The sequence below is a fragment of the Bos javanicus genome, chromosome 22 (genome assembly GCF_032452875.1).
Source record: "Bos javanicus breed banteng chromosome 22, ARS-OSU_banteng_1.0, whole genome shotgun sequence".
NCBI classification, from domain to species: Eukaryota; Metazoa; Chordata; class Mammalia; order Artiodactyla; family Bovidae; genus Bos; species Bos javanicus.
Window position 1 is genome coordinate 58,973,773 of NC_083889.1, and position 226,337 is coordinate 59,200,109.

A 226,337-nucleotide genomic window follows, 5' to 3' on the forward strand; every position below is an offset into this window, starting at 1 on the left:
TTATCTGTTATACAATGTGGGGGTTAATCCACCCATGCTTTGTAGTTGGCCCTCCACACCCCAGATTCAACCAGCTTCAGATTGTGTTCTCCTATACTGGTGGGCTTCTTTTTTTTTTCCTCTGGTTTTAATTTTTTTATATTGGAGTTTGGCTTCCCCAGTGGCTCAGCAGATAAAGGATCCACTTGCAATGCAGGAGACGCAGATTCAGTCTCTGAGGTGGGAAGGTCCCCTGGAGGAGGAAATGGCAGCCCACTCCAGTATTCTTGCTGGAGAATCCCATGGACAGAGGAGCCTGGCGGCTACAGTCCACGGGGTCGCAGAGAGTGGACACGACTGAGCGCGCATGCATAGTTTCATGGCTGTGTTTGTTTTGAGTGTACAGCAACCTGATTCCGATTCTTTTCCCATATAGGTTATTACAGAAACGTGAATTCCCCGTGCTGTACAGTTGGTCCTTGTTGATTATCTACTTTATGTATAGTAGTGTGGCCAGTCGCTCAATCCAACTCTTTGTGACCCCATGGACTGCAGCACGCTGGGCTTCCTTTCACTATCTCCCTGAGTTTGCTCAAATTCATGTCCATTGAGTCGATGATGCCATCCAAGCATCTCATCCTCTGTCGCCCCCTTCTCTTACCCTCTTTCCCAGCATCAGGGTTTTTTCCAGTGAGTCAGCTCTTTGCATCAGGTGGACAAAGGATTGGAGCTTCAGTTTTAGCATCAGTCCTTCCAATGAATATTCAGGGTTGATTTCCTTTAGGATTGACTGGTTTGATCTCCTTGCTGTCTAAGGGACTCTCAGGAGTCTTCTCCAGCACCACAGTTCCAAAGCATCATTTCTATGGCGCTTGGCCTTCTTTATGGTCCAACTCTCACATCCATACATGACTGCTGGGAAAACCATAGCTTTGACTGTATGGACCTTTGTCGTCAAAGTGCTGTCTCTGCTTTTTAATATGCTGTCTGGGTTTGTCATAGCTTTCCTTCCAAGGAGCAAGTGTCTTAACTTAGTGGCTGCAGTCACTGTCTGCATTGATTTTGGGGCCCCAGAAAATAACATCTGTCAGTGTTTCCAATTTTTCCCCATCTATTTGCCATGAAGTGTTGGGACTGGATGCCATGATCTTAGTTTTTTGAATGTTTAAATATTGAGTTTTCACTCTCCTCTTTCACCTTCCTCAAGAGGCTCTTTAGTTCCTCTTCACTTTCTGTCTTTAGAGTGGTGTTATCTGCATATCTGAGGTTGCTGATATTTCTCCCAGCAATCTTGATTCCAGCTTATGCTTCATCCAGCCTGGCATTTCGCATGATGAACTCTGTATACAAGTTAAATAAGCAGGGTGACAGCATGCATCCTTAGTACTGAATCCTCTCTAAATAGTTTAAAAGTCTTCGTATTATACCTCCCCTGGTCAAATGACCCTGAGGTTTCTGTCCCCTGGAGTCTGACAGATGCGAAACGGCGCTGGGAGAGGTACCAGAACAGAGCCCACAGTGACGATGGGAATCGGGAGCTGGTGTGGGGAGCCCTGGAGTTGAGTGCTTCCCATGGGAAAAGGGTGCTGGAGGTCCAGGCACGCAGTGGCTGTCACCTCTAATGACTGGATGAAATGCCACTGAATGGGCACCTTTGGAGCCCCAGAAGGGCTTCCCCTTGAGGCTGAAATCAGTAATGATGATGACTCATTATAGGAAAATGCAGCATTTACTGCAGGTGCCAAGCAAGGATCCAGGTAGCCAGTGCCTAAAAGGCCTGAGCTCCCACAAGGCTTTGAGGAAAAGGTTTATAAAGACAGGGTGAGGGAGGGGGGTCGTGGCGTGTGCAGTCTGCTTGTGGACATTCTTCTGATTGGTCGGGGGTGAGGTCATCAGGATTTAGCATTATCAGCCTTCTGGTTCCAGCCAGTCCGAGGTCTATGTGCTTGTGGGCAGCAGGCAGTTAAATTCTGCCCCTTGGTGGGGATTTCAGGATCTGCAGAAAGGCTCAGAGAGCGCGGCTCAGAACATCCTCTATTGCCCTCGCCATGCGCTCAGCCGTGTCTGACTCTGCGACCCTGTGGACTGCAGCCGCCAGGCTCCTCTGTCCATGGGATTCTCCAGGCAAGAATAGTGGAGTGGGTTGCCATTCCCTCCTCCAGGGGATCTTCCTGATCCAGGAATCAAACCAGTGTCTCCTGCATCTCCTGCACTGCAGGCGAAGCCCTTCTATTGCTTTTGAAGAGGAACTAAAGGTCCTTGACTTTGTTTAATGGCTAAACTATTATTATTTTGTCTTGCTTGACTGTCTTCCTTCCTTGCTTCAATTTCTCACTTTCTGATTAAATGTATTCTTTGACTCAGGTTTTTCTACAGACAGAAGGCAGGCGGAGGACATGGGGGAGAGTCCTGTTCTAGAAAAACCCCAGAGGGTCCCTTTTGTGGTTGTTCAGTCACTCGGTCCTGTCTGACTCTCTGTGACAGCCCCCCACCCGCCATGGACCGCATGGACCCCACAGGGTCCTTCTCGGTCACAGCAGTATTCCTTTAGAGCCTGTAGGCTTACCTGGTGTCACAGCTGTAACCAGTGAAAGGTTTTAAAGGAGAAATACCTTGGCATCAGCTTTGGGTCTGAAAGCCGTCCTTTACCCCATGGTCTTCCCTCTCTCTTTGCTTTTTAAAACCCATCTTGCCTGTCTGGAAATCAAGCTAAGCTCATTGTCTTTAACACCCACAAGGAGCTAACGTAGGCTAACTAGAATGTATGGTGAGCATTTATTCCCTGAAACATTCTTCCATCCACAGAAGAAGTGTTTGTGACCAAAGGCTGCTTTATCTCACAAGCCAGATTCATACACTTAAGTGGACTTTGCGTCCAAGTCAGGGAAGTCCTTACTCATCCGCGTTTGGGGGCCATCCTTCATTTTAGGGCGTACATCTTAGTAAATGGCACCCCAAAGGATCCTTTTCTTGTAACCTAGAGTCCAGACCCAAATCTGGACTAGATGTCTTGAAAACCCACTGCGGTCAGCGCCCAGAAGGGGAGTGCTGGGCACTTACTACAGTCTGGCCAGTGAGAATATTGGGTCTTCAGGAGAAAAAGGAAAAACAAAAACTATGAATTACATTACATTACAGGGGGAAATGCTTCCCCGGTGGCTCAGTGGTAAATCTATGGTGCCAGTGCGGGAGACACTGGTTTGATCCCTGGGTGGGGAAGGTTCCCCTGGAGAAGGAAATGGCAACCCACTCCAATGTTCTTACCTGGAGAATTTCATGGACAGAGGAGCCTGGTGGGCTTCAGTCCACGGGGTTGCAAAGAGTTGGACACGACTGAGCCTGCACACACAGCGAAGAAGATAAAATGAGGTCCTTAGGTGAGTTTCATTTGGTTATTTCTCCTACAAATTACAACTGGGGGAAAAATGAATTCATGTGAATGCCAAGTTCTGTGAAGTAAATAAGAGGAGCAATTTTTCCTTGAAAGAGAACAGACACATCAATTAGCAGTAGTTTTTGACTTAGTGCCCACTCTCCATGGTCCCGTAATCGGCATTTACAACAGAGAGGATTTTGTTCACTTCATTCTCAGGACCGTGTGTGAATCTACAGGCCAGGCCCTTCTCGGAGGCAGGCGGGGTAGAAATACGGAAGGGATGCAGAGAACACAACTGATCACCTCTACCTGGGAGTCACAGTGTAGCATGCTGCTGCTGCTGCTGCTGCTAAGTAGCTTCAGTCGTGTCCGACTCTGTGCGACCCCATAGACGGCAGCCCACCAGGCTCGAGCTTTAATGGTGAGCCAAGTTTATTCTTTATCAGCTCCTGCTGAATGAGCATTGAAAGCTTTTTGAAATGCAGGGACTGACTTGGGGCCTGAGCTGCCTCTACCTCCCCAGCTCAGTGGGTGAACCATTAAGATGAATTTCCACACCCCCACCTACCCCCATCATGCTCCATTATCCGGTTTGCAGTCTCACAGTCTCTGACTTGAAGGATCACACAAAAAATGTTGTTGCTGATGTCAAAGAAATGGTAGCGCTGATGCCAGAAGCCTTTGCTAGAGCCCCCAGGGTTTTCTGGCCAGAGGCTGGATGCAGTGCTTCCTGACGATGACCCTGCCGGCCCTCGTGGTGGGCTAGGATTCCACTCCTGCACATGTTGGGATGACGGACTGTGCTTCCCTAAGTAGGTTTCCCGGGAGTTATTTGTTCAGGTTGCAAGAGGAATAGTCTGCGGTAAATCCCTTTTGCAAGAACCGGCATTGCATCTTCTTCTAGGGCATTTCCCACGCATTAAGATGGCCACCTGGCCGTCTTCAGATAAGATTTCAGGCTCTGCTGGCTTTTGTGCAAACAGGTAAGGCCCCGGTGAGTTAATAAAGTTATTCAGCTCTCACGTTACAGCAGTTGCTTTGCAAGTTCTGGTGGTTTCAACAGAGCGTTTGTGTTATTTTAACATGCTTTTCATAGCATAATAGTGGGGGAATACATGCCTGGTTGGATCTTAGGCTATTTGGACTTTTGAAACATAAGGAAAAATCAAAGGTGTGTTGTTTTTGTCATTGTTAATGCTGTTACTGTTTCAACTCTCCTGAGATTTTGAAAGACTGTTATCACTGTGACCAAGTTTAAACTGAAGAGCCTCTGTTTTTCCATTTTCTTATTGCTGTTCTTTAGTGGCTAAGTTGTGTCCAACTCTTTTGCGACCTCATGGACTGTAGCCCACCAGGCTCCTCTGTCCATGGGATTTCCCAGGCAAGAATACTGGAATGCCTTGCAGGTGGATTCTTTACCTACCGAGCCACCTGCGAAGTCTAGACTTTTTTTTTAACCCCCTCTCCCGGGATTGCTAGACCCTGAAATTTACAGTGTGTGGAGTGGGAGGAGCATTAAACATTAGCCACTAAATTTGCATAGGAATCCAGGTTTGTGTTGATTTTATCGTTTGATAGTGTTGAAACTGAGATTCTGAAATAGGTCGTGACTTGCCTGGTGGAGGAGGAAGGGAAGGATGAGGGCTGGTGAAGACGCATCACCAGGCAGAAGGATTTAGATGAGTCAATCCAAAATGCTCAGGCTGACGATCATGCATAGGAAGGAGGGAGCAGAACGCCTAAGAACTGGGCACCTGAACGCCAAGGGCTGTGCTTGGCCCTCAGTGCAACTTGGACTCAGGGTGTGTCCCTCCCACATTGCTGGCAGAGGCGGAGAGGGAGAGCAAGGCGTGATGGGGCTTCCAACCTCCAGCAGAATGATTTCATCCGATTTCGGATCAGCCAGTAACAGGAGTGAAAGAGGACAAAGCCAGAGATCTTTAAGTCGCACCAGTGTGTGCGTGAGTGCTTGGCTGTGTCCGACTCTTTTGCAACTCCATGGGCTGCAGCCCCACAGCCTCCTCTGTGGCTGGCCTTCCTCTTTTGGAGGAAAAGACCAATGTTGGGGAAGCTAGGCTCCTCCTGCCTTGTCCTGCCAACCGGGGGCAGAGTCCTCTGCTTCCAGCCGGTGGAAGAGGAGGCAGCAGAGGATGACCACTCATGCTTCAATTCCGGCCTCTTGAAACCGGGGGGACGTCATACAGATCCCAGACCACAGCCGGGGCTCGGGGTGTGTTGGCCCTGGGACTGCCCGGCCCTGGCATCACTTTTGGCCCTACTCAGTTCTGTGTGCCCAGAGCCACACGTCCTCCTGTCTGAGTCTGCCAGGCTCTAACAAAGAACCACAGACTGAGGAGCTTAGATGATCAATCGGCTCACACTTGCGGGCACTAAGAGTCCAAGGTCACGGTGTGGGCAGTATTGGTTCCTCATGAGGGCTGAGACGCCGATCCAGGCCTTGCTCTCAGCTTCTGGGGTTGGCTGGCCCTCTTAGCCTTCCTTTACTTGTAGAAGCATGATCTTGAGCTCCGTTTTCATCTCCACACACAACATCCCTCTGGGTGCATGTCTGTGTCCACATTTCTCCTGCTTACAAGGGCGCCGGTTGTGTTGGAGTAGGGATCCACCCCAGCCCACTGTGACCTCTTCCTCAGTTAGCTCCTTACACAGCTGCAGCAGAATGTACAGGAAACCCTCTTTTCAGGGAAGGTCACATTGTCAGGTCCTGGGGTTAGGATTTCGAGTACTGAATCTTGTGGGGTGGGGGGGACACAATTCAGCCAACAATACCTCGTCACCTTTGTGGCTTTCAACAAGCCAGTGACTTCCATGTTCCTGTGATAAAGGGGACAGATGCACATCTGAAAGGGAAGGAAGTACCAGGGACGACATAATCTGTGAGACAAAGTACCCTCTGAAGGACACCTCTCTTCGTGCAGACTTTTGACGTCAGGACAGTGTGGCGTCAGCCAGCTTCTCTCTCAGCAGGAGATGGCACTGGAGATACCTGTGCACGAGTCACCTGTGAGCCCATCACTAGGATGCTGAGGGCAGGAACTAGACTCTCTTTTTCCCATGACTGCCTATTGCCCTTGCAGCCTTGGGACAGGAGACAAGGCCACCTCTTTCTCTCCTGTTCTGTGTTAGTAAATTTCTCCACGACCTTCCCATTGTGTGGCTTTCGTGCCAAGGAGGGAGGGAATAGTTTCCTACTCAGACGATGTGCAGAGGTCCGGAGCCAAGCATCCTGATGTGCTAAGACCAACTCCACGGCCGCTCTGGGTTGTTTGGTGACACGCTGCGTACAGGAACCAGTCATGAGACGATCCAATGTCCATGGTGACTGCTTTAAATACGAACCATGGAAATTCTATGTGTAGAGCAAACCGTTTACAAATGACATCCTAATTCTCAAAGGCTAGTAGTCAAGTAGAAGATGGAATACTTGAGTGTGTGCCCAGTTTTTAATTTCTATATTATTACAAGAAAAACAATGATCACTTACTGTAATAGATGCCATCATATGGATTTAGCTAATCCTCATGAGAATCCTGTGAGGCCAGTGACATGATATTCATTTTTACAGATGGGGAAACTGAATTTAGACACTGTCAAAAATAGGAGTACTCCAGAACATTTCCCACCGTACGTGCTATTAGAGTATGTAGAAATTACGCCTTAATTTTTTTCTAATTTTTATTTTGGAAACTGAATTTCTCACTTGGTTAATTCAGGGAGGATCTGGCTGAATTACTGGATAACTTGATTGATTAGACTCCATCTTTTTTGGGGGGGTCCCCAATGTTCACTAGCTCAAAGTTAAAAGCCAGCAGCGTCCGTTTTTTGTTGTTTGCTCGTCTCACCTGCCGAGGTGGTTCACAGGCCGTCGTTACCAAGTGCCTCCTTGAGAAGCTGAGCGCTGACACTGGTGAATATTGACCGCCATGAAGAACCCAAGCGACAATGCTTCACAAGTTAAAGACAAAAATGGATGACATTGCAGAAGTCGCTGCAAGGACAGGCATTTTGCAACCAAGGATGTTTCTGAACTCTTTTTTTTTTTTTTCCCCTGATGGTATGTCACTGATAAGGGTAGAGTAGGATAATCAGTTTAGAAATCTCACTGGAGGATTAAAGACAGAGAATTTTAAGGGCGTTCGGGAGACTGTTACACGCTAATAACCACTCAAGAAAAGAACCCAGTAACCTAACAAAAATCTACATTCTACTTTGGAGGAAGATCCAGTGCATCCAAGTGCCAGGCACACTCAGGCCACACACCCTGAGAGTTAAAACACAAGACAAAAGATACGGGATCTGAATCCTGTTCCATGAAGAGTGAGAGTTAACGTTCCTTTAAGAGTAGCATTTTTGCATTCAGCTGAGACAGAAATACAGGTGAAAGAGGAAAGAAACTAGATGAAGGGGGGCATTCTGCTGAGACCTGAGATGAACTGCCACATTTTAGACTATGTTACCACACTTTTGCTAATATATATATGATTTATTTATAAAATAAATAAACAGCTTCAGTAGCTGTGGCTCAGCAGTTGTGCCTTAGTGGCCCCTAGGCATGTGTGTGTGGGGGGTCTTCCCCGAGCCATCGATCTATTAACCCACATCCTCTTCGTTGGCAGGAAGAGAACCTCGAGACCACCAGGGAAGCCAGGACAGTCCCGGTTAGACCATGTAGACTCTAAGGAGGAACTAATGATGCTAAGCCTTGATGGCTGCCCAAGAATGAGGAGGAAGGTTGTCCTCCCTCGCCACTTTTTCTTAGGTGATGAAGATGTAGCCCTCCTGTCTCTTGGGGCTGTGCTCCCTTGTGTCTCTCACACGTGTCCTTTGCTAACAGACTCACTCTTTGCCTATCACTTTGCCTCTCGTTGACTTCTTTCTGTGACCAGACTTCTTTCTGTGAACCCGAGCTTCAGTAAGTTCTGACACCAGTTGTGTGGTTTCATGACATGTGGTTTAAATGACAGTGAGTTCCAGTCCCTCCCGAAAAGGAGTATGGCTTCATCATGAAGTGTTTACCCAAACAAGTCCATCTTTTACTGGGCCTGGCACAGCACGTTCAGATGAAAGCACTTCTCCTTATTCTTTGAGTTCTGATGGAGGCAGAAAGCATTTCCAATATAAGGAAGGCCTTTAGGGCATTGCTGGGTGTGTGTGGGGCGCCCCTCCCCCGTCCTGTCCCTCGCCACCTTCAGGCTGGGGTTTTCCAGGGACATAGTAACTACAGGGTCTCGTCCAGGCTTCTTTCTGGTGCAACACCCCTTTCCTTTTCCTCCATCTCCCAAATGTGTGACATACACGTAAGCTATGAAGCAAAACCAAAGGAATCTTCGTGAACAGACCATTGACTTAAAACAAGAACTGTAACCCGTATGCGCACGCCCTTCAGAGAGATAACCAATATCGTGAATTTCCCCCACCTCCGCTTTTAAAACGGTTTTAAACTTATTTCTATTTAAAACATTGTTTCATATTTATTTTTATGTTATTTATTTTTTGGCTGTGCTGAGCCTCTGTTGTTTCTTGAAAACCTTCTCTAGCTGGGGAGAGCAGGCTACTCTTGCCTGCGTGCCGGGCCTTCTCAGTGCGGCGGCTTCCCTCGTGGCGGAGCACTGGGTGCCAGGCGCAGGGGCTTCAGGAGCTGTGGCTCAGGAGCTGTGCCTCAGTGGCCCCTAGGCTTGTGTGTGTGTGGGGGGGATCTTCCCCGAGCCAGCGATCTATTAACGCACGTCCTCTGCGTTGGCAGGAAGAGAACCGCGAGACCACCAGGGAAGCCCCCGTCCCCAACTCTGCAGCCTCACTAGGTCGCTGCAGCCCCAGCTTATGACCGCCTTTGGCAAAGGCCGCGGGTGTTTGACTGCGGTGCCCCGCCCCCCGCCGCCGCCGCCGCCGCCCAATCCGCGAGCTGCCCGGGGCCGAAGCCGGAGGCCGCGCAGGCGCATTGGCGGCCGAGGCGGGGGTTGGGGCGGCGCGGGCGGATGGCGTCATCGGCGGCGCGAGATTGAGGCGGCAGGGAGGCGGCAGCAGCAGCAGCAAGAGCGACTTCGCGGGCAGCATGAGCGGCTGTGGGCTCTTCTTGTGCTCGGTGGCGGCGCGCTTCTGCCGCGCCCCAGCGGCCTTCACCGTGATCCGGCGCCCGCTGCTCACCAGTCCGCCGAGCCGAGCTTTCGCCAAGGAGCTCTTCCTGGGCAAGATCCGGAAGGTGAGGCGGCGCCGGGGTCTCCCTGCCTTCTGCGGTTTTCGCGGAGGGGCGAGTGGACCCCGCTCCAGAGCTCCCACAGGCCGTCAGAAACGCACCTGAGGGCGGGCGTGCCGGCCCCCCGGCTCTGAGGAGCCGCGTGCTCCTGCTTCGGGAGACCCTGGCTGAGGTGGGCGCTCAGTGACCCTCCGCTCAGCGTCCCGGCCCCGAAGTGCCCGCCCGGCGGGAGTGGTAGCCACTTGGTTGCTGAGCACTCACCAGCCTCTTCCAGTCAGAAGACCTGGACTCGACCTCGGCTCTGTGACTTTGAGCCCCAGGTCTTTCAGCCTTAAAGCGGAGCACGCGGTGTGCTCTGCCTTGCACACCGAGACAGAGAGTGTGTGTGTGTGTGTGTGTGTTGGGAAGCCCCAGTGAGATTGTATGTGCGTGCAAATGCTTTATTCATCTGCCGCACGTGGGGCAGATGTAAGAGACCGCAGATTGAGGAGTCAGTGCTGGCTGCAACACTGCGCTGTGAGCTTGGGCTGACCAGTCCTGTGAAGTAGCTCCCTGCTCTCACAGGAAATAGTAAAAGCAGTCTTTGTCCCCTCCTACAGGTAGCCAGAAAACCAAAGAAATGTCTGAGCTTGGCTGCGATGTTGGCTGATTCCGTACTACTTTAGGAGTTATTCCTTGGTTTCTCTAGAGCGTTCTTTAAGGTTGTCAGGCATTACAGGCGCAGACACCCAGACTGGAATGGTTTGCCCTGCTAAAAAGTGCGAAGCTAGGCTGTTAAAAGTTAGGGAAGCCGTTTCCCCCGAACCTGGGGCTGTGTGGCGCTGTCCTGGGAACTCGTGTGTCCCAGCAGCGCAGGGAAGAAAGAACACGCGTGTTTTATGCTCCCTTTCTCCAAACCTTTAGCACCATCTCCCCCTTTGCTGTCACCTGCTGGCCTTGCTTCTTGTTTTTGGAGAAAATGCACCCATTTAGGTAAGAAGTTCCGCCTCCACATTTACCTCCTTCCCACATGTGGCTACATTCTCTGCATCACAATGGCAGAACCCTCCGCTCTTAGCAAAGGCCAGCTAGACCCCCAGGCCTTCTTAGCTGCTCAAGGGCATCGATCCCTCTTGGCTCTTTGACATCTAAACATTGGCCAGCGTTTCTGAGCAACTCGGCTGGAGTGGGAATTGTGCAGGCTCAGTCTGTGTGTAGTCTTCTCATCTCTAACCATTCGTCTCATGATCTAATTTAGTGCCATGCCATCCGTATCCTGAAGGTGCACATTTATTTCTCCAGGTGCGACTTCTCCCCTGAGCTCCAGTCTCTCTGTATATCTACCTTTCCAGTCAAAAGCTGCACTTGGGTGTTACTAGGCATCGCCTATCTAGCCCATCCAAATCTGAGTTCCTGGTCTCTCCACCCGATCCTGCTTTTCCCTCTGGTCATCTTATTGGAGATGGTGGTGACTCTACCGTTCCACTTGTTCAGGTTGTAACTGAAAGTGAGGTCCGGCTGCTCACCTCTCAGAAGTCAGTAAAGAGCCCAGATGGATGGGAAGGAAAGTTTGCTGTATTTTGGATGCTGACAGCCAGGGTTGGAGGTGCGGGGCCCTGTCCAAAAGCTGACTCTTCCCCTGCCCCAGCTGCAGGCAAGAGCTTTTATAGACTGAGGGAGGGGATTACGTACAGGAACAGCACGGGCCGCTCTGACAGTCATCTTGAAATTGGTCATAGTGAACTGACCAGCATCTTCTTGATTGTTTTAAGTACAGTTAGTCTTCAGTTCCAGGGTCAGTTCCCATTTCCATGAGGCCAGTTCTCGAAATTATAGCAGCTTATGTCATGGCTATAGTCTAGTCATCATGAAGTTAACTTCTTCCCCCAGGTGGAGGCTTCAATATCTATAAGACAGCCCACAGGATATGGCTCAGAATATTATCTGTAGCCGTTGAGAAGGAACTAAAGGTCTTTGAATATGCTTAGTGACTACTTTATTATTATTTGGTCTCCTTTGACTGTATTCCCTTCTTTCTGCACTTTCTCACTTCTCTGACTAAACTTATTCTTTGGCCTCAGCATTTCCACAGACAAAGGCAGCTGAGGATATGGTAGGGCAAGAGCAGAGGGTCCTGCTCCATTTCAGGGTCAGATCCCTGGGGGTGCCTCTTGTTCTCAGAATCCACTCAGAATCTAATCTGACAGCTTCTCTACTTGCAGGTTCCATTTAGAATCTGACAGCTTTTCAGCACTTGGGCTGGTACTGCCCTGGTTCGGGCCGACACGCTCTCTGTCAGCATTGTTGGGGTTTGAGCAGCAACATGGCAGCAGAGCTGCTTGGAATCTCAAACTGGAAGGAGACCTTCATGATCACGCCGTTGTCCCCCTGCCCTCAGAGTGTTCTGAGAATGCCCGCGGGTCTCCTGCGGGAACCCGTGGGAGGGATCTGGGTGACTCTTCTCCCCATTCACAGCTGCAGCCAGGAGCAGCTTGGCTTTCATCTGCGTTACATATGTGGTTTCTACACATGTAGAATAATTGGAAAAACCAGTTGCACTGGTTTCAAAAACTTGAAAATTGCAAATGGAATTGAACCCAGCACCCAGGAAGCAGCCCATTCAGACTCTGAATATTCCCATCAGAGATTCGTTCTCACATACTCTGAGACCTCTCTCCTGGCGGGTTCTCTTTTGTTTGGAGTTTAGGCCCAACTGGGCCCACTCTGTTCTCTTTTCTCACTTGGCTGCTGACTGATTCCAGAGTCTTCTTCCTCTAATGCAACCGTTGTAGCCAGCCCAGGTGAGCCCATGAGGCTGTGCAGGCCAGTGCAGTGGGCACAGCTTCTGTATTCAGCTAAAGAGCCAGCTTTGTTCTTAGTGGCTGCTGAGTGACGACAGCTCAGCCTGATTTCCTTCCAGACCCCCTGAGGGGTCAAAGGTGGCCTGGAGGCAGGGATTCCTTGTAAGTCAGCTCTCAGTTTTGGCGTGGAATCCACCCTTCACTTGTACAGGGGGCCCAAGAGGAGAAAACAGACTTGACAGCCTGTGGGCTGGAGGGAGGAGACAGGACTCCTCTCAAGAATTTTCTCCAGCCACCTGTTGAGAGGTGCTGTGAGGAGAGGCCGGGCTCCTGGGTGCGGCTTTGGGGCTGGGACGTCATTTTGCAGCAGGCGCTGGTCAAATCCAGAAAGTCAGGTCGTGCTGGCAGCTGAAGGGGAGGGCAGCGCCCAAAAGCCAGAGGGGCTGAGATCTCAGTGGGATAATTTCAGGCGACACAGAACGAAGGCCTCAGGAATCCAGGCTTGGGTGGAAGCCCTGGCCGCTCCCCGGTCAGTCACTGCATGTTTAGGACACACCATCTCGATTGAGCCCCACAGCTGCCTTCTGAGGCGTCACCTGTAACGGGAGAAGCTGATGCCGAGCTCCAAAGCGTCAGTCAGGGCTGCGTTCAGGCTGATGTGGCTCCTCAGCGGGGCCTCTGGTGGCCCTGCCCACTGGCACGCTCAGCCCAGGCAGCAGGGTCAGGGGTCATCGGACGGGAGGGGCAGGTCTTGGAGCAAGCAGCTGCGTGGCAGCCCGCCAAGAAGTCAGACCTTGCGACCACGGTACGTTTTTGTCAGCGGCAGCATTTTGAATCTCAGGAAGTAACTAAGGTGACATCTCGTCCATGACCTCCCATGGTCCTCACAGAGGCCACCCGCGTTTTCTGGGTGAGAAAATGGCCCTGGGGACGGGTGGAGGGGTCCAACTAAGAACGCCCAGTTAGTAAGCTGCACAGCAGGGGCCACGCGGGGCTGGAACGTTAGCCCAGGTTCCCTGTTCCATAGGACAGTCCTCGTCACTTCTTAGTAAGGAAAGCTGATCAGAATCGGGGGTAATCTGGGTCAGGGAGGAGGCTGGGCCGAGGTGGTGGAGTCTGACACAGGTCTTGTGTCCTGAGCTCCTGCTGAAGTTTGCTGTCCGGTCCCCTCGGCACGGAAAGCTCGGCCCGCCAATGGGGACGCTGGCGTGTCCTTTCCCTTCCCTGCTGACTGACATGACCGCTGTGGAAGGTCACCCACAGTTACATTTTTACTGTGTGTTCCTCGTTTTCAGAAAGAAGCTTTCCCGTTTCCAGAGGTTAGCCGAGATGAACTTAATGAGATTAATCAGTTTCTGGGACCTGTAGAAAAATTCTTCACCGAAGAAGGTACGTAGGGTTCTTTTTATCTGTACAGCTCTCCATTTTCAGGGTGGTGCTTCGGTGTCTGTGTTTTTAACAAATGTTTGTTTGTGTCCTTCTGGCTGCCTGGCTCTTTGTTGCCTCATGCAGGCCTTCCTGCAGTTGCGGAGCCCGGGACTCCTCCCTGATTGCAGCCTGCAGGCTTCTCACTGCCGCGGCTTCTCTGCATTGTGGAGCAAGGCTCAGTACTGTGATGGTCCCAGGCCAGGGATCGAACTGGTGTCCCCTGCATCGCAGGGCAGATTCTTACCCACCAGAACACCAGGGAAGCCCTGAGAATGCTTTGATATTTAGTAGGTCGCACAGAGTCGGACACGACTGAAGCGACTTAGCAGCAGCAGTAGAAGCAGTGTACGTTACTCAGAAAAACGCTGCTATTGGCGTGTTTTGCTTAAAAGATCGTCCCAACTGCTCTTTAATCATAAGCTGTCTAGTTCATTGCTTCTGAATGTGTCTGTGGTGAAGGACCACTTTAGCATTTCCACACTGTTGCAGACTGACTGTAAAATACAATAAAAATGAGCAATTAGAAAAATGAAATAAAAAGCAAAGCAAAACGTGTGACATCCCAGCCCGTCAGTCACACGCTGGGCTGTGGCAGTGTCAGATTGCTGTCGGTGTTTCTGAAGGCTTCCTCGCGATTCCTGTGACTTAGCTTGTTAGGCAGCAGGGAGGATCGGGGGGGCCAGACCTCAGATTGGAGGCACCCGTGTGGACCGCAGGGTCTCGGCCCTCGGCGGGGGCAGCGTCCTCTGCCTATGGGAGCCCCCAAGTGCTTGAGTGAGGACAGATTGACAGCAACATAATATACTTTTAAAGATCCTTTTCCCTCATAACTCGTTACAAAATACTGAGTATAGTCCCCGGGCTGTGTGGTAGGTCGTTGGTTATTTCGTATACAGTGTGTATATGTTAGTCTCAACCTCCTCATTTCTCTCTCCTCCCCGCTCTGGTAACCATAGGCTTGTTTCCTGTGTCTGTGAGTCGGCCTGCTCTGTCAGTGAGGTCTCTCTCTCTCTGTTTTTTAATTGAAATATACTTGATTTCAGTATTGTGCCGGTCTCTGCTATACAGCGAAGTGACTCAGCTGTACACATACAGACGTTCTTTGTAAATATTTTTCCCATCATGATTTACCACAGGATATCGACCGTCTCCCTGTGTTATGCGTGAGCACCTTGTGGTCTATGCGTCCTGCATTTCCAGCCTGCGTCCACTAGCCCAGCCTCCCCCCTCTGCCTCCCACCCTCCCCCTCGCAGCCATGCCTCTGTCTCTGTGTCCGATTCTGTTTCCCTCTCATAGGCAGGTTCCTGTGTGTCCTGTTCAGATTCCGCGTGTAAGTGATAGCATGGTGTTTGTCTTCCACTCTCTGGCTGACTTAGTATGATAACCTAGTTGCATTCATGTTGTAAATGGCATCGTTTCACTTTTTGTGGTTGAGTAGTATTCCATAGTGTGTGCGGGGGCCACACCTTCTTTATCCACTCATCTGTGGATGGACATTTAGGTTGTTCCCCCGTCTCAGCGGTTGTGAACAGTGCTGCTATGGAGATAGTGGTGCGTGTATCTTTTTGAATTATAGTTTTGTTGAGGTATATCCCCAAGTGTGGGATTGCTAGGTCCTATGGGAATTCTATCTTTAGTTTTCTGAGGAACCTCCATACCATTTCCCCTAGCGGCTGCACCAATTTACATTCCCACCAACAGTGTAGGAGAGTTCCCTTTTCTCCACACCTTCTCCAGGATTTATTATTAGTAGACTGTTCAATGAGGCCATTCTGCCCGGTGGGCTTCCCTGATGGCTCAGTGGGTAAAGAGTCTGCCTTCAACGCAAGAGACACATGTTCAATCCCTGGGTAGGAAAGATCCCCTGGAGAAGGAAATGGCAACCTGGTCCAGTGTTCTTGCTTGGAAAACCCCACGGACAGAGGAGCCTGGTGAGCTGCAGTCCAAAGAGTTGCAAAGACTCAGACATGATTGAGCGCAAGCACGCATACACATTCTGACCAGTGAGGTGGTACCTCGTTGTACTTTTGATTTGCATTTCTCTAGTAATTAGTGAGAAGGCAATGGCACCCCACTCCAGTACTCTTGCCTGGAAAACCCCATGGACGGAGGAGCCTGGTGGGCTGCAGTCCATGGGGTCGATAAGAGTCGGACACAGCTGAGCGACTTCATTTTCACTTTTCACTTTCATGCATTGGAGAAGGAAAGGGCAACCCACTCCAGTGTTCTTGCCTGGAGAATCCCAGGGACAGGGGAGCCTGGGGGGCTGCCGTCTGTGGGGTCGCACAGAGTCGGACACGACTGAAGTGACTCAGCAGCAGTAATTAGTGATGTTGAGCATCTTCTGATCTGCCTCTTGGCCATCGGATGTCTTCCCTGAAGAAATGTCTATTCAGGTCTTCTGCCCACTTTTCTTTTTTGGCAGTAGTAATAAAGTCACTGTTTATTGGGGTAAAACAAGATCATTTCCAAACTATGCATGAGAAATGTGGTGGTGGTTTAGTCGCCCAGTCGTGTCCGACTCTTGCAACACCATGGACTGCAGCCCGCCAGGCCCTTCTGTCCGTGGGATTCTCCAGGCAAGAATACTGGAGTGGGTTGCCATTTCCTTCTCCAGGGGATCTTCCTAACCCAGGGATCAAACCTGGGTCTTCTGCATTGCATTTACCGACTGAGCTATGAGAGAAGCCCAAAAGAAATGTAGCAACAGAGGAAACTATGGTGGTGGTTTAAAACAGAGTGATACAGCCTGAAAGTTGCTCAGCCGCGTCTGACTCTGTGCAACCCCATGGACTATACAGTCCACAGGATTCTCCAGGCCCGGATACTGGAGTGGGCAGCCTTTCCCTTCTCCAGGGGATCTTCCCGACCCAGGGATCGAACCCAGATCGCCCGCATTGCGGGCAGATTCTTTACCAACTGAGCTGTCAGGGAAGCCCTAAGAAATGTATCACTTGCCAAGTTTACAACCCTCCATATTTTATCTCTTCTGTTTTAAATGCTTTCTAATACCCAAGATACATATTCTGTTACTACAGTCTAAGTTTTCATAATGTTTTTAAGATAAGAGAATAAGTTGTTTGGGTTTCCCGCATTTCTTTTTAAACAGGAGTATAATGGCTTTACAGTGCTGCGTCAGTCTCTGCTGCACAACGCGATGGACAGCCACAGGTGTGCACACACCCCTCCCTCTTGGACCCCGCCCCGCCCCGCCCCACCCCTCCGGGTCATCAGAGCATCGGCCAGCTGAGCCTCCTGCGCTGGTCAGCAGCTCCCACCAGCTGTTTTCCATGCGGTGTGCGTGTCAATCCTGACGTCCCGGTTGGTCTCCCTGTCCTGTCCCCTCTTTGTCCACGCGCCCATTCTCCACGGCTTCATCTCTGCAGTGCTTGGGTGCAGTCTCAAAAACGACAGAATGATCTCTGTTCGTTTCCAAGGCAAACCGTTCAATATCACAGCAATCCAAGTCTATGCCCCAACCAGTAATGCTGAAGAAGCTGAAGCTGAACGGTTCTGTGAAGACCTACAAGACCTTTTAGAACTAACACCCAAAAAAGATGTCCTTTTCATTATAGGGGACTGGAATTCCAAAGTAGGAAGTCAAGAAACACCTGGAGTAAGAGGCAAATTTGGCCTTGGAATATGGAATGAAGCAGGGCAAAGGCTAATAGAGTTTTGCCAAGAAAATGCACTGGTCATAACAAACACCCTCTTCCAACAACACAAGAGAAGACTCTGTACATGGACATCACCAGATGGTCAACACCAAAATCAGATTGATTATATTCTTTGCAGCCAAAGATGGAGAAGCTCTATACAGTCAACAAAAACAAGACCAGGAGCTGACTGTGGCTCAGACCATGAACTCCTTATTGCCAAATTCAGACTTAAATTGAAGAAAGTAGGGAAAACTACTAGACCATTCAGGTATGACCTAAATCAAATCCCTTATGGTTATACAGTGGAAGTGAGAAATAGATTTAAGAGCCTAGATCTGATAGATAGAGTGCCTGATGAACTATGGAATGAGGTTCGTGACATTGTACAGGAGACAGGGATCAGGACCATCCCCATGGAAAAGAAATGCAAAAAAGCAAAATGGCTGTCTGGGGAGGCCTTACAAATAGCTGTGAAAAGAAGAGAAGCGAAAAGCAAAGGAGAAAAGGAAAGATATACACATCTGAATGCAGAGTTCCAAAGAATAGCAAGAAGAGATGAGAAAGCCTTCTTCAGTGATCAATGCAAAGAAATAGAGGAAAACAATAGAATAGGAATGACTAGAGATCTCTTCAAGAAAATCAGACATACCAAAGGAACATTTCATGCAAAGATGAGCTTGATAAAGGATAGAAATGGTATGGACCTAACAGAAGCAGAAGATATTAAGAAGAGATGGCAAGAATACACAGAAGAACTGTACAAAAAAGCTCTTCACGACCCAGATAATCACGATGGTGTGATCACTCACCTAGAGCCAGACATCCTGGAATGTGAAGTCAAGTGGGCCTTAGAAAACATCACTACGAACAAAGCTAGTGGAGGTGATAGAATTCCAGTTGAGCTATTCCAAATCCTGAAAGATGATGCTGTGAAAGTGCTGCACTCAATATGCCAGCAAATTTGGAAAACTCAGCAGTGGCCACAAGACTGGAAAAGGTCCGTTTTCTTTCCAATCCCAAAGAAAGGCAATGCCAAAGAATGCTCAAACTACCACACAATTGCACTCATCTCACATGCTAGTAAAGTAATGCTCAAAATTCTCCAAGCCAGGCTTCAGCAATATGCGAACTGTGAACTTTCTGATGTTCAAGCTGGTTTTAGAAAAGGCAGAGGAACCAGAGATCAAATTGCCAACATCCACTGGATAATGGGAAAAGCAAGAGAGTTCCAGAAAAACATCTATTTCTGCTTTATTGACTATGCCAAAGCCTTTGACTGTGTGGATCACAATCAACTGTGGAAAATCCTGAAAGAGATGGGAATACCAGACCACCTGATCTGCCTCTTGAGAAATTTGTATGCAGGTCAGGAAGCAACAGTGAGAACTGGACATGGAACAACAGACTGGTTCCAAATAGGAAAAGGAGTACGTCAGGGCTGTATATTGTCACCCTGTTTATTTAACTTACATGCAGAGTACATCATGAGAAACGCGGGACTGGAAGAATCACAAGCTGGAATCAAGATTGCTGGGAGAAATATCAATAACCTCAGATATGCAGATGACACCACCCTTATGGCAGAAAGTGAAGGGGAACTAAAAAGCCTCTTGATGAAAGTGAAAGTGGAGAGTGAAAAAGTTGGCTTAAAGCTCAACATTCAGAAAATGAAGATCATGGCATCCGGTCCCATCACTTCATGGGAAATAGATGGGGAAACAGTGGAAACAGTGTCAGACTTTATTTTTCTGGGATCCAAAATCACTGCAGGTGGTGACTGCAGCCATGAAATTAAAAGACGCTTACTCCTTGGAAGGAAAGTTATGACCAACCTAGATAGCATATTCAAAAGCAGAGACATTACTTTGCCAACAAAGGTCCGTCTAGTCAAGGCTATGGTTTTTCCTGTGGTCATGTATGGATGTGAGAGTTGGACTGTGAAGAAGGCTGAGCACTGAAGAATTGATGCTTTTGAACTGTGGTGTTGGAGAAGACTCTTGAGAGTCCCTTGGACTGCAAGGAGATCCAACCAGTCCATTCTGAAGGCGATCAGCCCTGGGATTTCTTTGGAAGGAATGATGCTAAAACTGAAACTCCAGTACTTTGGCCACCTCATGCGAAGAGTTGACTCATTCAAGAAGACTCTAATGCTGGGAGGGATTGGGGGGCAAGAGGAGAAGGGGACGACAGAGGATGAGATGGCTGGATGGCATCACTGACTCGATGGACGTGAGTCTGAGTGAACTCCGGGAGTTGGTGATGGACAGGCAGGCCTGGCGTGCTGCGATTCATGGGGTTGCAAAGAGTGGGACACAACTGAGCGACTGATCTGATCTGATCTGTACTGTTTTTCTAGATTCTGCATATTAATCTATGCATTAATCCCGATGTTTGTTTTCCTCTTTCTGATTCACTTCACGCTGTATCACAGCCTCTAGATCCCTCCACGTCACCACACATGACCCCGTTTCACTGCTTTCTGTGGCTGAGTAATATTCCGCTGCGTACATGTGCCACGCCTTCTTTCTCCATTGATCCGCTGATGGACATCCAGGTTGCTTCCATGTCCTGGCTGTTGTAAATAGTGCTGTAGTGAACGCTGGGGCACGTGTGTCGTTTTGAATTAAGATTTTCTCAGGGTTTATGCCCACGAGTGGGATTGCTGGATCATATGGTATTACTGTTTAGTTTCTAAGGGCCCGCCATGCTGTTCAGAGTGGCTCTATCTATCTGCATTCCTACCAACACTGTACGTGGCTTCCTTTTTCTCCACGTCCTCTCCAGCTTTTATTTTTTTGTAGAGTTTTTGGTGGTGGCCGTTCTGACTGCCGTGAAGGGGCACCTCGTTGTGGTCTTGCATCCTCCAGATTTCTGTAGATGTGCATCTCTCTAATAATTACTGATGTCGAGCATCTTTTCATGTGTTTCTTGGCTCTCTGTACGTCTTCTTTAGAGAAATGTCTACTTAGGTTTCCGCTCATTGTTTCATTGGGCTGTTTGATTTTTTGATACTGAGCTGTGTGAATAGCTTCTATATTTTGGAGATTGATCCGTCAGTTGCTTTATTTGCAAATATTTTCTTCCATTCTAAGGATTGTCTTTTCGTTTTCTTTATGGTTTCCTTTGCTCTGCAGACACTTTCAAGTTTAACTAGATCCCATTTCTTTATTTTTGTTTTTATTACTCTAAGGAGTAGGTCAGAAAAAATCTTGCTGTGATTTGTATATAAGAGTGTTTTTCCTGTATTTTCCTAAAAGAGTTTTATAGTATCAAGTCTTACATTTAGGTTTTTAGTCCATTTGGGTTTATCTTTGTGTGTGGTGTTAGGAAGTGTCCTGGTTTCATTCTTTCACATGTAGCTGTCCAGTTTTCCTAGCACCACTTATTGAAGAGGCCGTCTTTTCTCCATGGTATATATTCTTGCCTCCTTTGTCATAAATCAGGTGACCATAAGTGTGTGAGCTTTTCTCTGGACTTTCTGTCCTACATTAATATATATTTTTGTTTTTGTGCCAGTACCATATTGTCTTGATTACTGTAACTTTGTAGTATAATCTGAGGTCTAGAAGCCTGGTTCCTCCACCTCCATTTTTCTTTCTTAAGAGTCCTTTAGCCATTCGGGGTCTTTTGCGTTTCCTTACAAATTGCAAAATTTATTGCTCTAATTCCGTGAAAAAAGCCATTGGTAGTTTGACAGAGTTTACACCGAATTTGCAGGTTGCTTTGGGTAGTGCACTCATTTTTGTAATATTGATTCTTCCAGCTCCACAGCATGGTGTGTCTCTCCATCTGCTTGTGTCATCCTTGATTTCTTTCCTGAGTGTCTCAAAGTTTTCTGAGTATAGATGTTTTGTCTCTTTAGGTGGGTTTTTGCATCTATATTCGTCAAAGATACTGGCCTGTAATTTTCTTTTCTTGGTGGTGATTTGTTATCTGGGTGATGTGGCTTCGTAGAATGTCTTTGGAGTGGTCCCTCTTCAATCTTTAGAAGAGAGAGAAGAATTGGTACAAGTTCTTCTTTGCATGTTTGGCAGCAGAATTTACCTGTGAAGCCATCTGGTCCTGGACCTTTGTTTATAGGAAATTTTTGTTTGTTTTTATAGATTTTATTTCAGTTCTGGTCATTGGTCTGTTCGTATTATCTATTTTTTGATTTAGTTTTGATGTTTCTAGAAAGTTGTCCATTCTAGGTTGTCAGATTTGTGGGCGTGTAATTGTCCGTAGCATTCTCTTAGTTTTTTTCCCTCTTATTTCTGCAGCGTCAGTTGAAATTTCTCATTTTTCATTTCTTATTGTGTTTGTTTGGATTTTCTCTCTCTTCTTCTTGATGAGCCTGACCAGAGGTTTCTCTATTCTGTGTGCCCTTTCAGAGAACCGGGTCTTGGTTTTATTGACTTTTCCCCTATTGTTTCTTTAGATTCTGCTTTATTTCCTCCCTGGTCTTTATTATTTTCTATCTTCTGCTGACTTTAGGTTTTTTTGGTTCTTCTTTTTCTAATTCTTTTAGGTTAGATTGTTTTTGGTTACGTTGTTTACCTGAGGCTTTTCTTGTTTTGAGAGGAAGGCCTGTATTGCTGTGAACTTTGCTCTAAGCAGTGTTTTTGCTATGTCCCATAGATTTTGTGTGGTTTTATTTCCCTTGTCGTTTGTCTCAGCTGTTTTGTAATTTCCTTTATGATTTCCTCTTTGACCCATTTGGTTTCCAGTAGCGTGTTATTTGGTCTCCATGTAATTGTTTTTCTTCGTTTCTTTTCCTTTGGTTGATTTCTAGTTTCATGTCATTGTGGTCAGAAAAGATGCTTGAAATAGTCTGTATGCTTTTGAACTGAGGTTGTCGAGTTTGTGGGCATGTAATTGTCCTTCGCATTTGTTTTGTGCCCTAGGATGTGGCCAGTTCTAGAGTGTTCCGTGTGTTCTTGAATTCTGTTTTTTGGATGTGGTGTTTTTAAGTCTGACTCCCCTGTTGTGTTTAGGACCTCTGCTGCCTTATTGATTCTCTGTCTGGAAGACCTGTCCCTTGGTGTGAGTGAGGTGTTAAAATTTCCCGCTGTTATTATAGTCCTGTCGATGTCTCCCTTTCTGTCTGTTAGTGTTTGTTTTAGATACTTGGGTGTTCCAAAGCGTGTGTGCTAAGTTGCTTCAGTGGTGTCCGACTTTGCAACCCCGTGGACTGTAGCTTTCCAGGCTCCTATGTCCTTGGGATTCTCTAGGCAAAAGTAGCGGGGTGGGTTGCCATTTCCTCCTCCAGGGGACCGTCCTGATCTAGGCCTGAACCCGTGTCCTGCGTGTGCGGCGGCTTCTTCAGCACCGGTGCCCCTGGGGAGCCTGCTCTGTGGGGAGACGCGTGCGTTGATGGATGTGCTGGTCTCTTATCACTGTGTGCGGCCCTTCAACTGCCTTTACCCTGTGTTTCACAGCCCATTTTGTCTGAGCACTGCAGCTCCTGTCTTGGTCATTTCCATTCACGTGAAATACCTTTCCATACCTCATCTTCTTGCTTTGGGTTGTCATTTTTTGTTGGGTTTCCTCAGCAGACGCTGGCCGAGCGTCTTCCAGGGGAAGCCTCCGTCGCCCCAGCCTCCTGGAGCCGTGGCCGCCGCCGCCAGCGCCGTCCAGGAAGTGCCCGCTGCTGGGCTGTCTGTCGCAGCGCCTCTGTGTCCAGGCCAGCGGCTCGCTGACCGAGGACTGCAGCGGCCCCCCTCGCCCCTGTGCTGGCCCAGCCCCTCCCTTCCTTTGGGGCACTGAGTGCGGTGCAGAGGATCCAGCTCGCTCTTGCTGGTGACAGTGAGACCAGTGTCACTTCCAGACCCCAAGTCATGAGGGCGTCAGCTGCTGTGGCTTCACTCACCAGCCTCTCGGCTTGCTCCTCCTCCATATCTGTCGTGAATTCATCTTCAAACATGGCCATGGCTGTCAAGGAGCCGGAACCCAAGGTGACATAAGGCAGCTCGCCGGCTGACCATGAGAACAGACGCTGCAGAGGTGAGGTCCAGTACCTCTCGTCCCCAGAGCCAGGGCTGCCCCAGTGTAACCTTGCTGCCCGGAAAGCATCTGTCTGCGGCCGCCTCTGACCGGCCGCCACAGCTCTGGGAAGGCAGCCCGGGCGAAGGGAGTGGAGCTCCAGGTTGGAGGAAATGAGCTAGGTCGTCTTGTCTGTGCCCACAGCGGTCCCAGGACCACGGCAGTAGCTGTTAGGAGATATGAAGTGTGTTTTTGACAGTTCTTGTCAACAGCAATCATCCCTTTACTCGCCCTCGTATCTCTTGCGAAAACCACGCCATCCTCATAGACTGCCCCCGCAGTGGTTGTCCCGGTTTTCCGGGCTGTTGGAAGTTTGTCCTTTATCTTTGCAAAATTGACTTCTGAGATGGCCTTTCTGTGACACTTAGCGAAAGAGAGCCCCCGACCGACGGCTCACGCCCTCCAGCCTCTGCCTTTCAGTCTGGGTGTGTCCTTTGTCCTGTGGCGGGTCTCTTGTTGGCAGCATATTGCAGGCTTTTGTTTCTATGCGGTTTGCCACTCTGTGTGTTGAGAATGAAGCAGCCAGTCCAGTAAGGTAATTATTGATACATATGTATTTATTGCCCTTCAGACCTTATTTCGCAGTTGATTCTTTGTCTCTCTCTCCTCCTGGTGCGGTGATTCCCTTTTATCTTAGCTTGCGTCCCTCCTTTTGTGTTTGTGACTCTAGCGTGTTTTGCTCTGTGGTTGCCATTTGTCTCCTGTTAGTCCTTTCCTTCCTCTGCTTGTTTTAGACCAACAGCCATGTAGATTCAAACACGTTCTTAAAAAAAGTGCATTTTCTTACTTTCCGTCCTCACATTTTAAGATTTGGATGTCCGTTTGTACATCTCCGTGTTTCTCCTGTTGCTGTTCCTTGTGTTTATCGTTGCTTTCACCAAGAGGTGTTTTTTATCCGTATACTGGCTGACTTAAATGGCTTCTTTTCCTTCTGTGATCTCCGCCTTCCTGTTTCTTCCTGCTGCTTTTCTATCTAGAGAAGGCCTTTTAATACCTCTTGTAGGATGGTTTAGTATTGCTGTATTCATCTGGTATCTGCTTGTCTAAGAAAGTCTTTATTTCTCCTACTCCAGATGATAATCCTGCTGGATAGATGATTCTAGGCTGCAGGTTTTCCTCTTACGAGGCTTTGCGTCTGTCTTGCCACTCCCTGCCTGCCTGCAGCGCTTCTGTGGGGAAATCAGCTGCTAGCCCCACGGGGGTTCCCTTGTAAAGACCTATTTTTCTCTTTCTACCTTTAGGACCCTCCCGTATCTTTCACCTGGTCAGTTTTGTTACGTCTTGGTGCAGGTTTGTTTGGGTTTCTCTTCCTCTGCCTGGATACCTGTTTCCTTCTTCAGCTTTCGGAAATTTTCAGCCATAATTTCTTCAGATACATTTCAGTCCCCCCCTTTCTCTCCTCTTGGAGTCCCTGTCACGCATAGGTGGCCTGCTGTTTATTACACAGGAGGTCTCTTGCGTTGCTTCTTTCCGCATTTGACTTTCTGTCTGCTGTTTTGATTGGGTAGCTTCTACTAGTCTGTCTTCCGGGTCACTTACTGTTTATGATGCGTTATTCATTCTGCTGCTTATTGCCCTGACCTAAGTTTCTGTCTCAGTAAATGCATTTACTAATTTTTCTTGGCTCCTCCTTATAGATCCTAGCTCCTTTCTACACTAATCTGCTTATCTGTGGAGTCTTTTGTAATTCCGTCAGTAGCCCCCTTACCTCCTTCTCTGAAATCAGTGTCTGTTAGACTGAAGAGGTCTGTTCTCTTGTTCCTGCAGGGGGATTTTCTTGGTCTTCTACCTGAGAGTGGCTCCTTTCCTTCTTCGTTTTGCTCATATTTCTCCTGGTCTGTGAGTCCAGGAGGAACCGTTAACCTGCTGTAGTCCTGGAGGGAGTGTCCCTGGGTAGCATGTGGGTTTAATGTCTTTGGGTGTGAGGGCTGTTTTTGTGTGGATGCTGGCCGCCTTTTGCTTGGCATGTGCTGGCTGCTACCTCTTGGACGGGGTGTGCAGGTTCCCAGGAACACGGCTCCCGGCCGTGGGGCCCTGCCCCGCTGTGGCAGCGGGTCGCGCGCCCTCACTGTGCGCTCCTGGGCAGCGGGCGCAGGGGTTGGCACGGGGCTGGGGGGCCCTTGGGCGCAGCAGCGGGCCACGCACTTGCCTGGGGGTGTTGGCCCAGGACCCTGGGCAGTGGCAGGCCGTGCAGGCTCGCAGACGGTGGGGTGGTGACCTGCACCCACTCCCAGGACCCTCGGCGGGGGCAGCCCTGGAATCTACGATAGCAGCCTGCGCCTGCCCCTGGAGTCCAGGTGGGTGGCACCCTACCACCGGAGAATGTAGACAGCCGTGACAGCCCACCCCCGACCGGTGCCTCGCCTCTCTGGCGGGCCCAGGCTTCCTCCCAGAGCCCCTCGGTTGTGGCAAGCACACCCTAGCATCTCAGGCTGGCTTCCCACAGCAACCACAGTGCTGCCCCCAGGCCTGACCTCCCAAGCCTCAGTACCCAGCCCTAACCCACCCCAGCCGTGGTCTTTGAGACACTGTTAAGAAAATGAGAAGTCAAACCACAGACTAGAAGCAGAATTTTGTAAAACGTATGCCAGTTAAAGGTCTTAACTCTAGTACATAAATCTAGTACTTAAGTCTAGTTCCTAAAACTCAGTAAGAAAACCCAGTTCCCCAGAAAAGCATCAAACAGTTGAAAGAAACTTCACCAACAAAAGATGTACAATTGGCAAGATAAGCACACGAGAAAGTGCCCAGCGTGTCCTCAGCCGTCAAGGAAAGCGGGGCGTAGCCACAGTGAGACGTGGCAGCACTCTCACTGTTGTGCCTGGACTCGGAAGGGCCACCCGTACCCAGTGCTGGCGAAAACGTGGGGCGACTGGGGCACCAGCGGGCTGTGAGGTGGCGACCACTTTGGAAAACAGCCTGGCACTTCCTTAGTGTTTGGCATGAACCTGCCATGATTCAGGCACTGCCCTCCTAGATATTTCCCCAGGAGAAATGTAAACTCATGTCTGCACTAGACTTACAGAAAAATGTTCACAGCACCCTTTTTTGACAGCTAAGCTCTGGATACCTTGTTCAGCTGCTGGGTCATGTCTGACTCTTTGCGACCCCATGGACTGAAGCATCAGGCTCCTCTGCCCTCCACCATCTCCCAAAGTGTGCTTAAACTCATGTCCATTGAGTTGATGATGCCATCCAACCATCTCATCCTCTGTCACCCCCTTCTTCTCCTGCCCTCAATCTTTGCCAACATCAAGGTCTTTTCCAGGGAGTTGTCTCTTGGCATCAAAGTACTGGAGCCTCAGTTTGAGCATCAATCCTTCCAGTGAATATTCAGGGTTGATGTCCTTTAGGACAGACTGGTTGGATCTCCTTACAGTACAAGGGACTCTCAAGAGTCTTCTCCAGCACCACAATTTGTAAGTATCAGTTCTTTGGCACTCAGCTTTCTTTATGGCCCAGTTCTCACATCTGTACATGACTACTGGGAAAACTATAGCTTTGACCATATGGACCTTTGTTGACAAAGTAATGTCTCTGCTTTTTAATACGCCTCCTAGGTTTGTCATAGCTTTCTTTCCAAGAGGGACCATCTTTTAATTTTGTGGCTGTGGTCACCATCCACAGTGATTTTGGAGCCCAAGAAAATAAAATCTGTCACTGTTTCCACTTTTTCTCCTTTTATTAATGTTTGCCATGAAATAATGGGACCGGATGCCATGATCTTAGTTAGTTTTTTGAATGTTGAATTTTAAGCCAGCTTTTTCACGCTCCTCTTTCACCCTCGTTAAGCGGCTCTTTGGTTCTTCATTTTCTGCCATTTGAGTGGTACCCTCTGCATATCTGAGGTTGTTGGTATCTCTCCCAGCAATCTTGATTCCAGCTTGTGATTCATTCAGCCTGGCATTTCGTATGATGTACTCCGCATAAAAGTTAAATAAGCAGGGTGACAATATACAGACTTGTACTCCTTCCCAAACTTTGAATTGGTCCATTGTTCCGTGTCCGATTCTGTTAATAGCTGTTGCTTCTTCTTGTCGTTTAGTTGCTAAGTCGTGGCCGACTCTGTGACCCCTTGGACTACAGCACGCCGGCTTCCTTGTCCTTCACCATGTCCTAGAGTTTGCTCAAATTCATGTCCGTTGAGTTGGTGATGCCGTCCGACTGTCTCATCCTCTGTCACCCCGTTCTCCTCTTGCCCTCAGTCTTTCCTAGCTTCAGCGTCTTTTCCAATGAGTTGGATATTTGCATCAAGTGGCCAAAGTATTTGAGCTTCAGCATCAGTCCTTCCAATGAGTATTCAGAGTCGATTTCCCTTAGGATGGACTGGTTGGATCTCCTTGCAGCCCAAGGGACTCTCAAGAGTCTCCTCTAGCACCGCAATTCGAAAGCCTCAATTCTGCTTCCTGACCTGTATAAGGTTTCTCAGGAGACAGGGAAGGTGGTCTGGTATTCTCATCTCTTCAGGAATTTTCCACAGTGTTGTAATCCACATAGTCAAAGGCTTTAGCATAGTCAATGAAGCAGAAATAGATGTTTTTCTGGAATTCCTTTCCTTTTTCTGTGATCCGATGAATGTTGGCAGTTTGATCTCATTATAGGGGATTGGAATGCAAAAGTCTGGATACCTACCAAATGTCAATTAATAGGTGAATGGATAAAAAGATTTTGGTATATGCATATGAGGAAGTACTACTCAGCATTGAAAAGACATGAACAATTGATACATGCAACACGGGACGTCTCTGATGGTCGGGTGGTTGAGAATCCACCTTCCAGTGCAGGGATGCAGGCTCAGTTTCTGGCTGGGGAGCTAGGACCCCACTGGCCGTGGGTCAGCTGAGCCCGTGCGCCACCACTACTGAGCCCAGTGCTCTAGACCCAGTGCCACAACTAGAGAAGCCCACTCGCTGCAACTGAGACCCAACACAGCCAAAAAATAAATTTCTTTTGTTTAAAAAGCTGGTTAAGGTGGTAAATTATATGTATATTTTGCCACAGTATGAAAAGGTGGGAAAAATCAATTAAGCGTTTTCTGTGTGGGTCTGTTTTTGGATCCTCTGTCCTGCTCCTTGCTTTGCCTCTCTCCATGCATGTGTTAAGCTGCCGTCTTTCCTGAGCTTTGTCTGAGGCCTGAAGCCCCTCAGTGTTCGTCCCCCAGCTTGTTCTCTCCTGAGGCCGTTTGGCTCCTCTGGGTCCTTTGCATCGGCTCGTAAATTTTAGAATCAGCTTTTCAGTTTCAACAAAAGACCTGTGTGTGATTGGGGTTACGGTAAACCCGTAAATCAGTTTCAGGGAGAATTCTGTAACAGTACTGAATTTTCAGATCCCCAGCTGTGGAATCTCTCCCCATTTATTTGCTTCTTAATTCGCTGACCAGCGTTTTGTGTTGTCGTGATCAGTGCATAGAGTGTGGACAGATTTTACAAAAAGCTTCTGATGGTTTCTCAACTTATCGTTTTTTGGTGGTTTGTAAAGATATATCCATAAGTACTTAAAATTCTTTGATGTTATCGTAAGTGATATTTTTATAAATGTTGACTCCTGGTTATTTGCTGTTTGTGTATAGAAATACAGTTGACTGTTTTACACACTGTTTCTACAGTGTGTGAAGTTAGCGTTTTTCTCTGCACATGCTTCCTGTTTCTGGAATTTCTCTTTATAATCTATCACATGTAGAAGAAATTCACACTTGTGAAAGGAGATACGGGAACTATAAACAAGATGAAAATAAAATGTTCCCCATTGTGTCTTGGTTTTTTGCCTCTGAAATCAGCTTAGTTGAACTTCAGCGGATGCTGGTGTTTTGTGAGGATTTCTTAATTCCACCTCAGGGTCATCTGCTAAAATGTAATATGTGTGCAGTGTGACAGGTGTCATGATGACACTGATCGCTTTACGGAGACTGTCCCTTCGTTTACCCTTCGCCCCGTCCGTTTCTCCCGGTGCTTACCTTTACGGAAATGCCTTGTGCCAGACTGCTGCACTTCATCACGGCCGTAAACGACGTCAGCCTTGATGCAGATTGCACTCGTTTTGCGTCACTGATGGTGTGTGTGCTTTGTGGTCCTGTCCTGTGTACAGATCATGACGCAGCAGTTCCATCACGGGACTCGCTCACACGTTCTCTGATAGCCGTGGCCACCTCTTGCCCATTCCTCCCCCAGCTTCTGGAAACCACTCGTCTTTCCTCCCTTTGTACATTTCGCTATCTCAAAAACATTGTGCTAATGGAACCATTGTGGGTCTACAGCAGCAAGCAGTGCGTGTAAACTTGTGCGGGTTGGCTCCTTCTCTCTGCGTAACTCTTCTGTGAGTTGCTGTGTGTCAGTGGGCTGCGCTGTTCCACTGCTCAGCAGTTTTCCGTGTCGGAGAAGGCGATGGCACCCCACTCCAGTGCTCTTGCCTGGAGAATCCCAGGGACGGGGGAGCCTGGGGGGCTGCCGTCTATGGCGTCGCTGAGGGTCGGACACGACTGACGCGACTTCGCAGCAGCAGCAGTTTTCCATGTAGCTGTTGCCACAGCTTGTTGACTGTTCTGAAGCTTAAGAACACTTGCTTGTTTCCGGTTTGGGGGCTCTTATGAGTAAACCTTCTGTGTACATTTGTGTCCAAGCTTTGTGTGAACACGTGTTCGTCTCTCTGGGATAAACGGGCAGGAGTGAGGGCACTGGGTCTTGAGGTCATCTGTGTGTTTATTTCCAGAGTGCTGGCTGTACCATCTTACGTTCCCAGTAGCAATACGTTCTAGTTTCTGTGCCTTTTTGCCAGGATTTGGTGGTGTTGCTGGTTTTGTTTATTAAAAAAAAAAAAAGATGTAAAAACCATAGCCATTCTGATGGACGTGGCCTGTTGCCTGTGGTTTTAACTTGCCTTTGCCTGAGGTAGCGAATGTCCACGTTTAGTTCCCTTGACACACCCTCTCAGTGAGTACAGTTGGTTTTCGTGTATTGATCTCGTACCCTGCAGCCTTGCTAAACTCGTTTAGTAGCTCACAGAGCGTTTTTGGTTTAGTACTGGACAGTCACGTTGCTGGTGATGAGGGCAGTTTCATGTCTTCCTTTCTGATCTGGCTTTCTTTTCTTTGCTTGACTCACCAGCTAACATCTCCATTATGTCGAATAGGAGTGGTCAGAGCAAACTTCCCTGCCTTGTGCCTGATTTTAACGAGAAAGCCTGCAGTCTTCTACCTTAAGTATGATGTTAGCCGTATGTTTTTTGTAGGTGCCCTGAACCGGGCTAAGGAAGTTTGCTTCTGGTTTGTGGAAGGTTTTCAATGTAAATTGTGTTGGATTTTGTCCAGTGTCTTTTCTGCCTCTCTGAAGATGATTGGGTCTTTTCTGCTTATTCTTTGGACGTGCTGAAATCCTCCGCCTGGGCTCTGAGCCCTGAAGGCCTCCTGCGTTCTCGGGATAGCGCTCCCTGGTCGTCTTGTGGTGTCCTCTTTTGTGTCCTTGGGTGCGCTCTGGAGAATACTGAGGGGACGTAACAGCCAGATACAGTGTGGCTCCCGGACGGGGTCCCAGGCCAGAGACAGGGCGTCGGTGGAGAAGCCAGTGACATTCACCTTGATTCTGTAATTCAGGTAGTGATATTGTATGCCTGTCAATTTCTTAATTGTGGTGGTTTCCCCATGGTTCTGTAAGCTTCTCATAGGAAAAGCTGGATGAAAAGTATCCGGGAACTCTATATTATTTTTGTGACTTTTCTTTAAAATTATTTCAAACTAAAAATGATGAGGTGATTTCATATGGGCAGCATTCTAAAACACCGTTTGGCAGTCTTGCCTCTTTTAACGTGTATTTTGCTGAGGCAGCACTGGTTTCTAACGTCGTATGCCACGCGCACGACCTTGCAGTCCAGCTTCTGTGTGTACGCGCCACCACCAGGGCCGAAGCCTCCACCCCTCACTGGACGGCGGCCCCCTTGCCCATTCCACCCTCCCCGTCTCTGCCTTCTCACTGGCTGTGGATATATGCTTCTTTTAATGTGATTATATATATATAATCCCGTCCACGGCGGTCCATGGACTTCTCCAGGCCAGAACACTGGAGTGGGTCTTTCGCTTCTCCAGGGGCTCTTCCCAACCCCGGGATCAAGCCCAGGGCTCCCGCGTTGCAGGCAGTCTTCGCCAGCCGAGCCACAGGGACGCCTGCTCCCACTGTATCTTTTTTTTTTTCCCCACATGTTGTTTCTTTTGTCTCTGGCTGCTTTTACGTGGTTTTAGAGAAATTGATGTTTTCTTCATGTTTTTCTCGGGGCTCTTTGAGCTCCTTGGATCTCTGTGTTCATAGTGTTTATCAACGTCAGCATGTTTTTTGACCATTAGATTTCTCTAAACTTGTTTTATCACCAGCCATAGCACATCCCCCCGCTTGCTCCTCCCCTTTGGAGATTATACGTATAGAGAGTGATCTGCTCGAGGCTGTCCCACAATTCCCTGATGTTCAGTTATTTTTTTGTCTTTCATTTTGTATAGTTTTTATTATTATGTTTTCTGGTCACTAAATTTTTTCCCCCTAGTATTTGATCTACTGTTAATCCAATCCAGAGTTTTTCATCTTAAGCAGTCTTTCATCTCTGGGCAGTTTGTTTTGAAGTTTTTTTTTCTTTTATATCTCTGTTGACTATGCTCGTATTTCCTTCTACTTTTCTGAGAATTTAGAATCTAGTTATGACTGTGATACTCTTGTCTGCTGTCATCCCTGTTATTTCTGGGTCGCGGTCAGCTGACGGCTTTTTCCTCCTCATTTGCTCTCATGTCTCCCTGCTGCTTCTTGTGCCTGGTGGTTTTTCTGTTGGCTGTTGGCCCTTGTGGATTTCACTTTGACCCATTCAAGACTTGCTTCTAAGTGTTAGAAGGAGCAGAGCAGCCTGGAGGGCGGTGTTTCTCAACATTGTTATTTGTGATTACCGCTCTCTCCTTCCCCGTTACCCTGATCGCGCCCCTCTGTGGCGCTTTAAGACATTGCGTGTTCACTTATCGAGCTGTGGCTGTGCTGGGTCTTCGCTGCGAGGACAGGCTTCTGATTGTGGCGGCCTCTCTTGTTGTGGAGCATGGACTCCAGGCGCGGGCTCAGCTACTCCGAGGCCCGTGGGATCTTCCCAGACCGGGGACTGAACCCGCGTCCCCTGCGTTGGCAGCTGGATTCTTAACCACTGGGCCACCCGGGAAGTCTCCCTTTGTGAGATTGTAATGCCACGACTGTACTATACGCGTTTCTGTCCGTATTGTGGGTGTTTCTGTCCTTTATGCCTAAGTGGTTTTTTTTTTTGCTTCCCTTCCGCCAGAACCAGCTTTCACCCCCAGGGGGCGGTGTTGCTCTGTTGGGAATGCACACCCACAGGCTGGCTCTTCCGCTAGTGACACACGGCTCTTCTCCGTGTCCTCACTGCGCTGTAGCTAAGGCAGCCTGTGTTTGAACACTTTCTTAAAAGTTGAGCATACCCTAGCACACAGCACTGCACTCTAGAGTGCAGTACACGTCCCAGCCCCCAAACCTGAATACAGATGTTCCCTCTGAGAGCCCCAAACTGGGAGCGACCCAGATGTCCTTCGAGGGGTGAACAGGTAAACAATTTCATACCCACACAGTAGGCTGTTGAACAATTATGCAAATCAGAGAGGCCAGACCAACAAAGTGCTGTGTGAGCCCATGTATGTAAAACTCAAAAATGCAAACTAATCCATAGACGAAAAGATGACTGGCTGCCTGGGGATGGAGACAGAGGGAAGGTCCGATCACACGGACACCGGGAAGTCGGGATGGAAAGGTTTTCGTCGCATGGGGTTTCATGGGCAGACAGACCTCAGAACTCAAAACGGTGTTCTCTGTGCAATTTATTACGCGCCAAGTATATACACCAGTAAAGTTGTGGAAGTAAAAAGTGAAGGGTTTGCACTCCATTTGGGGAGCCCATATTTCTCATCAGTCACCCATGTGTATAAAAATTCATAAGCATGGTTATGTTTGTTTTATGGTTTATAATAGTGATGAAGTTTAATTTGTCGGCAGCTTATGGGAACACTTGAACTTGACTCATGAAAGTCTGCAGCTGCAGACCTGATGCAGTGATGGTTGAGTTTTCCTTTGCTGAACATGTGTTCATAGTCAACAATGGACTTGTTTTCAGGACCTGTGGACTCTGGGGAAAGAGGGTGGTTCTGAACATGGGCTGGGTCCAGAGGCCGCCTCGAGCCTGCTGTGTCGCCGAGCGTTTCAGGACAGTAATGCCAGTTGTGTGTTTGTTCTCTTACCTTCTAGAAGGTGCAGGTAGCAAATCAGAAAGTCAGGTTTAGTGAACACCTTCAGGAAAGTTTAGGTCTCACGAATGCTTAGTTGTAGCGGTTTTATGCAATGAATACATCCAGATCAAGAAACAGAACATTACCTGTTCTGCTAATTTGTCTTTAATGTTCGAAGGCATTTTTAAGGTTAACTTAATTTATCATGGCATCCGGTCCCATCACTTTATGCAAATAGATGGGGAAACAATGGTCCCTGGTCTGGAATGGAAACACTGAGAGACTTCCTTTTCTTGGGCTCCGAAATCACTGCAGATGGTGACTTACAGCCATGAAATTAAAAGACGCTTGCTCCTTGGAAGAAAAGCTATGACCACGCTAGGCAGCATATTAAAAATCAGAAACATTACCTTGCCAGCAAAGGTCCATCTAGTCAAGGCTATGGTTTTTCCAGTAGTCATGTACAGATGTGAGAGTTGGACTATAAAGAAGGCTGAGCACTGAAGAATGGATGCTTTTGAACTGTGGTGTTGGAGAAGACTCTTGAGAGTCCCCTGGACTGCAAGGACATCCAACCAGTCCATCCTAAAGGAAATCAGTCCTGAATATTCTTTGGAAGGACTGATGTTGAAGCTGAAACTCTAATGCTATGGCCACCTGATGCGAAGAACTGACTCACTGGAAAAGACCCCGATGCTGGGCAAGATTGAGGGCAGGAGGAGAAGGGGATGACAGAGGACGAGATGGTCAGATGGCATCGTTGACTTAATGGACATGAGTCTCAGTAAACTCCGGGAGTTGGTGATGGTCAGGGAGGCCTGGTGTGCTGCGGTCCATGGGATTGCAAAGAGTCGGACACAACTGAGCAACTGAACTGAACTGAAAAGCAACAAAATTAACAAGAAGGGTAAAGAAAAATGGCCCAAAGATGAATAGAAGTAGAAAGGTTGCCAAGGCTGTGTGTTTTTAGCTTAAAAAGCTTTAAATGGAATGACATTTTATTAAGGGGAAAGGAAGGAGGTCTGACTTACAGGTGGCTGTTTCAGAGCAGGCAAATAAAGGGATGAATATGGAAAGTGAAAAAGGCGTGTGGAAAGTGGACTCCAGGAAAAGTAGGGTGCATGGTACAAGTTATCTTGAGACATTGAACTGCCTTTGAAATCTTTTATTGCTACTTTGGCTAGTGAAACATAATTTTTAATTACCCCCGTTTTTGTTAAACACAGTCAAGACTAATTTATTTTGAAAATAAGGTTGGCCCATTGAACATGTAGCCTTTCTATATTAACTCTTATTCCTGAGAATAAGTTTCAAACTAAATTTCCCAAAGGCCTCTCGGCCAGGAAAGCCATGCCAAAGGTCTGCTGCCAGACTTTGGGGATTTTTCTCTTCTAGAGGTCTCCAAAATACTTTGAGATTTCTATAGACAGTCCTATATTTACCTCATAAGGCTGTTCAGAACCCAAGTGTGTCTAATTTCTGTAGAGACAAGGAAGAGAGAAAAATGTTTTATTTTTACCCACAGGTGTAAATTACCAAATTGTTTTAAACCATAAGTAACTTGAAACTGTGGTGTTGGAGAAGACTCTTGAGAGTCCCTTGGACTGCAAGGAGATCCAACCAGTCCATTCTGAAGGAGATCAGCCCTGGGATTTCTTTGGAAGGAATGATGCTAAAGCTGAAACTCCAGTACTTTGGCCACCTCATGCGAAGAGTTGACTCATTGGAAAAGACTGATACTGGGAGGGATTGGGGGCAGGAGGAGAAGGGGATGACAGAGGATGAGATGGCTGGATGGCATCACTGACTCGATGGACGTGAATCTGAGTGAACTCCAGGAGTTGGTGATGGACAGGGAGGCCTGGCGTGCTGCGATTCATGGGGTTGCAAAGAGTCGGACACAACTGAGCGACTGAACTGAACTTGAAGAGAAGAGCTTCTTTATATCTGAAAACAAAGATTAGAAGCCAGTAATATGTCAGACCCTGATGCTGGGAAAGATTGAAGGCGGGAGGACAACTCAATGGACATGAGTTTGAGCAAGCTCTGAGAGTTGGTGATGAACAGGGAAAGCGCAGCGTGCTGCAGTCCGCGGGGTCGCAAAGGGTCGGACGCAACTGAACAGCAACAATATGTCAGACAAAAATTCATGAAAACTATAATCATCCCATGTAATTAATCTGTTCTTTTGTCCTTGCCTGATGATTGAGGATGATAGTGACATTGATGGTTTTAAGAAACTTGTGAAGTTTCTGTTAAGGCTTGAATCATTTGTCCAGTTAAGTGCCTTGAGCCCTGGAGGTTGTAGACAGTATACTCCAAGCGGAAGACACATTTTTAACCTTTTTCTTTTTTCATTGTAAGGGCATTAACCCTGCAACTGAGGAAGGCTTTATCCCGTTTAAAAAAAAATGGGATAAAGCCTTTGCTAGTTCCCTGGTTTGTCAGGGAACTAGCAAAGGCCAAGTGGCTGCCTTGGATTTCCCATAGCCCTGACTGGTTTACAGTCATTGTTTATTCATTTTAAATTAGCTGGTTTAGGAGTAGACTATTGTGTTTTAAGGACATCAGGATAGCAACAGTCTGACAATATGGGGTTAATTTTCTTAAAAAGCAGAATGAGCTTTACCTACATGTACCATAATCTTCATAGATCATTGTGAAATAGTAGTTATTTTACCAAAGTAACAAAAGGTTTTAAAGGTAAATACAAATCACTTAAAGGCAAAGAAATTCACAATCTGTTATCAAAAGCTGCATTCCGAGAAAACTTTGTTCTCTTAATAGAGAAAGTTCCAGTCTGGTACAGGCTCATATTCATGGTGAAATAATCGCTATTCACTTAGTCAAAGTAGCAACAAAAGATTTCAAAGGCAGTTCAGTGTCTCAAGATAACTCGTACCACGCACCCTACTTTTCTTGGGGTCTACCTTCCACACACCTTTTTCACTTTCCATATTCATCAGTTTATTTGCCTGTTCTGAAACAGCCACCTGTAGGGAAAGATTGAAGGCAGGAGGAGAAGGGGACAACAGAGGATGAGATGGTCGGATGGCATCATCGACTCAATGGACATGAGTTTGAGCAAGCTCCGGGAGTTGGGGATGGACAGGGAGGCCTGGTGTGCTGCAGTCCATGGGGTTGCAAAGAGTCAGACACGACTGAGCGACTGAACTGAAGTCAGACTTACTTCCTTTTCTCTTAATAAAATGTCATTCCATTTCTTAAAGCCTTTTAAGTTAAAAAGACACATTCTGCTTTCCGTAAGTAACCATGAATCTTGGCAAACATAAATCACCCAAAGCTCTTAACTCATTTGCATTTTCTTTTCCTGAGACTCTTCTTCACATCAAGTGACTTGCCTTGTTGAAAAACTTATAACAGATATAATAAGATCTTATTTAGTTTATATTTAACCAAGGCACACTAAAAGTGTTACACCTAATGTTGGTAAGTGAGATACGTCTGAATTGTTTAGATAAACAGTAATACCAAGTATTAGTTTGAGTATTTCCCAGTTCACGTGAACCTGAACTTCATTTAGAATTGTTTGATTTGTAAGCACTTTCTTTTCCTTAGATCAGTTAAATCTGCGCTCATTTACAAGTTAACCTCAGCGATATTAACCAAAGACGCACTAATCCAGACAGAGACCTTGTCCCTTTGCCCCTGCACCACCTTTTTTCTTAACTTGAAGTTCTACTGGTTTGCCCAAGGCTGACTTCTTAGGCAGAGTGCGCTGTATATCTCGAGGATTGAGAAGAGTTAACTTCAGGCCTGTTTCTGTTTTCTCAGGTCAGAGCTTAAAGTATTTCAACATGCTGGCTTTTTTCTAATCGCATATGCACAAAGAACCGGTTTTGCGATTTCAACAAGATTTCTCCAGAGTCTAAAGACATCACAGCCATACTGTCTAAAACCCTCTCTGATCATGGTCTCATAGCTAAAATTTAAAGCGAGTGATCTAGAGAATGCTCACCTTGGCCCTAATAGCAGCGGCAGACTGACTGATAAGATGTTATCCCAGCACAGATTGTTGCTCTCGGGAGGTACAGGTCTTAGCTTGATCCAAAGGTTCTGAAGGACTGAAGGAACTTGAAGGAGTTGGGAAGCATTGATTCCCCCACCACCGCCCCACCACACTGATAGAAGTTAGAAGAGGATTCTTTAAAATATGCGAGTTTCTTTTAGAAGATCTGGTGGAGGGGATGTAGAGGGGCGGGGTTGAGGGGGTAACGTCGCAACGGAAAGGCGCCGGCGCCGTGAGTCCCTCAGACCCGCACTCTGACTGAGGGCTGTGAAGCTGTGAGTGTCAGGGGCTTCTGAGTCATTTTCTTGTTTCCGACAGTAGAGGTCAAGTTGGGGGACTGTGGTATCATTTAGTGTGCCAGCAAGAGGCTGTTTTTCTTGGTCCCTCAATTTGTACCGGGGCCAGGCTTCAATGCAAAAGAAAGGGAGCCTTTTCTTTTCCAGGTTTTCAGGTCCAGAGTTTTTCTAGTTCTTGAGAATATAGCCGAGGGGATGAGTCTGAGGGAGCTTCCTGAGCTATTTGTAGCCTATATGCCGGAGAATGGGGGTACTGAGTCACCAGCCACAGACAGGCATTGCTCTCGTCCCAGTGAGCCCTCTGTGTGACTGAGGCACCATGTGACTAGCGGCACACATGGCCGGATGTCCCGACAGTCACGTCTGAGAGCGAGAGGTGACCCTCGATCACGCGGCTGAGACACGAACCAGACGACAAAGCACCGTGCGACTCAGCCAGGAGAGACGGGAAAGCGGCTCCCAGGGCCAGCTGGGTGGCTCACGGTTTGGTGACAGCCTGAGATGTGGAAGGCCCTCTTTGGGACGCCTCAGAGGCAGCTCCTAGCCTCCAGGAAATGCATCCAGACCGAGGGGGAACAGTGAACGCAGCAGAGGAAGCAGGCTGAGGAACCCGCCTGCAGCCCTGCTGGTAAGGCGGCAGCCGTGAGGAGCGGGCTCGGTGTTCTGCGTGACCAATGTGTGCCTGGCCGTGCCGTCTTGCTGGGGGCCTGTGGTCTGAGAGCCTGGTCTGTTCGTGAGCCCCTTATCCGGTCATTCGAGTCTTCCAGCAACAGGCATCCTAACGGCTTCTAAGCGCTGGACTCATGCCCGCACACTCAGTGGGTAAAGAATCTGCCTGCAGTGGGGGAGACCTGGGTCCAGTCCCTGGGTCGGGAAGATCCCCTGTGAGGGGGATCTAAGTGTTCCAGATGCACTTAAGTTCTTGCCTGGAGACTCCCACGGACAGAGGACCCTGGCGGGCTGCAGCCCGTGGGGTTGCGCAGCACACAGCACGGTCCTCGCCCTCATTAAGTCAGGAAGAGGAGAGCGGAGCCTCCCTCCTTTCGGTGGCAGCTGCTGGGGCCCAGCAGAGTAACCCTGGCCTGAGTTTCTCAGCTGCTTCCACAGCCACTCGCCTGTTAGCAGAGGGTTTGAGGAAAAAGAAATGAAGCAAAGGAGAGTCAGAGGGAGAACCCCCAGGAGACAAATGGGCCCCAACTGTTGTGGTCTGTGCACAGGCTGGAAAAGCATTTCCAGACACGAGGCACAGTGAGAGGAGAGGAGAGTTTATTAGTGCAGGAGACGCCATTAGAACAGTGGGCTGGCTCAAGGGAGAGCCGATGCATTTCCTGGGTTAGTAGCCAGTTTTTATCGTCTCAGGACAAAGAAGATTCCTGCTGGAAGGGTGGCATTCGGTGACTGGTTTGTGTAGGTGTCCTTACCTACTATGGGGTCAGGGAACTGGCCAGTAAGGGTTGGGGGCTCATGGCAGCGGTTGCTGTGGGGCTCAGTCGGTTCCGGAGGTGGTCCAGGTTCTGGGTTACAGAAGCCTTGCTACAAGCCCCACACGTCTGACCATGGTATGGGGCTGCAGAAGATGTACTGTGGCTCGATCTGTGACTCAAGATGGGCTCCATCCTGGCCGGTATCCAGGCACTTAGAAGAACACGTGTCCCGCTGCTGTGGGGAGGACATTCCTCCAAAGCTCCTCCCGTTTTATCGACATTAAACATCAATTAAGTCTGTCTGGTCTGTTGTGCGTTTGCGGTTTGTGTTTGCTTATCCGTGTTCTGTCTGGGTGATCCGTTCATTGGTGGGAGTGGGGTGCAAAGGTCCCTCACCAGGGCCTCCCTGGCGGTCCAGTGCTTAGGAGCCCACCTTCCAGTGCAGGGGACGCGGGTTCCATCCCGCGTGCCACGGGGCAGCTGCGTGCGCCGCAGCTACTGAGCCTCTGCGCTGCAGCTGAGGCCCGACACGGCCAGTAAGTGCTAAGATATTCGTGGATGCCTGCAGTCCCCCAGCAACAGCGCCCTGCTGCTGATTTGCCCTTTGATGGCTGGTAGCGTTTGCCTTATGTATTGAGGTGCCCCTGTGTTGAGTGTATAAACATTTGCGATTGTTACATCTTCTTGGGGTGAGCCCTTGGTCATTATGTACTGCCCTTCCTTGTCTCCTGCCACGTCTTTATTTTAAAATCTATTTTATCTGGTATGAGTATTGCTACTGCAGCTTTCTTTTTTGATTTCTATTTGCATGGAATACCTTCTTCCAGCCCCTTACTTTCAAAGTCTGTATGTGTCCCTAGGTGTGAGGTTGAGTCTCTTGTAGACAGCATATATTGGGTCTTGTTTGTTAATCCGTTCAGCCCGTCTGTGTCCTTTGGTTAGAGCATTTAATTCATTTACATTCAATATAATCATCCATCTATATGTTCCTATTACCATTTTCTTACTTGTTTTGGATTTGTTTTTGTGGGTCTTTTTCTTGTTTCCTGCCTAGAGAAGTTCCTTTAGCATTTGTCGTAAGGCTGGTTTGGTGGTGCTGAATTCTCCTGCTGCTGCTGCTGCTAAGTCGCTTCAGTCGTGTCCGACTCTGTGCGACCCCATAGACGGCAGCCCACCAGGCTCCCCCGTCCCTGGGATTCTCCAGGCAAGAACACTGGAGTGGGGTGCCATTTCCTGCTCCAGTGCATGAAAGTGAAAAGGGAAAGTGAAGGCGCTCAGTCGTGTCCGACTCTTCGCGACCCCGTGGACTGCAGCCCAGCAGGCTCCTCCGTCCCTGGGATTGGGCAAGAGCACTGGAGTGGGTGCGCTGCCTTCTCCGGCTGAATTCTCTAGCTTTTGCTTTTGTAAAGCTTTTGATTTCTCTGTCAAATCTGAATGAGAGCCTTGCTGGGAACCATCATCTTGGTTGCAGGTTTCCCTTTTGCCACCTTTCCTGCCGCTCCCTTCTGGCCTGGCTCCCAGCCCGCCTGTTCATTCTTCTGCCTCACTTGTCCCGTTTGTTTATTCCTTGTGGCATCTTTTTCATTTCAGCGTTTGTTTTGTTCATCAGTGTTTATTTGTCCTTTAGATTTTCTAGGTCCTTAAACATTTCTTGTATTTTCTCAATCCATGCCTCCATTCTTTTTCTGAGTTTTTGGATCACCTTTACTAGCATTACTCTGAATTCTTTTTAGGTGGATGGCAGAAAAGTTTAGGTGTTATAAATTTTAGTTTGCTGCAGTTTTATGCAGGGAATCGCTGTGCACATTGGGAGTCCTTTGAGGTGCAGGTCTCTCTAGGCTGGTGAGGTGCAGTCACACAGAAGTGCCCTTGGTTACAGTTTCCAGTTGTGAAGTTTCTGTTGCTGGTGTTGTAATGTACAGTATTAACATACGTGAAATACAATTGTTCTGTTTACTTCTGTTTGTATAAGTGTAAGTTATGTGTTGTTTAATCAAAGTATTTCCTCTTGGCAGTGGACTCTCGAAAAATTGACCAGGAGGGGAAAATCCCAGATGAAACTTTAGAGAAACTGAAGTCCCTGGGGCTTTTTGGAATGCAAGTCCCAGAAGAATATGGTGAGTAAAGGGAACCACCACCCAACTGGTTCAGCTTTCAACAAAGCCTCTGTATTTGTCCATGAAACAGTTCTGTTCTGGAAAGGTGGCCTTTGAAAACGCATTAAGTCCAAGGTCGGGCTGCAAAAATGCTGAAATTAATCAAACTGCCCTTTGTGGGCTACATTTAGGGGGCTGGCTGGTGAGCGTGCGGCCTGGTGAAGGGGCTCTTTGGCAGGAAAAGCTAGTGAGCTCTGTGCCCCGCCGTGGGGTTGTGGGGGGCAGGGAAGGACCTGTAAGGTGTCTGCTGTCTGCGCTCTACGGGGCAGGAGGGGTGGGCTCACCCCTGGGCAGGCTGATGGCAGCGGGGTCTCTCTGGCGGAGGGGCGGCCCCAGGCCATCAGTGCTCTGCGTCTGAACGTTTCAGAGGGACAGAACATAGTCCCATGTGGGCACTGGTCCAGACACAGTCTAGTGTGCACTCTTGGGATCCTTTCCTACGAGCATGGCCCCCCGCCCCCAGCCTGCCCTCCCCAGAGCCCTCCCCCGAGCCCTGGCTGGGGCAGCCTCCAGCTTCGTCAGCTCGGGGTCAGGGGTTTGGGTTGGAGAGCTGCTGGTGCTGAGAGCCGGGCACATCTGTGGCTGTGAGCCCAGTGTCCACGCCGGGGGGTAGTTTGCACAGCAAGGCCCAGACGCTGGTTTAGCTCCAGGGCAAAAGTGCAGTCCGTTCCCCCCACCCACCCCCCACCTCGCAGCCCAGGGTGGGGACTCTCGTGCCGCCGGGACCCAGGCTGGAGCGGCTGCAGTCTGAGGCAGAGCCTGAGATTCTAGGGCAGAGGCTGTGACGCCACATCTGGAGGTGTGTTTCCTCGGGGGGTCTCCGTCTGTGTGTGTCTGTCGCCGTGTTGTAAGCTGTTAGAGGGTATCTCCTACTCGTCTCCCGTTGAGTGCCTCTTCCCACATCTCCAAATGACAGTAATAAAAGAAAGGACGGTCTGTGGAGGAAACACGGCGTCATCTCTGCAGCTGCTTCACTGCTGGCGGGACGCGGCGCGGGCCTCGGGTGCACCTGCAGCCTGCAGGGCAAGGCCCTGCGCTCTCCCCAGGCCTCCAGGCCCGGCGGGGTCCCAGACCCCGGGGAAGTGTGTGCGCAAGGCGGCAGCCACGTCCAGTATTAGAACAGAGCAGGAGGCTGAGCCTGTCGTCAGCTGCAGAAAGGAAGTGTGTGGAGGAGAGCTGCCAGACGCAGTCGGCTTGGTGACGGTGTCTGCTTCCGCCTGGGTCTTAAAGAAAGCACTTCCTGATTCAGGAGAAGTCGTTGTTTCCTCCACACTAGTTTGTGTGAAACTTGAATACGTCTTTTTGCGTCTCTGTGTTTTATGCCAGCACACGTGTGTGTATGTGTGTGTGTGACTGCATAGCCCCATCCCTAACTCTGCTTTGAGTTCCTGTTGAGTGTGAAAATGCTCTTTCATGAGATCATAAAATGGTCACATTTGGAACTATTTCATTTTCTTTCTTTTTTTTTTTTTAAACTCTTCCTTGGGAAATGAAGGCAACTACAACCTTATGTTCATGCCCAAATAGTTTTCAGAAACGTCCTGGGTCTGAAGCATTCTGAAGTCTGATTGGGAATCTCTGCGCCCAGTTCTCCTCCCTGACCTTCAGCTCCCCGCGGTCTCACCCGCCTGTCACCTATCCCCACTCTTCGTCCCCCCGCCCATGATTTCACGGATGCTTTCTTGAAGAAGGCTTCCCTCAGTGCTCAGCTGGCAAAGAATCCACCTGCAATGCGAGAGACCTGGGTTCGATTCTTCGGTCGGGAAGATCCGCTGGAGAAGGGATAGGCTATCTGCTCCAGTATTCTTGGGCTTCCCTTGTGGCTCAGCTGGTAAAGAATCTGCCCACAATGTGGGAGACCTGGAAGACCCCCTGGAGAAGAGAAAGGCTACCCACTCCAGTATTCTGGCCTGGGGAATTCCATGGACTGTATATAGTTCATGGGGTTGCAAAGAGTTGGACACAGCTGAGCAACTTTCACTTTCTTGAAGAAAAGTGTCACGATTTTTTTTTAAGAAGCAAAACGGACATCGGTGTATGAAACAAGTGGGAACACAGTGTCTTGACTGACAGGTGGTGTGGGGGCTGTGGCAGGGTGCTGGCCTCCCTGGCCCCTGGGCTGGGGACACTGTGTTAAAGTCCGCGTCTGCATGCGCTTGTTATGGAGCCAGAAAAGGTCTGAAGGGAGGTGGACGGAAGTGCGCTGAGTGCTGTTAACGAGTGATTTGTTTCTTTGTGGCTGTCTGTGTTGTGTTCCCTATAAAACGGTGAGCGGGCCGTACTTCACGGAGCCTTTTCTGGGAGGGTCTGGGGCTGGAGCGCGAGCGGGGCTGTTCTGTTCCCGCCCCAGGTGGCCTGGGCCTCTCCAACACCATGTACGCGCGGCTGGCAGAGGTCATCGGCCTGGACGCCTCCATCGCTGTGACTCTGGCGGCTCACCAGTCCATCGGCCTCAAGGTCAGGTGTGGGTTAGTGGGGCGCGTGGGGGGACTGGGCAGCTGGCTCCTCTGGAAACTGCCTCCTCCCCATCGCCCTGCCCCATCCCTCCAGGCCCTGGTCAGAGGCCGCCGCCTCCGTGGAGCCTGCCTGCACCGTGGGCGGGAAGTGATCCCTCCCGCGCTTGGTTTGCTCCCTCGGGGCCTGCGCGTGTCCGCCCTGCTGCTGGTGCCCACCCTCCACTGGACTTGGAGCATCTCAGGGCAGGCCCCCCGGCCCACAGCTCAGTCCTTGGGTGGTTTTGCTTGGCACAGGAACCGAAGGGGCGGAGCGCCCCCAGGCTCGGCCGTGGCTCCAGCCACCCAGCTGGGCAGTGGAGAAGCTGCCAGGGAGCCCGAGTCCCGACCCGAAGCTGTGGCGAGCCGCCCGGCCTGTCCCCATGTGGGGGCTCCCTGACCCCCCAGCAGCTCCCCATTTATTTTCTGGGGCTGCCAGCTCCGGGCGGCCCCCTTGCATGAAGGAAGCATTTCTGTGAGCCCGTGGCGCCCGCTCCTCTCACTGCCGCTGAATGAGCCGTGTGTGTCGCAGGGCATCATCTTGGCCGGCAGCAAGGAGCAGAAGGCCAGGTACCTGCCCAGGCTGGCGTCCGGGGAGCACGTGGCCGCCTTCTGTCTGACGGAGCCAGCCAGGTCAGCCCCACGCCCCTCGCAGCCTCTCTGCCTGTCCGCTTCCTTCTCTCGTCTTCACCTCCCTTCTCCTCCCTGGTGACCCTTACAGACAAGAACAGGCCCGTCAGCTCCTGTTCTGTAACTGTTTTATGCTTTGCAACCCTCCTTATCGGCTTTCCTGGAGGCTCAGTGCTAACTAAAGAACCCACTTGCCAATGCGGGAGCCCCAAGTTCGATCCCTAGGTCGGGAAGATCACCTGGAGAAGGAAATGGCAACCCACTCCAGTGTTCTTGCCTGGAAAATCCCATGGACAGAGGAGCTTGGGGGCTACAGTCCGCAGGGTCCCAACAGAGTCGGACATGACTTAGTGACTAAACCACCACCCTCCTTATATAAACGTCAGATGTCACAGCCACAGCGGCTTTCAGACTGTGCGGGGTGGGTGGTGTCATCCGCACTGTCCAGGCTGTGGACTGAGGTTCAGCAGTGTGGAGCCGGCAGCCCAGAGTCTCAGCTGCCGTGGGCTCAGGGCTTCCGACGGCAGGTCGATCTCAGAGCTTGGCACGTGCGAGCCCGCCTCTGTCTGTTTAGGCCCCCCAAATGTCCTCACGGACAGTTTCACCCGAGGTCATAAAGTGGGGTTGGCCAAACCCACCTTGCCACCTGTTTTTGTAAAGGAACTTTTATTGGAACGTACCTGCTGTGTACACGTTGCCTGAGCCTGTGAAGCTGAATGCATTTATTACCTTGCGCTTTAAGAGCTTGTCAGCTCCTCTGTTCCGCTCTGAAATTTCCTGTGGGGGCCCTGAGGACGCTTGTCTGTTCCCAGCCACCTGTGTCTGTCCCCGCAGTGGGAGCGATGCCGCCTCCATCCGGACCAGGGCCACGCTGAGTGCAGATAAGAGTCACTACGTCCTCAACGGCTCCAAGGTACGGCTCTGTGGCCTCTGTGGCCCGGACCTTCAGCGCACTCACTGGCCACTGTGCTCCAGGGGTCGTCGGGGCGGACACATCAGCCCTTGACCATCTTCCTTTGTTGGCAGAAGAACTGGGCTCAGAGAGGTTCCCTGACCCACCCCATCCTGTCCGCCTTGTGGCAGGATAGGTACCAAGGCGTCCCAGCCTCAGAGTCTGTGGGCTTCTGGAGCGCCACCCACCTCGTTGAGCTGCACTCATGTGTCTGTCTGTCTGTTTTTTCTATTACACGGAACTTGAAGCACACACATGTGCTGCTGGGAGCGTCCACAGCCGCCTCCTACCTTCATCGACCCCTCTGTTCTGCTGCAGCTCTGGGTAGTGGCCAGGGCGGGCTCAGTGCGACTCTGCAGGGTGGTCATAGCACCACTGGACACGGAACGCGTGGTGATGACTTCTGGGCTTCCCCGGTGGCTCAGCAGTGAAGAGTCTGCCTACAGCGCAGGGGCCACAGGAGACACGCGTTCGGTCCCTGGTGGGGAGGATCCCCTGGAGGAGGGCGAGGCACCCACCCCAGTGCTGTCACCTGGAGAATGCCCCGGACAGAGGAGCCTGGTGGGCTGCCCTCCATGGGGTCACAAAGAGCCAGGCAGGACCGAGGCAGCTGAGCGCGACGCCTGCTCACCGTCTCCTCAGCGCCCGTACTTTGCTGACTGTCTCGTGCCTGTTCCGTGGATTTTTTTTTTCCCCAAACAAGTTGCTTGAATCAAAATCCAAGTTAAGTTCTATGCAGAGCCGTTTGTCAGGGAGTCTCTCCACTTCCCCACCCTCTCCTACTTCCCTCCCACCCCAAGGTGTCCTGTGCTAGAGCCAGAACTGCCACACACACACACACACCCCCCAGACACACTCACATACACACCACACACCGCACACACTCACACAGAAACCCGGACACACACGGCCCTCCAGGGAAAGCCTCGCTCTGCTGTCCTGAGCTGTGGTGGGCAGCCGACGCCGACAGGCGGCTGGAGTCCTCCTGCTTTCTTTCCTCAGGTCTGGATCACCAATGGAGGACTGGCCAACGTCTTTACTGTGTTTGCAAAAACGGAGGTCGTTGATTCTGACGGCTCAGTGAAGGACAAGATCACAGCATTCATAGTAGAGAGAGACTTTGGTGGCATCACCAACGGGAAACCCGAGGATAAGATGGGCATCCGAGGCTCCAACAGTGAGTGGTGCTGTGTGCATGTGGGACAGATGAAGCGTGTGGCCCACGCATGTGTGTGTGCATGTGAGAGAATGTGTGTGAGATACTAAAATGTGTGTGCACGCATGCGTGTGTATGTGAGAGATGAGGGCGGCGATGACTCCTAGGTGAGGTTCCCACTGCCCCGTGGGACGCCCAGCCTCGGGGGCGGCCGGGCCGGAGGGGTCCTGTCACGGGGCTCAGTACCTCAGGCCCCCGTCTTCCCCCGGGGCCCCCTCCTCCTTCGCTCCCTCCTCCGCGCCCAGGCCCGCCTGCAGCCCAGTGCATGCTTGGTCCACTTGAGGCCAGCGTCCTGGACGTGGCCCTCGGCCCGGCCAGAGTGGCCACATGGTCCTCACGGGTCCCTCAGAGGCCGAGGGGCTCAGCCTCTCAGTGGCCTTGGCTCAGACCACGGGGGCTCTGAGCGAGCGGCGAGCTGCGTGGCCTGTGTGCAGGCCGGGGCCCGAGCACTGGGACCCCGGCTGAGCTCCTGGCCATCGTGTTCCAGCCTGCGAGGTCCACTTTGAGAACACCAGGGTGCCCGTGGAGAACGTCCTAGGAGAAGTCGGAGGTGGCTTTAAGGTGCGTTGCCCGTTGCCCGGGCCTGCGGAGCAGGGAGAACCGGGCCCCGGGTGTCCCCCGCCCGGCTGGAGGCCTCGTCTGCCTGGGGTGGGCCAGGTTCCTGCCTGCAGTTCTGGGAGGGCAGCCTGTGGAGCGCAGGGTGCACAGCGCGGGGTCCCGAGTGCCCGCCCTGAGTCTTTTTTTCTTGGAGTTAGATTGTGTTGTGTTTTCGTTGACAGGTAATTCACGTGGCAGAATTTGCCGTCTCCCGCACGCTCGCTGTGGTGGTTTTCAGGACAGTCACTGGGCTCAGCGCCCCACTCCGTGTCTGACTTCAGGACGTTGCCGTCACCCTAGAAAGCAGCGCCGTGCCTCCCCCTCCCCCGCCAGCCCCGGCCATCGCCGCTTAGTGTCTGCTTCTGTGGGCCTGCCTGGTGGGCTGTCTCCTTGCGATGTGATGCGCACAGGGCTTCTCTCACGCTCTGTAGCTGAGTCACAGAGGTGTCGGGTGAACGGGTCGCATCGTGCCCCCTGTCATCAGCTGAGGGTTGGTTGTTTCCAGGCCATTTGAGTCGCGCTGCCGTGAACGCTCGCGCGCATGTTCGTGTGGGAGCACTGCTTGCCGTCCCGCTGGGGGCATGGCTGGAGGAGCGCAGGGCCGCAGGCTGACGGCACGCCGAGTGCTCTGAGGGCCCACCAGGCTCCCCCACGGTGGCTGCCGTTTCACGTCCCCACCAGCAGCGCTTGGGCCTGAGGGGCCCAGGTTTCCACAGCTCGCCAGCTTGTGTGCTCGTCCTCTTTAAGTGCTCACTCTGGCCTGGGGTGCAGTGTCTTCACCCTGGGGGAAGCTGCCCCCACCGGGCCTGTGCAGAGGGGTCAGGACTCCCTGGCCTTACGGACGTTAAGAGACTCGCCTGAGGGCGCCAGCCAGGCCCCGGCCCCCGCCCCCGGGGAGTGGAGCAGAGCGCACGAAGGGTGGATGCAGGGGCGTCCTGTGCGGCTGTCACAAGGAGGGGGCCCAGGCTCCCTGCCGGCCGTCCCTGGAGACGCCGTCCACTGTTGACATTCCTGAGTTCACAGCGCTGAAATACTTGTGTGCGTCTAAGAGAGGATGGCGGCATCTCTCACTCACCAGCAGGCCCTCGCAGGCTTCACTTGCTAGGGAGTGTGGCTTCCCGAGGTTGCGAGCTGCAGTGTTGCCCCGCGTGCTGAGGTCAGTCGCCGTCTGGGCCCCGGGGTCGAGCGGTCCGTGGTTCCTCGCCCTCCCTGCTTGGCGCCGCCCTGTGTGGCCTGTGTCCCATCATCTCCTGAGTCTGATGCCGAGTCCCCAGGTCGGAGCCTGAGCATTTTAAGTTCTTGGGCTGTGTTGCCGCATTGCCTGCTGGACAGCTGAGCTGCACATGAGGTCTCTGTCCAGGCCTTCTCAGCGCAGCGTTTAAAGAATTTCTTTCCCACTGTGTTAGGTGAAAAGTGATGGTTTTAACATGCAAAAGGAAATAGATTTCTAAAGACCTGCTTTGTGATGAGTGGGGTTGTCCACCCGTCAGCCTCAACACTGAAAAGCACGAGATGCTGGGGGTGATTCCAGAGATGGAGGGTGGGATGACCGCAGGCCCAGGAAGCGGAGTCCGGCGTGCAGTCAAGGAGGGATCTGGAGGACAGCTGTAGGCAAGCCGGCCCGCGGGGGGAGGGTGGCAAGGGGGCAGGAGCCGGGTCGGGAGGGAGGGGTGCCGGGGCCCAGGAGCCCCTTCAGGTCGGGCGAGCCCTCCAGGCTTCCATCGCCCCCCAGGAGGTGAGCCTGGCGTCCAGCCCTCCCCTCCTGTTGTTGTAAGTGAAGTTCAGGGTAAACTGCGAAGAGGCCATGAGGGGGGCTTGTTCACGGCCGTGAGCTGGCCTCCGGGGGCCTGGTGGGAAGGTCCCAGGACCCCAGGTGGGCAGTCGCTTCCCCTCGTAGCCCCGCGTCCCGAGACACATGAGGGCTGACGTCAGGGCTCGGGGGCCCAGGGCCCGCGTGTCACTTTGCACTGGAGCTCGCCCGAGCTGCCCGCCCGCGGCCAGCTGCCGCACTCACCCGCCAGGACCCAGTCTGTCGCCCGGTGACTGGAGCACATGCTTCCAGTCTCCCCAGCCCCATAGGATCTGTGTTGAAAGAGTCTCCACTCAGCTTATTGAGCAACTCATCATACATTCAAACTCAGAGGCACGTTTGCTTAATCCAAGTCACCCCGGTGAGCAGTCTGCACGAAGCCGCGTCACGCGCTGCTGCCCCCACCTCCGGGCCTCCGCCCGGGGCTCCCGGCCTTGAGAGAGGCGGGCAGGCCCCAGGCCCTCTTGGGGCTTCGCACTGGCATCCACCGGATGTCTGGGCGCCCTCCTCCCCACCTCCTGACCCCCACACACTGGACTGCGCTCCCCTTCAGTCCCCGCCCAGCATGCGCCGCCTGCTGCCTGGGGACTGCAGTGTCTGTGCCCCGTGGGGTCTGCAGGGGGCGCCTCCCAGGACCCGGCATCTGGTGCTTGGGTAGCAGCGTGTCCACTCGCCCCCTCCCCCGCTGGAGGTCAGGGGTTGGGGTGAGAAGAGGACAGAGGTCACCGTGGGAACTGGAGGCAGGGAGCACGTCCGTGGTGGAAGGCTGGGCCCTATGCACGCCAGGCAGGGGCTGGCACTGCCAGGGGCTCACCGCTCAGAACCTCAGGCTCTTCACCCCTTCAAGGGGCCCTGACGCTGAGGCGCGCCAGGAAGGTGAGGCGCTGGAGGCGGACGCCCAGCTCGTCTCAGCCCTGGCTCCCTTGCCCCAAGGCACGGAGGGCGTCCCCTTCCCTTCTGGGCGGACTGCACGGATGCCTGTGAGCATCGCAGTGACGCCGGCCTGGTCTTGAGCGGTGGGGACTGTGCTCCCCGGCCCAGGGCGCTTAACTCCTCCGAGCACTCCTGTGGTCTTCAAGAAAGCCTCTGGCCCAAGTGGACGAGGCTCTCGCGTGCTGTGCCCCCAGGGCCCTCGGGTTCCCCAGCCGGGCCCCCGGGGAGACTCGCGCTGAGCCCCCTCTCCCTGCAGGTGGCCGTGAACATCCTCAACAGCGGGCGCTTCAGCATGGGCAGCATGGTGGCCGGGATGCTCAAGAAGCTGATCGGTGGGTGAGTGGGGGCACCTGGCCCAGCCCGGGCTCCCCGTGGCCCCGGGCGCAGGGCGGGCCGCTGCTGAGCCGCCCGACAGCCCGTCCCATTCAAGCCTGGGATCCGGGCTTGATCCAGAAGGAAGGGTGCATGGGGGCGGGTCTGTGGGGCCAAGGTTCAGGTCCCAGCTCACATGGGATGGGGTGGCACGTTCTGGGGGAGGTGAGGGCTGCTGAGCGAATGTGCAAATGCTAGCTGGACACCCGCAGGCCTGGCGATGGTGCCCCATGGGTGTCCGCACAGCGGGGGCGGGGGACGGTGAGGTCAGTTTGGGGACCCTGGTCTCCCAGTCTCTGGATGGTTCCTTTCTTCTAGTAGAGTCCCTGAAACCCAGATCTCCTTCCCTTTGCCAGTGAAGTTAAAACAGCCCTCTAGGGTCTGGGGGGCATGAAACGTCACTGCTGGCTTTGCTTTGCCAGAGGGATGTGGCTGAGGCTGAGGCATGGGCATGCCAGGGGCTGCTCGCTATAGGGTGCTCGGTGGGTGCCTTGGAGTTCAGGGAGGGGGTGGTTTACAGAAGAGGAGACCCAGGCTCCCAGGGGGCAGTGATTTGCGCGAGGCTTTGCCCCCATCAGCCTGCACGCTTGGGGCCCATCTCCCTGAGCTGAGCTGCCACCACGGCCCTGAGCCCATCTGGACTCTGCTGCCTTGTCTAGAAAGCTTCTCAGGGTGAGAGCTTCGCTCTCACGCTCAGAGGCCGTGGAGCCCCTGGGATCCGGGAGCGTGGGAGCCCGTCTGGGGAGCAGTGGGAGGAGAGGCTATGGGCACTCGGCACCTTCAGGGCTGGCCTGGGACCCTGAAGCGGCCACGGGCCACGGGCCACCCTCCCGGGTGTGAGCCCCTGTGCGCTGCCCCGGCCTGGCGCCCCTCCATCCCCCACCCCGGGCACCGCTCAGAGGGGACGGGCACCCCTCCCCGGAGACACCGGAAGGCAGGGCTGTGACATCCAGGGTGTTTGGTCTCAGGGGACCCGCCTCTCGTGGTTCCCGTCTGAGTGCGTGTGGGTGATGACTTAGGAAAGCATTTCAGGACAGCGGGAAATTGTTTTTGATAACTCCACTCTTGCTCAGAAATGACCGCCGAGTACGCCTGCACGAGGAAACAGTTCAACAGGAACCTCAGTGAGTTCGGCCTGATTCAGGTGCGGAGGGGCGAGGGCTGGGCGGGCAGTCCCCCGCGCAGGCACTGAGAGCCTGCCCTCCCGGCAGGGATTCGGGGCAAAGACGAGCTTGCCCCCGGCTTGGCGCTCCTGGCCCCAGGCTCACTCTGCGGCTTGGCGGGCCTGGGTGTCCGTGCAGCAGGTCTGTCTTGACTGTTCTGACACTCCAGGAGAAGTTTGCCCTGATGGCGCAGAAGGCCTACGTGATGGAAAGCATGGCCTACCTCACGGCGGCGATGCTGGACGCACCTGGCTTCCCCGACTGCTCCATCGAGGCCGCCATGGTGAAGGTAACCCGCACAGCACGCTGGCCATCCTCCCCGCAGTCAGTTGCTGCCTGGGCATTGACGAGGTACCCACGCCAGCCACCCCGGGACACCGCTGGGAGCAGAGTGGCAGAGGGACAGAGCCCTGCTGGTCTCCTGGTGGGCTTTGTGCCAGGCTGTCACCAGCTGACTGCTGATCACGGTGAAAGGAGAAAAGTATAACTCCACACCCACCAGAAAGAGCAGCAGGGCTGCCTTGGGAAGGCCTGCCTTGTTCTAGCTTACGGCCTTTCTATGTCTCAGTATCAAAATTGTCTTTCCTGAGTATTTGGCTAAGGCAGATACCAACGTTTCCTGTGTTTTTTGTCTTGGGCGGCAGGAGAAGTCAGTTTGGGGCCACCAGTGAGATGACCGGCAGGGCCCCTCCCCGGGCCGGGGTGGCCCCGTCCGGAAGCACAGCTCTGCGCCTAGGCCTCCCCGTGCGGCCCGCCAGCAGCCTGTGCTGACCTTGCCCCACATCCACGGCAGGTGTTCAGCTCCGAGGGCGCCTGGACATGCGTGAGCGAGGCACTGCAGATCCTTGGCGGCTCGGGCTACGTGAGGGGCTACCCGTACGAGCGCTTGCTGCGCGACAGCCGCATCCTGCTCATCTTCGAGGTGAGCATGCTCTGCCCACCAGCGCGAGCCCCTCCCACCTGCCTGCACGCCCCTCTGCAGGGGGTATGGGGGGTCTGCGCTTCCCCGGGTCCCCCCCGAGGGCGCGCCCAGAGAATCCGCTGCTGTGAGCTCACAGGCCGCCCAGGACTGCTCTCCCGAGGCCCCTCCCCTGCCAGGACGTGGCGGTCCTCCGTGGCTGGCGGGGTGGTCAGCAGGGGTGCAGGGCCCTCAGCGTGAAGCCCAGACTGCCCGGGACGGGCTCGGGACAGCCCAGCGCTGTGGCCTCAGTCCAGCCCCGCCCCTCTGACCCACGTGCCACCAAGCATGCCAGGCAAGCCGCCGCCCACACTGCCTTCCCGAGGACCCACGACTAAGGTGCTGGGGATTTAGGCGCCGTGGGCGTTGGCACCCGCTGCCGGGGAGCAGCCAGCTTCTTCCCAGAGGAGCTGGGCCTGGACCAGAGCGGCCTCCGAGCGCTTGCTGTGCCCTCGGTGAAGCGTCCCTTGCCACCCGGGGCAAGCTGCTTCTCCCTTAGAGACACAGAGTCAGGGGAAAGGTGTGACCCCTGCAGGGTGGTCGTGTGGGGGCAGGGCCCCCGGGGGGCTACAGTCACGGGATGGGGCAGGGCCCCCGGAGGCAGTAGCCTGCCTGTCACCCAGGCCCCTGTGATAGCCCTGCTTCCCGAGGGTTAGCAGGCAGCAGCACGGCCTAGCTCGCCACTGGGGGCGGCCTCTGACCTGGATAATGTCGGCCCCAGGGAACCAACGAGATCCTCCGCATGTACATCGCCCTGACGGGCCTGCAGCATGCTGGCCGCATTCTAACTGCAAGGGTCAAGTAAGTACCATGTCCACCGTCTCCCCCCGAGGTCCCCCTGCCCAGCAGATGCCTGTGCTGGAGCAGCCGGAGGAGGGGACTGCCCCTTCCCAGGACGGGGGTGCACCTTGGTGGGGCTCAGCTCACTCCTGGGCTGCGGGAGAGGCGGGGCGGGGGTTGGGGGACGGCTGCCCGGGAAGCTGCCAGGGTCCTGCCCTGAGGTCACCCTGCCATCCACCCCAATGGCTTTTACAACCAGACCAATGAGGTAACCCTCAGACAGTCACTCTGGCATCTCCTCTGGCTGCTCCCGACGAGCGGGCCAGGGGAGGGGCAGGGCCCAGACGTAATCTGGAGCCGCCATGGGTGTCCTGAAGCTGTGGGCTACAGGAGCTGGTCTTGGGGCCCCAGCTCATGGGGCCTGTGCTCTCTGCAGGGAGCTCAAACGGGGCAACGTGACCACCATCATGGAGACCGTTGGCCAGAGGCTTCGGGACTCCCTGGGCCGTACCGTGGACCTGGGACTGACTGGGAAGCTTGGAGTTGTGCACCCCAGCCTTGCGGTGAGTGGGCCCAGCAGGGAGCCAGCCCCCGTCGGTATGCCTGTCCCAGAAGGAGCGTGGCTGGGCACTGGGGAGATCAGTCGGTCCACGGGACCCCAGGTGGCCCTGTCTCCACCATCGCAGTGGCGGGAGGGCCTGGGCACACAGTGGGCAGTGCCGAGCTGAGCCCTCCGCTGGCCCGGCAGGATGGCGCCCACAAACTCGAGGAAAACGTGCACTACTTTGGCCGCTCTGTGGAGACCCTGCTGCTTCGCTTCGGCAAGGTACCTGGGGCAGGGGGGCCGGCAGGCTAGCATCTGAGCCAGCATCCAGCGAGTGTCCACCTTGGGCACCAGGCCTGGAAGGCAGGCCTGGTCACCTTGGAGGGCTGGGGTGCAGAGCAGGGCTGGCCGTGGCTGCCTGCCCTGTGGGCTATTCAGCTCGGCAGAGGCCGGGGTGGAGGAACCCTGCCAGGGGCACCTTCCAGTTGGTGAGAGGCCCCCTGAGGCCAGGAGGGGCAGCCCCGTGTGGCCCTGGGTCTTGAGAGCTGATCCGTGGCTGCTGTGGCTGAAGTGATGGAGCTCCGGCCTCTGGCCTCAGCCAGGCTGTGGGACGTGTCTCTGCCCACGTTTGGGGTGTAGAGTGAGGCGCAGAGGTGGGCCCCGGTGAGGACTGTGGGGCAGGGGTCCCAGGGGCCACATCTCCCCCACTGTGTTCCCAGACCATCGTGGAGGAGCAGCTGGTCTTGAAGCGAGTGGCCAACGTGCTCATCAACCTGTACGGGATGACGGCCGTGCTGTCTCGGGCCAGCCGCTCCATCCGCCTGGGGCTGCGGGCCCACGACCACGAGGTGAGCCCCCGCCTGGGCTCACGACAGCCTGCGGCCCCCTCACCATGCTTCACTGGGGCTCACAACAGTGCTGCGGCTCCCCTCACTGTGCTTTACTGGGGCCTGCGGGCTGGGGGGGTGTGGGCCCGTATCCTGGTGGAGTGAGCGTGCGGTGCCGTCCAGATGACCTGGGCTCACAACAGTGCTGCGGCTCCACCTCACTGTGCTTTACTGGGGCTCACAACAGCCTGCGGCTCCCCTCACCGTGCTTTACTGGGGCTCACAACAGTGCTGCAGCTCCCCCTCACTGTGCTTTACTGGGGCTCACAACAGTGCTGCGGCTCCACCTCACTGTGCTTTACTGGGGCCTGCGGGCTGGGGGGGTGTGGGCCCGTGTCCTGGTGGAGTGAGCGTGCGGTGCCGTCCAGATGACCTGGAGCCAGGGGAGGTTGGCGAGGTTGGCGGCGTTGCCGAGCTGTGGCCATGGCAGGGGCTGGTGCTCTCAGCTCCAGCGGGCGGTCTGTGCTGCTCAGGACACAAGGCTGCTGCCTTCCGCCTTCCTGCTGGAGAGAAGAGGGGGTGACGGCCGGGGTCCCGGGCCAGGCTTCCTCTCCCTCTGTGTCCCCGCGCATCTGGACGCGCTCTGGCCCACGGCTTCGGGGTCGGGACGCCCTCATGCCAAGGAGGTGTTGAATCACCCCCCCGGACACAGGGCTCGTTAGAACCTAAAGCCACGGCTTCCAAGCCCAGCCGCCTGACCCGTCAAGGTGCCAGCCTGGGCCGACAGACGGAGGTCTTGGGAGTGCAGAGGTCGGGCTCCAGGGTGGGGCTGTGCTAAGCGCAGACTGCAGGGCCCCCGGCAGTCATCCTCGGGGATGTTGGTTCTGGCAGGTTCTGTTGGCCAACATCTTCTGCTCAGAGGCTTATCACCAGAATCTCTTCACCCTGTCTCAGCTGGACAAGCGTGAGTGGGTGCTGGGCTTGAGGGGCGGGGGGACCAGGCGCCTGCTGAGCAGCAGAAGGGATGGCACGTGCTCCAGGTGCCGTGGGCACGGACGCCGAGGTCGCGTGTGCCCCGGGGAGATGCCTGCGCCACCAGGGCCCCTCCCCACGCTCCCTGAGCCCAGAGGCCCCTCCCCGCGGGGCGCTGCTGCCTCCAGGGCCCCTCCACAGGGTGAGCTGTCCTTGGAGAGAGCGCTCCAGCAGCGTCCCTGCTGTCACGGCCCTCTCCTGTTTCCCGCGTAGATTCTCCAGAAAACCTGGATGACATGGTCAAGAAGGTGTCCCAGCAGATCCTGGAGAAGCGGGCCTACATCTGCACCCACCCCCTAGACCGGACGTCCTGAAGAGGGCCCGCGTCCCCACGGCCGCCGCCCTGGATACGCCACAGCAGCCCGAAGGCGGAGAACGTGGTTTATTACAAATCGACTGTTTCTCCTCTTCACCCGACCTGTGGGCACTGCTGCTGGATGTGTTCTTGGCCTGTGAGTGGACGCGGGGTAAGCACGGAGCTGCAGAGACTCGCCGGCTCGGGGGGCACCCGGAGGAGGCTGGCGGGCACAGGTCCTGGCCTGGGGGCTGCGTCTGTGAGGCCGCACGTTCTCCAAGAAACAGCTCAGAACTGCATACGTGTCACTGGTTTTAATTTGGAGCAAAAGGCGCTTAACACGCACCAGGAAGCATTTAGCACGGCGTGTCTGCCCTTCGAGTGTGGGCAGTCTAGACACGCATCTCTTCTGAGCCAGCTGCGAGTGGACAGAGCTTGATCCTCAGGCCCACCATCTGGGGCTGGCTTCCAAGGCCCTTGGTCCTTGGCATGAGGGCTTTGCGCCTCGGCGCTGGGCCTGCTCCAGTGACGCTGCTGGGGCAGCAGGGCTGTCCTGGGGCTCCTCGGCCTCTCCTCGAGCACAGCTGTGTCTCCCCCTACATGAGCGGCGTCTCCCCCGGCTCGAGCAGGGCTGTGTCCGGGCCCCCGTCTGCTCCTCGCTGACATCCTGTTCTGCATGCTCACCTGGCAGGCTTCAGGCACTGGTCTGGTTCCTGGGTGGTTTGTCCAGAAAGCTCACCCTCTACATTGTCTTGAGGCGTCCAGGCTCTCCTGCTCCCCTGAGGGGGAGTCACTGCCCACGGGGGCGACGGGAGCCACACAGGAGCGGCGCTGGCTCGGGTGGGGCTGAGCGAGAGCCCAGAACCACGACAGCCTCTCCCCCAAAGGTCCGACCTGGGGTTTCGTGAGGAAGTTGTTTCCAAAGCTGTGAGTGATTTGCAGGCGAGGAGGCGCTCTGCTCAGGATGGAGAGCTTGTGTCTCCCGCGCGGCGCCGTCAGGAGGGGCCGGCCGCACGGGAGCCCCCCAGGCCCGCTCCATCCCTGCAGTGTCCGTGTCCACATCCCCTGCGGGGCTGTTCTCACCGCGTGGAGGTGGGGGAGCACGCGCCTGCCCATGCACTTGGGGACCGTCCCAGAGGGGACGGAGAGCCGAGCCGGGCCTTCCCAGGCTGGGCCACCCGTGTGACCCTGGGCCAGAGACCCCCGACAGGGAGCGGGGTGTACCGCCCAGAGCCCGGCCTGCAGTCTGCCAGCCCTGCCGGGGCCGAGGCCCCGCTCTCACCTGCCCTGGGCTTGGGCGCGGGCGGAAGCTCCAGGAACTCCGGCGGCCGTGTGTACAGGTTGAAGTCCTGGTGGCGCCGGTCCCAGCCCCACCTCTCCCGCCGCAGCACTGGCTCCAGCAAGTTGGTGAACAGGGCCTTCTCCCTCCACTCCTGTGTCGGGCAGCAGCAGGTCAGAGGAGGCCCCATGCACCCCTGCCCAAGTCCCGCTCTTGCCACCAACCTCCGTGGCAGCGCTGATGGGCGGCAGCCGCAGGGGCCAGGTTGTGCCCATGCTGTGGAGACCCGCCGTCTGGAAGCCATTGGGCGTGCGCCAGGCCTGGCGGGACTCCCTGCGGGCCCTCCTCTCCTCCTCCTCTGGGTCCAGAGGCCCCACCGTGGCTGACAGGTACTTCTGCGAGTATGTGAACCTCCTGCCCGGCTCCTGTGAACAAGCGCAGATGGGTGGGTATTGTGCCCAGGAGTGGGCCAGGCGCTAGGGCCCTGTTCCCTGGGTCAGAGGCTGCTCCTGAAGCAGCCAGTGCTAGAGGGAAGCCTTGGCCCAGGCGTAACGGTTCTGCGAGAGCCAGGGGCCCGCGGCTGTTCACAGCCACACGCCGCTGGGACGGCACGGGGCCCCAGCTCCCGCTGTAGGAGGAGGGTTCACGTTTAGTGGGAACATGGCCGCTCCCCCTGCGCCAAGATCCCCGCTGACAGTCGGCCACGGGGTCAGAGGAAGGAGCCCACAGGCTCTCCCACCGCCCCGCCCTGCCCACAGTGGGCACGCTGGGCTGCTCCGGGCCCTGCGCCGTCACTCACCTTGGCCATCTCCCGATACAGCTCCTTCTTGGCCAGCTCCACAGAGTTCAGGGTCTGGATACTGTAGTTATGCACGGTGTGCGTGTCTGGGGCTGAGACCCGTATCACCCTCGCTGCAGAGCTGGGAGGCTTCCTGCCGACCTGGGAGGCCGCCAAGATGTTCCTCTGGAGAAGGAGACGCCGGTCATCCCCCACACAGGGCGCCTCTGCAGCCAGCAGGTGTCGGTGAGGGGGCCTCTGGGAGGCGGCCACAGCCCCAGGTTCCCACCAGCAGTCTGGAGCCCACCCAAAGCAAGAGACACCGTCCCACCACCCACAGTGGAAATGAGCGGACTGCAGCGGGAGCCACGGGCTGGGCTCGCAGTCTAGTCTCGAGAGGCCTCAGCACATCTGTGAGCCACACAAGCGGGTGGGGGCCGGCGAGCGCCTCAGGGGGGGCGTCACGTCCAGCGTCCAGCTGTGCTCACAGTGGGGGGCCCGGGTGCACTGACCTGTCTGCACCGGGGAAAGGGCAAGCCCCCTGCTCGGCCTCACCCCAGGGCCGGCGGGTGGGTGACGACCAGACACCAGGGGTCCTGCCTATGCTCCTGACCCACGCTGGGAAGCGGACAGTCGCCTGTGGGGTGCAGACAGCGGCTGTGACTTCGTCTGGGGGCCTGGGGCTCTCTGCTGGCCTGGGGCTGATGGGAGCGGCGGAGTCCCGACTGCCAGCCAGAGTGAGCAGTGCATGTCATGCGAAAGGCCACACGTGGAGCCAGATGGCTCGAAGGGACAAGACAAGAAGGTAACGTCAGGATCACCGTCATTTAGCAACACCAGGTAAAGATGTGAGCGCTGTGAGGCAGAAGTTGAGACCAAAGCAAGAGCACTGGCTATGAAAGCCTCAGGGTCAAGAGGAGACAAGTGAATGAGACATACTGCCGCAGCGACACAGTTGCAGAATGAACTGGGGAGCTGGGAGATCAACCGGACAAGCTCCCTGAAAGGCAACCTCGGATAAGAGGGTGACAGTAAGGACCCAGAGCGCGGAAGGTGGAAACACGAGCAGTGGCACCGAGACAGGAGGGGCCGGGAGAGGAAAGGCCGCAGAAACGGCGTCGGAGTCCACACGGAGGGTGCGGGTCTGGACACAGGATTAAAGGCCCGAGGGGAGGAAGGGCAGGAGGGGCCGCGCGAGCGTGAGTCAGCGCCCCGGGGCGACGCGTGCCATCACACACAGGCTCCTGCACGACCGGGATGAGAGACGGTCTCCGGCTTCCAGCCTGCTGCTGTTTGACAATCCAGTCTCAAGATGAGCGTGTGTAAATGAAGGCTGCGAGGGGGCGGGGGTGTGAAATAAGTGACGGCCACGGAGGAGTATCCAGGGCTTTTCCAAAAGAGGGTTCATGATGGCTGCCTCAGGGCATCAGGGCGCGCCCAGGAGCTGCAGCGGATTCCAGAAACACAGGTGAGGCCACGGGCACCACAGAACCAAGCTGCCAGAAGCCAGGCCACCGCAGGAAATGCCCACAGTGTGGGGCGATCCTGACCTCAGCCCATCCTCTGGTGAACAGAGGACCTAAGGGGACCTTCCAGCCCTGAACTCGGCGATGTGCTGACCGCACAGACATGGCCAGTGGGTTCATCTCACACGAAGGGAAGGAAGTGAGGAAGACTGGTGTCCGACCCTCTCCAGGAAAGGCTAGGTTTGACTCCAAGGCAGGGGGCCTCAGTGTACGGAGTGTAAGGGCGGGGATAGGATGACACGGGGAGCCTGAGCCCTGAGCCCAGCTGCTCTGGCCCCGGTGTGGGGCTGGGGGCTGTGCAAGGCCGTCTCTCCGGAGCCCTCGGCTTCTCAGTCCCTGATACCTTTACTGCCCCAGGAGGAGGGGGGTGAAGTGCTGATCTGACCCTTGGCGGCTCTGCATCCCCTCTGCCCCACCCCCCCACCCAAGGGTTCGCGCGAGCCCCAGACCCCACAGGACTCTGAAAGGGATGAAATAAAAAAGTGAAAAAGTACATGTTGTCAGTGCCTTCCTTCCTTCCTTCGTCTAACCTAGACACAGAAATCTGTAACCATTACTGCACAAAAATGACCTCCTTCCTCCTACCTGATGGCTCGGCACGCTGCCCTGTCCCAAACCCATCCATAAAATAAACAGACTAGACAGCCTGCGTGCAGGTGCCCTCCCTGATCCAGCCACTGCACGCTGACCACAGGCACAACACTGCCGGTCACGCTGGCTCCAGGGGCACCGACATCACATTCGACGAGGGGGAGGGAAACCATGCCTCCTTTTGTCCCTCCGGCCTCCCCGACTCGGCCGCGAAGCCCATCCTCGGGTGGGGGTCCGCACCGCCCGACGGCCCGGGAGGGAGCCTCTGCCTGGCACCAGAGTCCCCGAGCGGCGTGTCAAGGCCTCGAGGACTCACGTGGCCTTCCGCGTCCGGGGGCTGGGGTTCCCCACTGCAGCTTCCCTCCTCAGCTGGGCTACTGCGGCCCCGCCTGGGGTGAGTCTGGAGTGCAGGGCTTGACAGGGAAGAAGCGGGGAGATGCACGCCCGGGGGTGTTGGCTCGGGCACACCCCTGTGGAAGGCACAGCTCTGGAAGCCCACCTGCCCTGAGGCATCGCTTTGCCCAGGGCACCCGAGGCGGGCAAGGGAAGGTGCTGCCATCCTGTGGACACTTCCTGGAGCTGCAGCTGGACAACCAGCGCTTCCTGGCACCCCGCATTCACAAGGCCGGTGGGGGGCAGGGAGCGGGGCCTGGCAGCCATCTGAACACAGCCCGCTTTCAGGAAGCCGCGGGCCACAGGGCCGGTTCCCTCACACCACTCTTGGAGGGAAGGAAAACGGGAAAAAAAGAAAAAAGTCTGCATACCTCCAGCACAGGAAAAGCAGCTGAGCATCCTTCATGCCGGCAGGCATGCCACTCAAAACAATGATGAGAAGCCAAATGCCAGCAGTCCCCATGGCCCAGCCTCACAGGTCCGCAAGAGCAATACACGCGGACGGGGCTGCAGGCACGGCCCCCACCCCCGAGGCCATCACGGGAATGCACACTGGCCAGGGACAGGCTCCCCAGACCCCTGCAAGGAAGAAAGGGGGGAAAAAAAACCAACCTATTGGGACGGGCTATACCTGGGATCTGACATGCCCACACCTGGCCTGGATCCCGAGAAAACTGTCCAGTTTGAACTCGACAGAGGCACCCCAGCATTCACCACGGCGCTGCTTACAACAGCCAAGACACAGGTACAAGTCTCCGCCGACCGATGAACGCATAAACCACACGTGGTCCCTCCAGAGGATGGACCGATTGATTACTCAGCCATAAAAACCCGCCTCTGAAAGTATTTGATTATGCCACTGGTAGCCATAGGGCTGGACCTTGAAGGATCATATGGTATGTCAAGTCAGCCAGGCGTAGCATATGATTTCCATTCTAGCAAAATGGAAAGAGAGATCAAAATGACTCATTCAGTAAGCAGAAACTCCCAGCTTTCTAACACAGAGTTTCAAAAGGGCACCTTGAGTGGCCAATGTGAATTCGGAGCTGAAGATTAACATATACAGAGAAATCTGCATTTCTAATAGATAATCCAGGATCAAGGAGCTGAAGTTCAGCACAGGGAACTATTCTTGTCCCGAAATAACCCCTATAGCTAAAGAGTCCCAGGAGAATAGCTGTACTGTACGTATACATCCTAACTAAAGCAGGTGGTTTCACACTGACAACAAGCATTATTTTTCAAATGGATCGGACTACCACATAGCAACAGCGTGAACTTAAAGGAAAGAAGGAAGAGTCGTGCTTAGTTTACTCCCTCTGACCTCTCTGGCCCCGGCTGGCAGTCCGTCCCTGGAACCTGTCCAGCCCGGACTCCCTTGGCAGGACTGGGGCGCTGCAGCGCTAACGGCGTCCGACCGCAGCAGACATGAGAAGGCTCCTGTGACAGCGGGAGATTCCTAACCTGATGCGGTGGCTCTGCACGCCCAGAAAACTGCTGAGAAACCTAGGATTTGATCTAAGTGCACTGACAATGAGTGGATTTTGTGGATTTTAATATTAGTTACCTCTTAGTATAAATAGGAAAAATTAATGGTTGGGCTTCAATTCGTGATCTTAATATGAATAGATATCTAAAAGTATTTTAAAGTAGCAATTCCTAAGACATTAAAAAACAAATAGGGAAAATGTTTTAAAACATAAAAAGTAAAAAATTGAACTAGCGAATTAGGTAAACAGTAAAAGTAGGTTGGTAAATAACCCAAGAAGTGTTTCTTTTGGGAAAAGCTAAGAGGTGAACATGAGTCTGAGTGAACTCCGGGAGTTGGTGATGGACAGGGAGGCCCGGCGTGCTGCGATTCATGGGGTCTCGAAGAGTCGGACACGACTGAGCAACTGAACTGAACTGAAGAAGGTGAACACCAGTGTAAAGAAACAACCTCCTTGTTGCTTTTCATAAAGAGCTCATGGATATAAAAGCTACAAACTTCTGAAAGATGTTTTTCACCAGAGGAGGGGCAGGGCCAGGGCAGTGGCTCTGCCCACACAGACCAGAGGCCCACGCGGAGCTGAAGGCATCACAGACGGTAGTGGGCTTTAAGCCCCTTTGGTTGGTACCGCTTACCAAGGGAGGCCTTGACCATCAGACCACACGCACCTGTCTCTCCATCTCCTCACCAGCGTCCCGATCTCCCGTTCTCTTCCTGTCTACTCGCGTTTTCTAACACAGATTACTTTATCTCCTGTGTTGCTTAGACATGACCTTGGCAGCTTAAGCGAGGTATTACACACACACACACACACACACACACACACAGTTCTTTCTCTATGGTGAACTCAGGAGCCAAAGGAAAAGAAACAGCTTAGAGTGTTTCTTTCCCCCTTTGAGGAAGGATGAGCTCTGCCAGGGCCAGAAGGAAGGAGGAAATGTGCAACCTGGCATGGCTGTGCCCTTCACCGAGCACTGCCTGGCCTGGGGTCGCTGGGCAGGAGAATCCACACAGGCCAGAGGCTGGCTGTCCCTCGCAGCCTGCCACGCGGCCCCGGCCCAGGAAGGCTCGCAGCCAGCGGGGGAGCGCCCACCTGAACCAGGCTCGCCTTCTGGTCCCTGCTCTTCAGGATCACATTGCTCCGCCACCGCAGGTACTTCTCCTGGTGGGAGTGGATCTCTGACGCCAGGGTGGACTTCCGGCTCCGCAAGTCCTCGAGACTTGGGGCAGGGGCCACGGCTAGCAGCTTCTGCTCTGTGAGGTCTCCCTGGGACATGGGCATCCCAAACTCCTGGCTCAGCTCCTTGATCATGGCCGAGGAGGGCAGCAGGTCTCCCATGATCACCTCCCTGAGCCTGGAGCTGTAACGGCAGATGCAGTAGATCCTGGAAAGCAGAAGTGCCCCTGCTCAGCCTCACTCACCTGGCACTGCAGATCTGAGCACCCCCATCTTAGCAGAGGAGGCCGGAGAGCTGACCCCAGGTCACACAGCGCACGCACGAGGTGTCAGATTCTGTCCACTGTGCCCTCCTTCCCAGGCCTCCCAGCTACCCGTCCACGTGCCGCTCCACTTCTCTCTTCGGTTCTGCTGCTGCTGCTAAGTCGCTTCAGCCGTGTCCGACTCTGTGTGACCCCATAGATGGGAGCCCACCAGGCTCCCCATCCCTGGGATTCTCCAGGCAAGCACACTGGAGTGGGTTGCCATTTCCTTCTCCAATGCATAAAAGTGAAAGTGAAGTGGCTCAGTCGTGTCCAACTCTTAGCGACTCCATGGACTGCAGCCTACGAGGCTCCTCCGTCCATGGGATTTTCCAGGCAAGAGTGCTGGAGTGGGGTGCCATTGCTCTTCGGTTTAGGTGGCCTTATTGCCTACTTTGCATCAACCCCCGCCCCACTGTGCGTGGAAGGTCCTCAGTAGGCTGGCCAAAGGGGTGTGGGGCTCAGGGCTCCTTCTTGCCAGGGGAAGGGCACTAGGTACAGAGCCCGTGTCAGCGCAGCTAGAAGGACGGCGCCCCAACAGGGGCACGGGGCCGCCCCCGTGTTGCCCGGCCCTCTCCCTCCTTTAGGGCCGGCTGACTCCCGAGCCCGGGGACGCTGGGGAAGCCCGGCCGCGCAGCCGCCCGCACCTGCTCAGCGCCTGGAACACCTGCGGCGGGACCGCTCTGCGCACGTAGAGCGCCGCTTGCTGCACCAGCTGCGCCAGCGGCCGGAACAGCCGCACGCGGTACAGGACCGTCTCCAGGTCGGCGTAGAGGCGCCGGCGGAAGCGCAGCTGCGAGTTGTAGAGCGCCTTGAAGGGACCCTGTTCCGCCCGCGGGACCCTGCAAGGCGAGAGCGCGCCAGCCGGCTCCTGCCTCTGCCAGGGATGCTGGCGCGGAAAACGCGGCGAACCCGACGGCTGGGTCCCAGCGCCCACCCCCGGCCCCTAGCCCTGCGTCCTCCCCGCCCCTCGCGCCCCCTGTCCCCGCCGTGTTGCTGCGTTCAAGGTCCTCCACCTCCTCGAACCCGGGGAGACTAGAGGCAGCCTGCGCCGCCGCCGCAAGGGTCTGTGTGCCGGGCTGTGGGGGGTGGTGCCCCTTTGCTGGTTGCCCATTCTTCCACTGGGACGTCTTATTGTTTGCTTATTCATTCACAGGCATTTCTACACACTCAAGAGCACCAGCTCCATACATTGCAAATACTTTTTCTCACTTTGTGGCTTCTTTTTATAGTGTCTTTGGATGAAGAGAAGTTACTCATTTTAATATAGCCAAAGATGTCATTGTTATCCTTTATTCTAATACCTCTGTCTTATTTAAGAAGTCTTTATTCAGAGATCATGAATACGTCTTCCTATCTTATCTGAAAGCTTTACAATTTAGCTTCTTAAAAATAGATTTTTCTTCTACAACAAAGGCAAGAATATATAATGAGGAAAAGACTATCTTCAATAAGTGGTGCTGGGAAAACTGTGCAGCTACATGTTAAAAAATAAAATGAGAACATTTTCTCACACCATATACAAAATAAACCCAAAATTGATCACAGATCTAAATACCAGACCTGAAACCATAAAACTATTAGGAGAACAGTAACCTCTTTGACACTGGTCCTAGAAATATTTTTTTTGGTCTATCTTCCCTGGTGGCTCAGAGAGTAAAGAATCTGCCTACAATGCAGGAGACCCGGGTTTCATCCCTGGGTCAGGAAGATTCCCCTGGAGAAGGGAATAGCAACCCACTCCAGTTTTCGTGCCTGGAGAATCCCATGGACAGAGGCGCCTGGTGGGGTACAGTCCATAGGGTCACAAAGAGTTGGACACGACTGAGGGATTAAACACAGACACACACTCAGGCAAGGGAAACAGAAGCAAAAGTAAAGCAAATGGGACCTAATCAAACTTCCAAGCTTTTGCACAGGAAGGGAAACCAGCAACGAAACATAAAGGCAACCTACTGATGGGGGAGAACACTTGCAAAGTATGTGTCTGATGAGGGGTTAATACCCAGTGTTATATCCGATATTAACATCCAATATATGAAGAACCACGCCACTGCATGTCAGAAAACCAGACAACCCAATTAAAACCTGGACACAGCACACGAAGAGGCATTTTTCCAAAGAAGATACACACGTGGCCACCAGGCACAGGAAAATACGTTCAATATTACTAGTTATTAGGAAGATGTAACTCAAAACCACAAGGTAGCCCCTCACGCCCATCAGAATGGCTATCATCACAAAGATGAAAAACAAAGCGTCGGCGAGGATGCGGAAAAGGGGAGCCTGGGTGTGCTGACCACTGAGGAAGACAGCATGGAGGCTCCAACTCCGAGATGATCCAGCAATTCCACTCCTGGATATTTAGCCAAAGAAAATGAAAACGATACTTTCAAAATATATATGCACCCCAATTCACAGCAGCCCAGGTGTGGCTGTTGTAAGTGCCCGTCAACAGATGAAAGGATAAAGGTGTGACCTATAGATACGCCAGAGTATTACGAAGCCACGAAAGAGGACAAGATTCGGCCATGAGCTCCCAGACGGATGGGCCCATCTTGTGCTTTGTGATGTGAGTCAGACAAAGACGCACACGCCATGCTTTCACGTACGTGAAATTTGAATCTGAAAACCGAAATGAACCACCAAAAGATTGTTGTGGTGAAATCTGAGTAAGAAGAGACTACTGCAGTCTAGTTCAATCGTAAAGGGTCCATCACTCCCCTGGTGGCTCAGTGGTAAAGAACCCACCTGCCAATGCAGGAGATTTGAGAGATGTGGGTTTGATCCCTGAGTGGGGAAGATCCCCCGGAGAAGGGAATGGCAACCCACTCCAGTATTCTTGCCTGCAGAATGCCACAGAGGAGCCTAGTGGGCTACAGTCCATGGGGTCACAAAGACTCAGATGCGACTGGGCCTCACACACACACACACACACACACACGACCCTGAATCCACGGACGCCTTCCACCAGCGGCAACACTGAACCTGAGCTTGACATCGAACGCGCCCTCCACCAGCCTGACAGGCGGCCCACGTACCGGCTCTGGTGACGGGCCCACAGCCGCTGGAGGCCGTGGTCGGCCAGGCCCTCCAGGATGAGGAAGTGGACCTTCCCGTCCAGCAGGTGGACGCCGGTGAGCACGTCCAGGTCGGGCTGCTCCTGGGTCTTCACCCGGATCTTGAAGGCGGACAGGATCTGTTGAATGTCCTCCAGCGGGTAGGAGTCCAGGGCCAGGGCCCTGGCGTTGATCATGGTGACGTCCTGCAGGAGGCTGTGCAGCAGGGAGAGCCGCCTGGACTCGAACACGAAGACCACGCGGCCGAACCGGGAAAGCGCGGGGTCGGCGCCGCCCAGCCCACCGCGCAGAGGCACCGCCACATCCACACGCAGCTTCAGCAGGCAGCTGGCCTCCAGGTAGTCCCCCGGCGGCATCAGCCCATGCGGCACGCCGTCCCTGGGGCCCCGGGGCCCTGCCGCGCGCCTGCTCCTGCGGCCGTGGCCCAGGGGGGCGGCCCAGGGCTCGCAGCTGTGCACAGGGGCGGCCAGGTTCAGGTACTTGTGGCCGAGGAGGAGGTCGGCAAAGCTGACCTGGGCCACGCCATGCGGGTCCCACATCTTCTCCTGGGTCTCAAAGGGGTTGCTCTCCGTGTCTCTGGGGGAGATGAGGGCCTGGAGGTTGAGGTGCGCGTCCAGGGGGTCCTCCCCAAACAGGGTGGGCTTGCGGGAACTGCCCTCGGACTTGCGGTCCCGGTCGTGCACTTCTACCACCATGGGGGGCCCCTCCAGGTACTCCCTCAGGTCGCTGGGGTGCATGGCCCCTAGGAAGATGACGTTGACGTCCTGGAAGTACACGTGGGTCCCGTGCGGCTGGCCCTCCGTGCGGTGCACCGGGGCCGTGTGGAACTGGTACCTGCAGTACACGGGGCTGCACAGCCGCTGCGGCGGCAGCGCCGGGGGTCACCCCCTGTCCCCATCCCCCTGCCCTCCAGGCAGCCCCCGCCCAGCGGCTCAGATCAGCACCGGGCTCATCGCCCCCCGCCCCCCACAACCGACAGCCCCTGTGGTCTTCGGTTCATCATCCACAAGCCCCAAGGACGGAGCCCGCTCTTCAGGCCACTGCGAGGACCCAGGGCCATGTGCAGGGCCCCAACCTGGCGGCTGGGAGGGCTCAGCAAGCCCCGAGGTCCCCCCACCATCCCCGGGATGGCCAGTGCCACGCGGACAGGCCCCGTGCCTCCTCACGTGCAGGGGCCAGGCACGGAGAAGGCGGACAGCAGAGGCCTTCAGGACAGGGAACCCGTGTGTCCCAGACAGGCAGGTCGGGGGGCTGGCACGGGTCACCCTGAGCATACAGAGCGCCCACACAGAACTGGGGGCTGGGTGTAAGAGGCCTGGCAGGTGCAGGCCTGTGTCCACACGGAGACAGGGAAGCTTGCGTGCGCTAAGACTCCAGCATCAGAAGCTGCCCGTTTGCACAGCGTGTGGTCCGAACACACACCGCTGCTACCAGGGCACTGTTTATTTTCCTGAAATAAAGCCGATGCTGAAAGTATTTGACAATAATCCTGGGTGGGTTGGTATGGCTTCGCTGGTACCCAGAAGAAATAATGAAGACTTTCTGGAGAAATCCACTTCCAACTTCCAACCCTGGCCTCAGAGAATTCGCACTGAGAGACCTCAGGCTGGGGGACTCCTGGCCCCAGGAACCTGACATCCTCCGGGCCTGGCTGAGTGACCCTAAGTGCTGAGACAGGGCCGACGAGGGTACTTGTCACCGGGGCCCCGGGGACGGGGGACGGCAGGTGAGGGGCGGAAGGCCGGGAAGGGCTGCTCCGACCCCAGCCAGCCCAGTTCGCGCTCACCTCTAGTTCCCTGATGGGCACGGGCTGCGACGGGAGGGAAGAAACGCACTTGATCTTTATGGTCATGGGGTTCAGATCCTGCTTCTGCTCTTCTGTCATGAGGGGAACCTCAGTTTTCAGCGTCAAGAAACAATCTAAGATGTTGGCCGACCTCCCGCTGCTGTGGCTCACGACAGACTGCCATCCTGAGGACAGACAGACAGGGCAAGCCAATTCCCAAAGACAGCCCTGAGACCAGGCCAGAGGGGCCGGGGAACCGGAGCTCCGAAGACAAAGTCAGACCTCGAGGAGGAAAACCCGAGATACCGGTCACAACTGGGGAACGCCCACAGGCACCATGTCTGCACCCCTTTCTCCACTGAGGCCTCACAGGTTCCCGAAGAGGATTTAAGTGTGTGCCTTGTTAAAAACGCTCTCGTTTCTTTATTTTTGGCTGGGCTGGGTGCTGGGTCTTCACGGCCGTGTGGGTTTTTTCCTGCTTGCAGCTGAGCGGGGGCTACTCCCTGGTCGCGGTGCCCCGGCTTCTCTCGTCACAGAGCAGGGGCTCTGGGTGCACGGCCGTCAGTAGTTGCGGCGTGTGGGCTCAGTCGTTGCGGTTTTGCAGCAGTGTGACTGCAGAAAGGACGCAGGACCTGGCCTGCTGCAGGGCACACTGGCTGGAGGACACTTTTCTCCTAAAAGGGGCCCATACATCTCAGCGGGAGGAGGCATACTGGGGAAGGCAAAAAAAAAAAAAAGCTAAGCCCCAGCTCTGCAAGCAGAGGGGCCTGCTTAGTTTCAAACCCTAGATCTGTTAGTCGCCGTGTGACCTACAAGCAGTCACACGCTCTTTGAGGCTCCATATCCTCGTGTGCAAGAGGGGCACAGATCCCGCCCGTCTCAGGGTGAAGAGGATGACGACGCCTTACGTGCAGGAAGGTGACGGACTCGTGGGCTCTGCTAGCATAGGGTCCGTGCACAAAAAGACCGATTTGCTTCTGTTCACGATGCTGGTAAGCATATGTTTAGGGCACTCGCACTCAAAGAGAGCAGCTGCTTCCAGAACAAGTCCTGGGCACAGACTGGGTATGTCTGCGGGGGCCACGGGCACCTCCTAGAGGACCCCTCCCTGCACCCTTGTGACTCTCTGCAACAGACCAACCACTTAAGGCCATCGCTGATTATGACCTGTGTTCTAGGACTTCGTCAGCCTTTTCATAGAAGACGGCCCAGTTTAGGACTCTCCAGTGCAAGTTCATGGCACCCCACTCCAGTCCTCTTGCCTGGAAAATCCCATGGATGGAGGAGCCTGGTGGGCTGCAGTCCATGGGGTTGCTAAGAGTCAGACATGACTGAGCAACTTCACTTTCACTTTTCACTTTCATGCGTTGGAGAAGGAAATGGCAACCCACTCCAGTGTTCTTGCCTGGAGAATCCCAGGGATGGGGGAGCCTGGTGGGCTGCCGTCTATGGGGTCACACAGAGTCGGACACGACTGACGCAACTTAGCAGCAGCAACAGCAATGCAAGTTCAGCTCAGTTCAGTCGCTCAGCCGTGTCCAACTCTTTGCAACTCCATGGACCGCAGCATGCCAGGCCTCCCTGTCCATCACCAACTCCCGGAGTTTGCTCAAACTCAGATGTGCATTGCATCAGTGATGCCATCCAACCACTGTCGTCCCCTTCTCCTCCTGCCTTCAATCTTGCCCAGCATCAGGGTCCTTTCCAATGAGTCAGTTGTTCGAATCAGGTGGCTAAAGTATTAGAGTTTCAGCTTCAGCATCAGTCCTTCCAATGAACATTCAGGACTGATTTCATTTAGGATGGACTGGTTGGATTTCCTTGCAGTCCAAGGGACTCTCAAGAGTTTCTCTAACACCACAGTTCAAAAGCATCAATTCTTTAGCGCTCAACTTTCTTAATAGTCCAACTCTCACATCCATACATGACAACTGGAAAAACCACAGCCTTGACTAGACGGACCTTTGTTGGCAAAGTAATGTCTCTGCTTTTGAATATGCTGCCTAGGTTTGTCACAGCTTTTCTTCCAAGGATCAAGCGTCTTTTAATTTCATGACTGCAGTCACCATCTGCAGTGATTTTGGAGCCCAAGGAAATAAAGTCTCTCACTGTTTCCATTGTTTCCCCATCTATTTGCCATGAAGTGATGGGACGAGATGCCATGATCTCCATTTTCTGACTGCTGAGTTTTAAGCCAACTTTTTCTCCCTCTCTTTCACTTTCATCAAGAGGCTCTTTAGTTCTTCATTTTTTGCCATAAGGGTGGTGCCATCTGCATATCTGAAGTTATTGATATTTCTCCTGGCAATCTTGATTCCAGCTTGTGCTTCATCCAGCCCAGCGTTTCTCATGATGTACTCTGCATATAAGTTAAATAAGCAGGATGACAATATACAGTCTTGATGTACTTCTTTGCCGATTTGGAACCAGTCTGTAGTTCCATGTCCATTTCCAACTGTTGCTTCTTGACCTGCATACAGATTTCTCAAGAGGCAGGTTGCGTGGTCTAGTGTTCCCATCTCTTGAAGAATTTTCCACAGTTTGTTGTGATCCACACAGTCAAAGGTTTTGGCGTGATCAAGAAAGCAAAAGTAGATGTTTTTCTGGAACTCTCTTGCTTTTTCAATGATCCAACGGATGTTGGCAATTTGATCTCTGGTTCCCCCACCTTTTCTAAAACCAGCTTGAACATCTCGAAGTTCACGGTTCACGTATTGCTGAAGCCTGGCTTGGAGAACTTTGAGCATTGCTCTACTAGCGTGTGAGATGAGTGCAATTGTGCCGTAGTTTGAGCATTCTTTGGCATTGCCTTTCTTTGGCGTTGCCTTTCTTTGGGATTGGAATGAAAACTGACCTTTTCCAGTCCTGTGGCCACTGCTGAGTTTTCCCAAATTTGCTGGCATATTGAGTGCAGCACTTTCACAGCATCATCTTTTAGGATTTGAAATTGCTCAACTGGAATTCCATCACCTCCACTATCTTTGTTCGTAGTGATGCTTCCTAAGGCCCACTTGACTTTTCACTCCAGGATGTCTGGCTCTAGGTGAGTGATCACAGCATCGTGGTTATCTGGGTCGTGAAGACCTTTTTTGTGCGGTTCTTCTGTGTATTCTCGCCACCTCTTCTTAGTATCTTCTGCTTCTGTTAGGTCCATACCATTTCTGTACTGTGCTCATCTTTGCATGAAATATTCCCTTAGTATCTCTAATTTTCTTGACAAATCTCTAGTCTTTCCCATTCCATTGTTTGCACTGAACGCTGAGGAAGGCTTTCTAATCTCTCCCTGCTTTTCATCTCCAATGCAAATACCTACTCAAAGCCGCATTCAGACGTTTCAGGCGGTGTCAGCCAGGATCCTGGGCAGCGGCTCAACCTCAGCACTACTGACGCTTGGGGACAAGTGGTTCTCTGTCGTGGGGACCATTCTGTGCATCGTGGCAAGTTCACAGCCTCCCACTCCCACCTGTGAGCCCCAAACATGCTTCACACAGCGCCACGTATCCCCGGGGCAGAAGCGCCGGAGGTGACAGCCGCCGTCTCACAGAGGGAACACGGCAAGAGCGAGTGGCCCCCAGCAGGCCAGTGCGCGGACAGCCACTGCACTTCAGCTTGACAGGGTCAGCCGTGTCGAGGGATCATCCGAGGACTCCAGCCGAAGAGCAGCGGGGCCAGTGTCCACACCACTCCTGCGTGGCGCGTGTGGTCGCTCCACTGTGGGTAAAAGGAAGAGCCCACTCCAGACACGGAAGCTTCGCTCACCACCAAGGTGCTCAATGCCTGTGGCCTAACCAGAAATTGAAGATGACCGAACATGATCGTGCTAGTTTGGGAATGTGTTGTTTTTCACTCGTTCAGTCACATCCAAATCTCTGCGACCCCGTGGACTGCAGCACACCAGGCCTCCCTGTCCATCACCAACTCCTGGAGCGTGCTCAAACTCATGTCCATCAAGTCAGTGACGCGATCCAACCATCTCATCCTCTGTCATCCCCTTCTCCTCCTGCCCTCAATCTTTCCCAGCATCAGGGTCTTTTCCAGTGAGCCAGTTCTTCGCATCAGGTGGCCAAAGTATTGGAGTTTCAGCTTCAGCATCAGTCCCTCCAGTGAATATTCAGGACTGATTTCCTTTAGGATGGACAGGTTGGATCTCCTTGCCATCTAAGGGACTCTTGAGAGTCTTCTCCACACCACAGATCAAAAGCATCAATCTCATGCTATTATATTTTATGGGAAAAGCAGCCTACAGTTAGCTTGATGAGCCACAGCCATCTGCAGTTTGTGGCCACAGACCGTGGTGTTAGTGCCGGGGGGCAGGGGTCTCTGCTTGCCTTGCTGGAGGCACCTTGTGTGCAGCTGCCCCATCAGCAGCCGTCCTGGCAAAGGAGCAGCCTCCTCACCAGCAGCCTGTCTGATCCCGCTGTGTGCAGGGCTCCCTGCAGAGCCGTTCACACACAGCATCTTTTATGATCCTTTCTAGACCCCTGGGGGGAAGGGAGTCACTGTCCCCATTTCACAGATGAGGACACTGAGGCTCAGAGAAAGCAGGCAGCCCGCAGGGAAGCAGCTGAGCCAGAACCACAGTCGGTGCGTCACTCCTGCAGTCACAGCCATCACGGCAGAGCTTACGGGGAGGGGAGCCCAGGCACCTCTCGGCTGGCCTGCCAGACACGCCCCTCCAGCAGGCGTGTCTTCAGTCGGGCGTCCCCCTCCCCTCACTGCAGTCAGGAGCCGGCCGGGCACGTCCCTGGGGCCCACCCACCTGGAGCAGCAGCGGTTCATGAAGCAGCGTGAACCCAGGACGCTGCCCCAGGCGGGGTCTCGGGGCGGCTGCATGGAGGCACAGTCCTTCTGGACAGGGCTCAGGCAGTGCACGAAGAGTCCCTGAAAACTCACTTTGGGTGGAACTGATCTTCAAAAATCTGTCTGAAAGTACAGACTGAAAAGTTAAGAGTGTTTCCTCAGAACATATCAACATCAACCCAAGTGCCTATGGGAACAAGAATTTTCCCAGCATTCCTGAACCTGGAGAGTGACCCTCTGAGTCTTCCTAAGCTTCCTCTTCAGATCACCCAGAAGACGGCTAGTTCACCCTGATGGTCAAAAAACGCAGAGTGAAGTAAGTCTAGGATTCCTTTCTCTGAAACAAGGATTCCCTCCACGTTACCTTTTTAAGACAAAGTCAGATAATTTTACTCAATCAGCTATTTTTTTCCATCATTTAAACACATGGACAGAATATCTATTTATTTTCAATCAAACCTAGTTTATAAATTGGGATGGATCTTGCAAAGCAAAAGACTCAAACCCTTGTTCTGCCCCTAAGCTGTGTGTCCTCAGGGAAGCTGTTTGACACCGAAAAAACAGAGATGATGAGAACCACGCCCTATTCCCCCAGCACCAGCACCACCAGTTCACTGGGTCAGAGTCGGTCCTGAGACGCCGGTGGCAGGACATCAACGCTGCTTACCTGTCCCCATTTCCTGTACTGGATGTCTTAGGAGCAGCATTCGTACAAAGCAGCGCTTCAGCAAACAAACCCGGGCCGTCTGTTACCCTCACGTTTGCTTGGACTTTGCGATCAGACCTGGGTTGGAATCCTGGGTTCGCTTGCTCGCTGTGGGATCCCAGATGACGCGTGTGGCCTCTCTGTGCCTCCGTGTCCCGCCCTCAACAGTGAGGCCGCTCACCCCCGGGGTGTGGAGGTGGCGCCAGGTGGGGGCGCGGTCCCCGCGGCGTCCCGTCATAGCCCGCCTGCCGGGACTCCGGGCGCCTACCTGCCAGGAGCGGCAGGACCTCCAGCTGGATGGAAAAGCTGCCATGCTTTGCAGGGCCCGCCAGCCGCATATCTGTGCCGTCCTCCCAGTGAGATGTCCTCCTCCTCCTCTGCGACTTTCTCCTGCCATCTGACTCTTTCCGCTTAGCTGTGAGATCAGAGGAAGGGAAGAGCGTCAGGGAGGGCTCCCTGGAGTCAGAGGCTCTTGCCCCACCCCAGCGGCGTCCACCTGTGGAGAGCAGGAGGAAATGAGGGGGTGTCCTGGTCCCCCCACCCACCGCTGCCCAGAGCCTGCCGTGCCGACACCAGCCACAGAAAACACCCAAGTTCTCCTCCACGTTGGCCCTTAACCATGGCGCAGGGCTGACAGCTGGGCCCTGGAGCTGAGCCATCACAGTTCCAGAACCAGTTCCTTGCCTCCTATGGGGCAAACGCCGTGACTAATCTGAGCCTCAATCCCCCTGTCTGTCGAAGAGAGAAGGGAAATGTCCATGAGAGGCTCAGCCAAGAACCCAGCTCAGACGACAGAACGCAGGCGCCGGGCGACTAAAACCGCAAGCTACTGGTTCCGTGGCGGAAAGACCAACGGGACCGACCGTGCTGGGCAAACGCCCAGGAACAGGCACACAAAGTGGGGCGCGCCAGGGGCCCAAGGGCGCGCTTCCCATCGGTGCGTGACTGAGGACACGGACTGTCCGTGTGGAGGCAAATTAAACCACCGGGCACCTCCTGCCATATGCACAATGAGCTGCAGACTGAAGGTGGAAAAACTTCACAATGATTAGAAGGATACTCGGGAGACTAGACTGCCGTCTGGATAAGCACAGGTTTCTAGACTGTTCCCCTGGGTAGGAACTGGGGAGGAACAGGTGAACGCCCGCTGCGCGTGACAAGACAGCCCCCGTGTGGGAAACAGGGAGACACAGCCCAGCCTGTGGCGCTTCCAGTGCGCAAACTATGCAGAATCATTCAAAAGACCCTAAAAAGTAAGGCCTGGGATCAATAGGAAAAATCATTTCAACGCAACAGAAGAGCATAAATGAAGACACACTGATAAGGCGAGGACTCCCAGATGCTCCCGACCCCGCGGATCAGGAACTGGGCCCTGACCTGCCAAGTGAGGGTGACGCAGAGGAGAAGTGGCAATTCTCGGTGCTGCCGTCAGGAGGGCAAGGAGGTACAACCAGGACTACGCCAGCAGCATCTCCCGACGGACCAGCGAGCATGTCCTACACCCAGGAACCCACAGGGCAGGCGCCCAGAGCCTCCTGCGTGTGCTGGAGCCCCAGCAAGGACGGTCACCGCCGCTGGCAGCAATACGAAAGTGGTGACCAACAGATGGCTCTCAGCGAGGCCAGGAGGGGGCGAAGAGGCCGGACTGGCATCAGTCAGTCAGTTTAGTTTCTCAGTCGTGTCTGACTCTTTGCAACCCCATGGACTGCAGCATGCCAGGCCTCCCTGTCCATCACCAACTCCCGGAGCCTACCAAAACTCACATCCATAGAGTCGGTGATGCCATCCAACCACCCCATCCTCTGCCGTCCCCTTTTTCTCCTGCCTTCAATCTTTCTGAGCATCAGGGTCTTTTCCAATGAGTCAGTTCTTTGTATCAGGTGGCCAAAGGACTGGAGTTTCAGCTTCACCATCAGTTCTTCCAATGAATATTTAGGACTGATTTTCTTTAGGACTGACTGGTTGGATCTCCTTGCTGTCCAAGGGACCCTCAAGAGTCTTCTCCAACACCACAGTTCAAAAGCATCAATTCTTAGGCGCTCAGCTTTCTTTATGATCCAACTCTCACATCCATACATGACTACTGGAAAAACCATAGCTTCGACTAGACGGACCTTTGTTGGCAAAGTAATATCTCTGATAAGCTGTCTAGGTTGGTCATAGCTTTTCTTCCAAGGAGCAAGCGTCTTTTAATTTTACAGCTGCAGTCACCATCTGCAGTGATTTTGGAGCCCAAGGAAATAAAGTCTCTCACTGTTTCCATTGTTTCCCCATCTACCCATGAAGTGATGGGACCAGATGCCATGATCTTAGTTTTGTGAATGTTGAGTTTTAAGCCAACTTTTTCACTCTCCTCTTTCACTTTCATCAAGAGGCTTTTTAGTTCTTCTTCGCTTTCTGCCATAAGGGTGGTGTCATCTACATATCTGAGGTTATTGATATTTCTCCCAGCAATCTTGATTCCAGCTTGTGCTTCATTCAGCCCGGCATTTCACATGATGTACTCTACACAGAAGTTAAATAAGCAGGGTGACAGTATACAGCCTTGACGAACTCCTTTCCCAATTTGGAACCAGTCTGTTGTTCCATGTCCAGTTCTAACTGTTGCTTCTTGACCTGCATACAGATTTCTCAGAAGGCAGGAAAGGTGGTCTGGTATTCCCATCTCTTGAAGAATTTTCTACAGTTTGTTGTGATCCATACAGTCAAAGGCTTTGGTGAAGTCAATAAAGCAGATGTTTTTCTGGAACTCTCTTGCTTTTTTGATGATCCAATGGATGTTGGCAATTTGATCTCTGGTTCCTTTGCCTTTTCTAAATCCAGTTTGACCATCTGAAAGTTCACGGTTCATATACTGTTGAAGCCTGGCTTGGAGAATTTTGAGCATTACTTTACTAGCGTGTGAGATGAGTACAATTGTGCGGTAGTACAATTGTGTGGTAGTTTGAGCATTCTTTGGCATTGCCTTTCTTTGGGATTGGAATGAAAACTGACCTTTTCCAGTCCTGTGGTCACTGCTGAGTTTTCCAAATTTGCTGGCATATTGAGTGCAGCAGTTTAACAGCATCATCTTTTAGGATTTGAAATAGCATGTATTGACACAAATACATCACAGGAAAAGAGGCAGGTTCAGGGCTGCCCTGGCATGTCTGACTCTTTGTGACCCCATGGACTGTAGCCCCCAGGCTCCTCTGTCCGTGGGGATTCTCCAGGCAAGAACAGTGGAGTGAGTTGTCATTCCCTCCACCAGGGATGTTCCCGACCCAGGGATGGGTTAAGGAGATGCTCTGCTGCAGTTACAGCCGAGCGGATGGGAACAGGGGGCAAGTGTCCTGTGTGCTCGCTGTAGGACCCTGGAGACTCAACAGTTTGCTGAAAACCTGGTGAGGAAATGTAAGCCAAGGAGGAGGAGGTGGACTCAGGGATCCAAGGATCCTCGCTGGGAGCCTGACTCTCAGATACACGCTTCCAAGAGCGGCTCCTGGGACCTGGGATGCAGTTTCCCTGGTTCCACCCTAAGAAGCCCGCACCTTCTCAGCTTCCAAAGGGTGTCTCCACACACGCCGCAGCCCACATACCTACCCTACACAGCACTGATCACACGGAGGTGTAATTAACTTTCTGGACGTCTCTGGTCAGTATTACAGATTTTCATGTCCCCCATTCCCTGGTGACTGAGATGGTTAAGAATCTGCTTGCAATGTGGAAGAGCTGGGCTTCATCGCTGGGTTGGGAAGATCCCCTGGAGGAGGGCATGGCCACCCACTCCAGTATTCTCGCCTGGAGGATCCCGTGGACAGAGGAGCCTGGCGGCTGCAGTCCCTGGGGCCGCAGAACCAGACACGACCAAGCCACTAAGCACATACACAGAACACCATGGACAGGAGCCCAGAAACGCCGGCGGCAAAGGATGGTGGACGGCCCAGCGGCGAGACAGGCTGGGCCAGTCAAAAGCTGCACCGAGTATTTTTCACTTTTGATTAACATGGGAACCTTATCGAAGAATTCTGAATCTGAAACATTTCATAATTCTCTTTCAGGCCCAGTCACACTACAAAGTCCCAAAATCCCACCCTGACTTACTCTGAAATTTCTGCTTCTCTAACAAGTTTGTCAAGCTGCTAAGTGATGGCTTCTCAATTAGCTCCTTCGCCTCCGTCGTGGTTGCCCCTCCCAAAGAAGAAACCGGTTTGGAATCACCCCATCTAGAAAATGCACAAAGAGAAAAATATAGGGAAGTGAGACAAACTAGGGATCGGAGCTGAGAATCTATCTACTGGATTGAACGTGAGTAGATTCTCAAAAAGATGACACTGCCTTCCTTTAAAGCACTGCCTCTTCAAATTTCAACGTGCATTTGAGTCACCAGGGAATGTCACTGAAAAAATGCAGATTGTAGGTCAGCAAGCCTTGGGTGGCCCTGAGACTCCCACCCCTAACAAAGTCCCACTAATGATGAGGCTGCTACTCTGCAGACAACCTTGCACTATCAATTATAATGATTAAAAATATATTATTGATTAAAATAAAATCAACTGAAAACTCTAAAATATCTAGGAATTCACTTACAGGAATTACCCACAACATCTACAGGAAAAAAAAAAAAAAGGTAACCCTATTAAAAGCCATAAAGGAGGAACAGAATTAGGTGAAAAGATATACCATGATCATGGATGGGGGAACTTCATAATGTAAAAATGTCAATTCTCTCCAAATAAATCTATAAATTCCTGCAAAAAACACTTTTAACCAACATTTTCAAATGATGTGTTCTGAGTCACTGTGCTGAACAGAAGAAACTGATGCCGTGTTGTGACTCTCCGGGCTTCAATACAACCTTTTGTTTAATGACAGTTCTCTGGGTCCTTCCCATGCCATCCCCCCAAGTCTCGAGGCGGATCTCCCTTCGCCCCCTGGTCCCCACAGCGTCTGAGAAGTCCCCTTCTCTGGTTTCCCCCTTAGGCTTCAGCAGGTCCGAGAGCAACTGCCCTCCGAAAGGAGACACAGTGGACTCAGCTGTCCAGTGGTATGGGCTGGGATCCTGGCTTTACCAACGCCCCAAGCCTCCCAAGGATTCTAGTTTTATAACTTTGTGCCAACCACTTAGCCGCGAAGTCCCTTTATGGAGAAAACGGAGATGGTGATGCCGAATGGAGATGGAGAGTGACGAAGCTGAGGGTAATATGAAATGCACTGCTTCACACAGAAGCAGGGGCTTGACACATAACACAGGCTCAGAGGACTCAGAGTACCTTTCTCGGTTCTGTGCCCCCACCTGGACTGCGTGAGCTCCTGGTTAAGTGAAACTACCAAAACTCCACGCGACTCTGGGAGGGGGGCTTGCGGGGCAAGAAGAAGAGGAGACCCCTTCCCCACACCCCAAAACAGCACGGGGCCCTCCTTACTGGACTGTGGCAAGCTCTTCCGACCTGAGTAGCTTTTCGTGGTCCTCGGGGTTCCCGGGAAGAGTTTCCGCATCTGCTGGGAGGGAACCCGACCACATGAGCCAGCGTCTCCAAGCCTCCCACTCTGTACGAGCTCACCAAGAATGAGGGCCCTGAACACGTTTGCAGCGCCAGCCCCCGAGCCGCAGTCCCCAAGCGTTCAGCAAAATGTCTGCGGATGACACACGACTGAATGAATGAATATACAGATAACTATGATTATTTGGAAAAACGGAGGCAAGACTAGGCCTCTAGATCCTTATGTAATACTCCTCAGAGAACAAAACAGAAGTCTGTTATCTATGCAGCCAGCCGCTTCAGCGCTGTTCACACTAGAGACTCCTGAAAACACTCCCAAGTTTCCTTTATTCCCACCAACAGCAAACAGTTAAGCAAATCACAGTGGTGCTAGCGGATGAAACACTCTGAAGCCACCACACGAGAAGTTTATGGAAAGTTGTTAAGGAAATAGACGGTGAGGATGCAATGATCTCACACTAGAAGATTATGGACCCAGAATAACCTCATCTGTATTAAAAAAAAAAAAAAATCTCAGCACAAAAACAAAAGAATCCGCCATAACGAGATAACCAAGACATTGCAGTGTTTGTTGCTGGTGACGGAACAATCCATTATGTTCCCTGCGTGTTTTATGCTTTTCTGTATTTACTGACTGTTCTAAAAAACAAACGAAAGCTATGTAATGTCTCCACTGAGAGACGGGTTTTTTGTAAGTGACCAAAATGAAAGAATCAACTGCAGTGATTCGGTGCGGAGCACGAGGCCCCCGGCGGACGCCAGTGCGCACGCGTCACCCGGGACCCTGCCTTCCCGCCGGTCCGCGCTCGGCGCGCCCACGAAGGCCGCCTCCACTCACCGTGCGCTGGCTTCAAGGATCTCCTCGGTTTTTCGAGCTTCTCTGGTGCGTGGTCCTGGCACTGCTCCTCTTTGACGTGAACGCCCTGTTCAGACAATCTTCTCTGACTTAAAACCAAATTTTTCACTTCCTCTAGAACACAGGAGGAGACTGCATGGCTGACTCGGCTCATCAGAAACACTGCTTATCCCCTAGGCGAGTGTCCCCCTCAGTTAGTGCTGGAGCAGTAAGACGGGGAGCCGCCGGGGGGGCCGCCTCGCAACACCAGGACCCGCCCAGCCCGCCGCACCGGCTTCTCCCAGGCAGGGTCCCTAGGCAGGTGCCTGTGCTGCGTTAGACGCTCACCCTGCACTGGAAGGAAGGCACCACCACCTGCCCATCTTAGAGACGCTTCTGTCACCCTTGTGTGGTCAGGGGACCCACCCTTTACCAAGGGCGACGCCCCTCGGGGTCGCCCCACCTGTCAGTGGGGGGCGGACCAGCGGGGCAGAGGGGGAGAGGGAAGGCTAAAGAAGACGGCAGAGAGAGGTGAGACCGGCCGCGGTACTGGAGGATGGATGGCACTCTGGGAACAAGAAATTAGGCCAAGAGCCCCTGGTGCCTCGAGGCTGGCCCTGCAATGTGGAGAAGCCTCGCGTCTTCAGGGGTCAGGGCTGGACCTGGGGTGCAGGTGATGGTGATGATGAGAAAGAAGGCTCGGGGCGCCGGGGGCACGATGCCTTCGAGACTGGACTCGGACATCAGACTTGGTTCCCGAAGACGCGCGGCAGCCGTGAAAAGCCGCAGAGCTGCCAAGCGCCAGGGTCTTAGGGGTGATACAGGAAGGTCAGGGAGCGGGGCGGCAGAGAGGAGACAGGGGAAAACGTGCGTGCAGACGGAGGAGGCAGGTGAGGGTAGAGAGCCCTGGGAGAGCCACACCGGGCAGGGTCACCAAGCAGGCGCTGGGCTGGGGGCAGCGGTGGCCGAGAGTGGTGGGCACGGCAGGAGCCAGCCACGACCTGGGGCTTCAAAGGGTCATTGGCCAACGCTGAGAGCGGACAGAGGTGTCACTGTGCTGACGGACGCCAGCACGGGCCCCCGAAAACCAGACGCGCCCAACTAAGGGACGCTGGCTTTCTGCTGTCAACTGGTGAGAAGCCACCACGTCCTGGGAACGTTTCAAGTCAAACCCAGACACCTGACTTACCGGAAGATCCCATGTCTTCCATAAACCCGGAAGGCTTTAGCCGATAATACTTGACTCTTTTCGAAACCTTTTCCTTGGTGTCCCAGACCTTCAAGGTGATTTTGTGAAAATTTATTTTCTTCAGTAACTCCTTGGTCACGTTGATGTTGAAAGCTTGGGTCCATGACACCCAGACCCTGTCCCCTTCTTGCCACGGCCTGATGGTCTGTGTTAAAGGACAAGAGACTCTCAGGGGCCAAGATCTGACCGTTGGCGCGGCGAGCCGGGCCCGGCCCTCCGCCTGTCTGTCTGTGTGTCCCGACCTCTCCTGGCTCCCAGCTCTCGTTGGGAGTCAGGAAATGGGTGCCGGGAACAGGGGCCTGCGCACCTCTAGGTTCCTCGGAAAAATAAAAGTAAAAGCAATTCCTGCAGAGATGTCCTTCCCAGGGGCTCTCCATCCTGCCCCGAGCCCGCCCTAGCGCAGCGTGCCCACGTGCAGGAGCAGACGCCCATACTCACGCACACACACACGAAGAAACAGCAAGAGCTGCCAGAACTCTGCAAACACCAAAGAAATTCTTAGGTTGAAGATACCTGCACAGACAACCCTTGGGTCGCCATTATTAGGTTCTTGCACATTGGCATTCAGTAGATCTCGGGTGGGGCCCAAGGTCTTGAATTTCCAGCAAGTTCTAGGGGAACCCAGCATTCTTTGTGGCTCCTGCTGTTTCTTATGGTTATCAGACTACATGCAAGGCCAGACACACACACACAGACACACACACGGGGACACACACACAGAGACACACACGGAGAAACACATACGGAGACACACACAGAGACACACACGGAGACACACACACAGAGACAGACGGAGACACACAGACACATGGAGACACACATACGGAGACACACACAGAGACACACACACAGAGAAACACAAACACAGACACACACACGGAGACACACAAATACACACACGGAGACAGAAAGAGACACAAACAGACACACACACACACACGGAGACAGAGACACAGAGACAGACACACACACAGAGACAGACGGAGACACACACACAGAGACAGACACACACAGACACAGACACACACGCACGCTCACCTTTACTCCCGAGTCCAGGAACACTTTGGCCACGGTGGGAAGCAGCAGCACGTCGACTTTCTTGGGCTCCGCACCGTCCGGCAGGAGGGAGTACTCGGCGTGGTAGTAGCGGTGAACCTTTGCCACGGGCTTGTCCGTTTTAGGCGGTCGCCTGTATTTTTCAACCAAACTCGAAAATTTCCCTTTATGACCTGGAGGACACAGATGGAGTGAGTCCCGCCCTAACCTCACGTGGGAAGGCAGAGCCGTCTCCACGACTCCCTGCTCCCACGAAGAGCCGGAGGCGGGGGCCTGTGCAGCCACCCGCTCGGCGTGAGGGTGTGTGTCGCGCCCTCCGCTCACGACTCTGAGGCCAGCATCCCCGTAAAGGTGTTAAAACCAAACATCACAGCACGACGGGATCCGTGCAACATCAGCGGCGCAAACACGACCAGAGTAGGGGTTTGCGGGCCGGGGGGTGAGTATCCTGGGGGGGCACCCTGGGGGGTATCCTGGGGGTTACCCTGGGGGCACATCCTGAAGGGTATCCTGGGGGGGTACCCTGGGCGGGTACCCTGGGGGATGGGGGATATCCTGTGGGGATATCCTGGGGGGGTATCCTGCAGGGGGTATCCTGGGGGGTACCCTGGGGAATGGGGGATATCCTGGGGGGGTATCCTGCAGGGGGTATCCTGGGGGGATATCCTGGGGAGGTATCCTGGGGGATATCCTGGGGGGTATCCTGGAAGGGTACCCTGGGGGGTATCCTGCAGGGGTATCCTGTGGGGGTATCCTGGAGGGTACCAGCATATCCCAGGGGCTGTCAGCAAGTCGTGCAGGGACAAAGCTGGCAGACACCCCAGCCTGAGCCCACCAAAACCCCACCAAGGAAGCTGTGAGACGTGGGGTGGCGGGGCGGGCAGACACAAAGGGAGTCTGGGCTTCCCCAAGAGGCGCAGCCTCCCAGGCCTGGCCTTGACCGTCAGCTGGGACCTCCAGGCTGAGTGTTAACACCGCGAGATGATTCAGGAACCCCACACGGCTTCCTCTGAGCCGCCTTCTATAAGACTGACAGTTTTAAAGGTCTCACTGTAAAGTGTCGATGGTGTGTCCCCCAGGAGGCTGCTGAACGTGGGAGGTGCCCCCAAGGTCTCCAGGAATGAGCTTCTCACAGCCGTCCTCAGGGGCAGGAGGAGTCCTGGTGAGGGGAGGTGACGAGGAAGCTGGCAGCTTTGCAGACCTGCCTCCAGACTCAAGCCGCCGCGGGCCAGCAGGTCACACACTCTCTCACTGCCTATCCACAGGTTTGCAAATGCTACAGCACGGCAGCGAGCAATGCAACAATATGGATCCCAAAAAAGGCGGGCAATGCAGCAATAGCTATCCAGAAAGTTAAGGCGCTTACTCCTTGGAAGAAAAGCAATGACAAATCTAGACAGCATATTAAAAAGCAGAGATGATACTTTGCCTATAAAGGTCCATCTAGTCAGAGCTATGGTTTTTCCAGTAGTCACACGTAGTTATGAGAGTTGGACTAAAAAAAGACTGACAGCGAAGAATTGATGCCTTCAAACTGCGGTGCTGGATAAGACTCTTGAGAGTCCCATGGACAGCAAGAAAATCAAACCAGTCAATCCTAAAGGAAGTCAACCCCAAATATTCATCGGAAGGACTGAAGCTGAAGCTCCAATACTTGGGCCGCTGACTCGCTGGAAAAGACCTTTATGCTGGGAAAGACTGAGGACAGGAGGAGAAGGGGACGACAGAGGATGAGGTGCTGGGACGGTATCACGGACTCAAAGGACATAAGTTTGAGCAAACTCCAGGAGATAGTCAAGGACAGGGAAGCCTGGCATGATGCAGTCTGTGGGGTCGCAAAGAGTCAGACACAACTGAGCGACTGAACAACAATCCAAAAAACATAAACACACATCTTAAACCCAGCAATTCCACTTCTTGAAATTCATGCTACACAAGGATCCACACATAAGCCCAGAAATGTCCACACAACAATGTCTGCTGAATAATTGGAGACAACTTACATGTTCACCAACATGGGGCAGGGTAAATTAGACACACGGGATGGACCGCTACAGCACACAGGTGTTTAAAACCAACACCGACAAAGCAAACCAAGTCTGCGACTATCCGATAAGACATCTGAGATACACCATCAAAGTTTTAAGAAGCAAGTTGTAAAATAGGATACGTAGGGTCTCATTTTTCTAAAACAAACAACTTGAATAAACATTCATGGATAAGTTCATAAATATTCAGGTATTTAAGGAAAAAACATTGAAGCTGGAATTTTATACCTAACCAAAGAGATAGGTTCTTCAAAGATACTGATGCTGTAAAAATACTTTCAGGTAAGGTCTCTTTAAGTGGAGCTGCACAGCGATCTATTTTATAAACGCCTTTGGAGAAAGGGCCAAAATAAGAAAAACAAGTCTAAGAGAGCCTGCAAGAGATGTGAGGTTGAAGGTGATCAAATAACCACCAGTATTCTTTGGGGCGGTGTTTGCAGGTACCTTTTGCATGTTTGCATGGTATCAACAGACCATTATACACACACATACCATTATACATAAAGGAGGTCACACCCAGTGACAAACAGTTCAATTTCCAAGAAAAGGTAGGTCAGTTTTGAACATGATGTACATCTAAGCAAACAGTTTACAGAATATCTGAAGCAGTCGTCAGCAGAACTACAAGGCGATGCTGAATTAATCACCACGGGCGGAGATTTCAAGCAGGACAACAAAAAAGACATGTCAGAAAATGGAGAACCGTGTGATGTGCTGAGGAATGAACCTGCCTCAGTGGCAAGAGGCCATGCTCCACACACTTCAGATGCGACGGAAGAGGCTGAAGACCACGCAGATAGAGGGACGGACCACGTGCGACTGGATGGGGGAGCCACCACCCAAAGCAAACTACAGACTCCACACGCTCCCTTTCACATCGTCAGTGGCACCCTTCACATACCCAGAACAAAAAAAAGGTTAAATTTGAACAGAAACGCAAAAGACCCTGAATACCCAAAGTATTACTGAGAAAGAGGAACGGAGCTGGAGGACTCTGGCTTCCTGACTCCAGGCTACACTACAGAGCTATAGTGATCAAAGCACTATGGTACAAATACAGATCAATGGAACAAAATAGAGTATCCAGAGATGAACCTCACGCACCTGTGGTCACCTAATAAACAACAGAGGAGGAGAGAATATAACAATAGAGAAAAGACCGCCTCTTCAATAAGTGGTGCCAGGAGATTGCACAGCTGCACAAAAGGATGAAATGAAAACATCTTCTGACACCATACACGAAACACACTCAGAGGGGTTAAAGATCTACATTTAAGACCGGATAAAATTCCTAGAGAAAAACATAGGCAGAACACTCTCTGACATAAATTGCAGTAATATTTTTGGGGCTCCGTCTCCTAGATTGATGGAAATAAAAAGAAAACTAAACAAATGGAATCTAATTCAACTTAAAGGCTTTTGCACAGCAAAGGAAACCACAGACAGAATGAAAAGACAACCTTTTCTGGGAGAAAATATTTGCAAACGATTCTACTAACACGGAATTAATTTCAAAAACATACCAACAGCTCATACAGCTTAATATCAAAAAAAGAAAAACCCAATCAAAACATGGGCAGAAGACACAGACATTTCTCCAAGACACAGAGATGGCCAAGAGGCCCGTGGGAAGTGCTCCATGTGTCACAACCACCAGTGAAATGGAAAAGCAAAGTACAAAGCGGTGTCACCTCACACTTGAGAGGGTAACAGGCAGGGAGGCCAGGGGTCTCCAAGGGAGGAAACAGCCTGCAAGCGTCAGACGTTGTTATCTCTCGCAAGCGGCAGAAGGAAACAAACTAGCGATATTTTTTCCTTCTCTATACAAATTTAAAAGGAGGTTTCTCTTAAAATACTGTGTTGCCATGATGACACCTGGTTTCACCCGAAGTTAACTATTCTCAAACCTAGAGATAACCAGTGCATTTGTCTTATGGAAATGTTTGTCTTAAGCTATGCTAATGTATTATGCATTTACCCCAAACTCTGTCTTCAAGTCGGTTCCACCTCTTGGCTCAGAACCTACTTGACAAACCAGTATATTATACTCAGATATTGTTCCCCTAATCTAGGTAAACGAAACTATTTGTATGGTGATCTGCCCTTCTTCAAGATTCAAATTAATCATTTTATGGCCCAGAATGAACCATTTGGTGCCAAGATTATCCCAAAATGCATCTTATGGGTGAGGGGCCTGGTGCCATTCTGAGTTTTAAGACATTCCTTTCTTTTATAAACACACTGCTAGTGACTATATAACATCCAGCTGAAGACTAGCAGGGGGGTACTCTTTCTGCCCCCTTCTGATGCCTATGTTAGGAGCTTTCTCTATCTCTTTGGTACTTTAATAAAACTTTATTACACAAAAGCTCTGAGTGATCAAGCCTTGTCTCTGGCCCTGGATTGAATTCTTCTCCTCTGGGGGCCAAGAATCCTGGCGTCTTTGTGTGATTCGACAAAAACCTTTCACACTGATCAGAATGGCCATCATTAAAAATCTACAAGTAGATTTTGATCCAATACATCTGAGAATCTGCATTTAAACCCAGAATTAGGGGATTCACAATCAGCTTATGGGGGTGGGGAGTGCCTTAATCTCTTCTTTATCTGCAGAAAGCATAAATAACATCACCAGCCACTACAACAAAGCTGGTGGGGGTGATGGAATTCCAGCTGATATTTCACATCCTAAAAGATGACGCTGTGAAAGTGCTGCACTCACTATGCCAGCAAATTTGGAAAACTCAGCAGTGGCCACAGGACTGGAAAAGTTCAGTTTTCACTCCAATCCCAAAGAAAGGCAATGCCAAAGAATGCTCAAACTACCGCACAACTGCACTCATCTCACACGCTAGCAAAGTAATGCTCAAAATTCTCCAAGCCAGGCTTCAACAGTACGTGAACCGTGAACTTACAGATGTGAGGGCTGAATTTAGAAAAGGCAGAGGAACCAGAGATCAAATTGCCAACATCCGCTGGATCATGGGAAAAGCAAGAGTGTTCCAGAAAAACATCTACTTCTGCTTTCTTAATGTCACCAAATCCTTTGACTGTGTGGATCACCACAAACTGTAGAAAATTCTTCAAGAGATGGGAATACCAGACCACTTTACCTGCTTCCTGAGAAATCTGTGTGCAGGTCAAGAAGCAACAGTTAGAACGGGACATGGAACAACAGACTGGTTCCAAATAGGAAAAGGAGTACGTCAAGGCCGTATGTTGTCACCCTGCTTATTTAACTTCTATGCAGAGTACATCATGTGAAATGCTGGGCTGGATGAAGCACAAGCTGGAATCAAGATTGCCAGGAGAAATATCAATAACCTCAGATATGCAGATGACATCACCCTTATGGCAGAAAGTGAAGAGGAACTAAAAAGCCTCTTGATGAAAGTGAAAGAGGAGAGTGAAAAAGTTGGCTTAAAACTCAACATTCAGAAAACGAAGATCACGGCATCTGGTCCCATCACCTCATGGGAGATAGATGGAAAAACAAAGGAAACAGTTAAACAGACTTTATTTTTGGCTCCAAAATCACTGCAGATGGTGACTGGAGCCATGAAATTAAAAGACGCTTGCTCTTTGGAAGGAAAGACCAACCTAGACAGCATATTAAAAAGCAGAGACATTACTTTGCCAACAAAGGTCCATCTGGTCAAAGTTATGGTTTTTCCAGTAGTCATGTATGGATGTGAGAGTTGGACCCTAAAGAAAACTGAGCACCGAAGAATTGATACTTTTGAACTGTGGTGTTGGAGAAGACTCTTGAGAGTCCCTTGGACTGCAAGGAGATCCAACCAGTCCATCCTAAAGGAGATCGGTCCTGAATATTCACTGGAAGGACTGATGGTGAAGCTGAAACTCCAATCCTTTGGCCACCTGATGCGAAGAACTGACTCACTGGAAAAGACCCTGATGCTGGGAAAGACTGAAGGCAGGAGGAGAAGGGGACGACAGAGGATGAGACGGTTGGATGGCATCACCGACTCAATGGACATAAGTTTGAGTGAACTCCGGGGATGGTGATGGACGGGGAGGCCTGGCGTGCTGCAGTCCCTGGGGTCACAAAGAGTCGGACACAACTGAGCGACTGAACTGAGTGACCGCACTGAGCCTCCTGGGACTTTGAGAGGATTGAGTCTGTGACACCACTCCCTGCCTGGCCCACAGTGGGCCCTAACAGGACGGTTTCTCTCTGGACCTCTGGTCCTGGCATCGGCCACCCCACTTAGGGGAGCCTCAAACTCGTGGCAAAGGTCAGTGGTGCACCGCTCCCCGCAGAGCGTGTTGGAATTCGGCCCTATGGCTCACCTGAAGTCAGCGGGAAGGCCAGAGAGATGATGAACGTGCAGGGGACCACGTGGGGCATGTGGGAGGTGAAGGCGCTGGCGGGCCTTTCTGGGGACTCGCTGCTGCACCGGTGGTCTGAGTCCGACTCCTGGGCCCAGGCCCTGTCCTTCAGGTACTCGTCGGCTTCACACTCGCTCCCCGACTGGTGAAAGCTGCCCATGGAGGACGCAGGGCCCATGCTGGCCTGGTCCTCGTCCTCCCACTCCCAGGCCTGCAGCGACATGCTGCAGGGAGGCCCAGGCGGCTGCAAGGAAAGGGAGGCGCTGCGGCCACCCCAGGGCTCCTGAAGGGAAGCTGAGATCCCGCAGGGGACCCACCCTCCTCCTCGAGTGCCCTGCTCCGTCCCCAGCGACCAGCCAAGGCCTCGGACACTGTCGGCCACGCAGAGAGAACCCAGTCAAGACTGGAGGAAACACAGAAAATGGTGCCGTCAGTAATCACGATACACAGCCGGTTCCTCCAACTGGCGGCCCCCCTTCCCACTCCTAGGTGTGGCTCCTTTCACCAGCGTCCATCGGGGGCCTGAGTCCCATTCCCCAGGAAGCGCAAGGAGGGGTAGGAAGGAAGCCCCCTCTGCTCCCGCAGAGCCGGTCTCGGGTTAGCTGTACCCAAGCCCAGTGTGAGCTTGTCATCCGGGGACAGCACGCTGACACCAAGGGGGGCCAGGACCGTCCAGGCCAGATCCGCCCGGGACCACCGGAAAACGCTGAGGGGCTTGCCCAGATGCACTGGGGGCCGGGTGGGTGGGGTGTGTAGGGGGTACCTGCGGCACCTGCTTGGAGACACGCTGGGCAGTCACGTGGGCTCGGACCACGACGTCGGTCAGCTTCCACAGCCGACTCGGCTAGAAGGCTACTAGGACGCAGTCTGTGCGCCCCGCCGGTAGGGAGGCCCCAGGACCCGCCTCCTAACTAAGTTTGACGGTTGCTAGGAGACGCACGTGGCCCCGGGGCGGTGCTCCCCTCTTGGGGGCGGGGCTATCCTGGGGGCGGGGCTCCCCGCTTCAGCGGCTGCACAGCCGCCTGGCCGAGATTCCTCAGCTCAGTTCAGTGCAGTTCAGTCGCTCAGTCGTGTCCGACTCTTTGCAACCCTATGGACTGCAGCAAGCCAGGCCTCCCTGTCCATCACCAACTCCCGGAGCTTACTCAAACTCATGTCCACTGAGTCGGTGATGCCATCCAACCATCTCATCCTCTGTCGTCCCCTTCTCCTCCTGCCTCCAATCTTTCCCACCATCAGGGTCTTTTCCAATGAGTCGGTTCTTCGCATTGGGTGGCCAAAGTATCGGAGTTTCAGCTTCAGCATCAGTCCTTCCAGTGAATATTCAGGACTGATTTCCTTTAGGATGGACTGGCTGGATCTCCTTGCAGTCCAAGGGACTCTCAAGAGTCTTCAACACCACAGTTCAAAAGTACCAATTCTTTGGTGCCCAGCTTTCTTTATAGTCCAACTCACATCCATACATGACTACTGGAAAAACCATGGCTTTGACTAGATGGACCTTTGTCGGCAAAGTAACGTCTCTGCTTTTTCATATGCTGTCTAGGTTGGTCACACGGTTTGTGGGACCTTATTTCCCTGACCACGGATTGAAGCTGGGCCCCTGGCAGTGGAAGCACCGAGTCTTAGCCACTCACTGGACGACGGGGGAATTGCCTCGGGCCCATTTCTTTTCGTTTATTTATTTGGGGTTGTGCTATTTCTCTGTTGCTGCGCGAGCTTTCTGCAGTTGTGGTGAGTGGGGCTGTAGTGCACCAGCTGCTCACTGCGGTGGCTTCTGTTGTGGAGCACAGGCTTCAGAGCGCAGACTTCAGTGGCCGCAGCGCTCAGGAGTTGTGGCATGGAGGCTTAGTTGCTCTGAGACACGTGGGATCCTCCCAGATCAGGGTTCCAACCTGTGTCTCCTGCATCGGCAGGGGGAAACTTAACCACTGGGCCACCAGGAAAGTCCAGGGCCCATTTTTAATAGACAGAAGTAAAACGATGTCTAAACACTCAGCTAATCCCCCCAACCAAGACTCTTAAAAATGTAAAAGCTTCAACACCAGAAACGACAGCTCTCAGACAATCCCAGATGCTCCAGGGGACTGGGCAGGATGACGCACACTTTCTGACAAACAGCTTGACGACATCAAGGGCTTGTAAAGTGTCCACGCCCCTCGGCTGGGCAATAAGTCGCCCCGGAGACAGAGCCAACTGTTGACAGTGTTGCTGGAATGGAGAGAGACCACCGCAATGTCCACCTCCTGGGTCAGTCCTAAGCGGGCGCGTGGACCAGCCTTCGAGAAGAATGCTGCCCGGGAATGCTAATGATGGCAGAGCCACTTAGCAAGATGGCTGATGTGCAAAGAAAGAGCCCGACAGCAGCATCCCAACTCATTTCTTTATGTCAAGTTTAAGGAGGTACAACTGAAACGTCCCGTAAAATTCACCCTTGTAAGTGCTTTGATTGACGTATAACAGTCATGTATTAATAACTTCCACGCCAATGAAGACAGAACATCCCGTCACTCCCACAGCTCTTTCATGCCCAAATGCGTGGAAAACATCTGAAAACAAGGCATCAGAAGAGCTCTGTTCTTCTCTTGCTGGCGCCATGGGGGATGTTTTTGCTTTTGAGCATTTTTCTGGGCTGTTTGAAGACCCTGTGAACAACATACTATTTGGAACGGCTCAAACAATACTGAGCTGACTTCAGAAACATCGCTCCTCTCCGAGGGCCTCTCCCGCCCACAGACGCTCGCCCATCCCCCAGCCCAGACAAAAGCGCAGAAGACTTCCGAGTTTGCTCACTTGGAATCTGAAACAAAAACCGGAATGATTTCAGAGGCGCCTGGTAACACAGCCCCACAGACAGACAGGCCTGACAGCCCCCCATTATCACCCCACACTCCCCTGCCCCCGCGGAGCTGCGGGGGGCGGAGGCCAGGCGCCGGCTCCAGGCAAGATATTTAAAGGCTTTGAATACTGACCGCTGAAAGGATTCCCTCCCCAAAAGCAGTCGCCAGCTGCAGCGACAGGGTCATCGGCCCTCAGCATTAACATGAGACTGAGTCAGATTCGTCTTCAAGATGCAGCTCAGAAGTTCAAGCCAGGTTCCAGACTCAGCGTTCTAAAGGCACACAGCAACCCCTTGGGCAGTGGGACTCCCAGCCTAGAAGTTTCTACGGTCCAGATAGGGGGTCCAACCAACCACCAACATTTGGAATCTCGCAGACTCCATCATCCCTGGGCAGAAGGATGCTCCAATTCCAGACATGCCCGTGATTTCCTTCTGAAGCAGCGTGTTCACGTCTACAAAAGTGTGTTCCAGCAAAAGAACGTAACTAGTGCCTACTTAACGCCAGGCCCTGTGTGGGCCCGGGGGCCATACCGGATCTCTGGCCTGTGAGCCTCAGCCCTCGAGGCAGGCCTGCAAATAAATGGCAACGGTTGCTTTTAAAACACAAATTAAAGGGACTTCCTTGGCGGTCCCCTGGTTAAGACACTGCACTTCCACTGCAGGAAGCATGGCTTCGATCCCTGTTTGGGAAACTAAGGTCCTAAATACCTCTCGGTGTGGCCAAAAAAAAAAAAGAGAAAAATCAAAATTAAACATTTTAAATCCTCTGTAGGCAAAGAAAGCATGTGGAGGGCCACTCACCACACCGTGCCCAGAGGCAGCCATGGGGAGGCAGCTGAGATGGGAGCTGGAGGTCATCACTCAGTGTCCCCAACACCAAACCCAGTGGACAGATAGGCACACGTCCCTACCCTCGTGGCTGACAGCGTCTGTCATACAGGCAGACAGACACGCCAGGCTAGAGAGTCTGTTAGGGGTGCAGAGGGCTCGTCACCGAAGGCCTGGCAGAGGAGATGACTTTGGCACAAGGGACTTGGAGGTGAGGGGGCAGGCTCTAAGCACCTGGGAGAGGCAGATGCAAAAGCCCCGAGGTGAGTCAGAAGGACCGCAAGGAGGTCAGTGAGGGAGGCGGTGCAGGAGGCGAGGCCGGGAGGGCACAGGGGGCGCAGAGGTGCAGCCAAATACGCGCAAAGGTAAAACGCTGTGATGACAGTTCTGTGCTCTATAAATATGCCAGAAGCCATTTGTTTATATACCTTAAATGGGTGAACTCTGTGGGCTGTAAATGGTAAAGAAAGTCTTTCCCCCTAAAAAAGAAAAGAAAAGAAGCAAATACACTGCCCTGTGAAAAAGGAAGATGTTACAGTGAAAGCCAAATGCCTCCAACCCCTGGAGACAACCACGGAATCTGCTTGCCACCCCTCCGTAGTTTTCTACGCGCTCACACGCACGTCCACGCTGAAAAGACTTGGCACCTCTTGGTGCGGGTTCGTTGTGACGTCGGGCTTACGTTGTACGCAACGTGCTACAGCTCGCTTCTCCCCTCATCCTCGATTGGTTGTTCACCCTGGGTAGGGCGGTGTCTCCAGTCTCTCACTATCATGAACAACAGAGCAATGAACACCCTGCGTGTGTGTTTTTCTAAGGTAGAGACCAAGACGTGGAGCTGATGTAAAACTTTTTGTTGTCGTTTAACAACAAAACTAAAAACTGTTGTTGTTTAGTTGCTAAGTCGTGTCCATCTCTCTGCGACCCCATGGACTGTGGCCCGCCAGGCTCCTCTGTCCGTGGGATTCTCCAGGCAGGGATACTGGAGTGGGCTGCCATTTCCTCCTCCAGGGCATCTTCCTGACCCAGGGATCGAACCCACGCTGCCTGCATTGGCAGGTGGATTCTTTACCACTGCGCCACCAGGGAACTGCTACTACTTTAATCATTTCTTTTAATGCACATACAAAACATTTTAGGTTGAGAAGGAGCACCTAACTCTTCCTGGCAGAGACACATGGTGGGCAAAGTCGTCAAGAATGGATAGAAATTTGCCCAACTGACAAAGTGCGCATTCTGGGGTACTGCACAGAGGAGACAGACGCTGGTGCTTTTTCAAACTCCAGGATTTGACGTCTGAATTCCTAGAGCTGTACATGAGGCCAGATGCTGCCCATCTTAGCCTCGGACAGCTGAAGAAATCTGCTTCTTGTTCCCTCGAGGCTGGAAGACGCTTCCCATGGCAGATATCAGACTAGGACATGTCTCCACCTCTCCTGAGCGAAAAAAGAAAAGAAAAGAAAAACAGGAAAGCAGCCTTACTTTACCTGGGAGGCTGACTTTTATCCTCCAGAAAGGTGTTCTAGTGCATCAGAGAAAATGTCTGGCCAGACAGCTACCTGATTGGCTAACCCCCCAGCTCCTTGGTCAACGGTTCTGGTTACAGGGCCAGCTCACCATTATTTGGCACAACGGGCTGGGAAGAAAGAAGACCTCAGCTTTCCTACCCCGCCTCCCGCCCCAACACACCCAGAGCTTAGAGAGCAAGGTTCTGGTTCCGATGGGTTTCTATCCACCGGGACCGCCCTAGGGCATCCCCTTCTCCAGGTTGGTTTTCCTCGGCTCATTACCACGCGAGGGCCGTGCCCCCGCCCTGGTGGAGCTAGAAGGCGGTTTGGGGACCCAGTAGGTGACTTGAAGGTGCTTCCCTGCACTTTCGGGGGTATGGTGGTCCAGGCGAGCTCGCCGGACTCTCCTGGATTTCCAACTAGAAGGGTTGGAGGGGCGCGTGGGCGTGGGGACACGCCCCCAGCAAGAGAACCAGGCCGCCACCCTCCAGCGCCCCCCAGCTTCCATCCCGCACCCACGCCCACCCCTACCTGGGGCACACTCTGAACAAGGAGGGAGTTGAAAGACGACAGACCCCGGAGTGGGAAGAGAAGAGGAGGCGCCAGGAACGCCCCGGGAGCGATAAGGGGTCGCCGAGATCGGGAGAGAGGCCATGCGGTGGCAGCCCCACGGGGACCTCGGGGCCGCTGGGTCCCCTTCCCCAGCCCCCGCGAAGCCCACCCGGGTAAACACAGCGCCGCCGCTAGACGCCGCCGGCTCCGCTCCAGCCGCCGCTAAGCCCCTCCTTTCGAGAAAGCCGGAGGCCGCCCCTGGAAGTGGTGGGCGGAGGGACCGGAGGAGGGGCGCTCAGCAGCGCTGGAGCCCAGCGGCCCGGGCGCGGAAGCCGGCATGGAAGGCGCGGCGAGTGACCCGTACCGGCGGCCGGCGCGGCGCACGCAGTGGCTCCTGAGCGCCCTGGCGCACCACTACGGGCTGGACCGCGGCGTGGAGAACGAGATCGTGGTGCTGGCCACCGGCCTGGACCAGTATCTGCAGGAGGTCTTCCACCACCTGGACAGCCGAGGGGCCGGCCGCTTGCCCCGCGCCGACTTCCGCGCGCTCTGCGCGGTGCTGGGACTGCGCTTCGAGGGGGCTGCAGCCCCCGGGGAGGCCTCCGGAGATACGGCCGCCGGAGACACGAACTCTGGGGACGTGATCTCGGGGGACGCGGCCGCTGGGGAGGCCGCCGAATGGGACGAGGATGCCGAGGAGGAGGCGCGCCTGGCGCTGCGCGCGGAGCCGCCCGAGCTCACCTTCCGCCAGTTCCACGCGCGCCTCTGCGGCTACTTCGGCACCCGCGCCGGGCCCCGTCTGCCCCGCGGCGCTCTGAGCGAGCACATCGAGACGCAGATCCGCCTGCGCCGCCCGCGCCGTCGCCGCCGCCGAGCTGCCCGCCCGCCCGGCCCCGACGGCGGCCCTGACGGCGAGCGCTTGGCGCGGCTGGAGGAGGAAAACAGCAGCCTGCGCGAGCTGGTGGAGGACCTGCGGGCCGCGCTGCAGAGCAGTGACGCGCGCTGCCTGGCGCTGCAGGTGCGCCCGCAGCCGGGGCGGAAGGGGGTGGGCGGGTAAGGACGGGACCCCTGCGACTGCGGCGGACAGAGAGCCCCTCCTGGGCAGGAGGGGACGAGCAGGGGGCAGCCCGCCTGGCTTGAGCCTACTTGCCGTCCAGCCGCTCCACCCGCTCGGGGCCTCTCTCCTACTCACATTGCCCATTCCATCCCCAAACCCCAGTCCCACTGAGGAAACCATCCCCAGCCGCACTCGTCTCCTCTTGCGCTCTGATCCAGGCCCGGACGCTTCCTGGAAACCCGGACGGGCTCACATAGGCCTCTAGAGGCCTCGGGGAGGCCTAGGAGATAAGGTGTGAGGAAGACTCTGTCCCGCCCTTTAGGAGCTCCCTGCCTAAAGGGGCCTACCGGCAGCTCTGTGCAGTCGCTCAACAGACATTGCAGGGCCTGCCTCGGGGCCTGGCCTCCGTCCCCGGTGCTAAATAGTGTCACACCGTGTCACACCCCACAGCGCTGTGGGGGCCAGGTGCCGAGAGAGGCACAGACCCAGGGCAGCGTCTGCGATTCAGTCAGCAAGCACTTGAGCACCAGCCTTGTGCCAAAGGGCACGACAAGAGGTGCGGGATCAGACGAGGCCCAGAACAGCCTCTGAGGGAGCTGCCTGCTCCCCACGTGCCCGGGCACAGCCCCGAGGGGTAGGGAGAGGCCCAGAAGCGCCCAGGGGTCCAGGGGCAGATTTTAGTGGCCAAGGCAAGGGCCGCGCCCGCGGGCATCCCAGAAGCAAACCCTGGGGCGGGAAGTTACTCTAAGCTCGATGGTCCAGGATCATTCGTTCTTTAAGGCTTTGCTGCTGCTGCTGCTAAGTCGCTTCAGTCGTGTCCGACTCTGTGCGACTCTATGGACAGCAGCCCTCCAGGCTCCACTGTCCACAGGATTCTCCAGGCAAGAATATCGGAGTAGGTTGCCATTTTCCTTCTCCCTTCTTTAAGTCTTTACTGAACGCCTACTGTGTGCCAGGCCTATTTTAGGCGCCTGAAGGCACAGCCATAAACAGCAGAAGGAAACCTCGCCCTTAAGGAACCGCTGCCTAGCAGCTAGGAGTGGGCAGGGCCGGGAAGATGCACCTGAGGCCAGGCAGAGAGGACCACCTCTGTGGGCTGGAGGCGGAGTGCCCCAGGGGCAGGAGGTGGGTGGAGAAGAGTCTGGGGACTCCCTGGAACCGCGCCAAGAACAGAGCGCGAGCTTCGAGCCTCGCTCGCCCACGTCCATTACCGGGGGGCAGCCGTTACCACGGGACGCGAGCTCCCGTCTTAGCAGAGTTAGGGCGAGCTCACATGGCCCCGGTGGGTTTGCTCTCGCGCTCTGGGCCGGGTCGGGGTCCTGCGCGAGGCGCTTACCACCCGCCCTGCCGCCCTGTCCCGGCAGGTCGGCCTCTGGAAGAGCCAGGCGGGCGCCCAGGAGGCGGCGCGCGGCGAGCCCGAGGCGGCGGCGCGGGAGCTGCGGCAGGCGCGGGGCGCGCTGGCGGCGGCCGAGGCCCAAGCGGGGCGGCTGCGCCGGGGCCAGGCCGAGGTGCGGCGGCGCGCGGAGGAGGCCCGGGCGGCGGTGCTCCGCAGCCTGGGGCGCGTCCGCGAGCTCGAGGCGCTGGCGCGCCAGATGCCCGGCCTGCAGCGCGGGCTGCGGCTGCTGGAGGGCGAGCTGCGGCGCTACAGGTGAGCGGGGGGCTGGGGTCGGGGATCCCCTCCCGTTCTCCGGGCTTTCCTCTTCCCCACTCGTTCTCATGGTTCCCTGTTGTTCACGTGTTCATGGATCCACTCATCCATGATCCATGGTCAGGTTCACCCATCAAGTCCCTGTATTTGCCTAGTCATGGGATGGGCAGGTAATAGGACATGTTTATTCATGTTTGTTTTGACTGATCAGTGCGGTACTATGATGGTAACAGCTGAGAGTTCCTGAGCACCTAAGACGGGCCGGCCTCTGAGCACTCAGGTGATTTAACTCACTGAGTCCTCCCAGCCACCAGCCCTGGGAGGCAGGTACCATGATGTCCCCCTTCTCCAGGTGAGGAAACAGACGGGCCGGACTCCTTGTGCTGGGCCCACCAAGGTGGGACACTGGGCTTGGAACCAAGGTTCAAATCCTGGCAGGACCTCTGACGACGTGACACCTTGGGAAAGTCACTGGCCCCCTCCGAGTCCCTGTTTCCTCTTGGGTGGAATGGAGACTGCGGTTCCTGCCTACCCGCGTGGCTGTGAAGATGCCGTGAGGCCCTGCCTGGTTCATTTAGGTGCTCAGTGAACAGAGCTCCCACCGTTTCAAATTCCAAGGCGCCCGGGTTGCCTCCCCCATGTACTGAGCAGCGGCTCTGTGCAGCAGCTGTGTGAGGCTGCGGGGGTGGCGTGGGGGGCAGGCGGGCACTGTGAACCGACGTTCTGGAATCCGTGCCCTGCGCGGCACCGGAAGACCTGAGAGAGAAGGAGGGCGCTGGGGGCGGGGTTACCTGGCGAGATGCGAGATGGGCCAGGGACGGGAGGAGGGGACAGTGCTCCAGAAAACGGAAAGCGCACAGGCAGGAGGGACCTGGGCCCCGGCCAGAAACGAAGAGCAGCTGGAGGCGTGGAGCGGGAGAGGCGGGCAGGGACCGGGCCAACCAAGGTCACGGCGAGGACGTCAGCCTTTCCCTCGGGACAGCATGAAGCCGTGGAGGCTTCACTGGGGCTGCTGTCCGCCTCCAGTGCGAAAGGAAGCTGGTCTGGCCCGGACTGGCGGGCGGGGCAGCCAGAAGGGGTGGCTTTGAACCTAGTTCCTCACCGGGCGGACCGTGTCCTTGAGTTCTGAGGTGCTCTCAGTGGGGACACGAAAAAGCATAATGCTGGAGGGAAGAGGCCCACTCTGGGCTAGCCTCCTGCAGCTCCAAATGTTTGGACGGTCACTTCCTGTTTGCAGAACTGATCAGCTGGGGAGCAGGGCCAGTTGGCTTAAGGCCCGTGTCCAGCCTTGGATCTTTCTCCAAGAAGAGAAGTAAAGGGTCTCTTCTTTCTTTTGACCAAAAGTAACTGTCCTTTACAGCATGGTTGTAAAAGTAACTCCAAACATTCATATAGCTCTTTACAGGGCAAAACGTGGATCCACAGCCAATGCGTAAGTTAATCATCTCAAGACTGTGCAAGGGAGCGGTTCTGCCCCATCTTATAAACTGTGGGAAGTGAGGTTCTGAGAAGTTAAGTGACATACCCAGGGCCACACGGCCGGAAAGCGGAGAAGGAAGGTCTGTCTGCCCCACAGCCCGTGTTCTTTCTTTATTTCCACTCACCTTCTCTGCTGTTGGCTCATGGTTACAAGATGGCTGCTACAGCTCCAGACCCCATGTCTGCTATCCAGGCACGAGACGGGCCAGTGACATTGAGGGCAAGAAGGGTTTCTGCTAGTGAGCTTTGCCTTGATATTCAGGGAGAGCCCTCCCAACCCCGCTTCTCCCTCTGGAACTTGTACCTCCTTCCACTTGGCCAGAACTGCATCATGTGGCTGCCTCTACCTGCAAGAGAGTCAGGTAATACTGATATCTGAAACAAAACTGGGACTCCTGGTTCTATCCCTGGGTCAGGAAGATCCCCTGGAGAAGGAAGTGGCAACCCACTCCCATATTCTTGCCTGGAGAATTCCACTGACAGAGGAACCTGGTGGGCTACAGTCCATGGGGTCGCAAGAGTTGGACATGACTTAGCAACCAAACCACCACCTTAGGAAGGGAAAAGAGAGCAGATACTGCAGAGGCTCCAAAGGCTATGCCCAGTGAATGAGGAAACCAGGGCAGACAGTGGCCCTCCTGTGGTGGTGAGGTGGTGGCTGCCACTTACTTCCCGGCCCTAAGCCTGGCCCAGCCCCGGAGCAGGCCTCCTCTGTCTGTCTTCTCTAGTCAGAGTTTGCAGATTTGCAGGCTGACGTGCCCCCAACGCTCTCTGTCTTTGAAGAAAGGAAAGGGAAGGGGACAGAACAGCCAAGAACACTAGTCACAAAACCAAGCTCGAGGGACCCAGGACTCAGCTGAGCTTCCCGACTCCATACCAGACTCCTTCCCCTGCAAAGCCCCTCCTCAGGAGGAACTGCTCTGAGTTCTTTCTCGAAGTCAGGCCTTCACCTCCCTTCCCAGGCCTTGCCCTGTCTCTCAGGGAAGCCGCCCCCTCTCATCTCTCTGGCGTTGCTGTAACCCCAGCCCGTCCAGTTCTCCCCGTCATGATGGGGATGGCTGCCCTGAGCCCAGCTTCGATAGAAGTCAGGACCCTGGAGGGTCCCCTGATCGCAGTGGGAAGGTGTCCCCTCTCTGCCCTCACCAGGGCCTGACTCTGGGCTGCTTTCTAGACGCGTTTCTTAGCTCAGGGCTTCTCACTGCACAGCTGGTGAGAAACTGGGCCCCACACCTTGGGCAGCATCCCGAAGCAGTTGGTGGGGTTTTCTCACCTCTGACCGTGGATGAGACGGCCCCTGTGCCACCTGGGCCTCAGACCCCCAGTCCTGACCCCTCGGGGGCATTTCAGCGCCACCTCCCGCTCTGCACACAAGCGGGGCATCTTACCTTCTAATCTGTGACCTTGGCTCTGCATTCTCCAGCACTCTGTGTTTTTGAAGATAGACAGGGCACTTCCCAGAGCACCTCCGTCCACCGTCTTGACTAGGAACCCAGGAGAACAGACAGGAGGTATTTGAGCCATTGGAGACACTCATGTATTCGTCCCACATTTCCTAACCACCTTTCACGGACAAAGCCCTGTGCGGATACGTTGGGCACACAGAACGGACACGGGCATGCCCACTGCCCTCTGAGGGTCCCTGGGGCCGAGCAGAGCAGGCCATGAACTTGCAGACGGGGACACACTTGTGCTTTGTGCACAGGGTCCCAAGGGAGTGACCGCTGCTTGCGGAACCATGAGGGTCCTGGATCTCACACAGGAATCCGGCACATCAACGCAGTCCACAGCCTCCTGGAGCTCAGCCGGCCGGCCCACCCGCAGAGAAGGACTTCGGGGCCCATCACGGCCCCGTCAGCCTCGGGGCTCCTGCTGCCCACAGCTGCCCTCCTCAGGCTCACTTGTCCCAGACAGCAGACTCGGCTCCTCCAAATCCCACAAGAGAGTCCCTCCCCACGGCACTCGTGTGAGCAGAGCAAGCACGACTGATGATCCTGGGGGGAAGACGTGGGTTACGACGCAGTGATGCAGTTTCACACGGAATGTTTAACACCATGATTTATACGATGCCGTTTAGCCCTCCATCTGGATACAGCATTTCCCTCTCACTCCTCCCAAGCTATCCCCAAACGTTCTCCAGCTTTCTCTCCTCGTCTCTTTCCATCAGCCAGGTCTCTTAATGAGTGCCAGAAAGCCTGACTCCCTTAAAAAAGAAGCTAGCTTTTACTAAAGTTTAGGCGATGCCAGCTTCAGGCATGGCTGGATCCAGGTACTCAATGTCACCAGGATACGGAAGCTCTGGGCTTCACTCCCAGGCGTTTGAGGCATTGACATCTACAAAGCTCCAAGTCCAGTAGAAAGAGCATCTTTTGTCTGAGTTAGCCTGCTGAAGTGCCAGGCTGAGCCTCAATGGACCAACCTGGAAGCATGTTCATCCCTGAACCCACCAGGAGTCAGGATCATGTGATGCTCTGACTGGCCAAACCATGGTGACTGACCTACCGAACGTACATGTACCCACAGTGAACCCTGCCGAACTCTGGGTCTGAGCTCCTCCCAGGAGAATCACAGAAGTGCACGTCCCAGAAATGTTGAATAACACACACCCCAGAGTCGCTCTTCCAGGCCGCTGAACGCTTCGCGGTGTTTGGGGCACTCTGCATCCTCCCCGACCTCCCTGTCCTGTGCCTCAAAAGTTGCAGGGAGGACAGGCCAATCAGCCCAATAAGGATGGGCTTATAACCGGTCTCCGGGCCCAGCCCGTGAACCCTGCGAGGAAGCAGGACGGCTTGAGGTTCTTAGGCCAGCACCCAGCCCAGGGCCCCGAGGAAGACGATGAATGAGCAAGTGTCGGGACCAACGGGCGTGTGGACGGAAGCAGCCTCGGGAACGTCTCAGCAGCAAGGGCGTGGGCGTCCAGTGCCGGGCGGGCGCCGAGCCATCCCGGGGCCTGACCCTGCTTCCAGCGGAGCCGCCCACCACTCGGTGACCGCAGATTCTCTCGAAGCCTCGAGTCTCAGCCACCTGTCTGCCCGCTGCCCCTGCCCTGCGCTGTCGAGGAGAAGCTGGCCCTTTAAGACACCTGGCCAGGCAGCCTGGGGCTGGCACTGCTGGGCAGGGGGAGCGGGGTGCGCTCCGCCTTCAGAAAGAGACCAAAAAGCCAGCTCAGCTGGAGCTGAAGAAAGGGCCACCCGGCCTCCTCTGTGGCTTTGTTGTGTTTGCCGGGAAGGATGAAAAGACCAGGGTGTGGGGTGGAGACGGAGGGAGGCAGGGGCCGCCCACTGGGCCGCCCTCCACAAAGATGAGGGCTTTGCGGGCCACTGCCTTTCTCCCTCCCGCCCAACCAGGGCAGCTGGGCCTGGGGGGCTTGGGGGCAACGTCAGGGGGTCAGGAGGGAGGCAGACGGGTGGGGGGCCTGCAGCAGGGCAGGGGGCCATCTGGGGCAGAGGGGGGATGCAGCTCCCAGTATCCTGAGAAACCAGCGTGTGGGTGGCTGCTCGTGGGAACCAAGGCCTTTCCCGGGGACAATACCCCAGCTCACAAAGGGCCAGTGCTGGCCTGGCGCCTGCCCCACCGGACCACCCCGGGCTGAGCCGCAGAGGGGTTTCAGGGCGGGGGGGCAGGCTTGGGAGGCCCAGCTGGGCCTAGACTTGAATCCCAGCTTTCCCAGACGCTTACATGGGCCCGTGAGCTGGTCCCTGCCCTCTGTGAGCCTCCCTTTCCTCGCTGTGAAGTGGGGGTGGGACCCCGCGCCCTCAGTGAGGTGGGGGCAGGGCGGTGCAGACTGGGGGTGCAGCTCTGGGGCGCTGACCTGTGTGCATCATTCTTGCCGCTGCGAGCCTCCGTATCGTCATCAGTAAAACAGGGCAAGAAGAGTAACTATTCTGACACCTGCTTCACAGGGAATTTGAAGATAAGGTGCCGATACATAGGAAGCACCTGGAGTGCTGCTGAGGGCTGAGAAGATCCTTGATAAAGTCGAAGATGACTTTTGTATCTGTCCCTTCTCACAGCATCCCCCATAAACAGTAATGGTAATGGGAGTCGGTGTTGTTGACAGGAACCGGAGGCCGGGCCCGGACAGAGTCTGGCCCCGGAGAGCCCGCTGTGCTGGGGACCTCCACGGGCAATGGGCAATGTCCACTGAGTGTCAGGGGCCTGCCGGAGTTGCCGAGTGTGGGCAAGCACAGAGGAGGCATGCGTGATGCCGGCCGGGGCATCTCTGGGGGAAAGCCGTCACTCGAGCTGGGTGCTGAAGGATGAACAGGAGTTTTCTCAGGCACGGCAGATTCAGGTCACTGTGAGTGCAAACAAAGGCTCGGTGCCTCGAGGGAGCAGAGACAGACTGGCTGGCGGGTGTGAGGTGGGAAGTGGCAGAGAGGGTGCTGGGAGCGCGGGTGGGGGTGGTGAAAGGCCCTGAGCGCCGGGCTGAGGCACGAGGCCTTCGCCCCAGAGAACGAGCAAGACAAACAGGGAGCGAAGTGGCTGCTCTGAGCTGCACGGCGCCCCTTCAGGCTGTGGAGAGAGACGGGCAGACGGGGGACACGAGGCGAGGCCGGTGAGGGCGCTGGAGAGAGACGGGCAGACGGGGCACACGAGGCGAGGCCGGTGAGGGTGCTGTTTCTGGGTGCAGCGCCCGAGAAGGGACGGGCCACCAGCCCACATCCCGAGGGCTCACCCGGAGCTGGGTGGAGCCTCTCCGGCCTGAGACGCTTCCTCTGCAGGGTAAAACAGACAGGAGAGCGGGAGGCGGCGGAAGCCTGGACAAGGGGAACCTTCCTCTGGGTGGAGGAGCTGGCAAGGGGTCACCCAGAGTGAGTCTTGGTGTCTTCCCGTCACGCTGGGTCGGAGAGCGGGTGTCACCCCGGTGCCAGCAGAGCGCTCCGATGACCCGTGGGTGTCAGGGCAACACGGGCCGGATGCTGAGCCGGGGCCTCGGGGGTCAGGGGAGTGCACACCATGCCTCGGGACTCACACACGGTCACGTTCACAGTCACAGACCCTGGGAGCCGAGCTCAGCAAAGGGTCCCACTGGGCACAGGCTGAGGAGGCGGCGGTCAGGCGACCGGCTCCTCCTGACTCCGGGGGTCCTGCTGGAGCACAGGAAGCCCTCAGTGGGCAGTTAAGTGAAAGTGTGGAAGTGTCAGTTGCTCACTCCAGTCCAACTCATGGCGACCCCACGGACTGTAGCCCGCCAGGCTCCTCTGTCCACGGGATTCTCCAGGCAAGAATCCTGGAGTGGGTTGCCATTTTCTCCTCCAGGGGATCTTCCTGACCCAGGGATCAAAGCCAGGTCTCTGCATTGCAAGCAGATTCTTTACAGTCTGAGCCACTAGGGAGGCCCCAAGTTGGGGGTTATCAGACTGCTTATTTAACTTCTATGCAGAGTACATCATGCGAAATGCTGGGCTGGGTAAAGCACAAGCTGGAATCAAGAATGCCAGGAGAAATATCAATAACCTCAGATACGCAGATGACACCACCCTTATGGCAGAAAGTGAAGAAGAACAGTGAAGAAGAACTGAAGAGCCTCTTAATGAAAGTGAAAGAGGAGAGTGAAAAGTTGGCTTAAAGCTCAACATTCAGAAAACTAAGATCATGGCACCCGGTCCCAACACTTCACGGGAAATAGATGAGGAAACAATGGAAACAGTGAGAGACTTTATTTCCTTGGGCTCCAAAATCACTGCGGATGGTGACTGCAGCCATGAAGTCAAAAGACACTTGCTCCTTGGAAGAAAAGCATGACCAACCTAGACAGCATATTAAAAAGCTGAGACGTTACTTTGCCAACAAAGGTCCGTCTGGTCAAAGCTTTTTGGTTTTTCCAGTGGTCGTGTGATGCATCTGCAGAGATGTCCCTCAGACATGTGGCCGTCACCACACTATTAAAGGCAGAAGGCAGGCGGACATCTGTCCTCTTCTACCCAGAAGAGCAAGGCCTGCCCCCAAAGCCACACGTGCTCGGCCAAGTGAGAGCAGCAGCCCGGGCACGGCCCACGGGCAGGGAGCGGGGACGAGCAGAGACAGCGAGGGGGAGGAGCCGGCGACAGCCTGCTGAGCTGTTTGATGGACAGTGTCCCCCAGAGACGTCTACCCCCAGGCAAATGCGTGTCCCCAGCTAGATTTCCTCAGGGCACAGCCTGGGCCCACACTTCCACTGACAGCCTAGGGTCTGGGTGGTGGGCTCCTGCCAGGAGAAGGGTCTTGATTAAAGCCAATGTATGCAGTAGTCACATACAGATGTGAGAGCTGAACCATAAAGAAGGCTGAGCACCGAAGAATGGATGCTTTTGAACTGTGGTGTTGGAGAAGACTCTTGAGAGTCCCTTGGACTGCAAGGAGATCCAACCAGTCCATCCTAAAGGAAATCAGTCCTGAATATTCACTGGAAGGACTGTTGCTGAAGCTGAAACTCTAATACTTTGGCCACCTGATGTGAAGAACTGATTCATTGGAAAAGACCCTGATGCTGGGAAAGATTGAGGGTAGGTGGAGAAGGGGACGACAGAGGAGGAGATGATCGGATGGCATCACCAACTCAATGGACATGAGTTTGGGCAAGCTCCGGGAGTTGGTGATGGACAGGGAGGCCTGGCGCGCTGCAGTCCATGGGGTTGCAGAGCCTGACACGCTTAGCGACAGAACAACAACAATCTGGGCAGTAAATGTGTCCTTCGGAAAAGGATGGCGATCTGGCCAAGGTCACGCAGGCAGTCAGGGCACAGCCCAGGCGGGACTCAGTCCTCAGGGGCCCAGGAGTCCCAGGCTCTCCTGCTTCCGTCGGGGTGGGGCCCGGGAACAGCCTCAGCTCTGTGCCTCTGGGGTTATGTTGGGGTGCTTTGTGACCCCATGTTCGGGAATCCTGCTTTTCCAGTTGCAGGCCAGGTGGGTGGCCTCAGGCATGCAGATGGGTGACAAGCCTTCCATGTCATTGGTTCCCCAGGCCAGGGGCAGCCTCCCAGGCCCCGGGTGGCCTGACTGCCAGACCAGTCAGTTGCCTCTGGCCGTGACGGTGGTCACGGTGGTGCGGCCCCCACTCCGGCCCCAGTGTCCTCCACTCTGCCCATATGCACAGCTGCAGCTGCGCCAGCCTCTCTGTTCCTCACACCCCAAACCTCTCCCTGCCTACTTCAGGCACCCTGACCACGCTGGGGCACTCCTGACAAATTCACATCCATCCAGCCGTCTTAGCTACATCCCATGACATCTTCAGAGGCCCTGGCCTCTGCTCCGTCATCTCTCATAGCCCCTGGCCTTCCCATCTTTCATTTATTTCTTCCCATCTTCCATTTATTTCCAGACTTCGCTGGTTCCGGGTGGCCCCGAGGGAGGCAGGCTCCCACAGGTGGGGCCTCTCCACTGTGTGCACCGTTTCCAGCACACACGGTGGCTGCCACACTGCATCTGTCGGATGCATTACAGAGCAGAATTAACAGCCTGGACTGGAGGGGGGTTCCTCGGACACCCCCTTGCACCTGGCCCCCAGTAAACACAGCACCCCGCGTTCAGCAGGGGAGCAGAAACAAGGGCCAGTTGAGAAGGGCGCCCCGGCCCCAGCGCTGTCTGCACACTCCACTCTGCGGGCTTTATTTTTAGCTCTCCCTCCTCGGTCCCCCGCTGAGCCCATCTTCCTCCTGTTGTTCTGGTGTTTGCACACGCGAGTCTCTGCTTCCTCTGAGCCTTTGCTCAGGAAAGGCAGCCGGCCTGCGAGCCTCTGGGACCTCCGGCCGCCTGGCGCCCCCACTCCTAGCCAGGCCTCGAGTGTCCACTCTGCCCGGGAGCTTCCTGAAGCTTAGGGGCCGCTGGGGTCAGAGGGACGAACACAGGGAGGGAAGCAAACACAAGTGACATTTTCCATCCAGCTCAGAAAAAAGCTGAATCCGGGGGTGTTCGATGGTCTCTGACTGGACCACCTTGCTGAGCCATTTGGGTACTGCGCAAGTCATTCAAACACTAACCCACGGTTGCCGTGGGTGTTTTGCAGATGTAATTCAAGTTCATAACCAGTTGCACTGGAGTAAGAGAGACAGATGATCCTGGATAATCTGGGTGAAGCCGATCTAATCACTCGACAGGCCTTTAAGTGAGGCTGAAGGTGTCCCCGAAACAGAGGGGTTCCACTGCATCCAGGGCTCCAGACGCCTGTGAGCCCCTCCTCTGGATTTCAGACTTGCTGGGCTGGTCTCCCAGTCACAGGGGCACGTCCTGGTGGTAAAGCTCTTGAGACAGCTCTGCAGGTACAGACGTGAACATAGGTGGGCATCCCGTCCTGGCCCGCCTTCTCTGGTTGAGGCCTGACTCGTGCAGGGGCTGAGGCAGGAGGGGACAGAGCCCCGTGTCGGTGCGCTGGTGGCACGAGGCAGCGCGCTGACAGCCTCACATACACAACCTCGTGTAACCCCCAAGCAACGCTGTTATCACTGACCATACTTTAGGCTGCAAGTAGAAAACTCCACTCAGAGCGGCTGAAACCGCAGGAACACTGACGCTCCTGCATGAGAAGCCCAAGGGAGAGCAGCTCAGTGATGTTTGCAGGTACCCACTTCTCCAGCTTCCCACCCTGTCTGCCTCAGCTTGTCATCTTGGTCTATCAGCAAAGGCCCCTCATGGTCACAGGATGGCTGCCATGGCCGCAGGCATCGCTGCCACATCCAGAGACAGAAAAATAACTTCCTCCTTCAACTCCTCTGTCCCCAGAGATTCTCCTGGAAGACATCGTCTTACTTCTCACCGGCAAGGATCACATCATATGCCTGTTTCTAAACAAACCTTTGGCAAAAAGAAGGAATCGCCATGATCAGCTTAAACCAGTCAGGTCTCCTGTCTGGAGGCACTTGGCCACGTAGTGTCTGACGGAATAACTGAGGTTGTGCCAACGAGGCAGATGGGTGTGCCTGTTTGGTTCGTTGTATTTAGTTTCTATGCAACCGTAACAGATTACCACCAACTTAGGCACTCAAAACAACATCCATTTATGATCTCACATTCTGCAGGCCAGAAGTCCAGGCAGGCTTGCCTAGTCTCTCTGCCTGGGCTCCCACAAGGCTGAAATCAAGGTGCTGCTGACCTGGGACTCAAGAGAAGAATCTGTTTCCAAGCTCACCCAAGGGGAGTTGAATTCAGGTCCTTATGGTTTTACGACTATAATCCCCGTCCGTTGCTGGCTGTTGGCAGGGGTCCCTTTCCACATACCGCCTCCCATGGCCCTTCTCATCCTCCAGCCAGCAATGACCCAAGTCCTCACACTTCACGTCTCCCTGACTTCCTCTTCTGCACCAGCCAAGACAGTTTTTTGTTTTTTAACTGTGATGAGGTGGAGATAATACCCAGGCTTAAGGTCAGCTATCCCATATAACGTAACACCATCCCAGGAGTGACATCTCGCTACATTCACAGGTTGCAGGAGTTAGGGTGTGGGGTCTTGGAGGGTCGTTCCTAGAGGACAAGGTGTCTCCATGGGAGCAGCATCCCCACCAGAGACATCCTGGACATTCACTCGGAGGGCCTGTTCGTCTCCATGACCAGGTGGGCGGTGTTCCTGGCACTTGATGGGGGTGGGTGGTTCCCAGGGACACAGGCCTTTGGGTAGGTCCCACACCACCCACCAGGGTTACCTTGTACCCCAAATAGCTTCCAAATGCCCAGCTGGGTGTTCATCCCACGAAAAACATGCTTTTCACTGTAATTATCTGAGACTACAATCTAACTCTGCTTTACATATAAACACAACTTTTTTTTGTACAATTTTAATACACAGAGTCTTAGAATGCAATGCTGTGTCAATTGAGGAAAGGTTATGTTATGGTTTGTTTGGAATTTTCCAAGGGTTGCTCATCATTTTATAAACACATCACAGATGATAACACTTGTGAAGCTTAACCAGCTGGTACAGAGCTCCTGTGTCCACTTGCATTCGTCACTCCATGTCCCAGGGAGTCTGCATATCTATCTGTCTCTGTGTCCATCTGTCCATCCATCCATCTGAATCCCTTTCCCTAGCCCTTATATCGATGCCAAACTTAGGGAAAGAGCGTCACGAACATCCGATTGAGTATTACCTTACCTCGCCGAAATTCAAACTAAGCCGTTATTAGTAGGTTTAATAATCTAAAAGTTTTCTATACCTTGACTATTTACATATTGAAATGTGTACTGTAAAATTCGTTTCTCTCTCTTCTAAATCACAAAGCATCAGTTCAGTTGCTCAGTCACGTCCAGCTCTTTGCGACCCCATGGACTGGTACTGCCAGGCCTCCCTATCCATCACCAACTCCCGGAATTTACTCAAACTCATGTCCATCAAGTTGGTGATGCCATCCAACCATCTCATCCTGTCGTCCCCTTCTCCTCCTGCCTTCAATCTTTTCCAGCATCAGGGTCTTTCCAAATGAGTCAGCTCTTCGCATCAGGTGGCCAAAGGATTGGAGTTTCAGCTTCACCATCAGTCCTTCCGATGAACACCCAGGACTGATCTCCTTTAGGATGGACTGGTTGGATCTCCTTGCAGTCCAAGGGATTCTCAAGAGTCTTCTCCAACACCACAGTTCAAAAGCATCACCCAAAGGTTTTTCAAAGTATATGTAAAGACAGGGTCTATCCCTTATTCAGCTCGCTTTGGGATCTTCCAAAATAACCATTATAAAAAGAGGGTGGCAGTTTGTTGAAGGTGGGGTCCTCTGCTGTGAGGGGACAGAATGAGTGGCTGAGGGGCACGGCAAGGGTCTGGCTCCACCAGTGCCCAGATCTCATGATGTGCTGCTCTCCAGGCGTTTGCCAAAGTTCAGACACTCTCTAAGGATCTGTGTCAATTTTTGCCATCTCTGCATTAAACCTGTATTATTCTTCTTTAGTTACTATTTTCCTTTAAATCATCTCACTCTTTTTACTTAATGGATTTGAAGAGATAGCCCCTGGTGGCTCGGGTGGTAAAGAATCTGCCTGCGATGCAGGAGACCCAGTTCAATAACTGGGTCAGGAAGATCCCCTGGAGGAGGAAATGGCAACCCACTCCAATGTTCTTGCCTGGAGAATCCCAGGGACGGCAGAGCCTGGTGGGCTGCCGTCTATGGGATCGCACAGAGTCGGACATGACTGAAGTGACTTAGCAGCAGCAGCAGCAGCAGCAGACTAAATAATTCAGGTTAAAACCACACACACACACACACACACACACACACACCCCTCCTGTTCACCTGAGTCCTGCCTAAGGTCCCCCAGATCACTGACCAGAGGCAGGACCCTCTGTGTTCAGAAGCGCCGTATTTCATTTCAGGGCCATCAGTGTTTCCTGGCGGATGAACAGGGGATTGAGCTGGGGGCTGGGGGCAGGGGCAGTCGTGGAGGGTCCCACGGTCACGCCAGGGTCCTGGGGCAGGAGACAGATTTGGCAGCTCTGCAGAACCCAGGGAGGGTCCATCCACTGGCAGCCTGGAGCCGGGAGCTGCCAGGACCGGGGGACGAACTCAGGAACATCTGGCCCTTGTCAGGCCGTGTCGGAGGCCGGGCCTGGGGCCAGAGCTGGCCGCCGCCTCCAGCAGGAGGAAGATGTCCGGGGGGGCTCCGGGTGGTGCGCAGATGTGTGCAGCTGGAGGGGACACTCCGGCAGGACGAGGACTGGGGTCTGCTGGGCGTGAGGGCCCGCCGCCCCTCACAAGGGCCTGCGCGGGAGGCGTTCGGCGACTCCTGTGGGCGACCGGCCTCCCTGCAGGAGCGCCCCCAGCCCCTCTGTGTCTCCCAGGGAGAGCGGCCCGCGTGGGCAGGGGGCGTCGCTGGCCAGGGAGGGCCTCCACCAGCCTTTTCAGCCCTGTTGGCTCAGGTCCTGGGCCGGATCTGGTGCGTCTCCAGCTGTCCTTAACAGCGCCAACCTCTCTTTTCAACCAAGTAGCAACGGCCTGGCTCAGAGGTGGACGGAAAACAAGACGGAGCTGCGCTGGCGGCTGTGCGGTCACTCCCTGTGTTTTCCCAGTTACCTCCTATCTTTGCAAGAGACGCCGGCTTTTCGCTCTGGGTGATAACGTTTCCCGTGAACGGAAATCTGCCTTAGTCAACAGTTCAGCCAGGGACCCCAAGTGCCCGTGGTTAGGGGAGGTCCTGCTCACTCTCGCCTGGAGGGTCCAGTCCTCCGAGGGCTGGGCAGGGGGTCAGCCGCACCCGCAGGCCTGGGACGGCCCCGGGGTCTGAACGCTGATGCCCTTCGCACTGTCTTTCTGGAACAATCCAAGAGCAGAGGGACGGGAGGAGCTGGAATCCTGTCAGGCGCGGGGCCTGTGCCCACCTGACCCGCTCTTCCTCTCATCGCCTGACCTGCTGCCAACGTTGTCATTCATCCATGCCTCATTCGTTCATTCGTTCATCCGACAAGCCTCAGCTGGCTGCTCCGTCCTGTGCTGGGCCCCTCCAGGGAACACCAACAGTCGCTGAAGACCACGGGAGCTCAGGGCGTCCAGGCGGGGAGGCGAGACGAGAGAGGGGGCGCTGGAGACCAGCCTGGTGGGCTGCACCCAGCGGGCTAAGGGAGCCGCGGGGTCTCCGCAAGCTCCTCCTGCTCTGCACCTCAGTTTGCTCATCTGTGAAATGGCAGGAATGAGCGTAAGTCTTTCTTAGGGGGCTACTCAGAAGAGTAGATGCTGCTGCTGCTGTTAAGTCGCTTCAGCAGTGTCCGACTCTGTGTGACCCCATAGACAGCAGCCCACCAGGCTCCCCGTCCGTGGGATTCTCCAGGCAAGAACGCTGGAGTGGGTTGCCATGTCCTTTCCCCAGTGCATAAAAGTGAAAAGTGAAAGTGAAGTTGCTCAGTCATGTCCGACTCTTAGCGACCCCATGAACTGCAGCCCAACAGGCTCCTCCGTCCATGGGATTTTCCAGGCAAGAGTACTGGAGTGGGGTGCCACTGCCTTCTCCAGAAGAGTAGATGAGTTTTTCCGTTAACACACACAGAGCACACTCACTGCAGTCTGTAAAACAGGTAAACAGCAAGGGCCAACTGTACAGCCCAGGGAGCTGCACTCATAGCCTGTGATGACCTATGATGGAAAAGAGGCTGAGAAAGAACGCATGTGTGTGTGTACACACGCATATTCCTCTCCAGGCTTTTCATATTCCTTTCCATATATATATTTACACACACACACACACACACACCTGAGCCACTTTGCTACACACCTGGAACTAGCATAATACTGTACATTCACTAGACTTCAATTTAAAGTTAAATGTGCATGTCTAAGGGGGAAGAACAGAGCAGGATCCGGTACCCAGTAAGGTGTTGGCAATGCTTATCAAGGATCCAGAGGGCGACCAACCAGAGGGTCAGTGAGTCTGGCCGTCCGTGCCCCGAGGCCACCACCAGCAGTGAGCCGGAGACCAGCCTGGACCTCGGAGGCCCCCCAGTGGATGCTGTGTTAAGGATACTGGGATCCCTTCTCTCGGCCGTAGGAGCCGCTGAACCATTTCGAAGGGAGAGAGGGACTGGGTCGGAGCTGTCTTCCAGAAAACGGCCAGGACAGCAAGTGCTGACAGCCTGGGCCTCGGGGGAGAGATGCCCTTCACCGGTCACAGGTCCCCTCTCTGTGACCTTGGGGCTGGCGCCTTCCAGGAAGCCGGAGGTGCAAGTCAGGGGGGCCACAGGTGACCTCCGCCTGCCCCCCAGGTCCACTCCCCGGACCAGCCCCACACATCTCGTTCTTATGGGAAGCCCTCGTTAAACCACGGGCCCCGTGGTCCAGTCCCGGGACCAAGAACCGTCAAGTTTCTAGGCCCAGAATATTCCAGCAGAGCTTTCCACAAGCTACTGCAGGGAGGGTTTGCAGCCAGTCCATCGAGGAATACTACACAGACAGATGCGTCTTCTTAACCCATTGAGGTGGGAAAAGTCAGCAATGCCATTTGCGTCAGCCGGACGCACACGCATGGGCTTCTCTGGTGGCTCAGCGGTAAAGAACGCACCTGCCGATGCAGGAGACGAAGTTTGATCCCTGGGTCAGGAAGATCCCCTGGAGGAGGAAACGGCAACCCACTCCAGTATTCTTGCTGGAGAATCCCATGGACAGAGGAGCCTGGCGGGCTACAGTGCACAGCCTCACTGTGACTACCCCCTCCCCTGGGCTGGCCTCTCCATACGACCTCCAGGTGGCCAAAGCCAATGGCCACTGCTTGGAGGCCCAAGATGACGCCCTTCTCTGGGGCAGTGGGGGAACGAGAGGAGCAGATGCAAGACACGGAGGCCTTGGGGATTGCATGGGGCTTCCAGGAGGAGGTGACCAGGCAGCAGCCACGGAGGGGAGGGGCTCATGAGGAAACAGGATCTGAGGGGCCAGGGCTGCAGGCAGGTTTGGAAGCCGGGGTGCTGGCTGAGCCCTCGCAGAGCAAGTGCACATGAGGAAGAGAGACGAGGTCCTCAGGTTTAGGGTCAGGACGTGGAGGACGAGTGAATGAAAGGGTGCTGGGGAGGACGGGCGCCTCCCAGAAGCCGAGGGCTGGAGGTGCCCAGCCAGGGAGCCAGGTGGCTGACAGGACGTGCGTGGAGCAGGCAGAGAACGAGCTTGGAGGCTCGCTGTCTCTGTTCCAACGTGACGATGGCTCGGCTCGCCCATGTGACGCGCGAAGGGGCCTACGGCTGCAGACGGACCCCGTGGAGAGGGGCCAGCCATGCAGGCTGGGAGGGCCAGCTGCTGGACAAGAGGAACACCCCATGTTTCTCCGCAGCTGTGTCTCGCCTCTTGGAAAACTGCAGAGCGTGCCCTGGTCTGTGGCGCTCTCTCTCCCAGCTCTGCTGCTTCCCCTTGCTGACTCCGCGGCATGTGACCTGCGGCCCCCTAACCAGGGCTGCAGCTGGGCTGGGCAGCTGGGCTGGGCGGCTCCGAGCTCACTGCTCAAGCGTCCCCTGCGCCTGGCGGGGCCGGAGTGTAAACCCAGTTCCTATACTTCTGAGCCGTGTGGCCTGGGCCGGCCACTCTGGGAAACGGGGGTCAGGACGGTCCCTGCCTCCATCCAGGCAGGGTGGTGGGAGGACATGTTCACAGCCCCGGAGCAGCGCCTGGCACCTCGCAGGGATGCTGAGAGATTAGATGCGGTGTCGATGCAGGAAGTCGCCCTTGGAACCAGCTTCAAAGACTGCGGTGTCTGAGGGGATGTGGGGAACGTGGGCCAGCCTCTGCTAGGAAACTGTTTATAAGGGCTGTCCCCACCAGCTCATTTTGCTTGTTGAAGCCCTTAAATAATTTAGGGAAAACAGGAGTTTCTCACAGTGGAAGACTTGGATACTGTGCACTGCTGTTGCTGCTGTTTAGTCGCTCAGTCGTGTCCACTCTGCGACCCTGTGGACTGCAGCCCGCCAGGCTCCTCTGTCCATGGGATTCTCCAGGCAAGAACACTGGAGTGGGTTGCCATGCCGTCCTACAGGGGATCTTCCCAACCCAGGGATCAAACCTGTGTCTCCTGCATGGCAGGTGGATTCTTTACCTCTGAGCCACCAGGGAAGCCCATTCCGACGCTATTCAAAATTCTACATATTGAAGCCCCTTACTGTTTACGCACCTCCTCTGCCAGGAAGCTCACCACCTCCCAAGGAAGCCTATTCCGTTCTTGGTCAGCAGTCTTTGTGAGAAAGCGATCCTGTGTCTTCTCTTCTGGCTGTGATCTGAGCCTCTGGAGTTGAGAGGGACTGTCCCCTCCCCAGTTAGACCTCAAATGATATGCCCTAAGCTCCAGTTTCTCTCAGAACCAAGAATCCGCATCCAGGGGGTCTCACACTGATTGCCGCTGAGCACCTCCCCATCCTTGGCTTGTCCTGGGGGGCTGAATGCAGGGCATCATCAGAGTTAGTGGCTCATTAAACACAGAGGGTTGGTGCTCCCGGTCCCCCCGATGGCTTCCTGCCCCTCTGCCCACTGGCACAGGGCGAGAACCCAACGGGAGCTGGGAGGACCTCGGAGGCGTCGGCTCCAGGGATCCACCTGCAAAGGGACCCCAAGTCCCACTGCCAGTCCCTCTGGCAGGGCTGGGGTGGGAACCCAGGACCCCCACCCTCTGGACACAGAGGCTCCTCAGAGGGTTTGCCTCTAGTCCCATTGGCTAAAATCACGTCACAAGCCTATGTCTTAACTGCAAGGGAAGCTGGGTGACTGTCCTCCGTGGAAAGCTGACTCTGCCATGCTGGCCATCAGGTAGCGGGCCGGTGGGGTCAGCCGCAGAGACCACCACGGGCTTTGGCAGGCGTGTCACAGGCAGCTTAGCCTTAGCAGTGGGGAGGGTGGGCCCACACCCCACACTCTCCCGCAGGAAACCAGCAGAGCCCCCGCCCTCTCAACACCTGTGTCTCCCCCCCGCCCCACAGGTCAGAGGGCACCCAGCTCCCAGGCCCATCACGAGCCAGCCCAGAGCCCGACACCAAGAGCAGCGAACCCGAGGATGGTGAGGCCAGAGGCCCAGAGCCCCCTCCAGAGGGAGCCTGGGGGTCCGGCAACAGCCCAGCGAGCAGACCCCCGGGCCCAGGTTTGTCCTGCACACCCAGGGTCCTGTCTGCACTGATGCCGCCATCCGGCCTCCAGACAGAGCCCCACCCTCTACCTGCTGAGGTTGGGCTTCCCCAGCCCCTAGGCCTGAGAGCAGACGCCCTGTGGGGGAGGCTGGGTTCCAGGGAGGCGGGCTCTGGCTCAGCGCGCGGAAACGTATCTCCTGTCAACGCCATGCAGGGGTTGGTCGGGCGCCCAGGGAGCCGGAGTGGGAGTAAGTTCCCCGTCATCAGAGGTATGCAAGCAGGGCTGGCTGGTCACCCCTCGAGAAGGCCACAGAGAGGCCCATCATGTCAGAGCCTGGGTCTGCGGGGTGTGCAGCATCAGGAGCAAGGAAAGCAGAGAGAAGCTGTCTGAGCTGGCGCCCCAGGGCTCCCCCGGCTGGGCTACAGGCAGGCGTGGACAGGCTGCAGGCGCCAGCCTCTCACACGACTCCAGAGGCCCTATACTGCCCTGGCCTCGGGCACTGGGACAGCTGTGACTATAGTGACACCACACACACACACACCACACACACACACAGACACACACACACAGAGACACACACCACACAGACACACACACACACACACACACAGATACACACACACACAGAGATACACACACACACACAGAGACACACACCACACAGACACACACACAGAGACACACACACACAGACACACACACAGAGATACACACACACACAGAGACACACACCACACAGACACACACAGACACACACCACACAGACACACACATGGAGACAGACGGAGACACACAAACACACGGACACACACAGAGAGAGACACACACACACACACACACCACACAGACACACACACACAGACACACACACACACACACAGACACACCACACAGACACACACCACACACACACAGACACACACACACACACACACCACACAGACACACACACACAGAGACACACACACACACCACACAGACACAGACACACACAGACACCACACACACACACAGAGTCACACAGAGACACACACACACCACAGACACACACACAGAGACACACATACAGACACACACAGAGAGATACACACACACAGACACACACCACACAGACACACACACACACGAGACACACAAACACACGGACACACACAGAGAGAGAGACACACACACACACACACCACACAGACACACACACACAGACACACACACAGACACACACACACACCACACAGACACACACACACACAGAGACACACACACACAGACACACACCACACAGACACACACAGACACACACACACACACAGACACACACCACACAGACACACACACACACAGACACACACACACAGACACACACCACACAGACACACACACACACAGAGACACACACACACACACAGACACACACCACACAGAGACACACCACACACACACAGACACACACACAGACACCACACACAGAGTCACACAGAGACACACACACACCACAGACACACACACAGAGACACACACACACAGACACACCACACACACACAGACACACACACACAGACACCACACACAAACACAGAGTCACACAGAGACACACACACACCACAGACACACACACAGAGACACACACACACACAGAGACACAGCACACACACACAGACACACACACACAGACACACATACGGAGATAGACGGAGACACACAAACACACGGACACACAGAGACACACACACACACACCACACAGACACACACACAGAGACACACACACAGACACACACCACACACCACACACACACACACACCACACACACACAGAGACACACACACAGACACACACACAGAGATACACACACACACAGAGACACACACCACACAGACACACACAGACACACACACACAGACATACACACGGAGACAGACGGAGACACACAAACACACGGACACACAGAGAGAGAGAGACACACACACACACACACCACACAGACACACACACAGACACACATACACACAGAGACACACCACACAGACACACACCACACACCACACACACACAGAGACACACACCACACAGACACACACCACACAGACACAGACACACACAGACACCACACACACACACAGAGTCACACAGAGACACACACACACCACAGACACACACACAGAGACACACACACAGACACACACAGAGAGATACACACACACACACAGACACACACCACACAGACACACACACACACAGACACACACCACACAGACACACACACGGAGACAGACGGAGACACACAAACACACGGACACACACACAGAGAGAGACACACACACACACACACCACACAGACACACACACACAGACACACACACAGACACACACCACACACACACAGACACACACACACACAGAGACACACCACACAGACACACACCACACACCACACACACACAGACACACACACACACAGACACACACGACACAGACACACACACACACAGAGACACACACACACACATACACACACCACACAGACACACACACACACAGAGACACACACACACACAGACACACACCACACAGAGACACACCACACACACACAGACACACACACACACAGACACCACACACACACACAGAGTCACACAGAGACACACACACACCACAGACACACACACAGAGACACACACACAGACGCACACACAGAGATACACACACACACACAGAGACACACACCACACAGACACACACAGACACACACACACAGACACACACACACACAGACACACATACACAGACACACACATGGAGACAGAGACACACAAACACACGGACACACACAGAGAGACACACACACACACACACACCACACAGACACACAGACACAGACACACACCACACACACACACACACAGACACACACCACACAGACACACACCACACACAGACACACACACACAGACCCCAGCAGCAAGACATTCCCAGGAAGAAAATCAAATTGTCAATCCTGGAAACACCATAACATGATCACAAAAGTATTGACCAGTCACCTCAATTCTGGTTCTACTGGGTCTAGAACACTTTTTATTGAGAACAAACAGAGGGGCCCTGCAGCCACCCAGCTGGGTGTCCAAAATCAGGACACCCGAGGCCAGGGGTGCCCAAACCTGCCCATCCGTCAGGATCACCCGGGAGCCTCGTAAGACACAGGTGCCCGGGCCCACCCCTGAGTGCGCGGTCCTCTGGGGCCGGGGGCCGTGCCCATCAGGACATTGTGCATTCGGCCTGGACCGCTCTAGTTCACGGGAACGTTCTGGTTCAGCTAACTCACTACAAGCCCCAGCAGGCTTCCGGCACAGCCCCACGTCAGCAGAGCCCCTTTCCCCCAGCCTCGCCCACCGGCCTCGCCCACCAGCCTCTGCGGGGCTCACTGTGCGGAAGGCGCGGCCCTCACCCCCAGCAGCCAGACCCACCCCCTGCAGGCCCTGGCGGGAGGAACAGGGGCGCCCTCCTCCCTGGAAGTCTGAGTCAGGGCTTGGCCCGACCGGCCCCAGCCCCCGCAGGGTCCCCAGCCCTGCCTGCACCCGTCACGCGGCCAGGCGGCTGCGCTCTGACTGCTGGGTTGGACTCACATGTCCACCCTAAGCCTAGGCGGAGCAGAGGTGGGAGGGCTCCCAAGGGGAGTCGGGGGCGGCTCCCAAAGAGGGGCCTCCTCCCCTGCCTCTGTCCCTGTCCACAGCCCGTGCTTCTCCAGGGCTGGATGAGCAGCTGTTCCGCTCGGTCGAGGGCCAGGCCGCCTCTGATGAGGAGGACGACCGCGAGAAGTGGCAGGAGGCGCAGCGGCTGCCGGCCGAGGTCACAGCACTGCTGGCTGGTCTCTCCGGCTGCGAGGGCGGGTACGTGCTCCCGCGAGGACGTCCAGGATCGGGCATACCGGGGGCCGGGCCCCCACGGTCATCCTGGGAGCACAGGGGGGCCCCTCTATGCAGTGATGGGCCTGGGATGTGGGAGGCTGACCTGATTCATATCCAGGCTGGGTCCCTTCCCTGCTGTTTCACGCTCGGTCCCCAGATCCATTGGTCGAGCCGATGGCCCTGGGCAAGTGTCAGGGAGAAATGAGCTGAGCGAGGGAACACTTCCTGGTGGCTTAATTCCCCCTGATCCTCACTCCAGTGACCACGGGTCCCCGGACCTGCCCCACAGCTCGAGTGTGACCCCCCCACGTGTCAGACCCTTTCCTAACCCACTGCTCTCAACACTTAAGCCCGCCCCCCACCCCGGTCAAGTCGCCTGACTTCTGAGCCTTAGGCTTCCTGTCTCTAAGATGGGACACTAACACTTGCCTGGCAGAGGATTTGTGAGGATTCACCACTGAGGGTATAAAATGCCCCCATGGGGCCTGATCCTGGCAGGCACTCCACGGGAGTTGGGTGGGGGGGCAGCGCTGACTCTTTTATTATAAAGTTCTGCCGGTTTTCTTGGGTCACTGTATCACCAACCCGTTAAGTCAACAAGCATATGAAGCACGTATGATATGCCAGGCAAATTTGAGGGCCCCTGGCAAACAGCACTAACCAAGGTAGCTTCCCCCAACACTCCCCGCCCAGAAGCCTCTGTTCTCCTGAGTGGTGACAAGCGTGAGGACGAGGACGGGGCAGGACATGCTAGGAGGGCCACTGAGAAGGTGCTGTTTGAGCAGAGATCTGAAGGAAATGAGGGGAAAGCCTTCCGGGCAGAGGGAACAGCTGGTGCAAAGGCCCTGGGGCACATGGGAGGGGCCTGGAGGAGGCTGCTGTGGTTGGAGCAGAAAGAACGAAGGTGAGTGGGAAGGAGCTCAGGGAGGTAACGGGCAGACTGGGCGAGGCCTCTGGCTTTTGCTCTGATGACATGGGGAACTGGGGAAGGGTGTGGGCAGGGGGTGCCATGGCCCCACCTAGCTTTCAGGGGAGACAGACTCGGTAATAACGCATTCCCGCCACCTGCAGGCTGGAACAGACTTTGGAAAGCAGCCCCCCCTGTGCCAGTACTCTCCTTCACTGCAGGTGCGATGACCAGACGGCCAAGAAGCTCATGACTTACTGCAGCCACTTGGGCGGTGCCAACCATGCCCACGCCCTGGGGGAGCTGGAGACCTGTGTTGCCATGCTGGTGGAGCAGCTGGGGTCCCGGGGCTGTGGTGCAAAGACTCTGAGGACGCCTGAGGAGGAGGTCAGCAGAGCCCCAGAGGCTGAGAGCCAGACCAGTGGCTAGTCTCTTACGGGTGGAAGGACTGTGAGCTATCTCAGCCAAGTCCTGTGCCCCCTTCACAGATGGGTAAACCAAGGTTCTGAGAGGAAATGATTTAGATCTAATGAAAAATATTTTGGCTGCACATTAAAGGATCCATCTCAGATCAGCTCAAGGGAAAAAACCAGGAATTTATTACCAGATGGAACTGGGAGCATGGTTTCAAAAGAACAGCTAAGATGAGCTTCAGGCACAGCTGGATCCAGGGACTCAGATTCTATTACCCCCATCCATCTGCTCCGTTCTTTTCGTGGGTGCTGGCCTCACCTCCCCCTGCTACAGAGGGACTTTCTCCGTGTGGTAGGGTGAGGGAGAGCAGGGCCCCAGGCAGCTCTAGGCTCTCATCAGCCTACTTAAAACCCCCAGAGGAACAATAAGAGCCCCGTACAGTAAAGCTCAGGGAAGAACGCCAATGGTCGGCCTCAGTCATGTGCCCATACCTGGACCAGTCCTCTGTGGTAGGTGGGCAGGGCCCCGTGATTGGCAGCTCCATCAAAGCCAGATGAAATGGAAGAGAGATGCGTCCCCCAAGGAGAACTGGCTGCGGAGGGGAGGAGGGTGGGGAGCTCAGTTCCTGAGACCCTCAGGCTGCGCTCCCAAGTCCACAGGCCCTGCACTCTGTCTACTGCCCAAGGACGCCACACCTTCAGCTGCTTCTCTTTCCCTCCATCGCTGTCAGGAGCGGGGGCTGCCTCATTCCCCCCATCCCTGCTTTAGGAGGCAGGTGTCCACGTGGCATTCTGCAACTCGCCACCCTCTCCCCCTGGTATTCTGCAGGGAGCAGCAGCGTCCACGCCGCCTGGCCAGGGCTGGACTGGTGACCGAGGCCGGGCCAGTCGGGCCCCTCTCCTGGGGTTCCTGTCTCGAGGGAGGTGGGGAATGGCTGGAGAGTGTTCTCAGCTGCAGCCCCCAGACAGGAGTCTCCAGCTGCTTCTCCTGCCTCATCCTCCATGCCCCCAGCCCTCAACATCCTCCAGCCATCGACCCATTCTGGGGACAAGCCACTAGCCTGGCAGTGAATTCCTCCTCAGCTCAAGCTGGCCAGACTAGCTTGCTGCTTGCAACCAAAACAATTTAGAAAGGACAAGCAGATGAATGGAGAAGAGAAGGAAGGATGGAGTCCTTCCGCCAAAAAGGAAGCATGTATGTCCTTACACCAGCCTGGCTGGCTGAGAGGCCTCGGGCCAGGCGTGCAGCTTCTTTGGGCCTCCACGCCCTCCCTGGGGAGACAGGGCGGTTCTGTCTGTAGGCCCAGGGGCCAGAGGAGATGACCCCTGTGGGAAGGCCAGGGCAGGCTGTGGGCCCTGCCTGGGGGTGGTGCTGTGTGCATGGGGCCGAGGGTGGCAGGGCGGCTGCTGAGCCCCTGGTGTCCCCCAGGCAGAGCTGCAGCGGAAGGTGGGTGAGAACGAGAGCCTGCGGCAGGAGCTGCAGATGGTGGAGGCGGAGAGGGTGCGGCTGTCCCTGCTGGAGGAGAAGCTGGAGGACGTGCTGGGGCTCCTGCAGAGGCTCCGCGACCTGGTGGGCTCATGGGAGCTGGTATCCCCGGGGCAGGGCTGGGCGGGGCCCGCAGGGGTGGAGCCCACCCGCGTCAGGCACTGACTCTGAGCTCTCCCCACATAGGCAGGCATCGCCTCTACTTCCAGACATAGAAAGAGCTCAGGGAAAGTAAACAAAGAGAAGGGAGGTTCTCTAATTCATTTTATGAAGCTAATATAACTTTGATCGCAAAACCAGAGGACAACCCACATAAGAAAAAATTATAAGCTAATGTCACACTTAAATATGGATGCAGAAATGGTAAACAGCATATTAGCAAACCAAACCCGGAAGTGTTTAAAGGAACACAAGGTGATTAGTTGGGTTTATCCCAGGAATTCAAAGATGGTTCAAGATCAAACATCGATTAACACAGACCAGCACACTGAAGGTTAAAAGGAGAAAAACCATGTACTCATCTCAAGAGATGAAAAGTCAGTAACAGTCTCCTTTTATTATAAAAAAACCTCTTGGCAAATTAAGAACAGTGCATATCATCCTTAAACAGATAAAGTCTCAGCCGACTACCTCTCACAAACCTCACACTTACTGGTGAAATGTTAGAAGGAATCCTTCTAAAAATCGGAATCCAGATAAGCATGCCTGTCACCTCTGCTTGTTCCACGTATGGATTCTAGCCAATGCAATAAGACAAGAAAAGGAAGGGGTACAAAGACCAGAAAGGATGAAACAAAGTGATCAATAATTGTGTATCGCGTTTATCTATATAGAGTACCCAACAGAATCTGAAGGCAAAGTATTGTGACTCTTTGACAAGGTGCTCAAGTTAAAAACTCAAAACCCAGAAGTCCATATTCCTAAATGGCATCAGCAAAGCATTTAAAAAGTTCTCTTAAGAGACACAAACTCAGTCAGGATGGCACAGCCACTATGAGATGGATGTGGGATTTGAACCCAGGTCTGCAGGGTTGGAAGTGGGCCCTTGCCTGCACATCAGGCTGCCCAGGACACAGGGCACTGAGGCCCAGCCTGATGGGGCTCAGTCTGGGAGGGTGCTGAGTGGCAGCCCAGGACCGTGGGCACAGCTCTGGGCTGGGAAGCCTGGGGCAACACCAGTTCCTCCACCTCCCAGCTGGTGGCTTCAGGCAGAGTTCTCATTTTCTCAGCACTGCTTTTTCACTGGTTAAAATGAGAATAAAACAAGCTGTTGCAAGGATTAAAGGAGCTAACACATCAAAATGCTCTTCTTCACAGTCATTTCCCAAGTGCCTCTTTGGCGCAGGGACAATGGTCTGTCAGTACATGATCTTGGATTAAATGGGTCCTGCACCCTGCTTCAGTACCCACCAAGAGTCTGGGCAGTGCAGTCATCACAGGGATGGGGGCCAGGAAAGGACCATGGACTGAGGTTGGGGGGGGGCTCAGGGAACGGACTGTACCTTCCCCCAGGGAGCCACACAGAAGCCTGTAGGGGCCACAAAGTCCCACCCATTGCTTGAAGATTTAGCAACCATGGCCACTCCAGCCCTGTCTCATTTCTTTTTTTAAGAACATATCGAAAAAAGCCCTGGGGAAGATTTTGCTGAGCACGCTGGATGCTTGCAGGGACCCCGCACACGGTAGGTGAGCCCCACTCCCTGACCCATCTTCCAAGGCCTGGGCAGCATCCTGACCCAGCTCCTCTGTCCTGAGTGTCTTGCCTGCAAGATGCTGCCTCATTCCTGCCCAGCCCACTTACAAAGGGTACAGTCAGGAGACTTCCCTGTAGCTCAAACAATAAAGAATCTGCCTGTGAGGCAGGAGATCAGGGTTCAGTCCCTGGGTTGGGAAGTTCCTCTGGAGAAGGGAATGGCAATCCACTCCAGAATTCTTGCCTGGAGAATTCTATGAACAGAGAAGCCTGGCGGACTACAGTCCGTGGGGTCGCAAAGAGTCAGACACGACTGAGCGACTCACACACAGTCCTGCCCAGCCCACCTGCAAAGGCTACAGTCAGGAACAGGCTTCAGGGAGTTGAAGGTGCTATTTGAGAAGAACAGGGAGTGGACACTTCAGGGAAAAGGCCAAATAAAAGCCAGTGTGGCCAGACTCCGAGGAAGCCAGGCAGCTCCCTACTGCCGGTTTAGCCCCGGGCTTACTGTGGAGGAAAGACTATTATCACACCCATTCCACAGATGGGGAGACTGAGGCACCAAGGGGCCAAGGGTCAGCCGCCTTAGACCTCAGGCCTCTCCCTTAAGCACCAGGCCACGTGGCCCCGTTGTTCAAAGTTCAGGGCAGCACAATTTCATCAGGGCCAGCTTGTGCCCGGTGAAAGGAGGAGGGGAGGCTTACTCGTGATGAGCCTGTGCTCACTGGCCTCACCGGGCACTGCTGGGCAGGGCTCGGGTGCATCCAGTGCCCCGACTGGCCCGGGCATCAAGGAGGAGTTCAGAAACTGGGCAGTAGAAGCTGCCTTCCCCGGGGTCCTCAGAGGGAGAGGGTGGCCAGGCTGGGGAGGGCCTGGGGGGAGGGCGGGCGGGCCTGCAGGCCACGGGGGACAGGATGACCCGCTGCTGCCCGCTCTCTCTCCAGACGGGCCGTCTGGCCCCTTGGCCATGCTGGAAGCCCTGCGCCGAGCTTTGGCTGGCTGTGAGCTCCTGCGTAGAGAGCCCTCGGCCCCTGCCTCCACAGCCCCGGCCCTTCCCCACTCCTTCCCCATCTCCGGCTGAGGTTGCTGGCCCGGCCTGTGGGCAGCCTGGCCACCATTAGACCAGCCTCCGGGACCAGCCTGGCCACCATCACATCCTCAGAACCCTGGGGTCACCAGCTCCTTCTGACACCGGTTCAAGCGCAGAGGCTGGCAGCCACGCCTTCCCCGGGCTCCTCATTCCTGGCCTACACTCCTGCTGCCAGCATGCACGCTGCCGACGGTTGCTGGATCAGCCTGTACCCGCTGCCAGCCCCCTGCCCTTGGAGTCGAGGTGCCCGCTTTTCTGCCCGGTTCAGTCCAGAATCCCTTCCCTGGGCTCCCAGGATCTCTTCCCTTCCCAGCGGTGTCCTCTTCGTCCACACGGCGTGACTGCTCCAGGGACCTCGTGCCCCGCACTCCACTCAGGACACTACCCATGCCCTGGAAGTGCTGAAGGCTGGACATGGGGCTGGGGGAACTCCCAGGGAGGAGACAGTGATCACAGCAGGCTTCCTGGTGGAGGTGACCTTGAACTAGCTCTAGAAGAGCGGTTAGATTTAGATGGGAAGAGACGGGGGAAGGGCATTTAATGCAAGGGAACAGGGAGCGCCCAAGTGTGCTGCCGTAAAGCGCCCCATGAGTACAGACCCCAGAGCCCCTCTTTCCTGAGCCCCCAGTAGGTACTGAGCCCCGCAGGTCACAGGCAGGAGCAAGACAAGCTGCCCAGTCCCATCAACCTTAAACCCTCGTAGGGGAGAAAGACACATTGGTGAGCACTGCCGTGCTAAACTGCGGCAGACGAGGGTTCTGAGAGTCCAGACGAGGGGGGCAGTCCGAGCCTAGGAGGACGGAGCCCTGCAGAGGGCAGGGCGAGGGCAGGCGCCCAGCGGGGATGGGGCCCTGATGACTCATCTCCCAGGCAACGGGCGCCTTGGGGGGGTTCTGACCTGCCTCCCAGAGGTAAGGGGGAGGGTAGCAGACGGGAGGATGCCAGACTTGGGAGCAAGGGGTCACCTGGGGGACACAGAAGAGGGGCCACGGGGAAAGGAGGACCAGGGGCCCAGCAGGCAGTCCCGGGCAGGGCCACAGGGAGGGCTGGAGGGTGACCCCCAGCCACGCGTGGGGCCGCAGGAGTCCACATGTGTAGTAAGATCCATGGAAGTGGGCGTGCCTCTCCAAAAACTCAGCTTTACTGTGTGTTAACGAAAAATAAAAGCGGCAGGGCCTTCCCTGGTGGTCCAGTGGTTAAGAATCCGCTTTCCAATGCAGGGGATGTGGGTTCCATCCCTGGCTGGGGAACTAGATCCCACATGCCACAGCTAAGCCCACGAGCCGCAAACCAGTGAGTTCATAAACCACAGCCAAAGAGCCCACGTGATGCGATGAAGACCCTGCGTGCTGCCACTAAGACCCAAGGCAAGCAGAGAAATACATATTTAAAAAATAATAATGGTGATAATAAACAGGACCAGAAAAGACATTCCTGAGCACCCCCGGCCCTGCTCTGGCTCCCTGGGATCAGCGGACAGCAGGCGGGCAGGACTCCTGTAGACTCCAACCACACTAAGGCTCACCCTCAGGAGCGTCCTAATAAAAACCTTCTCTCACCTCTGCCTGACAAGCAAAGGTGCATCGTCGCTCGTACAGCCCTCATCTCATTGGAGGCAAGTTTATGAGATGGCCTAGCATGCAGAGGTGCCCAGAGAGGCTGAGGGACTACCTGGCACCTCACAGCAATCAGCACCCACGCCTGGGCTGAGCCTGCTTCCTGGGCTGAGCCTGCTTCCCGAGCCCATGTTGCACACGCTTCCTACCTCGGCCAGCTGTCTCTGATTAGGGACCCCAGGGCTTGGGGTCTGATCAGTTACAGCACAGGCTAAGCCCCCTTGATAAACGAGCTCCCACAACACTCTGGGCCAAACAAGACAGAACTTTCTCTCCCATAGCGGTTCAGAGGGGAGTGGACGACACAGCAGCTCTGCTCCACGTGGCCACCCAGGGGCCCAGGTTCCTTCCGCTGTGTTGCTCTGTCATCCCCTAGGGCGTCGTCCCTGGCAGAACCTAATCACCAGCATCGCATCGGCCCTCCGGCCCCCAGGAAGGAGGAGACAGGGAGGGGAGGCTCAGGCACTCCGGCTCACACGTCCTCTAAGCTCATCCCACTGGCCATACCTGGCTGCAAGGGATGCTGGGAGATGTCTCCTGTAGCTGGGCAACCACGGGACCAGATAATGCTAACATTATTAAAAGAAAAAAGGTGGCCAACTGGACCGGGGGCTAGCCACACACCCCAGGCTGCTCACAGTAGTCCACTTGGCACAGCAGAGGGGCCGAGCGGGCACGTACGGGCACCCCTGCAGTGCACACCGTGGCCGGAGGAGAGCACACAGCCCTCCTCCTACGAAAGGCCACGTCGCCAAGGTCGGCTGACAACCGACCTACAAGACAGCAAAAAGAGCTGATTAGGCAAATGAGGTGCCAGAGGAGCACATTCACAACAAAGGAACGGGATGAAATCCCAGGTCGGACTTCCCCGATGGTCCAGGGGTGAGAATCTGCCTTCCAGTGCAGGGTCAGAACCGGGTTGGGCAACTGAGCCCGTGAGACACAGCTAGAGAAGCCCACGTGTGCCGCCACAGAGACCCAGCACAATCAGAACAAAAACGAACGAAAAACACAACGAGCCACTCCCGATTTCCCCACCAAGAGAAGATACAGCCCCAGGAGAGCCAAGCGAAGCGGAAACAGGCCACCTACCCGAGAAAGAGCTCAAGGTGGTGATCATAAAGAGGATCAAAGAACTCAGGAGAAGAAGCGATAAACAGAGTGAGAGTTAGTTAGAAAATGTAAAAGAACCCCCAAGCAAAGATGAAAAATGTAGTAACTGCATATTTAAAAAAGACACCAGAAGGAATCCACAGCAGAATAAATGATGCAAAGAGGTGGGTCAGTGAACGGGCAGACAGAAGTGGAAATCCCTGAAGCTGAAGAGAAAAAAGAGAAACAGGACAGTTCCAGAGATCTCTGTGATAGCATCAAGTGTACTCACGTAGCATTATAGGGTCCTAGCAGAAAAGATGGCACCCCACTCCAGTACTCTTGCCTGGAAAATCCCACGGGAGGAGGAGCCTGGTAGGCTGCAGTCCATGGGGTCGAGAAGAGTCAGACACGACTAAGCGACTTCACTTTCACTTTTCACTTTCATGCACTGGAGAAGGAAATGGCACCCCACTCCAGTGTTCTTGCCTGGAGAGTCCCAGGGACGGGGGAGCCTGGTGGGCTGCCATCTATGGGGTCGCACAGAGTCGGACATGACTGAAGTGACTTAGCAGCAGCAGAAAAGAAAGAAAAGGGACAGAGAATTTATTTGAAGACATTGTAGCTGAAAACTCCCCTAACCTGGGAAAGCAAGGGGACACTCAGGTGCTGGAAGCACAGAGAATCCAAGGGGAGCAGCCCCCAGAAGGACCAAGACACACGTAAGTAAAATGGCAAAAACCAAAGATGAAGAGCAAGCGAGGGACGTCCCTGGTGGCCCAGCGGTTCGCACTGCAGGGGGCATGGGTTTGACCCTGGGGTGGAGAACTGGGACCCCTCACGCCACATGATGAGACAAAACACACACACACACGCACACACACGCACGCACAGCAAAAAGCTACATACAACGGCTGGCTTCTCAGCAGAACCTGCAGGCCAGAAGGGAGGGGCTCAATATATTTAAATGATGAAAGGGAAAAACCTACACCCACCCAAGAATCCTTTCCCTGGCAAGACTCACTCAGATATGATGGAGAGATCGAGAGCTTTACAGCACCACCAAAGCAGCTTTATAAGAGACGTTCCAGAGACTTCTCTAAGCAAAAAAAAAAAAAAAAAAAAAGGCTACAACCAGAAACACGAAATTTATGAACGGAAAACACTCACTGGAGAAGCAAGTACCCACTAACGGGAGCAAGGCAACCCCAGACAAAGCTAGTCGGCAGACTGAAAGACAAAAGGAGCAAAATCGACACCCGCAATAAGCAGTCAAGGGATACACAAAAGATGTCAGACGTGCTGTCAAAAACACCACAGTCGTTACGAGGGAAGGGGAGTAAAAATGCAGGGAAGTTAAAATGTGTTTGAAATTAAGAGACGGCAACATGGCTTCCTCGGTGGCTCAGGGGTGATCCCTGGCCCGGGAAAATTCCGCACACAGCATAGCCACTAAGCCCGAGCGCCACAGCTACTGAGCCAGCGCTCCAGAGTCTGAGGCGCTGAACCCACGTGCCCGACGGCCTGTGCTCCACGAGAGAGGTCACCGCAGCAAGAAGCCGGCTGCCCCGGGCCAGGGCGTCTTGCATCAGTCCGTGGCTGGTGGCAGGGGAATCCATCAGCTAGGGCAGCCTAACAGCTAGAGAGCTGCCCCCATCCTCCACAGAAAAAGCCCCCAGGGGCCAAAAGCAACAGAGACCCAGCAGGGCCAAAAGCAAATAATTTTTTTAAAAAAGACCAGCAACTTCGTCACACATATATAGATTGCTGTACATAAACCTCAAGGTGGGGAACTTCCCTGGGGATCCAGAGGCTAAGACTCCAGGCTGCCAATGCAGGGGGCCCGGGTTTGAGCCCTGCTCCGGGAACTGGATCCCACATGCCCCAACTAAGACCTGGCACAGCCAAATAAATACTCTTTTTTTTAAAAAAAGGAAGAAGCAGGAAAGTGCAGTTTCAAGGAAAGCCTCACCAAAAGCAGAGCCTCCCTGATATCTGGGCCTGACATTCAAGCCACGATCCCGACCCAGAAGTTTCTCCTCCCTTGAGGCTCCTGGGAGCTCTAGTAACCAATTAATCCCTTCCCAATGCTTCTCAATAAGGCTGTAGAATTTCTTGGCGGAGGCAGCTATTTGAATCTGAAAATTTCCTGGTAAAATGCACACAGTCTTCAACACTCTCCTTTTGAGATATAAAGCCAGCTCCCTTTGCTCCGAGTGTGAGCTACACTAAGCCACTCGGGTCTAACCGAGAACAGAGATGTTGATGGTGTGACCCTGGACACGAGCCGTGAGAGGCCTGGGCCGCCGCCTTCCTCCCTGAGCCAGGAGGACATCCAGGCGCCCTAGGAGAAAGGCCATGTGGCGACGTGCCCCGGTCAACAGCCAGCAAGAAACCAGGGCCTCCAGCCGTCAGCCCGCTCACACCTCAGAAGCAGGACCCGCAGCCCGGGTCAGGTCTTCAGGCCGGGATCTGACTGCAGTATCCGGAACTGGACCCGCCCAGCAAAGCCACTCCCAAGATCCTGACCCCCCAGGGACTGAGAGAATACGTGAACACACTACTGCTTAAGCTGTGAGCTTGCGGAATGCTGTTTTGTGCAACAGCTAACAAAAACACTTCTAGTGAGAAGCCATGCTGCCCCATTCACAGGGTGATTCGGGAGTGTTCTGGAGGGTGTTTAGGTGTATGAGTAACCGTCCGAGGCCTGACAATGATAACCAGCAGGCTGGAAGGAGGACAAGGGCCCCCGGGGCACTCAGCAGACTGCAGGCTCACTCCAGGGCACCAACACGCTTGGGGAAGGAGCAGGCCTGACAGAGTCCCCTGCCACCAGCCACTGGCTGACACAAGACGCCCAGCCGAGGGCAGCCTGGGGGCCTGCGGCTGGAGGGGCAGGCCGCCAGGACTCAGGGAGGTGACAGTGCGCAGCCAAGGCCCTGAGTGCCAGTGGGGCCACTGTCCACGGGACTTCACTGAGAGGACAGTGAAAGGTACCACCATTGAGAACTTCAGGACAGCGGCCAGAGAGCAGCAGCCCCCAAGCACAGGGCGGCTCGGAGCGGGCCCTGGGCAGCTGCCCTGGCAGCTGGCCCTGAAGCTGGCCTGGGTGGGCAGAGGCGGGAAGGGGCTGGACAGCCCAGTTCAGTCGCTAAGTGTGTCTGACTCTTTGCGACCCCATGGACTGCAGCACACCAGGCTTCCCTATCCATCACCAGTTCCCGAAGCTTACTCAAACTCATGTCCATCGAGTCGGTGATGCCACCCAACCATCTCATCCTCTGTCATCCCCTTTCTCCTCCCGCCTTCAATCTTTCTCAGCATCAGGGTCTTTTCTAATGAGTCAACTCTTCACATCAGGTGGTCAAAGTATTGGAGTTTCAGCTTCAACATCAGTCCCTCCAATGAACACCCAGGACTGATCTTTAGGATGGACTGGTTGGATCTCCTTGCAGTCCAGGGGACTCTCAAGAGTCTTCTCCAACACCACAGTTCAAAAGCATCAATTCGTCGGTGCTCAGCCTTCTTCACAGTCCAACTCTCACATCCATACATGACTACTGGAAAAACCATAGCTTTGACTTCAGGAAAAATAGGAGGAAGGGATATTTATAAACAGCCTCCACGCCCACCACTCTCCTTTTGCCTTTTTCTAGCAAAGCTTCTTTGGGATTCTTCAAATGGTCTGTGACTCCTTAAAAAAAAAGTTTTGAAGGACCTTCTGAGTAACGCCCTCTCTCACCTCCTGGCAACAAAAACCAGTGTGTTGACCTGAAAATGCCCCCACCCACGCACCCGCCCGGACCAAGGAAACAGCGCGTATTTCACTCTCTGGGCAGCAGATGGCGACGCTGAAGTGCGGAGCCAAGGCGAGTCCAAAGCCTCCAAGCAGCTCGGGCTGCGGGGTGCTGCCTCGCCCCAGCCGCTCCTTGGGCGTGCGCGGGGTCTGCTCACCACCTGTACTCAAAGCGGCTCTACCGCTTCCTTGGAATCAGCTCCCTTTTAAAAGTCTGCGTCAAGGACTTTGAAAAGGAAATGCCTGTTCTAAGTTAGAGGAGGCGGCAGCCCTACCTGCCTGCAGAGACGGTTCCGACCAGGTGTGTCTGCTGAGCCGGAGGGGAGCGCCCTCGGTCCACGCCGGCCACGCTCCAGCCCCACTCTTCATTCTCCCCATTTTACAGACCAGCAAACTGAGGCAGAGCGGGGCTGAGACTACCCCCGCCCCGGGCCGCAGAGCCGGCACGAAGCTCGCCGGACGCGGAAGCCCTGCGTGGCCCCGCGACACACCCGCATTGGTAGAGGTGCGTGCGCCCCGCCGCGCCCCCAGCGCGATGCTTAGACGCCGCGGGGGAGCAAGTCTGGAACCGGCTCCGGGAAGGCGAAGGGCGCGGGGATTCACCCGCTGAAGCCAGAGACGCGGAGGAGAGAACTGGGATTGGAGACAAGACTTCACTCCAGGCTTCTTCAGGCGTAGTTAGCATCTTCGGAGGACGGGGTTTGGGGGCCTCTGATGTCAAAGGCCACTGAGCGGACCTTCAGGCAAGCCCTGTTGGAGGGTCTAAGGTCCCAACCAGCCTTAGCCGACTCCAGTTCAGTCACTCAGTCGTGTCCGACTCTCTGCGACCCCATGGAATGCAGCGCGCCAGGCCTCCCTGTTCATCACCAACTCCCCGAGTTTACCCAAACTCATGTCCATGGAGTCCCTGACTCCAGGTTCCTGCCAAACAACTCGGGGGACCCCTGTTACGGTTTCTGGCGGCCTGAGGATGCGCCAGGGTTCCGGCGAATCCGTGGGCACAGGTTACAGGTGCAATGGGCTTAGGTGAAGATTGCCCTGGGACTCTAGGAGGGCTTCTGGGGTGGGGTACACAGGCTAAAAGTGAGAGCGGAGAAGCTGGGGGTCACAGCATCTTGATCTCTGGAGAGGAGAAGGAAAGCTGCTCCAGGGGATAATGCAGGGTCCTGGCCGCAAGATAAAGGGCTTCCTCCGCAGCCTGCCTTACGAAGCAGTGAAAACATAAAGGCTCTCCCACCAGGTTTGAAGCCACCTAACAGCCCTGCTCGTTTCAGCCACGCCTGCTCTGTGAACAGCGCCCAGGACACTTACCCCGGGGGCTGAGGGGGCAGACGCACGGCAGACAGCGGTGCCTCGGTCTGCTGGCAGTGGGAGTCGTTCCAGGAGGGCTTCCTGGAAGAGGCCCTGCCCTGGGATGGAGGGCACAGGAGGAGAGAGGCGTGCGGCGGGCAGAGGGGCTGAGGCCGACCTGCCGGTGGCCACGAGCTGGTGATGGCGTGCTGCAGAGGGGGACCTGGTTTTAACCTGAAGACTCAAGGAGGCGGTCAGACCTTTGTCGCCAGAGGCAGAAGTGGGCGCCTGGGAGACGGCGGTCCAGAGAGAAACGGACTGACCGGAGCGGGAGGAGAGGTGGTCTGTAAACCTTACAGACGCTTCCTGCACCTGCGCCATGCAGGTGCAGCTGTGTCTTAACAGCATTAAAGCACGGAGTCCCTGCCCTTCAGAAGTTCCTGTCTGCCTGGAAGGAGACATTTCATCAGTTCAGTTCAGTTCAGTTCAGTCGCTCAGTCGTGTCCAACGCTTTGCGACCCCATGGACTGCAGCACACCAGGCCTCCCTGTCCATCAACTCCTGGAGTTTACCCAAACTCATCTCCATGGAGTCATTGATGCCATCCAGCCATCTCATCCTCTGTCGTCCCCTTCTCCTCGCACCTTCAGTCTTTCCCAGCATCAGGGTCTTTTCCAATGAGTCAGCTCTTCGCATCAGATGGCCAAAGGTGGAATTCCAGCTTCAACATCAGTCCATCCAGTGAATATTCAGAACTGAATTCCTTTAGGATGGACTGGTTGGATCTCCTTGCAGTCCAAGGGACTCTCAAGAGTCTTCCCCAACACCACAGTTCAAAAGCATCCATTCTTCAGCGCTCAGCTTTCTTTATAGTCCAACTCTCACATCCATCCATGACTACTGGAAAAACCATAGCTTTGACTAGACAGACCTTTGTTGGCACAGTAATGTCTCTGCTTTTTAATATGCTGTCTAAGTTGCAGACAAAACGTGAACATGATTTGAGGTCCCGCAGGGTGTGTCCTGGTGGAAGAGGCGGGAAGAGCGCAGCACGTGTAGGCAGTTGTGGGCGGGGCGGGCTTTCCAGAAGGGCTGCTTTTAGGCATCTGCCATCTATGGGGAGGGTCGGGAGAAGGGGGCAGGGGGCAGGAGCCGTGACCGTGAACCCGTGAAAGGGGCTGGGTTCAGAGCTCAGGTTTTCTTCTCTGCTGTCACGAAGCCCTATGAAGGTGGGGGCGACAGCAATTTGCGGCACCTCGGGCCCCTGGGCGCCTGGCCCTTGCAGGGTCAGCTGTTGGTGAACCCAGCACAGGCCCAGCCCTGAGGTCGCAGTGGGTTCCCCAGGTCGGGCTTCGGGCTGGTGCGGGCCACCCTAGGAATTCCTCCAGGAGCAGGAACCCCTTGTGCAGTAGCAGGGCCGGTGCATGCACACACACACATACACACACACACACACCCTCACACACATGCACACACATGCACTCACGCACACACACTCACACACACACTCACATGCACACGCACGCACTCACACTCACACACGCTCACACACACGCACATGCACACATAAACACACAACACACTCACATAAACACACATGCACACACGTGCGCACACATGCATTCATACATGCATGCACACACACTCACATACACGCGTGCACACACGCATGCACTCACACACATGTACTCACACACACACACATGGGGATTTTACAGGACAAAGCGGGCATGAGCACGTTCACAGACGGAAGGAGCCCGAGAGGGGCCTCTGTGGGCACGGGCGGGGGACCTGGCAGGGAGCCTGACGGGTCAGGGAGCAGAAGGCCCCCGTCTCCCCCCAGGAAAAGCCTGTGGTCAGCCGGGCCGGCCACCCAGGCAGCTCTGGAAGAGGGAGCCCCCTCAGGAAGCCCAGGGGCGCCCCTGCCCAGAGCCCACAGAGGCCTGTTGTGGGGAGATACGGGTGGCCGGGGGCCCTTCACGTCTGGGATCCCCGAATGAAAGACGAGGGCCCCGTCCAGCCCTGTGTGGGTGAGACTACACTCAGGAAGGAAAGGAAAGGCGGTCTTGATGGCTATTGGGGTTGAGGACCACGTTTATCATCTTCCTGCTCATCGCAGAGTCCGGTTTTTCCACAACAAAAACGATTTATTTCTGTCATTTTTTAAGCCATCCGTGTTGAGATAAGAAGGAAACCTCAGAGGCACGAGAGGAGAAAGCGTGGGCCTGACCAGGGGGGTCAGGTCAGGACGCACACCCGCCCCCCCCCCACGCCCCCCGCATGGGAGGGACGCTCCTGTGGGTCTGGGGGCGGTGGGGTCAAGTGCGCCCGCCTTTGCCCTTGACCTCTGCCCGCGGCCTTGGTGCCACGTCACCTGCTTTGAGAACAGGATCGGCTGCAGGGGGTGTGGCTCCCTGCCTCCTGGCCGGGTGACTCCTGCTTGCAGTCCAGTGGCCCCTCGGCTGGCAGCCTGGCTGCTCTGGGCCTCAGTGTTCCTTTCGAGCCTCAACTATCTGAGTTTGAGAGGGTTTAGAACGGCCCCCCCTGACCGGGGGCTACAGACCCGATTCTCAGCTTCGCCGTGGCTGACGCTGACCGTGACCATGGGCACGGCCAGAGGTGCCCCTCCCAGAAGCCCCCCTCTGGGCGTCTCTCCTGCATCCCTCTGGTTGCCAGAACCCCTTCCACCCGTTCCCAAGCATTTCTGTACCCCAAGGGGTTACGCCTCTGCTCCCCACCGCCACAGGTATGTGTTTTCCCATCTCTGCAAATCCTGTACTAACTTGATATTTCATACTGCTGACATTTGTATAACACAATAAAGCGTGTGTTAGTCACCCCGTCATGTTTGACTGTTTGTGACCCCATGGACTGTAGCTCACCAGGATCCTCTGTCCATGGAATTCTCCAGGCAAGAACACCAGAGTGGCTTGCCATGCCTTTCTCCAACATAATAAAAGGCATATATTATTATTTTGATTTTATAATTGTAATATTTCAGCTTGATTTTAATTCATACTTTATAATGTTAAAAATAAAATTGAATTAAAGATATGTGTTTCTTTTTCTTTTTTTGAATATAAATTTGTTTATTTTAATTGGAGGCTAATTACATGTTTCTTTTAAAGAGAACTTTATACCACTAACATAGATGGGAAGCTGCAGTCACTCCCCTGAGTCAAATGTCCTATAGAAATAGATATACTGCACACACAACTAAGGTCTTTGCTTTTAGCTCGAGGCTGATGCAGCTCTTTGTTAAAAAGAAGGATCAGAAAGCATTAAGGTGGCTCAGTGGTAAAGAATCTGCCAGCCAATGTAGGAGATGGACAGAGGAGCCTGGCGGGCTATAATCCTTGAGGTTGCAAAGAGTCAGACACGCCCGAATGACTAAGCATGCTTGCAAAATCTTGAAAGATGTGAAAATGCAAGGCAGCCTCCCCCAGGAAGCCTTCCCAACCTTCCTGGTCCTCCTGTGCTCGGGACTGAGGCTCGTGGAGGGCCTGCAGTCCAGTGTGGGCGCTAGTGTGCTTGCTGTGCTCAGTCGCTCAGTCGTGTCCGACTCTGCGACCCCGTGGACTGTAGCCCACCAGGCTCCTCTGCCCGTGGGGATTCTCCAGGCAAGAACACTGGAGTGGGCTGCCATGCTCTCCTCCAGGGGATCTTCCCAACACAGGGATCAAATCCAGGTCTCCCGCATTGCAGGCGGATTCTTTACCAGCTGACCCACCAGGGAAGCCCCGGGATACACTGCACCCTCCGATAAACGGGTTGACCTGCGGTTCTGTGCACAAGTTCCTGGAACCCCGAGGGCCGCTGCCTCTGCAGAGAGGCCCTCCAGGGGCTGCACACAGGGATAAGCCAGGCTATTTTCACCATTTCCTTCCTCCCACTGAGGCAGGGGTCACCGTCAGCTGCTTCACACAGCGTGGCCAGCCACCGTGGCTTCGGCCAAGACAGTTCAGACCACAGAAGGGGCACCCTGAAGGCAGGCCAGTCAGGTAAGTGGCCCTCATCACCCAGCACCACCTCCCACTGTGTGGGCCCCTCCTGGGGATTCGGGGGCTCCAGGTCCAGGCCTGGCAGAGAGAGGCGGCCTGTGGCGAGTCCAACCTCTGCCCCTCCTGGCGGGTGGGGCGGGAGCAGGCAGAGGCACGGGCAGGCATTCCCTCTGAGATACCGGGTGCTTGGTTGAGTCAAGACTCATTGGTTTATTAAACAGACATTCCTTGGAAGCCTGCCACAGGCCAGCCCTGGTGGGAGCCCACCTTCGGAAGGGGAGGTAGCCTCCACCAAGTCCTGGAGGGGCAGTGAGCCGGGCAGAGGACTGGGGTTTCTAAGAACTGAGTGCAAGCCTGGTGTCTGACAGTGCTGGGCAGCCCTGGAGAAGGCAGTCTCCCTCTCTGGGCCTCTTTCCCAACTGCAAGCCTGAGTCTCGATCTAGGGCTTTCCAGATGGAGCCTGGTCTGGGTCCCCTTCCCCATCCTACCCCCCAACCAAACAACCTCAGCCAGCTGCTCTGCATACCAGGGACCCCGAGAAAGTTCACTCTGCTGGGAACCAGGCAGAGGGGTTTGAATTCATGGGCCAAGGGGTGGTCGGTGGTGTGCACGCCATCTGCCAGACCCAGGCTTAGGTGTGCAGGGTGTTGGGGAGAGACCCTGACCTGGCCTGCTGTCATTCAGCTGGCACCTGCTGCCCCCGGCCCTGAGCAGGGGCTGGTGTCTCTGGCAGGGGGCAGGCGGGCCCACCCCTCCCAGGAAGGGACTGAGTCCACTCCTCGCCCCCCTCGCAGTAGCCACCTTCACCCTCCGGCCTCCTGAGCATCTGGGGAGGGCCAGCCGGGCTGCGTCCAGGGAGCTTCTCGGCCACGTCCCCACCACCCATTTCACGGAGGAGAAAGCCGAGGCTTCAGAGGAGGTGAGCGGCCCCTGTCCAGTCGGGCCGGGGCGGGGGCAGGCCGCGGGGACCTCACTGCCACTGTCCCCGCAGCCCTCCCGCCCGATGCCCGCGTGGGTGGCGCTGCTGTTGTTCTGGGCGGCCGCCGAGGCCTCCGAGGACTGCCCGGCCGCGTGCGCCTGCCGTGCGCTGGACACCATGGGGCTGCAGGTGGACTGCCGCGGCCGCGGGCTCGAGGTGCTCCCCGCCCTGCCCGCCCCCACGCGCGAGCTCCTGCTGACCAACAACAGCCTGCAGAGCGTGCCCCCCGGCGCCTTCGACCACCTGCCGCAGCTGCAGGCCCTGGATCTGGCGCACAACCCGTGGCGCTGCGACTGCGGCCTCGTCTACCTGCGCCTCTGGCTGGAGGACCGCGCGCCCGAGCAGCTGCTGCGCCTGCGCTGCGCCGGCCCCGCCCACGCCGCGGACCGCACGCCCGCCCAGCTCAGCGGCTCGGAGCTGGGCGGCTGCGGCTGGACCCTGCGCGAGTCCTGGGCTGGCCCGGGGTCCTGGTGGGACGCGGCGCTGGTCGTCGTGGCCGCGCTGGGCCTGGCTCTCCTGGTGAGCCTGCTGTGCACCATCCCGGTGCCCCGGGCCAGCCCCCGGTAGCTCAGAAGAAACTCGCCGCCCAGCCAGCCCTTATGCAGGCTCGGAGGTGCTTCCCTCTTAGCATCCCAGAAACCCGCATCTCTGTGTTCAGACGCTGATCCGGGCTTCCCTATCCCCCAAGTTCCTAGTAAAATGGCTGGGTCCACCTCCACCTCCCGCCCTCCAAACTACCCCCAACCCCACCGTCTCTGGACACCCCAGGGCCCTTTCCCTGGTCCCAGCCCGGTCCCCATGCCCTCCTGGCTGCTGGCACCCATGCCCCACACTGGCCACGTCACAGCCCACAGCCTGGGATGGATGCTTGAAGCACGTGTCCCCCGTCTTGAGGAAACCAGGGCTCTGATGAGGGTGCGTCGTCCAAGGTCATGAACCAGCCCAGGCAGACGTGGGGTCTGAGTGGAGGCCGGTGTGGCCCCCAGTGTCTGTCTCAGAGGGGACCCAGGGCAGGCAGGGGCAGTGTGGCTGGGCAGCCATGCCCTCTGGCCAGCAGGGGCCTCGTGTGGGCTCGGAGGCCCGCTGGGGGGCTCTGGGCGTGTGACTGCTGTGGCCATCTCCAAGCTTCAAGCAAGACAACCAGTCTGGGTGCGGATGGCGCGTTAGAGAAATGTTTACTGGTTTAGGAATGTGTACACTCTGGCTCTGCTAAGTCTCCATAAAGGCAACTTGTTCCCATGTTTTAAAAAATAGATTTGCTATAAAGATTCTTATATTCATAAATAGGCAATGAGAAAAATTTCCAAATGCAACAGCATCCTTGGGCTCAGGCCCTCCCCAGCCCCCAGTCCCATGCAGGCTCAGGGGTCCCTGAGGCCCCAGCCCCGCCGCCTTTCCCGGAGAAGTAACTGAATTCAATATGAATTAGGAGCTTCCTCCAGCTCCGAGCCAGCTGGGGCCTGTGTCCTTGGGGTCAATCCCGCCCTGCTTCTGGGACAGGGACCCACCGCTCTGGCTCGTGGGTCCCTGGCCTGCCTGCCCTCCTCGTGTGAATACAAACCCCACCGTCCCCAGGTCCTCCTTGAGCCCAGACCGCAGACCGCCTCTTCTGGGGGGGTGGCTGGCAGCTGGGACACTTGCCGGCCCTCTGCCCCACTTCCTCTCCTGCAGCCCCTAGGGTGGGGGGGGGGGGGCAGGACCCCACCTGCTCCTTTATAAACAAAGGAAGAGATTGCAGTTGGGAAGAGGCGGGCTGTGTCTTCTCACACACTTCTCCATTAACTCTCACCAGAGTCCAGGGCCGTCTGACAGAGGCCCAGGGCCCAGAGGTGGTGAGGGCCCCGCCTGGCGGGCACCCCCGAGCAGGCCCGCAATGGCACACCCAGGCTGCGCCCGGAGCACCGGCCTGGGTGTCTGAGACTGAGGACCGGGAAACTCGCAGGAACTCTTTCTCACCATGGGCTGTGAATGACACGGACTCGAGGGGAGGGTGGGAGAGTGGGGAGGGCAGCAAGGGGTCTGAGGACAGAGGCTGCTCCCGGGGCAGAGCCGTGTGCGGGTGGACACCATCAGGGTGGACCACGTCCCAGGGCGACGGGGGCCGGAAGGTGTTGGGAGGGGGAGGGATTTCATAGTGCCCTCTGACCTCAGCTGGGGGGCGGGGGGGGGGGGGGCGTCCGCCTGCAGCATGGAAGCTCAGGCTGACGAGCTCAGGGAGGAGTCCGGGGAGGGGGTGGGGCCGCTCTGGGCGGAGGGGGCAGCAGGGACATGGCAGTGGGGTGGGGAGAGAAAGTGGGGAGTTCCAGGCTGCAGCGGGCATGGCCTGCGGTGGCAGAGGAGCCCCCGGCGCCGGACAGCTATCCCCCTGGACGGTCCCCGCAGCCCAGACCCCCTTCCTCCCTGAGGCCTGCAAGGCAGCTGGGCCCGGGCTCAGTACCTGTGCTCCCTGGAACTGGGGTGCCCCGCCTGTCCCCGGAGCAGAGCAGCTGCCCTCCGCAGGGCAGCCTTCTCTATCCACTGGGCCTGGACTGAACACCGGGCTCCACCCGAACATGGGCCTCGAGCAGAGGGGTCCTGGGGTTGGAGGACCTCTGCCCTTGGCCCGAGGGGCCCTTCTGAGACCTCAGCGCAGGCACTTTCTCCTGTGCAGGCCAAGGGGCTAGGCCCTCCTCCCATCAGCAGGACAGAGGAGGGAAGTGGGCAGCCTTCTTGCTCCCAGTTCCCAGCCCACCTGGCCGACAGTGGGCTGACCCCCTAGGGCAGACCCCTGCCCAGCAGCTCCCGGCCCGACTGGGCCAGTATCCTTTCCTCCGGGACCAGAGCCGGCAGCCTGACTGCCGAGAGGACACTTGGCAGGTGGGAGAGGGGAGGGGCTGAATGGGGAGGGGCTGGGGGTCACCAGGGGAGACCACTCACCTCCCCCAGCCCAGGGGACAGTGCTCCTTCCAAGGGTCCCAGGGACCTGGGTCCCTGCTGTAGCTCTGACCTCAGCCCCAGCTGAAGGCCACAAGGGCGGTGGGCCCAGACCCTGGACAGCCAGGCCCGTACCCTTTGTCTAAGCTAGACTGGCAGGGGTGGGGGGTGCTGGCGCTCTGACTGTGGCAGCAAGCATCTCTGCACGGAGGGTGAGACGGGGTGCCCTCCACTCGTCCCTGAAATGTCCATCCCCCCATCTCATGTCCGCTCCTCCCAACCTGCTGAGAGCCAGGGCTAAAGGAGTCACTGCTTTGGCAACCTGAGTGGAGAAGCTCTGGCCCCCAGGCCAGTGGCCGAGTTCTGTGGGTGACGGCCCCCACTGGTCCCGGGGGAAATGGGAGAGGCAGGGCTTGCTGAGGAGGAGCCGGCCGGTGCCGGGTGAGGGCTGGCAGTGACGGAAGGAGGGGGCCGGTGGCCGCACAGGAGGCCCTGGGGGGACCTGGGAGGACCCGGGGCCCTGGCTGGGCGCCTGGGAAGCCACAGCCCACAGCAGCCTCGGGGGTGAGACGGGCCAAGCCAGGAAGCGCAGAGCTGGGGCGATGCTCCCAGGCCCCTGCCAGGGCCCACAGCCCTGGTTCAGGCCTCTGGGCCCCTCCTGCCTCTTCCCTCGTGGAGGCCGGCGCTGCCGTCGCACACCCAGGCCTCGGGACAGTGACCAGGCCTCCCCGTGGGCGCCCCGTCAGCAGCCACAGCCCCAGCTCTCCGCGACGTCCTTGCTGTCCAGCTGGATGTGGTCAGCGCCCTTCTCGCTGAGCCGCGGGCCGCCGTGCCGCACGACCAGCTCGGTGGCCACCCTCACGAAGGCCTCCTCCACATTGCTTGAGTCCTTGGCCGACGTCTCGATGGCACACAGGATGTCGTAGTGCTCCGCCAGGCCCTGCGCCTCGGCCAGAGGCACCTCCCGCAGCTGCCCGAGGTCCGACTTGTTCCCTGTGGGCAAGCGGGGGCGGCGGTGAGGCAGGCGAGCCTGGGCTCTGCCTCGATTTTAATCCCTCACCCCATCCTTGGGGCTTCCCTGGCGGCTCAGACGGTGAAGAGTATGCCTGCAATGTGAGACTTGGGTTTGACTCCTGGGCTGGGAAGATCCCCTGGACAAGGGCAACGGTGTCCACTCCAGTATTCTCGCCTGGAGAACCCCATGGACAGAGGGGCCTGGTGGGCTATGGTCCCTGGGGTCACAGTGAATCGGACGCGACTGAAGTCACTACCCCCTCGTCTAATCTCTTCCTTCTCTGTGCCAGAGGCTCGTGTACTTTACTGAATTTTTTCTATGAAATAGAAGCAGCAGAATTGGGCAAAAAGCATGCGGGCCCTTAGAGCTGGAGGCAGCTGCGGGTAGAGACACCAGCTTTCAGCTGCCTGCTGTGTGACCCTGGGGTGACTCACTCCATCTCGGAGACCCGGCCTGCCCACTCGGGACACCACCTTCTGCAGAGCAGTGACTGATGGACACGGTAAGCTGGCCCCGGGCAGGCCCTCCGTCAACTTTGCTGCTGTTATTTAGTTGCTCAGTCCGACTCTTTGTTGACCCCAGGGACTGTAGCCCGCCAGGCTCCTCTGTCCCCGGGATTCTCCAGGCAGGAACATGGGATGGGTTGCCATGCCCTCCTCCAGGGGATCGATCAAACCCAGGTCTCCCGCATCGCAGATGGATTGTTTACCGCTGAGCCACCGGGGTGTGAAGTTACAGAAACCTGGTCGTGGTTTTTTTTTTGGTAAAATCTCGTTATTATGTTTATTATTAACCCTCTCCTATTTTAGAGGGGAATTTTTAATCCTCTGTAGGATCATGGGTTTTGATGATTTTGCTCTTCTGATAAGAACAGTGCAGACCACAGCTGCTCTGAGAGCATGCCTCGGCTTCTCCTCTGAGGTCTAAGGGGATTCGTTATATTTTAGGTAATCTGGTCAGCTGCTCCTTGGCCCAGTTTATGCAAGACTTTTTTTATACTTCTTGGAGAAGGAAATGGCAAGCCACTCCAGTATTCTTGCTTGGAAAATCCCATGGACAGAGGAGCCTCATGGGCTCCAGTCCATGGGGTCGCAAGAGTCGGACACGACTTGGCGACTAAAGCAAGTGGCTGACTTTCATAGTGTGATCACAGGGACAAGGGCAGACAGGCGCTGTAAAGACCTGGGGTCCCTGGCGGGCCAGTGGCTAGGGCTCAGCGCGTCCACTGCTGGGGCCAGGCTTCAGTTCCAGGTCGGGGAACTAAGATCCTCCAAGCTGTGTGGTGTGTCTGAAAAACACACACACAAACGCCTGGAAGAAAAGCCCTACAACGTGTTTGATAACTGTACACGGCGCAGCAGCCAGTGTCCGTGGAGGGCGCCTGCTTGGCTCCTGATTTCAACAAACGGAAAAGAAAAGCGCACGTGGTATTCGTGACCTGACCCCAGGTCGGCTGGCTCGCTGTGCTAGGAGAGGCCAGACGTGGAAACAGCACTGCCATCATACGTTCTAAGCACGTGTGTCTTTTGTAGCTCTGGCTACAACACCCGGAAATGAAATGGCTGTGCTGGGGTCTGCCCCAGAGGACCGCACGGGGCAGGGACAGAGGCTGAGACGACTGCAGATGGGACCTGCAGGTGGACCCGCGGTGTCTGCTGACCTGGGCTCACCGAGCTACTCCCTCCTTGGGCTTCTGTGAAATGCTCTGTGGGGAAGGTTTTGTTCTAAGTCCTGGATGAAAGGGAGGCGTCCGGGCAAGTGGGAGGGCCCCCTTCCTGCTGGGGGGTGGGGAACAGTCCGGCCCAGCGCACCCACACTCCAGCCCAGGCCCCTCTGCACAAGCCGGCTGAGAGGAACCAGCCTGAGGCCTGGGACGAGGGCCCCAGGGACACACGTGTGGGCCACAGCTTCCTGAGTCCAGGCCTGGAAGTTGACACAGGAGAAAAAGGCAGAAGGCAGAGCACGCCCTGCAGCAGTGGTTCTCAGGTGGGCTCGCCATGGCACCTGGAGCCTGCTAGAAACTCACGTTCACGGGCCCACCCAGACCTCCCAATCAGACGCTTGGAGGGTGTCCGACTTCAGAGAGACCTGGAGGTGGACAGACGCCCACCCAGACCTTCCCGATCAGACGCTCTGGGGGTGGAGGGGAGGGGTCCGATTTCAGAGAGACCTGGAGGTGGACAGACACGTGAGAAGCCCCTCTGCAGTGGATGACAGAGCAAGCCCCTGAACACAACCAGCCTCCTTCACGTGCTCAGGGGCTGCGTGAATTGGGGAGAAATTACTTCTCATTTCTGAGCCTCCTGACACAGGAGGAGCAGGCAGGGTTCTGAAAAGATGTGTGACAAAGAGGGAAGCAGCCTCGGCCGTGGTGCGGCCACGTGGTGACTGCCTCCAGGCCCCCTCCCCTGGTTCCTGCTTTGGGATGCAACTTTACAGGTGATTAGTAGGAACTGCATCTTCTAGATCACGTTCAGGTCCTGGCTCTGTGCCTGCCTGGCCAAGCTCTGCCCACCCTTCATTTACAAAGGAGACAGACAGACAGACAGCCGGCCTCACCGATGAGCAGCTGCACGATGTTGGAGCCCGCGTACTTGCGCACGTCCTCGATCCAGTGCGGCACCGACAGGAAGGAGCTCCTCTTGGTGATGTCGTAAGCCAGGATGGCCCCGTTGGCGCTGCGGTAGTAGCTCTGCGTGATGGTGCGGAAGCGCTCCTGACCAGCCGTGTCCCAGATCTGCAGCTGGAGAAACGGGGGCCCTGTGAGCCTGCAGGTGCAGGGGACCGGGAGGCCTCGCCCCCAGACCCACCCCCAAAGCACTGCTTCTGCAGGGCAGACCACCGGCAGGTACCGGACAGGACGTGCCAGGAGGTGGACAGGCGGAGAGGTCTCCTGACCTCCTGGAAGGCAGCTCAGCGGCCTGAGCAGGATGGGGCGGACCAAGAAGGGGCAGGAGCCCCACCCCCACCTCCAGAGTCCCGGGGGGCAGAAGGGTGGGCTCAGTGCTGAGGCAGGACGTGCACTGGACCCGCGTGGTGCCCCCTCTGCCCTGGACGCCGGCTCACTGCAGGGCCACGACCAGCACCTCCCCCGCCATGGGGAGGCCCCCAGCCCTGGGGCTCTCTGCTTGGCCTCATTGGGGCCGGGGACGATGCCAACACTGGGACGGGGGCCTGGGGGAGGCAACAGGCAGTCTGCTCCTGGGGCCTCGGTCATCAGCTGACTCAGCCTGTTAACCCCAATCCCAACTCCAACCGCAACCCCGACCCCAAGCGCAGTGCCTCTCCCATGCAGGTCCTCACTGCCCCAGCGCCCCTCAGCGCTGCAGGACAGGGGCCCACGTGGCAATCATCTCTGGCTCCTAGTAGGAGCAGTGGGCTGGTAGGAGGGACCCCCGGGGCGGGGGTCTTCTGTGCTGTACAAACCACAGGCCCCGGGGCCCTGAGAAGGACACCGGCTCTGGTCCAGCCCGAGCCGCAGGCCATCCGCTCTCCTCCGCGGGCACAGGCACTCTGGGGCCTCTCTGTTGGGTTCTGAAGGAGTGTCCGGGGTGGGGACAGACCCGGAGGCCTCGCACAGTCCTGTGGGCAGGGCCCCTAGCCTGGGCACTGTGCACGTGACCATCTTTTCCCGGGCCCACACGAGCTGTCTGACAGCTGACGCGCTCTGGGCTGTGACTTGCAAACCAGACACCCTGTCGGAGACTTCCTGTGTGCTCCGCAGGATGAGGGTCTCCAGGAAGCAGGCCCCGGGCACAGCTCACGCAGGGGTGATGCAAAAGGCGGGACCCTCAGCACCACGCCAGCCCAGGATCCAGATGACCAAGGACTCCCCTCCATACCCCAGAGGGGAGTGCAGATCACAAAGACAGAGGTCAGGCAGAAACAGGAAAAAGCAACCTGGACAAAAGAGGAAGCCGGCAGAGTGTCTCACACTCTCAGAAACAGTCATCAGCATTTTCATTAGAAAAGACCCCAAAACGGTAGGAGCACACCTTCATTTTCAGTAGATGGAGCGTTTGGAAAGGAAAAAAAGAGATCTTGAAAGTTAAAAATATAAATGAAAAATGTGACGTAAGGGTTGGAAGACAAACCTGAAGAACTCCTTCCAAGTGAAACAAAAAAATGCAAAGAGATGGAAAAGAGAGAAAAGAAATTGTGGGAAGTAAAACAAAAGAATGCAAAGAGACAGAAAAGGGAGAAAAGCAGCTGTGGGGAGTAAAACAAAAGAATGAAAGAGACGGAAAAGAGAGAAAAGCAATTGTGGAAGCAGTCTAGATGGTCCACCGTCAAGATAGTAAGAGGTTTGGGGAAAAAAAAAAAGTAAATTCAAAAAAATACTTCAAGAAAACTCCTCAGAACTGATTGAAAGGGCCCGCCGAGCAGACAGGATGGAGGAAGACAGACTCACACAAGCTCTTGGCTGCGGGACTCCGCGACAAGGAGGCAGAAGAAAGGGCCCTTACGCTTACAGGGAAGAAAAAGAAAGAAAGGAAAAACGGGTCTTGAGGTTTCGCACAAGAGCCACATCCCATTAGATATTCAATCAAACGATGCCTAGAATTACGAAGGGAGATGACCACCAGCCCAGAATTCTCCCCTAATCCCTACGAGTCAAGTGCAATGGTTTAACAAAGGCGTTTTCAGACACACAGAAAATTTACCTGCCACCCTTTCTCAGGAAGCTGCTGAAATCAACCAGAATGAAGAAAAGGGGACCCAGCAAATGGAGGACTGAAGACAAAACAAAGAGAGGTGGGGGGCCCCAGTGCGGGAGGGAGCTCCCCAGAGCCTCCAGTGCGGGCAGAGTCATTACCGGCGGCCGAAACCCCACTCCCTGAACAACCAGCAGACGGAGAAAACACAGAGGCTGCCGTCTTGGGGACGTAACCAGCAAGCAGCACGCGACCACGATTCCTGAGAGAAGCAACGCTCGTGGAGTGCCCCCATCACCAGCGAACCTTCGCCGGGGCTCTCCCGGCGACTGGACTGGCCGCAGGATGGGGGTGAGCGTCCAAGCAGGGCACGGTGGTCCTGCTGAGCCCAGGAGGCAGACAGCAGAGTCCTGAGCAGCTGATGTGGCTGGGATGGAGAGCGATGCAGCGGGTGGGAGGGCCCAGAAGCCTCGGGGAGGGGTGTCCCTGGGGGGTCCCAGCCCACGGCCCTGTGCAGCCGCTGAGACTCGAACCAGAGAGCGGCTCCTCTGGGGGTGGGAATACACCGGACGTGGAGGCTGAGCCGTGCTGGGGGGCCTTCCGGCACAGCCACGGGGAGGAGGTGCCCGAGGCCCTCGGAGTGACAGAGGTATGAGGCGAGACGTCAGGACGCCTGCGGCTACGTGAGGACCAAGGTGAGAAGCTGGCCTCCTGACACCTGCCCAACAAAGCCCGAAGCTAAGCTCGCGGTTTGCAGGCCAAATTCCACCAAGGTAAGAGGCTAGAGAAACACCGTCGGGCTTGCACCTGTCTGCCCCAACAAAAGACGAAGGCCAGACACACGTTCAAGGTGATCAGCCAGTCACTGAGTTGACTACAAGGACCAGAATCCGTGCTCTTCAAAAGAAGATACCACAACCCAGTCAAACAAGGTGTAAACCAGTGCTTCTAATATACAGTAAAAAAAATTACTATAGTGAAAAGATAAATAAATAATAAGGAAGATTGGACTCCCTAAAGAGAAGAGCGGTCAATATAAAATGAGGCCAAAATGGACCCAGTATTGGACACAAAGAATCAAAGCCATTATTTTCAGTGTAATCCGAGAATGTAAGGAAAATATCACTCTGAGTGGGCAAACAGGGAGTTTCAGTAGAGAAAGGAAATATTTTACAAAATATTTGTAAAAACGTATTTTAAAAGGGTCAAAATTCTAGAACTTAAAAGTACAGTAAGTGAAGTGGAAAGCTCATCTACTGAACATAACAGCAGGACGGAGACAAAAGAGCATCAGTGGCTGGAAGAAATTCTCATAGAGACTATTTACTCTGAAGAACAAAGAGAAAAAAAAGGAAGAAAAACAGACAGAATATTGACCAAGATAAAATGATATGCTGGACCATAAGATAAGCCTCAATAAACCTCCAAAAAATGGTATTCTCACAGAATATTCCTCTAACCACAAACGATCTAAAACAGAAATCAAGAACGCGCTGGGACAGACTTCCTCCAGAATGGAGCTGAGAGGAAGCAAGACAGTGAGGAGAAAATTACACAGCATGTTGGACAGATGAGGAGAGCCTGGAGCTGAATTGGTGGCAAAGAGACACCCAAGCCAGAACAAGACGGTCGGGGCTGCCAGGGGAAGCTAGGGAGCCCGGGAAGCAGAAGATAATCACGGCACGGTCTCCACGCCACATGGCTTAGCCCTGAACAGCTCTGACTAATTACAGTGTGCACACTCAGCCATCCCAGCAAGCACTCAGCGGACACCTGCTCCGAGTTCTAGGTACCACAGGAAACAGACGCAAATTCCTGTGGTCAAGCTTACCATCTCATGCAGGAGACAGATGCTAAGACAGTGAGTAATAAGGACATATATTTGCTTACATAGAAATACAGAATGTAAACAGAAGAGTTATTATAAAATGAGTAATAAAATAATCAGTAAGCTAGACAGTGATAAGGGGGGAAGAAGCGGGGGAAGAAGTCATGAAATACGGTGAGCAATGGCATTTCAGGTGGGAAGCCCTCAATGAGATAGCTGTCGAGCCACGACCTGAAGAAAGTCAGCTAGCTGTGCGGATGCCTGGGAGACACGCATTCCAGGGCGAGGGCGGTAAGTGCAAAGGCCCTGAGGCAGAGGCACAACTGGTGTAAGAAGCAAGAACATCAGTGTGTCTGGAGCAGAGTGAAAAGGGGGGGAAACAGGGCCTGACCGAGAAGCGTGAAGGGGCTGGAGTGTGCGGAGCCCTGCCTTCCCTGGGAGTCAAGGGGACCCCAGGGGCTTTGAAGGCAATCAGATCTGCTCTTTAACAAGATCACTCTGATGACTGCACGGAGGCAGATCAGAGCAGAGCACGGATGTGGGACATCCCTGGTGGTCCGGTGGTTGGGAATTCCGCGCTTTCACTGCCAACGGTCCGGGTTCCATCCCTGGTTGGGCAACCAACGTCCCACAAGCAGCTGTGCAGCTCACACGAAAAGAGGGAGAGAGAGGACAGGAACAGGGGGACAGCTGGGAGGTCACGGCCGTAGTTCGGGTAGCGGCGGAGGTAGGGAGACGTGGTCACCTGGGGTACACTGAGAAGACACAGAAAGGAAGTCAACGCTGATCTAATCAACGCTGCCACACGCCTCTACTGGGAGGATGCAAAGCGTGTGTGTGTGAGAGATGGGGGCGAGGGCTGTGCTGAGAGTGAAGCCTCGTGTCCTAGAGTATAAAAGCGTGTGTGTGTGTGTGTGTGTGAGAGAGAGAGAGATGGGGGCAAGGGCTGTGCTGAGAGTGAAGCCTTGTGTCCCAAAGTATAAAAGCGTGTGTGTGTGTGTGAGAGAGATGGGGGCGAGGGCTGTGCTGAGAGTGAAGCCTTGTGTCCCAAAGTATAAAAGCGTGTGTGTGTGTGAGAGAGATGGGGGCGAGGGCTGTGCTGAGAGTTAAAGCCTCGTGTCCCAAACCAGGAAGTCGACAGAAGACGCCTGTGCGTGGGGGAGGAGGGGCAGCAAAAGAAGCAAGAGGGAGACGAGCCGGAAGTGCTCAGGAGACCTTTGCGTGAGAAGCCTTGTGGAAGCATCACAGACACCTGTAACTGACGACAATTACAAATGAGTGAAAAACCAACACAGCCAGCTACAGGTTACGGTATCTGGGTCAGCCCACTCGTGAAATCTGGGCAGGGCTGGAGGAGGTATTTTTGGCAAGTAGGTCCTTCCTGCGGTGGTGATCTTGCCATCCTAGTTCTCTGCATCAGAGCCGGGGGAGGGACGAGCCGGGTCACGACGCAGCGGGGCCAGCCCCGCCCTTCCCAGCTTGGACTCTCAGGCTTCGGCATCAGAAAAGGGGCCACGAGGCTCTGCTGTGGGATGGTGGAGGCGGCCTGATCCATCCCGGGCCCCAGCGCCCTCGGCGCTCAGAAGCCAGGCCTGGAACACCCCGCCCTCCAGACAGCCATGGACAGCTCCTCCAGCAGGCCAGGCCTGGGGGAGCTGTGAGAAGCGTCCCGAGTCGGAGCCACCTGAGCACCAAGCGGCCTGAAACCCGACGAGATACGCCACCTGGATGCGGGGCGGGGGGACTTGCGAGGCGTGTGCTGGGGGGCATCACACGGGGCCTTGGGGGTGTGGGCAGAGACCCCCAGCCCCACAGCTCAGAGGACATGGGCAGCTCTGGGGGTGTAGCAGCCGACCAGGGGAGGCATCTCAGCCTTGCGCTGAGTCCAGGCCCATCCTCCCGTCTGCCTGCCTTCCCGCACAGCCCTCCGCAGGGCCCAGCACGAAGGCACTCCCGGGTGTGGGGTCCCCTCTGCTTGGCAGCTCCTGCCCCTTCGTGGGGCTCACCCGCCAGGCAGGCGCCAGGCTCCCTGCAGATGATCTGGCATGTCTGTCCCCCACTGGCCCTAACACTCTGCAGCCTCCGCCTGTGTCCAGATCCCTGCCTGAATCGCTCCTCCCCAGACCCTCGCCACCCACCCCCGTGCCCCGCACCCCCTCCTCAGCGTCTCCACCGCCCGGCCTGAAACAGGCACGCAGGCCTCCTCCACGGTCTCTGTCCCTCCCGCACGTGGGTCTCCTGGGGGCAGGCGCTGTGTCTGCCTGGCTTTCTGCATGTGCCCAGAACCTGCATGCAGAAGGCGCTGGATAAACACTGTGTCAGCTGGAGGGGCACCTGCCCACCATCGAGCCTCGCCCCCTTCCAGCAGCCTGGCGCTGCGGCCTGGACTCAGCAAAGCTCCCCGTCGGGCCATTTGCATCCTCACGGAAAGTTTCACTACTCAGAGTGCAGAACAGGAGCAAGCGACCGAGAAACACCTGCTGAGCTGAAACCACCACCCGGGCACCCTGTGCCCACCCGGCGGGCGGCCTCCACCTGCACTCACTGGACGGACAGACCAGCACCTCAGGCTGCGAGTCACACCGAGCTCCCCTCCCCACCTTCCCAGCCAGGCTGTCGTCTCCCAGCCGACTTTGGGGGACTTCTCTGGGTTGCTGATACCCAGAGTGAAGGCCAGAGGCATTTCCGAGGTACAGAGGGTCAGAGTGAGGCCGGGTCAGGATGGAAGAGGGCCCCAGGTGGGGGAGCTGCCCACTCCAAGTCACCAGGGGCGAGTCACAAACAGGCGGGTGGGGAATTCAAGGGAAAGAACAGCCTCCAGGTGAGGAACAGCCTATTTTCCCTTCAAAGTGCCACCTCTAAGGACTCCTGGTTCCTACTGTGCCTCTGGGTCCCCACACTCGTGATGAGAATTATCATTGTCATATTTCCTCCTCCAGGAGAGACTGCATTCACCTTGACCTTTGGTGAACTCCTACCGAAGCTTCTGGGTCACCTTGGCAGCGGAGCTCCCCCGACACATGGGCTGGGCCCCACGCCGAGCGGACCTGTCTTCTCCATGGTCCTCAGCCCTCTGCTCTGGACTCTGTAACAGCACGCAACATGGAGGATGCCGGCTGCCTCAAACTCGGGTGCCTTGGGGGCCAGGCAGGGACCATGAGATGAGTAGGATGGCTGAAAAGGATGCCCTGCCTAACACACACGCAATTAAAAAGAGAGTCAGCAAATCGCCACCACGCAGGCCACCTGCCCGGCGCCGGGTCCGCTCTGCACGCGGCGCCTCCGGGGAGCCAGTGGAACCCGGCCAAGGTCCTGCCGGCCATCCACCCCCGAGGGCACCCCCAGGCCTCCACATCGCCCGCAGGCCGTGCCCACCTGGCGTGTCTGTCCCCCACTGGCCCTAATGTGAGACCCAAACGAAATGGGCCTCACAGCGGGCGATTGGGCACAGGGCTGTGTGCGCGGGCTCCTGTCTGCCAGTCTGCCCCTTGCTGTCGAGAACGGGCTCTGGAGAGGACGGACCCGTCTCATCCCTCTAACCTGGCACAGAGCCGGCCCCGGCCAGGAAGGAAGCCCTCTGCGGGCAGTTCCTGTGGTCAGGCCAGCGGGCCAGGCGCTGCCCTCCAGGGAGGCTTCCCACAAGCTGCGGCGGGAAGTCAGTTCCACTTACGAGGTTACAGAAACCTAAGAGGTGAAATCAGCTGCACCGGAGCCGGTGTCCAACACCGTCCCTCCCGGTGGACACACAAGAGGGCTCTATCCCAGCAGGCTTTCCCCCAGAGGACGAGGTGGGCGGGGGAAGTTCCTTGCTTCTTCGTAGCAGAGGGGACCTTAGAGAAATTAGTTCTCAAGCCAAAACTCTGAAAACTGGTCAGACGGACCCAAACCCGAGTCCCCGCGCTGCTGGCCGTGGTGTCCCGGGACGCGGGGGGCCTGAGCCGGGGGTCTGCAGGCCCCTCCCAGCCGGCCGCTGTCACATCTACCTCGGCCCCGGCTCGCAAACAGGCCTCAACCCAGAGGCAGGTGCACGCCAGGAGCACGAGGCCTCGAGGAAGACGGGGGACTTCCCAGGTAGCCCCGTGGCTGGGACTCCACGAGCTCAGTGCAGGCGGCCCGGGCTCCACCCCTGGTCAGGGAACTAGGTCCACGGGCCACACTAAGAGCTTGCATGCCGCAACTAAGATCCCACACGTCGGAACCAAGTCCTGGCACGGCCAGATAAATTAAAGAAAAAGGAACCCCTCAGTAACTGTGGTCCAGCCTCCTCACACACGGCCCAGGGAACTGACTTGGGGACCAGAAGTGACCCGCCCACCATCTACTGGAGGCCGCCTCTGCAGGCCTCGGGGATGAACCTTGTCCCCCACACACGGCGACTGCCCGCGCATCCTCATGAAGGCCCAGCCTGCCGAGAGCCAGGACTCTGCTTTTACAGTCGGGCCTCTTCTGGGACCAAAGGCCTCCTGACAGCATGGGAGGCTCCGCTCCAGCGGCTTCTGACCCTCCAGGGTCATCAAACCCACCCCGTGATCCAACATCGGGAGACACGGACACGGTTTCCCCGGGAGACCACTTCGAGAGGGACCGATCCTGGAGACACATCTAAGTTCCGGGTTGCTGCCTTTGGCACAAGCTGTGTGCAGGGTCACATACCTGGTCCGTGGCTGCTCAGGCCTCTGCCTGGGGCAGCAGAGGAGGCCAGCGAGGCCAGGCAGGGAGGGGACAAGCCTGTGGCCCAGAGATGGGCCTGGGTCACTGCCCCAAAGCAGGCCGAGAGGCCCCTGACTCCCAGCACTGGCTCGGTTCTGCTGCTGTGCGTTCAACACGACAGCATCTCGCAGGCCGTTCTAGAAGGCAGGCACGTTCTTCTGTCCACACTGGCCATAGGCGCCCCTTCTCCCAACTCATCTGAATTCAGCAGGATTGGTTTAACGAGCAGAAGGCATCAGGAGGTCGACGTGACACCGCCAATCTAAGAAAACGTGAAACGCAAGTGATGCGCGTCGGCCTAGATGTTACGTTGCTCCCAAACCCTTCCGTGCGCGACTGTGCGCCAGTGTCTCTGGCAGTGCCACAGGGCATGCAAACAGCAACGGGGAAAAGGCGTCAGGCAAGGTTCTGGTTCAGGCCTGCCCACACGGCCTTCGTCTCCCCGTCTGCGAAATGGGGTCTCACAGGGCGGCAAGGACCACGTGGAGCAGAGCGTGAGAAGAGAGGTGGAAACTGGGAGGATGGGGGATGGGGCGAGGGCTGCCGGGCACCACACAGTCCCTCTTGCCCAGAGCCTCTGGAGAGAGCCCTGCGACACCAGCTCTGCAAGGGTCGCACGGGCCGAGGGGAGGAGAGAAGACCCGGACGGGCTGAAACCGCGCCGACCTCAGCTCCCACCGCTGATGCTCTGCTGTGCGTCGGGTCCTTCAGCTCTGGGGTGACCAGGGAACAGACCAGGCAGCAAAGCCCCCCTTCCGGCGTCTCCCCACCACACCTGCTGCCTCCGGACTGGCAGACCCCTGGGAGGCGAGGTCACTCTGCCGTGAGCATGGCCATCACAGCACCCGGAACACACTTCCTCAGACCAGCAGCAGGGCCCAGAACCCTTCTCTTGCCCAATGGTCCTTTTGCTATTTCTGATCAAAATTAGCAAAGTCAGACTAATTTTATCCCAATAGGAAAAAGCATGTGAGCAAGACCAGACCACTGGCGGGAAGGGCTGAGGACGCAAAGTTCAAACAGAAGCCTGTGCCTTCCACTACGGCCCTGCCCTTTGCAGACCAGGACCCCTGCCGGGTTCAAGGTCCTACAGCGTGGGCCCCGGGGCCCCGACTGAGCTCGGTGCCGGACAGCCCTGGCCGCCTTGCCTGCACGGGGACAGTGACCCCGACGGAGAGCTCAATACAGGGGTGCACCCCTCTGGGGTCGACCCACCTGTGCATCCCCTGCGAGGTGCAGACCGTTTTACCTAACAGACCTCTGTGTTGTCCCAGATAAGGTGGGAGAGCGGCGCCCGGGCTGCGTCTGGGATTTAGAACTGGCCGAGATCTCCTGGGGGACGTGAGGTGAGGGGGCCGGGCCGGTTAAGAAATAGTCTTAATAATAATCCCTAGGGAGGAAAATGCTAACAGCAGCAACAATAAAATAATCCCTTATGTTCGGACTTCCTTGGTTTATCCACAACAGCACCTTCAGGACAGACAAAGAGACAGGTGAACACTGCCTGCCTTCTTCAAGGGGACAGAAATGGAAAAGAGTTTTTAACTGCATAGCCTTTTATGTCTATGGAATTCTGATCCACGGGGATGGATTATCCAAAGACGTACGAGGGCAATTTTTAACTATTTTGAGTGGGTCCGTAGTTGTCCAGCAACCCTGAGAGGTAGACAGAGCAAATCGTCCCATTTCCTGAAGGAGGAAGCCCAGGGCTCCAAGCAGGGAAAGCAACTGTCCAGGGTTGGGAAGAGGCCGAACGGAGCCAGACGAAGAGACCCAGACCTCCAGACCCCCAGTCCAGGGGTCTCCTTCAGAGACACCACTGCTGAGAGGCCCGCAGCCCCCAGAGCCCCCTCCAGGTTCAGCCTGAAGGCCGGAGCCTGGTGAACGCACCCACGGCCAGAGCCTCCCCCCAGCAGAGCGCTCCAGGAGCCCCGGGCGCGGCCTCATGCTCTGTTAGCGGACAACACCCCAGAAAGTCCTTGGGGTTTCAACTTCAACCCTCATTCCTGAAAATCTCGGAAATGCCAAGTCCACACGCTATTCTCCAAGTGTGGTGGCCACAACTGCCTTTTCACGAGTCATTAACATGCGGAATCTCAGGGTCATCGTTATGGACTGAGAAGGACTGAGGAGCGGTCACGTGTAAAAGTGGGTGCTGGACTTAGAGCCAGTGAGATCCTGGGTCCAAAGCCTGGTTCTGCCACTGACGTGTGTGTGTACTGGTCATTTCCCTTATTTTGGCTTCAGCTTCCTCCCATTAAATAAGAATTAAGGACCATGCATAGAGTGAGCTCCGTACATTTGACACTGGCAGGTGTGAGGAGTCCCAAGGTGTGGGGTCCGCAAGGCAGACTGCATCCACAAACAAGGCAAGACCAAGCCCTGGCAAGCCCTATGAACGTACCTTAAACTTACCCTGCCACGGGTGGAGGGCCTCGGAGGCCAGGAAAGGCCTCTCTGAAGAGGCGCCCGGGGCAACGGCAACCGAGTGATCTGGAGGCAGATCACGGAGATCTGGGGGCAGAATGTGGGCAGGCGGGACAGCAGGGGCAAAGGGCCTGAGGCAGGCATGTTGGAAGGACTGAAAGGGCTAGCGAGGCTGGACAGTTTGCTTGAGGCAAGGAGATGACTTGGGCAAGGCAGACGGAGGCCCAGCCCTCTAGGAAAGGAGCTGGGATGTCATTCTAGTTACAAGAGGAAGTAACTATTAGAAATAAAGGGATTGAATTCCATCTGTGATGCTCCTAACTTTCTGTTTCTCGGAAAGCAGAACTCTTTATTCAAATAAGGACAAGTAGAGCCTAAACATAAAGCCAGACACAAGTACTAGCCCAGCTCTACTGGGTGAGAAGCGAGTTAAGGCCCTTCTGACCCCGCGGCCTCTTGGCCTCCCCACTTCAGCCCACAGCACCCCAAACACTGCGGCCAGAGGAGCCAGCAGAGCACTGGGTGATCTCTCTCTGAGGTTCCTCGAGCACTAACAAGAGCCGCCAGCACAGGCGGGGCGGCCTAGGAGATCACACTGGATACTCGCTGGAGCCCGGACAGGCCTGGGAGGGTTTTAAAGTAAATCTCTGATGTGGACGAGCCTTCTGCAGCAGCAACAATGAAATCTGGCTCGTCAAGGGCTCCAGTTAGAGTCACGCTGCTGAAACCAGAGAGAAAACAGATGGGCGGTTGCCAGGGCCCGGGTCGGGGGAGGACGCTGACACAAAGGGATACCCGGGAACGTTCTGGAGGGAGGAATCGGCTCCCTGTACATGCTGGTGCGGGTACAGGGCTGCCCGCATTTGTCAAGATCACAGACCTGGGCGCCCGATGTTAGAGAGGCCTGCTGTGTGTAAGCGGAACTTCAATAAACTTTTTTGATTTTTTTTTTAAAGTCACTTGGCTGGAAGACACCCCAAAGATATCTTATGGGTGAGGAGAAAGGACCTGCTGAGTCCAAGAGCCCAGAATCCAGGAATCGGAAGACTGTCTCCCCGCTGCCAACCCCCACCTCCCAGATTCAGGTCACAGTCTCTTCAGTGCTGAGGTTCATGTTTCTCTGGCTGCAAAATGTAAATAATTGCTTATTTTTACATTGCCTGTTTTCACAACAGGCTTTCCCACTCCACGCAAACGGAAGCACTGGTCGGGTGTAGGGGAAAGACCCCGATGTGGTGGAGTCAGAAACGCTGGAAGAAAACTTCCTCGTCTGTCGCCTCCCAGCTGTGTGCCTGGGGAGGCCCGGCCCGTGTGAGGTGGGGCTGAGCACCAGGGCACATCTGTGCAACCGCTGGCACACTGCAGGCTCTAGAGAGGGTCGGCGGCGTGACCCTAAGGGGGGCTGGCATGTCTAAACCGCTTCCCCATCCCAGACCCAGACCTGCTTGCCCCCGCCGCCCCCCCCCCCACCCCCGGGGAAGAACACCCTGGAGGTGACCAGCAGGAAAGGGAACTGCTGAGCTCTGCCCTGCATTGCACAACCCGCTCAGGTTGTAACCTCGCCAGGTAAACAGGAACACCCTGCCCCCTCCCTGACCCCCGTCAGCAGCCGGGGAGGGGGGCGGCATGCCCCATCCTTCACGCCCTCCTTCACGCCCGTCCTTCAGCTGGCCACTTCCCCGGGCTGCTGGCGGCGCCTCAGGGCACAACCCACACTCCACCCAGCCCACAGCTCTTCCCTCCACCTGCTCCACAGGGTGGTCCTGAATAATGACTCAAAGCTGCCTGCCACACCTTGTTCTTTTTTCCTGTCCTAAGGAGACCCAATGCACACAAACTCCAAAGACTATGGGGAAAAAAAAAAAAAAAAGGAACCCTCGGGGCAGGGAGTTTCTGCTTTCCCAGTCATCTACTCCAAAGGCGCTGAGGGCTTGCTGAGGGCTTGTAACCGCTGTTGGCAGACTTCTCCATGGTGAGGCAAGCGGGAGGCGACACCCGGAAATTATCCCTCAGAAATTATCCCTATTTTGCAGAAACAAAGAGCTGAGCTTTCTGGCAAAAGGCAACCGGTAGCAGACCCAGGCAGCCCAGCAAAGCTGGGCCCGCGGTATGGGGGCTCAACCAGAAAACATGGAGGTAAGGGGGGCACCCCTGCCCAGGGCTCCTGGGAGCCAGGCCAGAGCCGGTGGGAACGCAAAACCACGAAAGAGAGGAAAGGATGTCAGTCCGCGCTGTTCGGCGAAGCTACCGAGCAAGAACAATGGTCTCTCAATCCAGCACGGAGGGCTGACACCCAGGTTAAGAGACTGACGGGCGAATCACAAACGCTAGTTGTCAGACCGTCGCCAGGACGCTTCGACAACTGCATCCTGCGGTTCTGCAGAGCCACCGCCGGAGCCCGGGGCTCGCCCCCACCTTCCGGGCCGTTTTCAGTTCCCGTCGGGCGGCAGCTGGGGGAAGGGACTCGGGCCGCCCGGCCGAGTCAACTTCCACCACCCGGTCCACAAAGACACTGCAGGGAGGCGTGGCCAGGCCGGAAATTCTGACAAAAAAGTTTTGGCCCTCCGGTCCCAGAAGCAACTACTTCCTGCTCCCTCCTAGTCGTGCGGGGTCGAGGGGGGGAGGATGTTCCTTGCGGCCTGGGGTCCCCACCGAGGGCCGAGCTGGGGGCCTCGACCGCGGTGGGGCAGGGACAGGCCGGCCCGACGCCCCCGGGGCCTGCACCCGAGGCTCCGCACCGCCGGGCACCGGAGACTGGTACAAAGTCCCCGGGGGTAGGGGGTGTAGCTCGCGGAGCAGGGCCTTCTCTCCGCACCCCCCAAACTCGCGCACCCCCGCGCCCCGAGGCCCGCGATCTGCGCGCGGAGGCCGGCCCCGACGCCAAGGCCCAGGCCTGCTCCGACGGGAGGAAGGGCAGGGGCCCAGCCGCCGCGGAGCGGTCAGGCGCTGGCCGCGGCCCCCGCCCCCGCAGGGGAGACCCTCCAGGGCGGGGCCCGACCCCTACAGCCGTGGGGGCCCCGGGCCCGGCCTCCCACCTTGACCCGCTGGCCCTGGATCTCCAGCGTCTTCATGGTGAAGTCCACGCCGATGGTGCTGCCCTGGCGCTCCGAGAAGGTGCCGGTCTTGAAGCGCTGCACCACGCACGTCTTGCCCACGCTCGCGTCGCCCACCAGCACCAGCTTGAACAGGAAGTCGTACTGCTCGTCCGGGTCCCCGGGGCCCGGCCCCGCCATGGCGCGGGAGCCCAAAGGCCGGAGCTCCGGACGCTGGGGCGGCCTGGGCTCGCGGAAGCCGCGGGCCGCCTGGCGACGTGGAAGCGCCGCAACACCTGGGGAAGGGGCGCCACCGCCCGCCGGCCGCCCCGCCCCGGCCCGCCCCGCCGGCCAGGCCCCGGGGCCGCGGCTCCGCCCGGGACGCGCCGGGTCCGGCCCTCCGCGCCGCGCCAGGCCAGTCCGGCCCTGCGGCCCGCGCCGGGCCCCGCCCCCGTCCTGGCCCCGCCCCCTGCGCTGTCCTCGGCCCCACCCCCAGCGAGGCCCTCCCCCAGGCTCGACCCAATCAGAACCCAACCTCAGGCCCGCCCCGGCCGGGCCCCGCCCCCAGCACTGTCCTCGGCCCCGCCCAGCCCCTGAGAGCAGCCCTCAGTAGGTCAGCACCCTCGGCCCTGCCCCTAAGCCCGCCCACAGCGCCCCCGTACCCGCCGCGCCCCCACCGCCTATTGACGCCCAGGGATCTCCTACCTGGGCCGTCCCAAACTCAGTCTGGAGTGGCTTCGAGAGCAGGGGAGGGTCTCTGGGACTGTTGATTCAGCCCTTGGGCCCAGAATGGCCTCTTGTAGAATGGATCTAGCGTGGACAAGCACAGCAGTGTCACTTCGGGGCTCATAGCAGTGGGGCCGACAATGCATTTCCCAGTATTGAAGAAGGGAAGAGGCCTGGGACACGCTGCAAGGAGGAGAAGAGAAAAGAGACCAAAACTCAAGCTGGCTACAGAACTGAGAGAACTTGTGGGGCCATGTGATCAGGTGACCCCCCCCAGAAAGCTGGGACAGTGGGACTAGGGAGACCTGTTTGGTGGGGGCTAGCTTTGGGGGATCCAAAGGGCTGGGAGATCCCAGCCCAAAAAGGAGAAGTGAAAGTGAAGTCGCTCAATCGTGTCTGAATCTTGGCTACCCCATGGACTGTAGCTCACCGGACTCCTCCGTCCATGGGATTTCCCAGGCAAGAATACTGGAGTGGGTTGCTGTTTCCTTCTCCAGGAGAGCTTCCCGACCCAGGGACTGAACCCAGGTCTCCCGCATTGTCGGCAGACGCTTTACAGTGGTGGAAGCAGCTGCCCAAATGGGCTGGCTCAGTTGGGAACTTGGGTCCAGTTGAGGGAACTGACCCACCTGAAAAGACTTACCTGAGCTGAGGAACAAGGGAGGGTTGTGGGGAGTTCTGTGGAAGGGCGGACCAGCTCCTCAGACAGTCTGGTCCACCAGGGCTCTTCAGAGAAAGGAGACCCAATTGTCTATAAGGGGCTTTGTTGTTGTTCAGTCACCCAGTTGTTTCTGACTCTTTGCGACCCCATGGACTGCAACACACCAGGCCTCCCTGTCTTCCACTGTCTCCCAGAGTCGGCTCAAACTCATGTCCATCGAGTCGGTGATGCCATCCAGCCATCTCATCCTCTGTCGTCCCCTTCTCCTCCTGCCCTCAATCTTTCCCAGCATTAGGTTCTTTTCAAATGAGTCAGCTCTTTGCATCAGGTGGCCGAAGTACCAGGACTGATCTCCTCTAGGATGGACTGGTCGGATGTCTTTGCTGTCCATGGGGCTCCTAGATCAAATGGGACCCATTCCCCCAGCGTCTGCACAGTCATCTGGATGGACAGGAACTGATAACATTCCTGCCCTTTACAAGGGGGGCCCCCTTTGCAAGGAGGCTCCTATAAAACTCCAAATCCATGGGAGTTTACATTTTGATTAATGTCTGTTACGGGTCAGGTATGCTTCTAAGACTTTGGAATATTTAAACGAACAAGGCAGAGAAACATCCATACCCTCCCCAGCAGACAAGGGAAGAGGGACTTCCTGTAGCTTATGGAGACCACAGAGAGCAAGTCCACCAGGACGCCCAAGAGCCTGGACCACCTTTACTGGCTGAGCGAGTAAGACAAACTGGGCCAGGAGGTAAGGCAGACCCATGGAGAAGGGGGAAGAGTTACTGAGCTCCACTCCCATGGGAAACGCCCAATGGCACCAGGCAGGGCCCCCCAGGTGCCAGGGAGAGCAGGTCTGGGAGCCCAGCTTTGGTGCATCAGGTTAGGGCCATAGGACACAGCCTCTATCCAGGGCAGAAGCAGACTGAAGGGCCTGGGACAGAAGGCTTCCACACACTGGGCTGGCTCTGGGACCTGTCAAAGCCCAGGGCCCCAGAAAGCAGCATCTGCCTTCAGCTCTGACTGGCCTCCCGCACCACCAGGTGGAGAGGGAAATGTGTGTCCAAGAGACAGGACAGGCCAAGGCCCTGCCTCTGGAGGCAGGGGGAGAGGAAGGAAGGCCAGATAGCTGTGGGTGCACCGGACACTTGGCGAGCTGAACTGGCCTTTCCTGGAACTGGTTTGCGGGGGTTGGAATGCTGACCTGGGTATGGATTTTGCCAGAAAACCCAGCCACCATTCGCATTTGTGGTGTGAGGGGACGGTTGTACAACTGGACTGTCGCGAGGGCTGCGTGACCCAGATTATTAAAATCATTGAGCTGTAAGCTAGCAATAGGTTTTTATGGTCTGTCAAGTATATCTCAGTCACGTTGTTAAAAAATTACCTGCATTTCCTCTCTTTGGGGGCAAATTCCTGAGTGGCATTTTATCTGAAACTGAATTATGCTCCTTTGAACTGCAGTAATGCAAAAATCTTGATCTCACCTAATGCCCCAAATCTTAAATAAGTAACACATAGCCCCCAAATTTTTCACAACGTGTCAAGAGGGACTTCCTGGTGGCTCAGTAGTGAAGAATCCATCTTGCAATGCAGGGGAGGCTGGTTCAATGCCTGGTCCAGGAACTAAGATCCCACCCGCCTCGGAGCAACTAGGTCCGCCTGCTCCAACTACTGAGCCGTGCTAGAGGATCCATGTACAGCAATGAACGATCTCACATGACTCAGCTAAGGCTCAGTGCAGCGAACCATCAATCAATAAAAATATATTTTTTAAAAATGTGTCACGAATTTAACATTCTTGGGCTTCCGTGGTGGCTCAGTGGTAAAGAACCTGCCTGTCAGTGCAGGAGATACAGGTTTGATCTCAGGTCCGGGAAGATCCCACGTGGTGTGGAGCAACTAGGTGTGTGCCCCACAGCTACTCAGCACACGCGCCACAACTACAGAGCCAGTGCTCCCCAACGACAGAAGCCACCGCGATGGGAAGCTCGTGCAGCAGCAAAGACCCGCAGGGCCGAAAGGAATTTAATATTCTTAAAAGCGAACGGTGGGTTGGCGGGATGAACCTGCACTGTGTGTGCCCTGCCACACGGGGGCGCAAGGCTCGCCGGCAGACGGAAGCATCTGCTGTGACCCCCGAGTCCTCCGGGTCAGAGCTCCGCCAAGAGGAGAGAGGCCTTTCTCCACTTCCTTCCTCCCATCTTTTTCCACTTTTTCCTGTGTACAGACACCGCTGTTAAAATATACAGCCTCGAACAACATCATCCGAGTTCTCTTTCATGGGCAGAGCCCAGGCTAGGGCTGAAAACGTGCCCTAGATCAGAAATAAAGATGGAAAAACACCAGGAAGACCCAACACCAGGCATGACAGCGTGCTCCTAATGCCGAAGCATGCCTGCTGCAAAACGCGAGAAAATAAGAGCTGCAAGAATGCAACAGTACGCTGCAGCAGCTGCTGACTGAGGAGCCCTGGGCTGGTGCTGGCTGAGGGCTGGTAGCAGCCCGGGTGGCCAGGGCAACATCAGCACGGGCCCTCTCACCCCTCTGCGGCCCCACCCCGGGGCTGTGCCCTGCAGGAGGACCGCCCTGGCTTCCTCCCCTTGCAGCTTCTCACAGCCCCCAGTCCCCACCGAGCAGGCCTGCCAGATGCCAGAACAAGCCCCAGATCCTGGGGACCCCCACTCACCTCTCCCCTGCCCCGCGGCCCCTCATGGCCGTCTGGCCCCACAGGGGTACGGGGGGCGGAAGCCCATGCAGAGAAGAGCTGGGCAGCCCTCAGGGGGCCTTCCCTCCACAGGCTGCCCTACTTGTGGGGGAGGGAACCAGATGGTGTGACACCGCCCACCCCGCTGTGGACCTGTCTGCTCTTTGGGGGCCCTGACACTCCCGGGCAGATGTTGCTGTCAGGGCTTCGATGAGAGTGAGGGGCACCAGCATCGTCCTCCCGTGGGGCTCTGGGAGGAAGCAGTGAGCCACTGATGCCGGCAGAGATGGGGTGCGGCTGTCGGGGGAAAACAAGGCTGACCCCAGCGCCTGCTCACTTCAGGCTGGCCCAGGGTGTCAGGCAAGAGAAAAGTTTTCATCTCCTCCTGGCTTATAAACTGCCCAAGAACCAAAGCACGGGGGAGGAGGGCACTGGGGGCCAGGCTGGAGCGGGCGTGGGGAGGAGGGGAGAGCGGAGAGCGAGCTGGACACATCTATGTTTTGCAAACTGTGGGTAGACCCAAAGCTCGTCTGAACCATGAGAGATATTTCATCAACCAACGTTTCCTGGGATGGGTTCTGCCGCCTCTGGGCATGAGCTTCCGTGACCATGGTGACCACGGCTGGCCAGTGGCCACGCTCCCCAGACGTTCCAGGCCTGGGGGGACCCCTGCGAAGTCCTCCCGGGACAAAAAAAGGCAGGGCCCGCGGGGCAGGAAGAAGCCTGGGGCTGGGCCCTTCTCCACCGGGGACGCCTGTGGGTCCTCAGCAAGCTGCTTCCCCGTCAGTCCCCGGTTCCCTCACCCGGGACGCTGACGCCCACGCTGTCTGCAGCCATCCCGGGAGCCACTGCGAGGCCCTGGGCGTCCGGAGCGGAAGAGGGAAACCCCTCTCTGGGCCATCTGGCTGGGCCCCACCTGCCGCCTGGCTGGGTCCCAGGCCAGGCGGTCTCAGGGCCCACGTCCTGTCTGCCTGCCCCATGGGGCTGCCTGTCGCGGGGTGGACGCACAGGCGCCAGGTCCAGCCCCAGCTTTTCAGACGGGGACACGGAGGCCCGGGCCAGAGGGGCTGCTCTAAGTGCCCCGCGTTCGCTCCTGAGCCCCGTCCAGGCCAGGCCCAGGTGGGAGCTGGGTCCCAGGGCCAGGTCCGGCCTTGTCCGTCCCTGGGCCCCCAGCCCTCCGGCCGCGACCCCTCCCAGCTCTCCACACACACCTGCCCGGGGGCTCGGCTGAGGGGCCCCCGGGTGGTCCCCAGCCCAGTCCCGTCCCTCTCCTCCTCCTCACAGCCCTGAAGCCCTGGGTGGTCTCCCCATGGCTGCTGCCCACCTGCCCGACACCCTCCATCCCCTGCTCAGAATTTCTGTTAGGCAGGTCCCGGCTGACGACTGCCCCTCACTCAGGCTGGCACAGCCTGCTTCACAAGGCCCACAGGGCTCTGCCAACGTGCTTAGGACCCCTCTTGAGGGTGGGGATGCCCCAGCCTCACCTGCCCCGAGCTGGGGCCCCTGCGGTGGGTTCTTCCCAACAGGAAGGAGAGACTAGGTGGGGTCGGCAGGTCTGGACCACCCTGGGGCACCCTCGGTGCTCCCACGGGCTGGAAATGCAGGCCCTACCTCAGTGCTGACCCATGGCCGTGGGCACGGGCCAGGCGGGACACCCCGCACCCTCAGTGCCCGGATGGGCCGAGCCCCCACACGGGCCCCGTGGACCCCCCTCAGGTCCTACTGCGGACAAGGCCTCAGACAGACAGCCTGGAACCCGAGGCTGCCTTTCGTACAAAAATCTTTAATAAAAGTAGCTCTGTGCAGAACCACTCCCAGACGGAAGCGGCAATGTACCCCTCTGCTGGCTGGGGGAAGCAAGGCCAGCTGAGGGCGAGACGGGCAGCAGGGCAGCCCCGAGGGTGGCGGGACGTCTTCTCAGCGTGCAGGAGGCATCACGGACACATCTGCGCGCTCAGGGGCGTCCCCGGCTGGCCGCTCCACCACTGACGACACTCGCAGGCTGCCGGACCAGCCTGTCCTTCCCACTCAGGACACATGCGCGTCGGCTCTCGAGGCTGGGGTGACGCCAGGGGCCCAGCCGCCCAGTCAGGGGGGCGCATGGTGTGAGCAAGGAGGGCGGGGGAAGCTGCAGCAGGGCCACCTAGCAGCCCAGGAGCCGCCGGGCCTCCTCGCTCTGGGCCTGCAGGGTCTCGCTGGTGTACTTCTGTAGCAGCTCCATCTTCTTCCTGCGCACGAGCGCCTCCTCGATCTGCGGGCGGCAGAGGCGGGGCTGGGGCGGCGTCCACTCCCCCCGACACCTCTTCCCGGCGCACGTGAGCCACAGGGACCCCCCGTGCACAGCAGGGCAGGCCACTGCCCTAAGGCGGATGGACTCCCGCCTTCCCTGGACCCACACCCTAAACTGCGCGTGGTCACCGGCGCCCCTGGAGTCAGAGCCGCCCGCAGGGACGGGAGGGACCCAGAGAAGCGCCCGGCGGGCCCAGCGTCCTACCTCCTGCTGCGACGGCACCGGCACGTGCGCAATGAACTTCTGCTGCCCGTCCTCCCCTCCTCTGTCCGGGCCGCCCTCCTCGTCAGACTGCAAGAGAGAACAGCCAGAGGCCGTGTGGAGGAGACGCCACGACAGGCCGGCCTGCAGCTGTTTAACAGGAGAGACAGCCCCGGGGACGCGCTCTCCTCAGAGACACGCCCAGGACTCAGCGCTAAGCACAAGGGCCAGCAGAACCTCCTGCCCGAGGAGGAGAGGAAGCAGAGGAGCCAGTGGCCTCAGGGGGACTGGGCTGAGGGCGGGGCTGCAGAGGAGGAGCTGGGTGAGACCTTCGTGTGTTTCTCGGGTTGTGAGTCTTGCGAATATATTATCTTGGAGACCCCGTAGACTGAAGCCCTCCAGGCTCCTCTGTCCATGGGATTCTCCAGGCCAGAATACTGGAGTGGTTGCCATTTCCTTCTCCAAGGGATCTTCCTGACCACGGCATCCAACTTGCAGGCAGATTCTTTACCATGTGAGTCACCAGGGAAGCCCCAAATATATTATTTTTAAAACTAAACTGGTAAAAACAGACCACATGCACAGAAGCATCAATCAGAAGCTGCGTATGAGTCGGCAGCGCTCACTCACGCCTAAGGAACGGCCCTGGGGGCCTGAGGGGAGAGGAGGCTCGTGCGGAGCTGGGTCCCGCCCGCCCCCACCGCACGCGCCCACCGCACGCCGGGCGGACGCAAACAAGAAAGCCTGTGGTGGTCCCGGGAGCCACCCGGTGACCGCAGGCCCAGCCCTGCACACGGGCCACAGCAGGCGGCGCCTCGTGGACACCGTGCCGGCAGCATTCAGGATGGGGCCTCTGGGGCCCGGGGGAAGGATGCGTGGGGCCTCACAGCTCCTTAACAGCTGCCCTGAATCTGCGACAGCTCCAACACACACGACTGTCTAACCCTTCGGAGCCTTTCCATCGCTCTTATGATGAGGGAAGACCCGTCCCCCAGGGGCTGGGGCCCCTGCTGGTCCCAGCTCACCTTCCGCTGCCTCTGCTCACACCAGGGGTCCCACTCTGGGCTCTGGCCACCGGCCGGTCCTCTGGCCGCGGCGCTCCCCTGGGGCCGTCGCGCGTGCTGCCCTGCCGCCCCTCTGCGCTGGTGACGCCTCCCTGACTTCTGAGCTCAGCTGAAGGGTCACCTCCCCAGGAAGTGTTCACGGCCCCACCCGCCCCGCGTCGCTACCCAGAGCTCCTGTCACACGTGCTGTTTTCCTGCGGGGTCTGCTGACCGGGCTGCCCCTTGGATCCTGAGCTACCGACGGAGCGTGTGGCTGCTATGCCCCTCGAGTGGGCCTCACTCACTCGTTAGTGGCCGCCAAGGAAACAAACATCCCTTGAAAAAGCGAACGGGTTCTTTGCATCCAGAGAAAATCTTCGCAGGGCACGCTGCCATCCTGCTTCAAATGCCTGCCTGAGGGCACGCCCCGCAGGTCTGCCGGATCCTGTGCAACGGTGACCCAGTCACCAAGCTCCTCTGAGCCTGCGTCCTTGCCACTGCTGTGCTGACACACCACGCGATGTCTCACGGGGCCTGACCTGTCGTCCCGGCCTGGCTGACTCCCCTCCCCTGGCTCAGTCCACAAATCCACTCCATCCCGGGCCTGCCTGATGGGGAAGCTGGAAGCAGAGGGCTCTGCCGGTGGGACCACAGCTCCAGCCCACCTGGGACCCCGAGGGAGCCTCTGCTCTGGTTTCCCACGGTAAGGTGGGCGTGGGTGGTTAGGGCCCACAGAAGCGCTACCGGCTCCGCCACTGAAGCTCAAACAACGAGGTCAGGCGCTTCAAATTTGCCTACAAATCCAGGCCCAGCAGGTCCCGAGGGCCCAGCTCTTAGACGCAGGTAAGTCACCCCAACATGGAGCACAGGTCCCCAAGTGCTCTCAGCGGTCCTCACTGTGACCCCGAGGGGACCTTCACCCCCCATCCAGGGGCAGACCGGGCCTTGACCCTGCCCAGGCCTGGGTGCCCTCCCCCAGCCACTCTCCAGGGCACCGCAGTGGCCACCCTACCTCCTCCTCGGCCACAGCGTAGATGTTCACCTCCTCTTCCTCCTCCCCCTCCTCCTCCTCTCCTCTCGCCAGGCGGGCCTCTCGCTCTGCTTTCCACTTCTCCACTAGTTCGGCTCTGTCTGCAGACGAGGGACAGCAGGTGTCAGTCACTCTGGCCTCCGAGAAAGCCACATGCTACGCGGGGCAAAGGTGACCAAGGCCTGCCCTCTGCGAAGGGTGACCCTCCTCCGGCCCCGGCAGAAGGGCATCAGACGGGAGGGCAGGGGTCCCACGGCAGCTCCGGGGTGGCTGGCAGGGGACACGCCCGGATCCTCCACAGTTCAACACCCTGAGGTTCCTCGAAGAACCAAAACCAGGACTAACAGAGGATCCAGCGGTTCCATTCCTGGGTTCACACACGGAATAAACAGAGATGCTAATCAGCAAAGACACAGCGCCCCAAGGTTCCGAGGAGCACCATTTACAACAGCCGAGGTGTGGGAGCAGCCGAAGGGTCTCGACAGATGAACGAATAAAGACACACCGTGGAATCCTACTCAGAAAAGAAGACGCCGCACCACCTGCAGCAGCCTGGGTGGATCTGGAGATTACCCCACTGAGTGCGGTACGCCAGACAGAGGCAAACCTCTAAGGTATCACTCACGTGTGGAGTCTAAAGAATACAGCAGGATATACTGCGCAACACAGGGAATGTAGAAAACAGGTTTCGGATAACTTGCCAATGGAATGTGCCTTTAAAAACTGTGAATGATTATACTGCGCACCTGTACGTAATATTGTACACCAACTAAACTTCAATTTTTTACAAAGTCCTAATAGAAAACAAATTCCTTAGAAAAAAGAAAACCTTCTTTCCCAAAGGCGAGAAAAGCAAGCGGAGACCCCCAGTGAAGCGGAACGCCCTCAGACCTACGTCTCTTTTCATACTCCTGCTCCAAGGGCACGATGACACCGTCGTCTTCATCGAGGTAACCGTAGTATTCAAAGTCGATCGCCTTCATGAGCTCGGCTCGGGTCTTTCTTGGAGGAGGAAGCGCTGAAAGAAAGAACTCTTCAGCTTAGCCGGGTTCCCCATCACGGCCACACTCATGCCTGCTCCCCAGTCAATGCGACGCAGGCGCGCAGTATGTGCGCTCCTGCAAACGGCACCAAACAGGCGCTTCGCCACCCCAGTAACGGGGCCACGCACAACACTACCCTTTTAAACCAGCGCTGCTGTCCAGACGCAGTCCGTTCAGGAGGGACCTACCGTCCTTTAAAAAGCAACAACAAAAGCCGCCAAAGCTTTACGGACAGATACGATCGTCACGGCATTGTTTATGCAACAGTGAAAACCTGGACCCCCACGGGACTATGAACGCCTGGCGGGGGGAGGGTGTCCTGTGACCCCCCCGACCGCGGCTTTACGCGCTGCTTTCACAGGAAATGCCGTAATAGCTAATGAAAAACCATGAGACAAAAGAAACTACAAGCAAAAAAGATACATGAGAAACTTCCTGAAAAAATACATTCAGACTAAGTATTACTGTTCAGGATATGTAGCAATTCTGGAAAATCCAAAGGGAAATGAAAGTCCAGTTGATTGGTCAAAGAATAGAAGCTGATTAACTGAAGGAGAAGAAACCTCTAAGCATGAACGTTTCAATGATTAATAGTAACTGAATTCAACTGTCAATTGCATTAGGAATCAGGGAAACAAAAAATAGACACAGTATCTGTTTCAAGTACCAGCAACAGTGTTACAGTTGCGAAGACGCGGAAGTAACTAAAAGTCTACACAGGAGGGGTGGGCACAGCCAGCACGGGCCACCCGAGACTTCATCCTTTGCGTCACTCGGCTTTGTAAGGAGAACCGTGGGGGCACAGGGATGGTCCACACACGACGGGCCCAGGTAGGGGAAGCCCCCTTCCACCGGCCCATGCAGGTACCAGCAACCCTGCCCAGCCTGGGCCACAAGGCCTCGCCCAGGACGGGCTCGGAGCACTGAGTGCATCCTGGCCGCAGGACGGAGCTGGGATCCAGCCGACGCCGGCGGGGCTTGCCCTGGGAGGGAGCTGGGATCCGGCCAACGCCGGCAGGGCTCACCCTGCGGCCCGTGCTTGAACCGTTTGGGGGGTGGGGGGTGATGGTGGTAAACTGTCGCTGAGAGAGGACAAAGTCTAAGTGGATAATGGACAGCCTGCCACCCCAAAGGAGACTGAGGCAGAGAGAAACGCTCGCAGGATGGAAGCCGGAACGGCAGCAGGAGCAAGGGCTCTGGGCCAGCCATTCCTGAGGACAAACACGTCAGTTACAGGAGCCAGCAACAGACTTCTCTGCCTCAAGGGAGCCAGGCTGACGTGACTCAGCTGATGAGATATGCACGGAAGAGCACGGGAAGGCCTGGCAGGGAGCACTCCAGACAGTAACGGCGACGGGGCATCCCTAGCAGAGCACTGGGAGGCGGCAGAGGGGGCTGTGCTACCATTTAAATTATACGCCTGAAGACTAACCTGGGCACTTTCTTCTTAAAAAAAAAAAAGAAAATCGATGCCTGGAATACATAAGAACATAGGAATAAATTTAAAGCCAAAGTAAACGCAAAAACAAAAAATCAGGACAACCTCACTTTACAAGCCTTAAAAACAGAAAGGAACACACCCCACATGTCAACAACCATAAACTGTGAGATGTGAAAAACGGGTGTTTCTTCTGATTTTCTGTATTTCACGTGTCTATAACAGGATTTTATCGCTTTAATAATAACTGGAAAAGGTCAGTTTTCATTCCAATCCCAAAGAAAGGCAATGCCAAAGAACGCTCCAACTACCGCACAATTGCACTCATCTCACACGCTAGTAAAGTCACGCTCAAAACTCTCCAAGCCAGGCTTCAGCAATATGTGAACCGTGAACTTCCTGATGTTCAAGCTGGTTTTAGAAAAGGCAGAGGAACCAGAGATCAAATTGCCAACATCCGCTGGATCATGGAAAAAGCAACAGAGTTCCAGAAAAACATCTATTTCTGCTTTATTGACTATGCCAAAGCCTTTGACTGTGTGGATCACAATAAACTGTGGAAAATTCTGAAAGAGATGGGAATACCAGACCACCTGACCTGCCTCTTGAGAAATTTGTATGCAGGTCAGGAAGCAACAGTTAGAACTGGACATGGAACAACAGACTGGTTCCAAATAGGAAAAGGAGTACGTCAAGGCTGTATAATGTCACCCTGCTTATTTAACTTATATGCAGAGTACATCATGAGAAACACTGGACTGGAAGAAACACAAGCTGGAATCAAGATTGCCAGGAGAAATATCAATAACCTCAGATATGCAGATGACACCACCCTTATGGCAGAAAGTGAAGAGGAACTAAAAAGCCTCTTGATGAAAGTCAAAGCGGAGAGTGAAAAAGTTGGCTTAAAGCTCAACATTCAGAAAACGAAGATCATGGCATCCGGTCCCATCACTTCATGGGAAATAGATGGGGAAACAGTGGAAACAGTGTCAGACTTTATTTTGGGGGGCTCCAAAATCACTGCAGGTGGTGACTGCAGCCATGAAATTAAAAGACGCTTACTTCTTGGAAGGAAAGTTATGACCAACCTAGATAGCATATTCAAAAGCAGAGACATTGCTTTGCCAACAAAGGTTCGTCTAGTCAAGGCTATGGTTTTTCCTGTGGTCATGTATGGATGTGAGAGTTGGACTGTGAAGAAGGCTGAGCGCTGAAGAATTGATGCTTTTGAACTGTGGTGTTGGAGAAGACTCTTGAGAGTCCCTTGGACTGCAAGGAGATCCAACCAGTCCATTCTGAAGGAGATCAGCCCTGGGATTTCTTTGGAAGGAATGATGCTAAAGCTGAAACTCCAGTCCTTTGGCCACCTCACGTGAAGAGTTGACTCATTGGAAAAGACTTTGATGCTGGGAGGGATTGGGGGCAGGAGGAGAAGGGGACGACAGAGGATGAGATGCTGGATGGCATCACTGCCTCGATGGACGTGAGTCTGAGTGAACTCCAGGAGTTGGTGATGGACAGGGAGGCCTGGCGTGCTGTGATTCATGGGGTGGCAAAGAGTCGGACACGACTGAGCGACTGATCTGATCTGATGATGTTTAAATTCTGAACGATTCTAAGCAATGTGAATGACACATGCAGAGCCAGCTTGCACACAGAATGAATTTAAGAAGAAGCAGGGCTTGGGAGGTCCCTGCTGGTCCAGCGGTTAGGATTCCAGGCTATCACTGACAGGGCCCGGGTTCAATTCCTGGTAAGGGAACTGAGATCCACAAGCCTCCCAGGGAGGCCAAAAAAGAGAACAAGTGGGGTTTCATGAAAGTAGACTCGGAAAGGGTCAGCAGAACACCAGCAGTGGGAGGAATCCTGGTCTCGCCCTTCTCTGCTTTCCACACTTTTTCCTATGGGATGCTTGGACTGCTTTTCAAAAAGTCAAAAATCAGACGCAGGCAGTCCAGACCAGTGGCATTCTGGAGGTGCCCAGAGCCAGGGTGTCTGACTCGGACCCTCTCTTCTCCCAGCGCACAGCAGCCTTGGCCCGAGGTGGTGTCAGTCCTTCCATTAACAGCTTTTTCAGCCCAACAAGTACCTGAAACATGGACCTGACTGCATGGACTTGAGCCGCCCCGACAGGCGCCAACCGGGAGGCTCCGCACCCACAGCATCTCTGCGCCCACAGCGTCTCCACGCTCAGTGTCCCTGCACCCACAGTACCTCTGCGTTCACTCGGAGATGAGCGTGTGCAGGGCCTGCAATCTGGTGCCCACAGCCCTGGGTTCCCGCTCCCGCCCAAGGTGTGCCCTGGGCTTGCCGCCTCAACGCCCAGTGCTCGAGGGTTCCCATTTAAACCCTGGGAACGATAATACCCTGACGACAAGGGGCTGCCGCGCAGCTGAGCACACGAAGAGTGCCCTGCACACAGCATCACTTACAACCAGAACCGAGACCTAGGCTGACAGCCTCGCCAACGCCAGCCACTCACGTTCTTTCTCGAACAGCTCTCTGACGCCAGGCAGGTCTTTGGCTGCTCCGAAGTACTTGTAGCCTCGATTTCCCGGGACTTCCTTCCCTTCGTGATCCAGCATTTTAGGGCCAACTTTCTTATGGGGAAGGAAAAAGAGAAAATGGATCTGATCTGTAAACCCACTATTTCTACGTTTGCAGATATAGTTGAAAACAGTGATGCTAAAAGTAGCAGATATTAATGGAAACAAAAATACACTTTGGTACTTTTTTTAATCCTTTAAAAATCAACCTAAATACCTAATGGTAAGAGGGTGATTTAAATAAATTATAGTATGTTCATGGGTGGAATATATTCTATAGCTGACAAATGACGGTTCATATGAAACACTTATACTGGCTGAGAAACTGCTTACAACACAATGTTAAACGAAGAAAAAACAAAGCTTTAAAAAGCTGCAAAAAATCTAAATGACAACTAGTAGAAGAGGAGGAGAAATGAAATATCCAGAAGATGGAACTGCTAAGTTGCTTCAGTCGTGTCTGACGCTGTGTGACCCCATAGACGGCAGCCAACCAGGCTCCCGCGTCCGTGGGATTATCCAGGCAAGAACACTGGAGTGGGTTGCCATTTCCTTCTCCAGTGCAAGAAAGTGAAAAGTGAAAGTGAAGTTGCTGAGTGTTGTCCAACTCTTAGCGACCCCATGGACTGCGGCCCACAAGGCTCCTCCATCCATGGGATTTTCCAGGCAAGAGGACTGGAGTGGGGCGCCATCGCCTTCTCCGAGAAGATGGAACCCCATCCGTTAAAAACGATGACGGTAACAGCCGCAGGCCACAGGCGGTGCGTCTGGACGAGGCTCTGTACTGCAGGTGAGAGGCCATGAGGCGTGGATCGCGGTGAAACAGCCAGATGACTGAGCCAGAGGTGAATGCGGCTCAGCGTGTCACTTTTACACCCAGGAAGTAAACGTCAACTTCTTTCACATTAAAAAGCTCCAGAAGGAAATAGACAGAAGCGTCACTACTGACTTGGGAGCTTCTGTAACCCTCCAGGAGGGTTACAAGCGGCACGACCGCCGTCCGACAGAGAAAACCAGGGTCACAGAGGGAACGAGGGTGCGGAGGCAACGCTCCCAGCACGTGCTCAAGGAGTGGGAAGACGGACGCCTCGGCTAGGCCAGGCACTGAGCTGAGGATTATGGCTCTGTGTTAAGAGGGGGCCGGACTAAGACACAGAAACGCTGCCCACGTTTCTTACATGACAGCCCACTGACCAGACACAGCTGGTTCAAAGACCTGGGCAAACGGGGCAGGTCTGGGTCAGGAAATCCACTACATGGGTCACAACTGTCAACTTTTACAAAATCAAAATAGAACAGAACAGAAAATACCAAAATGCAGCAGCGCACACCAGGCATCTTCTCAGCACATCTGCATGTCGCTGGGCTGTGACACAGTGGCCGTGTGTGATTTATAGACACATACAGGGTCAGGGTCCTAAAAGCCTGGAAGTCACTGTTCTAAAATACTGCCTTTAAAGAATCCAAAGGGAAAAAAGAACTCAAAGCAAGCACGGAGCGGCCTGTCTCAGGGCCCCCTCAAGCACAGATGCTGCGGTGGAAGGGCCATCCCAATTCTCAAGGAGCTCAGAGACGCACGTGCAGCACCAAGGTCGTCTCCACGGGGCCTGGGGAGACGGAGCGGCTCACTCGGGACGCCTGGCCGGTACACACTCCCAGGCCCGCACTGGGGCCTTCTCCACCACTGGCCCTGTGCTTTCCCGGTTCCCGTGCACACACAGCAGGCCCTTCCAGGCTCCTTTCATTTCTCAAGGGCCTCTCCCAGGCAGGCCTGCGGGGGCTGCAGTAAGACAGGACCCACCCTGCCTAGAAAGCCCCCGAGCCGGGCCCTGGGCCGCTGCTTACTCACCCCATAGTCAGGGCCACCCAGCTCCTTGATCCGGACCTCCCAGTGTCCTTTCTCTCGCAGCAGCTTGTTAATCTCATCATTCAGGTCTCGAATCCGGAATTCACCTAAACCAGCTAAGAAAAGAGAAATGTCGTATCATTTCCTGAAAACACCGCTTCATGTCACACCCGTGAGTGAATGTCAACACCGACAGAGGTGGGCAACGCAAAAACACTACTTCAGCTTACGAGAAAAACCATCCACCCCGCAATCACGGAAGGGTGATGATCGTGAACAGAGTTCCAGCGGCGCCAGAAAAACTCTGAAAAAAACTTCCTCCCCATTAGCATCCAGAGAAATACAAACTGAAGCTGTCCTGCAGCTCCATTTACACCAGCACTAACACATCACATCTCAGCGGTGGGGCGCTCAGCGTCTAGGACGCAGGGAGGCAGCGTCAGCAAAGCAGCCTGCCGGTCCCCGGGAACACCTCTGACAAGGAGCCCAAGGGGCGGATTTGAGGGGACAGCACAGGAGGCTGCTGAGGCGCTGTCACTGGTGACTGGGGCGTCCCACCAGAGGCGGGACGACGGTCAGGGATCCCCGGCGTGCTAACGTGAAGCACCCTGTGCCCACAGGGAGGGAGATGGCCTCTTTCCTCCCCTGAATCGCTTCTGTTCCTTTGTCAGGTTGGCGGACCACACGCGTGTGCCCCTACGTCTGGACTCCTTATTCTGTTCCCTGGTCTGTCTGTCTCTCACCAGGACCCTGTTGTCTTGACACCTTTAGCTTTACACTGAATCACAAATTAGATATTATGGGTACTCCAGTTTTGTTCTTCAAAGTTCTTCTGGCTGCAGACAGCTTCACACGGAAAGGCAAAGCTGTGAATTTTACAGTTTGTCAACAGAAACTGGAAAACCACGCTGGGGTTCTGTGATACATGGTAAAAAGGAAAAGAGCTGACCTCTTTCAGATGTTGAGTCTTGCCCTTCACAAACACTATGTCTCCATTTCACTGGTTCTTGACTACCTGGCATCGCTGCTTCAGTTTTTACCATACAGACCATGTGCGTATCCTACTAGATTCATACCTAAGCGTTTCTTGCCTTTTGATGCTTCTGTAAATAACACTTTGAAACATGCTCTAGTTCCAAATGTTCCTGCTAGTACAGAAATCGAACTGACTTTGTTTATATGGACTTTTTAGTCTGTCATCTGGCTAAACTCAGTTGCTCACTGTGGAAATCCTTCTGTAGATTCCTTGGAATTTCCTACACAGAAAATCAAGTCATCTCGGAATAGAGCATTTCTCTTCCTTTCAGTCTCTGGGTCTTTTATTTCCTTTTCTTGCTTTACTGTACTGGCCAGGAGTTCCAGTGCAATACTGAGTGGAAGGGGTGAGAAAGGAGTCTTCACCTTGCTCCTGATCCTGGGGGAGAGCGTCCAATCTTGCCGCATTAAGCATGATGTTTGCCACAGGCTTTTTGGTCGAAGTGTTTTATCAGGGAAAGGAAGAAGTTCTGGTTTATTCCTGGTCAGCTGAGTTTTTATGGATGAATGATGAACTGTGTCAAAGACTTCTGCACCAACTGAGATGATGTGGTTTTTATTCTTTAAAATGATGACACAGTGAATTAATTTTTGAATGCTGAATCAACCATGCAATTCTTTGTTGAGATTTTTATGGCCAAATTCAGTAAGGAATATTGGTCTGTAGTTTTTTTCTCTTCTTGTAATGTCTTTTTCTGATTTCAGGATCAAGGGAACACATACTAAAATATATAAAAAAGTAAATTAGGAAGTGTTCCTTCTTCACTCTTCTGGAAGAAGCTGTAGAGCTGGTATTTCTTAAATATCTGAACTGGCCAGTGAAGCCATCTGGGTCTGGAATCTTCTTTGCTGGAAAGTTTTTAACTATGAATTCAATTTCTCTAATAAATAAAGCCCCCTCCAGATATCACGAAATTTCCAGGGTGGGGGGAGGTTGGAGGGGTAACACTGCCAATGGTTAGGAACCAGTATGTTAGCATGTGTCTTTTAAGCAGTGGCCCATTTCATCTAAGTTGCTGAGTGATAGCCCTCAAGTTGTACCTAATGTCCCCTTACCTTTTAATGGTTAGAGAGTAGTGACATTCCCAATTTCATTCTTGCCGTTTCCAACCTGTGTCTTTTTTTCTTGATCAGCCTAACTGGACTAGAAGTTTATCGATTTTACTCAACCCACTTTTGATCTAATTTCTCTACTTATCTTCTGTTTCCTTCTTTCCTTCTGCTTACTTTGGAATTAATTTGCTCTTCCTTTTTGGTTTCTTAGGGGAGAAGCTTGGATCACTGACCTGAGACCTTTCTTATTTTAACGCTATAAATTTTCATCTAAGCACTGCTTTTTTCATACCTTGAATTCTGACATTACATTTTCATTATCACTCAATTTAAAATATTTTCTAATTTTCTTGAGGTTTTCCTGTAGGTATATGGGTTGTTTAGGAGTATTTTTAATTTCTAAATATTTAGGAAGTTGCCAGGTATCTTTCTGTTACCGATTTCTACATTAACTGTGCTTTAATCAGTAAATTATACTTTGCAAAATTTTAATCATTTTATGTTTGCTAGCATTTATTTTACAATCCAAAATATGCTCTATTTTGGTGAATATTCCATTTGCTCTTCAAAAAGAAAGCCTATTCTTTGTGAGGTGAGTGCCCTATACACGGCAAGTAGGTCAAACTGCCTGCCAGTACTGCTCAGTTCTCCTGTCCTTACTCCTGTCCCACCGACTACTGAGAGGGGGCTGATGCCCCTACGCCTAACTGGAGAAGTGAGAATCAAGCACTTTAAAGAGAGAGGCTGGCTTACCATTCTGAATTTGAGCCACTTTTTTTGAGATCTCTCCAATGATCTATGAAAAAAAATAAAAGGTAATACATTTTTATGACTTTTGAGTAAGTCTGAAACCATAAGAAATATCTAATTAAAAATGCTTAGAAATGTGGTTTAAGAGTCTTGCAGGTAATAGAATTCAGAGACTTGTTGTTTCTGCTAAGATCGAATTCGCCCAGACCGCACCTGTCGTCTCCACTTCTCGGCTTTAGGCAGTTCAGTGCACTCTGAGGCGAGGAAGGGTCTTCGCTCCTGAGGAAAAGCAAAGCACACGTGTGGCACTATTCTGTGTGAAATTACAAGCTTCGTGAGGCACCACAGCTGATTCCCTCCTGAAGCCTCAGATGTCTAACAGTCCAAAGACACCTGCAGCCTCAGTCCCCGGCGGCTTTCATCAAGCATTCAGGCTCACTCTGCAATCTTTCCGTAGGAAACAACTGCACAGGCAAACCCCTCCCCGCATCATCCCTGGGTCGGGGGCCGATCCTCAGGGTCAAAGTCCACTGCGCTGGAGCACGACTGTGAGCAAAGTGGGGGTTAATCCGAGTCTAACTCTGTCAGCCCTCAGGATCCATGGTTCCTCTGCAACCACAGATTCAACCAACCACAGCCGTGTAGCTCCACAGCAGTTACTGCTGGAAAATATCTGTGTAAGTGAATCCACGCGGCACAAACTTGGGTTGTTCGGGGTCAGGGGTCACAGACAGACGCGAAGTGCACCTAGCTATACCCATCTCACGGCACGTCTACACGACCGTAAGCAACGACAGCCGTCAGGGTCTAGAACAGACACATATGCGCGCGTCTGTGTGTACACGGCTGTACGCGCCTGTGTGTACACGGCTGTACGTGTGGGTGCAGGGGCAGGTGAGCGGATGCTTTTAAAAAACAAAACAAAAGTACTCAGAGAACAGCGTATATGACCCCTAACCTGGCTGAGTCTCCATGAGCGGAGGCCATCCGCTGGTCTCAGGTTAGAGCTGCTTCCCAGAGCATACCTCACTTTCTACTACTCAGCATGAGCCCGGGCTGGGATAGCAGGGAGACCCAAGCATCCCGTCACCAAGGATACAGATCATCACACGGCCCCCGCGACAGGGCGCTTCACCTGGGCCTCAGGTGAAGAGACTCTTAGGATACGGGGAAGCACAGGCGAGAAGAGGAGGGTCTGGAGTCTGAAGTCTGCCTGCGCTCGTCTTTCCTGCTGGAAAACCCACGAGGAAGCTTTAAACCAACCTTTACTTTCCCCTCTTCCAGCTGAGCCTGGCGAAATCTTGCTAAGGCCGTCCTACCGGGAAGAGAGAAGACCGTTAGATCCTGCTCACAGGCCTCTCATCAGCCAAGTTTCTGGACGGGCAGGTCTGCTCATGACCATGTTAGCTGCCGCTCCTCACTCACATACACACATACACACTGCTGTCAAGCAACCAGAGACATCATGGCTTTCCATGTTCCAAAGAGCAGGGTTCATACGGACTTGTACTCCTGAACACCCCCATATCCCCTCTACCCACACAGCAGGTAAGGACAGTGGGAAGCTCAGCGCCCCGCTACGGTATTAAAACACTGGCATGATGGACTGCGGCTCTCACAGGCCCGCCTCCCCTTCAGCATAAGTTCTGGGAGCAGCGAGAAAACACTTCAGGGGAGATAAATACATGGGCAGATGCGTGCACGCTACTTCAACACAGGGAGAGGAAGAGACGTGTACCCAAAGACCAAACAGAAAAAGAGCTCCAAGCTGGCAATCAAGCAGCATAAAATTTGCAGACAAAAGGGACTTGATACTTACATGGCCTTTTCCGCGTTTCGGGCCTAAAAGGAAAAGAGAGGGGAAGAAAAATGTCCGTGTTTTAAAAAGCTTTTTACTTTTTAGAAAAAGGTTTTACTTAAAGAAATGCTTCACCAGGACACAGTCAGAAACATGAGCACAGCAATAACAACAAAAATCAAAAGATGCCCAAATCCCGTGACTTGACTCAGCCGCTCTCTCTACCTAAACTCCTCCACCGTGACCACGCCCTTGGATCTGGCCACCCCTCCTTCAGAATCCACCTGTTTCATCATCATCCCAGATAATTCTCCCGTCACCCTTTCTTCCCAGCTAGGCTGCTCCCCTTTGTCTGGGTCTATACCTACCAGACACTTTCCACCCAGCATCACAACTCTCTGTTCTCTGCCAGTGGAACTTGAGGAAGGAAAGACTGGCTTTTACAAGTGAGTTTTATGGAGATTGTTGCACTTAGGGCAGTCACTTATCCCTGAAACACAGCGTCGGGCAGGGAACACGTTTTCTGGGTTGCAATGTAAGGAGAGTACGTGCTGAGTCCAGGACCTGAGTGTCTCTCCACTCTCCCACTTAGCATCCCTGAGAAATCCTCTCTCAGGCTCGGCTTCCCCACCTCTAGGCAGGGATGGGACCTTTTACCTCACAGAGGCGTCAGGATGGTTCAGATAAATACGTGAAGACGTCAGCGAGGCAGTGTACAGGTGCTCAGCAAGCGTGAGCTCCACTTAAGTCTTTCTGACTTTTTCTTACAAGTGACACAGCAATAAACTTGCTAAGTGCTTGATAGATAAATGAACACGACATCTACTAAGGAAAGAAACAGAGAGGCTCTCCCAGGAGAAGCCACCTTCTTGAAGGCTGAGGTTGTGTCCTACCTGCTTCATTAAAGCCTATAGAGTCTCAGTATCTAATGTAATTTGTGAAACGCCATGATGGGCACTAGGAATCTGGCCACGATCCTTCCTTCTGAGGGAAGTCGGAGGAACCTCCCTCCCCAGCACAATGAATCATTTGACAAGGGGACGTAACCAGGGTTACAACTCAGTGGACATCTGTGGCTGCTGTTCGGTCACCCAGTCGTGTCTGACTCTTTGCAACGCCATGGACTGCAGCATGCCAGGCTTCCCTGTCCTTCACTATCTTGCAGAGTTTGCTCAAACTCATGCCCATTGAGTCGGCCATGCCATCCAACCATCTCATCCTCAGTTGCCCCCTCTCCTCCTGCCCTCAGTCTTTCAGGGCTTCCCTGGTGGCTCAGACCGTAAAGAATCCGCCTGCAATGCGGGAGACCCAGGTTCGTTCCCTGAGTCGGGGAGATGCCCTGGAGAAGGGAATAGCTACCCACTCCAGTATTCTTGCCTGGAGAATCCCATGGCGGGCTACAGTCCACAGGGACACGAAGGGTCGGGCAGGACTAAGAGGCTAACACTTTCAATGGACATGAATTAGGGCAAATTCAGGGAGAGAGTGGAGGTCAGGGGAGCCCGGAGTGCTGCGGTCTACGGGTGTGCAGAGTCGGACACGACTGAGCAAGCGAACAACAACGAAATCCAGGGTTATGGAAACCCACAAAAAGGAGTGTGTGTGATGGCCAGTTTGTCAGAAACATCCAAAGCCAGGGCCCCTTCTCCTCTGCTAGGGAACGGAGAGAGGAAACTCCCCACGCTTGTCAGAGTTCGGAAACGAGAGCCTGCGGGCTGAGGCGGCCAGTGTGAAGGAGTAATGGGAGACGGGGGGGGCATGATCTTCCAGGGCTGGAGAGCGGAGAAGGCTGCTTTCTGCGCACTGGTTTCTCATCAACCGACAGACTTCCATGACGCCTTCGATCACTTGCTACTGAGCCGAGCTCCTCGCACGGGCGCTTCGCTTGGTGAGAACGTCACGGTCACCAACGCACCCGCGCGTCCTCCCGTCCCCGGACCCTGCCCTGGGGGGGCTGCCCCCGCCTCCTCCGGCCTCACGCGGCGGGAAGGCCCCGTGTCCCGAACGCGGGCGCCGGAGCCCCCGGGCTCCCCGGCCCCGGCCCGCCGCTCTCCTCCCTCGCTCCCCGCCCCGCTCACCATGCTGCGAGGGAGCGCGCCGCCCTCAGGCCGCGCGGCACCGGCCCACGGACCTCCGCCGCCACGGGAGCGGCCAATCCGGACGGGAACTGAAGGTTCTAACCTTCCCTATCCACAGGCTTCCCAGTCGGAAGGATAACTAAGGGACCGGAAGTGAGGAACCGGAAGCGAAACTCAGAATTGACCAGGGGACGGGAAGGAAGTGCAGGCGCGCTCCCGTTGGCAGCCTTCCCTGGGCGTCAGGACGTCGCACCGACGTGTGCGCACGAAAATTAGGGGCGCGGCAGAACTGCGCTTGCGCTACGGAACGGAAGCGTCTCCAACTAGGACCGGGGAGGTGGGGCGGTGGTGGTGCTGGTATTGCTCTCGCGATAACAACGGCGAGATTTCCCGTGATAACTCGCGTCCCGCCGTCTTGTGTGAGGCTGCTTGGGCCGTGGCTGCCCCTGGAGGTCCGCGTCCCTGCTGCTCCGTCACGTCGTGGAGCGGAGACACGCCGCTGGAAGTTCCTCGTCCTCAGCCCTCTGAGTGGACGGGGGGGCCCTCCCGCGGCCCGCATGCTCGCCAGTGGCGGGAGGTTGCCTCGCCAGCTCCCCCTCCCCTCAGGCGTTTATTTCGGGTCTGTGCTTCTGAGATTTTCTCCTGGAATCGCGGGGTCTGTCCAAGCTGGACCAAGGCTTGAGGTCACCCTTTTAAAATAAACGTAAGGCCCGGGGGCGAAAAGGGCCGCTACTGCCGGAGCTCAGTCGGTGGGTACTGGGCACGTCGCGGGGATCAGAAGGGCCTTAGTCCAGGACCAGGGAGGCAAAGAGGCCATCGCTAGGGATGGACCTGGGGGCTCCTCCCGCAGAGCCCCGGTGGCCACCTCAGGGTCCGGGTGGGCACTGCGGCTAGTTCCAGCACCTCCCCCTCGGCCAGCATGGTACTTTGCGGAAGCAACTTCCTGCGACACGGGGCCTAATCTTTGCTGGGTGCTCCGGGTGCAGCCGGGAAGCACAGGCCATCGGGGGACGCAGCCAACGTTTGTGGTTCAGACAGGACGGACGAGTGCTTGGAACACCAGGGGGCAAGTTCAGGCTGTCCTGCCACAGTCCGTCGTCCACCTTCCTGACAGCTAGGTGTGGGCTTGCCAGGAAACCCTGGCCTATGGGAATGGAGTGGAAGGAATGTGTGCCACTTAGGTGGTGCCTTGCAAAGTGTGGATGTGCCTTGCCCGAAAACTTCGCTGCTTTAGCACTGTGAGCTTTGGGGCTCTCTTCCAGGCTGATGGCCACTTTCAACCATCTCAGCAGAAGCCAGGAATACAGATGGGTTATCCAGGAGAGATGTACAGAGAAACCTCTTGTCAGATGGAGTTAATTCCCATGACGCACGCAGGAGATCCCCAAGGTTGAACATTTCACACCAGCAGAACCACTGCCAGCTTGGATGGCAAGTGACGGAGGGCACAAAAGAGGCTTTTAGTCCCGGAAGATGCTAGGGGCAGGAAACAGGCTGACCAAAGTGTGCAGCCACGAACAGGTGCTACCCTTCATGGAAAGGAACCAATGGCTCCTGGGGAGGCAGCTCAGGCCCAGAGGATGTGCTCAGGCCCTAAAACCTAACACCGCTTGCCCCGCTGGGTTCTGTAACCGGTTGAAACCAGTGAGGCCTTTTCCTTCCAGTCTCCCGTCCTGAAGGGCAGTGTCCTGTGTCTTTTCCCTGGGGCCTTATGCCTCCCACTCATCTTGGGGAGCAAATCACAAAGCTACCGACAGGAGTGATGCCCCAGGCTGAATTGTACCCACCTCTCACCCATACCTAATTTAAGACAGAGACGGGGGCCTCTGTAGCCGACCAGACTTGTAACTTTGATGGGATGACGCTTTTGGTGATGTTAGGATGAGATGGTGACAAGGTCCATCTGAGGCGGAAGCATGCCCTCCCTTCACGTACGTGTCCTGGTCCCCCAAGCCCAAGCCCTGGAAGTTAGCAGAGCCTCCTTGTAATCTGAATGGACCTTGGAGCCTTGTGTTCTCAGTGGAAAATAAAGATGACAGTATGAGACTAAAATAACACAGCTCTCCTGAGAGGACTGCATCTCACAGCTGTGTTGCAGGTTTCAGTCAACTTTGGGCTGCTTTGTTCCAGCCTAGAGTTAACCAGCAGAATACCAGAAACTCCCATGCTCATGAGGGAATGGTATTCTGTTGGGTCTAATAGAATTAACAGCCAAGAAAAGAGTAAAAATGAGTTATGGTAGAATCCTTGGGAAGGGGAATGACTGGAGCATCCCAAAATTTTAAGAAAAATATCAGTTACTAATAAGACTTTAATCCATTATACTTGTAGTGTTTCTGCTTCAAATTTCCAAAGCGAAACTGCATTTATAATCAAAGTGTAGGATGGGAACTAATTTTGAATCAAGGTCTAAATGCCCAAGAAAAGCTGATTTTCAAAATGCGGCTCAGGGTTAGACAAGAACGCGTTAAATGAAATGTGACGCAGTGGGCGGTTCCAATGGGGCAGAGCCCAGCTGCTGCTGCTGTCCCGAGGGGCAGGGCCCACCCGGCCTCCTACAGCACCTCCTCCATCTGCCGGCTGACCAGCTCCACCGCACGACCCGCTGCCTCCGGGAGTCTGCAGTTAGTGGCCCAACACTCAAGCGTTTGATAACTGGCTCATCCCACCCCATTTCAGGGTTGCCAGACATTGAGAGGTGCTCCTCTCAGCAGCATGTAGTGTGGTGGCACTGCAGGAAGTTTGAAAACAAACAGGTACAACTGAGTATCCGACCCTTTACCAACCATGTCTCTTGTCACCCAACCACGACCGCAGTGATTCTGCAAGACAGCTTTTCTTCACTTTACAGATGAGCTCACAACGACTGGCCGAGTTTCAAGTATGAGCCAACAACTGACCCCGAGCAGAGATTTCAGTGTGGTCTCCAGCCTACACGCTGCTCCACAGCTTCAAACACGAGCAAGGCTCTGCTGCTAAAACCAGGAGAGTTTTGGAGATCCAGGTACTGAGATAGCTGGGGGAGGTGAGAACTGACTTAGCTAGGTGTTAGAAGTCACACACGCAACTCTCACCGTCGGTGACTGCCACCTCTGACCTCTGCTGTATCCAGCTTCCTGTTGCCAAATATTTCACCCAGCATATTAGTGAATAATAAGCAAATGGCCTCAGCTTGGACAAGTGTCACCTCATCTGCGTTTAAACAGACCACATCATTTGCAGAGTTTCACTTCCCCAAACTGAAAATACCACCTGCAAGCACTGAAACAAAGGTCCACCCCAGGCTCCCCGGTGGCTCAGTTGTAGAGTCCATCTCCCGATCGAGTGTGATTCCTGATCTGGGAAGATCCCTCACGCCTCGGAGCAACTAAGCCCGTGCACCCCAACCACTGAGCCTGTGCTCTAGAGCCCGGGAGCCAAAGCTACTGAAGCTCACGCACCCTAGAGCTGGTAAAAGAAGCCCCTGCAATGAGCAGCCCGCACCCCACAGCTATGGAGTAGGCCTCCGCTCCACACAACCAGAAAAAGCCCACGCAGCAACGGAGGCCCAGCACAGCACCCCCGAAAGAAATGCCCATCCCTCTCATCAATCAGCTGGAAATCTTCTCTAGACCTTGACACACTCATCCGGCTCTCATCAATCCTTGGTTGGAAGGCTCCCTGAAGCTCCAGTTATCAAACAAGGCTGCCTCAGACATGGGAGTGCTGAAAAATCTGGGCCTAATGCACACACCTCTGTGGCCTGACCAGGAAGTACAGACGTAGTTCCCATCTCCAGACTGACAGCGCTTCTCTGGTGCCTCAGATGGTAAAGAATCTGCCCGCAATACAGGAGACCTGGGTTCATCTTGCTCCAGCAACTGTCATGACAGGGCGTGAGAGGGCAAGCTGACTGCAGCTGCGAAGCTGAAGGCGGTGGAGAGCTGGGCTGGGGAGCAAGGGCCGCGAGGCAGCGTGGAGAGAAGCGCAGGGAGCCCTGCTCCTTAAGGAAGCCAAGCTCGGTGAACTGGGGAAGGCCTACTGAGAAGCCGCTGAAGTTATTACCTCTGCCACCAAATTCTCTGCCCAACAGTGTTCTCTGGTGACCAGAGTGGTCAGGTTCCAGGCCAGGGTTCGTGGTTGATACTGCCAAGTACCTTCCATGGAAGACACGGCAGTGAACACAGAAGCAGCCCGACCAGCTGAAGGGCGTGCACTTCGCTCACTGCAGCTGCCTCGGTCACCTCAGGCCCGTCTAGGGAGGTATGTTTTCACAAGCACAAGAGCAGAAACCCAAATGTGAAAACACGACATTTGTGATGTTGAAGACACCACTGTGACCCTCACATATGTTACCAGCCTGCTCAGGGGACAGGTGTGACACCACAGCTTGTGACCAAAACCTTTACCGAGATTACAAGCAGTCAAGTTCATTCCCAAGGTTAGTAGCGGAGGTGGAAATGAACAGATGGGAAGCTGTTACATTCAATGTAATTTCTTTCAATTCTAAGGCAAGTAACAAGGATAATTAAATGTACATGAACCTTTGTAAATCAGAGCACAAGCTCTGGACTGAGTTGTTCTCAAATTATAACCACACCACTGGGGCCATGACCTTGCCTTCTTATCCTGGGAGTCACCGAGCATCTTACAAAATACTGCTCGGTACCCACCTTGAGAAGTCATGCCCAGTGCTAGCCTCTTTAATTCTAACAGAGGTGTTAACACCTACTCTAATAAACTGTTGTTAAAAATGTTTTAAATGGTTGCAGCAGTTACATGAGTCCAATAAACGTCAGAGAAGGCAACGGCACCCCACTCCAGTACTCTTGCCTAGAAAATCCCATGGATGGAGGAGCCTGGTAGGCTACAGTCCGTGGGGTCGCTAAGTCGAACACGACTGAGAGACTTTGCTTTCACTTTTCACTTTCATGCATTGGAGAAGGAAACGGCAACCCACTCCAGTGTTCTTGCCTGGAGGATCCCAGGGATGGGGGAGCCTGGTGGGCTGCCATCTATGGGGTCACACAGAGTTGGACACAACTGAAGTGACTTAGCAATAAACAACATGCTCAAAATCTTTTTGACAACTAGAATTTCTACCAGGTTTAAAAAAATGACAGAGTTAAGTTTAACAAGGATGGACACGACCAGTACTGATACATAATTAAGGGAAACAGATTCCAGAACAGGGAACAGACGGTACAGGTACACGCTACTGACTTCTCTGACAGCCCGAATTTAAGACTTTGCCTCTGACACTTAAGAGTAGACAACAATGTCTCATTAGAAGCCTCACCTACTGACCGTGGAACTGCTTTAAAGTCAAGGACAGCCTGTTCCATGAATAATTTAACATATAAAATAGTCAAAGTAACTCAAACACAACAGCTACCAACATCCCAGACAAAATCTTTCAAGGCACTGTTTTCCCTACAACCGCAACAGAAATTTGACTATTTCTATCTAAAAAAAAAAAATCAACTCTTCCTAAGTGGATGATACTCTTATTTACCAGAATCTTCAAAACCCTCAAGGGCACTGTACCACTTAGTACAACCTGGTTTTGTTGAACCAGGGAGCGACGTCTTCATCTTTCCCACTGTACATAAAGAACAGGAAGATAGATTACTGACTTTTCAAGGGAAACGCTTGTCATTTCAATGTAAGAAGTCAAGTTCTCTATCAGCAGTAAAACTGATGAAATGCAACATCACTGTTTCGTACTTGTGCCAGAAAACTAAAATTATCATGATCTCAAACATACTTAACATCTGAGATACAACACTGGCTTCATAAAAATATCAAAGGGACTTCGCTGGCTGTCCCAGGTTAAAGACCGCAAGCTTCCAGGCCAGAGACCCATGGAAGTAAGATCCCATGTCGTGCGACTCAGCCAAAAAGAATGCAACCCAACCACACAAGCAAAACAAAACTGTAAGCTTGCACACTCATAAGGAAATGCACTGGCGCTGGGGTTTCACCTTCTCGCCGCTCTGGTGACCACAGCGCTGCGTGACCACCACCACACACTGACTGGATCACACGCAGCGTGCCGCACACACAGCACACGCGAGGTGAGGAAGCCACCCGGCAGGATGAAGGGGCCAACGAACCACCCTGGGAAGCTCGGGGTGCCAGCTACGGGGCAGGGCAGGGGCGTTCAGAGCCCGTAGAGAGGAAGGGTACTTGAGGTTCCAGGCAGCTGCACATTCTTCAAGCAACTTAAGCTTCTAGGAACTCATGTATAGTGAGTTCGTTAAATGACTTCTAAGGTCCATGTCAACTCTAGATCAGACCCTAAGAGAAAACACAAGGAAGCCAACGTTTCAGAGCCCGGTGAGTCCAGGAAAATCTGAAATGCTGTGACTGTAACGCTGGGGCTTCCCGGTGGGCCAGCACATTAGGCCTTCCTTCCAGTGCCAGGGACGCAGGTTCATCCCCAGCCCAGGAGCCAAGATCCCACACACCTTGAGGCCAAAAAATCATAAAACAACTTCAATATAGTAACAAATTCAATGAAGACTTTAAAGAGAGTCCACATTAAAAAAAAAAAAAAACTTTAACAAAGACCATCCATGGTGTCAGAACTGTTCCCAGTCAACGTGGAACTAAAGGCCATCATTATAATGGACGAGAAGACTTAAACTGTCTATGTCCTTGCAGAGCTGACAGAGCTTCTGAAGCTTTTTCACAGCTACATTTCCTTACAGAAGACGAGACTGAGTTAGTACAAAAAGAAAACTCCAAACTGTCAGCTTCCGGTCCTCGGCTCCCCTTTAATATGGCATTTTGCACTATATACATTAATGAAAAGTTGAAACAAACAAAAAGAACTTTAGTCAAACTCCCCTTCCTCCTCCAGCTTTATTGGATAGTTTAAAATTACATTTCTATTTTCTAGGACTTCAGTTGCTTTTTCCATCTGACTTTTAAAAACTGATTACAGCAAATGAAACACAGTTGTCTAAGTGATATAGTATACAAAAATAACATCTTGATTTCTGTGAAAATGCATTTCTCTGCAATTCCTGAATAGCTCCAAATTATGCTAACTCTGAGCATAGATGTTTACTCTGGGTTTTAGGGTTAGTCTTTGAACACGTGTTCTACACCGTTGCCATCACCATCTATTTGCCCTGCATCAACGCTGCGGTGAGGCCGTTCCTGCTCAGGCTTTCATCCCGAGTGCTCGCGCACAGCCGTTAACACGCGTGTTTGTCTTTTTGTTTACTCCCACTCAGCTGTATGTTCTATGTAGGGCCTGGTACAGATGTCACTTGATGTTATTTAATAGCTACTGAGGTCAGACAATCCAAGGCAGTCATTATGCTAAAATTAAAGTTATTTATGGAAGCTCACAGACACTTCCAGGATCGGTTTTACCTCCTACATGGGAACATATTCGAGAAACCCAGAACGGGCTTCCTGGTCTGACTCAACTCTTCCCATTCATCAATCCCTATTCACCAGTGGCGCGGAAAGGGGGTTCTTTAACAAAGCATTATACATTAACACCTCTACCAAACTAAACATAAACTTTTTTTTTTGTAGTTAAATGCAGAAAGTCGATTTTTTTTCCACCCCTTTCCTCCTTTTACACGGCAAGTAAAGCTCACTGGCCTGGGAGTAGCCTCTGTCTGCCAACCTTTGGCCAGTGAAGAGGATTCAGAGAAAATAATACAACCATCAATCAGAAAAGGAGGGGCGACAAAGGAAAGCGATTAAGCTGTGGCCTCGATCGTGCATTCCCGTGCAAGGTGCCCTGACTCGCCACAGCGGTAACAGTTGACTTCACTCGTCTTGCTGCAGTTGATGGCGACGTGACCAGTTTCGCCACACCTAGGAGAGGAAATTAAGACAGCTTTCACAAGAGCGCTCAGAGAACGTCAGAGTGTACTGAGGGATCAGTTACTGCAAAACAAAAGGCAATGCTGAGTGAGGTATATACTGTGTTCCTCACACGGTGAGTCTTATTAAACCCCTCAATCAAGACCAAGGAGGAGGAACCCGACAGCAAAGCTACTCAACTGAGCAGTCCACAGCGTAAAATCAGAAATCTTGCCACAGGAGATCATCCAACATCACCACCAAACACTGGCCAACATGGTTTATCTTTACACAAATGAACCCCTAAGATTTCACAAGTATGTACATATCAAACTTATGAAATTGCATGCTTTAACATGTACATACATTGTGTCACATTCACAAGCAGAGACGTCTGATTTCATGACAAAAGATCTGTGTATGAATTACACATACAAAACATACGCTTTGTCGTTTTCTACAAAGTCTCTGAAGGTGCCAAGTTATCACAGCCTAACATTCTTTCCCACACAGGAACCCCTCGTGCGGTCAGGGCCACGTGGGGGCCGAAGCGCCCCCAGGGCCTCCCCCGGATGGCCAGCGCAGGCATGCGCAGCCCCCGAGCTCACCTGTAGCACTTGACTTTGGTGCAGTCTTTCTGGATGTGCCCGAACTCGCCGCAGGAGTAGCACTTCTGCTCGTCGGCGTGGTCGCAGTCGCGGGCCAGGTGGCCGGGCTTGCCGCAGTTGTAGCAGCACTGCTCCCGCTCCCGCTTGGGCTCCTTGCAGTCCTTGGCGATGTGGCCGCCTCGGCCACAGTTATAGCAGGCTTCAGCAGTAGGGAAGGGCAGAGCCAGACTGTAACCTCACAGGCAGCGCCAGGCTCCGCGCCGCACCCCAGGGGGAGCTACCTCCAGCACGCTCCCCTCGCCCGGCTCTCCAAGGCGGGAGAGGAAGGGTTAAACACTTACCATCCTCCTGAAGGTCACAGTCCTTGGCAAGGTGACCAGACTCACCACAGCGATAACAGATGTCTGGAAGAGACGAGGAGACAAACTGGAAACCTATTTTGGACAGAGACAAAGCATGCGTGGCTAATTAGCCCAGTCTTGATACTCATGAATACTGAAGTACTTTAGAATTCTTTATTCGACAAAAATACCTCTATCCGAGGTAAAACCACCTCTGCCACGGCTTCTCATTCCACGACCGCGGCCTCCACCAGTGGGGCACTCCCGGGCCCAGTGGCCAGACCGTCCGCACTTGAAGCACTCGTTGCTGCTCATGGCTGCAGTCAGATCTTCAAAACATGAGAAACGACATCATGAAGCCACTCAACAGCACTTATGGCTTTTATTCCTTGTTCAGCGTATTTCTGGATAGTTATTCTTGAGGAACAAAACCAACCAATATACTGCTTAAAAAAAACAATCAGATACCTACACACTTAGGCATTATGATTATGAAATATATTAAAAATGAAACAAAAACACTTTGCATAATTGTTACGATTGTGCACATGCGTTAACCCAGTTACTAAGGGGACTTACAGGGTGAGTGTAAATGAATATCCGTCATTAGAGATAAAACTTGATGGTGGGCAACTGAAAGTCACATACTGGTTATAAACCTGGAGTGACCCCGTGGATCTGCAGCATCGATTGAGAGCAGAGGTAAAAACCCCCTGAGCACCAGAGCACCACACACGGCGCCTGATGACACCGCAGCCCTGCCTGCCTACCTGCCGACTGATCGAGCACTCGAGGGCAGACGTGCTCGAGAGGCGCAGCAAATGCTGGCTCGAGAGGCGCAGTTTGTTAAAAACAGTAGAGAAACACCAAAGTCAAGTCCTGGTAGCACTGGGGCCATTTCCCCCTTTTCTAGATTCTCCCATTTCCAAATTTTCTTCTGCAATTTTACATCTAAAACAAGGTTACTTGGAATTTCACAGTAGACTCCTTTATTGGGTATTGTTTCAAAATAAAAGTGAAACTCCAACTAAAGCAAATGCATTTTATACTTCTTACGTAACAACCTAAAAATAAGCAGGGGCTATTCCTAGAAAAGAATGGAAAAGAACAGAATGGAACGTTGCAGGGCCAACTCCCATTAAGCTGGCCTTTAGAAACTAGCTAAAAACAGTGTGACCTTTCCCTCCCCACATCTCCCTGTATCTAACATGCTTTGCGCTTAATTCCAGTGTCAGATGGTGCACAAAGCTTTTAACTTGACAGAGCAAAACCTAGTGACTAAAATTATGCTCGAGTTTAGTTTCAAAAGTCTCCACTGTCAAACATCCAGAAGACTCATACCTGTCCCATGCGTCTGAAATCAGAGCCGGGATAAATCTTCAGAGGACACTGTCTGCCAACTCGCACACTCACCCTGCACACTCATCCCCAACAGCGGGGGGACAGCGCGCTTGAGCGGGGCGCCCACACTGCATGCTGTCCCAAGGTACATTTTGGCTCAGAAGAAACCAGTCCTTGACGATTAAAAAGGCATTTGGCAAAATTACATCTGCTTTCCTATATGGGTGCTGGCATTTTAAGTCAAGTAGAGGGCCGGTTTCCAGAGAAAACACTAGAGATTAAAAAGTGAGCAGCACATAAAACAATCACAGGAAAAGTGCTTATGGCACTTCGTCCTCCCCTCACTCCCACTTCCATTCTGCATCTTCTCTGGTTTGCTGAGGACCGATCTGAGTACAGACGGACTTCCCAGGTGGCCCAGTGCTAACAAACCCACCTGCTGATGCACGAGACGCAAGGCACACAGGTTCACGTCCTGGGTTGGGAAGATGCCCTGCAGTGGGAAATAGCAAGCCAGCCCAGCATTCTTGCCTCAGAGCGCCATGGACAGAGGAGGCGGTGGGCTACTCTCCACAGGGTCAGAGTCAGACGCCACTGAGCATGCACGCACACCTGAGCACTGTGACTCCTGGTCCCAAGGGTTCTTGCCTTTCACAAGGCAGGCCAGGCAATCTGACAGGCTCTGAGCATTTTATAACCTTTTATTTCCACGAGATATTTATCTTTCAGAAAAAGGACAACCCAGTATTCAACATGCATTTTCAAAGCCAAAGTAAATGAGAGTTCTGGGCAATCTCCCTTTTACACTGCTGCTTTAGAAAGACCTCTTGCTTACTTCATAATGGTGAAGCATAGGGGAGACCCATTGTAACGAATCATCACGTTTATCAGTGGAAGAATGTTAACAGTGAAAATGTTAGGGTTACTTCCAGCCTACAGATAATAGGCAAAAAATTTAGCTTCCTAAGAAGTGCTTAACCCATGTGTGGATTTTTCATAAACTGTTTCTTCCTCTTTGGCCAAGCCAATCTCAGTGAGCTGTTCCATATTTTTACTTGAGAGCTCTTAGGTAATGACCATTAATCCACCTGACTGCCACTGTTTTAGAGGCACACTACCTACCCTAGGACACAGGCTGCTGTCCTAGGACTCACCTCACACACGAACATATTAAGTCTTTAGAGAGTTTCATGCCGTTCCTTAGGAAAACTAGAGGCAGTAAGGGAAGACAGCGCTGTGAATTAATTCCGGCTCCACGATTCCCACTGCTCTTGGCTGGGAGTCTTGCTGCACTGTCTGCCCCCGCCTCTCGCACCTGTTCACAGCGTTTTCCAACCTTCAAGGGCCAACTCAAATAAATGCCAGCTCTATAAAAGAACCTGAGCACATCACCAGCCTGGAACTCTCCTTTTTCCTGCTAAGATTCAGGGCACTGTGCCTGGTCTACTGTTTTTCTTTTTATCATACTCCTTGAGGGTACAGACCAAGGTACCCACCTCTGAATGATACCCACACAATCGCCCTTTTAGTAGCAGTCGTGTATCTCGGGATTTGAACTGTTGAGGGTTTTTTTTATGGGGGGGAGGGGGGACCAATAGTCATTTGCTGAATGAAATAAACTTGTGTTTCTTGTATAGACCCAACCCAATCCAGTAATTACTGACAAAAAAAAAAAAAAAAAAAAACAACACCTAAATTTTTGCAATCAGATGGGCTGCTGCACTATTCATTTCAAAGAATGATGCTGGGAATTCCCTGGTGGTCCAGCAGCTAGGACTCAGCACGTTCACTGCCAGGGCCCAGGTTCAATTCCCGGCCAAGAGACTAAGATCTCACAAGCAATGCAGTACGGCCAAAAAACAAAGACTAACAATGAATTTTACATCCTCATTAAGGACTGACTACAATCTAGATTCAGTATGCGTTTCAGATTGTCTGTTACAATCCCCACATGTAACTGAGAAATTTTCACCCCAGGTCACTAAGAAGTCAGTAGCCAAGCCAGGACCTCTGCTTGCCACCCAGACTCTTATAGACCCCAGTAAAATTCTATGGAATGCTGCAGAACATACATATACTAATTTAAAAAGCAAATACTGTATTTTCACTGTCCCTTGGTAGTAAGAGAGCCTATTTTTCTTCTCGCTGCTACAATCACTGCTGCTACCTACCCCCATGTATTCTCACAATGTAAAAAGATTTGGGAACCACAGGGTTAACCACTTAACTACTCGCTGTGTTGCCTCAGGACACCTGACACCCCTCCTGTCCTGGTCTGTAGCCAGAATCCTTACCAGGTGCCTTGTGCTCAGCACATGCTCAACTAAACTTCTAAAGGCTGATGGCTGCTGCTCACAGTTCCTCTCCTCTCCACGCTTCCCCTGCTGAGGTTCAAGTGCAGACAGGCAGAACTCACTCTAAAGAGTTCCCCAGCAGCCTGCTGGTCAGGATGCCGGGCTTTCACTGCCAGGGCCCGGTTTTCTCTGCTCGGGGATTTAGCCTACGAGCCTAGCAACACGGCCAATCTACAAAGCAGGCTTAGAGCAGGCCTAACTCTGCTTACACTCCAGTCTCCCGGCCTATAATGCCTCCTTCTTGAGAAGCAAAAGGGTCACTTCCAAATGAGCTCCCATTTCCCCAGGAAGCAGTATATTTTCCTTCAGCCACAGCGAACTGAATTTTTATGACACAAGTCACACTTAAGATGTGGCAGGGCCCAGGGCGCGCCTGGCGCAGTCATAGTGCAACCTGAGAAGGGCCACGTGAGCTCAACTGGGAGGTCCGACTATTCCGATTCTGCATTCATCTAGGCTGTGAGGCTTCACTCCTGGAACTAGTACCGAAACACTAAGAGTTACACAGAGTTGTCTTCACTAAGGTAAATCTACAGCATTTTTAACACTAACAACAAAGCCAGTAAACTGCTTTGATTAAACCTAACAGCACCTGGTCAGCACGAACAGTGAGTCCCAATGAGTAGAAGCCAGGAACAGTCCATAAACACGTCTAAAATAAGCGGCAGCCCCGGGCGTCCGTGGCTGAGGAGCACGGGTGAGGCCGCTCCCCTCACAGCCCCGCTGCTCCCCATCTGCGGTACCCCCACTCGTCGTCCCCAAGCCCAGAGGGCCCTCTGCCCTCAGAACGCACTCACCCATCATTACGCTCCACTAAGCCAGCTCCGAGCACCAACGTGGTACCCAAACACTTCAGTGTGAAGTAAAAATAAAGGAAGCAAGTGAAACTGTGTAGTACCTGCATTCTGCCCAGAAGAATGCAGAACAGAGAACAATACTAGGAGCAGTTCTGGCTTCTTATCCTGCATTTGCTGTGTGATCTTGTTACTTACACCCATTTCTGCATATCTGTAAAGGTTTTAATTAGTAGCTAAATATCTACTATGAGTCAAGGATTAACATACATATTATCTATAATCCCTGCAACTTTGCAAGTTATGTATCCTTGTTCCCATTTCACTGATAAGGAAACTGAGGATCTGAGACCAAGTAACTTACCCAAAGCCACACAACTAGAACGTTCGAGTCAGGATTTCAAATGTGAGCTCCAAGTCCTCTGCAGAGGCTTTTGTTAGGATTAAGTGATAAAGTTCATGAAAATGCTATCAGAAAAGTATACCAAATTAGAGAACTCAAAATAAAATAGAACTGATACGTTTTTAAAAATCCACGCCCATGAAAGAATTAGCCATCTTAGATTTTAACCTCCCTCAAAGCAGAATGTAGGAGTGGCTGCTGCTGCTGCTACTGCTAAGTTGCTTCAGTTGTGTTGGACTCTGTGCAACCCCATAGACGGCAGCCCACCAGGCTCCCCCGTCCTTGGGAGTGATTCTCCAGGCAAGAATAGGAGTGGCAAAGACTGGCAAACCTGACCTCATCTGTAATTAACAAGCCACTCCAAGTGAACACCATACTGCATTTTCAGTCCCCTTTAATAGAGCCCACCCACTCACAATGTGAATGCTGGTGGCTACAATCTTTACTGAATTAGACCAGCATCTTTTTAACATGAAAATGGTGCACCCTTTGCTGGAATCTCTCAAGACCATGCCTTGACTGCAGTAGCATATGACACTGCCAGCATAGGAATTCTATTAAACCTGCCAATACAGAAAGGGTGCTCTCCACAGAGCAGGCCAGGAGGCCTTGGCACCAGTCTTTTGCTCTCCACTTACTGTCAGAAGGCTAGGAAAAGGAAAGAAGCCAACAATTTTTTAAAAAAGAAACTCATTCCTGCAGGCGCAGGAGGAGGGAAGCAGAATCTCTCTCATGGTCAAGCATTTAGATAAGAGACCAATCCCCTCAAGTAGTTAAAACTGTGGTTCTCTTGTCTTTAAGCTTTCCATGTAGATGCCACATACTGTAATTAAGATTTCAAGAAAAGTAAAAAGAATCCTCATCTATAGTACCTTAAAAAAGAGATTCTGCCTGTTCCAGATGTTCAAATCTAAGTGTCATAAATGTCCCTTAAACTGCACATTTAAAATGCCTAGTTTGTTGTCAACAGGGAAAGGACCGTGGACCTTTGGTTGCTAAGAAAAACTTAACCCAAGTTCTCTGTGACATATTAGGTAACTACATAAATATATATCTTGTTGTTGTTTTTTAATTGTTACCAAGAGTTACAACTTGGAAAAAAATTTAAGTTCTTTATTCAGCCCTTGGGAATATAATAAATTATCCCTTTTATATTCCAGTACACAGAGCTCCTCCTAAACAAGAATCAGGTTCAACAAACTAAAACAGCATCAAACTATGAACGTGGCACTTCGTAGGTATTTGATTAAGCCATGACCACATGAATTTTTAAGTATTTGAAAGTAATTGCTTTGCAGAGAGGGAAAAAGTCTTAGAGGTAGGAACAACCTCTTATTCATCTCTTTAAGACCCTCAAAACCTTACATTCAACTAACAGGGGTTGAGCAAAAGAATAAAAAGTTGTTAATTTAAATTAAGGTTAACTCACTGAGGCAGAAATTAACTAGTTTATGTTTCTCTCCAGAAGTGAGTCAAACAACAATAAAAAAGGGAAAAAATCTTTTCTTAAAAACTTGTCTTTTGGGGGTACAAAATAAGGACGAAAATCAATCCTCCTGAAAAGAAAAAAGCCGGGGGGGGGGGGGGGGGCCAAGCTAATCCAGACTCTTGGCTTATTTACCTTATACTTTTCGTGGGTCCTCCTGAACAATGCCTGAAACATACTATCTGAAATCACAGATGCAAACCAAGCAAGGTTTCCTTTTCCTAGGACCCCCAGGACCAGATGCAGTCACTTCCTCTGGAAGTGTCCTGTGGCTGAGGCCATGTGGTTAACATGTGGCAACAGGCACAAGCCTTATCCATAATAAAATCAACACCCGAACCCAAATGTGGGCCATTAAACCTTTACTAAAATAGGTTTTCACGTTTGGAAAAACCAAACGGAGGCTGGTTAACTCATCTTCTCGCCTCGTTTTTAAATTGCATTCATCTACCCGGGAGATGATGCAAAGGTTACTGCCGCTGCCATGATTTTGGAAGTTTGGCCGATTCATGTGTTTTGCCGATAATGGGGTTTTTTCCAGAGGCCTGTAGAACTTAAAGTAATGCTGACTCAAGGAAAACGAACCTTATCTGCCCTTTCCCGAAGTGCAACCTAAGACCAGTAACTTAGCACGTCCATGACGATAAAAATCCAAGAATCCTGAAGCTGCTGTGGAGCACCGAAACCAAGACCCGGAGCCGCACGGGCTTTCCAGCGGGGCGTCCCCCGCCCTGAGCGGACAGCTCCTCCAAGGCCCCCTCCTGGCCCGAAGAGCCCTTTGGCACGTGGCCCGCGAGGCCCGGCCCCGGCCCCCCGCCGCCCCGCGCCCTCCCCACACGGCCCCCTCCCCGCACCTTCCCGCCAAGCTACCCCCGCCCCGCGGCCCGGAGCCCCCGCCTCAGTCCCAAGGACGCGCGGCCTCGTACGCCGCGGGGCTGCGGCCCGGGCGCGGCCGGGTCCCGGAGGCCCCAGCGAGGCGGCCCCGCGTCCCGGGCGGCGGGCAGAGCGCGGGGGCAGCCGGCCGTGGAGCGCAGGCCGGGCCCGGGCCGCGGCGGCCTGCTTCCCGCCTGACGCAGCAGCGGAGCAGGCCGGAGCGCGGCCGCCATCGCCGCCGCCCGGGCCCGGCCCTCCGCCCGCGGCCCCCCCCCTTCCCCGCGCCGCGGTCCCCGGCCCGCTCGCGGCCTCACCTTCCGCGTCGCAGGGGCCCGCAGCCGCCGAGACTCAAGCGCAGACCGGGAGGGCAGCTCGTGAAGCGGCGGCTGTTTATTTTCAGGGACCCTGCCTGCGCCACACGCGGGTCTGCACACGGCCCCGCACACGCCGCTGCGCACGGCTCGCCGCCGCCTCGCCCACGCGGCCAATCAGCGTGCGGCGCTCGGCCGTCCAATCAGGGCCGCCCGCGAGGCGGGCCGCCGCGCCCGACGCGGCGCTGGGGGCGGGGCTCTCCCCGCCGCGCGCGGCCCTTCCCGCCGGGCCTTGCGCGCGGCCTTCCCGCCTCGAGGCCGGGCCCGGCCCTGTGAGGGCGGTCGGAGTTCCGGCTCGACGACCCTCCTGGCGGCGGTGGCCAGGGGCTCCGGGAGCGGCCTTCTGTGCTCGTGGGGTCCGGAGGCCTCCTCCCGGGGGCGGGCTCAGCGCCGCCGGAGCCGGGCCCCGCTTCCGGGGCCTCTCGGCTAGGGGGAGCCGGGCTGCCGGTCCCGCCTCACAGCCCCTCCGGGATAAACGCCCCGCCCCGGCATCGCCGCCCCAACACCCCTTGTCATCCGGGGAGCACGTGACGGCCCGTGCGGCCGGAGGGCCACTGGGCCCGGGGTGTCACCGTCCCTGCAGGCCTTCAGGTTTTCTCCAAGAGACACTGTGAATGTAGCGCAGACACGCTGTCACGGTGAAATCAAGTGAAACTGTTCGATGTAAACTAAGCAGCTACAGACCTTGGTGTCTCATTTTGGAAAGGCTTTCATTAAAAACATGAGGAGAAAAATTTGGAAGAGTTCCCAGTCTCTTGAAGCCTGAAAAGGCCCTAAAATGACCACAGCCTGAGGTCTGGAGGTCTGCCTGCGGCCCGGGTTGGCCGTTACAGCCGGGAGTGTACTTTTCATTCTTTTAATGACTGTCTTTGGAAAGTGAGCGCTTGTGTCTATTCAGATGTTAAATTGGGGTGACCAGTCCTTGTTTGCAAGATAGTTCCATCCGCAGGTGACGATAGACTTGAGCTATTCATTTGCCCCCAGTTGCGCCTCATTGAATCCTAGCATCACGGCTCTAAGGCTTCTTACAGCACGTGGTGAGGAGGTAGAGCAACAGTGTGGTGAAGAGCTCGGGTGTTGAGAGGCTTAAACCTGGTTCCAATCGATCACTGCAAAGCACTTAGCAGAGCTGGGAGCAATTATTGGAGTGGATGGACTACTTTAAGGATCCACGATTTTAACTTGTGTTAATCAAGACAAAGTTAAAATATTTTAAAATTCACTGAAAATGTCCAATGTCTAGTAACGATTGAACTGCCTAGCACTTTCTGCCTGGGTTACCCATAATGCAATGGTACTTTGTGCTTACATAGTTTTATTACCAAGCAGCTTGCACAGCTTCGTAGTCTCCCCTCCCTAATTGATTACTCTTTATAATATCTTGAGGTAAGCTGTAGTGTGGAAACCTAGTGACACTTAGCTAGTGATTTCCTAAGGCCTAACAGTGAGTCAGCGTAACACAGGAGGCTTGTGTAGGAAGTCCAGCCTGGGTGCCTCCATGCCACACTAGGAGATGAGTTAAAATTGTCACAGGAACCAGAAATTAGTATTTTCTGACTCGATTTTGGTTTACCATTCCAACCAAAGTGCTGCATAAAATATTCATTACACAAGGACTGAATGTTCCTAATTTTTTTTTTTAAAGGTGGGTGTGAAATAAAGATACTGGACATAATGTTCTTCTACACATTTTAGAAGACTTGAGGAGAGGAGACATCACGTGGCCTTTGCTCTTTGGCTCTGGGAGGAGCAGCTAATGGCTCTTTTCTACCTGGCATCCAGCTTTCTGTAATGATGATTTTTAATACAGCCAGTCTGATCATAAGTCATTCTGACTGTTGCCGAGAAGGTCTGGGATGAAGCGAGTATTGCATGGATATGCCCTTGGGTACAGCTGTTCATTAGTGATGTTTGAAAACAAAGGAAAGAAAAGGCTACCCCACTTAAAAGATAAACTGCCACCTGTACTTGAAGAGTTTTCTGTATTTCCCTTCCCTGGAAATCTGCTTTATCCCCTCCTGCCCTCCCATGTCCAGTCTTCCCCAAGGTATTGTGCTCATCTCTGCAGGGGTTACACAGGTCAGTTAAGACAGACCGTGCCCTTGAAGATCTTGCAGGATGACAAGGGCCAAAAGAAAGTATTAAGTGTCCTCAGAGAGGACCAGCTAAGATGCTGTGATTCAGCATGATTCAGGGTTCCTTCAAACGAATGCCAGTAGAGCAGCAGTAACTGCCAACTGCTCATTTCCGCCTAAAATGCCCAACTGCCCCGAGCACAAGCCCTAGATCCTGTGGTTAAATGGAGATGATACTGTGTCTGTCCTGCTCAACCCTTCCACGTCTTGTTTCCCTGCCAACAGGGAAACGGTCTTTGACTTTACTTGAAGTATGCAGCTAAGGTTGAGGAGTATGAATTGTTCCACCTCTCAGCTTTTGATCCTGAAATAGGAGTTAGTTATACATTACTAATCATACCTAATAGTTAACATAGAGAGTTCTATAACGTGTGGATGCTTGCTAAGTCACTTCACTCATGTCCAGACTCTTTGCGACCCTATGGACTGTGGCCCACCAGACTCCTCTATCCATGGAATTCTCCAGGCAAGAATACCGGAGTGGGGTTGCCATGCCTTCCTCAAGGGGATCTTCCCAACCCAGGTATCAAACACATGTCTCTTATGTCTCCTGCATTGGCAGGCAGGTAATTTATCACTCATGCCCCTTGAGAAGCCCCTGTTATAGCAACAGTGCCTGGCATAAAGTAATTCCTTATAAAGTATTATTAATCAGTATTGTTATTATCATTATTTATTGATTACTTACTCTATGCCAGGCATTGTTTATAACCTCTATAATTTTTCACAAAACCCCCTGGAGATAAGTACTTTTATTATCCCTATGGGGAAATTAGTCCAGAGAACATAATCTGAGCAAGGGCACAGAGCAAATAAATAACTGGGCTGCCTCCAAACAGAGGCAGCCGGAGTGCTTCACACAAAGCTCCTGGCCTCCACAGTTACTGAGACCTAATCCTACAATTTCCCATAGACTTCTTAAAGTGACAGAGCAGGGAAGGACAGCTGATGACAAGGAAAATACGAAATGCTGACTAATAGTTTACTGAGCTTTCCATTGGTTGGCTTCCTCCTCTGTGACCTTAGCAATGACACGATCTCTACTTCTGCAAAGTAACTGGTAAAAGAAAAACTTTATTTGCAAATAAGTTTTAAAAGTTTCAAAATAAAACCTCCATTGTTTTTTTTTCTTCCTAAAAGAAAAGTAGATGCAGTCACTTAAAGTAATTTCATATCAATAAAGGACAGAAATGGTATGGACCTAACAGAAGCAGAAGACATTAAGAAGAGGTGGCAAAAATACACAGAAGAACTATACATAAAATATATCAATGACTCAGATAACCTCGATGGTGTGATCACTCACCTAGAACCAGACATCTTAGAGTGTGAAATCAAGTGAAGTGGGCCTTAGGAAGCATCACGACAAACAAAGCTAGTGGAGGTGTTCCAGCCGAGCTATTTAAAATCCTAAATTCCAGCTGAGCTATTTCAAATCCTAAAAGATAACGCTGTTAAAACGCTGCACTCAATATGCGAGCAAATGTGGAAAACTCAGCCATGGCCACAGAGAAAAATATCAATAACCTCAGATACGCAGATGACACCACCCTTATGGCAGAAAGCAAAGAAGAGCTGAAGAGCCTCTTGATGAAAGTGAAAGAGGAGAGTGAAAAAGCTGGTTTAAAACTCAACATTCCAAAAACAAAGATCATGGCATCCGGTCCCATCACTTCATGGCAAATAGATGGGGAAACAGTGGAAACAGTGACAGACTTTATTTTTGGGGGCTCCAAAATCACTGCAGATGGTGACTGCAGCCATGATATCAAAAGATGCTTGCTCCTTGGAAGAAAAGCTATGACCAACCTAGACAGCATATTAAAAAGCAGAGATGTTACTTTGTCGACAAAGGTCTGTCTGGTCAAAGCTGTGGTTTCCCAGTAGTCATTATGGATATGAGAGTTGGACTATAAAGAAAGCTGAGCATCTAAGAATTGATGCTTTAGAACTGTGGTGTTGGAGAAGACTCTTAAAAGTCCCTTGGACTGCAAGAAGATCAAACCAGTCAGTCCTAAAGGAAATCAGTCCTGAATATTCATTGGAAGGACTGATGCTGAAGCTGAAACTCCATTACTTTGGCCTCCTAATGCAAAGAACTGACTCATTAGAAAAGACCCTGATGCTGGGCAAGATTGAAAGCAGGAGGAGAAGGGGATGACAGAGGATGAGATGGTTGGATGGCATCACCGACTCAATGGACATGGGTTTGGGTAAGCTCTTGGGAGCTGGTGATGGACAGGGAGGCCTGGCGTGCTGCAGTCCACGGAGTCACAGAGAGTCGGACATGACTAAGCGACTGAACTGAATTTCGCATCAAGCATCTACATTGTTCAGTTAAACTTTGAAATAGGGAATGAATAGCAAGACAATGGTGTGTTTCAAGTGCTTCCAAGGAGGGTTTTACAGGACGTCTTCAGTTGTGTTTTGAGAGAGCGTTGTACAGCTTAACACTGGGTCATGCGGTTCTCACAATCTTTAAAAATAATGCAAGTGACTTTTAAAGGGTAAATTTTAAAAGAACTACTATATAATTTGGAGAAGGAAATGGCAACCCACTCCAATATTCTTGCCTGGGAAATCCCATGGATGGAGGAGCCTGGTGGGCTACAGTCCATGAGGTCTCAAAGTATCAGAGATGACTGAAGTGACTTAGCACACACACACTAAATAATTGGCTAAATTAGGATAAAAGATCTAAAAGGACATTTAGCCTAATCTCAGAATATATAGTCTAGTCTTCTCATTTTAAATTTAAATTGAAAGGAGACCAATAGAGTTGCATAGAGTTCCTGCAAGTATATTAATGATTTTTCAGTCATAAAAAAGAATAAAATAATGCCATTTGCAGCAACATGGATATATCCACAGATTATCATATCAGTGAAGTCAGTCAGAAAGAGAAAGACAGATACCATATAATATCACTTATATGTAGAATCTAAAATATGACCTAAGTGAACTTATGTACAAAACAGACAGGCTCACGTTCAGAACAGACTTGTGGTTGCCAGGGGAGGGGTTGAGGGAGGCGGACTGGGAGTTTGGGATGGCGGATGCAGACCAGTGCAGGCAGAGTGGCCGACAGCAGGCCCTGCGGGCCGCCTGCACTGCCGGCGGGCTCTTCACGGCTGGGGCCACCAGGGAGGCCCCTGCGCAGCACAGACAGCCGCAGTCAGCATCCTGCGATGAGCCACAATGGACAGGAACACGAGAAGGAGTGCATGTGTGATGGGGTCACCGCCCCATACAGCCGGAGCTAACACAGCCTGGGGATCAGCTACACTTCCATAAAACACATTTTTAATGTATTTTATTTTATATGTATTTTATAATGAAAAAAACTGATTAAAAATTTTTTTTGTGGTCATACCCACACCATGTAGGATTTTAGCTCCCAGACCAGGAATCATACCCAGGCCCGTTGCTTTGGAAGCATGGAGTCGTAACTACTGGACCACCAGTTCAGTTCAGTTCAGTCGCTCAGTCGTGTCCGACTCTTTGTGACCCCATGAATCGCAGCACGCCGGGCCTCCCTGTCCATCATCAACTCCCGGAGTTCACCCAGACTCACGTCCATCGAGTCAGTGATGCCATCCAGCCATCTCATCCTCTGTCATCCCCTTCTCCTCCTGCCCCCAGTCCCTCCCAGCATCAGGGTCTTTTCCAATGAGTCAACTCTTCGCATGAGGTGGCCAAAGTATTGGAGTTTCAGCTTTAGCATCAGTCCTTACAATGAACACCCAGGACTGATCTCCTTTAGGATGGACTGGTTGGATCTCCTTGCAGTCCAAGGGACACTCAAGAGTCTTCTCCAACACCACAGTTCAAAAGCATCAACTCTTCTCCCTGCAATCTTAATTCCAGCTTGTGCTTCATCCAGCCCAGCATTTCACATGATGTGCTCTGCCTATAAGTTAAAGAAGCAGGGTGACAATATACAGCCTTGATGTACTCCTTTCCCAGTTTGGAACCAGTCCTTTGTTGCATGTCTGGTTCTAACTGTTGCTTTTTTACCTACATACAGATTTCTCAGGAGACAGGTAAGGTGGTCTGGTGTTCCCATCTCTTTAAGAATTTTCCAGTTTGTTGTGATCCACACAGTCAAAAGCTTTGACGTAGTCAATGAAACAGAAGTAGATGTTTTTCTGGAATTCTCTTGCTTTTTCTATGATCCAACAGATGTTGGCATTTTGATCTCTGGTTCCTCTGCCTTTTCTAAATCCATCTTGAACATCTCGAAGTTTTTGGCTCACGTACTTTTGATGCCTGGCTTGGAGAAATTTGAGCATTACTTTGCTATCATGTGAAATGAGTGCAATTGTGTTGTAGTTTGAACATGCTTTGGCATTGCCTTTCTTTGGGATTGGTATGAAAACTGACCTTTTCCAGTCCTGCAGCCACCGCTGAGTTTTCCAGAATTGAGGGCATATTGAGTGCAGCACATTAACAGCATCATCTTTTAGGATTTTAAATAGCTCAGCTGGAATTCTATCACTTCCACTAGCTTTGTTTGTAATGATGTTCCTAAGGCCCACTTGACTTCGCATTCCAGGATGTCTGGCTCTAGGTGAGTGATCACACCATCATGGTTATCTGGGTCATGAAGATCTTTTTGTATAATTCTTCTGTGTATTCTTGGGATTTCTTCTTAATATCTTCTGCTTCTGTTAGGTCCCTACCATTTCTGTCCTTTATCGTGCCCATCTTTGCCTGAAATGTTCCCTTGGTATCTCTTAATTTTCTTGAAGAGATCTCTGCTGCTACTGCTGCTGCTGCTAAGTCGCTTCAGTCGTGTCTGACTCTGTGCGACCCCATAGACAGCAGCCCACCAGGCTCCGCGGTCCCTGGGATTCTCCACGCAAGAACACTGGAGTGGGTTGCCATTTCCTTCTCCATTGCGTGGAAGTGAAAGGTGAAAGTGAAGTCGCTCAGTCGCGACCCACTCGTGGCGACCCTATGGACTGTAGCCCACCAGGCTCCTCCATCCATGGGATTTTCTAGGCAAGAGTACTGGAGTGGCTTGCCATTGCCTTCTCCAGAAGAGAGATCTCTAGTCTTTCTCATTCTATTGTTTTCCTCTATTTCTTTGCATTGATCACTTAGGAAGATCTTATCTCTCCTTGCTATTCTTTGGAACTCTGCATTCAGATGGATGTATCTTTCCTTTTCTCTTTCGCCTTTCACTTCCCTTCTTTTCTCAGCTATTTGTAAGGTCTCCTCAGACCTGTTTTGCCTTTCTGCATTTCTTCTTCTTGGGGATGTTTTGATCACCGCCTCCTGTACAGTGTTATGAACCTCCGTCCACAGATCTTCAGGCACTCATATCTGTCAGATATAATCCCTTGAATGTATTTGTCACTTTCACCATATAATCGTAAGGATTTGATTTAGGTCATACCTGAACACAGTGGCACCCCACTCCAGTACTTTTGCCTAGAAAATCCCATGGATGGAGGAGCCTGGTAGGCCGCAGTCCATGGGGTCACGAAGAGTCGGACACAACTGAGTGACTTCACTTTCACTTTTCCCTTTCATGCACTGGAGAAGGAAATGGCAACCCACTCCAGTGTTCTTACGTGGAGAATCCCAGGGACGGCGGAGCCTGGTGGGCTGCTGTCTATGGGGTCGCACAGAGTCGGACACGACTGAATCGACTTAGCAGCAGCAGCAGCATACCTGAACGACCTAGTGGTTTTCCCTACTTTCTTCAATTTAAGTCTGAATTTTCCAACAATGAGTTCATGATCTGAGCCGCATTCAGCTCCCACAGTCAGCTCTACGCTGACTGTATACAGCTTCTCCATCTTTGACTGCAAAGAATATAATCAACCTGATTTCTATATTGATCATCTGGTGATGTGGTGATGTCCATGTATAGAGTCATCTCTTGTGTTGTTGGAAGAGGGTGTTTACTATGACCAGTGTGTTCTCTTAGCAAAACTGCTAGCCTTTGCCCTGCTTTATTTGGTACCCCAAGGCCAACCTTGCCTGTTACTCCATATATCTCTTGACTCCTACTTTTGCATTCCAGTTCCCTATGATGAAAAGGACATTGTTTTTTGGTGTTAGTTCTAGAAGGTCTTGTAGGTTTTCACAGAACTTTTCAACTTCAGCTTCTTCAGCATTAATGGTTGGGGCATAGACGTGGATTTCTGTGATGTGAATGGTTTGCCTTGGAAACAAACAGAGATCATTCTGTTGTTTTTGCCATGCCGTCCTTCAGGGGATCTTCCCAACCCAGGGATCAAACCCAGGTCTCTCACATTGTGGGCTGATTCTTTACCATCTAAGCCACCAGGGAAGCCTGAGCCACCAGAGATTTATCAATTTCCATGTCCATTTCCTTAATGGAGGGTACTTGTGTTATTTCCACTCTTTTATACAATGTTGTAATAAGCACCCTGTGTACAGGTCTCCTGAGGCACATGTGGGAGGGTTTCTGTAGGGCATATAAACCCAGGGAGAGGAGTTGACAGTGAACAAGCTGTATTTACACTTTGCTGGTTGCCTGCCATGACTCAAAGTGAAGACACCAAACGATACTCCCAGTCACAGAGGATATGGGTGCCATGTTGCTCAATCATTGCCGACACTTTATATCCTGAGATGATTTAATTTTTGCCAATCTGATGGGTGAAACCTAGGGTGTCTCGTTTGTTTTTATTGAGATCATTGTAGATTCGCATGTGGTTTGAAGAAATAATACAGACAGATCAGATGTGCTCTTTCCCGTATTTCTCCTAATGGTAACATCTTGCAAAAGTACGATATAGTATCGCAACCCAGGTATTGAAGTCACAAAACCCACTGATTTTGTTCAGCTTTCCTCAGTGTTACTGGACTCTGTATATGGGTGTTGTCATGCATACGTGTGTCTCACGTGTAGGTCTGTGTACCCGTCTCTGCCATCAAGAGCTGGAGGGCTGCAACGCTGAATTCAAGCAGAACTCGAAGACACAAATCAGACTGTGATGCCTATCCCCTAGGAGGAACTAGGGCGGTCTTATTTCTGAACTAGTCTTTCTTGACTGCCTTTTCTTTGTTGCTGCTTCCCCTCACTTCCCTGAAGATGCTCAATCGCTGGGGCCTGTTCATGGGCAGTTATTGTGGTCAGGCCTCGATCACAACGTGGCTTCGGCCAAAAATGGCTTCCTTTATGTCAGCAAAGCCAGGTCTGGTTCCCTTTCTCCAGGGACCCCCCGACTCTTCTGGGTACACAGTCTCCGACCATCATAAAGCTGCTGCGAACGTTTGTGAACAGGTTTGTGTGCACGTAATTTTCACCCAGGTTGCTGTCCTCTTCATATAGTGTTTGCCCATCACAGTGAGGCTGAACACCCGCCATGTGTTTGTAGGCTATTCAAGTTTCCTCCTGTGAGAATGGCTGACTTCGCTAATTTTTGCTGTTTTCTGGTTGCCCTTCTCCAGTAGACTTGAAAGCATTCTATCTTCTGTATACCAGTCCTTTGTCAGTTACACGAGGTTATGTTTGTTGACAGTTTGGTGATCACTGTTTCTCAACGTGACACAAAGACTGGGAATTGATAAAGAACTTCTGAAACATGGATTTGGATACTGATGAAAGGACAGAGGGTTTTGTTCAGGCTGCCCACAATGAATTTGGGGAGACAGCTACATGCGCCCCCTCACCCCCACCATGCTCTGTAGCATCTCCTTTGCCTCTGTTATATGCCAAGAATATGCTTTAACGGCAGCGAGCATCGCAGCCTCTGCCTGCTGCAGGGCAAATGCCAGGCATCTTTACGTTTTGGTCTCCTTCAGAGGAGGCATTTGGACGCACGTTGCGTCACAAACCCCTGCTTCTCAGCATCTCGACCCGCCCTGGAAAACTGCTGACTTCATGGCGTACTTCCTTCCGTGTGCTGCCATTCTCCCCAGCGCTGCAGCCAGCGTAGAATCCTGACTCACCCTCCAGCCAGCCACCGAGAATGCTGATGACGCTGGTACGGTCAGTGCTCTCCAAGTGGCTCTGACGGGGGAAACAGCTTCTGGACAAGCCCAGGCCAGTGCCATCTCAGGCGCCAGGGGGGCCTCATTGCTCAGCCTCTCACTCTTCCTGCCTTGGCAGGAGCGGAGGCCATGCCCCTGCAGTCCTGGCCATGAAGCTGTGCCCTAGACGAGCTGGCACAGCCTGCACTCTCCTTCTGAGCTCGGTGAGCAGTCTCTCCCATCTGCACTGGAGTCCTGGCTGGGGCGCAGTACCCACAGCGCAATGGTCTGCAGAGCTGGGTTAACAAGTCCAAAGTCAGCTTGCCCTTCAGTAAATTACCCTGTAAAGCATTCACTGACCAAAATTATCTTGACTAGTTTCCCTTACGCTTGTTATGCTCAGTCACTCCAGTTATTTCCGACTCTTTGCAGCCCATGGACTGCAGCCTGCAGGCTCCTCTGTCCATGGGATTCTCCAGGCAAGAATACTGGAGTGGGTTGCCAGGCCCTCCTTCAGGGGATCTTCCCGACACAGGGATTGAACCTGGGTCTCCTTCGTTGGAGGCAGACTCTTTACCACTAGCGCCACCTGGGAAACCCACTCAAAGGTCTGTGGTGAAGATCAAATAGACGAATTGTATGAAAATGCTTTGCAAATGCCACCATGTTTTATCAAGATAAACTGAGATTAAGATCAGTTATTTTTGGCCTCACACAGGTCATGGAATTCTTTTTTCTACACTGATTTATTACAAATAACGGAAATATTTTGGACACTTGAACAAGTAATCATAGCATTTCTATTGCACTTCAAGAGTGATCGGAAGCAATTTTTCTCTTTGTTTAGGGGTTGGTTTCCTCATTTGATTTAATAAGAGTTCTCAGGGGACTAAAACTGACTCTAAAAGCTACTGATGCTGAAGATTTATCCAAAATGAAGTTTGCTTTCGGGGGCACAGCATTCAGAGACGGCTCTGGACCAAACTGAAATGGGTGGTGAATTTGATCGTCCCTCTGCTTCCTGACTTCTTCTTTCTGGACACTCCCCAGCCACATCTAGTTTCCTCGGGACTTCCTGAGTCAACCAGGGCTGCTTCCTTCTCTCTTCAAGGCTGACCAGCCCATTCCATCAGGGGCTAGGATGTCATTTAGTATGCTAGGATAATAATAACCTCATTTACACAGTACTTCATAAAATAATAAAACTTCGGTAAGAATTTGGTGTGAGAGGATCAGGCACCACACTCTTCGGGGCAGTTCCGCCTTTGCTCCGTCATTTAGCTGTCATCTTACTCTTTGAACCTACGAGGTTGAGAAACCTCATAGATCCTAGCACGACCTCCCTAGACAGGCTCCAGAAAGGCTTCTTAAATAAAAGTAGCTGGCTGATTTATTTATTCGGCTGTGCTGGGTCTTACTTGTGGCACACGGGATCTTCTGTCTTCATTGCAGCACGTGGGGTCTGGTTCTCTGACCAGGGATCGAACCTGGGCCTTTTGCATTGGGAGCATGAAGTCTTAGCCACTGGGCCACTGGGGAGGTCGCAGGATCTGGATATTTAAGTAGGAGGCATTAGCATCCTGACTGACTGCTTTTCACAGGTGAGATGGCTGGATGCTGTTACGTGGTATGTGACGGGGCATCAACTACAATTGGGTCGTGTGGTAATAAAATCTGCTCTCAAGCCCTTTTCAATCCTTCTGGCACCAAAGAGAAGTCTCAGTTTGGTGCTTACCAGCATTTAGCTCCTCTGTGACACTGCCTAACCTTCCAGAATGAGGGGCGCCTAGGTCAAGTGGCCATCCTGGGTGTTATCATTTTGCTGTGATAACATAATGTGCAAGTTAGAGTGTTTCCTCACTTGTGTAGTAGAGTCTGCTCTTTTTGTTGTTTTTAGACATACACACATATTTATTTTCTGGCAGAACCACCTGAGAGAAAGTTGCAGACTCTGAACATTGTGTTTACAGGGATAACCAACATATAACATTATACTGATTTCGGGTGTACATCATAATGACTCGATATTTGTACATATCAGAAAATGACCACCACAAAAGTCTAGTTAGCATGCATCACCACACAGTTACTCATTTTTTGTGTGTGATGAGACTTTTAAGACCTATTCTCTTGGAGGGATAAATCAGAAGTTTGGGATTGACATATACGCACTACTATATATACACAATAGACAGCCAACAAGGACCTACTGCATAGCACAGGCAACTATTATCAAAACTTTGTAATAACCTGTATGGGGAAAAAATCTGAAAAAAACAGATACATATGTATATGTATAACTGAATCCCTTTACTGTATACCCGAAACTGACACAAGATAGTAAATCAATTATACTTCAATAAAAACATTTTTTTTAAATTCTTACCATAAATTAAAAAGACTTATCAGGACCCCCCGCAGCGGTGGTCCAGTGGTTAAAGGGTGCAGGTTCCATCCCTGGTTGGGGAATTAAGATCCTGCATGCCGCATGGCACAGCCAAAAAAAAAAAAAAAGACATTCTCTCAACAACTTTCAAATATGTGATGCAGTATCATTAACTATAGGGTTTCTCCGATGGCTCAGCAGAAAAAATCCCCTGCATGTGGGAGAAGTGGGTTCGATCCCTGGGTGGGGAAGATCCCTTATAAGAGGAGATGGCAGCCCATTCCAGTATTCTTGCCTGAAAAATCCCACGGACAGAGAAGCCTGGTGGGCTGCAATCCATGGGGTTGCAAAGAGCAACGGACAACTGAACACAAGTGCGTCTTTAACTGTGTTCAACATGCTCTCCGTTATGCTCCCAGGACATTCATTTTATAACCGGAAGTCTGTGCCTTTTGCCCAGCTTCTCTGTTCTCACTGAGCCACTCCCCGAAGACCCAGCAACCCCCGGCATGCCCTCTGTTTCTATGAGCTCAATCTTTTTTAACTCTACATATGAGAGCTCATACAGCAACTGTCTTTCTATGATTTATTTCACTGAGAATAATGCCCTCAAGGTCCATCCATGTTATTACAAATGGCAGAATTTCCTTCTCTTTTTTAATGCCTGAATAATATTCTGTTGTTTATGGGTACATAATTTCCTTATCCAATCAGCCAAAAGACACTGAGGTTGCTTCTGAAAGCTCCCTCTTAAAATAAGAATAAAATGTGAGTCAACCTAAAAACACGATGCAGTAAATGAGAGCAGACAGCGTGTGTCAGTTGCTCAGTCGTGTCCGACTCTCTGCGACCCCATGGACTGTAGCTCACCAGGTTCCTCTGTCCATGTAATTCTACAGACAAGAACACTGGAGTGGGCTGCCATGCCCTTCTCCAGAGGATCTTCCCGACCCAGGGGTCAAATCTGGGTCTCCTGCACTGCGGGCGGATTCGTTATCATCTGAGCTGCCAGGGAAGCCTAAATGAGAGCAGAGGAAGAGAGGAAGTGCCCAAGCGTGAACAGTCACAGGGACAGACGGACGTGACAGAAATGGTGTCGGGGTGTGCCAGTGGAGCCCGTGTGGGAGCCCCGGGGAACCCTGAGCTGCCACCCGAGGACAGCCGTCTGCGGGGCTGCTGCGCAGGGCTGGGGAGGGAAGCGCTCACACAAGGGGCTGTGGAGATGTCCACCCCCGAATGCAGCGTATGCTTGAAAAATTCAGTGTGGGTGGCAGGTCTTTTTGACACAGGCAGCCTCTCAAGTGCAGAGTAACAGCCTGACTCTGTGTGTGTGTGTGTGTGTGCACACAGCACCTTGCACACCTTTCATGACTGGAAGATTGGAAGAGTAACACAGTGGTGGAAACCCCTCTCAAACAACCTAAGGGTGTTTCTGCCTCGAGGGGATCTGAGACCGCACTGCAGGCAAAGGTTTGTCTTTGATTCTCTCTTTTATGCCATTCTCACGCTCCCTTTCCCAGTCTATTACCATCTCAGGACGCTCAGGTAGTGGCCCTGCTGAACAGAGCCCACAGACCCCTCCGTTGCAGAGGTTAGGGGACGTTCGCCAATGGTCTTAATTCTTCCAGAGTTTCTTCCACGGGTTCCTCTTGGAGACCCCGTTAAATCCTTTGTGGTGGGTTCCATAGAGGCTGACAAATACAGTCTCCTCAAGGTTCTCCATGTACTAACCACAGACTTACCTACTTTTTCCTTCCACAATCTTTTAAGACCTTTGTACGTTCTTCCATGAAGGACAGTTGGGTTTACATAGGGACATATATTTATATCCGCCCCTATTACATAAGGACGTAAGCAATAAAACTGTAGTTTAAGATCTGCAAGGAGGGGAAGAAGGGAAATCTGAAAAATCAAGTCATAGAGAATTTTTGAAAAAGCAAGTATTAGTTTCACGACAGGATTCTAAACTGTAGACCCTCCGAGGTCAGGGGAGGCAAGGTGGAGCTGAGGTTTACAGAAGCAGCGCCGGGCAGTGGGTCCTCACGGGGGAGCAAGAGCTTTACTGTCACTCGATGCAGCGCTCCTGAGCCTGCCCAACTGCCCGTGGGCCTCAGAGCCAGCATTTCTCAGACCTCACTACAAAGGTGCTAACACAAGGCATTTCCCACAGGCCTTTCCTGTTTCCAGGCCCCTTCCAACATCATCCCGGTGACGTCACTGGCGTGGGTTTTATGCTGCCTTTGCAATGATGATACAGCAGAGTGTGGAATATCCAGAACTGATGTTAATGCAAATGGTTCTTCAAGGGAACGTTGACACTTAGCTCACCAGAGGGCTTGACTTTAGAATAATCTATATCAGAAGCACTGTTTACCCTGTGAAGTGCTATCCATTTGTTAGTTATTATTATCACAACATCAGAAAACAACCCAAGGACCTCACAAGGAGATTGCACCAGGTCAAGGTTACTCTTTGTGACAAAGCACTGATTCTTCAACCTTTGTGGTCAGTTAATCATTTTGGCAAAATACCTCAAGACTTGCCATCTCATTCACTCTTACCATCAATTGAATACTTTTATGACAATAAAGTGGGAAGAATAGAGCCATTTTCAATACCCAGATACGCCATGAAAGTCACCCTTTTATAGTATACAATTCACTGGGTTTTAGTACTTTCACAGAGCCATGCAACCATCACCATTAACTAAATGCAGGCTTCTTCTTCTTTTTAGGGCAGCTTTAGGTTCAGAGTAAGTTTGGAGAGTACAGAGTTCCCCCATCCCTGCCCTGGAAATCCCGACAGCCAGCACTCATTCCACTCTCTCCCGATTTTGCCTTTTCCAGAGTGCCATAGAGGCGAAATCTCACATTTGTAGCTTTTTCAGATTGGCTCCTTTCACTTGGTCACATGCATTTCCTTTTTCTTCACAGCTTTTCACAGCTTGACAGCTCACTGCTTTTTAGTGCCAAATAACACTCTTTTGTGGCCTGAATGTACCACAGTGTGTGTATCCATTCGCTCACTGAAGGATGTATGGTTGCTTCCGAGTTTTGGCAATTATAAATAAATATGCTATAAATGTCTGTGTGCAGGTTCTTCTGTTGACATATGTTTTCACCTCCTTTGGGGAAACACCAGGGCGCATGACTTGCTGCTGGATCGTACGGGAAGAGTATGTTGTTCTGCAAGAATCTGCCAAGCTGCCTTCCCACCAGCAACACATGAGAGTCCGTGTTGTCCCACATCCGCGCCAGCGTGCTCAGTCTTCGGTTTGTGGCCTTTCTGACAGGCGTGTAGAGGTGTCTCATCAGAGCAGTATTATTAATCGATTTATTACTTCGAGCTGCGCCGGGCCTTTGCTGCTGCACACAGGCGTTCTCTAGGTGTGGAGGGCAAGGGGCACTCTTCCTCACAAGGCGCAGGCTGCTTGTGGCGCTGGCTTCTCTGGTTGCGGGGCATGGGCTCTAGACAGGAGGGCTCAGGGGTTGCGGCAGCACAAGCATAGTGGCCCCGTGGCTCGTGGGAATCTTCCCAGACCAGGGATCAAACCCATGTCCCCTAAATGGCCAGGCAGAGTCTGATTCCCTGGCCTGCCAGGGAAGTCCTCTCCCTGCTGTTTTAGTTTGCAGTTCCCTGATGACACACGATCCTGAGCATCCCTTCACCGTTTCCAGCTCTAGGTCTTCTTTGCTGAGGTGCCTATTCACCTGTTGGGTCATTTTTAAATCGAGTTGTTCTTTTTCTTATGGTTGAGTTTTAAGAATTCTTTGTATATTCAGAAGATTTAAGTTTCTCTGAGACCTCTTTAACCCATGTGGTATTTAGAAGTGTGCTGTTTAATCTCCAAGTACTGGGGGGCTTTCCAGGTGTCTCTCTGTTACTCGTTGCTACTTTAATCCCACATGGCCTAGGAGCAGGCTGGGACCACATTCCCACCCCGTGTCACACAGAAGAGTCGCCGCCCTGAGTGCTAACATCACTGAATCTGCAGCATCTGAGCCAAGCCTGACTGTAACTCTAATCTGGAAGGTTTAATCATCCAAAAAAAAAAAAAGTCCAAATCTCCACCTCCCTATGTTTTAAGCTGATTTATACCATTTAAATTAAAAGGCTCAGTGTTCAGTAAAAGAAAACTAAGCAGATTTCTGTTTAATGAGCCAGGGCCTAAATGTACCAAGCTCTGGGGATTTGGACTACATTCTCTTTTTGAATTTTTTTATTGTGGTAAAATATACCTAAGTAAAATTTACCTTCTCGACCATTTTCCAGCGCACAGTTCAGTGGTATCAAGTCCATTGACACTGCTCCGCAGCCATCACCGCCATCCGCCTCCAGAGCTTTCTCATCCCCCCACACTGAGCCTCTGCCCCCATTACACACTGCCTCCCCCTCCCCCGCCAGGAAGCCCCCACCCCACCACCCTCCTTTCTGTCTCCATGGATTTGACTGCTCTAGGGACCTCATGCAAGTGGATCACACAGTATTTGTCTTTTTGTGACTGGCAGAATTTCCTTTCTTTTTACATCTCTATCTGAATTTTTATTTCTCCATTTTGTTTCAAATTAAAACTTCAACAGTACAAATCAGTCCTGATTTAGCAAATGAACGTGCTGTGCAAAGCTGGCCTAAAGACAGCATAACCAGCGTCTCCAGACGCTGCTGCCTTCGCAAGCATGGTCATTTGCTCACGGAGCTCAAACTTCTCTATTAACCATGGCTGAGAAGTGGCAGAGCATTACTTAGCGTTATTATTATTTCTTTGCCAAAAGAGAATGTAAATTGTGCTGAATCAGAGCAACTGTACACAACGTGTACACTTTTATCAGGCAGGCTCAGAGATTCTCAGCCTGTGTCCTGAAACTGTGCTTCTGAGAAACAGATACAAATGAGTTGGCAGCGTCCATAAACAAAATATTTCAGGCCCTCCTCATCTAGGACAAGGCAACTAATACATTAATAAATTGTGGTTTGTACTGCATTATACAAATCTTTATGAAAGGTGAGCATTAATTGAGGCAAGGAAATTTCCAATCTATAGGAAAATGACAATATATCAAATAGCTAATGATTTATCCTTATAACTTAAAATTCTACTATATATACTTTTTTCGTATAATATTTTCTAAATATGGTAATTTTATCACCTCTTCCCATTGTAAATTTATCAAACCAAACAGTCAAAGCAATAGCTGCTGGTGTGCTAGGGACAATATCCAACCAAAAAGCACTGCTCTCTCACATTGTCATCACCTTTAAAGTGTGCTTGTAGTCTGTATGTATATGTACACATTATACATGTTTATATTATTATGAAGAATATGTAAAAATATCTTTATGGATGTAAAACTGCCTGGTATTTACTGGTTTTGACCAAACTGAAAAGACCGCCTCCACGTGTATAAACTGCGACAAATAAAAGCTGCCTTGATGATTTTATCAACATCCACCATAGGAGGAAAATTCAAGACAAAATAAACACCATTAGTTAAAAATGAGAGATTTCCCTGGTTGTGCAGTGGATAGGAATCTGCCTGCCAATGCAGGGGACACAGGTTCAATCCTTGGTTCAGGAAAATTCCACATGCCGTGGAGCAACATGAAACCCGAGAATATCAGAAGTACTGTGAAAATATAGTGTGTAATCAAGTTCTTTTACTCCAAGTATCAAGACAGTCTTCTGAAAATAGGAGCTCAGATTTCACATCTCCTGACATTCTCCACAAATCAACAAGCTCAGAAAACGTCACAGATTTACTGATGGTCATGGAGCCAGGCAGAAATATCAATAACCTCAGATATGCAGATGACACCACCCTTATGGCAGAAAGTAAAGAGGAATTAAAAAGCCTCTTGATGAAAGTGAAAGAGGAGAGTGAAAAAGTTGGGTTAAAGCTCAACATTCAGAAAATGAAGATCATGGCATCCGGTCCCATCACTTCATGGGAAATAGATGGGAAACAGTGGAAACAGTGTCAGACTTTACTTTTTGGGGCTCCAGGATCACTGCAGATGGTGACTGCAGCTATGAAATTAAAAGACACTTACTCCCTGGAAAGTTATGACCAACCTAGATAGCATATTCAAAAGCAGAGACATTACTTTGCCAACAAAGGTCCATCTAGTCAAGGCTATGGTTTTTCAAGTGGTCAGGTATGGATGTGAGAGTTGGACTGTGAAGAAAGCTGAGCGCCGAAGAATTGATGCTTTTGAACTGTGGTGTTGGAGAAGACTCTTCAGAATCCCTTGGACTGCAAGGAGATCCAACCAGTCCATTCTGAAGGAGATCAGCCCTGGGATTTCTTTGGAAGGAATGATGCTAAAGCTGAAACTCCAGTCCTTTGGCCACCTCACGTGAAGAGTTGACTCATTGGAAAAGACTCTGATGCTGGGAGGGATTGGGGGCAGGAGGAGAAGGGGACAACAGAGGATGAGATGGCTGGATGGCATCACTGCCTCGATGGATGTGAGTCTGAGTGAACTCTGGGAGTTGGTGATGGACAGGGAGGCCTGGCATGCTGTGATTCATGGGGTCGCAAAGAGTCGGACACGACTGAGCGACTGAACGAACTAACTAACTAACGGAGCCAGGACACCAACCCTTCCCCCAAATGCAAGCAGGAGAAAAAATACAACAAGACAGAAACATGCTGGAAGAGGTGAAATGTGTTTTGCTGAGCAGGTTTTTTTTGAACAGTTTTATACAGTGGGTTGCATTCGGCTTACGGAGAGAGGAGATCACTACAGAATTTAATACTGACACCAAAAAGAAAAGAAACCCTCAGGTATGGCATTGAAGTCGCCCAGAAATAAACAGTTTACACAGGAGGAGTGATTTCCTAGTCCCAGAGAAACACCACAGCAGGCCAGGAGGGAGGGGCCTGGGGAAGGTTGTTTTCTTCCAGCCTTGCTCCCAACCTTGGAGGAGCCCTTGTACAATATCCCTGGGAATGTAAAATGGTGCGGCCACTGTGGAAAACAGTCTGATGGTTCCTCAAAAAGTCAAACACAGAACGACTGTATGACCCAGGCATTTCATTCTGAGGCGTATACCCATGTAAATGAAAACACTCAAATAAATACGTGCAGGCCAGTGCTCATTGGAGAACTGTTTGCAGCAGCCAAAAGGTTGAAATGACCCAAGTGTCCATCAACAGATGATGAATAAACAAACAGTGATATAGTCACTCAACGGAATGCTACTCAGCCATAAAACAGGAATGAACACAGAAAATGAAGTGCTTACAAGGATGGAAAGGAACCGGGGCCACCTCGTACTGCTGGTGGGAATGTGACATGGTGCCCTCACTGTGGAAAACAGTTTTCTGGTTCCTCAAAGAACTGAACATAGAATTACCTTGCTGCTGCTGCCGCTGCTGCTAAGTCGCTTCAGTCGTGTCCAACTCTGTGCGACCCCACAGACGGCAGCCCACCAGGCTCCCCCATCCCTGGGATTCTCCAGGCAAGAACACTGGAGTGGGCTGCCATTTCCTTCTCCTTATGACCCAGCAATCCCACTTCTGGTATATACCCCAAACTATGAAAAGCAGGGAGTTGAATGGATGCTTGACATCAACTGCTCATAGCAGCACTGTTCACAGTAGCCGAGGGGTGGACGCCACCCACATATCCAGCCATGGCTGAACGATAAACAGTGAGAGGATAAACAATGGGTAAACCAATATTCTGCTTTAAAGATGAGTGAGATTCTGACACGTGCTACAACACGGATGCACCTCAAAAGACATTAAAAGTGAAAGGCGCTTTTAAAAGTCAAAGTCGCTCAGTTGTGTCAGACCCTTTGTGACCCCACGGACATACAGTCCATGGAATTCTCCAGGTCAGAACACTGGAGTGGGTGGTCATTGCCTTCTCCAGGGATCTTCCCAACCTAGGGGTCGAACCCAGGTCTCCCACGTTGCAGGCCGATTTCTTTACCAGCTGAGCCACAAGGGAAGGCCCTAAAAGACATTATGCTCAGTGAAATAAGCTGTCACAAAAGAAAAAACACTGTCTGACTTCACTTAGATGCGGTCCCAAGAGGAGTCAATTTTATAGAGACGGACAGTAGAATGGGGGTTGGCAGGGGCTGAAGAAGTGGCGGAGGTGGGGGAAGTCAGTGTTTAATGGGGACGGAATCTCAGTTTGGAAAGATAAGAAAACTCTTAAGATGGACAGTGACGGTTACACAACAATACGAATGTACTTAATACCGCTCACTGAGCACTCAACAGATGGTAAAATGGTAAATTTTATATTCCATATATTTTACCAAAATGAAAACGAGAGCACGATATATTCAGTGCTCGCACACACACACACGGATGAAGTTCTGATGCACTCTCTAACGTGCAAATCTTCGAAACATTCATAAATGAAATAAGCTGGACACAAAAAACAACTTCTACCCGATTCCACTTACATGAACTATCTGTATCAAGCAAATTCATAGAGGCACCAAGTGGACGAAAGGTTACTGAGGGCTGGGAGCAAGGGAGGTGGGGAGCTCTTGCTTCATGGGACAGAGTTTCTGTCTGGGGTGACGGGAAAGTTTTAGAAGTAGATAGTAGTAGATGGCTGCACAACTCTGTGATTAATGCCACTGAATGGCACAATCTAGAACAGTGAAAATGGCAAATTACATACATATATCTTTCCCCACCAAAATGAACAAGTAAACAAAACCAAGCCGACAGAAGTCCCTCAGCGGTAGCAGAGCTTTGCGGAACTCAAGGTGCACGCCCACCTGGTGGGCGGGGCCTCCTCTCCAGGCTCCTCCTGCTCCTGCTGACGCCCAGTCCTTCCGGCCCAGCTCCACCGCGCCTTCTCCAATTCCCAGTCTGAGAGCGTTGCCTCGTCCAGTGAGGAACTGGTCGCTCCTGCACCGCCTACTGTCCCACCCTGCTCCTTCCAAGGCCTCAGCTCTGAGTCATCTGGGCTCTCACTGGGTTGTCTGCTTGGTAATCTTATGAACTCTGAGAGGTAGGAGAGCGAGCAGAGGCAGGGCTGGCCAAGGTCACGGCTCGGGACACAGAAAGGCCACTGGACTTGGCGTCAAGAGGACAGAGGTTCTGGGTCTCCTCTGCCACCAGCTAACAGAGTGACCACGGACCAACCATTGTGCCTCTCTTTTCTCGTCTGTAAAATGAGAGGGCCGGACTGGGATCTCCAAGACTGTTTTGAGTTCCAGGCTATGGGGACTAAACTCGGCACAAAATACAGCAAGACAGAAGAAACCTTCTTCAAAGGAGAACATTTTCCTGACATTTTCAGCTGATGATTTTATTCCCATCAGGGCACCTGGGGCAGCCTTTAAGGTTTCTTGAGACATAAATGAAAAAAAAATTTAATGCACCCAAGCTAAGAGTTTTGAGGATGAGTTATGCAATAATTTCAGTGCTCATTACAGTATTAGGATTTTCCTAGAGAAACTATTCAGAGGCAATAGCAGTTGTTCTTCCTACTCTTAGCCCACAAACGCAAGTCTGAGATACTGAAGAGAATCTGGGTGTCGTAATGCATCGTTGAATGTAGAAGCAACTAGGAGGGGTCAACAAGACAGGTGTGGCAGCGGGACACTACACTGCGACGACCAAGAATCGGTGCGACTCCTGCCGAAGCACGACGTGCCTCCAGTCACAGGCGCTGCACAGCTCCCCTCGGTGCAGCATCCAGAAGTGGGTGAAGCTGGGACTTCCGTGGGGTCCAGAATCCACCTTGCAATGCAGGAAAAGCAGGTTTGATTCCTGGTTGGCGAACTAAGATCCCACGTGTCCCAGGGCAACAGAGCTCAAGATGAATACTTCTGGGTATTATCCTAAGGGAATATTCAGTGATGTGCACAACTATTGACTTACACGCACGCTCAGTGAGGACGGCTGTTACAGACTGCGTGTTCGTGCCCTCTCAACATTCATACTGAAACTCTAATCAGCAATGTGGCACTAAGAGTACTGGGCTGTGGAACCTTTAGAAGGTAATTAGCTCAGAAGGGTGGAGCCCTCTTAAGGAGGATTAGTGCCTTTATAAGAAGAGGTCAGAGAGTGAGCAGGTTCCTTTTCTGCTATCTGAGAGTACAAGGACAGGAGAGCTGTCTGCAAACCAGGAAGTGGACCCTCAGCAGACACCAGCTCTGCCGGAACCCTTGATCTTGGGTTGTCAGCCTCCAGAACTATGAGAAACAAAAGCCTGTTGTTTAAACCAGCCAGGTGGTCACAGCAGCCCAAATAAGACTGAGGTTATTGTTTATAATAGTGAAAAAGAAGAAACAATCTACATGTCTTAAGGAATAGGTTTTATATATATTTAAATATATATATCAGATCAGATCAGTCGCTCAGTCGTGTCCGACTCTTTGCGACCCCATGAATCACAGCACGCCAGGCCTCCCTGTCCATCACCAACTCCCGGAGTTCACTCAGACTCATGTCCATCGAGTCAGTGATGCCATCCAGCCATATACTGATATAATAGCATACCTGGAAACATACAGCAGGATATATACATGCTATTATATCAATTCATATGCCAGATATTTACCACATATGTAATGTATAATATAAATAACACACAAGTATATTTATATATTATATAAACCTACATATTTATTTAACAGATGTCAGTGTTATCAATAAAAGCTTCCCGGGTAGCTCAAACAGTAAAGAATCCACCTGCAATGTAGGAGACCTGGGTTCAATCCCTGTTTTGGGAAGAACCCTGAAGAAGGGCATGGCAACCCACTCCAGTATTCCTGCCTGGAGAATCCCCAAGTACAAAGGACCTGGCGGGCTACAGTCCACAGGGTTGCAAAGAGTTGGACATGACCGAGTGACTACAACATGGACACAGTGTTATCAGTACAGTGGAATGCTTGCTATACAGCCATTTAAACTTTTGAGGAAGAGTATTTAATGACTTAATAATAGTAACTAGTAATAGTTTCAGCTGAAGCTGAAACTCCAATACTTTGGCCACCGATGCAAAGAACTGACTCACTGGAAAAGACCCTGATGCTGGGAAAGATTGAAGGTGGAAGGAGAAAGGGACGACAGAGGATGAGATGGTTGGATGGCATCACTGAATGAACCGACATGAGTTTGAATAAACTCTCGGAGTTGGTGATGGACAGGGAAGCCTGGCGTGCTGCAGTCCCTGGGGTCACAAAGAGTCGAACATGACTGAGCGACTGAACTAAACAGTAACTAACATTTAGTGAACCCTAATTATGTGCTCCATGTGTATTACCTCATTTAACCCTCACATAACTGTGATAAAATACATGTTGTTTATAGATGAGAATACTGAAGCACAGGGAGAGAAGTAACTTGTTCAAAACCACCTAGTTAATAAATGACAAGCCCAGAAATATATCGATTATGTTTAAGTAAAAAATAAGGCATATAACAATATGCGTAGTTTTATCTCATTTTTATTGCTATAGTTTTAACTTTTTTCCAAACATGTCTTTGCACATCTCTGTAAGACGTAACAACATATCCATACAATACATGCAGCCTCCACGGAGCACAGTGGTGGGGTTACGAGACTCTGCTTTTCCTCCTCTTGGCTCATCCGTGTCGAATGGGTCTGTGCATGAGCCAGGCACGGGCTCTCTTCTCAACACGTGTTTACTGGCTGCACCAGCTCTTACCCACAGCGAGTGTTGTCTTTTACTTGTGGCGCGTGGGATCAGGGGATCCTGAACCGGGAGCCCAGAATCAGCCACTGGACCCCCAGGGAAGTCTCGCAGGGCACAGGATCTTAGCGATTACTAGCCCACGGGATGCTGCCTTACCCGAGGGTGAGTCCACTCAACACAGCATGGGGGGCTGCTGTCTGCATGTTCCTCAGACCCTCCGCAGAGCCCGACGAGCGCCGTCATCCCCAGGGCCTGCTGTGTTCACAGAGCCCTCACGTCACAGCTGCCCGCAGCGGGGGGGGGGGCCCCGGGTGGTGGCATCTGTGCCCAGAGCGGCAGGCTGTCCTCCAGGCTCCAGCTCTGGATGTGGGGGAGGCCTTGGCCTCGGTCCACCCTGCAGCGGTCAAAGGCCTGGGCAGCTGGGGGAGGGCCCCCCCTAACGGGACACTAGAAGTTACAGGACCAGGGAGGGCCTTTGCGCCTACCCCACAGAGATCTGTGTAACAGGAAGCTTGGGAAGATTAGACACTTGCATATCAGACAATCTTGTGTTAGGTTGAATAATTTCATGATAAATATAAGGAATTTGAAAAGGCTGCCTATGTTTCTATATCAATGCTCTCGTAGCAAGTGGCATGACTATAACTCAGTTCACTAAATAGCTTTGACAGTGTCTATTGTCTAAAGTTTCTTTAATGAATGTAGGAAATTTTGGAACATGTATTCATTTTTAAATAAAAAAATAATCTGGGGGAGGGGCAATATAGAGGGAGTGGGCAGTAACAAACTGTTGAGTGTAAGATAGGCTCAAGGATGTACTATAAAAACAAAGGATATAGCCAATATTTTGTAATAATTGTAAATGTAAAGTAACCTTTTAAAAATTAGACAAAAATTTTTAAAGTTTTTAAAGAATCAAAAAAAGTTTCCAAATATTTAAAAAATATTTTGGAAGCACTCATTCATTTAACGAATATTTGGGAGCTGGCCACAAAGGAGAAGAGACGAGATCCACAGGTCGCGAGTCCGCGGCGACCTCTCCTCGCCTGCAAGCAGGCCCCTGCGCCCTCTCCGTCGGTGCCGCTGGGGCGCGCGCCCTGCCTCCCCCGCTCTTCTCTGGCTCTTAGGGCTGCTCCAGGCCAGCGCAAGCACGCGCTTCTCTGGGCTAAGCTGCAGTATTCTGACGCCCACGATACTTTATACTTCCCGGGAGCTCCTCCTGTGCCCAGCACTCTGCCTTCCTCAGCTCTTACCCCTTCACACGGCACAACACAACGCTCCTCTCACTTTGAAGCTGAAAAGCACGCAGACATCGAGCGCTGGCTCACGCATCAGCCAGGCAGACCAGCCCCAGAGCCTGCCTCTCCTCTCAACCCCGCCCCCCGGCCACATCCAGCCCCAAACTGCGGATACACCCCAGGCGGGCTGGCGGGGGAAGTCCTCAAGGGGAGACATCAGTCCAGGCATTCCTGAAGAGCAGCGGTTCAAAGCATGGCACATCAGCCCCGGGTGTGCCTGGAACCCGCTTCCTGGTTTGTGGCAGAAACGACCCCAAGCAATGGTGCCCCCTCTGTGCGCCCCCACACCTCGTCTTGGGGTCCTGTCTCTCCCCTCCTCACTCCTATGTCCTCTCTACAGCTGCCTAAACAAGCTGGGGGCTGAGCGGGTGCAGCCGCGTGGACACCGAGTGGCTAAGACTTATTGTTTCAAAATGCAGTTTTTCTCTGGAATCCAGCCCCTTCCTTTTCTTTCATCTCAGCTGCCTCTGCTAGGCCCTCACTGTCACCAGCCTGCAGACGGGCACTGCTCACCCAAGCCGAGTCACATTCTAGCCTTCCACTGGCTCCACACTGACCAGGAGACAATGCCCAGCCTGTTGCCTGGCAAGCAAGGGTCTCAGCGGCCCAGCCCCTGCCAGCCTTCCCAGTTCTATTGCGCATCTCCACTCTGCCCCCTTATTAACCTCACCTTGCCACAGGCCCATCCCCAGGCTCCACCTGCAAAAGCACTTATGCACTCCTCCAGGGAAACCCGCAGCAGTGTGCAGAGGCTGGGTGCAGTCGGGGAGACTGATGTAAAGGAGGGACTAAAGCACACTGCAAGCGCTAAGACCATCCGGGAGAGTGAGGGGACGCTGCTGGGAGGAGATGTCTTCCTGCGTCTTGAAGAATGAGAAGGCATTCACTGGGCTGAGAAAAGCAGGGAGGGATTCCGACATCAAAGGCTGAGAAAGGGCCTTTGTAAACTGGGAAGGGATCTGTGCTGTACAAACATTATTCATGGATACGGCCAGAGGACCAGGCTTCCGGTCAGGTCAGAGCTGGGACCCAGTCGTGGCTCCACCGCTCAGCCCCTGGCTTCTTTCAGTTCAGTTCAGTCGCTCAGTCGTGTCCGACTCTTTGTTACCCCATGAATCGCAGCACGCCAGGCCTCCCTGTCTATCACCAACTCCCGGACTTCACTCAGACTCACGTCCATCGAGTCAGTGATGCCATCCAGCCATCACATCCTCTGTCGTCCCCTTCTCCTCCTGCCCCCAATCCCTCCCAGCATCAGAGTCTTTTCTAATGAGTCAGCTCTTTGCATGAGGTGGCCAAAGGACTGGAGTTTCAGCTTCAGCATCATTCCCTCCAAAGAAATCCCAGGGCTGATCTCCTTCAGAATGGACTGGTTGGATCTCCTTGCAGTCCAAGGGACTCTCAAGAGTCTTCTCCAACACCACAGTTCAAAAGCATCAATTCTTCAGTGCTCAGCCTTCTTCACAGTCCAACTCTCACATCCATACATGACCACAGGAAAAACCATAGCCTTGACTAGACGAACCTTTGTTGGCAAAGCAATGTCTCTGCTTTTGAATACACTATCTAGGTTGGTCATAACTTTCCTTCCAAGGAGTAAGCGTCTTTTAATTTCATGGCTGCAATCACCATCTGCAGTGATTTTGGAGCCCCCAAAAATAAAGTCTGACACTGTTTCCCCATCTATTTCCCATGAAGTGACGGGACCGGATGCCATGATCTTTGTTTTTTGAATGTTGAGCTTTAAGCCAACTTTTTCACTGTCCTCTTTCACTTTCATCAAGAGGCTTTTTAGTTCCTCTTCACTTTCTGCCATAAGGGTGGTGTCATCTGCATATCTCAGGTTATTGATATTTCTCCCGGCAATCTTGATTCCAGCTTGTGCTTCATCCAGCCCAGTGTTTCTCATGATGTACTCTGCATAGAAGTTAAATAACCAGGGTGACAATATACAGCCTTGACGAACTCCTTTTCCTATTTGGAACCAGTCTGTTGTTCCATGTCCAGTTCTAACTGTTGCTTCCTGACCTGCATACAGATTTCTCAAGAGGCAGGTCAGGTGGTCTGGTATTCCCATCTCTTTCAGAATTTTCCACAGTTTATTGTGATCCACACAGTCAAAGGCTTTGGCATAGTCAATAAAGCAAAAATAGATGTTTTTCTGGAACTCTGTTGCTTTTTCCACGATCCAGCGGATGTTGGCAATTTGATCTCTGGTTCCTCTGCCTTTTCTAAAACCAGCTTGAACATCAGGCAGCTGTAAAGAGGACGTGGGGGTAGGGAGAGGGGAGGGACGGGACCCCCAGATGAGGTGTGGGGTGCACAGGGCAGGTAACAGTGTTTGGGGTTTTGTTGTGACCCAAGCAGGAAGCAGGGCTTCCAGGCACACCCGGGGCTGATGCGTCATGCCTTGAACCTCTGTGTCTGTCACCGGACCCGATTCACACTCAGGTGATGAAACCATCCAAGACGCTGTGCTGGTATTTCTCTGTTGGGCTTCCCTGATATCTCAGTTGGTAAAGAATTGTCCTGCTATGCAGGAGACCCCGGTTTGATTCCTGGGTCGGGAAGATCTGCTGGAGATCTTCCCGACCCAGGCTACCTGCTCCAGTATTCTGGCCTGGAGTATTTCTCTAGATTACTGACATATTTTTAAAATCACATAATACAGAATTCCCTGGCAGTCTGGTGGTTAGACTCTGCGTTTTCACTGTCAAGGGCGTGGGTTCGATCCCTGATCAGGGAAGTAGGATCACACAAGCTGTGCAGTGCAGCCAAAAAATAAAAATTACAAAATACCTTCAAAACCTAGGCCATTACTCTTGGGAAATTATTGAAAGTAATTAAATTAATAATTATTAATATATAATTAAATCAACTATCCAAGAGAATAATAATTTTAATTACTTTATGGGTTATCTCTGGGTGTGACAAAGGGCCACTTTAACAATTACAGTTGTGAAGGTGGAAATACACGAGAAGGGCTTTGGAACCGCTGGTGGCTCAGCGGTAAAGAATCCGCCTATAACGCAGGAGCTGCAGGAGATGCGGGTTCAATCCCTGAGTTAGGAATGTCCCCTGCAGGAGGGCATGACAACCCACACCAGTGTTCTTGCCTGGGAAATCCCATGGACAGAGGACCCTGGTGTGCTGCAGTCCACGGGTTGCAAAGAGTAGGAAACGACTGAGTGACTAAGCACTCACACGAGAAACGCTTACATGTCAAGTGAAGAGATAGAACACGGCAGCATATAGATATTACGCTTATCAAGGAATCCAGAAGCCATAAAAGCAAAGATATGCGTATTTGACTACTTGACATTCTAAGTTTTAAGACAAAAAACACTTTAAAAGTTAGAAGACAAAGGATAGAGCAGAAAAAAATGATACTGTCTACAACAGAAGTTAAGATCTATAGTAAACAAAGCATTCCTACAAATTAAAATCCAATAGAAAAACAAGTCAGTGGTCTGACAGATAATCCATAAAAGAGAGAACGCAAGAAGCACAACCCCAGAGCTTCCCTGGTGGCTCAGTTGTAAAGAGACAGCCTGCCAACGCAGGAGACATGGGCCATATCCCTGATCTGGGAAGATCCCACAGGCTGGGGACCAACGAGGACCCTGCGCCACCACCACTGAGCCTGCTCTCTAAAGCCCAAGCCCACATGCCGCCACTGCTGCAGAGGGAGCGCCCCAGAGCCCGCGCGCCACAACAAGAGAGAGGCTCACACGCTGCAGCTCCCTGCAACGAGGACCCAGCACAGCCATAAACAAATAAATGAAAACAGAAGCAGCACACTCTCGGCACTCAAGGAAATGCAAACTCAGGCAGCAACAGCAGCCTCATTTTCATCTGAGGAGTTGGCAAAAACTGAAAAGAATAACACCCAGTGCCTGTAGAGATTCGGAGAAAAAGACATT

General features: G+C 53.7%; 7 protein-coding genes and 1 pseudogene across 20 annotated transcripts; 3 read left to right on the top strand and 5 right to left on the bottom strand.

The window, feature by feature from the left end:
- Positions 1 to 9,350: 9,350 nt before the first annotated feature.
- On the top strand, positions 9,351 to 56,508 carry ACAD9 (acyl-CoA dehydrogenase family member 9). 6 transcript variants are annotated; one of them, XM_061397260.1, is made up of 18 exons: positions 9,351 to 9,575; positions 13,645 to 13,738; positions 41,470 to 41,571; positions 43,961 to 44,067; positions 44,635 to 44,735; positions 45,567 to 45,645; positions 46,687 to 46,861; positions 47,388 to 47,461; positions 50,497 to 50,572; positions 51,686 to 51,756; positions 51,945 to 52,064; positions 52,569 to 52,697; positions 53,455 to 53,534; positions 53,950 to 54,076; positions 54,262 to 54,339; positions 54,777 to 54,905; positions 55,776 to 55,848; positions 56,130 to 56,508. In XM_061397260.1, exons 1-18 carry the CDS (start codon positions 9,429 to 9,431, stop codon positions 56,228 to 56,230), a joined length of 1,863 nt encoding a protein of 620 aa, XP_061253244.1. In that variant the 5' UTR covers positions 9,351 to 9,428; the 3' UTR covers positions 56,231 to 56,508. The 6 variants fall into 6 exon arrangements, with proteins under 6 accessions (XP_061253244.1, XP_061253245.1, XP_061253250.1 ...); XM_061397261.1 differs by having other exon boundaries at positions 51,686 to 51,736; XM_061397266.1 differs by lacking the exon at positions 9,351 to 9,575 and adding an exon at positions 12,948 to 13,154.
- LOC133235644 (proteasome subunit beta type-7-like) lies at positions 22,213 to 26,549 on the bottom strand (annotated as a pseudogene).
- CFAP92 (cilia and flagella associated protein 92 (putative)) lies at positions 54,869 to 94,236 on the bottom strand. Of its 4 annotated transcripts, none has more exons than XM_061397259.1 (18): positions 93,238 to 94,236; positions 89,903 to 91,784; positions 89,101 to 89,383; positions 82,724 to 82,914; positions 81,626 to 81,830; positions 80,440 to 80,571; positions 79,524 to 79,599; positions 78,202 to 78,323; positions 74,387 to 74,533; positions 68,613 to 68,797; positions 66,788 to 67,590; positions 64,394 to 64,588; positions 63,361 to 63,652; positions 58,290 to 58,454; positions 57,715 to 57,915; positions 57,494 to 57,644; positions 55,232 to 55,447; positions 54,869 to 54,943 (listed from the first exon to the last, which is right to left on the bottom strand). In XM_061397259.1, exons 3-17 carry the CDS (start codon positions 89,360 to 89,362, stop codon positions 55,233 to 55,235), a joined length of 3,342 nt encoding a protein of 1,113 aa, XP_061253243.1. In that variant the 5' UTR covers positions 89,363 to 89,383; positions 89,903 to 91,784; positions 93,238 to 94,236; the 3' UTR covers positions 54,869 to 54,943; position 55,232. The 4 variants fall into 4 exon arrangements, with proteins under 4 accessions (XP_061253243.1, XP_061253240.1, XP_061253241.1 ...); XM_061397256.1 differs by having other exon boundaries at positions 66,788 to 67,686; XM_061397257.1 differs by having other exon boundaries at positions 66,788 to 67,686; positions 79,524 to 79,596; positions 93,238 to 94,235.
- EFCC1 (EF-hand and coiled-coil domain containing 1) lies at positions 92,183 to 126,202 on the top strand. The gene is made up of 10 exons (XM_061395656.1): positions 92,183 to 92,279; positions 93,411 to 93,494; positions 95,097 to 95,887; positions 97,291 to 97,574; positions 115,387 to 115,544; positions 119,259 to 119,415; positions 120,505 to 120,727; positions 122,183 to 122,323; positions 123,852 to 123,921; positions 124,877 to 126,202. Exons 1-10 carry the CDS (start codon positions 92,183 to 92,185, stop codon positions 125,011 to 125,013), a joined length of 2,142 nt encoding a protein of 713 aa, XP_061251640.1. The 3' UTR covers positions 125,014 to 126,202.
- An 11,610-nt stretch (positions 126,203 to 137,812) lies between these two features.
- GP9 (glycoprotein IX platelet) lies at positions 137,813 to 138,869 on the top strand. Its single transcript, XM_061397271.1, has one exon. The coding sequence runs from the start codon at positions 137,821 to 137,823 to the stop codon at positions 138,361 to 138,363; it is 543 nt and encodes a 180-aa protein (XP_061253255.1). The 5' UTR covers positions 137,813 to 137,820; the 3' UTR covers positions 138,364 to 138,869.
- Positions 138,870 to 138,954: 85 nt separating this feature from the next.
- On the bottom strand, positions 138,955 to 158,703 carry RAB43 (RAB43, member RAS oncogene family). 2 transcript variants are annotated; one of them, XM_061397270.1, is made up of 3 exons: positions 158,380 to 158,703; positions 144,284 to 144,461; positions 138,955 to 141,702 (listed from the first exon to the last, which is right to left on the bottom strand). In XM_061397270.1, exons 1-3 carry the CDS (start codon positions 158,575 to 158,577, stop codon positions 141,452 to 141,454), a joined length of 627 nt encoding a protein of 208 aa, XP_061253254.1. In that variant the 5' UTR covers positions 158,578 to 158,703; the 3' UTR covers positions 138,955 to 141,451. The 2 variants fall into 2 exon arrangements, with proteins under 2 accessions (XP_061253254.1, XP_061253253.1); XM_061397269.1 differs by having other exon boundaries at positions 144,284 to 144,467; positions 158,380 to 158,699.
- Positions 158,704 to 164,237: 5,534 nt separating this feature from the next.
- Positions 164,238 to 180,951, bottom strand: ISY1 (ISY1 splicing factor homolog). The gene is made up of 11 exons (XM_061397268.1): positions 180,625 to 180,951; positions 178,568 to 178,590; positions 178,012 to 178,063; positions 176,962 to 177,027; positions 176,752 to 176,794; positions 173,914 to 174,026; positions 172,001 to 172,118; positions 167,930 to 168,052; positions 167,017 to 167,135; positions 164,965 to 165,051; positions 164,238 to 164,721 (listed from the first exon to the last, which is right to left on the bottom strand). Exons 1-11 carry the CDS (start codon positions 180,625 to 180,627, stop codon positions 164,614 to 164,616), a joined length of 855 nt encoding a protein of 284 aa, XP_061253252.1. The 5' UTR covers positions 180,628 to 180,951; the 3' UTR covers positions 164,238 to 164,613.
- A 6,411-nt stretch (positions 180,952 to 187,362) lies between these two features.
- CNBP (CCHC-type zinc finger nucleic acid binding protein) lies at positions 187,363 to 197,038 on the bottom strand. 5 transcript variants are annotated; one of them, XM_061397274.1, is made up of 5 exons: positions 196,948 to 197,038; positions 189,595 to 189,711; positions 189,383 to 189,475; positions 189,042 to 189,240; positions 187,363 to 188,445 (listed from the first exon to the last, which is right to left on the bottom strand). In XM_061397274.1, the coding sequence occupies exons 2-5, from the start codon at positions 189,695 to 189,697 to the stop codon at positions 188,328 to 188,330; spliced, it is 513 nt and encodes a 170-aa protein (XP_061253258.1). In that variant the 5' UTR covers positions 189,698 to 189,711; positions 196,948 to 197,038; the 3' UTR covers positions 187,363 to 188,327. The 5 variants fall into 5 exon arrangements, with proteins under 5 accessions (XP_061253258.1, XP_061253260.1, XP_061253256.1 ...); XM_061397276.1 differs by having other exon boundaries at positions 189,383 to 189,445; positions 189,574 to 189,711; XM_061397272.1 differs by having other exon boundaries at positions 189,574 to 189,711.
- Positions 197,039 to 226,337: the final 29,299 nt, after the last annotated feature.

Bases quoted from the DNA above. Each gene is read 5' to 3' on its own strand.
- ACAD9 (XM_061397260.1), top strand. From the start codon at position 9,429: ATGAGCGGCTGTGGGCTCTTCTTGTGCTCGGTGGCGGCGCGCTTCTGC. The intron at 52,065-52,568 runs GTAACCCGCACA...CATCCACGGCAG, and splicing joins TCGAGGCCGCCATGGTGAAG to GTGTTCAGCTCCGAGGGCGC. The intron at 54,340-54,776 runs GTACCTGGGGCA...CTGTGTTCCCAG, and splicing joins TGCTGCTTCGCTTCGGCAAG to ACCATCGTGGAGGAGCAGCT.
- CFAP92 (XM_061397256.1), bottom strand. From the start codon at position 89,362: ATGTCGCTGCAGGCCTGGGAGTGGGAGGACGAGGACCAGGCCAGCATG. The intron at 81,831-82,723 runs GTGAGCGTGCGT...CCTTTAACACAG, and splicing joins TCCTGGACTCGGGAGTAAAG to ACCATCAGGCCGTGGCAAGA. The intron at 79,600-80,439 runs GTGAGTGGAGGC...GTTCCCTCCCAG, and splicing joins ATCCTTGAAGCCAGCGCACG to CAGATGCGGAAACTCTTCCC.
- EFCC1 (XM_061395656.1), top strand. From the start codon at position 92,183: ATGAGACTGAGTCAGATTCGTCTTCAAGATGCAGCTCAGAAGTTCAAG. The intron at 115,545-119,258 runs GTTTGTCCTGCA...CCCTGTCCACAG, and splicing joins GAGCAGACCCCCGGGCCCAG to CCCGTGCTTCTCCAGGGCTG. The intron at 122,324-123,851 runs GTGGGCTCATGG...TCTTTTTTTAAG, and splicing joins TGCAGAGGCTCCGCGACCTG to AACATATCGAAAAAAGCCCT.
- GP9 (XM_061397271.1), top strand. From the start codon at position 137,821: ATGCCCGCGTGGGTGGCGCTGCTGTTGTTCTGGGCGGCCGCCGAGGCC.
- RAB43 (XM_061397269.1), bottom strand. From the start codon at position 158,577: ATGGCGGGGCCGGGCCCCGGGGACCCGGACGAGCAGTACGACTTCCTG. The intron at 144,468-158,379 runs GTGGGAGGCCGG...CCGTTTCTCCAG, and splicing joins TCCAGGGCCAGCGGGTCAAG to CTGCAGATCTGGGACACGGC. The intron at 141,703-144,283 runs GTGAGGCCGGCT...GCTTGCCCACAG, and splicing joins CATCGTGCAGCTGCTCATCG to GGAACAAGTCGGACCTCGGG.
- ISY1 (XM_061397268.1), bottom strand. The intron at 168,053-172,000 runs GTGAGTGGCTGG...TCTTTCTTTCAG, and splicing joins AGAGCTGTTCGAGAAAGAAC to CGCTTCCTCCTCCAAGAAAG. The intron at 165,052-167,016 runs GTAGGGTGGCCA...TCTCTCTTGCAG, and splicing joins ACGCTGTGGCCGAGGAGGAG to TCTGACGAGGAGGGCGGCCC.
- CNBP (XM_061397272.1), bottom strand. From the start codon at position 189,697: ATGAGCAGCAACGAGTGCTTCAAGTGCGGACGGTCTGGCCACTGGGCC. The intron at 189,476-189,573 runs GTATTTTTGTCG...TGTCCAAAATAG, and splicing joins TGGTTTTACCTCGGATAGAG to GTTTCCAGTTTGTCTCCTCG. The intron at 188,446-189,041 runs GTGAGCTCGGGG...TTCCTCTCCTAG, and splicing joins ACCAAAGTCAAGTGCTACAG to GTGTGGCGAAACTGGTCACG.